The sequence below is a fragment of the Urocampus carinirostris genome, chromosome 17 (genome assembly GCF_059441175.1).
Source record: "Urocampus carinirostris isolate Australia breed hairy pipefish chromosome 17, RoL_Ucar_1.0, whole genome shotgun sequence".
In the NCBI taxonomy this organism is placed as follows: Eukaryota; Metazoa; Chordata; class Actinopteri; order Syngnathiformes; family Syngnathidae; genus Urocampus; species Urocampus carinirostris.
The window spans coordinates 9,984,946-10,262,815 of record NC_142365.1 but is presented as its reverse complement, the minus strand read 5'-3'; the positions used below and the strand labels follow the sequence as shown (position 1 = coordinate 10,262,815).

At 41.2% G+C, this 277,870-nt stretch overlaps 5 protein-coding genes and 1 pseudogene across 14 annotated transcripts in view; 4 read left to right on the top strand and 2 right to left on the bottom strand.

Annotated features, from left to right (window-relative positions):
* Window positions 1–7,515: 7,515 nt before the first annotated feature.
* On the top strand, window positions 7,516–51,630 carry stard13a (StAR related lipid transfer domain containing 13a). Of its 2 annotated transcripts, none has more exons than XM_088320861.1 (14): window positions 7,516–7,933; window positions 37,590–37,661; window positions 40,086–40,167; window positions 40,251–40,314; window positions 40,511–41,733; window positions 41,990–42,160; window positions 42,636–42,795; window positions 42,860–43,058; window positions 43,197–43,410; window positions 43,490–43,604; window positions 44,597–44,857; window positions 44,931–45,148; window positions 46,566–46,748; window positions 46,819–51,630. In XM_088320861.1, exons 1-14 carry the CDS (start codon window positions 7,522–7,524, stop codon window positions 46,922–46,924), a joined length of 3,480 nt encoding a protein of 1,159 aa, XP_088176987.1. In that variant the 5' UTR covers window positions 7,516–7,521; the 3' UTR covers window positions 46,925–51,630. The 2 variants fall into 2 exon arrangements, with proteins under 2 accessions (XP_088176987.1, XP_088176988.1); XM_088320862.1 differs by lacking the exon at window positions 7,516–7,933 and adding an exon at window positions 15,897–16,294.
* Window positions 51,631–57,979: 6,349 nt separating this feature from the next.
* On the top strand, window positions 57,980–203,020 carry nbeaa (neurobeachin a). Of its 6 annotated transcripts, none has more exons than XM_088321788.1 (61): window positions 57,980–58,436; window positions 105,244–105,475; window positions 108,441–108,541; window positions 110,728–110,823; window positions 110,908–111,029; window positions 115,498–115,624; window positions 117,198–117,317; window positions 119,181–119,327; window positions 123,642–123,839; window positions 126,518–126,651; window positions 126,733–126,841; window positions 127,710–127,862; window positions 129,877–130,045; window positions 133,708–133,787; window positions 134,012–134,074; window positions 134,220–134,317; window positions 135,851–135,943; window positions 136,050–136,158; window positions 136,235–136,316; window positions 138,214–138,337; window positions 139,259–139,451; window positions 140,669–141,346; window positions 143,073–143,471; window positions 145,874–146,091; window positions 146,170–146,323; window positions 147,115–147,138; window positions 147,273–147,344; window positions 149,754–149,934; window positions 150,206–150,330; window positions 151,117–151,182; window positions 151,273–151,441; window positions 151,848–152,206; window positions 153,154–153,290; window positions 153,366–153,520; window positions 155,343–155,469; window positions 158,837–158,956; window positions 162,327–162,454; window positions 162,918–162,979; window positions 163,945–164,009; window positions 164,114–164,222; window positions 166,194–166,360; window positions 166,492–166,616; window positions 177,015–177,164; window positions 177,496–177,632; window positions 177,720–177,837; window positions 179,280–179,382; window positions 179,455–179,570; window positions 181,188–181,300; window positions 181,520–181,660; window positions 183,754–183,873; window positions 183,933–184,085; window positions 184,168–184,332; window positions 188,078–188,167; window positions 188,496–188,673; window positions 190,569–190,640; window positions 190,722–190,877; window positions 195,400–195,570; window positions 195,648–195,749; window positions 199,217–199,413; window positions 199,486–199,637; window positions 201,940–203,020. In XM_088321788.1, the coding sequence occupies exons 1-61, from the start codon at window positions 58,167–58,169 to the stop codon at window positions 202,028–202,030; spliced, it is 8,985 nt and encodes a 2,994-aa protein (XP_088177914.1). In that variant the 5' UTR covers window positions 57,980–58,166; the 3' UTR covers window positions 202,031–203,020. The 6 variants fall into 6 exon arrangements, with proteins under 6 accessions (XP_088177914.1, XP_088177913.1, XP_088177912.1 ...); XM_088321787.1 differs by having other exon boundaries at window positions 162,327–162,460; XM_088321786.1 differs by having other exon boundaries at window positions 57,981–58,436; window positions 188,481–188,673.
* LOC148349187 (U2 spliceosomal RNA) lies at window positions 66,585–66,685 on the bottom strand (annotated as a pseudogene).
* A 4,514-nt stretch (window positions 203,021–207,534) lies between the features above and the next one.
* sertm1 (serine rich and transmembrane domain containing 1) lies at window positions 207,535–215,912 on the bottom strand. Its single transcript, XM_088321732.1, has 2 exons — window positions 215,871–215,912; window positions 207,535–208,665 (listed from the first exon to the last, which is right to left on the bottom strand). The coding sequence occupies exons 1-2, from the start codon at window positions 215,890–215,892 to the stop codon at window positions 208,376–208,378; spliced, it is 312 nt and encodes a 103-aa protein (XP_088177858.1). The 5' UTR covers window positions 215,893–215,912; the 3' UTR covers window positions 207,535–208,375.
* A 6,521-nt stretch (window positions 215,913–222,433) lies between these two features.
* sparta (spartin a) lies at window positions 222,434–244,381 on the top strand. 2 transcript variants are annotated; one of them, XM_088321410.1, is made up of 8 exons: window positions 222,434–222,487; window positions 225,105–225,762; window positions 229,251–229,445; window positions 229,515–229,653; window positions 231,579–231,773; window positions 234,764–234,922; window positions 238,250–238,340; window positions 244,037–244,381. In XM_088321410.1, exons 2-8 carry the CDS (start codon window positions 225,106–225,108, stop codon window positions 244,359–244,361), a joined length of 1,761 nt encoding a protein of 586 aa, XP_088177536.1. In that variant the 5' UTR covers window positions 222,434–222,487; window position 225,105; the 3' UTR covers window positions 244,362–244,381. The 2 variants fall into 2 exon arrangements, with proteins under 2 accessions (XP_088177536.1, XP_088177537.1); XM_088321411.1 differs by lacking the exon at window positions 244,037–244,381 and adding an exon at window positions 238,430–238,476.
* A 4,718-nt stretch (window positions 244,382–249,099) lies between these two features.
* LOC148349183 (SEC14-like protein 2) overlaps window positions 249,100–277,870 on the top strand; it is a 29,711-nt gene continuing 940 nt past the window's right edge. Inside the window, exons 1-12 of one of the 3 annotated variants that reach the window (XM_088321212.1) lie at window positions 249,100–249,205; window positions 249,664–249,823; window positions 256,041–256,116; window positions 260,886–260,929; window positions 263,745–263,807; window positions 265,370–265,558; window positions 267,640–267,735; window positions 267,816–267,876; window positions 268,168–268,251; window positions 269,112–269,218; window positions 274,604–274,743; window positions 276,565–276,734. In XM_088321212.1, coding sequence (XP_088177338.1) covers window positions 249,770–249,823; window positions 256,041–256,116; window positions 260,886–260,929; window positions 263,745–263,807; window positions 265,370–265,558; window positions 267,640–267,735; window positions 267,816–267,876; window positions 268,168–268,251; window positions 269,112–269,218; window positions 274,604–274,743; window positions 276,565–276,734 — 1,084 coding nt within the window. In that variant the 5' untranslated portion in view covers window positions 249,100–249,205; window positions 249,664–249,769. Of the gene's footprint in view, window positions 249,206–249,235; window positions 249,363–249,663; window positions 249,824–256,040; window positions 256,117–260,885; window positions 260,930–263,744; window positions 263,808–265,369; window positions 265,559–267,639; window positions 267,736–267,815; window positions 267,877–268,167; window positions 268,252–269,111; window positions 269,219–274,603; window positions 274,744–276,564; window positions 276,735–277,870 lie in introns of those variants that run through there. The other 2 variants (XM_088321213.1, XM_088321214.1) reach the window with 2 other exon arrangements.

The following is a 277,870-nucleotide window of genomic DNA, read 5'->3' as shown; positions in this document are numbered from 1 at the left end:
TAAGTCATTTTGTGCATAATTTTACATAATATTTGGTCATGTTGGGATTAAAGAAGCAAAAACAACCTGAAGAGCTGTTTAGGACCCGAAAGAGCCGGTTCCTTTTAGTGAGCCGAGCCGAAAAAGCCGGTTCGCGACGAACTTTACTGACTTTACTTTTCAACTTCGTTCGACATTGACTTCAAAATACCGCATTTATGACACAACGTCAGGGGAACCCGTGTATTTTTACCTTTATGCACTGTAACTTTGACTTAAGTCGCTTCTTAATTAGTAATTTTGAGCCCTCATTTTTGTGCGCTGGCTAGATTTTCTTGTGCGCCGAGACTGTGCGTTTTTTTTTGTAAGCTTGTATTTGTGAGTGTTTAATGAAAATGGTGAAAGTAAAAGAAGGCCTGCTTCTAGTAGTCCAAACACCAACCCAAACCACCGTGAGGATGAAAAAAGAGTTTCTTCTAGCACGTCTAAGAAATGCACGTCCTCGCACGTGCATCATGAATAAACTAATAATGACTTTAAGCCAGAAGATGGCGGCAGAGAGTGACAAAGTTCCTAGTTCCTTACAGCTCCTATAATGAGATGTTCCTCCTGTAAACAATACACACTATGTGGTAATCAATGACAACAACGACTATTCTATTCTATTTTAAACGTTTTTGCATTTAATTAATTCCAAACGAGATTTTTGACATTTCCCTTGTACTTTTATGCGTTTGGCTGGACTCCACGCAGAAGATAAAAACCGTGTCCTTTCAATAAACCTTTAGCTTTATCCACGTTTCCTCCCATTTGTGCTGAGTTCTGCGATGTACAAACCTCAACTCGCTCTTAAATCGAAGCTCCGGGAAGCCTCATAACATTCAATTAATTGTGCCTGGCGCAAAACCAGAGTCTGGCGGGAAGGGCTAGCTGTTTTTTATTGTGACGGTGAGGGAAAAATTAGGATCTTATCGGAGACATCACCAAAGTCGGACATTTTGGTTTGCAGAGGCTATTTTAAAATAAAACATTTCAAACAGAAATGTCGATTCGTTAAGTCTTTTGTCATAAACCAAACATGAAAAGTCGGAGTCAAGGTCGAAAAAGGAAACAAAATACAAGAGATGGTTTGAGGGCTCCACTTTAAGAAGATTTACGGTAACATTAGTTAGCTATGGAAGCTACCTCTGTGCTAATTAGTTTGGTAGGGTTGGGAATTGGGACCAATTGTCATGATTAATGATTTGACTCACCTGTGCCCGGTCCTTTGGCGCCGACTGCCTCGGACTCTGATTGGCTCCCTGTCCCTATTTAAACCCACTCCTTTCTGTCACCTGTTGTCAGTCCGTCTGCTAACCTCAGTTTACTCTAGGCAAGCTTTTTTTCTACCCTGACTCCCACCTGTTTTTCTCCTGTTGTCACAAACCAGGGCAGGAAACAGGAATGAGAGCCCAATAGCGTAACATACTCACAGTTTATTAGGGAGGGGAGGATTGCGCGCACACTCGATCCAGAAGTGGATTGAAATCCGAACAAAACAGTGGTCAAAATCAAACAGATTAGGCCGAAAATAAAACAGGATCAAACACAGACAAATTCACAGGACTAGGAGTTTAGCAGAAGTTTCACAGAAGCTCTGACAACTAACGGCTCAAAGGACAGTGTTTAAGTACTCCCTGGGAGCAATCTGTCAACGTTTTTCAGCCGGTGTCCATGGGCGGGGCCAATTGGGCGCCGTGGCAACCGTGACAGAACCTGGCGCCACACGGCTGGGACCAATTGGGCGTCATGGCAACTGTGACACCCGTCTGTTTCCCGCCTTCGACCCGTTTTTTAAACCTGACCATGCCTACTTTCCTCACCTGGCTTTCGACCTGTTTCCGACCCCGACCACGTTTTTGATCTCCTGTTCCGGCTACCGACCCGTTTTTTTCCGTTCCCGACACCGCCGTCGCTCGCCACGGAAGTCCCACTTTCGCGTTCAGAGGGACCTGCTTCCCGCGCCCTGCCTTCACAGGACCGTGGGTGCAACCCTTTCCTTTTTTCCAATAAAACTGAGAGAAACGTAACGCAAGTGGGCCCTGTCTTCGTTCTGGTCCTGAGACCAATTTACTGGTAAATGCTGCCACAATAAAATCACAAAAAGTCTCAAAAGGCTACACTATCATTACAGCAACCCCTGATCTGAATCCTACATGAGAGCAAGGGAAAACTCAAAAATCTGAACATGAGGAAAATGAAGAAACCTAATTGTTCCCAAGACCTTAGAACTGTGCCGCAGACGCGCTAACCCATATATATATTATATATATATATATATATATATATATATATATATATTATAGGCAGCACGGCGGCGCAGTGGTTAGCGCGTGTGCGGCACAGTTCTAAGGTATTGGGAACCTCCTGTGTGGGTTCAAATCCAGCTACCAGACTTCCTGTGCGGAGTTTGTATGTTCTCCCTGTGCTTGCGTGGGTTTCCTCTGGCCACTCCGGTTTTCTCCCACATTCCAAAGACATGCATGTCAGGTGGATTGGCCGGTCCAAATTGTCCCTAGGTGTAAATGAGCGAGCGAGATGTCTGTCCCTGTGTGCTCTGCGATTGGCTGGCAACCAGTTCAGGGTGTCCCCTGCCCACTGCCCTACTGAGGATAAGCGGTGCAGCAAATGAGATGAGATGAGATATATATTATATATATATATATATATATATATATATATATATATATGTATATAGAGGAGGGGGTTCCCAGCCCCCTCGCTCAATCCAACTGATGTGTTGGGAGTCATTATATATACTATATATATATATATATTTATTTTTTTAAAATTTATTTTATGGTTTTCTCCCACGTTCCAAAAACATGCATTTCAGGTTAATTGGCCAAATTGTCCCTAGGTGTGAATGAGCAAATGAGTTGTCTGTCCCTGTGTGCCCTGCGATTGGCTGGCAAACAGTTCAGGGTGTCCCCTGCCCACTGCCCGGAGATGGCTGGGATGGGCTCCAGCCCCCCCGCGACCCTAATGAGGATAAGCGGTACGGCTGATGAGATGATATATATATATATATATATATATATATATATATATATATTATAGTCCGGAAGATATTATTTTGTTATTTATTCTGAAGAGTATTTCTGGTGGAAAACCTAAAGCTGTCAAACCTCCCCTGGACCCCCACTCTGGCAGAAATCAAGTAAATTGAATTTAAGCCCTTATAGTCAGTAAAATAGGGCGACTAAAAATGCTGAAATTGCGACCCAGACACTGTGAAAAAAAAAAAGAGTGTAAGTGTGTCTTTTATTTTGAAAATGTAGGTCAAGGTGATCCCCATCTGCTCTTCAAATTGAATGTGACTGTTTTCCACCGGGTGCACACGGTGCATTCATTTTCCCGGAGTGTGTGTGTGTGTTGTGACAAATGTATTGCGTGAGCAGTGCCTAAAATAGACACAAGCTAGCATGAAAAAAAAAAAAAACTGCAAGGAAGACGAGGACGTCCGAGCCAGGGTGCCTCTGCAGACATTTTTCCGATAAGGGGCGGGGTCCGGCCCGGATGCCTTTGATCATATGATCCGATGAATAATAATTATGAACTCGCTAACCTGGACTTGTGTGAGTACATGCAGCTGCTGCCTCCCTTGGAAAGAAAACAACAGTATCGGTATGCATCCCATTCAGTACTCTGTGTCCTGTGGACACCGGATCCCGGTCAAGACTTTTGCAGTGCATCCTGGGTGAAGACCTTGAGGAATGGCGGCTCGCTAACGGGCATGAGTGGCATGCTTGGAGGATGACGACCTGGAACCCGACACCCCGGGACGGGACTTCTGACTGGATGGGGGGTCCTGGCGACCGACAGCTGAGGAGCGGTCTTGGCGTTCCCAGGATGGAGTACTGTGAAGAACCCTAAGACTCAGTTTGGCACCACCAAATTGAACTTAGGGTCAACAAAACAGAGTCAGCCTCACTTTTATTATCCAATATAAGAAATGATCCATCCATCCATCCGTTATCTGCACCGCTATCCTCAGTAGGGTCACGGGGGTGCTGGAGCCCATCCCAGCTATCTTCAGGCAGTGGGCAGGGGACACCCTGAACTGGTTGACAGCCAATCGCAGGGCACACAGGGACAGACAATTCACTCGCTTATTCACACCTAGGGACAATTTGGACCGGCCAATTAACCTGACATGCATGTTTTTGTCACAAACCAGGAACAGAGACGGGACCCAATAGCGCTCGGTTTTTTTCAGTTTTTACTGATAAAAGAGGGAGAAAAAGGCTTGCTTCCTTGATCCGCAGATCGCCGAACATGGGTAGCAGGTGGGACTTCCGTGTCGAGCGAGGAGGATCGGAGACAGGCGAAAATAGCAAGTCGTTGGCCGGGGCTGGAGATCAAAGGCGGTGTAGAGTTCGTAAGCGAGGTCGGTAGCAGGAGGCAGGAAGGTAACGAGGCAAAACAGGTCAGGTAAAAGGCAGGCAGAACGTGGCGCAGTCAGGTCCGGAAACAGGTCGGCAACAAAGATCAGGCAGAAAAAAGCAGGACATGAACAGAGTCGGACAAAAAGGCTTACTGAGCTGAAGGCAACAGTTCGCGTAACGATCTGACGGCTTCCAAGAGCCGGGGGTTTAAAAAGAGAGTGTCCACCAATCAGCTGTCCGGGCTGTTGGCGCCAATTAAGCCGCCGCAGCTGCGCTCAATCGACAATCTTGACAGTTTTTGGGAAATTGTGAGGAAACTGGAGTGCCCGGAGGAAACCCACGCAAGCACGGGGAGAACATGCAAACTCCACACAGGAGGTTTGATCTCATGACCTCAGAACTGTGCCGCACACGTGCCAACCACTGTGCCGCCGTGCTGCCCTATAAGAAATGATAATTTGAAAAATATAAAGTATTCAACTCTCATTTTAACAGACACAACCATGATATTGCACTTGAACTGGGATATTGCACTTCAAACTGTGTTCTAAAATTGATTTAGTGTGTTGATAGCAGAAGAAGCGATCCCTCAGTCTGTTTGTTTAGGCCCTGTGGGATCTGAACGGTCGGCAGGATGTGTTTAGCTCTACTGAGGTTGCAAGAGCTGGCAATTTCCTCCAAGCTGGGCAGGGGGGAGCCGGTGATCTTTTGGGCTGTGTTTAAAATACTTTGTAGGGCTTTCCTGTCCTCTGCAGAGAACTCTGTGTACCTCGTGGTGATGCAGGATGTTCAGATGCTCTCAATGGTAGGGTTGGAAAATTTCACCGGCGGCTTCTCCTTCAGGTGGTTTTTCTTCAGCACTCTCAGGAAGTGGAGTCACTCCTGGGGATTCTTTATCTACAGTGTTGGCCGACCAGAAGAGGTCTTCGGAGCTCAGGTATCGGATGTTGCGGATAATTTCCATGCTGTCCCCGTTCCATGTGAAGTGAGGCTGGTTCGGATCTGCTGTTCCTGAAGTCCAGGATTATATCTTTTGTTTTTGAGGTGTTCAATGGGAGGTTGTACACTGAGCACCACGCCGTTAGTCTTTTAACTTCATCCCTGTCGTGTGACTCCTCTTCCCCTGATATAAGTTTAACCACGGTGGTTTCTTCAAGGAACTTGATGATGCTATTCGAGGGATGCGTCAGGGTGCAGTCATGTGTAAAGAGTAAAGAGATGGGGACTCAATACACACCCTTGTGGTGAACCAGTGCTAACTGATGGTGGAGGAACAGTGATTTCCAAGCTTGATGTATTGTGGATTATCTGAACTATATGGATGGATGATGTTCTTAAGGGCTGAGCTGAAGTCCAAGAAGATCTTCTGCACGTAGCTCCTCCGGTGTTCCAGGCGGTTCAGCGCAGAGTGGAGTGCTATAGGGTATGGTGTTCCCGTTGATCTATTTGCCTTGAAGGTAAACTGGTGGGGGTCCCAGAGTGGGTGGCAGGTAGGCCCTGATGTGTCGGGAGACTAGTCTATCGAAGCACTTCGTGATAACAGGCGTAAGTGGCACAAACATTGGGTTCTTGCAGAAATATAGAAATGGATAGATATAGAATATAATAGAATTGTGTTTATCATGAATGAAGTCATTTCCCGGACTGGGGAGCGGCTAGTCAATGATTTTCTGGGCTGTGCTGATGATTCTTAATAACAGGGGTTGTCAAAGAGGCCCGATGCAAAAATTTGACGACAATCCGAGGTCAAAAGTGTTTAATTGTTGAAGCAATCACACCTAATAATAATGCCCGCCCAGTCTCCTTTTCCTTCCCTCTTTCTTTTTCTTATTTCTTTATCTCTCTTTTTCTTTCTCTTTAATCTACTAGTCCGGGCCCCGACAGAACGTTTGTTCTATCGTGTGGCCCCCGAGTTCAAATGAATTTGACACCCCTGGGTTAGGAGGACGAGGGCTCGGCAGTACCCACTCACGGACATGCTCTACGCACCCAAAGAAAAGTGGATGTAGTACTGACGCCAGTCAAGGTACCACATATGTTATCTCATTCATATAATATTGTGTATGTCAGCCGACAGTCGTGTGGACTCTCCCGCGTCCTACAGCACACAGTGTGTGCATCTGTCCCCACAGAGGGAGCTTCCCCATTTTTTTACTTCTCAGCTTGATTACTTTAATGTATTGGTCTCTGGTCTCCTGATGTCTTGCATCAAGAGTTTGGAGCTAGTTCAAAATGCGGCTGCAAGAAAAGAAGTTTTGACCATAACATTCCTATATCAGCTGACTTGCACTGGTTCCAAGTCTGCTTAACAAGTGACTTTAAGATTCTCTTACTAACTTATTTGATTTTTTTCTTTCCTTCTTTCTTTCTTTCTCTTTTTTTCTTTCTTCCTTCTTTTCCCCTTCTTCCTTTCTTTCCTTCTTTCTTTCTATCTTTATTTCCTTCTTTCTTTCTCTGTGTCTTTCTTTCACTGTGTCTTTCTTTCTCTTTCTGTCTGTGTCTTTCTTTCTCATTCTTTCTTTTTTCTCACTTTCTCTATGTCTTTCTTTTTGTGTTCCTCCACCATTCTCTGTCTCTTTTTTCTGTGTTTCTCCATCGTTCTCTCTCTTTTCTTCTTTATTTCTCTCATTCTTTCTCTACCTTTCTATATTTCTCTTTTTTTGACTTTCTTTGTTTCTCTCTCTCTTACTTTACTTCTTATTCTTTCTTTTCTCCCTCTCTGTTTCACTTTTTACTGTCTTTTTTTCTACCTTTTGTAATTGTGGCTTGTGATCAGCCCTTTAAGACTATGTGGTTAGGGGCTATACAAATACATGTGACTTGACTCCCCCACCCTCTCTCTTTCTCTCTCTCTTCCTTACTTTCTTAATAATGTACGTGTCCGCCCCTCCCGTGAGAGTTTTTTTCCTACCATGTGGCCCCCGAGCTAAAATGAGTTTGACACCCATCTTTAAAATAATAGAACCTTTTGTATGCGTGTTGCTGGATATGCTGTGAGTCGGGGTAATATAGTTGCGTCCCCCCCACGCGTCTGAATTGCCCCCCCGAGACTAATGTCTGTTACGCCACTGGTTCGTGCACTTAAAAAAATGTGAGAAAGTGTGTGAAAGGCTGCATGAGACCCCCGCCGTCCGTCCCCTTCACATCTGGCTCTCCTTGTCACACGTCCAGCCTCGCTCTCGCGCGCACGCCCGCGACTTTTGCATTGGCGTCTTCCACGCGCGTGCACGCGGACGCACGGAGCAAAAAGGAAGACCCGGTCCGCTTCGGTGGGAATGCGCAGGAGGTGACGCAGAGACCGAGGACGCCAACTCACTGCAGATTTTGGGGGACTGTTTTTGGGGAGGGGAGGAAGAGGAGGAGGAGGGGGGGCGATCGGTCTCGGAACCGGGATGCGCGAAGCATGACGAGCCCGCGGAGAAGCGCCACGCTGCAGCTGCGGAGGTCCATTAGCGAGCAACTGCGGGAATCCACAGCCAAAGCCTGGGATCTTCTGTGGAGGAATGTGCGGGAAAGGCGGCTGGCAGGTCAGGCGCGCTCGGCTCCATTTTGTCTTGCTATTCGCTTGTGACGTCAGCAGGCGAGAAAAGTTGTTATGGTGCGTTTATGTGCGTGCGTATTTTTGGGAAGGTCATATTTAGCATCGGAGTGTATGTGTGCAGAGGAAGAGGGTGTTCGTGAACGAAACAGTTCCGTTAACCGGCTTTAGAAGTGAGCAAAAAGAGCCGGCTTCCTGTTAATAAGAAGGCGGCTCTTTTCGAAACACCGGATCTTTCTGTCTTTCTCCCTCTCCCTGTCTCTCTCTCTCCTTCTCTCTCTCTCTCTCCGTCTCTCTTTCTCTCTCTCTCTCTTTCTCTCTCTCTCTGTCTCTCTCTCTCTGTCTCTGTATCTTTATATAGTTCTCTCTCCCCCCCCCTCCCTCTCAGTCTCTCTTTAACCCTTTGTTGTTCTCACTCCCTCTTTCTTTCTTTCATTCACTCTCTTTCTCGCTCTCACTCTTTAATTTTCCCTCTCTTCCTCCGCTTTTTCCTTCTCTCGTTCACTCTCTTTATGTATTTCCCTTTCATTCTCTTTTTCCTCTCTCTCTATTTCTATCTCTACCTCTTCACCTCATATTCTCTATCCCTCTCTCACTCTCTCTATCACTCTTCCTCTCTCTTTTACTGTATATCTCTCTTTCTCTTCATTTCTTTCTCCACCTCTTTTTCTCTGTTTCCTTTACTGACTTCCTCTATTTCTCTTACTGTCTTTCTCTTCTTCTTCTTCATTCTTTCACTTTCTCTCTCTATCCATATATCTGTTTCTCTTCATCTAGTTCTCTTTCTCATTTCTCTTTTTCTTTTCCTATCCATCTCTTTCTGACCATTCTTTTTCTGGCTGTTCTTTCTCTGTCACTCTTTCTCTTTCTTTCTTTTTCTCTTGTTTCATTTTCTTTCACTCTTTATCCGTATCTATCCCTCTGTTTTTTTCTCCCTCCCTTTTCTTTCTTTCTTTCTTTCTCGTTCTCTCTCTTTCTTGCTCTTTTCCCCTCTTTTTTCTCTGCCTCTCTCTCTCTTCCTTTCACTCTCTTGTTACACTCTCTCCCTCAATCCTTCTCTCTCTGTCCTCTCTCTTTCTCTCCCTGTTTATCTCTCTCTCTTGATTTCTTTGTCTTTTTCTCTCTTTATTTTGATCTTTTTCTATCCTTTTCTTCTCTCTTTCTCTCCCTGTCTTAACATAGGAGTGTCGTCATCTCTGCGTTGATTTGCTTAGTACAAAAATATGATTGTTTAAATTCGGTAAAAGTTTACTGTATATCAAAACAATAACTGCTATAATAATACAGTAGCAGAATACATTTTCCAAATGAATTAATTTGGTGAATAATGTTTCATTATCATTAGTAATAAATCATTAAAAAATGATAAAATCTAACGAACCGTTTGGGAGCCAAAAGAGTCGGCTCTTTTTAATGAGCCGAGCCGAAAGAGTCGGTTCTGTAAAAATAGCCGGAATTCCAATCATAATGTGTGCAGGAGAGAGAAGGGTTTCAGATGCCAGCTTGTCAGCATGCTCGGTCCTGTTAGTGCGCATGCGCGGAACGGTGTCAACAGCTCCTCGTGGGTGCCAATGCACCAAGTTAGTTTGGCGTGGGTAGCTTGGCACCAGGCCGCACAGGAAGCAAAATAACTTCCATCATTTTTCACTTATTGTAGTTTTACTAACGCTGCTTCTTATCGGACTGAACTTGAAGTGAGGCTTTGAGGCGGTATGTGTTAATAACAATCCGTGTGGTTTGCATTTCCTGCCACGCTGGATCAAGGATTCCCGCCCGCCGGAGATACAGTGAAAGACGAATCAAACCAAACTTCCGCGCTTACAGCCAATCATCGTGGACACTGGTCAAGAATGTCAGGCTATAACGCAGTGGTGAGAAACAAATGGTTCGCAAGCCACGGGATGCTATTTAAAGAGTACTTATTTTTTAGTACGTTACATTATGCAAAGCCTGGTTTGGTCCAGTATATAAAGGACACAATTTTAATCACAGTTTAGTGTCAAGGAGTCACAACAACAGACCTTTTATGGCTGTAAATCACTAAATAATCCTTTATATCGAAGTTCATTCGACAATCTATGTTCATCGTTGATATACTTTAGGATGAAAACTCACAGAAAAAGTTTTGAAACCAAAAAGCTCTAGTAAAGAATATGGAGCAATTTGAATGGTCGAACGGTAGGAATGGGCGGGGCTACACCTAACCGTAACCCTTCTCCTTTGCCCAGCGCCGTCTGCACTGAAGGTAAATACATTGATAGCCTCAAATTGCAGTATTTTGTGACACTTTTTCAGAAGAACTTTGCTTGCACCTTGTTTTAAAACCATTATTTAGTCAAAAATGAGCCTCAACACTCTTAAGTAACTGCCTGAACTGACTCATTTTGAGCGGTTTATTTATATTGATGTGGGACACAGGCTCTGGCATTATTACAGTCCACGGTTCGGAGAGCTTGATAGAAGTCACGGGTCACGGCACCAATGTAACTGCGGTGTACCTGTCCCACCAAAGATCCACATTCACGCTGGACTGGATGATGAGGTTTTTATTACAGTTTCATCTCATCTCATCATCCGTACCGCTTATCCTCATTAGGGTCGCGGGGGGGCTGGAGCCCATCCCAGCCATCTCCGGGCAGTGGGCAGGGGACACCCTGAACTGGTTGCCAGCCAATCGCAGGGCACACAGGGACAGACAACTCATTCGCTCATTCACACCTAGGGACAATTTGGACCAGCCAATTTCTGCAGATGAAATGAGTCACAACATTAGCTTCTCTGCTGGCTTTGATCTCGTTGGCAGCTCGTTCTGTAGACTGTCCTAAGCATATCAAAGTGTTTTTTTTTCAATTTACATAAAATACATTTTAGAATATCACAATACATTTTACATCCATTTTAACAAGAGATCGTATAGTGTTTTTTTAACGTTTACAATGAATTCAACATATTTTTCTTTAGTCTGAATTTTAACCAACATCATCATTTTTATATATCTGAGAAAATAGAAATAATAACAATAATGAGTATAAAAACGGATACAATTTACCTGCAGATGAAATGAGTCACAACATTAGCTTCTCTGCTGGCTTTGATCTCTTTGATCTCTATAAGGGGAATTAACATTTTAGCACAACAGAAACAAAACGAAAATAAATCCAAACAGCTTGACAACCTCAATCACATTACTGTGCATGTTGAGAGATTTGTCAGCTGTGGTTATAAGGTTTAAAATTAACTTTTTTTGTGGAGCACCAAAAGATGTGTCTTACCGTTGGCAGCTGGCTCTGTAGACTGCCAACAAAACCCCGCCTTCCGGTCACATGTCAAAAGCCAAAACAAACCCCACCCCATACCAGCAGGTGGCAATGTTGGACTCATCATCGCAGGACACTTACCAAAAACTATACATATATTTCAGCAGGAATTTCAATAAAACAAAAGTTATTATTACACCCGTTACATTTATATTGATGTGGGACACAGGCTCTGGCATTATTATTATTTCATAGATTTGATCCCAACATCTAACGTCACACAGAGAAATAAAATGCGATAAAGAATTAGCTTTTGTCTGGAGAGCGATTTTGTTGTATTTTGTCTTAAAATTCACTTTGTAGCTCCAAAAGAAATCTAAATAATTTCGTTTTGTGGCTCTGGTGAGCTTCTTTTTGTTCCTGATGTTAGAAATTGCAGCTGTAACCATGAAAAAAATCCTTGAAGATACCGTAAATTCCGGACTATAGAGCGCACCTGATTATAAGCCGCACCCACCACATTTTAAGAGGAAAACCGATTTTGTACTTACACAAGCCGCACCTGTATATAAGCCGCATGCGCTCACATTAACAAAATGTAACAAACAAAAAAATTAACCCAAACCCGACTGAGTCCCGCGATTGAAACTGAATGTCCTTCATAAAAGTACACAGTCCAAAAATCACAGCCAGCAAAATGAACGGAAAATAATATCGGTACTTAAGGTTTGATGCAGACCTGCAGAGTCCGGGTCCCGTTGAAAGTAATCCAAGGAAAAAAGTGTATATTTCCAAAAGTAAGGGTGGGAAGAATATATATCCATTATTGTCTGCCGCGTCCACAAACACTCACCTTTACCAGTCCCCACTTCCCGTCAGCCCGCGTTTTTTTCGCCCCTTCTTTTTATTCGCCCGTTGGGAAACATATCAGAATAAGTGTCTGAAATAAAGACATTACAAAAATATACAGTTGCAAATACATTATATTCATGGTTACACATATTTACAAAGAAAGACGGTACACCGAGAGAGTTTTCAAAGCTTTAATAATAACAATATAACTTTCATCCCAAACCGTGCCTGTGACAGGGCAGTTAATGGTAGCAACATGCTAGCAACACGCTCGCAACACAGTAAACGGGTCTGGTAAAAAACACATACCGTACTTGTAAAAATCACGGTAAACCGTCCTCATCTTCCTCCTTAGAACTGAAGCCGTCAAAGTCGTCTTCCTCAGTGTCGGAAAGAAACTTCGTCATATAGACGTCGTCCCACGCTCCCTTATTCCAAAACACGCTAGCAACACGCTCGCTCCTTCTTTACCGGACTGCTCGATTGCTTTTAGCTTGAAAGCTGCGTCATGTGCCTTTCTTTTTGCATTTTGCATGATGAGGGTATGTTTAGGCTTATTTAATTTACTGTATGCACAAGCCAAGAAGTTACAGTCTTCCTCGGCGCATATATTCCACCAGTCTAATTACATAAATTGGCCGCATCACTGAATAAGCCGCAGGGTTGAACGTTTGGGAAAAAAGTAGCGGCTTATAGTCCGGAATTTACGTTACGGTATCTCCCCGCACGTGAGGTGAATTGTTGTTGCAGTACCTCGATTCTGCCTATAGGGGGTGGTGTCGTCACGTTTTGGTGGTGGTCTCATGGAGGACGTCACACTAGAGGATGTGGACAATAAGGGCCACTTGAAAACAATAGGAACATTCCTTATGAGGTCAAGGTGTGTTTGTGGGAGAAAGGTGTGTTAGTGTAAATGTATGGGAGGTTTTTTTTTTAGTTTCATGGATTTGAAGGTTTTCAATTTCTTGGATCTATTACTTGACAGACAGTTCCTTTGTTGACCCCAAATGTTTTTTTTTATATTTTATGTATTTTTGTTTTTTTATAGGCGCTTCTCATAACATCATTCATCTTTTTTCTTTTGTTTTTGGGTGTGAATGTCACGTGGCGTGGTGGAGTGGAAGGGGTGACCGGACCAGAACGGAGGCAGGAAGGGAGAACTCATATGCGTTGACGATCATAAGTTTTATTTAACAAAATAAAAGTCGCCCAATACTCCGGGACCAAAACAGAACAATACAGAGTTCCTCCGGCACGAACTCAACAGGACAAGGCATAACAGACGGAAAATGTTTAAACCTAAAACAGGACAAGGCATAACAGACCTGGGATTGTGTAATGAGCCAGCGCCCGCCAAACCCAAAATCCAGCCTTAAATAGCAGACCAGCAATCAGCTGATCTGCTGCAGCTGAGTTCGGGGGCGCGGCAGACTGGTAGCCATGGCGACCGTGACAGTGAAAGCTTCGTTCTTCCTTTGTATATTTGTCTATGTCCGGGTCTTAAGACAATAGGTTGCTCAAAATAAAAGCTGGAGAGATAAACAGTTCTCTTTGAGGTTTTCAATTACAGAATATTCTGGGCAGCAATGAGCTACAGTACAATGGCATGTGTACCAACACTGCTTAATGTGCAGAACTACTTTTTTTCTTCACTTAAAAACGCCTACCATTTAAAAAAAAATTCAAACAATAAAAAAAAGTCCCGGATCATACTTTTATCTAGAATTGCTTGTATCTTGAGTCATTTTCCCCGATATGAAATAACTGAAATCGAATTAATCTGTTCCTGGCCTCCCAAAAACATCCAAATAAACCCTTATTTGCTACAAAATACATCTTCCTGATCACTAAAAACACATATAAATAAGAATTTAACATAAAAATCTCGTAATAAGATAATAATAAGAGACTTTAAAGCACAGGTTTCTAGTGGTAACGTCTGGAAATTCTCAAAACTTGGTTTTTCTCTTGTATGCCGGGCAAAATATTCGCTCAAAAATCATCTTTTATCTCGGATTCCTCGTAGCTGGAGTTGCTTATAGGTAGAGGAATCACTGTATTTAATATGTGACATACTGTATTATATATTGTATGTGTAGTGATATTTTTTCATTGCAACTGTAATAATTGTTATTAGTTGTGATGGCCTATGAATCTCCTCCAAAATATTATTTTTATTATTATTATTATCATTCCATCTTCTTCCCCATACAGAACCAAGTTAAAAATGACAGATTTATCTCAATGAGTTAAAATCCTTATGCTAACTCATAATGCAAACAACCGGGGTTATGTATACACCGGTATCATCTTTCAGATCCATCACAACTCTTACAAGAGAGATGTTTCTGTCATTTTTTTACTTGGTTCTGTGGGCGGCATCCATTCCCCCACCCCCCCCCACCCCCCCCCCTGCTACTGGCAAGTTCATTTCGGATGGGCCCATAATCGTTAACAACAAGGATATGCCTTGTGGAGGTCCAAAATTCACATTCATGGCAAAAACATAGTAATAACACTGTTATTACACTTTAAAAACTTTTAAAATATACACGTTCAAATAGAATGGGCCGTTCGATTTGAGTTAGCCCATCCGGAATCCATTGAGCCCATTCGTTTTGCTAATTCGTTAGCATGTGTCCATTAGGATAATTTTTTAGCATGAAGCAGTTAGCATTTAGCCATTAGCATCACTTTTTAGCATGTATCTGTTAGCATAACTCATTAACACGAGGCCATTAGAATAATTTGTAAACATGAAGTCGTTAAAATATAGCCATTACCAAAAGTTTTTAGCACGAAACAGTTAGCATTCAGCCGTTAGCATCTCTTTTTAGCATTTATCCATTAGCATAACTCATCAACATGAGGCCATTAGCATAAATTGTAAATATTAATTCGTCAACATATAGCCATTACCAAAAAAATCTAGCATGAAAACGTTAGCATTTAGCCGTTAGCATCACTTTTTATAATGTACCTGTTAGCATAACTCATTAGCATGAGGCCATTAGCATAATTTGTAAATATGAAGTCGTTAAAATATAGCCATTACCAAAATGTTTTACTATGAAGAAGTTAGCATTGGCACGGCGGCGCAGTGGTTAGCGCGTGTGCGGCACAGTTCTAAGGTCTTGGGAACCTCCTGTGTGGGTTCAAATCCAGCTATCGGACTTCCTGTGCGGAGTTTGTATGTTCTCCCCGTGCTTGCGTGGGTTTCCTCCGGGCACTCCGGTTTCCTCCCACATTCCAAAGACATGCATTTCAGGTGGATTGGCCGGTCCAAATTGTCCCTAGGTGTGAATGAGCGTGCGAGTTGTCTGTCCCTGTGTGCCCTGCAATTGGCTGGCAACCAGTTCAGGGTGTCCCCTGCCCACTGCCTGATGATGCTGGGATGGGCTCCAGCACCCCCGCGACCCTACTGAGGATAAGCGGTGCAGCTAATGAGATGAGAAGTTAGCATTGCCGACAGTGTTTAGAGCTAGCTTGCGCTAATACTTGCCAGCCCAAGACTTTGCTAGTGGCGCACATAGCTGTTAGCATCCTTTCGCTAGCATCCACTCTTTGGAATTCACCATTTACCCATGGTTAAAGGTAATGTGGGTCTGGCCCCCTCAAGCCACCCTGGACAGTCCCTGCTTACTATGACTACCCTCTGGAAAAGCCCTCGTTTCCATGACTACCCATAGAAATGAATGGGCCCATGTATTCCGGGTGGGAGATTTTCAAAACCCATTATTCCGGCTTACAGCATTTGGCAATGTAGTTGTGCCTTGCTGAAGCAATCACAACTAACTATAACTATAACTACTGTATGTCGGGATATATTCGTTTGAAGACTGTTTTGGTGTTTTGACCAAAAACATGACATTTGCGAGTGAACCCAGGTGAGAGGGACGCTACCGGCTAAAGTGATTCGATTGGTCGGCAGGAAGCAGTAGGCGGGGGCCCCTGATCCAGTGAGGGCATGTCAGAGGAATTCTTGAGGAGTGTTCGTACAGGAATCTCCCAAAGACAAGATTCCGCCATGGAAGAAGAAGAAACAGAAACTGTGAGCAAGACCCGGCCGAATAGTGAGGAGAGTGACAGCGATAGCGCCAACGAAGGGAAGTGCCTGGAAGCCATGACGCCCGACGGGCATGACCATTACCTGAGGTTGGGACAGACCCCCCGACGCAGATCGGCCCTCCGTCTCTCACGCATCATTGCCAGGAAGCAGCTGCTTCGAATACTGGAGCAAGGTGAATAATATTTCACATGGATATCAACATATTGTGCTTTGTGTCCTGAGCAGACAGCAAACAGCAAATGCGATCGCAGGGGCAAGTCACCTGGTGCTTATTTGATTGGTTTTGTGGAGCGTGCATAGCCTAGCATAGTCTGTTCTGCCTAGACAGGCTGCTCTGGAAAACCAGCTGAACTTCAACATAGTCTGCTATAGAAATGGACAGGAAGCAAACAGGTGTAGACCAAAGACTTGGTGTAGAACACAGGTGCCGGATCAGGCCCGCTAAGGGATTGAATCTGGCCCGCGAGACAAAGCTGAGGGAAGCGCAAGAGAAAAACGAGCTGCAGGTCTAACTATGTCCACTTGATTTTGCCAAAGCCAGGCGCCTCTCACAAACGCTGTACTTGTATTTCTTTCTTTCTCTCTCTCTCTTTCAGTCGCTCTCTCGTCCTCCCTTTTTCTCTCACCTTCTATCTCCCTCTCTTTCACTTGCTCTGTCTCTCTTTTTCTTTCTTTGTCCCTCTTCTTCTCTTTCTCTATCTGTGTCTTTTTACCTTCTTTGGCTCTCTCTTCCTTTTTTTCCTTTTCTCTGTCTTTTCTCTCTCTCTCTTGCATCAACCTCCTCCTTCTCCCCTTCTCTCTTTCTCTCCTTCTCTCTATCTCTTTTTCTATTTCTGTTTGGATTTCTTTTTCTCTCTTTCTTCCCCCCTCTCTCACTATTTCTCTTTTTGTCTCTTTTGTTGAACATTCTCTAACTCTCGCTCTCCTTTATCCCTCTCTCTCTTTCTCCCTTTCTCTCTTTCTTTGTCCCACCCTCTCTCTTGTTCTCTCCCTCTCTTTCTCTTATTTCTTTCTATCTTTTTCTTTCTCCCCAATCTACTAGTATTTCTTTCTTTCTTTCTTTTTCTTTCTTTTGTTGTTTCTTTTTCTTTCTTTCTGTGTTTCTGTTGTCTTTCTTTCTCTCCATCTTTTCTTTTCATTCATTCTTTCTTTCTTTTTTTTTCCTTTCTTTCTTCCTTTCTTTCTTTCTGTCTTTCTTTCTTTCTTTCTTTCTTTCTTTCTTTCTTTCTTTCTTTCTGTCTTTCTTTCTTTCCGTCCATCTCTCCTTTTCATTCTTCCTACCTCATAAGTCCGGCTCCTGAGAGAATGTTTGTTCTATCTTGTGGCCCCCGAGTTAAAATGAGTTTGACACCCCTGGTGTAGCGGTAGGAATAGAAATCCAAACAGTAAATATCAAAATGTACCATTTACCAAATTGTTCCAATTAGTTATTTGACTCCATTAATTGAAACACAACCTAAATTCACCAAACAATTAATGCGCGCTCATTTCTTAAGAGTAAACGGGGGCAGATTTATTTTCCCTAAAAATTTAACTAAGTGTACTCCATCGAAAACTGCTGAATTAGTGACGTTGGAGTCTGTGTGAAGCCTTTTTCTCAAGTCCTTTAGCTTTCTCCTAATGGCCATCTTCGCCCCGAATGATGGTGTGCCGGCTCCTCCCATGGGCGTGCCAAGGAAGCCCCCCCCTGGGCTTCACCATCTTGTCGAAGAGCGTCGCAATGTCTGGGATACTCAAAACAACACCGAGCGTTTCTACGTCGGCCTTTCTGCATCTGGATGTGCTGATTATCTTATCAGCCTTACGTCCCGTTCCCGCCGTTCCTGTAAACAACATTTTCCACTAGGGTGCCCTGACCTCGCACCACAGCCCAGTCAGTGAATATCTTTTGCATTAAATATAATTTGTATTCAATCGTACAAAATCCTTTATAGTCCAATGTATAAAATCCTTCAATGGGCTGCTCTTGAAAACACCATGGATTATATTTATGATGAGAACCCGAAATTGGTCTGCAGTGGATCATGGAAATCGGTTGCTGTAAAAGTTAAAACAGAACTGAGGCTGCCAAGACGGGATGCTCTTGAACATCTCATCTCATCTCATTAGCTGCACCGCTTATCCTCAGTAGGGGGTGCTGGAGCCCATCCCAGCAATCATCTGGCAGTGGGCAGGGGACACCCTGAACTGGTTGCCAGCCAATCGCAGGGCACACAGGGACAGACAACTCGCTCATTCACACCTAGGGACAATTTGGACAGGCCAATCCACCTGAAAATGCATGTCTTTGGAATGTGGGAGGAGGAGTGCCCGGAGGAAACCCACGCAAGCACGGGGAGAACATACAAACTCTGCACAGGAAGTCCAGTAGCTAGATTTGAACCCACACAGGAGGTTCCCAAGACCTTAGAACTGTACCGCACACGCACTAACCACTGCGCTCTTGAACATGTTACAAATACTTAACATAGATATCAACATATTGTGCTTTGTGTTCTGAGCAGACAGCAAACAGCAAATGCAATCACAGGGGCAGGTTAGGGAGGGTTTTGTGTGTTGATTGGGCATGACTGCCGGTGGGCTTGACTGTGATAGGCTGGTGTATGCTGTCAGTCAAACAGCGGGGCAGACACACAAGTCAATGGGTTCGTCCAAAACAATTAGTGGCAGCTAGCTTTTAGCAACCCGGTAAATTACGCAGGATCTGACCCTGTGGCACCTAACATAAACAGTTTAACTAAGTGAACTCCATCGAATATGGCCGAATTAGTGTCACTTGGGGCGGCAGTGGCTCAGGAGGTAGAGTGCTCGTCTTGGGATCAAGAGATCTCAGTTCGAATCCCGGCTCCTCCGTGTTACATGTCGAAGTGTCCTTGGGTAAGACACTGAACCCCTAGTACCCCCAATATGCAGGTTAGCGCCTTACATGGCTGCACGGCCGCTATTGGGAAATGTGAAGCACACTGTAAAGCGCTTTGGGAAGTCTTGACTTGAAAAGCGCTATATAAATGCAGATCATTTCATTTCATTTCATTTCAAGCCTCAGTCGAACCTCCTCTCTCGATCTCCCTGCTTCCTTCTCTCGGCCCTCGTCATTTCCGCAAGCCGGTGTGCCGGCTCCTCCCATGGGCGTGCCAGGAAAGCCCTCACGTCGGCTCCGCCGCCTCGCCTCGATGTCTGGAAAAACTCAAAACAACACCGAGCGTTTCTACGTCATCTGGGCCTTGTTCTCCAAACATTGCTTGCCGTCCTCCGTCAGAGTCCTGTCATCAAAATTCCCGAGTCAAAATATTCCGCATTTGGAGCAGCGTGACCTGAAGCCCACTCAGTGAAAATCTTCATTGCACTCAATAAATGTAACTTGTATTTAATCGTATAAAATCCTTTATAGTAAAATGTATGAAATCCTTCACTGCCTAAATGGGCCGCAATAGAAATAAATAAAAGAAGCAATCTGGATGAGACCAAAGACAGACGGGCTGCTGGAAATCAAAGGAAATCAAAACAGGAAGCTGCCTAAACGGGATGCTGCGGAAAGAGAAATTGCGACAGGACAAAATTGACTACCTTTGAAATTTGAAGCAAATTGGGATGTAAATAAAAGCTGCCTCAACAGCATGATAGATGAATAAAAACAGCGTAACGTCACGCGTTTGGGTCCTGATCCAGTTCTGGTTCATGACAAAGTTGAAAGGAGTAGAAAGAGCAACAGAACAATTTAACTGTCCTTGAAAGCTGTCTAAATGGGTAGCAATGGAAATCATTAAAGGAAGTTTGTCACGGTTGCCACGGCGTCCAATCGGCCCCGCCCGTGGGGCACCAGCTGCGGCTCATTGACGGATTGGCTTTCTGTCTGTTTAAGCTCAGTGCTTTCGTTTTTCCTTTGTCAGTCCGTCAACGAACTTCTGCCCCGCAAGACGTGGGTTTCGACTCGGTCCTGTTCCTGTTGGTATTTCCTGTCCGGTATCGTTCCCCTTATTTTGCCATGTTTAATTCCGGTTTCCGGTTTTCGTTCCCGTCTATTTTTGTCCTGTTTATTATTTTCTTCAGTTTTTGTTCCCGTCTAGTTTGTCCTGTTTATTTTCGATATCCTGTTTGTCCTGTTCTGTCCGGTATCAACCCCATCTGTCCGATATCAACTCGGGCAATTGGTATCGATCTCGTCTGCCTCTGGCTTCCTATCATTTCACGCCAGACTACTGCCTAACTCGCATGACTCCCCATTTCCCGTCAAACAAAAGGCTTGTGTGATTAACGTCACGCGTTTGGGTCCTGATCCTGTTCTGGTCCATGACAAAGTTAACAGGAGTAGGCCAAATGCTGCCTAAAGGGGTAGGTTAATTAGAAATAGCACCAGAACACATTAACTGCCTTTGAAATTTGAAACAACCTAGACATAAGCAAAAGGAGTATAGTTTGAATAGGGATTGAACTGAATTCAAACCGGAATTCAAAATGTTGAAACGGTTGAAAAACGGGAATAGAAAACAGTGGAGCACACGCCGCCTCGACGGGCTGAAGCTCACCGATGGTTTCTTGTGCGCTCATTGTTTTCATCGGCTGTCACTTCCTTCACTTCCTGTCACGTGACAGCTTCTTTTCCTCCACCTGTGAAATCAGTCGAGGGAGAGGGTTGAATGTGAAGCAGGGGTGTCAAGCATAGGGACCGTGGGCCGGATCAGGCCCGCCGACAGGTTGAGTCTTTTCTTTCTTTCTTTCTTTCTTTCTTTCTTTCTTTCTTTCTTTCTTTCTTTCTTTCTTTCTTTCTTTCTTTCTTTCTTTCTTTCTTTCTTTCTTTCTTTCTTTCTTTCTTTCTTTCTTTCTTTCTTTCTTTCTTTCTTTCTTTATTTCTTTGTTTCTTTCTTACTCCTTTCATTCTCCCTCTCTTACTCCTTCCTTTCTTTCTTTCTCTCGTAATCCTTCTTTCATTCTCCCTCTTTTACTATTTCTTTCTTACTTTCTTTCCTTCTTCCTTTCTTTTTTCTTTCTTTTTTTCTTTCTTACTCCTTCTTTTATTCTCCCTCTCTTACTCCTTCTTTCATTCTCCCTCTCTTACTCTTTCTTTCTTTTCTTCCTTCCTTCCATCCCTTCATTCCTTCTTTCCTTCCTTCCTTCCTTCCTTCCTTCCTTTCTTTTTTTCTCTCGTAATCCTTCTTTCATTCTCCCTCTCTTACTATTTCTTTCTTACTTTCTTTCCTTCTTCCTTTCTTTCCTTCCTTCTTTCTTTCTTTCTTTCTTTCTTTCTTTCTTTCTTCCTTTCTTACTCTCTCATTCTGTCTCTCACTACTTATTTCTGTCTTTCCTTTTCACTTTCTTTCTTTCTGTTTGCGTCTTTCTCTCTCCCCTTTTTTGATTTCGCTTTCTATTGCTCGTTTTCTATTTCCCTTTCTTTCTTTCTTACTCCATCTTTTATTATCCCTCTCTTACTCATTCTTTCATTCTCCCTCGCTTACTCTTTCTTTCTTTTCTTCCTCACTTCCCTTCTTCCTTCCTTCTTTCCTTCCTTTGTTTCTTTCTCTTGTACTCCTTCTTTCATCCTCCGTCTCTTACTATTTCTTTCTTTCTTTCTTTCTTTCTTTCTTTCTTTCTTTCTTACTATCTCATTCTGTCTCTCACTACTTATTTCTCTCTTTCCTTTTCCCTTTCTTTCTGTTTGCGTCTTTCTCTCTCCCCCTTTTTTGATTTCGCTTTCTATTGCTTGTTTTCTATTTCCCTTTCTTTCTTTCTCTCTCTTCCTTCCTTCTTCTCTCTCACTCACTCTTCGTTTCGTTCTCTCTTTCTGTATCTCGTTATCCGTCTCTTTTTATTTTCTTTCCTTTCACTTTCATTCTCGCTTTCTTTCTTTCCTTTTTGTTCTCTCACTCTTTCTCTTCCTCAACTTTTTTCTCTGTCTTTCTTTCTTAGGTAGTCTCTTCTTCTCTCTTCAGCTTTCTTTCTGGATGTCCCTTTCTCTCTCTCACTTTCTTTCTTTCATCCCCACTCTCTTTTTTCTTGCTTTCCTTTTCTCTCTTTCTCTCTCTCTTTCTCTCTCTCTCTCTCTCTCTCTCTCTTTCTTTCTTTTTTTCTCTCTTACTCCTTCTTTCATTATCCCTCTCTTACTCCTTCTTTCATTCTCCCTCTCTTACTCTTTCTTTCTTTTCTTACTTCCTTCCTTGCTTCCTTCCTTTCTTTTTACTTTCTTTCTTTCTCTCGTACTCCTTCATTCATTCTCCCTCTCTTATGATTTATTTTTCTTTCTTTCTTTCCTTCTTTTTATCTTTCTTTCTATCTTTCTTTCTTTCCTTCTGCCTTCCTTCTTTACTCTCTCTCATTCTGTCTTTCACTACTTATTTCTCTCTTTCCTTTTCACTTTCTTTCTGTTTGCGTCTTTCTCTCTCCCCTTTTTTGATTTCGCTTTCTATTGCTCATTTTCTATTTCCCTTTCTTTCTTTCTTTCTCTCTCTTTCTTCCTTCTTCTCTCTCACTCCCTCTTCGTTTCTTTCTCTCTTTCTGTATCTCGTTATCCGTCTCTTTCTATTACTTTCCCTTTCACTTTCATTCTCGCTTTCTTTTTTTCCTTTTTGTTCTCTCACTCTTTTTCTTCCTCTCCTTTTTTCTCTGTCTTTCTTTCTTAGGCAGTCTCTTCTTCTCTCTTCAGCTTTCTTTCTGGATGTCCCTTTCTCTCTCTCACTTTCTTTCATCCCCACTCTCCTTTTTCTTGCTTTCCTTTTCTCTCTTTCTCTCTCTTCTCTCTTTCTTTCTTTCGTTCTTCCACACTTTCATTTTTCTTGCTTTCCTTTTCTCCCTCTCTCTTTCTCTCTCTCTACTATTTCTACTATTTGGCTTTCAAGCCGATATGAGTTTGACACCCGTCGTGTCAGGTCTTGTCATATCCAAAGTTGTCAAATCTATTTAAAAAAAGATTCCTACGGGTTCCATCTTGCCTTTTTGGCAACATAAAATAAAGATAATGTCACTGTCGAGTAGAAGTTACTATGATTAACTTTACTGTATGAAAATGTACGGTATTCCTACCGCGCCCTCTCGCAAAGCATGATGGGTATTTGGCTTCTTTCCTTCTAATATCTGTTCCCCTCTTGGGTGGGAGTTGGGATGACGTCAATGGAAAATGAAATGGGTTTGGAGCGCCCCCTGCTGGGAGACATGCGTCACCACCAGTTGATATTTGGTTTCGTGGTATTGCAGTTGTATTTTTGTTGTATTTCCGGAGTATTTTTGTATTATTTCCGTAGTAAAATTGCTGTGGTATTTATGAAGTATTTTGTCGTATTTCTATCGTAGGATATTTGTGGTATCACTGTAGTTGTATTTTGTTGTATTTATGTAGTAAACCTTTTGTGGTATGTGTGGTATTTTTGTTGAATTTTCTTGTAGTATTGCTGTAGTAAATATTACTATGGTAGTATTTTTTTAGTAACGGTTTTTATTTTCAGAGTAAAAGCAAAATAATGTATAAAGTTACTGTTGTAAGCACGTTTGAGTTTACTGTAGGTTGTTTTTTGGTAGTATTTCTGGAGTAGGTCTTTGGTAGTATTTCTGTAGTAGGATATTTGTAGTATTACTGTAGTTGTATTTTTGAGTATTTCATCGAGTAGGATTTTTTTAGTATTTCAATTGTAGTTTTTGTATTGTTTCTGTTGTATTTCTGAAGTATTATTGTAGTTGAATTTTGTAAAATTTCTCGAGTATTTTTGTGGTATTACCATAGTTGCTTTTTGAAGTATTTCTGCAGTAGGATTGTACTAGTAGTTTTGTAGTATACTTTTTGTGGTATTTCTGTAGAATCTTTGTCGTATTACATTGGTAGTATTACATTGGTTGTATTTTTGTAGTTTTACTGTAGTTGCATTTTGTAGTATTTCTGTATTAATTTATTATGATAGTAGTATTTATGTAGTGTTGGTTTTTTTTCAAAATAAAAGCAAAAAAATATATAAAGTCCCATTATATTCTAAATTTATTTTACTGCACTTGTGTTTTTGTAGTACTCCTGTAATAGTAGTTTTTCTGTCGTAGAATTCTGTAGTACTTTTGTAGTAGTATTGTTGTTGTATTTTTGAAGTATTTTATGTAGTAGAAATGTTGTTGTGTTTCTGGAGTAGAATAGTTGTAGTTTTACTGTGGTTGTGTTTTTGTAGTATTTTTGTAGAAGTATTTCTGTATTGAAGTATTACAATAGTAGTGTTTCAGTACTATTTCTGTAGTATTCTTTTAATTTCAGAATCAAGCAGTATATGATATAAGGTCATTGATATCAAGCACAACATTTCACATTTAGTTTACTATAGTTTTATTTTTGTAGTATTTCTGTAGTACGATTTTGGTTGTATTTCTGTAGTAGGTTATTTTAAGTATTGCTGTAGTTGTATTTTTGAAGTAATTCATGAAGTAGAATTTTTTTCAGTATTTGTCATGATGACTGATTAATTTCACCTGTGCCCACTCGTTTGGCTCCAGCCGCTGCTGACTTCCTGATTGGTTCCCCGTCCGACTTAAGCTCAGTCCTTTCATGCGCCTGTTGTCAGTCCGTCAGCAAATCTCTGTTTTCACAAGGCAAGCATTTTTGACTCTGACTCCCGTTCGTTCACCCGTTTTCCACCCGTCCGTTCCTGATTTCCTGTTTGTCTCCGGCTACTACACGTTTCTGACCACGTTTTGATCTCCCGTTCCGGCTAACGACTCATTCTTTGACCCCGACCACATTCTGCTCTTCCGTCCCGGCTAACGACCCATTTTTCCGTCTACTACACCACAATCTCCCGCTCCGGAAGATCCACTTCCGCATTAGGAGCATGTTCAGATTCCGTGAGCGGCTTGCTTCCCGCGTCCAGCGAGCACCGAATAAACTTGTGATTAACGTTACGCATTTGGGTTCTACTTCTTGTCTGGTTGTGACAGTATTACCGTTATAGAATTTTTGTAGTATTTTTGTCCTTTATTTATCCGATTACTGTAAATGTCTTTTTGTATTGTCCATAGAATGATTTCATAGTATTTTTGTAGTATTAGTGGAGTTGTATTGAGTAGCATTTCGAAAGTCGTATTTCCTATCAAAGTATTACTATAGTTGAATTTCTGTAGTATTCTAGTAGCATTATTTCGTATTCCTAATGAAAGGTAAATAAGAAGGTGTTTTTAGGCACTGTATATTATATTTAGTTTTGTAGTATTTCTGTAGTAGTATTTTTGTAGTATTAGTGTAGTTGTATTTTGTAGCATTTTGAAAGTAGTATTTCCTATCAAAGTATTACTATAGTTGAATTTCTGTAGTATTCCAGTAGCATTATTTTGTATTGCGAATAAAAGGCAAATAATATGTGGGTCCATGTTTTTAAGCACTGTATATTATATTTAGTCTTGCAGTAATTTTGTAGTATTCATGTAGTAGTATGTTTTGTAGTATTAGTGTAATTTGTAGCATTTTGAAAGTAGTATTTCCTATCAAAGTATTACTACAGTAGAATTTCTGTAGTATTCCAGTAGCATTATTTCGTATTCTGAATGAAAGGCAAATAAGAAGGTGTTTTTAGGCACTGTATATTATATTTAGTTTTGTAGTATTTCTGTCGTAGTATTTTTTTGTAGTAGACCCCGAGCTATTTGCCTTCAATTTGCAAAAAATAAGACATAAAAACGTGTTTTTTTGCGCATTTCTACGAATATTTTTCTTCAATCTCCTGTTTTTAACACGGCCGCTACTACATACTACGAATAATTTTAAGACGACAAATTAGGGAAAAAAAAATGGAGTTTCCCAGACTTTGGAGCTTTTGTGTTACCTGACAAGCGGGAAATGAAAATACCGCCGGGACATTGTGTGAGTGAATGAATCTCTCACGAGCGCAAAAAACTTGCACAAAGCCCAGCAGGTCCAGATTAGCGACCACACGTTAGCATCCGCTAACACATTCATGCGCTAATTCTTGATTAAATTCTGCCATGCTGTGGAATGAGACAAATTGGGTTCCCACAAACCTACAAGTATATAAGGCCGTTTGAGAAGGAAATTATACTTGCTCTCACATATAACTTCATACTCACACTCGTGCACAACTATACTCTCATACAGACACAGTCATACCCGTGCACAAATACTACTATACTCTCTCATACTGTACCCTCATACACACCACTGTACTCTCTCAAACATACCACTATACTGTCATACACACACTACTATACTCTCTCACGATAGCATTACTGTATACTCTTATTCACGCACTTACAATACTCTATTATACCCTCATACACACCACTGTACTCTCTCAAACATATCACTATACTGTCATACACACACTACTATACTCTCTCACGATAGCATTATACTCTTATTCACGTACTTACAATACTCTACTATACCCTCATACACACCACTGTACTCTCTCAAACATACAACTATACTGTCATACACACACTACTATACTCTCTCACGATAGCATTATACTCTTATTCACGCACTTACAATACTTTACTATACCCTCATACACACCACTGTACTCTCTCAAACATACCACTATACTGTCATACACACACTACTATACTCTCTCACGATAGCATTATACTCTTATTCACGCACTTACAATACTCTACTATACCCTCATACACACCACTGTACTCTCTCAAACATACCACTATACTGTCATACACACACTACTATACTCTCTCACAATAGCATTATACTCTTTATCACACACTTAAAATACTCTCCCAAGCATACTAATATACTCGCATACACACACTAAAGTACTCTCTCACTGATATCACTATACATGTACTATTGTTCACATACTACAATACTCTTCCATACATACCAGTATACTCTCATGCACACATTGTGATACTCTCTCACAGGTACCATTTTACTCTCATTCACACTTTACAATACTCTCCAACCCATACTACTATACTCTCGTGCTCCCGGTACTATACTCTTTCACACATATACAGATGCATACTACTATACTAATATATTCTCAGACACATACTGATGTACTCTCTTACACATATTACTATACACCTATACATAAACTACAATACTGGCACACACATGCTACTATACTTTCTCATACATACTACTATACCCTCATACACACCACCGTACTCACTTAAACATACCACTATACTGTCACACACACACTACTATACTCTCTAAGAAATCTAAGTTAAACAAATCTGTAGAAATATTTACCTCTTTGATAATTATGTGTCTGCAGATGTTACTTTAATTGACAATTTTCCATCATTGACGGGAACATTTTAAGGCCCTTCGTCAGACAGAGAGAGAGCAAAGAGAGATAGAGAGAGAGAGAGAGCAAAAAGAGAGAGAGCAAAAAGAGAAAGAGCAAAGAGAGAGAGAGCAAAAAGAGAGAGAGAGAGAAAGAGGAGAGCAAAAAGAGAGAGAGAGAGAAAGAGGAGAGCAAAAAGAGACAGGGAGAGAAAGAGAGAAAGAAAGGAGAGAAAAAGAGAGAGAAAGCGGAGAACAACAAAAGAGAGAAAGCGGAGAGCAAAAAGAGAGAGAAAGCGGACAGCACAAGAGAGAGAAAGCGGACAGCAAAAAGAGAGAGAAAGAGGAGAGAAAAGAGAGAGAGAGAAAGAGGAGAGCAAAAAGAGAGAGAATGGGAAAAAGAGGGGAAAAGGAAGGAGGAGAGAGAGTTAAAGAGAAAGAAAACAGCCAACAGAGGGCGACAAAGAGACAAAGATTGAAATAAAGAGTGTATAAGAAAGGGAAAGGAGAGACTAAATGGGAGAGTGAAAAAGAGAGGAGACAAACATGGAGAACAAAACAAAGAAAGAGAGCGAAGGACAAAGTGAATCTAAAGACACCGAGAGAAAAAGAAAAACAAAGAACAAGAAGGAAAAATAAGAGATACTTTGAGTTCGAGAGAAAAAAGAAAGACAGAAAGATAAGGCGAGAGAAAAATAAAGAGAGGGTGGAGGAAGAGCGAGACAAAGAAGTAGAATGAAAAAAGACACTTTGAGAAAGAAGGAATAAAGGGGGGAGTAAAAGAAACAGAGAAAGGAGAGGCAAAGAGACAAAGGAAAATGACAGGTGGATAATAGACAGAGACAGGAAGGAGTTTTTTGAATGGAGTTTAGTACAGTACGTGCTTTTTAGTGTAGTATACATTATTATCAAATCATATTTGTTAAAAATAAAATAAAAGACAGCAACTCTATGTCTAATAATGTCAACCTAGTAATAACATAGTAACGACATAGTAATAACATAAATTGTCATTTTTTTAGAAATGTCTATCAAAATGGTGGCCCTTCATGCCAATCAGTAACAAAAAGTTTTATGACCCTTGCTCTTTATGGACCTGCGTGGCTTTCTTTGATGTTTTTTTTAAGTTACGTTAATAAGTTAGTAATGTTTAAAAGGTTAAACTGGTCAAGTGATGTTTTATCCAGTAGACCACATGTACCAAACTCACGGCCCAAGGGCCAAACGTGGCCCGCCGCATGACTTTTGAACAGAAGAGGTCCCGCAGACCTCCAAGGCGGGGCCAATCCAAGAGGAGCGAGTCATTTCCTGCACCGAGGCCATCCGGAATTCGGCGACCCTCTCCAAGGGGATGAAGGAAAGGAGCGAGCGAGAGCACATCGAGCAGGAGGAGGAGGGATGGAAGGAAGTGTTTTGAGGCCGCTTCAATAAGTTCAGAGCGGACGAGGAGAAGCTCCGGCACAGACGAGCTGAAGATGAGCCATGAAGACGTCAAGTAAGCTTTTCCTATTTGTGGGATGAGGACGAGCAGGGGAACGGAGGAACACACCCTGTGGGAACGTGGCTTCAGGAAGTCGGCATCGTTCTCCATTTTGGATGGAGATTAAAAACCTTAATTTTTCGGGGAATAACTTCACCTTTGTTCGGGTCTTCGTTGTGGAGGTTGTCTATGGAGCCAGAAGGTAGAATTCACGCATTACAAGGGTATTTTAATCCAAGGTTCGTACGGGTGCTTGAAATCCTCGAATTTGAATCTTGTGTTTTCAAGGATTGAAAAGTGCTTCAGTTTTGGGTGGGGTGCTTGTCTCATCTCATCTCATTATCTCCACCGCTTATCCTCAGTAGGGTCCCGGGGGTGCTGGAGCCCATCCCAGCAATCATCGGGCAGTGGGCAGGGGACACCCTGAACTGGTTGCCAGCCAGTCGCAGGGCACACAGGGACAGACATCACACTAGCTCATTCACACCTAGGGACAATTTGGACTTTTGGAATGTGGGAGGAAACCGGAGGAAACCCACGCAGACACAGGGAGAACATGCAAACTCCACACGGGGAGGCTGCGGTAGCTGGACTTGAACCCTGAACCTCCGCACCAATTTTGTCATTATAATGATGATCTGCATTTCTATAGCGCTTTTCAAGTCAATGACTTCCCAAAGCGCTTTACAGTGTGCTTTACATTTTCCAACAGCGGCCTTGTATTGCAGCCATGTAAGACGCTAACCTGCTTATTGGGAGTATTAAAGGTTCAGTGTCTTACCCAAGGACACTTCGACATGTAACACGGACAAGCCGGGATTCGAACTGGGATCCCTTGATCCCAAGACGAGCGCTCTACCTCCTAAACTACAGCCGCCCCCGTTCACACCTAGGGACAATTTGGACCGGCCAATCCACCTGAAATGCATGTCTTTGGAACGTGGGAGGAAACCCACGCGAGCACGGGGAGAACATACAAACTCCGCACAGGAAGTCCGGTAGCTGGATTTGAACCCACACAGGAGGTTCCCAAGACCTTAGAACTGTGCCTGCACACGCGCTAACCACTGCGCCGCCATGCTTGTAAATGTTGGAAATTGTTGCCATGTTTCTCAACAAGTCTGCTTTAAAAGACGGCGCTGATCTCTAGTGGTTCGGCTTTTTCATTGTGTTTCTTCTTCCCTCCTGATTAACGCCAGCCGGCATTAGTTTGTTCTATGATGCGCCCATCGCCCCTTATTGGACACCTAAAAACTCTCATGGTTGCCTTGGCGCCCACTTGGGCCACACCCGTGTGTGTCACGGTTGCCGTAGTGCCCAATTGGCCCTGCCCGTGTGTGTCACGGTTGCCATGGTGCCCAATTGGCCCCGCCCGTGTTGTGCCAGATACGGCTCGTTTAGTCTGCTTTAAAAGACGGCGCTGATCTCTAGTTATTTGGCTTTTTCATTGTGTTTCTTCTTCCCTCGTGATTAACGGCAGCTAGCATTAGTTTGTTCTATGATGCGCCCATCGCCCCTTATGGAACACCTAAAAACTCTCATGGTTGCCATGGCGCCCACTTGGGCCACACCCGTGTGTGTCACGGTTGCCAAGGTGCCCAATTGGCCCCGCCTGTGTTGTGCCAGCTACGGCTTGTTTAGAGATTGACTTTCTGTGTATATAAGGCTCAGCGTTCTATTGCTTCAGGGTCAGCCCGTCAACGAACTTCTGCCCCACAAGACGTAGGTTCTGTCCTGTTTTCCTGTGATATCTGCAGTCCGGTATTGTTCCCGTTTATTTTTGTACTGTTTAATTTCAGGTTCCAGTTTTGTTTTCCGTCTATTCTTGTCCTGTTTGTTAGTTTCTCCAATTTTGGTTCCTGTCTAGTGTCTCCTGTTTATTTTCGTTACCCTGATTTGTTATCGATCTCGTCGGTCTCTGGTGTCCTGCCCTTCCACGCCAGACCGGCTTCCTAACGTGCATGACTCCCCAATTCCCTTGAAATAAGCTTGTGTGAGAACGTTACGCGATTGGGTCCTGTATCTGACACAAAACGGCACTGTGAAATGTGTGATAATGCATGGATTACATATCAATATTTCACCAACAAACTTAAGAGTCCCGACCCAACAGTTTTGAAACAATACTCCTGTCCCTCTGAACTGGTGACGTTCCAAAAACAACCTGCTGTAGGTGAAATCCGAGAACTGTCAAGTCATTTTTGTTTGTGACGGCCTTAATTACAAGGAGTCTCAAACGGCTTCACAGATTATTGCAAACTACAGACTATCATGACACCATCCCCTGATCTAAAACCTACATGAGAGCAAGGAAAAACTCAAAAACCCCAACATGAGGAAAATGAGGAAACGCACATGAGGTCTAATGAGAATTGGAAACCTTTATTTGTTTTATCAATTAAAACATGTTTTTTTAGATGGACAAGCTTGTTGTACATGTTTCAATAATTCATATTTTTCTTCCTCATGCCATGAGGCTCTTTAACTCCACCCGGGGGAGTAAAAGCCCACATTAAACCCCACCCCCACATTTGCATATTACCCTATTTTTATTACAGTGTGTATTTTCCGTAGCACTATTGAAATACTTTATAGCAAAACGTTATATTGGGTATTTTTGTATTCTATATCTTTCTTTTATTATTTTATTTTTCAACACAAGGATACTGCTGTATCTATCTATCTTTCTAATATAAATCTATCTATCTATCTATCTATCTATCTATCTATCTATCTATCTATCTATCTATCTATCTATCTATCTATCTATCTATCTATCTATCTATCTATCTATCTATCTATCTATCTATCTATCTATCTATCTATCTATCTATCTATCTATCTATCTATTGGAGCAATCAGGCAAATCGGAGGATATAACTGCTTAGAATAGAAGTGTGTTTTAAGCTTAGATTTAAACCAGGGGTGTCAAACTCATTTTAACTCGGGGGCCACAAGATAGAACAAACATTCTCTCAGGGGCCGGACTTATGAGGTAGGAAGAATGAAAAGGAGAGATGGACATAAAGAAAGAAAGAAAGAAAGAAAGAAAGAAAGAAAAAAGGGGAAAAAAGAAAGAAAAAAAGAAGAATGAAAAGAAAAGTTGGAGAGAATGAAAGAAAGACAGACAGAAGAAAGAAAAGAAGAAAGAAAGAAAGAAAGAAAGGAAGAAAGAAAGAAAAAAGAAACAACAAAAGAAAGAAAAAGAGAAAGAAAGAAAGACTAGTAGATTGAGGAGAAAGAAAAAGAGAGAAAGAAATAAGAGAAAGAGAGGGAGAGAACAAGAGAGAGAGTGGGACAAAGAAAGAGAGAAAGGGAGAAAGAGAGAGAGAGGGATAAAGGAGAGCGAGGGATAGAGAATGTTAAACAAAACAGATAAAAAGAGAAATAGTGAGACAGGGGGAAAGAAAGAGAGAGAGAAAGAAATCCAAACAGAAAGAGAAAGAGAGAAGGAGATAAAGAGAGAAGGGGAGAAAGATGAGGTTGATGCAAGAGAGAGAGAGAAAAGACAGAGAAAAGGAAAAAAAGGAAGAGAGAGCCAAAGAAGGTAAAAAGACACAGATAGAGAAAGAGAAGAAGAGGAACAAAGAAAGAAAAAGAGAGACAGAGCGAGAGAAAGAGAGAGAGATAGAAGGTGAGAGAAAAAGGGAGGACGAGAGAGATACTGAAAGAGAGAGAGAGAAAGAGAGAAATCCAGTTACAGCATTTGTCAGAGGCGCCTGGCTTTGGCAAAATCAAGTGGACATAGTTCGACCTGCATCTCGTTTTTCTCTTGCGCTTCTCTGAGCGTTGTCTCGCGGGGCAGTTTCAATCCCTTAGCGGGCCTGATCTGTTACATTTACTTGAGTAAGTTTTGGGAACTTTTGTACTTCTAGGAGTATGTTTAAATCCTGATACTTTTACTTGAGTAAATTTGTGAGAACACAAAAGGTACTTTTACTCCGCGACATTAGGCGACATTGAAGTACTAATAATCAATCCCCTCCATGTCTGTCTGTCTCCGCTAAGGCCCATTTATTTTGACACAGAACCTCGCCAGGCGCTACCACGTTTAACCAATCAAACGTAGCAGCCTCGTCATGTGACTATATTAAACTTCAAACTTCCATGTTAATGTAAATGGTCTGCATTTCTATAGCGCTTTTCAAGTCAATGAAGACCTCCCAAAGCGCTTTACAATGTGCTTCAGAAAGAGATAGAAAGAATGAAAAAGAGAGCCAGAAAGAGAGGGAAATAGATGAAGAGAAAGAGAGAAAGAGCAAACAGGAGAAAGAGAGAAAAAGAAAGAGAAAAAGGAGAGAGAGAGAAAAGAGCAAAAGAAAGTTATTTAGAGAGAGAAAGAGAGAGAAAGAATGAAAAAGAGAGAACATAAAAAGAGAGCCAGAAAGAGAGAGAAATAGATAAAGAGAAAAAGAGAAAGAGCGATCAGGACAAAGAGAGAAAAAGAAAGAGAAAAAGAGAAAGAGCGAACAGGAGAAAGAGAGAAAAAGAAAGAGAAAAGGAGAGAGAGAGAAAAGAAAGAAAGTTATTTAGAGGGAGAAAGAGAGAGAAAGAATGAAAAAGAGAGAACATAGAAAGAGAGCCAGAAAGAGAGCCAGAAATAGATAAAGCGGAAAAAGAGAAAGAGCGAACAGGACAAAGAGAGAAAAAGAAAGAGAAAAAGAGAAAGAACAAACAAGAGAAAAAGAAAGAGAAAGGGAAAGAGCGAGAAAAGAGAGAAAGAAAGTTATTTAGAGAGAGAAAGAGAGAGAAAGAATGAAAAAGAGAGAACATAGAAAGAGAGCCAGAAAGAGAGGGAAGTAGATAAAGAGAAAAAGAGAAAGAGCGAACAGGAGAAAGAGAGAAAAAGAAAGAGAAAAAGGAGAGAGAGAGAAAAGAGAGAAACAAAGTTATTTAGAAAGGGAAAGAGAGAGAAAGAATGAAAAAAAGAGAACATAGAAAGAGGGCCAGAAAGAGAGGGAAATAGATAAAGAGAGAGAGAGAACAGGAGAAAGAGAGAAAAAGAAAGAGACAAAGGAGAGAGAGAGAAAATAAAGAAAGTTATTTAGAGAGAGAAAGAGAGAGAAATAATGAAAAAGAGAGAACATAGAAAGAGAGCCAGAAAGAGAGAGAAGTAGATAAAGAGAAAAAGAGAAAGAGCGAACAGGAGAGTATTTGGATCACTAATTGTACTTTTACTTGAGTACATTTGTGAAGAAAAAAACGGTACTTTTACTCCGCTATATTCGGCAACTGTCTGTCTCCGCTAAGGCCCATTTATTTTGATGCAGAACTCTGCCAGGCTCTACCATGTTTAACCAATCAAACTTTGGGCTTTTAATGTCCTACTCGGTGCTTCATGTGCTTCATTTATTGATTTGATTCATACTATTTTATTGTTTATTAAAGCACTTGAATTTACTTTGATTACTTTAATCTACTTTCGAATTAATTGTATTTTGTTGTCGATTGGATGGACTTTTATCATTCGATGATCTGATTGGTTGTTTAAAAAATAAATAAATACGACGTTGTTACAGTGGCTTTTTTCACCAAATACTTTCTTACTTTTACTCAAGTGAATATTTGGGTGACTACTTTTACTCGAGTAATATTATTCTGAAGTAACAGTACTTTTACTTGAATACAATTCTTGGCTACTCTACCCAAATCTGCCTAAAACATAGGTGTTAAACAGGCGGCCTGCGGGCCAAATCAGGCCCGCTAAGGGAGTGAATCGAGACAACACTCAGAGAAGCGCAAGAGAAAAACGAGCTGCAGGTTGAAATATGTTAACTTGATGTTGCCAAGGCCAGGTGCCTCGAACAAAGACACTGTACTTGTATTTATTTTTCTCTCTCTCTCTCTCTCTGTCTCTCTCTCTCTCTCTCTCTCTCTCTCTGTCTCTCTCTCTCTCTCTCTCTCTCTCTCTCTCTCTCTCTCTCTCTCTCTTTCTCTCTCTCTCTCTCTCTCCCATTTTGTATCTCCTTTCCCTTTCTTACACACGCCTTATTTCAATCTTCGTCTCTTTGTCGCCCTCTGTTGGTTGTTTTCTTTCTCTTTAACTCTCTCTCCTCCTTCCTTCTCCCCTCTTTTTCCCATTCTCTTTCTTTTTGCTCTCCTTTTTCTCTCTCTTTTTCCCATTCTCTTTCTTTTTCTCCCTCTCTCTCTCTTTTCTCTGCTCTTTCTCTCTCTCTTTGCTCTCCGCTTTCTCTCTCTTTTTGCCCTACGCTTTCTCTCTCTTTTTGCTCCCCGCTTTCTCTCTCTTTTTGCTCTCCGCTTTCTCTCTCTTTTTGCTCTCCGCTTTCTTTCTCTTCTTGTTCTCCGCTTTCTCTCCCTTTTTCTCTGCTCTTTCTTTCTCTCTCTCTCTCTCTTTTTGCTCTCCTGTCTCTCTCTCTCTCTCTCTTCTCTGCTCTTCCTCTCTCTTTTTGCTCTCCTCTTTCTCTCTCTTTTTGCTCGCTGTTTCTCTCTTTTTGCTCTCCGCTTTCTTTCTCTTCTTGTTCTCCGCTTTCTCTCCCTTTTCGCTCCTCTTTCTTTCTCTCTCTCTTTCTCTCTCTTTTTGCTCTCCTCTTTCTCTCTCTCTCTCTCTCTCTCTCTCTCTCTTTGCTCTCTCTCTTTTTGTTCTCTCTCACTCTCTCTCTCTTTTCCACCCCTTTTCTCCCACTCTCTGTCTCTTTCACTCTCTGTGTCTCTCTTTTTCTCTTCCTTTGTTGCTCATTGTCTCTTTCTCTCTCTCTGTGTCTTTTTAACTTCATTTGCTCTAACTTCCTTTTTTTCCTTTTCTCTCCTTTCTCTTCCTCTCTTCCTAACCTTCGCGTTTTGTTTTCTCTTTTCTCTCCTTCTGTCTTTCTATTTCTCTTTGGATTTCTTTCTACCTCTCCCTTTCTCTCCCCCCCTCTCACGACTTTTTATCTTTTGTTTCTCACGCTCTCTCCCTCTCTCTGTTTTTCTTTCTTTGTCCCGCCCTCTCTCCTTTTCCCTCCCTCTTTCTTTCATTTTTCAATCTCTTTTTCTCTCTCTTTAATGTGGCCCCCGAGTTAAAACGGGTTCGACACGCCTGGCTTAAAATGGCTTCGTCGCCATGACGACAAACTGTCAAAAACTAGCCAGTTAGCCCTCAGCGCGAAAACGTCGAGGCGCCAGAAAAAAAAAGTCTGAACTTCCGGTCTTCCCACTCGTCGCATCATTCCTGAAAATTCCCAGAGCGTCACGGCGGAACGTTCCTCCCACGTTCCATCCGCTCGGAACGCCGGGATGGAAATAGCAGACCGAGTGTGCGCCATTTTGTGTTGTTGTGTGTGGGCCGGGATGAAGGATCGTTTTGGGGCTAAAACAGGGGTGTCGAGCGTGCGGCTCGTGGGCCGGTGGAGGTTCACCAAAAGATTGAATCGGAGACTATGCTGAGAGGAGTGGAAGTGGAAAATGTTCAGTTGATGTGGCCAAAAAGCCAAGCGCCACTCATAGAGAGACTGTAACTGTATTTTTTTCTAACGCGCTTTCTTTTTCTCTCTCACTATTTCTCTCTTTGTGTTTCTCTTTTTCTCTCTCATTTTCGTTCTTTCTCCCCTTTACCCTCACATTTTCTCTCTTTCTTTTTCTCTCTTTCTTTCTCTCTATTCCCGCCTTTTTCTCTCTCTATTTCTGCCTTTTTTTCCTCTCTATTTCTGCCTTTTTCTCTCTCCATTTCTGCCTTTTTTCTTTCTTTCTTTCTTTCTTTTTTTCTTTCTCTGTCTTTTTTTACATTTTGATTTCTTTTGTCATTCTCTCTTTCTTTCTCCCTCTCTCTCTTTCTCTTTCTCTCTCTCTCTCTCTCTCTCTCTCTCTCTCTCTCTCTCTCTCTCTCTCTCTCTCTCTCTCTCTCTCTCTCTTTCTTTCTCTCTCTCTACCCCTTCTCCTCTCTCTCACTTTCTACCCTTTTTCTCTCTCTCTCTTTCTTTCTCTTTGTATATTTTTTGTTTTGATTTCCTCTATCCTTCTTTCTCTCCCTACCCCTCCTCTCTTTCTCTCTTTCTTCTTTTTCTCTCTCTCTTTTTTCTTTCTTTCTCCATTTTGCCCTTTCTTCCTCTCTCTTTAAACCGCTCTCATTCTTTGTCCTTTCCTTCTCTCTCTCAGTTTCTTTCCTCCTATCTCTCGATTTCTATTTCTCTCTTGCTCTTTCTTTTTTGACTTTCTTTCTCCCTTTCTTTCTTTTTCATTGTTTCTCTCATGCTATCTCTGTCTCTTGCTCTCCTTCTGTCCTATTGTTGCTCTCTCTCTCTTCCCTTATTTGTGTCTCTTTTTTGTTTTGTTTCTCTCTCTTTCTCTCTTGTTTTCCCTTTCCCTCTGTTTCTCTTTCTCTCTCCCACCTCACTCTCTCACTCACTTTCTCTCTCTCTCTATTTCTCTTTCTTTCTTTCTCTTTCTTTCTTCTCTCTAAATTTCTTTCTTTTTATCTCTCCTTTTTCTCTTTCTCTCATGTTTTTTATCTTCTCTTTTGTCTTTTCTTTTGCTCCTACTGTCTTACTCTCTGTCTTTTGTCTTTTCCTCTCTGTCTTTCTTTTCTTCTTTTTCATTAACATACTTGTCCGGCCCCCGTGAAGGTTTTTTTTTCTACAATGTGCCCCCAACCTCAAATGAGTTTGACACCCCTGCTCTAGAACGGGAAATAATTGAATTAATGGAAGTTTGTGGGCTGGATTGACAATTTTTCAATGGATGGATTCCGCATTGTCCCTTTAAGTATGCTGTTTATGTTTTTGTTATTTGTACGTTCGCACGGTGTGTAAAACTGCTTCCTTTCCTTAGAGCTGGAGGCCAAGGAGGCATGTGATTGGCTGAGAGCTGCCGGATTCCCTCAGTACGCGCAGCTTTACGAAGGTAACACGGATTCCTGTTGCTTTTAATCGGGGGTCCTTTCTCTTCCATCTTGTCTGCTGTTTCCACTTCCTGTCCGTGGGGAAGGGGTGAGACGGTGGGCGGATGCCGGGGTCGTGGGAAAGGCCTCGGAATCGCTACTGGGACTCTCACCAGTGTTCTTCGACTCGTTTCCTGTCACTTTCATTCATGCCGTCGTTCATTTGGAAGCCTCGAAGAAGCTTTTTTGTCACTTTTTGCCTATACGATCAATGTTCCCTGTGATTTTCCTCACGGGTCTGAGCGTTCACACAAAGTCGGTGAGCAACGCTTGAAACAACAGTGAGCAACGGGAATCCCAAGTGTGGCAACTGAGTCATTATCAAACATGTCCAAAACTTGACATCAAGTTACATTTTGCTGAGTTTTCGGCAATGCAAAATCATTTTCTACTTTTGAATGAATTGACTCATGTATTATTGCCTACAAACGTCATTTGTTCTTACAATTCTTTCTCAAAATTTCCATTTCTTTTTTTTCCTGGTATGTTTTGTCGCATAATATTAACATTTTTGGGGGCTTATTGAGTCGGTTGCACGATACACAACTGTGTTTAATGACATTTTTTTAGTGGAAGTTCAATGTTGGCAACAATATTGACTTGGTATAATTGGAAATGATTTGAACGCAACAAACGTTTTCTTCTTTTTCCCTGTTTTTTCTATTTTTTTAAAATTCCTTTAAAAAAACCTGTGTTTATTTTTTCCCAATTGTTACTTTTTTCTTGCTTTTTTGTTCTCTATTTCCTTTTTCTTTTTATTTGTTTCTTTTTCTTCTTTTCTGGCTTTTTTTCCTGATTTTTTTCCTGCTCTTTTTTTTCTCTCCTTTTGTTTCTTTTTTTCCCAGCTCTTCACTACTTTTTTATTTTGGTATTTTTTCATTTTTTGTTCTATTGCAACCCCCCTTCCTTTGAGTCATTTTGTGCATCATTTTAGATAATATTTGGTCGTGTAGGGATTAAAGAAGCAAAAACAACGTGAAGAGCCGCTTGGGACTCGAAAGAGCCGGTTCCTTTTTAGTGAGCCGAGCTGAAGAAGCCGGTTCTCGAAAAACTCTACTGACTTTACTCAACTTTGTTCTACTTCGACCTTGACTTCCAAATGCCGCATTTAGAACTCAACGTCAGGAAAACCCTTGTATTTTTACCTTCATGCACTGTAACTTTGACTTAATTCGCTTCTTAATTAGCAATTTCGAGCCCTGATTTTTGTGCGCTGGCTAGATTTTCTTGTGCGCGGAAAAGCTGTGGGCAGTGCGCAATTGCGCACACACGCAGCTTAGAGGGAAAATTGTATACCATCAACTAATATCTAGTAGCTTAATGCTAACCTTATATGCAAAACCCCATAGGCAGCCTAAAGGTAACTACCATAGCTGTTTATGCGAGGGTTACTTTTCACTTAAAGGTAATCCCAAATTCTTAATCATGCAACATTTGAGGAAAAAGTACATGGTTTTCGCCTACAATCTATTTAAATTTCATCGGTTTATTCCAATTATTTTCCGAGATAATACATTTAGAAAAGAGCATGTCTTGTCTTTGTTATCCTGTGAGGTCATCAGAGGAACACCAGCACCCTAGCTAGCCAGTCACCATATTGTTTTAAGCGTTAATGAGTCACAAAGGTGACCAGTGTTTCGAGCACAGTTTTGGTAGTTTTCTTTCTTTCTTTCTTTCTTTCTTTCTTTCTTTCTTTCTTTCTTTCTTTCTTTCTTTCTTTCTTTCTTTCTTTCTTTCTTTCTTTCTTTCTTTCTTTCTTTCTTTCTTTCTTTCTTTCTTTCTTTCTTTCTTTCTTTCTTTCTTTCTTTCTTTCTTTCTTTCTTTTCTACTCTGTCTTTTTATGTTTTGTATTTTACAACAAAGGGCGAACTAGCAAACAAAAACAGAGCCACCAACGTGGGGCTAACCAAGACCGATCCACGAAAGGCAGCAGCACCCTCGTCGCTAACGCCAGGCTAGCCAATCAAAAAGCACAGGATAACCAGAAACCAACAATGAAAAGCCGGTCAGGAATACCAACCAAGGGACAGAGCAAAACTAGCGCTAACGCCAGGCTAGCTGCGTAGACAACACATGGTGAGCAGCCAAAAAAAATGCTATCAGTGAGGAAACAAAACAGGAAAGCCCTCGGCAGCCCTGGCGCTAAGAGGGAGCTAGCAAATTATACCAACAGCAAAACACAAACAAAAACACAATTGCATACCTCCATGAGCGGTATGCACTCACTGTTCATTACAACCGCTGCTTGTATCAGAGCTGGCCTCACATGTTGTGTTAATGGAATTCGACATTTTGAGTGTTGTGTTCCTTCATTGACGTCACAGGTTCTGTGCCTAATTGAGAAAAATATTTGGTAATACATTTAAGATGTCTTTCTCTCTCTTTAGACTCCCAGTTTCCCATCAATATTTCAGCGGTAAAAAGGGACCATGACTTTTTGGGTCAAGACCTGGTGGAGCCTCTGTCCCGGTAAAGTCCTTGCCTGCTTTCCAATTTCTCCCCAGACTCCTCAGATTTGTGTCCTTTACCATTAGTGTGTGTCTGTATGGCAGGCGCCTCAACACACTCAACAAGTCCGCTTCCATGAAACTGGACATCAGCCAGCCTACAAAGAAAGTAAGACCACTCTGTGTCAGTTTGGACCCTGAAACATAATGTTCCTATTCCTCAAACCCAACTCCAATAAATTCCCCAGTCCTTCTAAAGTCTAAATGTACTGTGAGTTCAGATCCCACACTAAAGTTTTTCTGGTACTGTGGGTCGGGGTTTTGACGTATTCTTAAAATGTGAGTTGAACTTGACTGTATTGCAGGGTGAGGACTCAGATGAAGATGACAACATGGCCATCAGCAAACGTTGGACGTATGAGTGGAGCAGCCGCCGCTGGTCGCGCATGGAGGACTTCTTGTTGGACGGCGGCTCTCAGGGTGGGAGGGTTGTACCGCGGAGCGCGGCAAGCAGCGAGAGCGCCCTGAGTGAGCTGAGTGAGCATGAACTGGCCGAGATCAACTCGCTGCACAGCGAGGACTCTGCGTCCATTGCGGCGGATGCTATGTCAGTGGCGTCCCTGTCAACCTCATCTCAACCGCGTGATCTTTCGCACTACAACTCTTTGCCCATGAAGGGAGGACGCCACGGACCGGCAGGGCGCAGCAAAGCTAAGGATTTCCTGCGGCGGATGGAACAGATGCGCACCTGGGGTCCGTCGACAATGCGCAAAAGTTCCAAGCGGAGACCCCCGATGATCATTAGTGGACCTGTGCTGCAGGGAGAGGAACCTCTGGCCCTGCAGGTTCTTCAGTGTACCCCAATTAGCCAGTTAGAGCAAAGCTTGTCCAGAAACGGTGATGAAAAATTGTCTGAGCCAGGCGGCGATTTCGGTGATGACTCCAGCGACCTCTCCAGGATGAACGTGAGCCCCATCCGAGACCCTACTACACAGTCAGCACGGACGGCCAGCAAACGAAGTAGCAAATACTTGGAGGACTTGACGCTTTCCTTGCCTGGCAAGAGGCCCGACGGACAGAAAACCCAGTTTCGTTCGTACGAAAACCTTCTAATCCACGTCCCTAAAGACCACAAACCGGGCACTTTTCCCAAAGCTTTGTCCATCGAGAGCCTAGCACCTGGGAGAAACTCGATCGACCTCACAGACTTACGACCTTCTAAAAGCAAAAACCTGAACAGCAATATGTCCGGGTCTCCGCTGTCCAAGCCCTGCCCAAAAGCTCCAAGGGGCAGCAGGTTGAGCGTGTACGACAACGTCCCCGGTTCCCACTTATACGCCAGCACCGGGGACATCCTTGACCTGGAGAAAGAGGACAACCTGTTCCCACACTTGGATGACATTGTCCAGCATGTCAGCGGCCTGCAGCAGATCGTAGACCATTGGAGCCGCGGTGTGCTGGCCGACAGCGAGGACGGGGAAGATGGAGAGGACAGGACCACGCCTGTCTCTATGAACGATACCGACTCCACTGGGACTTGTCGGGACAGACGGGATTCTGGCGTTGGGGCCTCCTTGACAAGACCGCGGTAAGAAAATATTTTTCCCCTACATCCTAGCCCAAGACAGTTACATTAGCCGCGCCAGTACTTAGCACTTTGAGCAAAAGATTCCAAGCTAATCAACCGTTAGCCAAGATTGTGTCTCCAAAAAGTTTCTGATACTCTTGACCATTGATCGACACAATCAGTTAACCTAACACATTGTACGGCTGTAAAGTAACTAAACCCCTCACTGTAAAACCATATTAGCTAACCAAAAGCCTGAAGAAAGTCATTATTTCAGGGTGCGCTGGCCCAGTTTCAGGACATCGGACTGTCTCAACCAGCCGTCATCGTCACTGCGCATCTGCAGCCAATCAGCCGCTCAGCTCAGCCTGCTGCACAAGTTCTCCTTGTTACGCCTCACAGCCATTATGGAAAAGTACTCCATGTCGAATAAGCACAACTGGACCTGGTGGGTACAAGAACATATACTTTGGGTCTGGTCACAACTTTTCCTATGAAGAAAAATTAAGACCCGCATGTCGGGGAATTTTAGCTAGCGAAAGACAGTCTTAGTCCGCCACATTTAAATGGTTAAGCTTGTCCATGGTGCTGATGTATATTTTTGTTAGTAACAGCTGAATCATGTACTGATTTTCATGGGTAGTTTAGCTAACATCGAAGCGGACCTTTCTCACCCAAAATTCCAGTGTCAAATAGGAACATCTCAAATCCTCAGCAACCCCATCTTGTTGTCTTACTCTCTGTTGAAAGGTAATACTGTACATCTTGATTACTCAAGGAGAACTGTCTCTTGAAACTTGACTTAGGTGACAGCCCAGGGCCAAGCATTACCATCTATGTATTCTCTGAGAGTGTTGAGCCTGGCGCTGACGTATGAAGTCGATCAAGAGGTTAATGTGCCGCTTTGGCTCGTTTTCTTGCAGGTCGGTACCGAAATTCATGAAGCGCATCAAGTCCCCAGATTCCAAAGTCAAGAGTGTGTTTGGGGTTCCGCTCATTGTGCATGTGAGACATTGTGGCTTCCCGCTGCCCCTTTGCCTTCAGCAGGCTCTCGCCCACCTCACACGACACTGTCTGGACCAGGTACTCTTGGAAAATGAAAATATCACACAAAAGATGAGATCAAACCGATAAACCCACCCTACAGGTGGGCCTCTTCCGTAAGTCTGGCGTGAAGTCCCGCATCCAAGCGCTGCGTCACCAGTGCGACGCCTCTCCCGATGCCGTAGACTATGAGGAACAGTCAGCTTACGACATAGCCGACATGTTGAAGCAGTTTTTCCGGGACCTTCCTGAACCATTGCTGAGCAACAAGTTGGGGGAAACATTTCTGCAGATCTACCAGTGTAGGTAGCAGGCTGTATTCTGAGATGCAATTGTGCTTTTGCTTGCTGTTTAAATCGTGAGACCATTATTTTTACTACAAAAACAATCACTAGTAATTGGTAACATCAAATAATGACTTCTTGAATTGCTCTCGTCAGATGTGCCCAAGGAGCAGCAGCTACAGGCAGTGCGGGCGGCCATTCTGTTGATGGCAGATGAGAACCGGCAGGCGCTGCAGACCCTGCTATATTTCCTTCGTGATGTAGCAGGGCAGGTAGAAGAAAACCAGATGACGGCCGCCAACCTTGCCGTCTGCCTGGCCCCGTCCCTATTTCACCTCAGCCTGACCAAGACCGAGACCCTTTCACCAAGGTATGCTAGTGTATGGACCTATTACTCCAAAACATTCATAGAGCAATGAAATATAACTGATTGACATTCTCACTTGAAGAGCAATCCAGAAGAAGTATGCCAGCGGGAGACCAGATCAAAAGGACCTGAATGAGAACATGGCAGCGACTCAAGGCCTGGCTCACATGATTACCGAGTGCCAGCGCCTTTTTCAGGTCTGGTCTACATTTCTATTTGTCTAATTCTTGCAAGGCAGCTGGGTGGTTAGCACGCAGACCGGCAGTGCTGAGGTCCAGGTTTAAATTCCTGCTACTGCAGCCTCCTTGTGCATAGTTTGCATGTTCTCCCTGTGCCTGCGTGGGTTTTATCTGGGCACTACGGTTTACTCCTCCATTCCAGAAATATGCATGTCAGGTTAAGACTGTGAGTCAACTGATACTCAGATTGAACAAGGGACCTTCAGATTTTTATTCCAGCGCTCTATCTGCTGGGCTATTTCTGCCTCACTGTAATAGAATAGTGAACCACCCTCACTCAATCAGAGGGCCTACAGAAATGGAGGAGAATGACGGCAACAGAAAACTGTGAGTCAACTGTAGAAACCAGGGATTGAACCAGGGACCTTTAGGTTTCATTCTATTGCTATCCCAACAGAGCTCTTTCAGCCTCACTTTAAATGTGCAGTGCACCAGTCTCTCTCAATCAGAGGGCCTACAAAAATTGGGGAAAATGAAAGCAACAAATAGCAACTAATGACAGACGGGACTTTTATATAATCAGTCTAATGCTATCCCAACTGAACTATTTCAGACTCCCTTTGAAATAACAGTGGATCAGTCTCACTCAATCTGAGGACCTACAGAAAAGGATTAGAATGATAACAAAAAAACTGTGAGTTGACTGCTGAAACTCGGTTTTGAAACAGGGAGCTTTAGATAGTCAGTCGGACACTCTCCCAATTAAGCTATTTCAGCCTGCCAACTTGTCTACAGTAAACCACTGTCAGCCTTACAGAGAGCCTACAAAGCATCGTACAGTGACTGCAAACAAAACTGAAGAACTGGTTTTAACAGTTGAAAATGGGCAATCATTGGACCTTGCAAAGAAATATCCTCAAAATCCAAAACTATACTTTTTTGTAAAAGCGCAGGTTTATAGTCAATCAAAAACCAGGTCTGCAGTAACCCCCATGATTTTCCTACTGCAGATCCCAGGGGAGATGGTGTCCCAGTCCCGTAACTCCTACATGGAAGCTGAGCTTGCGGTGCCTCCTCTGGATGAGCTGGGTAAGGTACGCCAGGTGGACATGGACGATGATGAAGTGGACGTGGACAAGGAGATGGACGAAGGATCCTATCACATGCACATGGAGAAGATGATCCATCAACTTCTCAAGGAGACCAGAGACAAGAGCAAAGCGTGGATGATCAGACCAGCAGGAGAAGACGTGGATCTGGCCTCCAAAAAGGTTAACACTTTTGATTTATTGTGAAGAAACCTATAGAGCAAAGATCATCAAATTTGTGTTCTTGTGATTTCAGGTGGGTGATGGCAACCCTCTCAGACGTTGGCGCGTCAGCATGGAGGTGGAGGCCACGCCCACAGAGGTTCTTCACCGGCTTCTGCGAGAGCGCCCCCTCTGGCAGATGGAGCTACAGCAGGAAAAAGTTGTGGAAACGCTGAGCCAGCAAACAGAGGTGTACCAGTACTCCTGTCACAATATGGCACCGCAGCCCCGCACAGACTTTGTGGTACTCAGGTACTTGAAACCCTACTTCGAAACCTTAAGAATGTTTCAAAACCCAAGTTGGAGGCTAAGCCCCTCCATTTAAACCCTGGGTAGAAACCCTAGATAAGCTTCAAATTGCTAGTTTGAGGCGGGAACTGTACTTCAAACCGTAGCTGGAAATCCTAGAAACAATTTTCATTTCTAGTTGGGACCCCTACTTCGAAGCGTTAGCTGGAAACCATAGAAATGCTTTAAAACCCTAGTTTGAGCCTGAACCCCTACTTTTAAAGCTGGTAATCCTAAAAGGCTTTTAAACCCTAGTTAGAGGTTGAAACTCTACTTTGAACCCCAAGCTGGAAACATTGGAAACACTTTAAAACCCGAGTGTGTGGCAGAAACTCTAGCTGGAAACCATAGTACTGTATGGCATTAAAACCCTAACTTGAGATCCAAACCTTACTTAAATTCTTGCTGAAAACCCTGGTATGAGGCTGTAAATATACTTTGAGACCCTTGCTGAAAACCCTATAAAAAAATTTAAACCCAAGTTTAAGGCCGAAACCCAAATTTGAAACCCTAGCTTTAAACTGTTGATATCCTTTAAAACCCTAGTATGAGGCTGAAACCCTATTACGAAAAACTAGCTGAAAACCCTAGATACACTTTAAAATTCTAGCTTGGGACCAAACATCTAGCTAAAAGCTTAATTCAAAACCTTGAAAATGCATTAAAACTATAGATTGAAGCCCAAACCCTCATTTTGAAACCTTATTATGTGAAATTACTATGAAGTAGGGTTTTGATCTAAGGTGTCCACCTCATATTAGGGTTTCAAAGTGCTGTATAAAAACATGCAGTGTATAATAAGATAATAAAACCGCCTCCTTTCTCCCTACATTACAACCTGAAACATGTGATACATGTACATGTAAAATAAATCAGATGTGATTATGATAAGGCACAGACTAACCATGTGAGGAAAGGGACCTGAGGGAGGGTTATTCACACTGATAGGGATGGAAGCAGATGGCCTCAGGATTTCAGCTGTTAAACCACACCCTACCAGTAGGGGAATCCAAAATGTTTCAGCATGAAAAAGTTAAACAAATTAGAGTGATATAAAAAGGATTAATTAAAATAATAATAATAATAATAATTTCCTTGTATTGTCATTCTGTGTAACAATGTACACAGAACGAAATGTCGATTGCACCTGACCCGTTGTAGCGAGCCGATGCAGCCGCAGCCAACAGAGGGCGCCGCCGACCACTTTTTAAGTCTTAGGAATGACTCGGCCGGGGCGCGAACCACCGACCTCCCAGTCTCAAAGCGGGCGCCTTACCATCTAGGCTAAAAGAACCCTGATTTAATGGAACTTCAATAAACCCAGGAGGTTCTGATCTCTAGTCCAATGCTCTCCAAGCCTCATTATGATGCCTCGCTTTAGGTCCTGGCGTTCGGACCCCGAAAAGGGCTGGAGTGCGTTGGTGAGCGTGTCAGTAGATCACGACGAAGCTCCCTCCACTGCGGCGGCGGTACGAGCTGTGGTCCTGGAGTCCCACTACCTTCTTGAGCCCTTTGGCATGCCAACTAGAACCAGACTGACACACATCTCCAGAGTGGACCTCAGGTACGAGAAACAACGCTGTTCTCCAATCGAATGCTGATACTTGCTTGTCGTTTTTACGTGTGGCCTGCAGGGGGCGGTCTCCGGAATGGTACAACAAGGCTTATGGTTACCTCTGCGTTAACCAGGCCAGGAGGATCCAAGCTTCGTTCCTCAGCCGAGAGGAATTTGGCCAGTAAGACCTCTGCGCTGATCTTCATGGTACAAGAACATGTACTGTAGCACTCAGAAACGAGCAATATTGGCAGTTTTATTTTTAATTTGTGGGCTGCTTGCGTTGAACTCATCATTGACTATGTTCACATGCAGGCAAGAATCCGATTGGAAACGGAATATTTGAAATCTGGAGCACTCCAAATCAATCATTGGCATGCCTGGAGTCAACCCTCACAATCAAACTAAAACGGGTGGGGTTGGGGAATGGGTTGGGCATCAGGAGTGATGTAATTATGTAAAGAGACGTGTCCGCATTAAAAATTTTGGCAGTCAATAATACATTACCGTATTTTCCGCACTATAGGGCGCACCGGGTTATAGGGCGCACCCCCAAAAAATAGTTTTTGGTCCTATATCTTCCATAGATAAGGTGCACCGGATTATAAGGCGCTACAATGGGAACGTGGACAAAACAGTCAGATGATTCAGTCCAATTTATTTTCCCCTTAACATTCCCAAAGCTTGCAAAGAAGCAAATACGTGTCGTAGACACGTGCGGATGCGGTGTCCGTACGATGTCACTTAAATGCGTCATTTCAAATATCATTCAGAAGGTTGAAGTCTTGGGATTCAAGAAATGCCAACCATTCCTTAGTTTCTATTTTCTTTTTCGCTCGCAACTTTACTGTGCATATGACAATAAACACTTGGGAATTGAGTTGAATTCACTCAACTCATCACAGCAACATCAAGATCGTTCTAAAACAGGATACCGGGAAAATATAAAGCCGCATAGCTCACCGAAGTTCTCAAGTTCAATAATGATACGCAATCATGGTCTTCTTACAAACGTGAGTGTAGTAAATCCAGGAGAGTAAAATATTTACAAATACAGACTAATGAAACATGTTTCTTTATGGCGTAGTTTAGCAAGCTTGCTATTCAGTCATCTTTTTCGGCCAATTGCAGGGTTTGTTTTGGCCCTCTAGCCAATCCGAGCCTCCGAATAACTTCAGCCAATAGCGATCGATTTAACTGATGATTGACACATCTTTTTCGGCCAATTGCAGGGTTTGTTTCAGCCCTCTAGCCTATCCGAGGCTCCGAATAACTTTAGCCAATAGCGATCGATTCAAATGATGATTGACACATTGGTTAGCCAATGAAAGGAAACTGTGCGGGTCAGATGTATCGACATTTCGTTCTGTATACACATGTACTAGAATGACAATAAAGTAGATCTGAATCTGAATCTGAAACGCCGGTTTATAAATCCCAGCATACACCGCAGACTACTCCACGTTCGGGGGGAAATCGAGTCGGCGGCTGTTGCGTAAGTTGCGAGACCTTGCGATTTAATATTGAGCCATATACAAAACGCACTGTATTATAAGGCGCATGGTCAGCTTTTGAAAAAAATGAAGACTTTTAGGTGCGCCTTATAGTGCGGAAAATACGGTATTTCAATCATGTCAAGCACTGAGGAAAACCACCTTGAAATCTGAAACAAATGTCTTGATCATCCGTAGGCTCTGGCGCCATTTTAACCTGAAATGAAATCTCCTTTCAACCCACTTGAGCTTAGGCAATGAAGCCTTCTTTCATCTCCGACCAGCCTGTCTGATTTTCTTTCAGAGGGCTTTCCACCAACTTTTGCAGTGCATCACTATAACCGTGCCTCTTTCCTCTGAACTTAAAATAGTGAGCTATATTGCCGTGATCCTTGCGAGCCAAAACTTAGACTTACACTATATATGGACGAATACAACTGTCATTCACTATACATAGATCACAGCATGTTCACCACAGAGCGCAGAATATGTAATGAAAATCTCTGAAAGAAATACACATGCGGCTTTTCTTATTGAGTAAACAAGAGTGTGCGTGAACTGTTTAACTCATCTCTGTACTACAAGTCCCACAGTGCATTGGAGTATTCCAGATTTAATTTAATTGTTTTTATTGTCATTGATATCAAAATTGTGAAACATTGCATTGCAACAAGATCGTAACAATAATGCAAAGGAAATTATTATTATTATTATTATTATGATTAGAAGTGCGATAATAGTTAGCAGCAAAAAAACCCTCAAAATAAGATATTTTATCAGTTTGGAGCAATAACATTTAAGAGCAACAAAATAAAAAAGAAATAACCCAAAATAAATCGCAAGATATGTTTTCACAGTTTTGTGCTCTCATTAAGGATGGTGATGGCCAGAGCATAAGCGAACTAAGCAGCTGTTTAGAGCACCACGACCACTAGGGGGCCCCAAATAGCGGTTAACTTTTATGGAGCCAACTTTTTTCCCACTGTCACTTTCATGTGTCTACATTTACAACAACAACAAAAAGTTCTAGAGAAATACTACAAAAACATTACAAAACTAAATATCAAATATAGTGCTTAAAAACAGGGACCTCTTACATTATTTTGCTTTCATCCTGAAAAGAAAAAATAATGTAGAAATACTACACAAATACTATCATACAATTTACTACAGAAATATGACCCCAGAATTACAACAAAAACACAACTACAGTAATATTACAAAAATACTGAAGAAATATGACAAAAACAATGAGAATACTTAATAAAAATATTACTAAAATACTGCTTTGGAAATACATAAAAAATACTTCTACAGAGATACTTCAAAAATACCACTTCATTATACCATAATACAAAACACGACCAGGAAAATATTACACAGAAAAACTATTACAGAAGTATTACAACAGAAATACTGCAAAAATACAACCAGAGCGATACTACAAACATTCTACAATGGAAATACGACAAAAATACTACAAAAATAAAAATGAAGTAATACTTTACTACAGAAATACCACAGATGTACATCAAAAATTTGAAAATAGAAATACTGCAAAATACAACAGAATTAGTACAAAAATATCAAAAAATAATGATAGAATATTCTTACAACACACTGAAATCATTAAAGTACTGTAATACTACAAAAATACTACAGACATACAACCAAAAAATCTACTATCGTAGTACAACAAAAATACTACAGAAATACTAAGAATTTACTACAATGGAAAAACTACCAAGAAAACTACTGCAGAAATAGTACAAAAATAAAACTACAGTAATAGGACAAAAAAACTACTAAACTTCAACAAAAATCTGACTACTGTAACGCTTGAAAACTAAATACCAAATACTTTTATTTTGAAAGTTTCCAAACAAATCTGATGGGACAATCTAGTTCAAATGAACTATATAATGTAAATGTCTGCATGTATATTTATTCCCAAATTCAAAAGCGGTTCTTTTTCCAAGATCGGCCCATTGCCCCAAAATTTTGGACCGAATGCGGCCCTCGAATCCAAATAGTTGCCCACCCCTGGATTAGAACATGGAATGAGTTATAGTAGATATGCAAGTGATCAAGTAATAAGGGGCCCCGAATCTAATTTCGCTTAGGGCCCCATGAAGGCTCGGGACGGCCCTAGGAATGGCCATGGGGAAGAAGCTTGTCTCTGAACCTGAGCCATAGATTAGAGAAACTGCGCGGTTGCACAAACGATCGGTTTATTCAAATGTGAATACGGATGCTGCCCTATTTACGAAAGAGATAAGTTCGTTGAATTTGTTCGTAAGTTGCTTCAGTGCTATATTTTCTATGTTTATGGTGTATATAACAATGTTCAAGGCTTGTATAAGTAACATGTATTGTCTTGTACTGAAAAAAAAAAACATTTAACAAAATAATATGCTCTATAAAGATGAATAAAATTAAGTTTAACTTACTTTTGGAAGATGGGCTTCAAGAGGTCCTCCTTCGTGGTAGAGAGTGGATGAAAAAAAAGCGATCCAACCATTTTTTCAACCGCATCAAACTTTCTTATACCATTTTCATTTCAAATGAAACGACTTGCCTCCTCTTTACACTTTACACAACCATATTAAATGGATGCATCAGATATATAAAAAAATAAAAATGTCAACATTCTTAGCGCGCTGGAGATTCAGTATAGATTGTTTACACGAATTAGAAAGTGTGAGCGGATTTCTTCTTCGGGGTGGATGTTGGGTGACCTCTCACAGCGCCACACGCCAGTAGTGGCGGAAAGAAGCACTACAGTAATGTCCTGTACTCGGAAAATGATGCACACAAAACAAAATCGAACTTACAGCAATGTCCGAATATTTTTCGACATCCCCAAAAAACGTTCGAATCTACCGGTTTTCGTAAGTCGAATGGTCGTAAGTAGGGGAGTGTCCGTACATGCAAGAGTTGTTGGAATACAAAAGGACTAAGCGAACCATTGCATTCCGAAAATTTGCAATCGGACTTAAACCTTGATGGGATTATCATGCGTGAAGACATACATAATGAAAAAGTGTCATGGTTCTGTCTCCATTCGGATTATCGCCTGCATTTTAACGTACCCTTTGGCGTTGGCATCAGATCGTCACGGGCCTTGTGTGGGCCCCGAAATGAAAGAAAAAGGTTCCACATTTCATTGCTCTCATGTCTAAGACATGTGATGATGCGCAGCTTCTGGGAAGCGTGTGTGAGTTTGAGTGTGTACATAACATAGCGTTTCAGGGCGTCGCTATCATATTGATATGCTAACGATAAGAAGCAATAAAAGAAAAACTGTTGTAAGCTTTAAATGTCATTCGCGGTGATGAGGAGTTGACAATGCATGGCTCTGGATTCTTGTTTGTCAATAAAATGATACAAAAATGAAATGTTTTTTGGTTTGTTTTGCTTTTAAAGTTCAATGTGTGAGCAACTTTGTGAATTTGTCTATGAATTTGCAATAGAGAAGAGATATATTTCTTATTTTGGTAAAATAATTTTTGAAAAAGCTGTGTTTTTTATCAGTGGTTCATATGATTTTTCCTACCTGGTGCAACCGATAAAAAAGCAAATACTATGAGGAGGGAACATTAATACAGACATAATATTTGGGAATGTAACTGGTTTAAATCGAGGTTTAATTTCAGATTACATAATCCTATGTTTTCGATGTAAAACAATAAATTATGAGTAGTTAATTATGTGTCCTCCTATGGACGCTGTTGATGCATTGACACCAAGAAACCATCCATTATCCATTATCTGTATCGCTTATCCTCTTTAGGGTCGCGGGAGCGCTGGAGCCCATCCCAGCTATCTTCGGGCAGTGGGCAGGGGACACCCTGAACCGGTTGCCAGCCAGTTGCAGGGCACCTAGGGACAGACAATTCGCTCGCTCATTCATACCTCGGGACAATTTGGACCGGCCAATTAACCAGAAATGCATGTTTTTAGAATGTGGGAGGAAACCAGAGTGTCCGGAGGAAACCCACACAAGCACAGGGAGAACATGCACACAGGGGGTTCGATCTCATGACCTCAGAACTGTGCCGCACACGCGATAACCACTGCGCCGCCGTGCTGCCCACTAAGAAACCAATCTAAAGGAAATACAAAATTGTGCAACAATACTACAAATCTGTCTGTCTGTCTGTCTGTCTGTCTGTCTGTCTGTCTATCTATCTATCTATCTATCTATCTATCTATCTATCTATCTATCTATCTATCTATCTATCTATCTATCTATCTATCTATCTATCTATCTATCTATCTATCTATCTATCCATCCATCTACAGACGCTCCCCTACTTACGAACGAGGTTCCAAACGATTGTTCGCAAGTTGAATTTGTTCGTAAGTTGATTCAGTGCTATTTTGTATGTTTAAGGTTTATATAAGTATGTTTAAGGCTTGTATAAGTAACCTCTGTTGTTTTGTACTAAAAAATATACTTTTCATAAAATAATATGCTCTATAAAGATAAATAAAGTTGAGTTTAACTTACTTTTGGTAGATGGGCTTCATGAGGTCCTCCTCGGTGATAGAGAGTGGACGGAAAAAAGCGTTCTGACCATTTTCTCAACCGTATCGAGCTTTCTTATTCCACTTTCATTTCAAATGAAATGGCTCACCTCTTCTTTACACTTTACATGAACCATATTGAATCGATGCACGAGATATTAAACAATAAAAATGTTCTTGGTGAACTCTCACAGCGCCACACCCAGGTAGCGCCGGAAAAAAGCACTAAAGTACTGTCCTGTACTTGGAAAAAGGTGCACAATACAAAATCCAACTTACAGCAAAGTCCAAGTATTTTTCGACATCCCGAAATAAATGTTCGTATCTACCGTTTTTCGTAAGTAGGTGAGCGGCTGTACAGACAAAACCATTTTACATATATAGATTTTTTTTTATCATGAATAAAGGCTACACAGAGCACATCTAGAAGTACTTGGACTGGCATGAATACAAGTAGCCCTTTTTTGCATTTATTTTTCACATGGTTCACAAAGTGCATATCATTTTCCAGCAGGTCACATCTGCTGCCAGTCGGATTCATTGACTACTAAGAGGAGTGCGTTTGTACTTGTGTGTGTGCGAATCTGTGTGTGTTTGTGTCTGAACGGATTTCCATTACACGCAGCTCCTGCTCTTGATTTTCTGCCACTTGCGTCTTCGAGATGCAGTCTGTAAGCAGCACAGCGACATGTCTGGCCCGTGTGTGTGCGAGAGACACACTCCTTTTTGTCTTTACACAAAAGCTTATAAAGCTTTGTCTCGAGTAACACAAAGGTTCTTCCTGCAGGGTGCCTGTGATCTGGCTCTGGCTGCTGATTGGCTGAAATTGGGCTGCTGTTTCTCCTTGCGTCCATCTATTAAAGGCACGGCCCTCACAAGGGTCGCAGAGTGTTTTGTTTGAAGTGGCGATGGCAGGAGAGCACTTTGTGAACTGAGGCTGGAGGACAACATGCTTTTGACTTGTTGATGTCTGGCTGGTTGTGACAGAGGATGGGTGCATGTATAATCCGTCATTTATAGCGGTAATGGGGACCAGAACACCCAGTGAAATACCAAAATAGTCGAGCAGGGATAACGGATTGCGGCTGCACAGGTGCTGTTCATTTCAGGTTGAAAGAATGGAAACAAGAGCCACCACGCGACACAATTTTGCACTCTCTGCCCCACTTCACTTCAACAATAGTCAACTGGGAATAATGGATTGTGGCGAAAACAATGGAGTTAATTTTAGGCTTCAGTGAAACAAAAGAGTGCTCTACTGGCCCCTGCTCTCAACAATTGTCAACCAGGGATTATGGATCACGACCACAACCGTGTATTTCATTTTAGATGGGCTACAACGGAATGCCTCTCAAGAAAAGTACCTTCTGCCAGTCCCCTCTTGAAGCAATATGGGATTGGGGATAATGCATCATGGCAGCACAAGTGCAGTTAATTTTAGGCGGGAATAAAGTAAAGGCTAAAGACTAAACTGTAATCTGTTTGTTCCCGTTTGGATTCGAGCAACATGCTATTGGGGATAATATATTGCAGCTGCACGAGTGCAGTTCACCTTTTGGTGGACAGACCACAAAAAAGAGCCTCGAGGACCAACAAAGGTACGCTGTGTTGGTCCCCACTCGTAGCCAGATGGGATAGAGGATAATGGATCCTGGACGAATGGGTGTAATTCACTTTTTGGTGGACAAAACGCAAAAAAGAGCCACTAGGCCAGACAAAGTATTTTACCTTATTCATCCATCCATTTTCTGCACCGCTTACCCTCACCAGGGTTGCGGGGAGCTGGAGCCCTGTTCACACCTAGGGAAAATTTGGACCCACCAATCAAACTGCCATGCATTTTTAGGAAACATGGGAGGAAACCAGGGTGCCCAGAAAAAACCCACGCAAGCATAGGGAGACCATGCAAGCTACGCACAGGGAGGCCTGCAGCTGAGCCGTAGGGCCGACATGCTAACCACTCAGCCGTCGTGCCATACTATATAACTGTTATATTTTTTCCACTTAAGTATTATTTAATGGATTTTCTATCTTTCAGATTCAGAATATTTATTGTCATTGTCAAAGACCAACAAATATTCGTATGGAGAGTTCATTCATGTATTCAGATTTTAAAGAATTCACAGAATAAATATCCAGAATAAATAACCTTAATACAAACACTAAAAGTGCAGACGTGTTACCATAAAAACAGAATAACAGCATAAACAAATAAGTCAATGTGAAAGTGCAATTGTGTCCGACTGTCATCGTTGTCAGGACCAGAACGGAGACAGGACCCACTTGCGTTGCGTTTCTCACAAGTTTTATTGGAAGAAAGAGAAAGGGTTGCTCCCACGATCCGGTGATTGCTGGACGCGGGAAGCAGGTCGCTCTGAACGCAAAGGTGGATCTTCCGTGTCGAGCGATGGCGGTGTTGGGAACGGAAAAACGGGTCAGTAGCCGAGACAGGAGAGCAAAAATGTGGTCGGGGTCGGAAAATGAAATGAAATGAAATGATCTGCATTTATATAGCGCTTTTCAAGTCAAGACTTCCCAAAGCGCTTTACATTGTGCTTCACATTTCCCAATAGCGGCCGTGCAGCCATGTAAGGCGCTAACCTGCTTATTGGGGGTATTATGAAATGAAAATGAAATGAACTGCATTTTATATAGCGCTTTTCAAGTCAATGACTTCTCAAAGCGCTTTACAATGTGCTCCACATTTCCCAATAGCGGCCTTGCAGCCATGTAAGGCGCTAACCTGCTTATTGGGGGTATTAGGGGTTCAGTGTCTTACCCAAGGACACTTCGACATGTGGAAGGAAGTCGTAAGCCAGGAAAGGAGAGTAGATGTGGTCAGGGACAAAAATAAGTCGAAAGCCGGGACAGGAGAGTAGACATGGTCAGGACCAAAAATGGTTCGAAGCCGGGGGACGGACGGGAGCAAAAAACAGGTGGGATTCAGGGTCCAAAAAGGCTTGCCTAGTGTTAACTGAGGTTCGTAGATGGACGGACAAAAGGGGACAGATAGGAGTGGGATTAAATAGGGACAGGGAGCCAATCAGAGTCTGAGGGAGATGGCGCCAAAGGAGCGGGCACAGGTGATTCACATCGGTATTCGTGACAGATCTTTCCTTTTTTTAGATTTCTTAGTATAATTGAGTACATGATAAAGTAAAGTTTTATGTTCATGCCTTGCTGAAATTGTTCTCTGGTTGTGCAGCGTCTTCTGCCACACTTTTTTTCTTCCCACAGACTTTCCACCAAGGTGCCTTGATACAGCACTCTGGGAACAGCCTATTCGTTTGGAGATTTATTCTGTGACTTAGCCTCTGGCTTGAGGGTGTCAGTAGTGCCCTTCTGGACAGCAGTCAGGTCAGCAGTATTACCCATGATTGTGGTTTTGAGTAATTAACCTGGCTTGGAGTTTTAAAATCATTTTCAATGTGTAGAGTTAACTCGCTGACTCAGATGATTAGGTCAGTAGCCCCTTTGGAGCACCTTTTCATGATATGCTAATTTCTTGACATAGGAATTCGGGATTTTCATGAGCTGTATGCCAAAATCATTCATATGAAAACAATAAAAGACCTAAAGGATCTCAATAATTAATCTTAAAACAGACAAATGCCTGAAATATTCAGTTGGTGTGCAATGAATCTAAAATATATGAAAGGTTGTCATATCTGTCAACCTGTACGTTTTTGCCGTACAAACTACGTTTATTATGCATTTTAAGACGTGTACATGTACAAGAAAGCTGTACGGAAAAACGCTAATTTGTCAATTATGGGACTATCACGAAACTGCAAATCAATCAAGTCAAACGAGTTCGCCGCGGTAGCCTCTATCTCGGTATCGTTTTTTTCCCCGTTGCAAACGAAGCGAGCTGTTTGATGCTACTGTGCGCATGTGTCTGCCGCTGTAGTCCTTAATTTCGACTCCCCTGCAAAATCCCCCCCCCCCTCGCGTGAACGCGCATTCTGCTGCGCTTCCGACAATAGCTTTATTGTCGTTCACGCAAAGGGCGGATGATTTTGCAGGGGAGTCGAAATTAGGCGCTACACCGGAAGACTCCTCAACAGCCGCAGAAATGGTGTTTTGCCATTTCATCGCAGAGCACAACATACCTCCAACAGTTGGCCTATGAAAAACATGTTTCCCAGTCACAAGGCTGCAAAGGTTTGTATTTTCTGTCCCTGTTAAATAGTCTGTTTGAAATTTAAAATACAAGCATCAATGGTTGATATTGTGGTTTGGTTTACAAAATAAGAATGCCAACTCATTTTTTCCTCCCAAAAATATGTTTATTTACAAATTTAAATTTAAAGTGTTATTAATGGATATTTTAGTTACGCTGATAACAATTTTTCCTGATTCTTTAATTTCATTTCATGTTATTTTTGTAGTATTTAGAATATGTACAGAATGATATAACGAAACACATTTACAATATAACATGTAATACTTCATAAATGGGCGACATTAGCTCAGGAGGTAGGGCGTTCGTCTTGGGATCAAGAGATCGCAGGTTCGATTCCCGCTCTCAGTGTGTGAGTGTGTGTGTGAATGGGTAAATATGAAGCACATTGTAAAGTGCTTTGGGGAGTCTTCATTGACTTGAAAAGTGCTATATAATTATTTCATTTCATAAATAAACGTGGTTTGAACAATTTTATTGACACTATTCACAGCAAATAAACAATGTGATGTGTGAACATTTTTTCTCGACAATCTTAACAGCAATTAAGCATACTATGACGTTTTAACAATTTTTTCGATATTTTAATAGCAATTAAACACACAATTTCATTATATCATATCCCAACAATATGAGTTTCTATCGACACTTTTAACAGCAATTAAATACTTCAATTAAACACGTTTGAAAAAAAGAAATATTGTGTAAGATTTTTTTGCATTTTGTAAGGGAAAATACGACAGTTTGTAAGGGCATGGAGCCCTGGAGGTTGACAGGTATGAAAATGCCTGAAATATTTCAGTGTGTGTGCAATGAATCTAAAATATATGAAAGCTTGTATATGGTGGCATCATCGCACTGGCGCAGCTACGCGCGCGTTCACGCACTCATCGGGACCGAGCACGCCTTCTATCAGTGGGATGCGCTAGTGCGCATGCGCGGTCAACGGCGGCCCACTGCAGCCAGGGGGCGTCAACATGGCGCTGTTGGACGCTGGCGTCGACCTCGCCAACTGACTGACACAAGTAGGAGAGAAGAGGAGAGGAGAGAGATAGCCCCCCTCCACGTCAAAGGAAGCCGAGCGCGGTGCGAGTACGCCCGCTTCGCTCGTCAAAGTCCGCTCGGTGTGGTCCTCCTTCCTGCGCGGTGGATGTGTTTGTCCACGCCGCCGAGCCTCAGCCACTAGGGCAGACGTCCTCTCCTCCTCTTCGGAGAGAGAAAATGTCGAGCGAAAAGCCGCTTTCAGCACCACCGGGATCGGCTTGCTTGCTGGCGGCCGCCGACTCCTCCTCGTCGTGCTCCTCGCCGCCTCTTCCGGGGGAGAGGATGCCGTCGACCGCTACCGCCGCCGGCTCCGTGGTTCTCCCCGCCGGCGTCATCAACCCCGCCGTCCCGATCAGGAATATCCAGATGAAATTCGCCGTGCTGGTGGGCCTCATCCAGGTCGGCGAGGTGAGCAACCGGGACATCGTGGAGACAGTTCTCAACCTGGTGAGTAGACCACCTGCCCCGTCTCCGTCACACATTGACTCCTCCATGTTTTATTTGACGCCTCTTGATTCTAAGGATGATGTCATTTGTTTTTTTCCTCTTCTGTTCATGTGATGAAATATCAATTTTAATGAGTGAAGTAAGCGTCCCCTCCCTCCATCTCTTTCCCTCTCATCCTTCTCATCAGGAGCGGCCATTGTTGACTTAATGGCGCCGATAAAAGAATCACCCCCCACCCCCCTTTGTCATCCACCCTCCCCGTTTGCCCCCTTTCTGGTGCCTGGTATAGGTGGTGTCAAAATGCCAAGGTGGACAAAGGCCCACTTAGCATGATGATGCTATACATCGTTTGCATCCGTTGTGGAGGATAGGAGGAGGGTCGTAAGGTTTTTGGATTGGGAGGGGGCATTGCACAAGCCTCCATCAATGAAAAAAAGTGAGGGGAAAGGGAAGCACACAGCCGCACGTGTACTCTCATATAGGTCTAAATTTGAATTCAATTTATTTCAGTCCTGCGTTCCCGAGCATACTTGGGGATGCTACAGCCCTCCCCTCATGTATGCATGCAGGCAGCCATGTTGTTTTTAATCTCAAGATATGACCACAGCCATTTCTTGGTCTTTTTTCATTTTAATACCACCACCCGACACAATATGTCATATTTTCTTGAAGGACAGCCAGAAACAGTTGGAGTGTGCCATTCTGCGATCCCCAGGCCTTTTTTTCACATTCTTCCCAGGTGAAACAAGAATCCCCCCAACGCCACCTTAAAAAAAAAAACGCCGCACAGGAGGCTAATCTAAAGCGCCGGTTGGCCGGGGCTGTGCCGTGCATTTAAAAGCAGGTGGAAAGGCGGGGGAGGGAGAGCTGGGGTGTCTTGGGGAGGTGGGGGAGGATGAGGAGGTGGAAGGATGCTGCAGTGTGCCGGGGAATCATGCAGAGGAAGCGCAGAGATTAGCAGTCCCTACTAGCCTAGTCAAGGATGGTAGAAAGTGTGACAGAAGAGCGTTCCTAATCTGGGAAATTGGTATTTTTAAACAGTGTCGTTCACAGGTTGGGGGGAAAAAACATGTTATTTTTGGAATATGTTGGGCCACTTTCCCAGGAAATACTTTGCACACAGTTTACTGATAATGTGCATTGTACATGAGTAGACTAGTAGGCTACGACGATTGTCATGCCCTTAAAAGATTTACTTGCTTTATGGCCTCCTCATTTTTAAATATATTTCCGATCGTTGATTGGTTTTGGCCATGATACTTAGCCAGAGTAGCTATTCATTTACATTCTTCATATTTCTCAATAATCCCAAACTTTGTTTTCATGTTTTTGCTTTTCCCTTTAGCGTCACAACCTAATGGATGTCCTTATTAGCCTGGTGGATAGGATTCGCTCTACGGTTTTGATCCCAAATACCACCATTGTCATGCATTTTTTTTTTACCAGCTCGATAACCTAGATGGTAGGGCGCCCGCTCCGAGACTGGGAGGTCGCTGGTTCAAACCTCGGCCGAGTCATACCTAAGACTAACAACATTGGTACTCATTGCCTCCGTGCTTGGTGCTCGGCATTAAGGGTAGAAATTGGAGGGTTTGGTCACCTAATGACTCCCAACACAGCAGTTGGGTCTAAAATGGCGGCGCCTTGTTTGGCTTCGGCTGCATCGGCTCGCTACAGTTTAATTGTACTGGTCAGGTGTATCGACATTTCGTTCTGTGTGCATGGTTACAAAGAATGACAATAAAAGTAAATTCTTCTATTCTATTCTATACAGTACAAACTAGAATGGCTGTACGCCATTATACCTTCACTTGCGTTGAGACCCAAAACTATTTTTGCATGGCATTTCCCTTTTTATGCAAGCTGCTGAGTCAGAAAAAAACAAAAAAATGACAAGTCAACTTTTTTGTTTGTTTTCACATCTTGGGTAACCTACCTGACTGCCTGTAAAAGGTGGTGTTGATATCTAATGCCGGTCTGGCCTGGGAGAGTGAAATGTCTTTCTGTGAAAAAAAGTTGAATCAACAAAACAAAAAGTGCTGATTCCCCTTTTGGAGGTGTTTTTTCACATCTTGGGTAACTTACCTGACTGCCTGTGAAAGATGGTGGTCAACAGACAAACAAGCAAATATATATTTTTACATACTTGAATCCCAAACAAAAAACTGTCACCATCCACTGGTGATAGAACTTCAGTATTCAAGTCTTTACGCAGAACACACAATTCTAAAACGCATAAAGATAAATTTATTGGGGGGGGTGGTCCAACCAATAGCATATTGGCATTTTCATGATGCTGTGATACAAATCAATATCAGACCATCATTTTATACGACCAATAGCAGACAGGCATCTCGGAGATGTTTTGGGCCCGTGAAATTAGTTGCTGATAATGTGGTATTGCTCATTTTTGTGTGACGTCACCCGCATCCCTGAATATAAACAGTCGGCCATTTTGGAGGGGTCCACCAGACGCGGTTTGCTGTTGTCATGGGTGTACACTACTTTTGCTGCCTCTTCAAATGAATCTGTATGCATCGTTTCTTTGTGACTAACAGTGCTTTTTCAAGTACTGTTACCCAGGGAGTAAAGGGTAGAGGAAGAACCTCACTTTCTTATTGTGACTTCCAATGTGTGCCGTAAAGCCTAGCTGAAAATAGCTGAAAAATATCTTGTTTGGAGGGTCACTGTATTCCTTGATGATGGTCACTGAAAAAAACCCATAATTTATGAATGAAGCCCGACTATATTTCCCGGTCTGTACCAATAAAGCAGTCAAGAGAAACTGTACCCCCCCCAGAAAAACTAAGGACACTATGGATGTGTTAAATTCTCTTAAAACCCTTAAATTGAACTACCGCAGATGTAAGTCGATGTCTTATTCCCGAGCTCCATTTCTTGCGTCCACTGGCTAATCAGCCCGTGAGGGAATGTTTCTTTTCAATTAAACCAAGGGAAGACAAACGAGAAAGGGAAAACCTCAGCAGACTCCCGACTACCCCCCTTATCACTGCGACCGCACGGGCACCGCCGCACACCGCCGCCGACCATATCGATTCCGTCACCTCGGTGTAACCGATGGCCGGTTTGCCAGATAGCGTCCGATACGTTTGCAGTCCGATGTCCTACCCAGCGGGAAGGAAAAATCCAGGTTGGGTTAACGCTAAATGTACAGACCAATCACACTCACGGAGCTAAATATCATCAGCATCCCAGTTGTCATGGCAACGCTGCTTTTTAGAACACTCACTCGCAAACGTTAGCCCACCTGCTGCTGTCCTGCACTTGCACACTTAAAGCTCCCTACTAGCTTCTTCTTCCAGAATCCACAGTTTTTACTTTGATGCTCTTTGGGTCATTTTCTCCGACCGGCGAGCAGGAAGTCAAGTGCGTTTTTGATTGCCAAAATAATTGAAGTGCTTTTAGCAATGTATCCCTTACCCTGCTTCAGCTCCCGATTCAATTTGTCCACAGTTCCCAGTGTTGTCTAGACAGAATAGATTGAAGTAAATCCATAATTTCTTCCCGCTTTGTGATGCTGACCCTTATTCTTGGTGCCCCAAATCTCAAATCACGGGACAACATGGAAACATTAGCATAGGATTCTAATGTTTCACAGTCTCCGTTGTTACGGATAAAAATATGTCTATAGCCTTGAGACAGCACTTTTTTTTTCTTGATGATAGTCTCTTCTTGGATATAAATTATTTAAAAAATAGGACCACATGTTTTTTTTTGTTTTTTTGGGCTTGAATTAGGGTTGCCGCAAAAAAATTCATAGGTTCTCCTTTTTAGCAGCAGCCCGTTTGTTTTCCCCGTCCACAATTTAGCATGAGTAGTTAGCTAACATTTTTTTTTATTACCTACCCCACAATCTCCCCTTTGCTGCAATGGCCTGTCAACGCAACGGTGACATTGTTTCATTTTCCAAGCTAAATCATCACTCATCTTGCTAACATATAAAATGCCATTATATCTCATTGCTGTGAATAGTGAACTGTTAGGCTCAACAGTTTCTGCTTTCATGTAGAGGTCTGATCTACTTCTGCCGTAGGAGTGCTATTTTGATGGTTAGCTGCGGTATGTTTTTCTTTGACCTTTCACTGTCTTTTCTCCATTGTGCTGTGGTGGCCCTTAATCTCCCCCCGGGTGTAGTGGAGAATTAGTAAGGCTGTCTTAGTTGACCTCAGGGTTTGGTATGTCATCTACACATTTCTGTTGTGCCCTTGTTGTATTGTTGCCCTTAGTCTCATTTTGGATAAAATGATAAAATATGATTTCACACACCTCCTTTTGCTGTTTTCTTGCTCGAGTTGATTACTACTAAAACACTTTTTAATTTTATTTTAAAGTTTGAATCTAGATAAAAGCGTCCCTTCCCCTGCCCCAGTATTTCAAATGGTACAGTCCTGTGCTGTTATGTCATCGTCCATGTAGAGTGTTAAGATTTATCTTGCCCTTTCCATACTTTTGAAGTGTTTTTAAACATCAAACAGCATCAGTGCGTATTTTTAGGTGTGAAAAAAAAAATCCCAGACATTTTTTTTCTGCCTGGGACTTGGTTCCGCATCTCTTTCCATTCTGCCTCGGCCCTGCAGGACGCCTCTGCTCCTCCGGGCCTCGTTATCCTCGTGAACTCTTTTCTCAGGCCAAGGTCACACACAAATACTCTCCCGAAATATTTGAACAAACTCACCTCAACAAAAACATGCTACAGCACAATGCAAGTTACTCTCAAAAGATTGTCTATTTTTGACAGAGCGGCAGGGAAAAATGGCTGCGAATATCACATTTCTCCTGAAAGATCTTGGACTAGGTGTGTTAACGGTAATCCTAAATTCTTAAACATTAAAAATGTGTGGAAATAGTACATACATAATTTCATTGATAAATTCCAATTATTTTCTCAGATAATGCATTTTGAAAACGGCATGATTTGTCTTAGTCATCCTGAGCGTGATGTCAGTGAACCAACACCAGCACAATAGCATTCCAGTTGCTATATTGTTATATCTATAAACTAGTCAAAGAGGTTACGAGTGTTTTAAGTGATGGTAGTTTTTGCGGAGAATGCTTAGGCATTGTGTCACAGGTTGGTGTAGTAATGGTACAACAATGGGCAAGCGGCCAAAAGGGGGCTAACTGGGAAAAAAATACATGGATAGCCTCCCTGGGGGGCTAACCGGGATTGAATAACGAACAGCAACCTCAGCCTGGAATAAAAAGGCAAAGCTGGCCGACCCAAAAACTTGCAGCGAGCGTCCAGGCTAACTGGCACCCAACAACAAGAAGGGTCAACGGCAATGGCAGGGGTCAGGAACCTTTTTGACCCAAAGAGCCATCAAAGCAAAAAATGTTTTAAAAATAAATTGAGAGAGCCACATCATATATTTTCAGACAAAAAAATTTAAAAAACTGCCAAACACGCTCTCTAGACAAAAGCTAATTCTTCAGCACATTTTATTTCACTGTGTGTCATTTGATTGAATCAAATGTATGAAATGATAATAATGCCACATCCTGTGTCCCAAATCAATGTAAATATGCCATTTACAATTTGTCTTCCACCTTAAGTGAGTAGTGTTGAGGCAATTTTTTTCCATGAAATTTGCCCTTAATAAAGGTTTCAAAACGATGTGCATGCAAAGTTCTTTTGTAAAAATGTCACAAATGACTGCAACTGATAAGCATATCGTCATATTCACTTTCGGTGTAGACTGCACCGAGCGAGAGAGAGAGAAGGAAGTGTCTTGCGCTGTGTGCAGGGATTCGCCCACCTGTATTGCTCACCCAATCAAAGTCGTTTGCCAGTGTTTTTATTAATCAGTTTAAATGGTTTCTTATCGAACTTCTGCATTAAGTTGCTTCGGCTTTATATGGACCAAAATCGGGATGAAATCACTTGACTTTGGAACGCCAAAGAGAGATGTGCAATAGTTACATTTTATTTCGGAGCCATAAGTACTCATGAAAAGAGCCATATATGGCTCCCGAGCCATAGGTTCCCTACCCCTGGGCTATGGCAACAAACATGAAGCCGGCCGGGAATAAACAAACTAAGGGACTCGGCAAAACCACCGTTAACACCGGGCTAGCTGATCAAAAACGACGCAGTGGGCAGCCAATGAGCGCCAACCTGGAGCAAACTAAATAGGATAGTTCTCAGCAGCCTCGACGCTATTGAGGAGCTGGCCGGTCAAAATTATACTAACAGCGACACACGTGACAAAAGCGCAAACTAAAAGCCAATATCGCCTACCTCCAGGCATAAATGAGCAGTATGCAATCGCTGTCATTACAATCACTGTCTGTTTCAGAGCTGGCCTCACATGTTGTTTTAATAATATTCACCTTTTTGAAAATGTTCTTCAAATGATTTCACAGCTCGTCAGCAAAAAAGCTGACGAGCTAGACATTTCTAGTGTCCCTCTGGTGCTTGGAAATTTCAGCATCATAATTGTATAAGGAGGGCAGCACGGTGGCGCAGTGGTTATCGCGTGTGCGGCACAGTTCTGAGGTCATGAGATCGAACCTCTTGTGTGGAGTTTGCATGTTCTCCCCGTACTTGCGTGGGTTTCCTCCGGGCACTCTGGTTTCCTCCCACATTCCAAAAGCATGCATGTCAGGTTGATTGGGGCGGCAGTAGCTCAGGAGGTAGAGCGCTCGTCAAGGGATCCCAGTTCGAATCCCAGCTCGTCCGTGTTACATGTCGAAGTGTCCTTGGGTAAGACACTGAATGCCTAATACCCGCAATAAGCAGGTTAGGCTGCAAGGCCGCTATTGGGAAATGTGGAGCACATTGTAAAGTGCTTTGGGAAGTCATTGACTTGAAAAGCGCTATATAAATGCAGATCATTTCATTTCATTTCATTGGCCGGTCCAAATTGTCCCTAGGTGTGAATGAGCGAGTGAGTTGTCTGTCCCTGCGTCCCCTGCCCACTGCCCGAGGATGGCTGGGATGGGCTCCAGCACCCCCGCGACCCTACTGAGGATAAGCGATGCAGATAATGGATGAATGGGTGGATTTGTATAAAGAACACTACACGTTCTGTGCCTAATTCAAAATAATCCCGTTTGGAAACACCTTTAAAGGAATGCAATCAAACGGACTCTTCTTTAGAAAGTATAAACACTTAATATTTCACAAACACAAAAACTTAAAGGCTCATAGATTTTTAAATACGCCGGGAGCAATTAATTATGTACCACATTGCTAATCCCTAAACTAAAGGCTACGCTAAGCTTCTTGTTAGGTCCTTTCACGCCATTGTTTCTACACTATCGTGTTCGAATGTATGCAGCAAATTTAGAGAGGTGGGGAGATGCTTCCATGGTGTGTGTCTTAAGAAGTGTGTGTGTGTTGACACCCCTGCAGTGTAATGAAACGAAGTGTTGTGTATGCCTCACAACTGATTAATGAGAGTACAAAGCGATGCTTTACTGTCCTCCTGCACCTTCTCCTGAGCTACATATTGCTCTTGCAACACAACTGCGCACACACGCACTGCTCCTTTCTTGCGGCCCACACCATTGCCTGGCAGGGCTGATTTTAAATTCATGCTGGCCTAGTTCGCCGTTCTCCCGAGCCGAGGGAGAAGGCACACGTACACACAAGCTCAAGCATCTGCCTTTCCTTGAAGTATATCGAGGTGTCGCTCTTCATCATCAGGCTGCAGACTGCAGCCGAGTGTTGATGCTAACAAAGTAGCGCCCGTGTGATGTCACTGACAATCGCGTTGCCAAGTAAGCCTGTCGGCAGACATGTTGAAGGGGTGAGCGATGCGGTTGTTTCATGACTGCATGTTGTCTCCAGGAAATAGACTCCTCCCAGTGACGGCACCAATGAACCCCGTTCGCACACACGCGCACGGTTGTGAGGCGACGGTTCGGAAGGTTAAACAAGGACAAAGTGGCTGTAGGGTTTGATTACCGTAAATTTCGGACTATAAGCCCGACTTTTTTCCCAAATGTTCAGCCCTGCAGGGGATTTTGTAAGGTTTATTGTTCTATATTCTTTGTCAATTATCCATTATCCGTTATCAGTTAAATCATAATACGCTACAAAGCCAAGGGGCCGAGACACTTGCTCTCAGCCAAGAGGCCGAGTCAGGGTCCTAGCCACAGAGCCATGCAGCGATCAGCGCGAACGCACCGTTCCCGGAGGTACTGCAATACCGGGCCGATGCGTGGAGTGGACAGAGCAAGCTCTTATTCCATCTCCGGATTGCAAAAATCAAATTTACATCATTAGTTCCTCAATTAATTCACGTGCTGACCGTTCCACATCTACGTGGTGCCTTTTTTTGATTCCCAATCGTCACATGCCAGCCTATCTAGGTTTTCATGATTGGCTTGGCCATGCCATTAAATTTGATGTTCAGCCCTGCGGCTTATTCAGTGAAGCGGCCAACTTATGTAAAACACACGTTTGATGCATTGTGAGCGTGTTGGTACCTTTCAAAGGAACGGTTTGGGACGACAGTTATATTATTATTGTTAAAGCTTTGAAAACTCTCTCGGTGTACCGTCTTTCTTCGTAAATATGTGTAACCATGTATAATATGTATTTGCAACTGTATATTTTTGTAATGTATTTATTTTAGAGATTTATTCTGTTATGTGTTCTACGAGCGAATCAAAAAGAAGGGGCGGAGCAAACGCGGGCTGATGGGAAGTGGGGTAAAGCTGAGTTACCGGTAGATCTGTCTGTTGTCGCAGCAGACAATAGTGCATATATATTTTCCCCACCCTTAACTTTGGAAATATACATTTTGTTTCCTTGGATTACTTTTAACGGGACCTGTTACAAGTCTGCATCATACCTTAATTACGGGTATCATTTTCCATTTATGCTGCCGATTGTGCTTCTAAGATTGCCTTTATTTTAATTTAGTTGCAATCGTGGAACTTACAGCCTGGTCTGGGTCAAGCTTGTGATTGTGTCACAAGTTTTAATGCCTGCGCACGCGGCCTGTACAGAGGTGTGGCTTGTGTAAGTACAAAAGTGGCAAATCACCTAGAAAGTGGTGGGTGCGGCTTATAATCAGGTGCGCTCTATAGTCTGGAATTTACGGTAGGTGCATCGATTTTAAATTGTATTGACGTGATCGAAATGGCTGTCAGTGATGCAGCTAATAAACTGTTAGTTTGTTGTAATATTTAGAAAGAAAGAGAGAGAAAGAAAGAAACCCAAAGAGAAATAGAAAGAGAGAAGGAGAGAAAAGATGGCCATCTGTAATGATAAATTAGGCCTCGAACGATATGTACTTTTTAGGATTGCCGTATTATCTGCACGATAAGGCGCACTGGATTATAAGGCGCCCCCTAATGAAATAGTCATATATTTTTCATACATAAGGTGCACCAGACTATAAGGTGCATGAAAGTGAGAGTTACAGCCTGTATTTGTGTATTACCGGTACAGTATGTATTAAAACAAAGATTCAATGGGATTCTAACCATAGCAGTGGCCGTGAGAGCACTGACTCTTTACCACGAGACCACTGGTGGTACAGATGACATACGAAAAGGCATTATAGAAGCGTAGAAATACTGTGATTTGGAGATGAGCTATAATGCCTTATCACATGTCCCTTATGGTGGTCTAGTGTTAAAGTATTGGGGCTCTCACCACCACTACTTGGGTTGAATTCTGTCAATTTTTTTTTGCAAATTTGGTCAGCCATGTTTATAGATTGTATTTGCCGGTATTTACGGGGCACCTGGTTGTAAGGTGCACTTTTAAATTTCTGGACGGATTGGGGTATTAGGTGCACCTGATAGTCCGGAAGATACGGTAATACCGATATTTTCTTCTTTGAATTAATCTGTTTGTGATTTCTGTTAGCTAATTAATCAGCCAAGTTAATCGATCTAGGTATCGGTCCTATACTATAGGGATCAGTATACCTCAGGATACGAGATTAATTTGACACCGATACAGAAAATATAGTATTGTTTTACAATAAATAAATAAATTTGGTCTAGATTGGATGCGCTATAAACAACCTAATAATAGATGTCTATTTGGGACAAAATCATGTCTAAAAAGGGCTGGAAAGCCCCAAAGCCAACGACCAAATTATGTACAGTGTTAGGCTGGTAAGGTCATGACACTAGCATTAGCTGCTAAATTATTTAGCAGTAACTACTAAAGTGATGCTACCGGCTAAGGGGAAGCTATCCGCCAAAGCAATGCAATGCTATTTGCTAGTTTGGCTAGCGGCTCCAAAATATATTTATAAAAGAATAGAATTGGCTTCATGGAAGATATCTTTCAATTATTTGAGATCTTGTTTAAAGGTGGAGGTCAGAATTTGGCAATTTTCTACTCCCTGACGCCATCGTTTGTCTTAAGTCATCATTGTAGCCTCTGACAAGCTCCTTTTTTTGCACGTGCAAGTACGTGCGTTTCTTAGACACGCTTGTCTATACTCTTATTTCATCTTTTTGGGGGGTTTAGATTGGCATTTGGACTTTAGTTTAAACAGGCCTTTTCTTACCTCAACCATTTTCAAGGAATGCTTAACGAAGCAGATATGCTTTTAGGCGTATTTCTTTTTCTGTTGGCATTATTTTGTTTTTTGAAGTAAATATTTTGCACGGTTGGATGCTCTGGATAGTCCTAGATACAACCAAGACATTTTTTGCAGACATTCAGCTAATTTAATGACGGTCAGGGAACGAAAATGGTGAGTTACACTAGTTTTCGGGTACCTTGTTTCAGTCTATTTCTTTTTCAGCACTCCCATTCATAGTTAGCACATGGGTAGGTGGCGGCAGTGGCTCCGCCAGGGTGCCTGTCGGTAATCGTCTTCCGCCTCGCTTCCTCCACTTGAACAACCAGGACGGATGGAGGTTTTCTTTTTGCAGCAACAGCAGTGGTGACTCATCGTGTCACCCTCTCCCGCCTCCTCAGACCCCCCGGAGGGTACATAACGAAGCTAATGTTTACGTCCCCGTGAGTGGTCGCACACAGTGATTCAGTTGATCGCAGCCCACATTTTGTGTTTTTTTTTTTAGGTTTTTAAACACGAGTATGCTATGGAGTGTATTATGGGATAGGAGGACACCAAATTCGATTTGGAAGTGCATATTTGCTATATTTTACGGGCTGTAAGGCACATCCAAAAACATCAACTCGGCCAGAAATTTGAACATGAGCTTTATAAGCCGGTGTGCCTCATATAAGATGAAATCAGAAACGCATTACCATATTTGTTAAATTATTAATCGGTCGATACATTTAGTGCCGACCACGATTGCACAACAATAGTGGCATCCAAACTGGATAGCAGTAGTAAGAGCACTGAATCTTAACTACTAGGATGCAAGCAGGGTTGGGTTACTTTAACTGGATTACTTTCAATTACTTTTGGATTACTCCAATACCAAATATGCTAATAAAAGACAAAAGAAACTAAATATGAATACAATGACTCAATTTTGTGCAGGCTTGGGGAGTAACAGAATACATGGAACGGCAAAAATGATGTTGGCAAGCTGTTTGGATTTATTTTTATTTTGTTTCTGTCGCATCTTATGTTAGTTTTGCCGGAGATCAAAGAGATCAAAGCCAGGAGAGAAAGCTTACCACGTGTATTCCATCCACTAGATTCCATCCACTAGACCAGGGGTGTCAAACAGGCGGCCCGCGGGCCATGTCAGGCCCGCTAAGGGATTGAATCCGGCCCGCGAGACAACGCTGAGGGGAGTGCTAGAGAAAAACGAGCTGCAGGTTGAAGTATGTCCACTTGATGTTGTCAAAGCCAGGTGCCACTAACAAAGACGCTGTACTTGTATTTCTTTCCCTCGCTCTCTCTTTTTTTTCTCCCTTTTTCTCTCACTCTCACTCTCTGTCTCGCTCTTTTTCTCATTCTTTGTTTCTCTTTGTCTCTTTCTCTGTGTGTGTATTTTTACCTTCTTTTGCTCTCTCTTCCTTTTTTCCTTTTCTCTCTCTTTTCTATCGTTCTCTCTCTCGCTTGTGCTTTCCTGTTCTATCTTTTTCCTTTTCTCCTATTTTCTCTCCTTCTCTCTTTCTATTTCTCTTTGGGTTTCTTTCTTTATCTCTCTTTCTTCCCCCCTCTCTTACTGTTTCTCTTTGTACCTTTTTTGTTTCTCACGTTCTCTTTCTCTTTTCTCTTTTGCTCTCTCCCTATCTCTATTTCTTTGTCCCACCCTCTCTTTTTCTCTTCCTCTCTTTCACTCTCTTTTTCTTTCTCTCTAATCTACTGTTTGTTCTATCGTGTGGCCCCCGAGTTAAAATGAGTTTGACACCCCTGCACTAGTCCATTAAGGATGAAGACGACTTATGAAAAGGGCTTATCTCATTATTACACTATTTTCAGTCACAGTACCAGAAGTAATGGTGCTTTTCCACTACATGGTTCCAGCTCGCCTCGCCTTTTTTGGTTTTCCATTATGAAAAAAGTACTTGTGCCCTGGTTCCTGGCATCGTCTTTTTCCGTACCACCTCTGTCGAGGTTCCAAAACAGTGTCCAAGGACTAAAACATGATGTCAGTCACTGCTGGCCACTGATTGGTCAGAGAAGATCGTCCCATGAGGTCAAGCTAAAGCTAAGGAGCCATTTTGTTTCGGTGTATTGCCTGAACAAAATGCTAACTTTTTTCGAAGTATTGCTAAAATCGTATTGTTTACGATTTGACAATTCTGCCTCATTTTCAATTGACAAGGTACAGTCGATAAAGGGATCTAGTGGCAGTTCACCAGGAGAAACACACAACGAAAAGGTGTGGTTCGAAGGGTAAATATGGAGGTGGTTCAAACAGCTGGATGGTAAGCATTATTTATTTAAGAGTTTGCAACTCTGTGCTCTTTACCTGAAAGCTTCCTTTTATGTAGTTGGATGTATATCTGAAAGTACAGTTTTGAAAGAAAGGCTTTAGGCAGCAAGGCAAAATTTTTGAAATTAGAAATCAGCTCAGATGACTCGACTGGCCTAGTCGAGTACTTAAATAATATTACATTTTCGTTGGAATATAAAATACAACACATATTAAAATCTGTGAGATCAGTTCACTAGATTCAGCTCTAACTATTGCTTATTAGAATGTGTATGCTATTTATGTGGATTTCAGATCTTTCATTTTTTTGCAAAGTCGCCGCCAGGGACCCGCAGTTTGGCAATGAGTGGTGATGCTATCCTGTTATCCCATTCCTCGCACATAATGTGTTCTGCCCCGAACAGTTCTGATATGAATAATGTGAAAGCACATAGGCGCAGTGGAAAATAAAGCAGAAAGGCTGTTGGTGTCAGGACCAGAATGGAAACAGGACCCACTCGCGTAACGTTTCTCACAGTTTTATTGGGAAGAAGGGAAAGGATCCGGTGATCGCTGGGAGCAGCTCGCTTTGAACGCTGAAGTGGGACATCCGTGGCAAGCGATGGCGGTGTCGGGAACGGCAAAAACGGTTCAGTAGCCGGGATAGAAGAGCAAAAATGTGATTGGGATCGGAAAAAAGTCGAAGGCCAGGAGAGGAGAGTAGACGTGGTCAAGGTCAAAAACGGATCGTTATTTTGGACTGGAGAACAGACGTGGTCAAGATCAAAACAGGTTGTAATTCGGGACTGGAGAGCAGACGTGGTCGAGATCAAAACAGATCGTAACGGGAGACAAACAGGAGCAAAAAACAGGACAGGCGAAAAAGGACTTGCCGTGTAAAAACAGAGATTTGCAGACGGACCGAAAAAAGGGGACTGACAGGACAGAGCTCCCATCCTGACAGGGAGCCAATCTGTCAACAAGCTGCAGCTAGCGCCACACGGGCAGGGCCAATTGGACGCCATGGCAACCGTGACACACACGGGTGCGGCCAATTGGGCGCCATGGCAACCATGACTGTTGGGGCATTGTTAACACAAACTCAATATAGAAAATGTCACTTTTCTAAGGCCATTTAGAAATGTATTTTTAATTTTCATTGGCTAAACAGTCTTATTATTTGACAGTGCAACACCTATTATTCATACGGTAATTTTTTTGTTAAACAAAGAAAATGCTTTAGCCTGTACAAACCATTATTTTTTCTGGTTTCGATGCGTAATGGAGTATTTAATTGAATAATAATTGTAAAGAATAAAAATACAGGTTTCTACTTCGCGAGTTTCGTTCATTACTGGTTCTTTTGGGAATGTTACCCCAGCTTTAAAAATGGTTTCAATTCCTGTCAATTAGAAGAGGCTTCATTTAGTGTATAGTCTTTCTATAGCTAGATGAAAGCTGACAGTTGTTTGAAAATACTATAAAGAATTACTGATTTATTATGTGTATTGTATTATTGTAACCTTAGTTGTCTTGGGTTAATTATGTTGTGATAGGTAAAATCAAATCCTATTTATTGATTTTCAAAAAGAAATCACCATATACCACGCACTATGTACTGGCCTGATGTTCCCGGTATCCGTGATCGACGATGGCGATTTCTTTCCCCGGTGAAGTTGCTTCATGTGAATAAGCAATGCAAAATTAATTTAAGCCATTGAGCAGCATCCTGCTAGACCAAGACTCAAGTTCTCAGTGAAAATGCTAGCGTCTGACTTGTCCTGAGGGCGTACTAATGAGGCAGCGTGGCGTTACCAACGTGAAAAAGCTGACAGAGGATAACGTGTTTGGATGCACGGTTCGAGCGTTGGGTTTGATGTACAACCTAGGAAATGAAACGATCAAGAAGTAATTCTATTCCGTGGTCTCAGTGTCTACGCAGCATGTACAAGACTCGTACACGGACATTGCTTCGATTAATCGTCCATTCTGTGAGGAATGCAGTTGCAAAACTGGAGTTTTGTGTGGTGTCAATTCTAATGTTGTCTTGGCCCTGGCCCATAGGATTAGTTTGCATCTTAAACCAGCTGCTGTATGAGGAAAAAAAATGATTTTTTTTATTAGAAACTCCTTCATTTTTGTAGTCAGCTGCATCTAGCTTAGGATTTAGACAGTTCAGGCCCCACTGCAGTGTTGTTTAAACCGGTATACTACGCAATGTATGTCACTTTGTAAGAAAGTAAGGCTTAGAGTTCAGACCCAACTATTATGCCACCTAATCAGGCGACAGTAACAATAATGTATGATTGTGAATGAATATCTGAACACTATGTTGCTCAGATGTGAACCGGGCCGTGGGTGGTTTGGTACAGGGGTACATAAAAAGAGCAATGATTGATGAGCTGATAAATACCGCTGACCACATTTGCTCACCATTAGATGCAACAGGATCGAACCCAGATCGCAGCAATGACAGCGCCAGATTCCACCCATAAGACCATTAGGGATGTAGATGGAATAAGAAAAGCCATTAGCTTTTATCTCATCAGCGAACTATTTTTACCCACTGTACCACATTGTACAACATTTTAACGGAGCATTGGGGGAAAGAGTTCAGCCAAAACAAGGTTCTACAACGTGGCACAGAGTAAAATTGGTGTGATGATGAGATTTAATCTAATGCATTTTCCTTTGTCATTTAGATATATAGTGGTCTAGTGCAGTGTTTTTCGACCAGTGTACCGGGGCACACGAGTGTGCCGTGAGACCTTGTCTAGTGTGCCGCTGGAATTTGCCCAATTTTATCTTTCCCAAAAATCAGGCCGTTATTCAGTATTTTTGGAATCTTCAGACGAGGAACTGTAATAGTCATCCATATCAGTAGGTGGCAGTAGATTTTTAAAATACAACACAGTACATTTAATAACTTAATGTGTTTAACAAAGAGGTTTAAGATTGCATTAAAAATAAAAACACAGATAAAGCACATAATTATTTTTTATTTTAAGGATTATTTTCTTGTTTTTATATAATAATGATCTGCTTATGAGGTAGTACAGTGAATTTTTGACATAACTTCATTTTCAAACATTTTTGACGGACGTTGTGCCTCGGAACTTTTTCATAAATAAAAGTGTACCTTGGTTCAAAAAGGGTCGAAAAACACTGAGCTTGTGAATACACAGTAGATGTAGGCTTAGTATTATTCTTATTTGTATTACTGTCTTTATTATAATTAATGTCATCACTGGGAACAGAAAACTTGGCGGACCGCTGATCAATACAGTATAAAAGAATGAGAAACTTGTGTTTGCTTTTGGGACATTTTGAGCGATGTATGGAACTTGAGGACTTTTCTCTGATTCGCAGCAGGCATCATACTGCAGTTATTTCAGGACCAACTAAATTGCCAATTTAGGAGAAAATATTTCATGATGTTAACAATAAAAACTCAAATGGTCAGAGTTGTAGCCTGCTACACTATTCTTTTTATGCTGGATAAAAACCAGTAGACGGGGTAATCAATTCAGGCCCTACTAGTTCCCTGCCTAAATGGCTTCATTTGGTAGGGAACGAAATAATTTTGTGTGATGAGATTGAAATGATGACCAAACCATGTTGTTTTGCAAGACACAGAAAGGGCAATTAATTCAGGCCCAACTTGTTTGTTGCCTGAATGGGCTATTCCGTCTCATGATGGCGGATTATTGCGCCGCTGATCCTCTGCCCGCTTTTGGCTCAATAGAACACTGCTCGCTATTGTTTCAGCGCACACGACTCGACACGCATTCGAGGGTCCTATTGCGCAAAACGCGTATGAAGGTCCTATCAGCCCGAAAAACAAACAGCTTAGCGATGGTGAACCGGCAGCAGGCTGCTCTGAATTAGGTCTGCGGGGCTTATGGAACAACCGTCCAACTCTTGAACCGAGGATCTGGGTAGAAGCCCAAAGAAACGATGTTTATGGTAGTTTTGGAGAAAAGGCCTGCCATTTCTTTGTGTAACAATACCTCGAAAAACTAACTTTTGTGGTGGGATTTTGAGATAACGATCAAGGATTTAAAATTGCTTGAATTTTGGTAAAGTGCCTGTAAATGCCTGAAATGTTTCCCAACAAGTCTGCTTTAAAATGAAGCCTACAGTGCTCTCTGATGTCTTTGCTTTCCCATTGCATTTCTTCTTCCCTCGTGATTAACGGCAGCTGGTATTAGTTTGTATAGCATTGTCATATGAAGTGTCATTGGCGCCTACGGGTCATGCTCAAGAGGACAGGTGCATGCTACACCTAAACAGGGCACTATGAAAAGTGTTTCAGTGCAAGGATTAAGTATCAATTATGGACATTTATTATGGGCCTTGCAAAAAAATAAGCTATATATTGTAATGGGAAGAACTTCCTGCACCTGAAAATGTAAGCTATAAATTACTGTCATTATTACCCAATACTCATATGGGGAGAGATTTGTCTCAAGATCTAAAAATCATATTAATATGTCTTAAATGCACACGCAAGAATTGCATATGTAAATATCAGATATATGTGTGGCTCTGCATAATACACGATTCATACCAGATTTCTTCTTTTAATGGTACTGGAGAATTTGCAAAAATGACATTTAAAGTACTTAAAAAGTCTTAGAATTTGGCTATAAAGAAGGTGTACCATCCCTGGTGGTTTAACAGATTGTACGTCTATTACTCCAGCGACATGGAAAACATATGTGTGTTTTGCTTCCAAAAGAGACTATATGTCATGATCCTGCATCTGAAAAATGGATCCCATAAACTAGAAAACAACATTTACACTAAATCAATCAGTTTTTAATCGTCTTCAGAAACAGAACAACACAGTTTACTGGGATCTTCAGAATTCAAAGAAATCAAAGCTAGTCTACCACAGGCTCAACTACACATCCTTACTACTGTACATAAATTTGAAACATAAACTAGTTTTAATTGAACAAAACATGAGAGAAAGAAGACACAGAATACATTTGGACACATACTGTAATAGTTCTACCTGAAGAAAAACATGAAAGGAAGACAACCTCGATTATGTTGGAATATAAAGTACCGTATTTTCCGCACTATAAAGCGCACCGGGTTATAGGGTGCACCGCGAAAAAATTGTTTTTGGTCCTATATTTTCCATACATAAGACGCACCGGATTATAAGGCGCTACAATGGGAACGTCGACAAAACAGTCAGATAGTTCAGTCCAACTGATTACCCCCTTATCATTCCCGAAGCTTGCAAGGACGCAAATACGTGTCGAGAACACGTGCGGATGCGGTGTCCGTACGATGTCACTCAAATGCATCGTTCCAAATATCATTCGGAAGGTTAAAGTCTTGGGATTCAAGAAATGGCAACCATTCCTTAGTTTCTATTTTCTTTTTCGCTCGCAACTTTACTGTGCATATGACAATGAACACTTGGAATTGAGTTTAATTTAAAAATAGACACTCCATTCCATCCATTATCTGCACTGCTTATCACAGAAACATCGAGTTCAGTCTGAAACAAGATACAGGGAAAATATATAGCCAGAGTAGCCCACCGAAGTCGTTGTGTTCAATAATAATGTGCAGCCATGGTCCTCTTATATCCGTGAGTTTAGTAAATCCAGGAGAATAAAATACAAATACAGAATAGTAAAAAATGCTTTCTGTATGCCGTCAACCACGTGCTATACACATTCATCTTTTTCAGCCAATTGCAGGCTTTGTTTCGCCCCTTTAGCCAATGCCAGCCTGTAAATGATAAAAAGGATCCGCCCCTTGACCTCCGAATAACTTTAGCCAATGGTGATCGATTCAACTGATGATTGACACATCTTTTTCGGCCAATTGCAGGCTTTGTTTTGCAGCTTAAGCCTATGCCAGCCTGTAAATGATAAAAAGGATCCGCCCCTTGACCTCCGAATAACTTTAGCCAATAGTGATCGAATGATGATTGACACATTGGTTAGCCAATGAAACGCCGGTAAATAAATCCCAGCATACACCGCGGACTACTTGGCGTTCGGGGAAAATCTAGTCGGCGGATGCAAGTTAGTTGGAAGACTTTGCAACTTAATATTGATCCATAAATAAGGCGCACTGTATTATAAGGCGCATGGTCAGCTTTTGAAAAAAATAAGGGCTTTTAGGTGCGGCTCATAGTGCGGAAAATACGGTAGTTCTAACTGAACAAAACACTAAATCTTAATCACATGTGGATAGAATAACTACATAATAATCCAATACTAACCAGCTCTAACAGCAAAAAAACATGAAGAAGATGACACAAGAAACATTCCGACGCTAAGACAGAACGACAGTGCCATAATGACAAGACTATGAAATATAACGAAGGCACTCAAACTAGATCTACCTAAACAAAAGACACGAAGAAAGGGGAATTGTCGGCTACGTTGGTAAATGAAATAACTTTAACCGAACAAAACGTCAAGCATAAGGATTAAAGTATATTTCATGATTGTTCTGACCTCCAGCTATTTACTCTGATATCTATAATTTAATTTCGACTTTCTGGCTCACGTTTAATTTCCCGGAGAAAGAGCCGAAAACCCCGGCTCTCTAAATTTGAACGAGAAAAAAGATGTAAATTTATTCATGAGAATTTTTTTTTTGACAAGGGGAGGAAGGGGTGGGTTGCTATAAGCAAACATACGCTTCCCTATTCTGTTCCATCAATACTGTAAATACAATTTTATTTTCTTGTGCCTTGAGAGAAAATACACCAAGGTGACTCTCTCATATGGATTAATAACCACTTTTCAAATGATGGAAAAAAAAAGTGAGCATGAAAATCTGTATTCAAAACTACATTTTTTTATTATTATTTTTTATTAACAAAACACAGCTCAATTGGTTGTACTGAATCCCTCGTTTATGGCGATTAATGGTGACCAGCATACACGAGATCCGTAAATTCTCGTATTACAGTACCCCCGGTCTCCCCGGATTCGCTGTGCCCTCTGCTCCCAGCAATAATCGACAGTGGATAATGGATCGCAGGTGCTATTGATTTTAGGTGGAAAGAATGGAAAAAAAAGAACCATCGCACATGACGCAATTTGGCTCTCGTCGCCCACTCTCGGCAGTAGTCGACCGGGAATAATGGATTGCAGCCAGAATAGTGTAGTTCATTTTAGGGGGCCCAATGGCACGCTTCGAAAACAATATGGATCTGCAAACCCATGCTCTTAGCTAGGGCTGCACGGTTTTGGAATAAAAAACTTAATGTGAATTTTCAGACCAGTATTGCAATTTCTTTGCTATTTTTTTTCCTGACATGCTTAACCTTAAGAAAAAAGGTGCCCTGTTCTGGGGATCTTTGTTAGGGTTGCTGTCTCCTGACACATAGCGTCCTGCTCGCAAACTTTGCCTCGCCTTTATTGCCTCTGATTAAACCCAAAATGTGACAAATAATCCATCACTCAAATAACAAAGGGGAAAAAACAGGAACATGTAACTATAAATACTTGAAAAACACAATCGCATTATGTCTCATCGCAATATCAAGATTTGGGTGAATGGTGCTGTCTTACTCTCAACAGTAGTTTAGAGTGGATAATGGATCACGGCCACAACTGTGCAATTCATGTAATGCGGGTCAGAGCCGCACACCTCCTGACAAAAGTGCCTTCTGATGTTTCCCACTTGCAGCAGTATTAGATAATAGGGATAATAGATCACGGCAATACGAGTGCAGTTTGCTTTTTGGTAGAAAGAAAGGCAAAAAAGAGCCGCCAGGCCTGGGGAAAATACACCCTTCAGTTAACCTATAAGAGTCACCTTTACTTTGCTTTCTGCCATTTTTGTTGAAATGTCATGCTAACAAAAGAGCCATTTGCCTTTGCATTTTGTAGACGACAAAAGTCAGAATTGGTGTTTGTGTTTGTGTGTGTGAGAATATGTTATTTTTAATCAAATGAGAGCTTGTTTGCTAAATTGGCGCTAGCAGCTCCTCGGTAGCGCAGTGTCAGTCTTTGAGGCCGTCCCGCCAACTGATTGAAAGTGAGAGTCCCCTTCTAGGCCCGTGGTGGTTATCATTTTTATGCATAACTCTTGCCATGTGCAAAAATGCCAGCAAATAGCTCATTTGTAATTGCACCCATGCATAGAAAAAACATTCTTTTCATGTTTTAGCGATACAATCTGCAGGTCTTTCCAGCTGAAATGAAGCGCATGCTGACTATCTCTTATCTTCAATGTTCAAATGTACGGTGCAGTTCGTCACACTCGCGTCGCCTTCAGGCGCTTCTCGGCAGCGTCTACTGCGTTGTCGTCTGAGTAAATCCCTTTCCCAGTATCTAACGGATGAACATTCCCAGAAGACTTTTGGCCGGGAGTCTTCGCTCAAATGATTAGATGAGGACATGTTGTCTATTTCACTCAAGTTTCCTGAAACTCATCGTATCGGGTTAATATTCAGCTTTTTGTTAAACTTTAATAAACTCGTGTTCACTCTCTAATGAATACAGCAGGTTTTCGGTTGGGTTTATGTTAACCTTTCACATTACAGACTCATATTACATATCATTTACCGTATTTTTCAGACTATGACCTGAAAACCCAAAATCAATTAGCTAGAAATTCGAAAGTGTGCCTTGTTGTTAAGTTTTAACTTTAGTGGACACTCAATAAGGAGAGAAGACATCAATGGGTTTCGAACTTGCAAGCAGGACAGAGAGGGAACCCTTTAGAAAAGGAATTCTCCATTACCGTTTAAGGCCCTCCCCTAAGTCCATTCTTTATATTTCATCTTCAAGGTTACGGAAAGCAGATCATCCCTAAAGGGTATGGGAATCAAAGAACGGCAACATGATTGGCTGATATCGACAATGATAGTCAAAACTTTGGACAACAGGGCGCAATCATAATCGAAACAAAAGAATGGCTTCCTACGGATGACAGAGTGTCCAATAACAAACTTATCCCTTACAATCAATCATTTGCCTATAGATTAGAAAATACTGAAGTAAAATGTCTCATCTCATCTCATTAGCTACACCGCTTATCCTCAGTAGAGTCGCGTGGGTGCTGGAGCCCATCCCAGCAATCATCGGGCAGTGGGCAGGGGACACCCTGAACTGGTTGCCAGCCAATCGCAGGGCACACAGGTACAGACAACTCACTCGCTCATTCACACCTAGGGACAATTTGGACCGGCCAATTCACCTGAAATGCATGTTTTTGGAATGTGGGAGGAAACCGGAGTGCCCAGAGGAAACCCACGCAAGCACGGGGAGAACATACAAACTCCGCACAGGAAGTCTGGAGCTGGATTTGAACCCACGCAGGAGGTTCCCAAGACATGAACTGTGCCGCACATGCGCTAACCACTGTGTCGCCGTGCTGCCCGAAGTAAAATGTGTAATTGCATAATTAAATTGACATTAATATTTTTTGCATGAAAGAATATTTAAATTGAAGAAAGTAAAGAATGCAAAAAGATTAATTAAAAATGTTTCACTATATATTTGTATTATATCGGCATCGTTGCTGCTATTCCAAAAAGTCGTACCTCCATTTTTATCTCATTTGTTTTTTTATTTTTGCTGGAACAGAATATTTACATCGAGCAATTTATATATATAAGTGCTGCTATCATAAAAATACCTTTTTTAATTATTTTTTTATTATTTAAAAAAAAATACATTTATTTTGGAAAAAATGCTAAAAAAGAATCATCAGCCAAGCATGTTGCTGTTCTTTGTTTACCACACCCTTCAGGGCAGTTTTGCTTTTGTAACCTATAATATGTAAAAAAACTAAAGGGCTCTGGAAAGGGGTGGGATGTCTTATCTGAAGGCTTCTCTCCCTGTCCTCCTTGCAACTTCAAAATCCATTGATGTCTTCTCTCTTATTTTTGAATGTCCACTAAAGTTATCAGACATACTAAGAAACCAAAGCTGATAAAATATTGTTTTTAATGTATTTTCCTGGCGCTTAGTGTTTCTGATTTATGATAATTTCTCATGCATTATTGTTCCCCTCCTCCTTTTTGGTTTTTATGTCTCTGCTCTAGTAAATTTGAACGGTTTGAAATACAAACTATACAGCTGGCAAATAGTCAACGACGTGATTTATTAAAACATCTTGGCTCAAGACCAAGATTAGAGACGGCAAACATGATAATTGTTAAAAAAAAAACAACAACCCTCTGAATACAGAAATTGCCCCGCAAAATATCTGTCAAGGAAATAATAACATTTTCAACCATGCTACTCAGCACGCGATCGTTCGATGTGTTTTGCGTCTTGACATTTTTCAAACGAGGCCTCAATCCACAGCAACAACCCCCACTCGCGAATGAGATTCGGCGAAAGCGGCCGGGGGGCACAGGAGGTCAATTGTTTCATCTCGTCTGCCATCTGTGGGCACAAGGCCCCATGGGAAATGCAGTTCAGCCCCATTCCCCCGCCCCCTTTGTTTTGAACGCGTGTGCACCCCCGCTTGTGTGTCATTCTTCATCACCATCACTGGAGGATGAAGACATGACGCATCTGTTGTCTTGTACGCCGTAAACCCCCGCCGGTGCCATTCAATAGCGACTTAATTATCCATTAAACAACTCAAACGTGCATTCATTTCACGTTAGAATGTCTTTGTCTTGCCATTTGGCGGGGAGGGGGGTTCTCGTACTGTGTTTTCCGCACTAAAAGGCACACCCAAAACCCCCAAATTGGTGAGAAATTTGAACGTGTGCCTTATGTGCAGGACAACATTTAAATTGTGTTATCATATCTGTGCAATTATCAATTCATTGTATTGCATGACAACAGGTATCGGACCGGATGGTAATAGTCAGAGAACCAAATCTTAACCATCAGGGCTGCTAGGGACATGGATGGTTGTTCACAACTGCATAAACTGAAAACATATCTTGAGACTATATCCTTTTGCTTTTGTTAGATGGAACTGTGAAAAAATGTATACTTTTGCACAAAACTACGACAATTATATATACAAATATCTTGTGAATCATATTGGGTTTTTTAAATTGCTGCTGCTAAACGTTATTGCACATTTCTATTGCACTATTATTACAATGCACTAATCTTCTTCATTGTATTTTTATAATTATTATAACTCAGGCCAGTTTTTCGAAGCAGTATGATGCAATTTTTTTTTTTTGCCTATTCATCCTGATAGTGTTTTATCTTTTTTCTCTTCAAAGTTTTTATTCCATGTTTTAACCTGGAGTGCCTTGTCTAATCTCGTTGCATACAATGTTTCTCAATGTTGATATCAATGACAATAAAGACCATTCCAGTCTATAATATTGAATGCAAAAAGAATCGAATCTAGATCGTGGTGGGGAGAACACTGGATCCTATCCACTAGATCAGTGTTTTTCAACCTTTTGAGCCAGGTCATGTCTTTTACATTGGAAAAATTTTGCGGCACACCACTAACCAAGAATGTTATAAAATGACACTGAACATTATCTTTAATTACAATATAATTGATAATACTCCCTGTTTTTACAGCACAAACACTTGACAATGACATAATATTTGCAGATGATGATTCATGAATGTTTTATGAAATTTTAAATTTTATAAGTGACATTGGATAATTTCTCAGGACACACCCGACGATCTCTCATGGCATATTAGTTTGTCGCAACACAGTGGTTGAAAATCCCTGCACTAGACCACTGTGGATACTGGCGACACATGAAAAGACATTAGGTCATCACACTGATTTTAGTCGCGGTATTAGATATGTTTGAGTAGAGAGAATGTTGTTCCAGTCTTCCTCAGCTCAAACTAAACATTGTAAGTGAAAAAAACCTTTTGAATACGAGCGGCCATACGTATCTTTATATATTTCAGGGCGACCGAATGATTTCCCACGATGCCGTTTTCATAAGTCAGTTCAGAACAACGGAAATTTTCCTTTTCCTTTTTTTGTCATTCAGTTCAAAAACGCAAATACTTTGAATTCAACAATATTCTCATGGACTGGCCTAATAACATCAACATTTTGGTACTGTGACTAAAAATAGTGTGATGATGAGATAAAACCCAATGCCTTTTCATGTGTTGTCTGTATCCCTAGTGGTCTAGTGGACAGGATCTGGAAAACGCAACACTGTGATTTGGGTTTATTTCCGTTTAATCCAATGTTATGCAATTGTGATCAGTGATATATCCTGACTGATCAATTTATTTGCAAATACCGTTCTTTTTAGTTTTTGTTTAGTGTAGCTTTAATTCTATGGGGCTTATAGATTGGTGCGTTTTATACTGCATTGAATAAAAAATAATTGTGATCTGTGATACAGTGAAGAAAATAAGTAATTGAACACCCTGCTATTTTTCTTCCACTTAAAAATCATGGAGGGGTTTGAAATTTTCATCGTAGGTGCATTTTCACAGTGAAAGAGATAGACCAAAAAGAAAAATCCAGAAATCACAATGCATGATTTTTTAACAATTTATTTGTGCGATAGAGCTTCAAATAAGTATTTGAACACCTGTGTATCATCTAAATTTCTGACCCTGAAAGACCTGCTCGTCTGCCCATTAGAAGTCCACCTGCATTTTGATTTCTGGATTTTTCTTTTTAGTTTATCTCTCTCACAGTGGACATGCACCTACGATGACAATTTCAGACCCCTCCATGATTTCTAAGTGTGAGAAATAGCAAAATAGCAGGGTGTTCAAATACTTATTTTCTTCACTGTGTATTCCAATTGATCAGTCAATGTATGAATTCTGTACTTATTTGTTAGTCTTAATTCCATGTGCCTTTTAGTCTGGTGAGCTTTTTATATATAATTATTTTAAAAAAAACTAAAGACTATTTTTGGGGAGGAAGTCAGAAAAATAAACCGCCTACTGTTTCTCATTGAATTTTGTGATACCCGGTGGGTGGACAGTATAGGCAAGTCTGGGGGCATGCTTCCTTGTAAGAACATTTTGTACATTATAAAATCAAACGCATCAATTTGGTACATTTTTAGAGCAAAATCAGGAAGCTAAATCGATGATGAATGTGTGCCCTTGTAAAATATTGAATGATGAATTCACTTGTTATGAAAGGCAGGAGACAGGAAACCAGACAGGACTTAAATGCAAAACAATTTGCTAGTCATCTAGTCAGACTAAAAATAACTACTTTTGTTTTGATGGCAATAGCGTACTATTTTAAGGTACTGTATTGACAACTTAAAAGATCAAATCACTGTGATTTTGTAAATGACAGCTTTAAACATCTGTATCGCTGCTTTTGTAATTGCTGCTGTGACAGGATGTCGGTTCTTCTTCAATGGTTTACAGGAGGTTATTTTAACACGTAACTGAGTACATCAATCAAATTTGAACTCATGAGCTAGAGTTTGGGCCCGTTTCCGCCAAAGCCTTTTCCTGTTCCATGCAAATGTTTGTAATTTCTTGCAATGGCGCAATTTGACGCTGTTGAAAACGCCAACCATGCAACGAGGCACTAGGCAGGGTTTCTGCGCGGAAGGCTCGGCGCTAAACTTTTTTGACCAGGTTACCGATATTTAAGAAATGATCAACTCGGGGGAAACATGCGACGCTCTTCAATGTCACATTTTACCCAACCATCTAATGACAGTGCCGGCGGGGCGGGAGAAACACAAACACACACCATGGCGTTTTCCATCATTTATATGATGAGCAATCTGAAAATTATTTTGACTGACTTTGCTTCTACGGTGGAACTTCGGTTTTCGAACGCCTCTCAGTTCGAACAAATCGGAGTCCGACCAAAAATTTCAAGAAATTCTTGCTTCGCTGTTCGGTCAAAAAATCGGAGTTCGAACGCCGGTAATGCGTGAGTGCGTATGCTAGGTTGCGATGCTGAGCGGCGTACGGGTGTTTTAGCCCCTTATTATGCCTCCGAAGAAAGTCAGTGCAAGCAGCAAAGTTGCTACAGGTGAAAAAAGAAAAGTAATAGCAAAATATGAAGGAGTTGTGCGAGTGTCTGATCTTGCTAGGGAATACAGCATGGCTAAATCTACGATCAGTACGATACTAAAGAATAAGGAGGCTGTAAAATCTAGTGATGTGGCTAAGGGAGTGAGTGCTATAAGCAAGCAACGGCCGCATGTTTTGGAAGAGGTTGAAAATCTTTTGATGATATTCCTCTTCCCACCATCCACCTGCGCCTTCTGCTGACCACCACAAAGACAAGAAATCCTATTCATAATTCTTTTCTTTATCCTTTTTTTTATTTTTACACGTTCATGTTAGCGTAATCTTTCGTGCAGAAGATTACGATACGCGAACGTACGATTGGCCTCGGTTAGCTTTACGTTAAACATTCAAGGTAAATATTCAGGGTGTTGGAACGGATTAAAACGATTTACATTATTTTCAATGGGAAAAATGATTTCGGTGATCGAACAAATCGGTTTTCGAACAGGGTTCTGGAACGGATTATGGTCGAGAACCGAGGTTCCACTGTATGTATAAATTGATTATATATGTTTTAATGATGAAAGTTTGTGAGACTCCGGTGGGACTATTAAACCCTGGTAGCCCGCTAGAATCTTCCTACGGTGTGGGAAACACTGCTGTCGTCGTCATGGCAGCAGCAAAGCGTCCTCCTCTCCAACTGCCCGTCGAGCCTACTTGGACAAGTGCTAAGTGCATAATGTTTGATGTGGCGCTCACAAGAGCCCCTCTCTCTCGCCACACAAAAGCGACTCAATGGCGCGCCGCTCGCCGCCTTTGATGGCGGCGTGTCGATGATACTCCACCGACAAATTAGCAGCAGGTGTCTGTTTTGCGGCCAGCAGTCAGGTGTAAACGCTCATTTGATGCTTCGCCATCTGCATTAACGCGGCACAACAATCAACGAGCCGAGTCCCACGGCGCTCGTGTTCGAAACCACAAATATTTTGTGGAAAAGTGCTACAACATGTTGATTGCAAACGCCTGCAGATAGACCAACATTATTTTCTACGTGTCAGGAAGCTCGTCTGAATGCTATTGCGGCATCATATCTTAGTTATGCTCTTTTTTATGATCCTGAGTAGGGCTGCAACAATCGATTAAAATCAAATTTCATCGATTCGTTGTGTTGCGCGCAATGTTCCCTGTAATTTTCCTTACGGGTCTGAGCGTTTACACAAAGTCGGTGAGCAACGCTTGAAACAACAGTGAGCAACCATAATCCCAAGTGTGGCGAGATAATTCATTATCAAACATGTCTAAAACTTGACATCAATTTACATTTTGCGGCAATGCAAAATGATTTTTCTCTTTTGAATGAATTGACTCATGTACTATTGCAAAGGTTGTACGGCCTACAAACGTCGTTTGTCCTTACAATTCTTTCACAAGATATCCATTTCTTTTTATTTCCTGATATATTTTGTCGCATAATATTAACATTTTTGGGGGCTTATTTAGTCGGTTGTAAGATACAGAACTGTACTTATTTACATTTTTTAGTGGATGTACAATGTTGGCAACAAGATTCACTTGATATAATTGGAAATTATTTGAATGCAACACAAACTTTTTCTTCTTTTTTCCGTTTTTTTTCTTCTTTTGTTTTAATTCCTTTAAAAAAAATCTACTTGTGTTTATTTTTTCCGAGCTGTTACTCTTTTCTTTTTGTTCTCTTTTCTTTCTGGCTCTAAATTTTTCCTTCTTTTTTCTCTTCCTTTTGTGTCTTTTTTTCCTTAGCTTTTCACTACTTTTTCATTTTTGTATTTTTTTCTTTTTTGTTCTATTTCCCCCTTCCTTTAAGTCATTTTGTGCATCATTTTACATAATATTTGGTCATGTTGGGATTAAAGAAGCAAAAACAACCTGGAGAGCCGTTTAGGACCTGAAAGAGCCGGTTCCTTTTAGTGAGCCGTGCCGAAGAAGCTGGTTCTCGACAAACTCTACTAACTTTACTCAACTTCGTTCTACTTCGACTCAACTTCAAAATACCGCATTTAAGACACAACGTCAGGGGAACCCGTGTATTTTTACCTTCATGCACTGTAACTATGACTTAAGTCGCTTCTTAATTAGTAATTTTGAGCCCTGATTTTTGTGCACTGGCTAGATTTTCTTGTGCGCTGAGAATGTGCGAGCAGTGTGCAATTGCGCACACGCGCAGCTTAGAGGGAACACTGGTTGTGCGTTAACTCAATACAAACAGTGCATTGAATTTTGTTGTCACGTTGAAGGGACATACATGTAGTAGCACTTTGATTCAGCAGAGGGCGACTTGAGACGACATTTTGATATTCCAAGGCCCTTTTGATCCAGCGATGAACTTGTCGTAGCACTTTGGTCCAGCAGAGGCCGCCTGAGACTGATTTTAGAAAAGAAAATGTCTTACATATTTGCTGGTGTATAACATATGAACATGAATGAAAATTTTATTTCGAACATTAAAAAAAAAACAGAACAAAAACAATGAGTCAACAACAAAATAATACATACATTTGTATGTACTTTTGTTTCTTGTCAAGCTATTTGACCGACACTTGTTTTTTCTATTGTTTCATATTATGTAGTATTCTGTTTTTTTGTGCAGTGTCTAAAAACTCCAATACTTTAATCCTGTGTTGCTTTGACCTTTTCAAAATATACTTTCCTGTGCCAATGTATGTTTTTTTTTAACTATTATCACTAGATTTGTTCTTGTTTGTTTTTTAAAGCTGGTTGCATGATTTATCTCTTGCTGGATTTTTGATTTTTAAAGTATTTTCCAGACTCTGTAGTGCCCCGCCCCCTAGTTTGGCCAAGGGTGCATTTTATACTCTAGAGCAACTTATGTGTGAAGCTATTAACATGTAATTAACACATTTCTTCAAGTTATTGTCACACTAAACTGGAAGACAGTGTTTTTATAATTTCAACGTTGGCATTCATTAAAAAAAAAAAAAACACAGAGAAGGATGAAAGGTGGGTTGCATCATTTGAGTTGTCCTTAAAAAAAGTAACATTTGAATATTTTCTCTATGAAGTATGTGTTAACAATGCCTAACTGAGTTTAAAGAGCCCTTATACTTTTTTCCCCCACTGTGTCTATCTGTTCTTATTATACTTTTACCAAAGCTGTTTCGTAATGAGAGAAATAGTGGAGAGTGAGCTTTTCTTTGCAGTTTTTCTTGTTTCTATTTATTAGTGGAGCATTAAAATTGTAAAGGCAAGAAGAAGCATGCTTCAAAAAAGTCCAAACGCCAACCTTAACCCCAAGAAAGATGAAAAAAGAAGAGTTCATTCGATGGCATCTAAGAAATGCACTTACTTGCACGCACATCGTGAAGGAACCTGACAGAGGCTGCAATGATGACTCAAGCCAGATGTGGCAGGCACGAGTAAAGAAATTCTAAATTCTATACAGATCCTTTACCAAAAATGGCACTGAAAACCAAATCATTTCCTGCAGATTAAAAACTGCAAGCAATAAAATATGCAACCAAAAATGGCAGCAAAAGGAACCGGGTATTCTTAGTGACCCAGATGGTTTGGGTAAACTTTAAATATGATATGTTAGCATACATGCTACGTTTTCAGCTGTGTTATGTAACATAAGCATACTGTTCAGCCTGTTGTTGCCTCTAAAAAAATCTGGATCAGTCCTAGACAATAGGCTTCCTTCGACGATAAACCATGCCCCATTTTGCTTCCATTTCAGAAAATGTTTCTGAGTTTCTTTGCATTGGTGTAGGTTTTTTCCTCTCCTGCTAAGAAAAACTGACCCTGTTTCCTCCTGTAAAAAGGTAATCCTATCCAGATCAAAGGTGACGCCTGTTGGAGTTGGCGTACCAACACAATCCCTTGAAAAATGTCAGCGTTTGTTTGGGATGCATAGTATTATTATTGTTATTATTTCATATTTGCAAAATGTTTATGTCCTGTATGACTTTTTGAAAGCGGTGACTACTTTTGTTTCTTTTTTGGTGGAAAGTCACCAGCTTGATTAATTTTGCAGTCATTTATAAAAGTGATCAGTTATTTAAAATAGAATTATCGCAGATGCTTTCCCCCCCAAACAATTCCATGGTTTGTTGGTAGCATGGTATCTGTATCTTCTTTAGAGCTTTAATGGTTAAAATTTTCAGAAAAGTAAGACAAGTTCTATTTAAATGTCATTCCTTGTTCGATTTTTGACCCAAGAACTTGTTCGACTAGTCACCGACTATTTAAAACGATTAGTCAAATAATCAGAAAATTTTCTTAAATTCAGCATGAGTTTTGGTTTAATTATGTATTATGCAAATTATGATAAACACAACAGAAATGGGTAAATTAAAAATACGCTATCTTAAACCAATCAGCCGCTGTGTTCGGTCAGTAGGGACATAAATCCATAAATAAACCTCTGTCCATTTGTTATGGACAGGCAAAAAAATGCGAAAGTAAAATCAAATAAACATGTTTTATCCCTGTAAAACTAAGAACCAGTTCATCAGCATCAGTAGACCAGTAAAAAAAATCTAATACTATGTGCATTTTGTGTCGTACATTCAGGCCAAAGGCAACGTTTGTAGCAAAAGTTCTAAACAATTCTCAACAGTTTGAAATCAAATGGTTTTAACAGCTGAAGTTTTTCTCTTAAATGTTTTAACAACTGGCGTTTTTCCATCGGACTGCGTGCATTTAATTTCTAATACGTTTTGTCGGGCACAGACCGGCACGATCGTGAAATATCGGTTATAAAATGCACAATGCATATCATTAAAACTGTATTGGCTTGAATATAATTAAATCTTACCGAGGCGAGTCAGACTCCGTTTCGTTCAACAGTTTGATGTTCTTTTTAAATTGGCATGCATTCCCGAAGTACTGCCATGATGCGCAAGGTTTGCTTTGCAAACTCTTCTTATTAGCCAGGCTAAAATTCTCCCAAACTTTACATTTTTACCTGACGTTCACGCCATCATTTCTGACGCTTTTGTGTCTGAGCGACTCTCAGCAGAGATTATATTCATGTAGGGATGCCCGGCGAAAATAGTCGATTTTTATCGACAATGCCACTACTACTCTATAAAAATACTTGTTTAGTTTTACCTGCACTATTAATTTCTGAGCGCTGCCAAACGTATGTGCCCTGTAGCAAAGATGTGAAGCAGCAAACTCGTAGGGCTGAATATGAACTCTGGGAGTCTCAGGTCTCATCCCAAATATAACTCAGTTAAACGGCCTTGCTTTCAGACATTTGAGCGAATAAAAAACCCTTCGGGGCACAAAAAGTGCGAAAAGACTGGCATCGTCAATGGGATAGAGAAACTCGGCATGATGCAAACCGTGGTAACCGCTGGAAGGAACCCCTGCCATGATAAGGTATTCTCCTGGAGAGAAGGTAGAACATACCTAAAACCGAGGGGAATGAAAACATCGAATAAATGTCCCAAAAGTACAAAAAAAAAACTCATGGAATTGTTTGGTTCAGATTTTCGTGTTTATCAGGAGAGTGAGGTTCCGGATATACAGCTACTATAATATTCCCTCCATTTCTTTTAATGTAGCAAAGCACTGCGGGACTAGTAATACAGAGACAAATGATATACAGTGGAACCTCGGTTCTCGACCATAATCTGTTCCAGAACCCTGTTCGAAAACCGATTTGTTCGATCACGGAAATCATTTTTCCCATTAAAAATAATGTAAATCGTTTTAATCCGTTCCAACACCCTGAATGTTTACCATAAATGTGTAACGTAAACATAAAGCTAACCCAGGCTAATCGTACGCTCGCGTTATCGTAATCTTCCGTACGAAAGATTACGCCAACATGAACGTGTAAAAATAAAAAAATCAGGTCGTTTACAAGTCATTTAGCACCTGGGTCTCCACGACAAGTGGTGAGCGGTTCATTGGAAAGGGGGCTCGGTTCCAACACCCTCAATGTTGGGCTCCGTTCCAACTCCCTGAATGTGTAACGTAAACTTAAAGCTAACCCAGGCTAATCGTACGTTCGCGTTATCGTAATCTTATGAATAGGATTCCTTATCTTTGTGGTGGTCAGCAGAAGGCGCTCGCACACCTCCTTCATTTTTTGCTATTATTTCTTTCTTAAATGCAATAGTTGTACGCACTACTTTTCATTTTTCACCTGTGCAACTTTGCTGCTTGCACTGACTTTCTTCGGAGGCATAATAAGGGGCTAAAACACCCGTACGCCACTCAGCATCGCACCTTAGCGTACGCACCCACGCATTACCGGCGTTCGAACTCCGATTTTTTTGACCGAACAGCGAAGCAAGAATTTCTCTAAATTTTTGGTCGGACTCCGATTTGTTCGAACTGAGAGGCGTTCGAAAACCGAGGTTCCACTGTACACAAACTCTGTGTAAAAGCCTCGTTGCCAGATATCTCAGAGACATTTACGTTTTATTTTCTGCCCCATGTGACAGAAATGCTACAGTTCATATATAGTGGATGCAACAGTTGTATACTGATGTATAGTGTAAGTCTATGCTTCTGCACACCTTCTAGACGGAGAGGAATGGAGTCTAATTTTAGAGAAAGAGGAAAGAAGCATGGCACTTTGTTGATTTCTGAGTGATATGAATCATCCTTGACTTAATGTCAAAAGTGTAATGCAGGAACGACATCAATTGTTGTTTTGACATTGCAAACGGCACGTCTAGTGACTGTCGCTAAAAATGTAAATGATGTTCTCTGAGTGCTCCATTCAGGGCTCAGGAAACAGAAAGCAGTTTTCCCGGTTTGACTGCGCCGGCGCTCTTAAAGTGATAAGGAAATTCTGCGACGTACAGAAAATCCTGATGGCTAATTCATAGATAAATATCCACAAGGCACCGAAGACGTTGTTAGGTTAAAGGTATTTATCACGATACTGAAATTGATGATTTGACTCCAAATTATTGAACATAAATTTAACATTCAAACCGATATTAACCTTAGCTTCATCTTTCCTAACAATTATAGGATCTCGTTCTGTAAGAAAGAAGACCCGGAAACCAATCAGGTGGATGAACCGTGATTTTATTCCTAACAGCAAAAAACTAATACAGAATCGGGGGCTCGGGTCCCTCTCAATACAAACTGTGCTTCCCTGTGGCCATCAGGGAGAGACACTTTTACCGAGTCGCCCTGAAGAGTTATCTATACAATATTAAAATCAAGACGGCTAAACACTACCAACTCCCATTCCTCTTCTCCGGCAGTCTCGGATGACGCCCTTTCTTGGTTACGTGACTGGCTGGGGTGCAGTTTCGTAAACGCCACACCATCTGGCTTCCCAGGATCGGGGATTCTTCGTTCGGCCTCGGGCCCCCAGCTCGTCAGTTCTTGTTTTGTCCGTCTGGCGGTTAAGCCTCTAAAACAACTTTAAAACCGCACTATTCAAGTTATTTGCAATACAGCTTTGAAATTTTAAAAAACGGTTAGCATAGCGCTACCTGTCTGCACAAAATAATAAAATCCTTCAACGCGAATGTCGAACTGGGATATGGCCAAGGAAAACTGTAGTTTACATTTAAACAAAAAACAAAACGATCTTCTAGCACACCGGGGAGATTTCTTTGAATTATTATGAGATTTGCCGCCCACCTCCTGGGCACAAAAGGCTTTCTTGGCTTGAACTGGTAGAATGGTCGTCTTTGCCAACTGCTGCAGGATGTTTGCTTTGGAAACACACTTGCACAGATCGCATTCAAAGCACCCGCCAGTATGATGCCCCGCCTCAGTGACTTCATAGACCCCCAAAGAAAAATGTACAACTGAAGTCAACCATGTCATAGATGTTTTGCACAGTGCTTGAATAATTCTTTACATACGTCTTTTTTTCACAGCTCAGCCATTTTTTTAAAAACTCTTTTCTGTTGGCATTCTGGTGGTATTTATTCGCAAGCTCGTAATTTATCAAATTAAGTTAGTTGCTGGGGCAGCACGGCGGCGCGGTGGTTAGCGCGTGTGCGGCACAGTTCTGAGGTCATGGGTTCGAATCCAGCTACCAAACTCCTGTGCGGAGTTTGCAGGTTCTCCCCGTGCTTGCACGGGTTTCCTCTCACATTCCAAAAACATGCATGTCAGGTCAATTGGCCGGTCAAAATTGTCCCTAGGTGTGAATGGGCGAGCGAATTGTCTGTCCCTGTGTGCCCTGCGACTGGCTGGCAACCAGTTCAGGGTGTCCCCTGCCCACTGCCCGGAGATGGCTGGGATGGGCTCCAGCAAAACCGCGACCCTACTGAGGATAAGCGGTACGGATAATGGATAGATGGATTAGTTGCTTACCACTTTGAACCGATTTTCACGCGTATGAGGTGGTGATGGCTCTGGGGAAGTAACTGTTTTTGAGGCTGTTAGTCTTTGTTTTAAGGCAGTGTTTCTCAACTGGCGGGTCGGGACCCAAAAGTGGGTTGCTGACACGTTTTTAGTGGGTCAAGGACATTTGGCTTGGCAAAACAATGCTAAGAAGAAGATAAAACGGAGGGTCGATTACACTCCTTAACAGTAAGTGGTGATGATGCCCTGGCTGAGCTTTTCCTCCTATTCAGTCAATTCGCGCTGTCCCAACTTTGTTTGAGAGGGACGACATTTCATTTTATTGTGATTTTTTCTGCCCATAGTAATCGGTCTGAAGAAAGTTAATAATGAGGGGAAGGAAAAGTTTAAAACGGTGACGATTGAGTCAATTGCGGAATAAGAAAATGGTAAACGAGTGTCTGGTGGAAGGTAGAGTAAATGGTTTACGAATGTTGCATTTTTAGCCTTTTACCAGTATATTAATGTTTATTATCTACATAAATAAATAGTTAATGATGTTTAGATACCGTATTTTCCGCACTATAAGGCGCACCTAAAAGCCTTTATTATTTTCAAAAGCTTGCGTCTTATAATACAGTGCGCCTTATATATGGTTCGAACAATTTTATTGGCACTATTAACAGCAATTAAACACATTCACAATTTCATTATATCATATTCTAACAATATGGATCAATATTAAGTGCCAAAGTCTTGCAACTAAGGCAAGCAGCCGCCGACTAGGCAAGCAGCCGCCGACTAGATTAAAGTAAATCTATTGCGCATGAGTGTACAGGTGCTAGTTTCTAAATTAGCACCTGCAGAAATTATGCAAAGATGCACAAAATGCAAACATGGTGTTTCACATCTTGTCACATTCAAATTGAAGGAAAGTGTTGACTCAAATGTGTTTATCAGTAGCACGTGCCAACAATGTCACTCAGACTGGGGAGAGAGCAGCCAATGATTTTGCTGTGCTGTGTTGACTACCCTCTATAAGGTCTACTGCCGACATTTTTGGGGTTCTTGTGCAACAAGGCCTTTTGAGTTATTTTTGGCTCCACTAATGATAGGTGTAGCTAGATTCTGCTGTTTGCACTGATTGTGGCTGGTGATCAGTGTATTGCTTGGGCTGCTACAATAAATCAATAAAATTGATTAAAATCTATTATTAAAACCGTTGGCAACAGATGTCGTCATTGATTCGGTGTGTCACACGATTTATGAGGCACTCAGCCCATTAAATCAATGCATATAAGTTTGCATTGAAATTCGTTGTGACTTTTAGGGCTGCAGTACCACTTTGCTCCGGCAGGGGGCGTTTTGAGACGGTTTTTTTCCCCTAATAAGCATTTTTTTAACGTTTTTTATTGAACTTTTTATAATAACAAACAAAACTGGTGTGAAACAGTCAAACTTTACAAATTAACAATTTTTAAAGGAACAGAAATACAGACAAAGAGAAATCCGAAATTAGGTAAATAAAATTAGGTAAAAAAAAAAATCATAATAATGACATGTTTAACTCAACACAAAGAGCAAATTTGTTTATGCTTATTATATATTGTTTTCATATTTGGAATGTTTATCCTATTCAAATATTTAACCATGAAATACAAACCTGTTTACAACATTTTGAAAAGTAGGTTTACATTTTTGATATTTTTTGTGGATAAAATGTTTGGCTACGCATAAAATAAAAATGTATTACTTTTTCTTTTGTATGATACGTCCAAATAAAATATGATCTTTGGTTAAGGTGGTAGGATTAGAGTATCTTCCATATTTAAAGGTGTAAGGCATACAATTGTAAGTATATTTGTTCATTGTTAAATTATTTGACTTTTCTTATTGTTTTATACATGGTTCGTATAGGTGCTTGCATTTTAATGTTGTTTTCAAGGATTAACAAGTGCTTTAATTTTGGGTAAAGTGCTTGTAAATGCTCTAAATTGTTGCCATGTTTTACGAGTCTGTTTAAAAAAATGATTTGCCATTGCATGATTTACTTTTTGATTTATGGCTCCTCGGATAGTTTTTATGACATTGTCCTATGAAGTGTCATCGCCCTCTACGGGTAGACCCCAAGTGCATGCTACACCCAAACAGGGTTCTATGAAATTTGTTTTAGTGCAAGGATTATGTATCAATTATGGACATTATTATGGGCCATGCAAAACAATAAGGTAGTGTTTCCTACTGGTAAATTGTAATGGGGAGAAAGTCCCGGAACTGAAAATGTAAGCCCCATATTATATCATTTTCCCCCTAACACCTAAATATTATTTTCTCATATATTGTTCAGATCCACAAATATATTCGAGATTTTCTTAAGATCTAATAATCATATGTCTTGATAAATTCCAGATGTATTTGTGGATCTGTAAAATATATGATACACTGGATTCCTTATTTTATTGGTACCATATTTTCTGCACTATAAGGCGCACCGGGTTATAGGGCGCACCCCGAAAAAATAGTTTTTAGTCCTATTTTTGACATACACAGGACGCACCGGATTGTAAGGCGCTACAATGGGAACGTCGACAAAACAGTCAGATAGTTCAGTCAAACTTCTTACCCCCTTAACATTCCGAAAGCTTGCAAAGACGCAAATACGTGTCGAGAACACGTGCGGATGCGGTGTCCGTACGATGTCACTCAAATGCATCGTTCCATCATTCGGAAGGTTAAAGTCTTGGGATTCAAGAAATGCCAACCATTCCTTAGTTTCTATTTTCTTTTTCACTCATAACTTTACTGTATATATGACAATAAACACTTGGAATTGAGTTTAATTTAAAAATAGACACTCCGTTCCATCCATTATCTGCACCGCTTATCACAGAAACATTGAGTTCAGTCTGAAACAAGATACAGGGATAATATATATAGCCAGAATAGCTCACCAAAGTCGTTGTGTTCATAATAATGTGCAGCCGTGGTCCTTTTATATCCGTGAGTTTAATAAATCCAGGAGAATAAAACATTTACAAATACAAAATAGTAAAAAAATGCTTTCTGTATGCACGCATTCATCTTTTTCGGCCAATTGCAGGCTTTGTTTTGCCGTTTAAGCCAATGCCAGCCTGTAAATGATAAAAAGGATCCGCCTCTTGACCTCCGACTAGCTTTAGCCAATAGTGATCGATTCAAATGATGATTGACACATTGGTTAGCCAATGAAACGCCGGTAAATAAATCCCAGACTACTTGGCGTTCGGGGGAAAATCTAGTTGGCGGCTGCAAGTTAGTTGCAAGACTTTGCGAATTAATTTTGTTCCATAAATAAGGCGCACTGTATTATATGGCGCATGGTCAGCTTTTGAAAAAAAAAAAGGCTTTTAGGTGTGCCTTATAGTGCGGAAAATACGGTACAAGCCCTATTTATATTATAGAATATTCTGTGGTTTTGTGCATTTTTCTATATGTCCAAGTAGAGAATATTAAAAATGTGATTTAAAACAATCAACTTCTTCGATTAATTGAAAAAAATAATCGACTGATTTATCGGTTATGAAATAATTGATAGTTGCAGCCTTTGTTATTACCCATCTTCTCCCCCAAAATCATCCTGGATGAGACTAGTTTTGGTTCATATATAATGGACAACCAGTCCTCCACAGTGCTCCACCTGGTGGCCACAAAACACACACTGCATTTCAACCAGAACTTATTCTGTATTTCCTGGCTTCAGATCAAACACAAAGCTCTTATTCTGAACCAATGCGGCTTATTTTGCCTTATTTTTTGTGTAATAAACATGCACCCCCTTATCTGCCTTTGTAATGTTCCCTATTGATATTTTTTTCTTCCTTTCTGCGCTTCTTTTATCCATCCGGATGAATGATGCGTCCCCCCCTTTATTTAATAACCTCCGCTCAGCGTGATAGTGCATGTGCGTATCCTCTTAGCTTGTTGGTCACCATGGCGACCACTTTCTGGATGCTGAAGTACACCGAGGCTGGAGTGTGTGCTTGCCTGTGTGGGTATGTTTTTGCGCAAGTGCGTATGTGTGTTTGAAATGCACAGCGATACTTTTCACAAGTAATTACGCTGCATCAGCCATTAAGAGGTGGGCCATTTGCACTCCATATTGGAGGGATGATATCTGCCGCTCAGCATGGAGGTTTGTGTGAGCGCGCCTGTTTGCGGACAGTGGCGTGAAAAAATGATTTGCCTCCTTCCTGATTTCTGTGTTTTTTGCATAATCATCACTCACAACATTTTCAAGTGATGAAAAGAATTTTGATATCCCACAGAGACACCCAAGGAAATACAAAATGCAGTTTCGAAATGTTGATTCCATTTCTTAAGGTACAATAAAAAATAAAACCTAGACAGTCCTATGTGAAAAAGTCATTTCCCCCTGAAGCCAATAGTGTTTTGGGCCACCCTTGGCAGCGATAACAGAAATCAAACGTTTACGATAATAGGTAGTCTTTCACAATGCTGTGGAGGAATTTTGGGCCCATTCTTCTTCGCAAAATTGTTTCGAATCAGCCATAGTGGGGGGTTTTCTACCATGAACTACCTGTTTACGGTCACACCACTGTCACGAGGAGACCGGACCAGAACGGAGGCAGGAGGCAGGAAGGGAGAACTCAACTGCGTTGACGATCAAAACTTTTATTTAGCAAAATAAAAGTTGTCCAAAACTCCGGGACAAAACAGAACAAAAACAGGCTTTTACTCAAAACGTGAAAACACAGGTTTCCTCCGAATCAAACAAAACAGGACAGAGCAAAACAGAACGGGAAATGCAGACAGAAAATACAATGAGCCAGCACCCGCAAAACCCAAAACCCCCCTTAAGAAGCAAACGCGCAAATTAGGCGATCTGCTTCAGCTGTTGCCCAGGGGGCGGGGCCAGCCGGTTGCCACGGCGACCATGCTGGACACGACAACCACAGCATCTCAATTCGATTTAAATCTAGTCTTCGACTTGGCCGAACCCAGAGCCTTCGGGGTTTTTTTTTAGCCATTCAGAGGTCGACTTCCTGGAATGTTTCGTATCGTTGTCCTGCTACATGATCCAAGAGCACTTGAGTTTGAGGGTATAAATTAATGGCCGGAAGTTCTCCTTCAGGATCTTCTGGTAAAAACCAGAATTTATTATTCTGTCCACCACAGGTCCTGAGGCAGCAAAGCAGCCCCAGACCATCACACTGCCACCACCATACTTTACTGTTGGCATCATTGTCTTTTTGTCAAATGTTTTGCCCCCGCAACCCGTGATTCTGGCTTCTTCTGCTATTTTCCCATTGTTTCCTTCTCTAGCCACTCATGTCAGCCACTTGGCCTCAGGCAATAGCTCCCCGGATCTGGTGATTCGGGCTTTTTCCGCTATTATCCCATTGTTTCCTTCTCTAGCCACTCATGTCAGCCACTTGGCCTCAGGCAATAGCTCCCCGGATCTGGTGATTCGGGCTTTTTCCGCTATTATCCCATTGTTTCCTTCTCTAGCCACTCATGTCAGCCACTTGGCCTCAGGCAATGGCTCCCCATGTCTGGTGATTCCAGCTTCTTCCTCTATTTTCCCATTGTTTCCTTCTCTAGCCACTCATGTCAGCAACTTGGCTGCAGGCAACGGCCCTCTGCGTCCAGTGTCTCTGGCTTATTCCACTTTTTTAACTTGTTTCTTTTCTCTAGCCACCTGAGTTAGCCACTTGGATTCAGGTTGTTCTTCCTTTTTACGATAGATGCAACGGGTTGCACACCTATCAAAAAATTAAATTTTCTACTCATCAGTCCACAGATGTCCTGATTACTCATTGCCCTCACCTGTTCCCGCTTGTTTGGCGCCAGCTGCTGCTTGTTGCCCGATTGGTTCCCCTCCTATTCAAACTCAGTACTCCATGCACTCCTTGTCAGTCCGTCAGCGAACCCCCGCATACGCAAGGCAAGCACTATTTGACTCTGGCTCCCGTCTGTCCCATCCTCACCCGTATACTGCTCGTCTGTGCCTGACTTGACCTACTTGACTCGTTTTGGCTCACCGACCACGCTCCGATCTCCCGCTCCGGCTACTTGACCTGTTTTGGCACATCGACCATGCTCCGATCTCGTGCTCCGGCTACTTGACTCGTTTTGGGCACATCGTTTACTGATCACGCTCCGATCGCCCGTAACGACAACACCACTCCTTTCTGCATTCCGACCACGCTCCGATCCCGTGAACTCCTTGCTCCTCCTGCCCAACGAGTACCGGACCACTTTTGTTTGTTTCCCGCAGCTGAATTTCTCGATTCTACAGTGAAGTTTTGTGTGAAACCTTACGCGTTTGGGTCTACCATCTGTTCTGGTTCTGACAACAGAATATTTTTCCAAAAGTCTTGGGGATAATAGGGCCCGATAGGCCTGATTTAAATGTGCCTAAATAAATGGAATCAACATTTCAAAACTGCATTATGTATTTTCTTGGGTTGTCTCTGTGTCAAGACCAGAACGTAAACGGGACCCACTCGTGTAACGTTTCTCACAGTTTTATTAGAAAGAAGGGAAAGGACTGCACACACGATCCGGTGATCGCTGGTCGCGAGGAGCAGGCTGCCCTTAACGCGGAAGTGGGTCTTCCGTGGCGAGCGATGGCGGTGTCGGGAACGGAAAAAGTCGAAAGCCAGGAGAGGAGAGGTGACGTGGTCGAGAACAAAAACGGATCGTTATTCAGGACAGGAGAGCAGAGGTGGTCTAGATCAAAACCGATCGTAACGGGAGACAAACAGGAGCCAAAAAACAGGCGAAAAAGGGCTTGCCGGATAATAACAGTGATTCGCAGACGGACCGACAAAAGGACTGACAGGGAGCCAATCTGTCAACAAGCTGCAGCCGGTGCCACTAGGGCGGGGCCAATTGGGCGCCATGGCAACCGTGACACACACAGGTGCGGCCAACTGGGCACCATAGCAACCATGTCACTCTGTGAGATATTAAAATTGTTTTGATGATCTGATACCTTTTGTGAGTGATGAATATGCTATAAACACAAAAATCAGGAAGATGGCAAATACTTTTTTACGCCACTGTTTAAGCAGGGGAGACGGTCATCTTTAAAGCCGGTTTATTTTTAGAGAAGGTTTTTTTTTTTTGTTTTTTTTTGATTGAGCCAGCCTTGAGTCTCACATTAGAGAAAGAGCAAACTTCACGTAATAGACAAATTGAAGACATCCAGCTGAGCACATCCTGTTATATTTCCAGTCCAATTGATTAGTTCCCTCTTTTGATAATTGCATGCTCTTCTCTGTTTGCAAATGCTTTGAGTTCACAATTTCTCCTCAGTGTGGTGAACTAGATTCCCTTTATTTCAATAGTCACCTAGTCACCAAATAATTAGGATGATTATTAATTCTTTCTTAAATTTAGCATGCCGTTCATCTAAATATGTGGCAATGATAATAAACACAAGAAAAAATGGTACAAAGTAAAAACTTATTGAACATAACGCGGATTCGTGCATGGTTAACCCTCGTGGCATGCAGTTATATATTATGTATATTTTCATGCCTTTTGTATCTTCGATCAAAGACAGAGCATTGAAAAGTAAATACTTGGGAACTCAAATTTCCCAGGGGTCTTGAAAACATGTGGATGTTCAAAATGGCATTGAGCTGTGATTTATATTTTATTGCATTCAAGAGCCAACCACGTAATATACACGAAGCGTGCTATGTACATTATATGGATGTATAGACATTGATTATAATTCATAATCTTTGATTTATCTATTTCAATGCATTTCCAGGGATTTTGGTATTTTTCCACTTTATTGCTGTGGAGTCAAGTGTATGCAAATTAAAACGTTTTGTTGCATGGAATCACAGTCCAAATATAAAAACCATAATTATGATAATAACCGGGACGAGAGAGCAAGGGCGGTGTCAAGTTCGGAAACAAGGTCGGCAACAGGTGTCAGGCAGGTAGCGGGGCAAAACAGATCGGATAACGGGAAGGCAGAACGGGGCAGAGTCAGTTCCGGAAACAGGGCAGGAACAGAGTCTGAACGTGAGAGCTTGCCGAGCTGGGAGCAACGGTTCGCATAACGATCTGACAGGGATCTCTTGAAAGCCGGGGGTTTAAAAGGAGTTCGTCAGCCAATCAGCTCTCAGGGCTGTTTGCGCCAATTGAGCAGTCACAGGTGCTCTGAATCGGCAATCATGACACACTTTGCAAAGAACTTCTGCAAGGCAATGCAAAATAATTCCTGTGCTTACTAACTCATTGCAAAATCAGGTATCGTGGACCTGAATTGCATGTGTGCCTCTTGGCACAGCCAAAGCACATGTGGGCGTGTTTACTGTGCGCTACTTCTAAATAAAGAAACAGATTGATCAGTGGGAGAGAGACATCTGAATGATTTACGGGGGAAAGGTAAACAATTCAAATAAAAATGTGCTCGAATCACAACTATATTACTCAGCTGTTAGAATCTGAGTGGATCTTTGGCAAAAATGTATGTGGAAAAACTCAAGCCAGCAACCGTTACCTATCAAAACTGAGTTGAGCAGAATGGAAACGATATACTCAACCAATGAAGCACTGCATTCGGTCAAGAGGGAAAATCTAAACTCGAATATTCTTTTTCCTCCTTAAACTATTCCGATGAGGATTTTGAACCAGATTGCTTGGCAGAAGCGGAACAAACAGATGAGGTTTCTGACGACGCTGAACCGGGTGACCTTGTGGAGGAAGAAGACACGGAGGAAGATCTGGGTGACAATCATGTGCAAGGTGATGTGGAAGAAGGCGAGAGTGGACAAGACATTTGGCGATCCAAAGATGAAAAAAAAATCATGTGGTCTTCATCACAGGAAGTGGCTGGCTACTTTGGGCCATCGACACTGGGCCAACTTTGTACACCATTGCCCACATCAGCAGCCCTGTCACAGCACGCAATTTATTTTTTACCGGGGAAATTATTGACCACATAGTCGCAATGACTAATTTACAAGGGGAGAGAACGATTATGTGCTGTGCTGGACCGGGATCAGTTACTCCGTGGATACTTGGGACTTCTCATTTTAGCTGGATTTTACAAGTCAAAAAACGAGTCTACAAAGAGCCTGTGGGACAACTGGGTTGTCCTATATTCCCTTCAATGATGTCCATTATCAAGTTTAGGGAGTATATAAACAATGTCTGAAATAACGTCTGCCCGGATGCCCGGGGCGTGCATCTTTTACGTCGGGCGTAAAACTTACACAACGTCTCTGCCTGGGTGGCCGACAACTTTTTCCCCCCCAAAAAATCTTTTCGTTTTTATTTTTAATTTTTTTCCAAATCAAACGTTTGCTTTATTCCGATTCGTACGGTTTGGAAATTTCTGCGTTTTTGTTCGTTAGGCAATATGCATACTCAGAAGCCTGCGTCAAATAACTTTGTGCTTCCGGACTTTCCCGAGCATTATAAGGTTGTGCATTTGCATGTCATTTTCCAAAGTAGATGCACAGAGAACACAAGAAAAATGGGTAAGTGGTTGGGAATCAAGCCAAAACCTCAGCCCCAGAAGAAAGATTCAAAAGAAGCTAACAAAATTGATGACGCTACAAAACGTAAACGTACATTAAGAGCATCGTGGAAAGAAGAGTTCTCGTGGCTTGAAGCAGACGACGCAACGCAAACATTGCATGAATGAAGATGAGTAAATACAGGTACATACTGATGGCAGATGGAAAACAGCAATGTCATATACAGTACATGCAATGAATTTTATAAGTAGATTTATAACATTCTGATTATCAATCCTTAATAGTTTGCAACAATGTTTTTTTTTGCGATTAGTCGTCTTATTTTGTTTCAAGTTGTGAAAAATGGGGCAGGCAACTTTATGGCTGGGCAGGCAACTTTTCAGAGTTGTTTCTTGTCTTAATAAGCTGGTGAGGAAAGCAGGCTCTGTTGTGGGCACAGAGCTGGACAGCCTGACAACTGTAGCTGAGAGACGGGCACTGAAAAAGCTGCGGTCAATCATGGACAATTCATCACATCCACTACACAGCATCATCTCCAAACTGAAGAGCAGCTTCAGCGACAGACTGCTGTCACAGTCTTGTTCCACAGACAGACTGAGGAGATCATTTCTTCCTCATGCCATGAGGCTCTTTAACTCCACCCGGGGGAGTGAAAGCCCACATTAAACCACACCCCCACATTGCATATTACCCTATTTTTATTACAGTGTGTATTTTATGTAGCACTATTTAAATACCGGTACTCTATATCAACACGTTACATTGGGTATTTATGTGTTATATTCCTTTTACTTTATTATTGTTTTATTTTCAACACAAGGATACTGCTTGAAGTATGAATTTCCCTGCGGGGATGAATAAAGTATCCATCTATCTATCTTTTCTGCCCATAATATGGGGGCCCAAGAAAGTTAGTGATGAGGGCTAGGAAAAGTGAAAAACAGTGACAACAACGATGGAGGCGAAGAAGGAAATTATTGTGAAATATGAAAATATTGTATGAGTGTCTGCCATTGAAGCACTGCTAGACGTATAGTCAATGGTTTTAAAAAATGTTGTATTTTTTTGCTTTTTTTATGATTTTTTATTATCCAGCAAATTAAGTACACACTTTTAAAATATTTTGGCTATTATGTGGCTATTTTAAAGCAGTTATAATTGGGGGTCTCTTATATCTTATGTATGCTTATAGGCGAGTATATAGGGTACTTGAAGTCACTTGAATGAAAACTTTATTTCGAACATTAAAATAAAAACAGGACAAAAACAATGACTCAACTAAATAATGTTAACATAACATGTTCAAAAAGGGGTAGTAAGAAGCAGGCGCTTATTTTCCGTACCCCTTCATTTTCCCTATTAATTACATTCTATTGTGTCTAAATACAACATAATCTCAAGGATACACACATTACATAGGTCAGATATCAATAATCATAATAATAACAATAGTCACATATTTTATACACTAACCATCGTAGTAACCATCTATTAACGTTATAATGCTACTTGTCACTAAATATCATTGCGACACCAATGATAATAACAACGATAGCAATAATAACAACAAAGTTAACCAAAGTTGTAAACTCAGTATTTCCAATCTCCCGTATCACTCATACCCCATTTTCTTCATCTCTGTATTCCGCCAGTAATGTTTTTTGTATTTTAATTTGAACACGTGAATAGTTGGACATTGTTTGATCTCGTCTTGTAAATCGTTCCAAAGTTTGACTCCACACACAAACACACACATACTTTTCCTGGTAGTTCTCACCTTTGGGATTTTGAATTGACTACAGCCCCTTAAGTTATAATTTCCCTCTTTCTGAATGAATGATTTTTGGATGTTTTCTGGCACTATTTGTTTACCTTAAATAGCAGTTGTGAAGTGAAAAATTTTACTAAGTCATCCAAATTTAATAATTTGGACTGCAGGAATAAGATATTAGTATGATTCTATTATCCTACCCTGTGTATGGTTCTAATTGCACGTTTTTTGGAGGATAAAAACGGGCTGTAGTGAACTTTTGTCATTATTGTCCCAGACTTCTGCACTTGGTTTTGCTGATCATTTTGTTTTTTGGGAGAAAAAAAAAATAATATATTCTACTATCTCTGCTTTAAACCTCATAATCCTTTTATTTGATAAAGTTTAGAGGTGTGTTTTTTTCTTGATTTGGGTCGCAGCTTGTCATTTGGGTGAAATGGTGGGTCCTCAAGTCAGACCAGTCGAGAACCACCTCTCTACAGTGTACTTGCAGATGTGTAACCATTATGCAGGCTGCAGCTTCCAAACGTTTTACCTCCTCTTTCTTCTTCTCCTTCGTCATCAACTCTCAGCTGGTAGGCGGCGAGTTCGACCTGGAGATGAACTTCATCATCCAGGAGGCGGAGAGCATCGGCTGCATGGTAGAGTTGCTGTCGCACTGCGAAGTGACGTGCCAGGCGGAGATCTGGAGCATGTTCACCGCCATCCTGCGCAAGAGCGTCCGCAACTTGCAGACCAGCACCGAAGTGGGCCTCATCCAGCAGGTGCTGCTGAAGATGAGCACGGTGGACGACATGATCGCAGGTAGAAACCCAGGAGCCACACAAAATAGAAATCGGAGGGATAGAGAGGGATGTTTGATAAACATTGGGCAGATACAGTGTGAATATATTCTCCTACTAGTTGCACAAGTGTGTAGGAAAGCATTGTTATAATAAGGAGGCACTTGAGTGGGTTTTGTCACTCCTTGAAGGCCAAGTGAGAGTCTATCATCTTCTTTTTTTCAGATGATCTTTTTGTGTAATCGATGCTTTACCCGCCTATCCTCTGAGTCACTCACTCGCCAGTCAATTCCCCCCTGACGAGTATTTTTGCACCGCGCGTCTTCTCCACCAGACACGAAGCCGCAAAGTTCAGCGGCAGGTCGTAACACCACGTAAACAACCGACGTGTGTGAGACAAAAGTTTGTGTTTTTTTCATGCACATAACAGTCAAGGCTACAGAGTGCCTTTTTAAACGCTTGTTTTTTATTTACCTCGACTGTCCTTGCTTGTCAAGTAGTAGAGCCAAGGGAGTTGTGTATTTTTAAGCCAAAAAACATGATAGGAATATCCAGTTGTAAATTCAAGGACAAGTTTTGGCACAACACTCACATGCGTAGTCTTTTTGGATTTCAGTCAGTTTCCTAAAAAATATCTCAGTAAATATTGAAAGCCAACAAAGTGTATGGTCATATCCCGGTATTTTCCTGGAAATCTCTACAAAATTCCAAAGTCAACGATATATTTATATTTTTAAATCAGCCATAGTGTCACTAATAACCTTTTCCGTCTGTTTCTATAAAAATCAGTTAAGTTTAAACCGTAGTAGACACTCGAAATAAGGCGAGAAGATACCAATGGATTTAGAACCTACAAGGAGGGGCGGGAGAAGAGCTATCAGATAAGACATTCCTTTCTAAAGCCCACTCCTCAAGGTTATAAATAAACAGATCAGCCCTGAAGGGTGTGTAAACTTAAGAAAAGCAACGTGATTGTGCAATTATGACAGTAATGCAGTACTAGTCAAATACGAGTCGAAATAAGGAACTGACATCTTATGAAATCTCCCTTGCGTATGTACAATATAAAAATGCAAAAAGTTATCATCAGTCCAATAATCTAGATCGTAAAATAGTAATTCTAAGACAAAGGGTTTATTTTAGTGGCCCCTGTAAGGCAGGGATCACAAACTGAATCTACTACTAATGCCGTCCTAAGTATCAAGCTTCACAGAAGGATTTCAGTATGATAAATCACTCCTAGATTATAGAAATGGCATTGATCAGATCTTTGTCCACACATTGGGGAGCCACCACTTCCTCGTGTTACTTTCTCTATCCAGCGATTGAGAGTGTGTGGGTAGCCCCCAAATGACCTGAAAAGTTGTTCCAAAGTTCATGCATTAATTCAGTCTTCTTGCAATAAAGTGTTATTTTGCAAGCAAACTGTTGTTTACGAAACAATGGTAAAGGCTAGAAACATAGTTTTTTTCCTAATGAGAGATGAGGTATCAAGCTTTCTTTTGATTTGTCCTATGTTTATAAAACTACAGAAGTAATTTTCTGTAGGCCTTCAGAAAAGAGTCAAAATGGCAAAGAAATTCTGGCACCCGTACTTCCCATTTCAGAGAAATGACTGGCATTGAATGAATTAAGCTTTCATAGTTTGAGACCCCAGCCATAAAATTGTTTTGCGAGCTGCAAGTTTTAGGTCCCTAGTGTAATCAATTCAAACCAAAATTGTAAGGGGGCTTTTAGGTCATTTTTGTCAATCTGTATCACACAAAAAGCGTTTGCACTGTGCGTGTAGGCTTCCTTCCTTCCATAGTGTGAAGTCTCTTTGACATAATTGCATCGTCCTTGACTTTTCCTTTAATGCCGCGCTCCCTCCTCCCTCTATCATGTCTCTGCAGGATGATGTGCTTTGACTTACGCCGCAGCGCTCAATGACCTACCTACATGCATTGATCACACTTACACGTACACACGTACACACGCAGTGTGTGATGCTTTATTTCCTTTAATGAAATTGGGTGCTGCATTATATTTACGCAGCTTTAACTGCACACAAGGAAGAAAGAATTTGACTCGCTTCTATGCTCCTAGAAAAATTCCTGGTTGGGGTTGTCAAGGGCGTGCACAAACACACACCATAGCTTGCGTTTTATTCTGTTTTTGACAGGGTTTTAGCAGGCGAATGTGAAACGATTGCTGACTGCACCAAAACGTGAGGAAGCTGTTTCTACGCCTCTTAAAAGGATATAATTGTCACAGACCAGGAACGGAGACAGGACCCAATAGTGTTCCTTTTACTCCGTTTTTATTAAGAAAGAGAGCAGCGTTTGCATCCACGATCCGATGATCGTCAGTCACGGGTAGCTGATGGCAGGAACACGGAAGTGGCACTTCCGTCTCGAGCGAGGGTCGTCGTTGACAGCGAGAAACCGGGTCCATGGCCAGGGCGGGGGAGCAAAACAGAAACGGGTCCAGAAAAGAGGTAGACAACAGGTATCGGGCAGGAAACTGGGCAAAACAGGTCGATGGCCAGGACGGAGGAGCAAAAGGAGAAACGGGTCAAAAAAAGGGTCGCCAACAGGTATCAGGCAAGAAAACAGGGCAGGATAATGTCAGAGAGTACGAAAGCTTGCTTAGCTGAGAGCATAGGTTTGCAGACGATCTGACGGGTTCCTTTCGAAAGACGGGAGTTTAAAAAGAGTCCAATCAATAATCATGACAATAATAGTGCTTTGAATATTATTTATCAGATTCATTGTTGAAGTGAGTTGGGGAGCTTGATTTAGCCCAAAACTAGCGTCTTTCTGCCCCCTTGTGGTTGATATCCTGTTCTTTCTAGGAGTAGCAGGTGTTAACTGTACTTAACCGAATCTCCAGACATCTGTCATCAGTAAATCAGCCTTTACAAAGATAGTTCTACTCCTTTTTTTCACCAATTTGTAATAATCTCAGCGATGCCCTGACGGTGTGTTTTTGCCGCTTTGCTATTGCAGATCTGCTGGTGGACATGTTGGGTGTCATGGCCAGTTATAGCATCACAGTCAAGGAGCTGAAGCTGCTGTTCAGCATGCTGAGAGGCGACAACGGAATCTGGGTAAGCACAGCCCTCTCGAGGGACTCCAGAGTATTGAATTAGCCTGATTAGCCTTACAAAATACCGGTGAGGCCAAGACAGATATGGGGCACATCAGGGTGTCTTTCCTAGTATCAGCAAGGAAGTAAAGCCGAGAGTGTTATGGATTTCAAAGGGGTTTTTTGAATGCACGTCAAACTGAAGCAGAGACACTTTGAACTTCTAAAAATGTTTTTTTCCCTTTTTTTTTCAAACAAAGAAAGGAAAAAACTAAACCTTCTCGAAAACTAGTTACACTTCCATTCATTTTAACATGAGAAGAACCCAAAATGAAATCAACACAATGTTGTTGTACCTGTCCCACCAAAGATCCACATTCACTCTGGACTGGATGATGAGGTTTTTATTACAGTTTCTGCAGATGAAATGAGTCACAACATTAGCTTCTCTGTTGGCTTTGATCTCTTTGATCTCGTTGGCAGCTCTCTCTGTAGACTGCCCAAAGCATATCAAAGAGCTTTCTTATCAATTTACATAAAGACATTTTAGAATATCACAATACATTTTTACATCCATCTTAACAAGATACTTTTAACAAGAGATCGTATAGTGTTTTTTTTAACGTTTACAATGAATTCAACATATTTTTCTTTAGTCTGAATTTTAACCAACATCATCCTTTTTATATATATGAGAAAATAGAAATAAGAACAATAATGAGTATAAAAACGGATACAATTTACCTGCAGATGAAATGAGTCACAACATTAGCTTCTCTGCTGGCTTTGATCTCTTTGATCTCTACAAGGGGAATTAACATTTTAGTAAAACAGAAACAAAACGAAAATAAATCCCAAACAGCTTGACAATATCGATCACATTACTGTGCGTGTTGAGAGATTTGTCAGCTGTGGTTGTAATGTTTAAAAATAACTTTTTTCGTGGAGCACCAAAAGATGTGTCTTACCGTTGGCAGCTCTCCCTGTAGACTGCCAACAAACCCCGCCTCCCGGTCACATGTCAGAAGCCAAAACCAAACCCTACCCTATACCAGCAGGTGGCACTGTTGGACTCATGATTGCAGGACACTTACCAAAACCTATACACATATTTCAGCAGGAATTTCAATAAAACAAAAGTTATTATTACACCCGTTACATATAGATCCGAGGAGAAAATGTTTTGTGGTAGGGAGGGTGGTATTGTGGGATTTTCCAGGGTGAATTGGGCATTTGAAGTGGTGGATTTGAATTAAAAACAGTGTAGTCAGCGGGGCCATGAGTACTGTATTTATTTATGTGTAACGTTCATTCTATTCGATCTTAGTATCAGACAATTTTTATTCATGGTACCAGAGACGAAAGTTAGAGAATGAAGAAAACAGAACGTCGTCCTAAGAATATAAATAAACGCATAAAAGCATCATGAGGGACACAACTCTATGGTGTATCTGATGATAAATCAGACTTTGAAGGACATGAAATAAATACATAAATTTTATGTTAGTATTATTTACATTGATGTCAATAAATGATTTGAACCATGGCCGCATCCATTCAACAATGTTTGTCACTTTCAATGCATAGTTTGAGTTGAGAAGAAAAACTAAGGCGTGCATGTTAAACACAGGTAAATACTGTATTTTCTTCACACCCTTCTCAACAGGAAACATCTGACCAACCAATCCCGACCAACTGGTCTTAAATCCATTACAATAGCGCCATCTGCAGCAGAGATGGTATCTAGTTAGTGTGCAAAGTGTAGTGGCGGGCTGTTGTGCTGACAGGCTGCCAAAAAATGAATACGCATCACCGGGCTGTTATGCGTCGAGAATGAGAATCTACTGGAAAAAATGGTGGTTGTAATAACCGGTGGACGTAAGTCAGATGTTAGTTGTATGTTCTCACATTGTTTTATCATTAGATGTGACATTTTTGATTCCCACATCCTTTTTGGTCCGTAAAGCCTCCTTCTCGCCAGAAAGCCCTTGTCTTTTTCCAAACTGACAGACAAATAGATAGACAAGTCGATGTGGAGCTGCGGTATTGATGAAGCAGAGGTGATTGAGGAGCTTATTGATCCGCGAGCTTGCGGTGGAGATGCGATGTCACAACGTGTTCCTCCTCCAGCAGGGAGCGTGTATCAATTTGTAAACGTCAATCACTCCTGTAAACTCCCCTTCTCGACAATCCCTTTTCTCTTGGTAGCCCCGGCACGCCATCAAGTTGTTGTCTGTGCTGAACCAGATGCCTCAGCGCCACGGACCCGACACTTTTTTCAATTTCCCCGGACGCAGCGCTGCGGTATGTGATTTGTACCTCGCCGAAGGATTCATCAGAAGCTCCTCGGTTCTCACCGGGTTTTTTTCTTTGACTGTGTTGCTGCAGGCCATCGCGTTGCCGCCCATCGCCAAGTGGCCCTATCAGAACGGCTTCACCATTAATACATGGTTCCGCCAGGATCCGCTCAATAACATCAATGTGGACAAAGACAAGCCGTACCTTTACTGGTGAGTCTCAAGTGAATCTTTAACTGACTGCGTCTTAATTACTAGAGATTTTTTTTACAGTTGCATTCGTTAGAAAAAGAAAGTTAACCCAAGACATCCTTAGATAATGAGGTAAACTAGAGCAGTTTCTCAACTGGTGGGTTCGAAACCCAAAAGTGGGTCTCTGCACTTTTGTCTTAGGAAAATAATGCTAAGAAAAATAAACAGAGGGTCAATTACACCCCCTAACAGTAGATGCAATAATGCCCTGCTCAAATCTAAATGGTCTGCATTTATATAGCGCTTTTCAAGTCAATGAAGACCTTCCAAAGCGCTCTACAATGTGCTTCACACTTGCCCATTCACACACACACTCACACACCAATAGCAGCTACGCAGCCATGCAAGGCGCCTACCTGCTTATTGGGGGCATGAGGGATTCAGTGTCTTACCCAAGGACACTTCAACATATAACACGGAGGAGCTGGGAATCGAACCTGCGATGATCCCAAATGTGTTTGATTTTATGTTTTATTTTCTTATTCTTCCAATAAAAATGGGTCTCAAGAAATTTAGTGATAAGGAGAAAGGTAAGAGGAAAAGAGTGAAAACAGGTATCGAGTCAAATAAGGAAATGTGTCAGGACCAGAACGGAGACGGGACCCACTTGCGTTACGTTTCTCTCAGTTTTATTGGGAAGAAAGGAAAGGATTGCACCCACGATCCGGTCATTGCTAGTCACGGGAAGCAGGTCGCTCTGAACGCAGAAGTGGGACTTCCCTGGCGCGCGATGGCGGTGTCCGGAACGGAAAAACGGGTCAGTAGCCGGGAGGGGAGAGCAAAAACGTGGTCGGGATCGGCAACAAGTCGAAAGCCAGGAGAGGAGGGTAGACGTGGTCAGGATCAAAAAACAGGTCGAAGCCGGGGAACACACGGGAGCAAAAACAGGAGTGAGTCAGGGTCAATAAAGCTTGCCTAGAGTAAACTGAGGTTCACAGACGGACTGACAACAGGTGACAGTAAGGAGTGGGTTTAAATAGTAACAGGGAGCCAATCAGCATCCGAGGCGGTTGGCGCCAAAGGAGTGGGCACAGGTGACTCATATCGGTAATCATGACAAAATTATTGCAAAATATTCAAGTATTGTATGAATGTCTGCCATCAAAGCACTGTTTGAAGGTACAGTAACTGGTCTAAAATTGTTATATTTCTAGCTTTTTTCTAACCAGAATGTACATATTTTATTATCTATTCTATTGAATAATTATATTTGTCAATACTTCTTCTTTTAGTATGTGGCTATTGTAAAGAGTAATTAAACGGCACGGCTCCTCCGTGTTATATGTTGAGGTGTCCTTGGGCAAGACACTGAATTCCTAATGACGCCGATAGCAGGTAGTTGCCTTGCATGGCTGATGCCGCTATCGGTGTGTGTGAATGGGTAAGTGTGAAGCAAATTGTAAAGTGCTTTGGTCTTTGTTGACTTGAAAAGTGCTATTTAAATGCAGACCATTTGCATTTTCATTTAAAGCAGTTTAAGGGGGTCAGATCAGATCTTATGCAATGCAAGTTTAAGTTTTGTTTCTTTAAAAAAGGGACAAGGGACATGAACTTATGCTACATACTTTTATAGCCAAAGCTAATTCTCAATGTCTGTCCCCTGAAGGGCTTTTATAGAAATGTAAATGTAAATTATCTGCATTTATATAGCGCTTTTCAAGTCAAAGCGCTTTACAATGTGCTTTACACTTACCCATTCACACACACACTCACACACCAATAGTGAGTCAGCCAGGCAAGGCGCCTACATGCTTATTGGGGGCATTAGGGATTCAGTGTCTTGCCCAAGGACACTTTGACATACAACACGGAGGAGAAAAAAACATATGTATAAAATGTATCTACGGTACTAGAAGTTGTCATGGTTTTGCTTGTCATTTTGTTTTTTGGGGAAAAAAAAATTCTACTGTTTCTGCTTTGAAATGCAAAATCGTTTTATTTGATAAATTAGAGAAGTGGGCTTTATTTCTTGATTTGGATTGCAGCTTGTCATTCAGGTGGAATGGTGGGTCCTTAAGTCAGACAAGTTGAACCACTAGACTAGAGGGCAACTCACACTCATCTTCTTCTATTAACTGTCTTCGTGTGTTGCTCTACCCTTTGTAACCTGAATAAATATCTGAAGACACCAAAGTAATTTGTTGGTTCGTGTAGGGTACACATGTAGACCTCAGGGACAACCAGTACTTGCTGTCATTTGTTTTCAGCACATTCATCTACAGTGTGGTGCCTCTTTCATTTTGCTCCTTCCTCTTGCCCAACACTCCCCACCAGTCATGGGGAAAAATGGGAACTATTTCAATTACTGATTTAATTTGTTTGAGTTATGTACCAGAGGTGTGATGGCAGCTGTTTCCAGGCAATATCATAAAGCTACTCTTTTTTTTTTTTAACCACACTATCTCTGATCAATAAAATCCGACAGGAGTGTGTGAGGTAAATAGCTGTGTCTGTTTTGCTTGGCTATCATTTGTCGGGCGGGCAGGGCCCTCATCTTCCTTCTGTCCTCCTCTGGCCCTGCTGGCTCTTATCATGGTCCAGCAGGCGCTAGCTGTTGTCGTTCATCTTGCTGTCGTTCTCCTTGTGTGCGCAAATTACACACACTGCCAGCTTGTACCCACAAACAGCAGCAGGGGGAAGGCTGCTGCAGTCGCTTCATTTGTTGTTTTTATGCTACTTTTAAAATGTGAAGTATTTTTATAGACAGTTTTTGTCACTGCGATCAATTTTATTTGGTACGGTGGCAGTTATCACAAATAACTGTCCATCACATGACTTTTTAAAAAAAAAATCCTACGTTGTGCACACTTCATCCAATGCACTTTTGTTGAATTTATGGAATATTTTTCTACAGTCAATTACAATTGCTTTTCTGTTTTTTTTAATACTAAGTTTAGAATTCGTATAGGTGCCTGAAATCCTGGAAAAAGTCTTGAATTTTGGGTGAAGGGCTTGTAAAGGCTTTAAATTGTTGCTATTTTTCTAATTAACGGCAGCTGACATTAGTTTTCATGCCATTGTCCTATGAAATGTTGTCGCCCCCTACGGGTCGCGCCCAAGAAGACAGGTGCATGCTACACCTTAACAGGGCACTATGAAATGTGTATTGCATAAGAAATCAAGGTAGAATTTGCTAGTGGTAATTTATGATGAATTAACTTCCTGCAACTGAAAATGTAGGAAAAGTAGAAGTAGAATTATCTTTGTCATTGATATCAATGTTGTGAAGCATTGTATGCAACAACATTATACATGACACTCCAGGGTAACACAGGTAATAGAAAGACTTTGAAGAGAAAATGGATAAAAGAATATCAGGATGAATAGGCAAACAAAAAAAAACTGCCCCAAGTTGTAATAATAATAATAATAATAATGCAATGAAGAGTAGTGCATTGTAACAACAGTGCAATGAAAATAAGTGCAATAACATTTAGCAGCATGTTTTTTAAATACCCAATATTATTCACAAGGTATGCATACATACACATATTTTTCACAGTTTCATGCAATAGTAGATAATTTTTCCCAGGAAAACCACAACAAAAAGAGAAATAAACCTGAAATTGTCACAATATATGTTTTCACAGTTTTGAGCGTTCGTTTAGGGTTGTGATGGCCCTGGGGAAGAAGTTGTCTCTGAGCCTATTCGTCCTCGTTTTGAGGGACATATAGCGCTTACCAGAGGGCAATAGGTGTTGGCCGGCTTGGGAATTGTCTTTTATAATGATAAAGCCTCCGCTACAGTATCGCCAGCTGGGAATGTCTTCTAGACTAGGCAGAGAGCAGCCGATTATATTTTATGTACGTAAACGTAAGCCAGATATCTTTATCATTATTACGACACACCTATATGGGGAGAGATTTGTCTCGATATATTTACATACATATCGATTCAAAAATGTATTTACGGTTTACTCAAGATCAAAAAAAAAAAAATGTCTTGAGAAATGCTCACGCAAAATTAAAAATGGCATCTGTAAATCACAGATATATTTGTGGCTCTGCAAATACATGATTCACACCGGGTGATACTAGAGAAATTGGAAATTTTGGCTTTGAAAGTCCTTAAAAAGTGCTGGAATTCGGCCATGAAAAACTTGTACGAACCCTGTAAGATGCAATGAGATATAAACATATTTATAAATGTATATAAAAAGTATTGATTAATTTGGAAAGATGATCAATGAAATGAATTATAAAGTTTGTATGTGACCTTGTGGGCTGCAGATTTTTATCTCTGTGGATCATTTGTGTTGTTTATTTTGTAAATTTTAATCGTTCTTTCCGATCGTAATAAATAATAAGTACTCAATTTTATGTGTGGTCTGTGGAGTATATCCAACTGGGACATTTATTATTTACGTTTGCCATTTTGTCGAAGACCTACGGCCATAATGAAATGGTACGGTTCCATTTTGCTTTGCAGTTTCCGCACCAGTAAAGGGATCGGCTACTCGGCTCACTTTGTGGGCAACTGTCTGATTGTGACGTCTCTCAAGTCCAAGGGAAAAGGCTTCCAACATTGTGTCAAGTACGACTTCCAGCCGCGAAAGGTGAGGGAACCGAACAAGTGGAAAGTAAACTCTGGTTAGCCTGCTTATCACTTTTGTATTTGACTCTATTGAAGAACATGCTACAGTGCCATGAGGAAGTATTTGCCTCCTTCCTGAATTTTGTGTTTTTTTGCATATTTATCACTGACAAAGGTTTCAGATCATCAAACCAATTTTAATATCACATAGAGACAACCCAAGATAATACATTGATTCAATTTATTAAGGCTAAAAAAAATCTAGGGCTACTTGGCCCTATGTGAAAAACTAATTGCCCCCACTTGTTAACTCACATAGTACCCGTGACAGACCACAGTTTTGGATAAGTTGAGTTCAATTCAACAGGCCACACCCAAAAATGATGCCACCCCCGAAGAAATCCTTTAAATTATATCCGTTAGACAAAATGAAGTAGGCTACTTAATCTTAAGAACACAATTGACATTCCATGGTCCAAAGAAATCCCTGAAGAAATCATTAAAATGGATTATTATAATCTATGAGTCAGGAAAGGGTTAAAAAACATTTCGAAGGCTGTTGGGCTTCAGCAAACCACTGTCAGAGCCATTGTCCACAAATGGCGAAAACTTGAAACAGTGGCAAACCTTCCCAGGAGTGGTCAACCAACTAAGATTACTCCAGTAGTGCGATGACAGCTCACCCAAGAGGTTACAAAAGAACCTAGAAAAACATCCAAGGAACTCACGACCTTGCTGGTCTCAGTTAAGGTCAGTGTTCATGATTCCACCATCATAAAGACACTGAACAAAAATGGCATCCATGGGAGAGTTCCCTGGCAAAACAATACACTGCTGTCACAAAAAAACCTAAAGAGTCATTTCACATTTGCCAAAAAGCCTCTTGAATATCCTCAAAACTTTTGGAGAAATATTCTGTGGACTGATGAGTCAAAAATGGAACTTTTTTGAAAATATGGCGTAAAAATAGCACAAATTTGACAAAAAGAACATGATGCCAACAATAAAGCATGGTGGTGGCCGTGTGATGGTCTGGGGCTGCTTTGCTGCCTCAGGACCAGGACAGCTATTTGTGGTTGATGGAAAAATGGATTCTGGTGTTTACCAGAATATCCTGAAGAAGAACATCCAGCCATCAGTTCGTGTCATCAAAGCTTTCAGATTATGCAGCAGGACAGCAATCCCAAACACACCAACAAGTCCAGCTCTGGAATAGCTTGAAAAAGCGAAATGAAGGTTCTGGAGTGGCCAAGTCAAAGTTCAGATTTAAATCCAATTGAGATGCTGTGGTCTCCAAAATGGCCGATTTGAAACAATTTTGCAAAGAGTGGGCCAAATTCCTACACAGCGTTGTGATAAACTCACGACCAATTTTCGTGAACGTTTGATTTATGTTATCGCTGTCCAAAGTGGCCCAATAATCTAATAGGTTCCGGGTGGCAATTACATTTTCCACATAGGGCCAGATAGTTTTTTATTTATTTTGTGCCTTGATAAATGGAATAAAGGGGAAACGAATACTTTCCATGGCATACCCTTTCCATACATGTTACCTAGCAGGTCTAACCATTCCAACATGTATTTTAAATTCCCAGTGGTACATGATCAGCATCGTTCACATCTACAACCGCTGGAGGAACTCTGAGATTCGTTGCTATGTCAACGGGCAGCTGGTTTCCTACGGCGACATGGCCTGGCACGTGAACACCAACGATGTAAGAGAAACGCCGCTGACATTTTGTCCTTTACCCGAGCTGTCCTCGGGCCGCTCTCCAACCTCATTGGGAAGGAGAAAAAAAACACTAAGCCACCATGGGGGGGGTTAAAGGAAAGGCGCCCTTCAAAAGTGCACGCTTTGTTGCAAAAAACAAAGCGCCAGCAAAAATTGTAGGTTTTAATCTCTTCAACCACTTGGATAGGACATGAAAAACCATCAAAGTAAAGGATGTTATAGAATACACAGTCAAGTCAAGTCATGAGTATTTCTGATGCCATTAATCACAAAGAGTCTCAAAGGGTTGCCCAGGCAACAGATTATTGCAAACTTCAGACTAATTATTACACCCCATCTCCTGATCTAAAACCTACATGAGGGCAAGGAAAAACTCAAAAACCTCTACATGAGGAAAATGAAGAATTCAAAATGTAAGGGACATGAAACAATGCAAATTTCGTGGAGTAAAACTTACTGTTACATAACTGGCACAAATGTTACAATTTTAAAAAAATGCATTTATTCGTCTACGACTTCCTTTTTTTGTAACCTAAAGAACAATCTAAAGTTTAGGTGCGCGTTATATACGAGGTTTTACAGTATTATCGCAAACCACTGGTTGTAACGGGATTCAAACCTTGGTTGAGTGCACTGAACTCGAAACATTCCACCACCAGTTATGTAGATGACATAAGACATTGGATTTTCTCTCATTATCAAACATCTCTAGTCATGGTACCAGAGACAAATGTTAATTCAGTTGTGCATTTCACATGCTACACTGGCGATACATCTTTCGCCTACAATGCTTAGAATAGAAGAATAGAATTTGTCTCTGGTACTGTGACTAAAAATAATGTGATAATGAAATAAAATCTACTGCCTTTTCGGAAGGTTATCATTACCACTGTTGGTCCAGTGGATAGATTTTGGTGCTCTCACCACTGCGACAAGGGTTCAATTCCCTTTGTATTGAACCTACATTTAAACAAAATTGTAATCCTTGTTTTGAATTAAATGTACCTGTGATTTGATATATATTTTTTTTTCTATAGCTGGAACGGAATACAATTTAATTTCTTTGGTATCCTAATTATGATATGGCCGTTACATGTTTTCTGTTACTCGCCAAACCTGATAATAACTGTGTGCATATTCACAGTGGCAATTATACAGAACATTGTGCTAAAGGACGCTGTAGAATGTGGATGGATGAATTATAATCCTTATACATCTAATCTGATCTAATCTATTTATCAACATCTAATTATTTAGATCTAAATATAATCCAAATCTAATTTAAAGATAGTCTAAATCTAATCTAAGTCTAATTTAAATCTAATCTAAGTCTAATCTAAATCTATTTAAAGTCTAATCACAGTCTAATCAAAGTCTAATGTAATGTAATCTAATCCAATGTCTTGTAATCTATCTAAATCTAGTTACTCTAGACTTCTAAATCTATTTAATTTGTAAATCCCATTTTTTGTCTGTGTGTGCGTGTGCATGTGTGTGTGTGTGTGTGTTTGTACGTGGGCTATAGGCTCAGAAACGGCTAAAGCTATTTTTGCGAAGATTCACAAAGTTGTACTTAAGATCTCTGAGAGTGTTTTTAGCTAGGTTTCGTGTCAAGGCGCCCCCAATGAATACCAATTAAATCGATAAACACCTGCTTTCGTGTACAAGCGGCTTTGATGCTGCATGCAGCCATGCAGTTCTTTGGCGCTCCTTAGTGGCTCCTTGGCGCTTTTTCAAATAACCACAGCCCCGACAACCTCACCCAAGTAGAATGCTCGGCCCTTACGCCTGTTTAAATAATAAATTGAATGTATGACATATGCTTATATGCCCATGTCACGTTCAGAGCTACGACAAATGCTTCCTGGGCTCTTCAGAGACAGCCGACGCCAACAGAGTGTTCTGCGGCCAGCTTGGTGCCATATACGTCTTCAGTGAGGCACTCAACCCCGCTCAGATATTTGCCATCCATCAACTCGGACCCGGATACAAGGTGACCCGAGATGTTTCACCATTTTAACTGACGACGAGATCAAATCATGAAAGTTACGATGAAATACAGTATGCACAGAGGAGCAGCATTGCACGGTGCGTAGGGCTGCAATTAATAGTCGACTAGTCACCGACTATTGAAACATTCAGTCGAATAATCGGATAATTATTATTGTTATCCTGAATTTAGCATGAATTCGATTTAATTTTGTAGAAAATAATAACACAAGATAAAATGCAACAATGAAAACCACATATTTTTATTGAGCAAATGCTAAAACAAATCAGGTGCAGTACTCAGTCAGTAGAGACATAAATGATAGATACATCTCTGTCCATTTTTTAGCGACTGGCAAATAAATAATACATTAAGAAAAATTTACATTTTTATTTTTGTAAACCAAGAACAGGCTCATTAGCAGCAGTAGAATGGAAAATAAATGACAATAACAGCCAAACCATTGACACACACTGCTCACTCGGTATGGAGTTTCTAGCAGTATCGTGCAGACACTTCTATGCACCGGGAGAGTTAACTGTGGTCTTTGTGTTTGCTGTTTACTTTCCACCGCTAACCGTTTCACCAGATGCTAACGTTAGCATAGCGCTAAATCTCCTGCCCGCTGCTATCAATAAACAGCAGCTTGCACACCCCAACAGAGCTTCATCGTCGACGCCGACTTTAATCGGGCATGTTTATGGACTGTACTCCCAAATCCATTCAATATGTGGACTGAGCAATTCGGGAAAAACACTGGACTATGTGTAATGTAAGATCAAACATCAAACATTCCGGTTGTATCCACCAACTCTGTTTGTCCCTCACCCCCCTCATCCCCCCCCCCATCCGAAGGAAAACAAAGCCTACTTACAACAAAGACAGTTAGTTCTTTGTTACTTTATCTCTTTGTTTCCTTATCTTCACTGTAAATGTGGGACTGCAGTCGTCCAATTTCGTTGTCACAGCATATCCCATGTTATAACAATGAAAATAAAGGCATATTGTATTCTATTCTATTCTATTCTATTCTAAAACAAAAGTGTTTTGTGATGTAAAATCAGTGGTCAACTGCAAAGTCTAACAAAATAATTTAATGATTAGTTTGAAATCAAACGGTTTTAAAGAGTGATTTTTGTCGGTTTGTTCTCCGGACAGCATGCGTTTAATTCCGGATAGGTTTGTCAGGCACAGTCTGTAAAATGTACAATGCATGTCATAAAAACCACAATGCCTTGAATGTTACTTTTTACAGAGGCAAGTCAGGCTCCTTTTCATTCAACTGTTCTCTTTAAATGTTCGCGTGTCACCGAGCTACCGCCATGATACGCAAGGCCCGCTTTGTATACAGTAATTTGCAAGTATTTGCAGTATCCCGGCTAAAATGCTTTAAAACTTTAGAAGTTTTGGTAAGCGTAGTTGATGTTGACGCCGCCATTTCTGTATGTTTATGCTTGGGACGCTTGAGACGGAAACGCGATTGCGCACGGGCAACTCTATGTACAAGATACTGTATATTCATGTAAAGATAATGTCAGGTTGAAAACGATGTCCGGATGATTTAAGAAACTTTTAAGTTACAATCAAACTCGTTTATTAAAGAAAAGCAAGCACATATGAACAAGGCAAAGTTGCGTTTTTGTACATTGAATTGAAATACCTCCGCAGACTGAAGTGTGCGCCTCTTTTCTATACGGTCTTGTGGATTCTGATGGGTGGACACAATAAGGTTTCTGATTGGTTCAGACAGGAAATGCAGTGTATAATGTTGGTCGCTAGATAGTAAATGAGCAATAGAAAATTGGAATTTGGGAGTAAAGCTCTCACTGAACAAAACGCGGCCTTCAAGTTGTAGATGGCTAGCAAGGGAGTTCCGTGCACCTGTTTGATAACAGATAGGAGTTTCAGTTTTAATGGTATCCACATTCTTACAATGCGATTCTCATGGGTCCATTTTAGTCATTAGGTGACCAACCCCCCCAATTCCAACCCCTAATGCTGAGCGCCAAGCAGGGAGGCAATGTTATAAGTCTTAGGTATGACCCGGCTGAGGCTCAAACCAGCAACCTCCCAGTCTCGGGGCGGGCGCCCCACCGGGTACTGAAGAATATTAATTACCGTATTTTCCGCACTATAAGGCGCACCGGGTTATAGGGCGCACCCCGAAAAAATCGTTTTTGGTCCTATTTTTGACATACATAAGACGCACCGGATTATAAGGTGCTACAGTGGAAACGTCGACAAAACAGTCAGATAGATCAGTCCAACTTATTACCCACTTAACATTCCCAAAGCTTGCAAAGACGCAAATACGTGTCGAGAACACGTGCGGATGCGGTGTCCGTACGATGTCACTCAAATGCATCGTTCCATCATTCGGAAGGTTAAAGTCTTGGGATTCAAGAAATGCCACACATTCCTTAGTTTCTATTTTCTTTTTCGCTCGCAACTTTACTGTGCATATGACAATAAACACTTGGAATTGAGTTGAATTTAAAAATAGACCCTCCATTCCATCCATTATCTGCACCGCTTATCACAGAAACATCGAGTTCAGTCTGAAACAAGATACAGGGACAATATAAAACCCGGAGTAGCTCACCGAAGTCGTTGTGTTCATTATAATGTGCAGCCAATGTCCTCTTATATCCGTGAGTGCAGTAAATCCAGGAGAATAAAATATTTATGAATACAGAATAGAGAAAAATGCTTTCTGTGTGCCGTCAGCCACGTGCTATACGCATTCATCTTTTTCGGCCAATTGCAGCCTTTGTTTTGCCGTTTAAGCAAATGCCAGCCTGTAAATGATAAAAAGGATCCGCCCCTTGACCTCCGAATAACTTTAGCCAATAGTGATCGATTCAAATGATGATTGACACATTGGTTAGCCAATGAAACGCCGGTAAGTAAATCCCAGCATACACCGCGTACTACTTGGCGTTCGGGGGAAAATCTAGTAGGCGGCTGCAAGTTAGTTGGAGAACTTAATGTTGATCCATATATAAGGCGCACTGTATTATAAGGCGCATGGTCAGCTTTTGAAAAAAATAAAGGCTTTTAGGTGCGCCTTATAGTGCGGAAAACACGGTAAATGTAAAAATGAATGCCGTTTACAATATCAGCTAGGTTACGAAAGCTTTAGCCAGTTAGCTCAGAATCGTGACTGACTATGAGTTTGCTCATGTTCCCCTCCTGATTATCATATGCTTTCCTAACCATTGTGCACATGTTAAATGACTACGATCAGAACTATTTTGGGACCAACAGGGCCCTGGTTTGCAATTTCCAATGTTACCTGCATATAATCATCTTAATGCATGAAGCCACAGCGGCAGCACCTTTGTCTGAAAATGTTCCACAGGCCAAATTGGTCATAACTTGTCAGAAATACCCGTGAGGCCACAGAGTCTAACTGTCTGAATTTTTTGCTTGGGAACCTTATTGTCCTGACCTTGAAGGTGCTTGCTCCTGAGAACATCTTGAAAGCTTAACTGGTTTTGAGTACAATACAGAAATTAATAAACGTATGAAGTATATCTCATTATCTCATCTCATTAGCTGCACCGCTTATCCTCAGTAGGGTTGCGGGGGTGCTGGAGCCCATCCCAGCAATCATCGGGCAGTGGGCAGGGCACACCCTGAACTGGCTGCCAGCCAATCACAGGGCACACAGGGACAGACAACTCGCTCATTCACACCTAGGGACAATTTGGACTACCTGAAATGCATGTCTTTAGAATGTGGGAGGAAACCGGAGTGCCCGGAGGAAACCCACGCAAGCACGGGGAGAACATACAAACTCCGCACAGGAAGTCCGGTAGCTGGATTTGAACCCACACAGGAGGTTCCCAAGACCTTAGAACTGTGCCGCACACGCGCTAACCACTGCGCCGCCATGCTGCCCATGAAGTATATATTGGTTGTCAAATATAGAATATAGTATAAAAGGCAAACTTAGACCATAATTTCTCTTACAGATAATTCTCTTTGTTGAAAAAAACCCGAAACCAAATCTGGCGACAATAAATCCCATTGTCGATTGATTCTATTACCGATTGCAGCCCTACCGATGAAATATGCACCCGGGAGAAACGTATCATGGTGGACTTGGCCAACTGTTAAGTCAGGCTAACCGGCTAAAGATAATTCCATATTTAATTCTTCCTTATCTCCCTCTGCCGCTAATTGAATTAGCGTCGGTGTTAGCGCTTTGTTCATTAAGCTAATGCTTCCTCGCTTACCGCTCCATGAAGCCGCTTAACCCTCGGCTCTGCCCAGATGTTCCTGACGGTCGACCTTTTCCCCTTCTCCGCGCAGAGCACTTTCAAGTTCAAGTCCGAGAGCGACATCCACCTCGCCGAGCACCACAAGCAGGTTTTGTACGACGGCAAACTGGCCAGCTCCATCTCCTTCACGTACAACGCCAAGGCCACCGACGCGCAGCTGTGCCTGGAGTCCTCACCCCGAGAGAACGCCTCCATCTTTGTGCACTCGCCGCACGCCCTCATGTTGCAGGTCTGCGAGCGTGTGTTTGTGTTAATGATACGAAGGTCAGAAAATGACTCAAAGTTGACATTTTCCAGAGTGAAGTAAAGAGCATCTTGGTGGTGTTTTTTTTTTTGTTCGAGATGATATTGAAGTTTACAGTCATTCTTTTTTTTTCATTATTTAAAGATAGGGTCTGTTGTTTAAGGTGTCTTTTTGAAAGAATAATATTTTCTGTTAAGTATGTGGAACAGTGTGGCAGGTAAGTCAGTTGTTGTTTGCAGATGACACAGCGCTTGTGGCTGATTCTGAGGAAACATTGAGAAGGTTGGTCATGGAGTTTGGAAGAGTGTGTGATAATGTTGGTAAGAGTAAGGTGATGAAGTGTTCACGTGATGGAGTGGACAGAGGTGATAGAGAGGCGTTGTGGCAAGTGATGGTGATGTATGGAGTGGGTGGAAAGTTGTTGGAAGCATTGAAGAGCAGAGCATGTGTAAGAGTAGGGAGTGAGACAAGTGAGTGGTTCCCTGTGTTGACTGGTGTGAGACAGGGGTGTGTGATGTCACCATGGCTGTTTAATGTGTACATGGATGGTGTGGTGAGAGAGGTGAATGCTAGAGTATTTGGCAGAGGTGTAGAGATGATGGACAACAGTGGAACAGTGTGGAATTTAAGTCAGTTGTTGTTTGCAGATGACACAGCGCTTGTGGCTGATTCTGAGGAAACATTGAGAAGTTTGGTAACAGAGTTTGGAAGAGTATGTGATAGGCGTAAGTTATGTGTGAATGTTGGGAAGAGTAAGGTGATGAAGTGTTCACGTGATGGAGTGGGCATGACGTTAGAAATCAGGTTGCATGGACAGGTGCTGGAAGAAGTTGAAAGTTTTCGGTACTTGTGTTTTGATTTGGCTGCAGTTGGTGGAATGGAGTGCGAGGTATTGCACAGAGTGAATCAAGGAAGCAAGGTTTTGGGTGCTCTGAGGAGAGTGATGAGCAACAAGAGTATGAGTATGGATGTTAAGAGGGGACTGTGTGAGAGTGTGATTGTGCCGACTGTGTACTGTGTACGGTGCAGAGACTTGGAGCCTGAACGCAGATTTGAGAAGGAAATAAAATGTTTTTGAGATGAAGTGTTCGAGGAGTATGTTAGGAGTGACAAGATTGGATAGATTGAGAAATGAAATTGTGAGAGACAGAACTGGAGTGATCATGGAACTGAGCAAGCGTGTGGATAAGAGAGTACTTGGTTGGTTTGGACACATGGAGAGGATGGATGAGGAGCGAATGTTGAAGAGGATCTACAGAGCAGAAGTAAATGGAAAGAGACCAAGAGGAAGGCCGCGATTGACGTGGATGGATAGTGTTATGAGTGCACTGCAGGAAAGAGGTCTAAATATAATGGAAGCTAGAGCTCTTGTTGGTGATAGGAATGAGTGGAGAAGTGTTGTGAAAGGATAGTGGGATGTTTGGATGCATTCTAAGGGATGGGCAGGGCACCCGTATGATGCAGCAGGGGTAAATCAGTGAAAGCTGTCGGGCCTGCTGTTGAACAGAAGAGTGTGTTGTGTCACCCTGATCCGAGTGACATGGTACCTTTCTTGTGTCCTGTTTCATCTGGAGGGACGAAAGCATGACCAACTTGGGTGCCGAGGTGCCTAACTTGTTTGGGTGTTTGGGCAATTGGGTTGGCCATGGTCCCCAAAAATGTTTTTATGTGTTTTTTTTGCTACTTTTTCCCTTTTTATTTTCTTTATTTTTGTATGTGTTGTCTTGCTGTCGGTCACCCCTCTCGAGGGATATGACCAGGGTAAATAGATGGATAGAAAGTATGTGGTTACTAAGTTCAAAGAGTCTTTATATTTCTTTTCCACAGCGCCCATCTGCTTTTATCTTACTTTCAGCAACGCTGTTTGCGACGTGCTACACATCGCGAAGCAGGAATGAGGGTTGAAGGGGAGAGGGGTTGGTTAGTGAGTGATTTCAGGCTCGTCCTCGTGGTTTTTGGTGAATGTAGCATGAAAATGGTGAAAGTAAGAAAAGGCCTGTATTAAGTACAGTCCAAACACCAACCCAAACCCTAAAAATGTTGTAAAGCACATACATGCACGCGCATCACGAATGAGCCGACTAAGGATGCAATCATGATTTTGAGCGAAGACATGGCGGCAGAGAGTGGAAAAGCATCATATTTTGTACAGCACCCTTAAAAACATATATCACAGGCAACTTGAGGCATAATTTACACAGTTTATTACTTGTTTTGAAATAATTTTAGGTTGCACTTTTTTATTTTTGATTTGATGAATATGCACTTCCAAAATTAGCCAATGGATGCTGTACTTGTATTCAATAAAAAAATCCTTCTTCATTTACCTAATTAAATCTAAATGTATAATTGAATCTCTTGAATTTCTACGTCGTAAGTATTCATTACTGTGTGCATTATTCATGTTTTATTTTATTTTGCATAACCAATCAGATTGTGAGCCTTCTTGACAGAGGGATGTTAAGTTGTTCCCTTCTAAATTGTGTATTTGAAGGTTTTCCTCCAATAATGATATTCCCCTGGCCAGGCAACTTTGTTTTAGTGCCACCTGCAGTTCTGGAATGCTTTTGTCTGTCAGAGCAGACCGAGATTTTTTTTGTGTGATAAAATAAAATGGTAGTTATTGGAAGGCGCAGACTAAAAGCACTGTTGTTGAATTGCAGGATGTGAAGGCCATCGTGACTCACTCCATCCATAGTGCCATCCACTCCATCGGTGGCATCCAGGTCCTCTTTCCGCTTTTCGCCCAGCTGGACTACAAGCACCTCAATGACGCTGCCGTGGACACCTCCGTGTGGTCGGCACTCCCCGAATTGCATGTTTGATGCGGAGCTGGAGTTTGTTCTTATACTGGTGTGTCTATTCTAATTTCTTTCAGTGCCACGCTGCTGGCATTCCTGGTGGAGCTCCTCAAGAGCTCGGTAGCAATGCAGGAGCAGATGTTAGGAGGCAAAGGCTTCCTTGTCATCGGCTACCTCCTCGAGAAGGTCGGTGAAGGAACAGTTTTGAACATTTGGTACCAAACTGGAGCCTGTTACAAATACAGTTGTACCTCTTTTAAGAACTTTATAGCTCGAATTGCTTGTGTAACAAGCGAATTTTCCCAATATTTATTTATTTGAAATTAATTGGTGGGTTGGTGCTTTGGTAGGAGGAGCCACAGAGATTGCATACCTGTCAATGTACACGTTTACCACGTATTTTATACGCTTTTCGATCATTTCACATTCTGTACGCTTAAACGAGAAAACAAAATACAATTTTTGGCTCTAATCCAGATCGTCTCTGTCACTGGTAGCAAATGAGGACGTCATCGTAGAATCCTAATATTGTCGCGGTCTTCTACATAGTCTGTCTTGCTGGGAGTCGATGCCGCGTTGTACTTGTAAGATTTATGATTGCTTTATAAGGAGGATTTACATATTTAATAAAGGGAACGATTGGCGGAGGTTAGCAGGTATGAGATTGGTAGACTGTTGATACGTAAGCACGTATTGTTCACTTAAAATCAATTTCGTACACACGAAACATTTTCACTGCACATTTTAAACATTTTTTTCTGACTGTAGTAGTTTGCATGCGAAAGCTAAACTGATGCTGGCCGTGAGCAGTCACGAACGGTGAGCGGTCTCCAGTGGTAACCTCTGGGACTGCTCATGAACTGGATTTTCCTACTTATAGAGAGAAAGACTCGTTTAAAAAAAGGAAGCTCGTATACCAAAATTCTCATGTTTAGGGGTGCTCGTATAAAGAGGTACCACCTGTACGCATGCAAATCGGGACCTTAACCTTATTTTACAATAATTTTTTCCCCCCCGAGGTTGCTAATTTAACATTTTCTCGTCGTGTGCGAAGTCGTCTAGGGTTCACATCACCCGCGCAGTACTGGAGCAGTTCTTGTCCTTTGCAAAGTACCTGGACGGTTTGCCCCACGGGGCACCGCTTCTCAAGCAGCTGTGCGACCACGTCCTGTTCAATGCCGCCATCTGGATACACACACCTGCCAAGGTTAGTCTGCGTGTGTGCACCATTTGATGTGGTAATCCGAGACACAAATAGGGAAGGGAACAAGCCACTTTTATTCTGTATTTAAAACTGAGATTCGGAGTCAACTTAACTGTGCTTGAAATCCTTGAAAGTGCTTGAATTTTAGGTGAAGTGCTTGAAATTGTTGCCATGTTTCTCAGCAGTCTCGCACGATAGACCACACATTACATGAAGAAAGATAAAACGCGTCTGCTTAAAGTTTATTCAAACATGTCTAAGAAATGCACATACATGCACACGCATCATGGATGAACTGGCTGAGGCTGCATTCATGACACAAGCCAGGAGATGGTGGTAGAGAGTACCAAGGTTCCAAATTCTGTACAGCTCCTTTGTACTTTTCTTGCCTTGCACCCACCTTAAATACATTGTTAGTGTTGGTGGGATCAATAATAATAATGATAATAATAATAATGAATCAATATTCATCAATATTTATTCTCAAGTCCTTAAAAAGTGCTTGAATTTGGCCATGAAAAAAGTGTATGAGCCTTGGTTGTGGATTATTTTAAGAATGGAATGCTGTGAGTAAGTTTAGAGGGGAATGTTTCTGAAAAATTAGCACATTATTGACAAGTGTGGCCCATTAAAACCTTAGAAACGGCGGATTAAAAATGAAACTGATTGAATTGGCGTTCTCCAGAAAAGTGGTTCTCAACTGGTCTGACTTTAACACCCATCATTCCACCCTAATAGCAACCTGCGACCCAACTCAACAAAAAAATATCAAATCAAAGATTTTGCATTTTAATACTTTAAAGCGGAAATCAAATAATATATTCACCCTTTTTCCCTCTTTTCCTTCCCCTTATCTATGACTTTCTTGGGACCCAATATTATGGGGAGAAAAAGAAAATAAAACCAACAAAATCACAATGAATTGAGAAATGAAATGAAATGAACTGATCTGCATTTATATAGCGCTTTTCAAGTCAATGACTTCCCAAAGCGCTTTACAATGTGCACATTTCCCAATAGCGGCCTTGTATTGCAGCCATGTAAGACGCTAACCTGCTTATTGGGGGTATTAGGGGTTCAGTGTCTTACCCAAGGACATTTCGACATGTAACACGGACGAGCCGGGATTCGAACTGGGATCCCTTGATCCCAAGACGAGTGCTCTACCTCCTGAGCTACTGCCGCCCCGAGTTGTGGTCCCTATCAAGAGATCGAGTGGGGCATTATCGCCATCTACTGCTAAGTAGTGTAATTGACCCTTCATTTTCTTTTTCTTAGAATTATTTTGCCCAGGAAAAGGCCCATGACCTACTATAAACAGGTCCATGACCCACATTTGGGTCTCGACCCACCAGTTGAGAAACACTGCCATTGTTGTTTTATTCCGCTCCTTGTTTTTAGTAATAGTCCCGATCGTGGATAGGTTATGGTTATGCAGGGGTCGCGATTCGTTTGCCTTGGTCTTGATAACCGCTGGCTCTGTTTCCATGGTTATCATATTTTTGGTTCCCCATTTACCATCACTGCAAGCCTTGGTCCCACAGCATATCAACACAGTACAAAAAAGTGAACTGAATGGAGAAAGAGAAAGGCATCGTAGGAGGGAGTTCAGCCTATAAGATATCCGTATTTTCATGGTGTCATGACGCAAACCAATAGCAGACCAGTATTTTATAAGACGTCGACCAATCGCAGGAAGGAATCTTAGAGACATAACTCATACACATGAACACAGCAAAGCTTGCATTCTGCAAGTTTTGGGACACGCAAAAGAACTTGTGGTTGATGTCGTAGAGTGAGGAAAATGCCTTAAAGAGGAGCTGAAAAATGGATATTATTCAACACCCTAAAGAGAAAATGTCATAAGACTGAATGCAGTATCCCAGGGGTATACCCTACTTTTGTCGACTTTCACCAGTGTAAAAGAGTTGTCATGGTTACATTTCATATCATGATGTCTTTTCATGTACGCAATTCAATATTAATGATTTGTGATGATGTGGTGAATGTGTGCCAGGTTCAGCTGTCTTTGTACACATACCTTTCTTCGGAGTTCATCGGCACTGCCACCATCTACTCCACCATCCGCCGTGTGGGCACCGTATTGCAGCTCATGCACACACTCAAATACTACTACTGGGCAGTTAACCCGGTGGACTGTAGTGCCATCACACCTAAAGGCCTTGGTAAGCGCACTCCCGCAATACAGTGCTGAGAAAAAACATTTGCCTCCTTCCCGAATTCTGTGTTTTTTGCATATTTATCACTCACAAAAGTTTCAGGTCATTAAACCAGGGTCAACACAAGGAAACATAATGGCAGTTTTGAAATGTTGATTCCATTAATTAAGGCACAGAATCTAGGCCGATTTGGCCCTATGTGAAAAAGAGATTGACCCCCTTTGTTAAATCACAAAGTAACTGTGACTAACCACAGTTTTGGGGAAAGCTGAGTTTAATTCTACAGGTCACACCCAAATTGAATTGCCACCCCCTCTGTTGAACCAGAAAATCACTTAAATTGAATCTGTCAGACAAAAGTAAGGTAGGCTACTAAATCTCAAGAACCATTGACATGCCACAATGCCAAGAAATTTACAGATTTGAGATAAAAAAAGCAATCAAAATCTATCAGTCCAGAAAAGGTCACCAAGGCATTTCCAAGGATGTAGGGCTCCAGCGAACCACTGTCAGAGCCATTATCCACAAACGGAGAAAACATGGAACAGTGGCAAACTTTCTCAGGAGTGGTCGACCAACTAAAATTACTCTAAGGGTGCAACGACAGCTCATCCAGGAGGTTACCGAAGAACTTTGTAAAATATCCAAGAAACTGCAAGCCGAGCTAGCCTCAGTTAAGGTCAGTGATCATGACTCCACTATAAGAAAGATATTGGCCAAAAATGGCATGCATGCGAGAGTTCTCAGGCGAAAACCACTGCCGTCACAAAAGAACACAAAGAGTTGTCTCACATTTGCCAAAACGCATCTTGATTATCCTCAAGACTTTTGAAGACAAGTTCTGTGGACTGATGAGTCACAAATTCAACTTTATGGAAAGTGGGGAGCATTTGACAAAAAGAACATGATGCCAACAGTAAAATCTGGTGCTTGCAGTGTGACAGTCTGGGGCTGCTTTGCTGCCTCAGGACCAGGACAACTTGTTGTGGTCGACGGAAACATGAATCCTGGTGTTTAACAGAAGATCCTGAAGGAGAACATTCGGCCATTAGTTCGTGCCTTCAAACTCAAGCGCTTTCGGATTATGCAGCAGGACAACGATTCGAAACCCACCAGCAAGTCCACCTCTGCATGGCTCAAAAAAAACTAAATGAAGCTTCTGACGTGGCCAAGTCAAAGTCCAGATTTAAATCCAACTGAGATGCTGTGGTGGGACCTTAAACAGGCAGTTCATGCTTGAAAACCCTCAAATATGGCAGATTTAAATCAATTTCACTTTTTCACGGCTCTGTGCTCAATATCAGACCCTGATGTGGTATCCACGTTGCCATAGCAACAGAATAAGCTTGATTGGCCTGACTGGATTTATTTAATGGAAAAGTGCTGCAATGGAATGAATTAGCATAATAATTGGTCGCAAGCTCACAGGCAGCTTAAACTCGTGACAAAATGAGTTATTATATTGCTTGATAGGTTACCTTTTTTTAAAATAAGGGTATATTATACAGATAATTTTAAAAAGATATTCCATTAATCCAACATAATTGAAAATATATTTGGTTTGACATTTTACCCTTTTAGGTAGGACTCATGTTGAATTTCTAGCATGATTAATATGCCCACTTTAGCATGTTATATAGTTACTCTATATAACATGCTAAAGTGGGCATTTGCACGTCACACTGGGTATTTGTATATTGTATTCTTTTGGCTTTATTATTGTATTGTTCTCAGCTCAGGGATGCTGCTGGAAATGTGAATTTCCCTTAGGGGATGAATAAAGTATCTATCTATCTATCTATCTATCTATCTATCGAAAACATTACTAATTGCTTATATTGGTCATTTCAATTACCGTATTTTCCGCACTATAAGGCGCACCGGGTTATAGGGCGCACCCCCAAAAAATAGTTTTTGGTCCTATATTTTCCATACATAAGGCGTACCGGATTATAAGGCGCTACAATGGGAACGTCGACAAAACAGTCAGATAGTTCAGTCCAACTTATTACCCCCTTAACATTCCGAAAGCTTGCAAGGAAGCAAATACGTGTCTCAGACATGTACGGAAACAGTGTCTGTACGATGTCACTCAAATGCATCGTTCCAAATATCATTCGGAAGGTTAAAGTCTTGGGATTCAAGAAATGCCAAACATTTCTTAGTTTCCATTTTCTTTTTTGCTGGCAACTGTGTGGACAGCAAAGTAAGAATTTTATTGTGCAGGGAAACGTTTTTTTTTATTGTGCATATGACAATAAACACTTTGAATTGAATTAAGTTTAAAAATAGACTCCTCACAGAAACATCAAGATCCTTCTAAAACAAGATACCGGGAAAATATAAAGCCGCATAGCTTACCTAAGTTCTCTTGCAGCCATCACGTTCAATAATGATACGTAACCATGGTCCTCTTACAACCGTGAGTGTAGTAAATCCAGGAAAGTAAAATATTTACAAATACAGAATAGTAAAAAATGTTTTCTCTATGCCGTAGTGCAACCCAACGTGTGATTCGCATTCATCTTTTTCGACCAATTGCAGGCTTCGTTTTGCCGCTTTAGCCTATGCGAGCCTGTAAATGAGAAAAAGGATCCGCCCCCTTTACCTCCGAATAACTTTAGCCAATAGTGACTGATTCAAATGATAATTGACACATTGGTTAGGAAATGAAACGCCGGTATATAAATCCCAGCATACACCGCGGACTACTTCGCCTTCGGGGGAAAATCAAGTCGGCGGCTGCTTGCCTTAGTTGCAAGACTTTGCGACTTAATATTGATCCATATATAAGGCGGACTGTATTATAAGGCGCATGGTCAGCTTTTGAAAAAAAAAACAACAGGCTTTTAGGTGCGCCTTATAGTGCGGAAAATACGGTATATTTTTATCAATTAACACCCTACAATGTCACCAGTCCCTGAAGTTTGTCATGCCACACATCATTGGAAAGCTTAAACTCTTGGGATTTCAAACCATCAGTCTGAAACAAGATAGCCAAAAACTATAAAGCCGGTATAGCTCACCAATAAATCCCCTGATGACAGAATGATTGAAATTTTTATATGCGAACATGGACTCGTTACATCCAGTGAATCCAACCGTGTAAGATATTTACTCCAAAATATAGAACAATGCCGCCAAATATAAAAATCCGCCTAAAAGCATTCCTCTACTATTGGACGTTACTTGTTGTAATCCGTTGGTTCGCCACATAATTTGCGTCAACCAAAAAACAAACTCAGAAAATTATTTCTCATATTAACCTCTGACCTTTTGATGGACACCCCTCTCGGCCAATAGCAGGCTTTTTTTCACGTTTCACAGCCCGCATTAGTCTATAAGGGCCTGTACTGATAAAAACGAGATCGCCTCCTTTAGCTCCGCATATGTCAAGATAGTAGTAACCGATTCAAATGATGATTGACACTTTGTTTAGTCAATGAAATTCTCAAAAGAGTAATACACAGATGTTGAGCAATGTTGGTATTAATATCACATTTTGCCAACATGACTTTGCAGTCTTCTTTTGGAGTAAAATGACATCCCCTTCTTTCTTTTTCTGTATACAGAAATTTAAAGATATGGTTTCTGCTTGCCTAACAGTAAATGTAATATGTGTTTATTGTAATTGTGCCTATTAGTAATATTTATGTGTGGGTTCTCAGATGGACCTCGGCCTTCCCAAAAGGAGATCATCTCCCTGCGGGCATTCATGCTCCTCTTTCTCAAACAGCTCATACTTAAGGTAAGCACAAAATGCTTGTTAGCAAAGGGTTGTTACATTATTTTGGTAGATTGTCTCGGCTATAAATATAATAAATGGCTGGAAGTTTAAAAAAAATGTGCATACATATTTCTTCCTGCTCCACGTCATTAATATGTTTGACAGAAAACGCTAATACATTCATTTGTAAGACCACTAATAATGCTAAAATAGAGCAATGCTAATGCTATGCTTTTGTGTTTTAGGACAGGGGTGTCAAGGAGGACGAGCTACAGAGTATTCTCAACTACCTATTGACCATGCACGAGGTTGGTGCTTTTGGAATGAACACGTCTATAAGAGATAATACGGATTGTAGTGGGAATAATTGTTTTAACGTCTCAAATTATCTAATGATGAAATGGAAAAAGGGACCGTCGCAAATTGTGTTGTTGTCTTTGATGCCGCCTGCAGGACGAGAACATCCACGACGTTCTGCAGCTGCTCGTAGCGCTCATGTCTGAGCACCCGGCCTCCATGATTCCTGCTTTTGACCAGAGGAACGGGATAAGGTGAGGCGGACGCAAGGGAAAAACAACCAGCCTGAAAAACGTTTATTGTATCAGGGAAGACCCTGAAAAGTGCTTGAATATTGTGTCAAGTGCCTGTAAATGCTTGAAATTGTTGCCCTATTTTTATTTCTTTGTATTGTGTGAAATTAACAAGAGGCCTGCCTCAAGTAGAGTCCAAACGTCAATCCAAACCCCAAGAAAGATTAAAGAAGCAGGGTTCGCACGGGCGATTGAAATACTTGAAAATGCTTGAATTTTAATGTTGTGTTTTCAAAGTAAAATTTTGAGTAAAGTGGTTTTAAATGCTTAAAATTGTTGCTATGTTTCTCAACAAGTCTGCTTTAAAAATGACAGTGACACTGCTCTCTGGTGGCTTCGCTTTCTCATTGCGTTTCTTCTTTCTTCGTAATTAACGGTAACTGGCATTAGTTTGTATGGCATTGTTCTATGGGTCATACCCAAGAAGACAGGTGCATGCTACACCTAAACAGGGCTCTATGAAATGCATATTGATGCAAGGATTATGTATCAATTATTATGGGCCTTGTAAAAAATTAAGGAAGCATTTTCATATAAGTGAATTGTTATAGGAAAAACTTCCTGCAAGTGAAAATGTAAGGTACATTTGATTGTTTTTACTCAACACCTACAGGGGAGAGATTTGTCTAAAAAGCAGATATACATTAATCTCTGTTTTTTTTTTGCGGGGGTTCCGTTCAAAAATGTCCCCTTATGGTCAAATCCCTCAAAGTCTAAATCTTTGTTTGTTTAATTCGGCTCAGGCGCAGGGCGGTTGTCTTGGGACCAAATAAGTCGCAGGTTAGATTGGCGGCTCCTTCGAGTTAAATGTTAAGGTGTTCATGGACAAGACATTGAACCCCACATTGGCACGATAAATGGCTGACTCTGCTATCAGTGTGTGTGAGTGTGTTGTAAAGCGCTTTGAAGGTCCTTAGTGACTGGTTAAAGAGCTATATAAATGCAGTCTATTTACCATTTATTATCAAGAACAAACCCAATTTACAGGCTAAAGTATGTGTGGAGAAAAAAATCTACATTTATTTTAAAATAATCTTGTTTTATTGCGCAACTGTATGGGTTGAGGACACGATCCGCTTAACAAAATACTTTGCCGCCATCATGTGGGCGTTATGCAAAACTTACAGTTCCTGTCCTACAGAAACCATGTTTTTCCATTATCTAACATTTGTAAAAAGCTGCCAGGAAGCCACTAGGGAGCGCCAAAGACCCACATGTGGCTCCAGAGGAAGTTTAGCAGGTCGAGAACTACATTAAAGGGGTTACTGCATTTGCGATTTACTCAAGAAATCATATCTTGGGAAATGCACGCGCAATTTTAAAAATAGCCTATGTAAATCACAGATATTTGTGGCTCTGCAAAATACATGATTAATACTTGATTTTATATTTCAATAATCCTGGAGAAACTGGAAAATCGGCTTTAAAAGTCCCAAAAAGTGCACGAATGTGGCTATGAAGAGTTGTACGAACTCTGTTGTATGTGTGTCCTAGGGTGATCTGCAAGCTGCTGGCGTCTAAGAGCGAGAGTATTCGAGTACAAGCCCTCAAAGTACTCGGGTACTTTCTCAAGCACCTCGGGCACAAGTCAGTACATTTTTATCACGTAAAGAGCGTGTACAGCCAATGTTGCTCACATTTCATTTTACGCTAATGCTGCATGCATAATTTGCTGATATAAAATATTTAATAGGAGGAAGGTGGAGATCATGCACACTCACAGCCTTTTCACACTGCTTGGAGAGCGTCTGATGATGCACACCAACACCGTGTCCGTCACCACCTACAACACACTTTACGAGGTACGTGATCGGCTAGCTGATTACCATGGCGATGTCCCGTTCACTCACTTCAGACCTCCTTATTTGCCCTTTGCAGATTTTGACGGAGCAGGTGTGTACACAGGTGGTCCACAAGCCACACCCAGAACCCGACTCCACCATCAAGATCCAGAATCCCAGTGAGTGGTCACTGTTACACGATGCTAATGTCCGCATTGATAATAGGATGGGATTGCTAATGTTGTTATGACTAAGGCTAGGTTCACACTGCAGAAAGATCAAATTTTTTGCACAAAGGCGAGCTGCATCCGATCTGAATGGCAAATATCAGATTTTTTTTCTCACCAGACCACGGCCAATTTTCTTATGTTGTTTTAAATCCGATACATACCTGATCTTTAGGAATGCGACTGCTTTTGTGAACGGTTGAGAGTCGAGATGCATTGATGCGCCAGACGTCAAGTCATGTTTATTTGTATAGCCCTTAATCACAAAGAGTCTCTCAAAGGGCTGCACAGACCACAAATTATTGCAAACCAGAGACTATTATGACACCATCCCTTGATCTAAGACCCACATGAGGGCAAGGAAAAATTCAAAAACCTCAACATGAAGACACCTTGAAAAGGGACCGCACATGAGGCAATCCCCTCTTCCAGTATGACCAGGATGTTGCAATAACAAATAATAAACAGATATTGTCTACATAAAATATAGGTTATTCGTATGCTATAGCACAGGTGTCAAACAGGCGGTCCGCGGGCCAGATCAGGCTCGCTAAGGGATTGAATCCGGCCCACGAGACAACACTCAGAGAAGCGCAAGAGAAAAACAAGCTGCAGGTTGAAATTTGTCAACTTGATGTTGCCAAATCCAGGTGCCTCGAACAAAAACACTGTACTATCTCTCTCTCTCTCTTTTCGACCCCTTTTCTCCCACTCTCTGTCTCTGTCTCTCTCTCTCTCTCTCTCTCTTTTCGACCCCTTTTCTCCCACTCTCTGTCTCTGTCTCTCACTCTCTGTGTCTCTCTTTTTCTCTTCCTTTGTTGCTCTTTGTTTCTTTCTCTCTCTGCGTCTTTTTAACCTATTTTGCTCTAACTTCCTTTTTTCCTTTTCTCTTTCTCTCTTCCTTCTTTTTGCGCTTTCTTTTCTCTTTTCTCTCCCTCTATCTTTCTATTTCTCTTTGGATTTCTTTCTTCCTCTCCCTTTCTTTTCCCCCTCTCTCATGACTTTTTATCTCTTTTGTTTCTCTCGCTCTCTCCTTCTCTCTCTCCTTTTCCTTCCCTCTTTCTCTTATTTTTTTATCTCTCTTTTTGTTTCTCTTTAATCTACAAGTCCAGCCACCGACAGAATGTAATCGTGTGGCCCCCGGGTTAAAATGAGTTTGACACCCCTGTGCTAGAGAATAGAAGTGTGGGGGGGCAGAGGAATCAACAACCATGGTGGACACAAAAAACTTAGATTCAGTGGACGGAAAGTGAGGTTTTGAATTTTAATAATATTTGGGGGGACAACTCACAGATATTTGCTGGTAAAGATTTGTTTCTTGCCGTGACAGTGTTCAAGACAGCTCGCTCCAATATCCACATAGAAGTTCCCTTTGTTATTGGAAAATTACGAATGAAGTCGCAGTCAGAGAAGCCGCTTACATCATTATCCCCACCACTCCTGGCTGTGACTCTGCACCCACATGTTTCTCTGGACGGACTTTGCTGCCACAAAACGCCTTAGACAAATTTATGTCTCTCTTTCTTCTTAATCTTCTTAAAATGATTGCAATATAAGCTCCGCCATGAACATTTATGAGTACTACGTGTGATTTCACGTATGATTCCACGTGTCCTTTTCTGCTCAGCAGGACCGATGTGGCGTTCATACGGGAGATCACATACAAGTCACATTTATTTGGAAATACAAACAATCACACAAAAATATCAGATTTCCACCCCAAAAACTCGAAATTGAGCATTAAGCTTTGCAGTGTGAACCTAACCTAAGAGTACTGTTACTAACAATGCTCCTATGGCTAGCTGTACTTGTATAGCTAATGTTGCTCTTGTGTATTTACACCATGCAGTGATTCTGAAAGTTGTTGCCACGCTGCTGAAGAATTCGTCTCCAAGCTCCGAGCTGATGGAAGTCAGAAGACTGTTCCTCTCCGACATGATCAAACTGTTCAGCAACAGCAGAGAAAACAGACGGTACCTGGCATGCAAGACATACAGCAGTATTGTTTATGAAGTTATTGTAACTATGAATCTAATCTGTCGATTATTTTGTCCTATGCTGTTGTTTATTTTTTTAAGTACCTTATTGAGTTTGAAAGTTGTTGTTTTTTTTTGTTCTTTTGGAGGCTGGTTAATTATTGTTAGAATCTTTTTAGTTATTTACCATATTTATTTGTGCATAATATGCTTTTTTTTTACCTAAAAAACAACTTAAAGTTTGGTTGTGTGCTATACAAGAGGTTTAACTGTAAACTGTATTCGTGCAATAATTGATCAGTTGATAAATGTTGCAGACCACAATCACAAAACATTGGATGCAACAGGAATCGATCCCGGGTCCACTAGACCCTCAGTGACATATGAAAATGCATCAGATTTTATCTAATTTGGACACTATTTTTTCAGAGTACCGATGAGATGAATGTTGTTAGAGCATGGAAAAAATTAAGTCTTCGTGAAAAATATAAATAAACGCAAAAAACCTTGACATGGGAAACAGCTCTTATGTGTAGCTGATGTAAATTTTATGTTAGTATTGAGTTTATAGTTAACGTTGTCAATTAATTATAGCGATTATGTCGCACGTATTTAACGCTTATCACTTGCAATGCTTAGTTTGAGCTGAGAAAAAGCGAAACAACATTTATACCGACTTGAATTAAAAATTAGGGGTGCACATTATACACGAGTGTGCGTTAAAAATGAATAAATATGACACTACGAAATGGTGTTGGTAAATTCACTTGTGATATTGCTCAGTAGCTGGTAAGTTTGTTGGATGTTAAGATGGTCAGCTAGTTACCCAACATACATAGAAAGTTTGCAGTGGTTCCTTGGTCAATATGTTAAAGTTCCTTTCCGACTCATGTTGTTGATGGCACATTTCAATTACAGTTGCCTGCTGCAGTGCTCGGTGTGGCAGGACTGGATGTTCTCTCTTGGCTACATCAACCCAAAGAATCCAGAGGAGCAGAAGATTACAGAGATGGTGTACAACATCTTCAGGATACTGCTCTACCATGCCATTAAATATGAGTGGGGCGGCTGGAGAGTCTGGGTGGACACTCTCTCCATTGCACATTCTAAGGTCTGTGTCGTATTGCTTCTCGCATACTGTGCTGTGAAAAAGTCCGTGCCCCTTTCCTTAATTCAGTGATTGTTTTGCATATTCAGCACTCACAAAGGTTTCAGATCATCTAACCGATTTTAATATCACACAAAGATGACCCAAGGACATAAAAAATTTAGTTTTGAAAAGTTGATTCCATTAATTAAGGCACAAAATCTAGGCTTATCTGGCCCTACGTGAAAAATTGATTTACAAGCCTTGTTAAAAAAAGTAACTGTGACTAACCACAGTTTTGGGAAAGCTGGGTTCAATCCCAAAGGCCACATCCCATTTAATGCCACCACCCGTGTTGAATCAAGAAATTACTTAAATTGAATCAGACAAAAGTAAGGTAGGCTACTAAATCTCAGGAACACCTGATATGCCAAGAAATTCCAGAAGAATTTAGATCAAAAGTGAAGGAATGCATTTCTAAGGTTGTATGGCTCCAGTGAACCACTGTCAGAGCCATTATCCACAAATTGAGAAAACAGTGGCCAACCTTTCTAGGAGTCGTCAACCAACTAAAATTACTCCAAGGGTGCAATGAAAGCTCATCCAGGAGGTTACCAAAGAACCTTGAAAAGTATACAAGGAACTACAAGCCGAGCTGGCCTCAGTTAAGGTCAGTGATCATGATTCCAGCAGGAGAAAGACACGGGCTAAATATGGCATCCCTGGGAGAGTGTTAAGGCCCCAATGGAAAATTCTAGGCCTATCTATGTGAAAAAGTAATTGCAAATCCAATTGAGATGCTCTGGTGTGACCATGAATGGGCAGTTCACGATAAAAACCCCTCCAATATGGCAGATTAAAAAAAAGAATAGTAAAGGGGGTTTAGAAATTCCTCCACATAACTGGTAAAGACTCATTACCAATTTTAATAAACTTAAAGTTACTGTTATCCCTGCCAAAGGTGTCTCAACTCGCTATTAGGTTCAGGGGGCAATTACTTTTTCACATGGGGCCATATAAGTTTGAATATTTTTTTGTGCCTTAATAAATAGGATCAACATATCAAAACGGTATTTTGTATTTCCTTGGATTTTCTTTGTGTGATATTAAAGTTGGATGATTATCTGAATCCTTTGTGAGTAATGAATATGCAAAAAACACCCAAATTTAGGAAAAGGGCAAATAATAATTCACGGCACTGTAACTGATTTTGATGATGGCTGACTTTGCTATGGCTACAGGTAACATACGAGGCCCACAAGGAGTATCTTGCCAAGATGTACGAGGAATACCAGCGCCAAGAGGAGGAAAACATGAAGAAAGGCAAGAAAGGCTCCGTCTCCACCATCTCTGGCCTCTCTGCCTCACCGGCACCTGTTGTCAATGGCAACCTGGAGATGGACGACACTTCCCAAACACCTGACAGTGAGGCCGAGTACAGCGAGGGTGCCGGCGGCGGGGCCGGGGGAGACTCATCTCGCAACTTGCTGGCGGATGGTGCCGTGAAGCGCGGCGACCCCGAGTCAGGCGCCGGCGTGAGGGTGGAGGTCCACGACCTGCTGGTAGACATCAAAGCTGAAAAGGTGGAGGCCACTGAGGTGAAGCTGGACGACTTGGACTTGAGTCCCGAAAGCCTCGGAGTGGGGGGCGGGGCGGGAACGGGTGCCTCGATAGAGAACGGACCCCTGGTTGAGGTGGACTCTCTTTTGGACAGTGCCTACTGCGCCGTTGTGCAGAACCTCAACGGTACCCTGGTGCCCAAAGACGATGGAGCCGCTGCGGCGGTTGCAGTCCGCCTGCCGCCCAGTTTGGCCCTCTCTGGTGTCACCTTGGAGGATGACGGCATCATGGGCCCCCTCATAACACTGGCTGACGAAAAGGACAGTGTACCCAGCAACAATGGATTCCTTTTTAGCAAGGTACAACAGGTCACCCTCATGTCCCAATAAGCGAACCATTTAGGTCAGTCAAAAATGAAACAACTGGATAAATAATCAGCTAATAAACACATTGATTACCTGGCTCACCAACCAAATGTCTCAACATAACAACTAGTCAACCAGATAACAATCTAATTGGCCATCAAGCAAGAGAGCTAGAATATGCATCAACAAATTAGGTAACCAACCCAGATACGAATAATAAATGTAAGTAATGAAGCAACTAACCACCTACCGACTCACCTTTGCTTACCTTTCTAAGTGCATTATTAAAAAGTTCCTGCAATAAAAACAATTTAACATATTGCCCCCCCTCAAAAATAACCATAAAATTAACTTACCAAACTACTAACCCGTTAATTAAAGGTGGGGTGCGTTGTTTGAGGTATCCTCAAAAAGTTAAATGTGAAATATTTTCCCTGTTAAGTATGTGTTAACATTGCCCAACTGAGTTCAAAGAGCCCTTATGCTTTGTTTTCCACAGCACCTGCTTTTTTTAACCGAGCTGTTCAGTATGAACAGGAATGGGGACTGGGGGTTGGAGTTGAGTGGTGGAGACTGACGTCCTTGCGTTTTTATTCCTTTGTGTTGTGTGAAAACGGTGAATTTAATAAGAGGCCTGCCTCAAGTAGAATCCCAAACACCAAATCAAACCCCCAGAAAGATAAAATAAGCACGGTTCTTACGGTTGCTTCAAATAATGTTAATATTGTGTTTTATTGTGCTTGAATTTTGGGTGAAGTGCTTGTAAATGCTAGAAATTGTTGCTAATTTTCTTAACAAGTCTGCTTAAAAATGACGGCAACACTGCTCTCTGGTGGCTTTGCTTTGCCCTTACATTTATTCTTCCCTTGTGATTAACAGCAGCTGACATTAGATTGTATGGAATTGTCCTATGAAGCATCATTGCCCTCTATGGGTCACGCCCAATAGGACCAGAGCATGCTTCACCTAAACAGGGCACTAAAATAATAATAATAATAATAATTTCCTTTGTATTGTCATTCTTTGTAAGAACGAAATGTCGATACACCTGACCCGTTGTAGCGAGCCGATGCAGCCGCAGCCAACAGAGGGCGCCGCCGTTTTACCAATGTTATAAGTCTTAGGAATACAAATTAAAGTAACGATTATGCATCAATCGCGAACATTTATTTTGCTCCAAGCAAAAAATAAAACAAGGTAGCTTTTCCCAGTTGTAAATTCCATCGGGCAGAATTTCTTGTAACTGAAACCGAAAGCTCCATATTACTTTAACTTTTCTACCCAACACCTCTCAGTGGAAGAGTTATCTCAAAAACAAATGTATTAAAAATCCATATGTAAATCATGAATATATTTGTATGATTTAAAACTGATTTCTTCTTTTAATGGTACTAGACACATTGAAAAATTGATATTGAAAGTCCTTAAAAAATGCTTGATCGTGGCTTTGGAAAAGGTGTATGGATCCTAAGTAAGGGGTGTTTATTTGAGCGCATCTGAATAATGAATGTACTGAATGCACTGACTAAGTCTGCAATTATGCAGCAGAGAGTAACTAAAATCAGAATTCCATGCACCTTCTTTAACCAATAAATTACATCAACAGCTTATTGAAACTAGCCAATTTATATGGAACTCGGACTTATTTATCGGCTAGCAATTAGCTAGCTCCGTAACCAGCCTCACCAACTCAAATAGTACTAAGTAACGGTTCTTCCAGGTGGACGAGAAGCTCCTCCCTGCTCTAGCGGCCTCCGATGCCCTGGTACTGACCGGTCCAGATCAGCCTGCTCCGCCCACGAGCATCAGTGCCAGCGACGACCTCAGCCTGCTTGCCCACATGACCAGCTGCAGCTCAGCCGGCGAACTCCCAGAGGACGGGCCCTTCAAGATCCGGAGCCCGCTAGCCGACATAAGCTCCATCGCCGAGGCCCGGAACCAGGCGGCGTCAAGGCCAGACTTCACCGAGGGAGACGGGCCAGACGGTGCCGCTGTCACGGACAGCGAGGGGCCGGCACTCAAGGCTGAAGGGGTCACGGATGCGGCTAGCGTAACGTCTGACACAGAGAGGTCAGATGACGGCAAAGATAAGAAGATATCAACCACCGCGACTACACAGGTGAGCATTGAAGTGCTGAGGCTCTAAATTGGGATTAGGTTAAAGGTAATCGGTTATTTTTAAACATGCTAAAGCGTAATGTGGTTTTTGCATCAAATATATATTCATTGATAGATTCCAATTATTTTACAAGATGATGCATTTTGAAGACAGTCTGTCTTGTCTCGTACATCCTGTGCCGTGACGTCATTGGATTAGCACCAGCATGCTTACAAAACCAGTCGCCATATTGCTATTTAGTCAAACAGGTTACGAGGATTCATTCACATACATGTTAAGTTTCAGAAATGGGAAATCGGGAGATTTTTTGGGGACGCGATTATTATTATTACTATTATTATTTGAAAAGACAACAATAAAATTCGTTTTTCAATCTACTTTATTGTTATTTTATGTTTACATGTGATTATTATAATGTTTAATTATTCCAAATTTCCGGTGTTCTTTAACATAATCATATGTAGCACTCTTATTCGTCTGCTGCTCTCGAAGGAATGAGATCACGTGGAGTTCGAGATTATGATTGCCGAGTCTCGATCAAGGCTTTTTCCGGTGCAGAACGGCGAAAAAGACGACGATGAAGACTAGGGATAATTCGGCTACATTTTAATCGGCAAAAAAATAAATAAATTAGAAATCAGTAGATGTTGCTCTCAGATCGGTAGGCGGGAGTATCGTAGCCAAAGCGGTAGTCTCCCGACCAAATCGGGAGACTTAACAAGTGTGCATTCAGTTCTAGTCTGTTTCCTATCCAGACTGACACAGAAAATCGCGACAACAGGAGGTGTTGTCGCAAACAGTTTGTAGAAACTTAAAAAATGAGTTTTGCGCTAAAGTGGATCACAAATACACTTAAAACTAAAGAATTCAGTTCAACAGGGAATAAACAATGCGTCTAAACAAGTTTTACGCGATTGGCATTGCGCATCTATATTTTATAAGAATAAATATGTAATATATGTTAGTCTTTAGTATGGCCTATTTCCAACAGTGTTTTCCTGACTGAGAAGCAAACTGCGCAAAATGACCCCTATGAAAAAGTGATTAAAAAGTCGCACTCGGTATACAAATCGCATTAAGTTTATTCGCTAAAATCCAACACCAAAAACATACATGTCCTCCTGTAAGAGAATTTAAAATAAAAATGAAATGAAAACACAGTTACACATATGTGAATATCTTACATGCTTGCCAGTACTGACTTAAGAACAGTACTTCAGATAACTTTAGCATAAAGAACATGCCTACCATCATGAGCATTTTTGCTCCGAATCACGAAATATAATGACATTTTCATCCGCCGTTTGTTTCCTCTTTCTACTTCTACGTTGCATACTTCAGACTCATCGTCCCCTCTGCTTTTCGCCAGTCTTTCTTTCTGCTTTTTGGCTACATATTTCACTATTTGCAGATTGTAATCAGCAGAATATGATTTTCTTTTCGGTGCCATTTTGTTCAGTCTTCTCAAGTTGTTGTTTTATTTTTCACTAAATTGCGGGTGTTGGTGCGAGAAAATGTCCCGCAGCAAGAAATGCCCCCAGCCCCAAGCATATCATACGTCACTCGCGCAAACATCAGTAAACTGACTTTGTATCTCATTTTTGGGGATATGTAATGGAACAGTTAAGCACAGTGTACTTGTACCTTGTACAGTACAGAAATTCCTTTTGAGCAGGTTAAAAGTATTTACTTTGGCGAAAGGACGGCTTATCTTCTGAACATTTGTGTACAGAACAAGGGGACATTTTTTGGGCACAATACAGCAAGGTTGAAATGATCAACACAGGCCTAAAGCGCCCTCTTTTGGTTTAGTGTGAAAATAACACCTGAAGCGATATACCTAGTAATAATTTTGACACATTTTCTCACCGGAGTATAAATCGCCCTCCTGTCCAAATAAATGGTACACAATCTGCTAAACACAACATACCAATCTGTGTTTAAGAATCAATCACTCTTTCTCTCATACGTTGCAAATGTTGTAACTCTCCCGAACCACTGGTTCATATCGGAACGGGTCTATATCAAATTCTGTGGCACTATAACTGTTTTTTCCTTTAGACAGTCAGGTCCATTCTTTTTGTCATGATTGGCTCAAAACCAGGGTCATAGAAACTTCGCTAAAACCGCTGTCTGTTTCAGAGCTTGCCTCACATGTGTTAATGGGATATGCCATTTCGAAAGTGTTGGGTTACTTCAATGACATCACAGCTCTACCGCAAAAAAAGCCAAATAGATCATCTTTGAGACTTAATTTCTCGAGTACCGCGGTGTGTGGAATATTTTGCACTACAGTTGTATAATTGTGGGACGGAACACTACATGTTCTGTGCCTAACCAAAATAAAGGAATCTGTTTGGGAATACATTTAAACCCGCTTTTAAAGTCTTTCTTGTATTCAGGCCCTGCACGGCCGCAGCGCTTCCCAGCTCGAGCGAGACCTGCGAGTGGATCTGGGATTCCGGGGGATGCCCATGACAGAGGAACAGAGGCGCCAATTCAGCCCGGGTCCGCGCACAACTATGTTCCGCATCCCAGAGTTCAAGTGGTCGCCCATGCATCAGAGGCTGCTCACCGACCTGCTCTTTGCACTGGAGACTGACGTGCACGTGTGGAGGAGGTGAGGTCCCGGGATTCAGAGGCTTTCACTTGTGTGTTGACCCCCGTGCTGTGAAATAAAAAGGCCTTCTCCTTGCAGCCACTCCACCAAGTCGGTGATGGACTTTGTCAACAGCAACGAGAACATCATTTTTGTGCACAACACCATCCACCTCATCTCCCAGATGGTTGACAACATAATCATCGCCTGTGGGGGCATTCTGCCTCTTTTGTCCGCCGCTACTTCGCCCTCCGTAAGTGGCACCACGCAGTGGCGGGAGGGGGGAACTGCTGCTGCCTCTTATTGCAATGGTGACACCTTGTGGCCATTACAGAATGCTTTTAGAATGTCACGTTTATGGTGCTTAGAAGTTACAGGGTTTTTTTAAAAAAAAGGATATCCTTTGAATAGTAATCATTAATTATCATATTAAATATATGTATGCCTTTTTACTAACTCATGAGCAGATTATTTGTAAACAAAAAAGTTGAAAATAAAGTAATCTGCTAAAGACTGAGCATTTTAAATATATATATGTGAAATTGGGTTAGAATTTCTCATTCATATTTGGAAAAAAAATCTTACGATCTTCATTTTTGATCCTTTTTATTTTCGTTCCAATCGTGTACTTTCTGTGATATTTACGTCTCAAAGGATATTAATTTGTATGGTTTTTAAATCGTTCAAAATACTACCACGTCTTATAATTTTGATCAAAAATCCCAGAAAACATTTAAATCTACTTTAATTGTAAATGGAATTCCAAATGAGATAATCTGAAGTTTTCTTAAAAACTCTTGGAATGTGAATATTCTTGAAGAGTGACTATTAAAGCTGTGTGTTCATATTGATATTGAGACAGTATATTCCTATTTGTTAATGTCCTATCAACGGATTTAGATTTTTATCCCTCTCTAGATCTGAAGACACCCTGTTCTTTCTGACTTGACGAACTTCATTTGCTGTTTATCCAAATTCATTCTTTCCTTTCCTCTCTGTGTTTTTTTGTCGTCTTTTGGTTGTTATGTGTTTTTGCATGTCCAGACTTCTAAGAGTAGTGCCAGCAGTGTAAGTTTTCTTCCTTCTTTTCCTTTAAAGTCTTCATTCCGGGTGGGTGGGCTGCTCCCAATATCTGAATTTTAGACCTCTCGTGCTGTGTTGTATTTGTTACTCCTATACTCCGTTTATATGGATTTTCTAAGAGGAGGACGGGAGCGGATGCGAAGGGCGAGGAGGTGACGCCCGTTCCGGGTGGAGCAGGCGAGGGGGGCGAGGTGGGTAAAGCTTATGAGAATCCCCCCTGAATGACGTCACCACTGAGGGGAGGTCCCCCAGCATCAGTTTGTCCTCACAAGTGTGTTTTCTGTTTGGTCACTTATGACATGCTCACTGGAATGATTGATGGGTGAATTCTTGCACTGATAAAACGCACGGAGCTTGACTTGCGATGCCACCGGCACGGTTGCTCACCTCCTCACTTTCCGAGACCGACAAGATCGGCGAACAGCCTGCATTCTTTTTTCGTTTCGTGTTTTAAAAAAGTTTTTTTCATTCGGATTCATTAATCTATTTGTTGTGGGATTTATTTGTCTAATTATCTGGCGATTCTTTGTAAATACAATCCTAATAAATATCAGCAAAAAAATACTTTTATAATTGGATTAAAAAAAAAAATCTGATTATTTTACATGACTGAATATTAATAAAATGATTATTGTTTTTAATTAACTGTAACAAATGTTAAAAGAAAATTGTCAGCCTGCGATATTTTATGTGTTAGGTTTTACAAAACTATTCATTCGAATGCATTTTCTTAATTCTTGCAGGGTTTATTTATCCAAGTATGCGTAGATTCGTTATAAAATATAATCAAAATTATTATAGGCAAAAAGTACTTTTATACTTGGTTAAATATATTATAATCTGCTTGAGACATTTTACTCTCTAACATTTTACATTAATGAGTATTAATAAAAGCATTATTGGCATTAATTTATTGTAACACATGTTTAATAATATTTGCTGAAAAATGAACTGAAGCTTCGGCTACTACTGAATATTAAATACGAAATAATCACAAAAATATAAGCAAATGAAATATTACTGTTTTTAGAAAGTAATTTAGGGAAAATATTAAACAGACTTTAATTTATTAATTAACTAGTACAAAACACATGGTAACTTATTAAAACATTTTGTGGATTAAGTGCTGAATAAACTTAATAAATGTGTAATTAAAAATTGGTTGTGTATTGTTTTTTGAATATAAATAAAAAATAAATGAAATATAGAGGTAAAAAAATGTAGTGTTAATTTTATACATTAAAAAATAACTAATAATAACAAATATTTGATGCCCTGCGATTGGCTGGCAACCAGTTCAGGGTGTCCCCTGCCCACTGCCCGATGATTGCTGGGATGGGCTCTAGCACCCCCGCGACCCTACTGAGGATAAGCGGTGCAGCTAATGAGATGAGATGAACAAATAATTGATATATTAAAACCATATATTTTGGATGAAAAAAACAGAAAATATAGATATGATACTGGTAAATAAGATTAATGAAATATGACTTAAAGTAATCACATAGAAGTCAATCATGATTACCGTATTTTCCGCACTATATGATACACCCCCCAAAATAGTCTTTTGTCATATAGTTTACATACATGAGGCCCACTGCACTACAAGGTGCATGAAATTGAGACTACAGTTAGAGCTTCCGTTTGTACAGATACATATTAATGCAATGCATTAAAATGTGCTGCTCACCGAAACCGCAAAACATTGCATACAATGCGAATCAAACACGAGTAGTGGTTGCGAGAGCCGACACTTTACCACTAGGCTACCAGTGGTACAGATAATATACGACATAGCATTAGAGCTTATCCCAATATCACACTATTTTTGCTCACATTGCCACAAAACTAGTTTGTGTAGTGCATTCTGATTTGTTAAACAGTCTCTCCACTTCTTCACCTGTACGTCAATCACGTCTGGGTTTGAAATCTACAGTATACGTACATAAAAGAGCTTGTACAATATATTTTCGAAAGACTTTCTTTTTTCTCCATTCTCTAACGTTCGTTGGTGAAGAAGTGGAGGGACTGTTTAACAAATCAGAATGCATTATGCAAATTAGTGTTCCTGGCACCGAGGTAGAATAGTGTGATAATGAGATAAAAGTCTAAGGCCTAATGGTCTATTAGTAAAGTGCCAGCACTCTCACGGCCATTACTCTGGTTCGATTCCCCGTTGCACACAATGTTTTGCTTTTTAGGACAGAGATGTTTCTCGATCTGAACAATATTTTACAATCAGTTGTATGGTATTGCATACCTTTATTTACTCTATGCATTTCCATTATTATCAGACGTATTCTGCGGTACATAAGGCGCACCGGGTTATGAGGCGCACTTTCAAATTTCTGACCAAATTAGGCTTTTTAGGTGCGCCGTATAGTCTGGAAATTACGGTATATAAATGAGTTTCTGTAATACTGTGTCACAAAATAACGTTTTTTTGTTTTACATAGAGCTTTTTTTCAACCTCTACTGCTAATGACCTGACCTACCTTAAAGAGAGTTAAAGCACGAACGTTGGGCACAAACCATTGCTTCTCCCTCTTCCAAATCCATCTCGTCCTCACCTCATTCATGCGTCATATTGGCCCATCCAGACGGAGCTGGAGAATATCGAGGCAACGCAGGGCATGTCGTCGGAGACGGCTGTCACCTTCCTGTCACGGCTGATGGCCATGGTGGACGTGCTAGTGTTCGCCAGCTCTCTCAATTTCAGCGAGATCGAGGCCGAGAAGAACATGTCCTCCGGCGGGCTCATGAGGCAGTGCCTCAGACTAGGTCAGCACTCTTTAACTCGGTTGTTACGAATGTTATTGTGGTTCGATGATCCCTGTTTGACCGCATCTTCCGTAGAAAACAAACCTGTAGCGAGACGCAAATGATACACTTCCTGGGCCACAAGTCTCACGAATGGCTAATTTGGTTTGCATTTCTCAAACTGTGCATGTGTGAAAGGAAAATTCTGTGCTTTGAAGCACCACCTCTGGCGGTCAGTAGGGACCAAATAGAACCGCTGCAGATTTTAAAACATCCTTACTGTGTGTGTCAGTTTGCTGCGTGGCGGTGAGGAACTGTTTGGAGTGCCGGCAGAGGCAGCGAGATCGCAACTGCAGGTCTTCTTTAACCAGCAGCAAGTCACAGGACAGCTTGCATGCCACTGCAGCCTCCAGCAAGGTAGCGCTCTCGGTCTCTTTATTACACTTACACATTGCCGTGAGAGGAAAGCCATGAATGTCCACTGTCCTCATGACAAGGATGATAAAGCGTAATTGATTTTTCAGGCATAAAAATCTTTCACCTTTAGGAGAAATTCTCTGTTTTGAAGTTAAAAAGGGTGGCGTGCATTGCTTAGATCCTGTTTTGAGGTGTGAAGGGGGGTATTGTGGATTGGGCGTTTGAGGTGGTGCATTTGAATGAATATTAGTGTAGTTCATGCGGAGTACTGTATTTATTTGTCTGTAATGCAAATTAGATTTGATCTCATTATCACACTATTTTTATTCAAAGTACCAGAGATGAATGTTAGAGAATGGAGAAAAGAGAACGCCGTCCTGAAAGATGTAAATACTCACGGCGAAGCTGGACGAGGGAAACAACTCTTTTGTGTAGATAACGATGACTGAAACGAATACGTTGCAAATGTAATATTGGTTTTGTATTCATAGTTGCAATAGATTATTTGAATCATGGCCACATGTATTCAACAATGTTTGTTACTATCAATACTTAGTTTGATTATTCTCAAAAGATATGGTATTTCCTCCACACCTTTCTCACCATTTTCATGCCTGATTTTTCTTTGTAAATCTGTAGAGTTTGAATTGTGTTTTAGAAATGAGTAAAGAACATTTATAAAATGACAAAAAATATCTAATTGGGCCTACGAATTGGACATGCATAGCTTCCCGCATTCCCTGACTTTATAGTTGACCTCTTGCTCCTGTGTTCTGTGCTGAGCAGGACCCGGACCGCCTCCTGCAGGATGTGGACATCAACCGTCTGCGTGCGGTGGTTTTTCGAGACGTGGTCAGTGTGTTCTGTCGTTAGCTGAGCGCTCATCAAATCAAGCAATCGTGTAAGGTAAATCTTTGTTCTTTTTTCTCACTGTGGTTGCAGGATGACAGTAAGCAGGCTCAATTCCTGGCCCTGGCTGTGGTCTACTTCATCTCGGTGCTGATGGTGTCCAAGTATAGAGACATTTTGGAGCCGCAGCGGGAGATCAGCAGGTCCACCAGCCTTTCTGGACGCAGCATCCGACATGAAATCAACTCACCCACCAGCACAGGTTAGTTTTCATGTTGGACTATACAAACATAGTGATGAAAAGGTGCCTTAAGGTATGGTTGGTTGGTAGATTGGAACCCGTTAACCACTAGGGACGTAGGGGCACCATTTCCTGTGGTGTGTAAAGCCTGGTGGCACCCATCACTCTCCAGGCCAACATATAGGTTGACGTTATTCTTTGAGCATCTTAATTAGCTGACAACACTCCATTTTTATCTCTAGTTATCGTTAATTAAACAGTTCCAGTATAAACAAGGATAAGTCATTATTTCGCCTTCAACTCAATTGACCATGTGCTGCAATTTTTTTGTTTGTAGTACTTGTAAACAGCTTTTCAAAAGTTGATGGACTATCCAAATTAGGCATTTCACTCAAAGTAAATGTTATGAATTTTACAATCTCTTCAGAGCACCCTTCTTCGGCCTTCTCAGACCGCGACAAGCAGACTTCTACCCCCGTAGACGACTCACCCCGGGCTGGCCTACCTCACACGGATTCAGGCATCGGCGAGGAGGGCCACGCGGGCAGTTCCCTCAACGGCTCCGAGATGGGTCTGGGTCTGGGTCTGGGCCTGGTGGGGCGGGAGACGGACAGGGACCGAGACCGGGACATGAGCAGCAGCCAAGCCGACCTACTGTGCAGCCTGTCGGACATCAGGAGGTCGCAAGAAAGCCTTCTGGATTCCCCCCGTAACCCTAATCCCGGACAGCCGCTCCCTTCATCCATTTCCAGCATCAGCCAGACTAATAAAGGCATAAATGTCAAGGTGAGAAACTTATTTGAAAAACACACTTGAAATACATTTTTGTGTAATAAAGTAGTGGTTGGAAACCTCCCAGCCTGGGCTGGGAACCGGTACTGGGCCGTAGGTAGTTTGGTACTGGGCCGCACAGAAAGAAAAACAAGTACCATTATTTTCTTTTACCAATTGTTGTTTCACTGACAGTGCTAGGTTTCAGGCTGAACTTGAACCAGGCTTTGTGATGGTATGTTTGAATTAAAATCAGGAGGGCGCATTTGACTCTCGCCCACTAAAGATACAGTGAAGGATTAATCAAACTAAACTTTTACACTTATAGCCAATTGGCGTGGAGAATGGTCAACTATGTCATGCTCGAACATAAACAAACTTGCTGCTACGGAAAAACCTTTGGCAACGGAGTAGGAGAACACGACTCAGAGACCACATAACCCAAGCTTTTCACGGGGTTGGTTCATTTGACGACGATGTGTTTTAAATTACTCGGATCAACGTGACGATAGCGACCAGAGTGTGTTGCTATTAGCACCTTTGCCTCACAGTTCAGAGGTCCCGGCTCAATTCCTGATACCTGCTTCCTTGCGTGGAGTTTTTATATTCTTCCGGTGCCCTCATGCACTACGGTTTCCTCCCACATTCCAAGAACATGGCTAGGATGGGCCTCGCACCCCCGCAACCCTTGTTAGGATAAACAGTTCGGAAATATGAATTAATGTGATTTTGGTGCTATGTCATGAGGACATCTAAAGTTTCCACATGACTACGCAGGGGGTTTACGGTCATTATTTTTGTTAATGTTGTTACTACTGTAAATGTTATAATTGTTGAAATGAGAGTATTGTCAGATAATGAACTGGTCCGCGGTACAGAAAAGGTTTTAACAACTGTGGAAATGAGATAGATGGTCCCCTCTGTTGGTTATGGTTTTCATAGCTTCTCTGTCTGCATTGCAGGAGATCCTGAAGAGCCTGGTGGCCGCTCCGTTGGACGGCTGCGAGTCGGGCCAGGATTCGGGCCCAACGCCATACCACCCCGATCCTGCTCTGAAGACTCACCCCATGCTGCCCATGCAGTTCCACTCTTTCGACAGGTCAGATCCGAGTCGACAATGCTTGAGCTGGCCTCCGTCATCTCATATGTTGTAAGCACTCTTTTTGTCTCGCAGGAGCGTTGTGGTTCCGGTAAAGAAGCCGCCGCCCGGCAGCTTGTCTGTCAATACGGTGGGCACGCCGACCACTGGGGGCGCCTCCACGGCTGGCAGCACACCCAACATCTTTGCTGCCGCCACAGCAACCCCCAAGAGCATGATCAACACCACAGGTGACCCCTAGAGCCCGGGTGGGGAATTTGGCGTTGATGCCTTGGGTTGCACAACGCCAAGTGCAAAGTGCCCCCCCCATACCTGACACAGTTTTCACAGCGCGGTTTTCCAATCTCCTCCAAGTTTTTTGCGTCACGTTTTCTTGGATCATGTTCCCATTTATAATAGCGACTACCATATGGACCCTTTACTGTTTGTAAACACTGTGACGTGATGCTGCATTTCAGAAAATTAGGAAGTCAGGATTTCTCCTACTCGGATGGTACCAGGTACGACCTCAAAGCGTTTCAAGCGAATGTAAACTGAAATGATGTCCAATCGCGGAAAGTTGTTTTTTATTTTGTTCATTTAATGACATTTGGACCTCCAGCAAACCTGCGTTCTCGCAAATACTCTCACACGGCGTCTGAGGTCAATAGCGTACACCATAATTTGTCTCCTTTAGTTTTACAATTTACCGTCTGTGTTTCCTTTGGCATTGCCATTTTATCGAGTGACATCTGGTTGAAGCCACTTGATGAAGTCGGGGAACATATCCTTACTCTGACTTGGTGACTAGGACCTCCCACCTTTTGTGTCATTCCAATTATATTTTCCTGATCGGAGGTTGGAAAACTCCGACTTCCCACTTTTATGGAACGCAGCATGACATGACATACTCCGGTACAAGAAGTGCATATTTTTTCAACGAATCGGGTAGCGTGTAGGTGAATGCAATCCCTCCCAAAATGCTAATGGGCAGAGCCATAAAAATTGCCTGTGTCAGACGTGCATCCCGAAAATTGATTGGTAAGCCCACACAGCAAAAAGTGCATTCATAGTTATTTTTTTTTTAACATTGATGTAATTATGTTCTCGTTCTTAGTTCTTCCTTTGTCATTTCCAGGGTTGGGTAGGGTTACTTTAACTGGATTACTTTCAATTACTTTTGGATTACTCCAATACTAAATATACTAATAAAAGACAAAAGAAACTAAATATGAATAAAATGATGACTCACAACACGTGGTAAGCTTTCTCACCTGGCTTTGATCTCTTTGATCTCCGGCAAAACTAACATAAAATGCGACAGAAACAAAATGAAAATAAATCCAAACAGCTTGCCAACATCATTTTTGCCGTTCATGTGTTCCGTTACTCCCCAAGCCTGCACAAAATTTAGTCATTTTATTCATATTTAGTTTCTTTTGTGGCAGCACGGCGGCGCAGTGGTTAGCGCTTGTGCAGCACAGTTCATGTCATGGGAACCTGTCGTGAGTTCAAATCCAGCTCCAGACTTCCTGTGCGGAGTTTGTATGTTCTCCCCGTGCTTGCGTGGGTTTCCTCCGGGCACTCCGGTTTCCTCCCACATTCCAAAAACATGCATTTCAGGTGAATTGGCCGGTCCAAATTGTCCCTAGGTGTGAATGAGCGAGTGAGTTGTCTGTCCCCGTGTGCCCTGCGATTGGCTGGCAACCAGTTCAGGGTGTCCCCTGCCCACTGCCCGATGATTGCTGGGATGGGCTCCAGCACCCCCGCAACCCTAATGAGGATAAGCGGTACGGCTAATGAGATGAGTTTCTTTTGTCTTTTATTAGCATATTTGGTATTGGAGTAATCCAAAAGTCATTGAAAGTAATCCAGTTAAAGTAACCCTACCCAACCCTGGTCATTTCTTATAGGTGTAAAAAACGGGTTCTATTGATTTGATAAATAATAAATGGACATTGATGTTCAATTTGTGAAAGAAGTCAAATTGACCCAATTTGGTCATCACAAATCTCGGCCTGACTGATTAATTTGAAGTAATCTCACATGATTACTCTTGCCCATCTCGCGTAGGGGCCGCAGACTCCGCGTCTTCATCATCTTCTTCGTCGTCATCATTTGTGAACGGCGCCACCAGCAAGAATTTGCCCGCCGTCCAAACGGTGGCACCCATGCCTGAAGACACCATGGAAAACATGAGGTCAGAAATCGCCTTCCATCCACTGACCGCCCTCCCTCTCCTTTCTTGTTCTTCCTCTTATAGCTTTGGATTTCATTGACTTACTGCTTTGCTCTTTTCTCTCATTGGCTATATTCCCACCACTTCAAATATCCATGATAAATGACTTAATATATACAGACAACCTATGTTCCCTCTAATTTTCCATGGGTCGGAGCGTTCACACAAAGTCGGTGAGCAACGCTTGAAACAACAGTGAGCCACCATAATACCAAGTGTGGCAAGAAAATGAATTATTAAACATGTCCAAAACTTGACATCAAGTTACATTTCCGGCAATGCAAAATGATTTTTCTCTTTTGAATGAATTGACTCATGTACTATTGCAAAGGTTGTACGGCCTACAAACGTCGTTTGTTCTTACAATTCTTTCACAAGATATCCATTTCTTTTTATTTCCTGATATATTTTGTCGCATAATATTAACATTTTTGGGGGCTTATTTGGTCGGTTGTAAGATACAGAACTGTACTTAATCACATCTTTTAGTGGAAGTACAATGTTGGCAACAAGATTCACTTGATATCATTGGAAATTATTTGAATGCAACACAAACTTTTTCTTCTTTTTTCCGTGTTTTTTTTCTACTTTTTTTTAAATTCTTTAAAAAAAAATCTCATTGTGTTTATTTTTTCCGAGCTGTTACTTTTTTCTTTTTGTACTCTACTTTTTTCCTACATTTCTTTCTTTTCTTTTTTTCTGGCTTTTTTTCTAAATTTTTCCTTCTGTTTTTCTCTTCCTTTTGTTTCTTTCTTTCTCCCTGTTTTTCACTACTTTTTCATTTGGTATTTTTTTCTTTTTTGTTCTATTCCCCCCTTCCTTTAAGTCATTTTGTGCATAATTTTACGTAATTTTTGGTCATGTTGGGATTAAAGAAGCAAAAACAACCTGAAGAGCCGTTTAGGAGCCGAAAGAGCCGGTTCCTTTTTAGTGAGCCGAGCCAAAGAAGCCGGTGTTCGACATACTCTACTAACTTTACTCAATTTCGTTCGACTTCAAAATACCGCATTTAGGACTCAACGTCAGGGGAACCCGTGTATTTTTACCTTCATGCACTGTAACTTTGACTTAAGTCGCTTCTTAATTAGTAATTTCGATCCCTAATTTTTGTGCGCTGGCTAGATTTTCTTGTGCGCTGAGAATGTGCGAGCAGTGCTCAATTGCGCACGCGCGCAGCTTAGAGGGAACACTGCAGACAACCACGTTGTGCTATATTTGCTCACAGACGTTATTTGAAGCTTTTCTATAGGTTAACAATGTTCTACAGTCATACAATTGGCAATGACTTTGACTGCTGATTGCCATTCAGTCACATCCCACTCACTCAATGAATCAACTGATCATAGGACCTGATTTTGTGATTCCATGTGGTTGCTCATAGGTCTTCATTTTGTGATGTCACTTTGGATCAGTGATCACCATTTTGTTTTGCTTTTCTATCTTTAATCATGTTAACGTTTTCTGCTATTCCACTGCTGCCCATCGGTTCGATTTTTTTATTTTGATCATATGGGTAGTGTGCTTACAGTACGTCACAAAAGTGAGTTCACCCCTCACATTTCTGCGGACATGTGAGTATAATGTTTATTTGAACAACACTGAATTAACATCGCTTTGACACAACGAAAAGTACTCCGGGTAAAGCATATATATTTTAGTGTAAATATATTTTTCTCCTCAGAAATATTTAAAATATACCCATTCATAGCTAAACCCCTGGTTACAAAATTTAGTACTGTACACCCTAAAGTGAAATTTACAGAAGTACCAATATTTTGTGTGGCCACCATGATTTTGCAGAACTGCCTTGATCGTCCTGGGCATACATTTCACCAGAGCCTCAAAGGTTCCCACTGGAATGCTCTCCCACTCCTCCATGACAACATGACAGAGCTGGGGGATATTTGAGATATTGTGCTTTTCCACCTTCTGCTTGAGGATTCCTAAAATATGTTATAATTTGTTTAGATTTGGAGACATGCTTGGCCAGTCCATCACCTTTACTCTCTGCCCCTTTAGAAAAGCCCTGGCCATCTTAGAGGTGTAATTGTCATGTTGGGGTACTGCCCTGCAACCCAGTTTTTGAAGGAAGGGAGGGTAGCATTCGCTGCACCAGTATTCCACTGTACATCCTCGAGTTTATGTTTCCCTAAATAAAATAGAACTCCACAACTCCAGTTGCACTCATGCAGCCCCAAACCATGACATTCCCACCACCATGCCTGACTTTAGGCACAACACAAACATGTTTGTACTTCTTACCTAATTGCCACCACACATGCTTCATGCCATATGAGCCACAGAAATTAATCTTTGTCTCATCAGACCAGATGACATTATAAGCCATGGTCTTTGTTGATATACACTCAGCAAACCTTTGTCAGGCTTTCCTATGGACAGCCTTCAGAGGAGGCTTCTTTCTAGGGTAACAACCATTCAGACCAATTTAATAAAGTTTACGGCTTATGGTCTGAATATTTACAGGATGACCCCAAACCTCTTCAATTTTTGCAGCAAGGCTGACAGCACCTGCACCTATATCTCTTGGATAGCATTGGGATGTAACGCGGTGCACGTTCACTCAGTTTCTTTAGACATGCAACATGAGCCCTGTTGTGAGTGCATCCTGATTTTTTTAAAATTCTGAAACATATTGGCCACTGTACTGCAGCTCAACTTCAGAGTGTTGGCAATATTCTTGTAGCTTTGGCCAGGGTTATCTGGCGCCACAATTCTTTCTTAAGGTCTCCAGAGAGTTACTTGCCATGGTGGTCCATCTTAGGAGTTTCAATGACCAGTATAACAAAGTGTGAGAACTGTACTAAAAATTGAACACACCTACTACCTATTCAAAACTGAGAAATAGTTAAAATAACAAATCGCTTGGTATTTTAGAGGGAAAATAATGAGCAGTGCTTTGTTTGGACATTTAGGGGTGTAGTGTCTTTGGGGTGTATTCGCTTTTTGCCAGGGGTTTAGCTATCAAAGGCTGTACTTTGAGTTTATTTCAGGGGGAAAATCAATTAACACTGCTATATAACCTTTACACAGACCTTTATTTCATTGAGTCAAAGCGATTTCTCGTGAGTGTTATTCTAGTAAACATTACAATGAAACCTCTGCAGGAATTGTGAAGATTGTACTCACTTTTGTGACACTGGATATGAATAAGATAATTATAATAAAATATATTTCAAATATGTCATTTGTGTGCCTATGATATGGTGGGGGGAGGTGTCAGTGTGCTAGCATGTTCTTTAATGGTGTGTGTACGCACGCACGCACGCATGTCTATGTGTGTGTGCGTGCATGTGTGTTTGTGTTGCAGTGCCTATTGTGAGGTGGCGCAGTGTGCGTTGCGCAGCGGTCAGACGCCCCCTGAGCTCAAGTCTTTTAGCTCTCTGGCAGGCTTCCAGGCAGCCCCCCGAGATGCAGGACAGTGTTTTAGGCAAGGAATTCGTGCCGCCCACCATGTCCCTTACCCCTATCATGTCCCTTCCACTTGACCACTTGCATACATGAAAACAAAAAGTGCTCTGAAACCAGAGTAATCAACCATAAATATAGATCAGGGGTCGGGAACGAATCCTTGAATATGCTTGAATTTTAATGTTGTGTTTACCAGGTTTAAAAATGCTTTCGTTTTGCGTGAAGTGCTTGTAAATGTTTGAAATTGTTGCCATGTTTCTTAAAAAACTTGCTAAAAAATGACACAGACACTGCTCTGTTGGCTTCGCTTTGCCATTGCATTCCTTTTTCCTTGTGATTAACAGCAGCTGGCATTAGTTTGTATGGCATTCTCCCATGAAGCATCTTCGCCATCTGCGGGTTGCACCCAAGAGGACAGGTGCATGCTACACCTAAACAGGGCTCTATCAAACGTGTATTTTTGAAAGGATTACCAAACAAATAAGGGCATCTAATATGGGGCATGCAAAAAAAATAAGGTGGCATATCCTAGTAGTAGATTTTAATGAGATGAACTTCCATCAACCCAAAATCTAAGCCATCTATTACCATCATTTTACCCAACACTTATATAGCTAGAGATTTATCTCAAACATTTTTAAACACATATTGTTCAGATCCTCAAATAGTGTTGTGATTTTCTATAAATCGTATGTCTTGATAAATGCACACTCAACATTAAACATCACAGATACATTTGTGGGTCTGCAAAATACATAATTCATACTGGTTTTTTGTTTGAATGGTACTGGAAAATTGGAAAAGTTGGGCTATTAAAATGGTGTAGGAACCCTGGTACGGCTCACAAGCCAGATACGGTTCTTTTTATGTGTACATCTGTCAAACAAGGGCCATAGTAATCTTCCCTGTGACAATTTTGTGTATTCAAATCCAAAACAGTACAGAAAGCTGCTATTTGTTCGGTCCAAAATATATAGGGCAACGTTTAACGACAGTTAACATTCACAGTGTTACACTGACAGACCCCATTTTGGCTTTAAGGAATCCTTTGTACGGAATCTCATTAAACAATCTTTGTTCACTGTTGAGACACTTTCTGATGAAAGCCCACAGAACAAATGTATCACCCTAAAACACCAGCCAAGTACCCAAATCAGTTTTACTGGGTGAGCGGATCACTGCCTTCTCTATCTCACCCAGCACCCCCTGCGCCAGAGGTAAATACATCTGTATCCTTCTCGTTTGCATTATTTTATGACGTTTTTACTCTGCTTAAATCTTGTTTTGAAACCATATGCATCCATACATTTTCTGCACCGCTTATCCTCAGTAGGGCCGCGAGGGTGCTGGAGCCCATCATAGCCATCTTCGGGTAGTGGGCATGGAACACCTTGAATTGGGTACCAGCCAGTCACAGGGCACACAGAGACAAACAACTCACTTACTCATTTATATCTAGGGTCATTATGGACCAGCCAATTAACCCTTTTTGGAATGGGGAGAACATGCATACTTCACACGGGGAGTCTGCGGTAGCTGGAATTGAGCAATTGACCTGCAACACCGTTCTGCCCTTCAAAACCATGTTTACGATTAGAATGATGGTCAAAATGAGCCTAAACGATCTTCAATCGTGAGAGAGACAAATTTTAAGTGGTATATTGAACATCGGCATTATTATTGTTTCATAGATTTGATCAATTAATCAAATATCAGACAGTAAAATAAAATGTGCTGAAGAATTGTCTTTTGTCTGGAGAGTGGGTTTGAAGGTTTAGTTGAATTTTTCTTAAACTGTATGAAAAGTTAAAAAAAAAAACAAGAAAATACTTTGCATTCATGGTTCCCGACCCCTATTCTAGAAGTTTTTTTCTTTAAGCTTGTTAGTCTTGTTGCAGTACCACTCCAGTCCATTAGGTAGTGGTACTGAGTATTACCCACAAGCATTGGTACTCTTTTAGGATTAACATTTTTTTTAAAGAGAGGACAGCCGAGCCATGCATAAAGTAAAATAATTAATTAATCAGAAATTGTTTATTTTATCGTAAAGGTATTCCCAAAATTTTAAATAGCAAAATGTAATATATAAATATTCCTTCATTTTAGAGATAGCACGTCTTGTTTGTGTTATCCTTAGCTGTGACATCATTGGAGGAAACAACCGCACCCTAACAAGCTAGTCACCATATTATTTTCTGTGTTAATTAGTCAAAGAGGTTACGAGTGTTTTAAGCTAAGTTTGGGTAGTTTTGTGGAAAATTCCTGGGCATCGTGTCACAGGTAGATGCAAAGAGCAAGCAGCCCAAAAAAAAGCTATCTGGAAAAGATCACACATTGAGAGCGGCCAATGGCGGACTAATCGGCACCAACCAAATAAGGCAGCTCCAGCCTTGGGGAAAAACAAGAGGCTTGGCGTCCATAAAACACACAGTGAGCAGCTAGGCCAACCGGAAACCAACAAAGAAAAGCGGCAACGGGTACGGCGATAAACGCGGAGCCGATTGGGAATCCACAAACAATAATTGGCGCTAATACCAGGCTAGCCCCCCAAACAACACACAGTGAAACATCCAACGAGCGACAAACGGGAGCAAAAAAAAACAAGAAAGCCCAAGGCAGCTCTAACCCTAACGGGTAGCTAGCCAGACAAAATACAAACTACCAACCGCAACACATGCGTCAAACAACACAAACGAAACCCCTCAATCACTTACTTAATTAGACGCGAAGGCAAAGAAGGAATGCTTGCAGCAACAGCAGCAGGTAAACTTACCCCATGCAGCTTTTGAAGATTGAAGCACGCAATCCCGTCAATACAGTCACAAGGCCCAAAGCGATAGGGTAAGCAAAGTACCCAAGCAGAAATGCGCAGTACGCCATCACTGTTCGGTACAGTTTATGTCTGATTCGGAGCTGCCTCACGTGTTGTGTTAATGGGATTCACCAGTTTTAAATGGTTGTGTTCATTTAATGACATCACAGATGTAGAGGAAACACGCTAGATGGGCCACATTTAAAACTACATTTGTCAAAGTAGCTGCTGGAATATTTTGCAACATATTTGCATAACTGTGGGCAGGAACACGACACGTTCTGTGCCTAATAGAAAGAACCTGTTTGGGAATACCTTTAAATGTATTGTAATCCCAATGAAATCCCAGTTATTTTAATCACTTCAAAAGATAATGATTGTATTTGATAACAAAATAAATACCACCATTGAATTCAAGCCCATATCTCCGCAGCGCCAGTGCATCTTTGCCACCTTTTGTTTTGCCTCATGCTCCCTCCCTCCTAGCCGACATCCCGCACGATCATGCCCTCATCCGCCAAATGGCATCCCCCACAAGACTAACGTTGGTCTTCCGTCTGTCCTCCGCCTGCTATAGCATCACCACCAAGCTGGAGCGAGCTCTGGAGAAGGTGGCGCCTCTCCTGAGAGAAATCTTTGTGGACTTTGCACCCTTCCTGTCCCGCACGCTGCTGGGGAGTCATGGGCAGGAGTTGCTCATTGAAGGTACAGGTGCTGTACAACAAACCTTCTTACTATACGCGTCTGCTCCCCAACTGTCAGCCCACAGTCTAAGTCGGTCAGCGAGTGAGTGAGTAAACGATTAACTGATGGTTTAGTGGTTGAATGAGCGAGTGACTTGGCTGCTTCACTCATTCACAAAGCAGGTATGACGTCATTTTTTTTGTCTGACAGCAGCTAATGCTAATTATACATTGCTAATCTATGTTATCATCACAAGAGCACCACTATAGTTTGATTTTAAAGACGTATGCAACTCTTCCTGCCACTCACCTGCTTCCTGGGGTCCTATTTTCGTCCTCCACTGTCCTAATGTCCTCTTTTTCCCTCTGATCTTGTTTGCTTTGTTGTCTTTTATGTCGCATGCTTTTTCTATACACGGTTTCATTTGTCACTACAATAGCCCAAAATAGTCATCTTGCTCAAAGTGTGTCTCCACGTGCTGCAGGTCTGGTGTGTATGAAGTCCAGCACGTCGGTGGTGGAGCTTGTCATGCTGCTATGCTCTCAGGTCAGTTTTGAAATGGAGAGTAATACGGTCTGGTTTCCTGTATGGAGGCGTAAAAGGCTTTTGCCTTTATTGATCAGTCTCATTGGCCCACAACAAATATAATCATATAGCTTCTATCATACAAAATTTAAAAGTGCAACAAAATGAAATTTAAGTGTGTCAAAACTGATTTTTAGCTTTCCTTTAACACATTCCATTGTATACACTGGATAAGCCACGTCACATCATTGTGGCCAATCAGTACAAATTTGAACCTAGTTCTCCTATAATTTACATTTTCTTTTTTTGTATATATGTTTTTTTCAGACCACCTATAGCTAAGTGATATCTTTCAGCCAATCAGTAACAGAAGTACTGCAAAATCAGCTTCTTTACATACCTCTCAATAAAATAATGGTATATCAAATCCACAAATCCTCCAAAAATGATTCGATACTTTATTTCATAATTTTTGTTGAATATGACTAAGAATCTAAAAAAAAAAAACGCTAGCAGATAATAAATTCGAAAAGAAACTTACCCCTATACTCGCTTTGCTGTTTTTCCTCTGAAAAGTTGACGGAAGCATTCCACTGTTTGAAGTTTTCCATGGTCTTGTCTGGATTCTCATCCTGGTCTGGTCCATCCAGCAGCATCATCTTCTCCTTTTCACCTTCTTCTTTCTCCTCCTCCTCCTCCTCCTTGTCTTTCTCCTCCTTCCTCGTGTCACATTACCCAGACTGGCTCCGGCCTTCCCGCCAGTAAAAGCCCAGGAGAGGAAACCCAAGCCCATATATCGACCATGCAACAGGAGCCGCTCTCCCTTCCGTGCCCTTGGAGGCCTTAAAAGCTCCATTAGCATGCGTCTAATGTGCAGCACTCATTGCTTTTTTGCACAGCCCCCCCCCCAAAAAACGCTTGTTGTCCTTCTCTCAGTTATAGAAACGATCCGTATGAAATGCAAATAAACGTTTGTTGTGTTTTAGGAATGGCAGAATTCCATCCAAAAGAACGCAGGACTGGCTTTTATTGAGCTTATCAATGAAGGAAGGTAACCAACTACAGTGAATGTTATACACACATTTGATGGCAAAAAACTAGATGGTTTAAGTTCATTACCGTGATTATTATTTAGAGATTTCCGTGTTTTTTTAGATTGCTGTGTCACGCCATGAAAGATCACATTGTGCGAGTGGCCAACGAGGCCGAGTTTATCTTGAATCGACAGCGAGCAGAAGATGTACACAAGCATGCTGAGTTTGAGGTACATACAGAGTCGGTCCTTGTCTATTTTATGTCTTTTTTTAAATTGTTCTATTTAAAGATATCCTATTCAGGGTTTGTCCAGGTGCTTGAAATCCTTGAAAATGCTTGAATTCCAACGTTGTTTTTCATAGTTTGAATATTACTTGAATTTTGGGTGCTTGTAATTGCTTGAAATTGTTGCCAGTTGTCCATGCATTTAGTAATAAAAAATAAAACAAGCGTTCATAAAAATAATACAGACACTGCCCTCTGGTGGCTTTGCTTTGCCATTGCATTTCTTCTTCGATCGTGATTAATGGCAGCTGGCATGAGTTTGTATGGCGTTGTCATCTGACGCGTCATGGCCCACTACGTGTCACGCCTAAGAGGACAGGTGCATCGGACCTTGATCCCGGAAGGCTGCGGTTTTAATGAGGGATGGCTAGGGAAAGGAAAATACAAACAATGGCTAAAATGTTTAACAAATCCACACACAGCATGGTGCTGATCATGCGAAAAAGAGATCAAACTCTTCACACTGGAATTTAGCGCTCTCCATTCATTTTTGTTACATGCTACATTAAACAGGACACTATAAAATGTATATTAGTGCAAGGGTTGTTAAAGCTGGTGGGATCAATTTTAGGATAATGACAACTAATAAATAACTGTAATTATTAACAATATAATAATGCATAGCTGCGCGGCAGATGAGTGGTTAGCACGTCCACAGCACAGTTCTGGGGTAAAATCCAGTGTGAGGAGTTTGCATGTTCTCCCTGTGCTTGCATGAGTTTCCTCCGGGCACTCCGGTTTCCTCCCGCATTCCAAAAACATGCATGTCAGGTTAATTGGCTAGTCCAAATTGTCCCTAGGTGTGAATGAGCGAGTGAGTTGTCCACCTTTGTGTACCCTGCAACTGGTTGGGAACCAGTTCAGGGTGTCCCCTGCCCACTGCCCGAAGATAGCTGGGATGGGCTCCAGCACCCCCGCGACCCTACTGAGGATAACAAGTGCAGATAATAGATGGATGGATAATAATGTATTCATTCTTCTTTTATTGGTACTGGAAAATTTTGTAAATTGGCTTTGAAAGACTTAAAAAGTGCTTGAATTTGGCCAAGAAAAAGGTGTAGGATCCCTGCCAATTCTGAAATAATATGAATGTCAAGAGAAAATAAAATGTTAAATACTAGAGGTACTTTTATCTTTTTTTTATGGAGAAAAATAATCCTTAATTTATTTTAGTGAACAAACATTTTTAATCCAGTTGATTACTTTTCCCAGAAATAAAACATCATCTTGCCATATGATTATAGTTAGGGAAAAGTCATTTATTTTGATAAAATGTGACATGGGAATGTTGATCATAGAAATACAATCGTTTTCTAAGAAGCTCAATGTTTTTGATCATGCTAATTTTTCATAGCATTATTAGCCCTTTTTTTATTTTTTGTGTATAGAATAGAATAGAATAGAATATACCTTTATTGTCATTGCTACAAATGGGCTAACATATTGTGACAACGAAATTGGGCATGACACTCCAGTTTTACACATTCATAGTGAGGTATGAGCAAGAAGATAAAGGAACAGAGAAGATAATGTTATAAGACAAGGGGGATAAGGCTATAGTTATAATTTACATGGTATTTACACAAGAAATGTCGGCATGTGGGATGTTACATACAGGGTTGTCGTGATAACGTTGGTATCGTAACGGTTGTGCAATATTGCATTTGGTGCAAAGTCATCATAGTGCAAAAATAGTCAGCATATGCATTGGTGCAAACATAGACATCATAGTGCAGAAACAGGAAATGGTCAGACATTGTGCATGCACTTGTGCTTTTCAGTATATATCTTCATGGATCTTTGGCCATTCCTACTTAATTTCGACCCCCTGAATTTAGCTTATGTAGTTAGGTTAACAGAAGACGAGAAAGACTAAGGCAACAGTTGAAATTTTCCCATGAAATGTTTTTTGCAGTCAAACTGCGCCCAGTACGCCGCCGACAGACGCGAGGAGGAAAAGATGTGCGACCATTTGATCAGCGCCGCCAAACACAGAGATCACGTGACCGCCAACCAGCTGAAGCAGAAGATCCTCAACATCCTGACCAACAAGCACGGAGCTTGGGGCACCATGTCACAGAGGTCAGCTTCCGTTACACTCGTTTCCTTGGAGCAGAACCGTTTTTCTTCATTACATATTATTTTGCGAATTTCACAACCTCAAATCGGTCGTAATCAGACTCCTGACATTTTCGGGGTTCCTCCATTTTCAGCCAATTGCACGACTTTTGGCGTTTGGACTACTGGGAGGATGATCTGCGCCGGAGGCGGAGATTTGTGAGAAACGCCTTTGGGTCTACGCATGCTGATGTGGCCCTCAAGTGTCTCGATGACTATGGTAAGTTTCAGGGGACCAATAGCCACTTTTGCGTGTATTCCAACGCATTAGGGGTTGGGAACGGATGGCTTGCGAGGCAGGTGTGGCTCTTATCATGACTACATCTGGATCCAGGAGATAAAAAGCACTATTTTAACGCATTTGGGCCTGGAGAGCCACACGGTGTTTCTACCACTAGCGGCAGGATCGCTCTAGCCCTTTCTATGAGAAGAAATGTCAATAGGATTTTTTGGGGGGGTTCCTAGCCAATGAGATGCATCAGAATACGCAGGCGAGTGTTAATTAAGACTGCCTTTTACCAGTTTATGGTTATTTTTTTGAGCATATATTTTGTGTAAGTTTTTTTTCATTTTTAAATTTTATCTTATTGATAGACAAAATCCATCCATCCACAGCGGCGCAGTGGTTAGCGTGTGTGCAGCACAGTTCTAAGGTCTTCGGAACCTCCTGTGTGGGTTCAAATCCAGCTACCGGACTTCCTGTGCGGAGTTTGTATGTTCTCCCCGTGCTTGCGTGGGTTTCCTCCGGGCACTCCGGTTTCCTCCCACATTCCAAAGACATGCATTTCTGGTGGATTGGCCAGTCCAAATTGTCCCTAGGTGTGAATGAGCGAGCGAGTTGTCTGTCCCTGTGTGCCCTGCGATTGGCTGGCAACCAGTTCAGGGTGTCCCCTTCCCACTGCCCGAAGATAGCTGGAATGGGCTCCAGCACCCCCGTGACCCTAATGAGGATAAGCGGTACGGCTAATGAGATGAGAGATGAGATGAGACAATATACTCAAGAAGAACCAACATCCCCAAACATACAAGCCTCTGAAATACCAAAACATAGAAAAAAACAAACAAACACAAAAGCTCCAAAAAACAAACACAAAAGCTCCAAAAAACAAACACAAAACTCAACTTATCAAAAAGAAAAAAAAAACATTACATGTAATTTAGAGTTAGAGGAGTCACCAGTGTTAAGGGTAAAACTTGAGATTGTATTAGGATGAAGAAAAGAACACACTCTGAGTCGGAGATTTAGGTTTTTGATAGCCCTTCCATCGGAGGCGCGTGCTTCCAAGGTCCAACGAATGACACTCATTTATTTGAAGGCACAGGCATAGAACAACACATCTGATTGGCTGAAGCGAGGTCACATGAATACAAGAAAATAATCTAATTAGTTTAGACAGAAATCACATGTTTAAACGAAGTGAATAATGCTGGCTGCTAGATGGCGTGTTAGCATAATGAATTAGCAGGAAGAAAAAGAAAAGCAAGAAATATAGAGAGGAAAATGTTAGGTTCATGTCCCCAACATTTTTAATAAAACGCTCTGCAATATAGGACAAAGAGAATCGGTTCTTTATAATTAGTTACTTTATTAATCATCATATTGAGAGCCCCGGAGATCGAGCTGCCACGAATCTCCGCCTCGCTTGCTCGCCAGCCGGGCTCTGAAGAAATCTCCGAATCTCCTTCTTTTTATTATGTCTTTTGCCTTTTGCTACGTAGAGTTAATCAGTCTTCTTTGGAAAGCCTGGTTTCCGGCCAGATGGTTTCCTTTTGTTTTGGGAGAGACTTCATTTCCTTCTTCTCATCGCTCTTTGGTGAAAAACAATCTTGAGTTATGGCATGAAGAGGTCATAGGTCAGGGTACATCTGTTGGTATGTGAGAACAAAACACAGTCTGTATATCAAAACACAACTCATGGCCTTGGAGAATGATTTACAGGCTGAGAACTCTTCAAAATCGCTGAGAACACATATAACATTTTAAATATCAACTGTAGGATAAATATAATTATACAATCCTAACATTTCCCTCCTGTTTATCCAACTGGTGATATTAATACTTCATTCAACTGTCACTTTGCATTACGATTTTCAACAGAGAAATCATGAATAAAACAACAGAGGTTGCCGTCATAATCACCAGGATCTGAGTAAAAATCAGGAAAAATGCAGAGACAGGCAATCATCATCAACATTTGTGTCATTACAATTTTCACCATGTCATTTTTATGGTTAAGACAGCTGTATATGCGTTAAAATGAGCATTCTACCTGTAGATCTGCAATTCCTCCTAATACTTCCAGAGTTGTGGACAATCTTCACTGGTTTGAGATGACTGCAAACTATAATTACAGCCCCCTTTGTAGCCAGACTACCTCTGAAAGTTTGTTGAGGAACTACAGCTCTACAGCAAGTACCACAATGCTATTACAATGACGCAAATGAGAACGGTTACGGCGTATGCTAAGATAGAAATAGTTATTTTAGTCGTATTTAATTACTTTCTTACAATGTGTCAAATGAACCCATATGCTTCGTTCTGCAATCTTTACTGCTGTGCCTGTGGTTAACAACACCTGGTAGGGCTCTTCCCACTTAGGTGAATGCCAGTTTTTCTTCTTTCTGCTTTTTATCAAGACCCAATCTCCTGGTTCAACTAACTGGCTTTCCTATTCTTTCGGGAGAATAGATTAGGACATCATTGGCGGCTTTGATGCCGTTTTTCATGAGCATGGCCACCGTTAGGCACCCCGACGCCTCCTGGCGTGATGATGTGTTGCTTGTAGATGAGGTGACACCATCCAGTTGTCCACATTGGACTGCACCTCTTTTCGGATGCGGCAAGCTAACTTCTTCCATGAGATAGCAGCCTCCCCAGAGTCCTGACCGCTGCCCTTGGGAAGAAAAGTTAAGTTTGAAGCTCCCTGGGCTGACAGAAGTCCGTCATCTGTTCAGCAGGGGTCACCATCTCCTGTATGGATGAGAAAAGCTAAAGAAAAGTTAAGTTTGACGCTCCCTGGGCTGACAGAACTCCGTCATCTGATCAGCAGGGGTCACCATCTCCTGTATGGATGAGAAAAGCTAAAGAAAAGTTAAGTTTGACGCTCCCTGGGCTGACAGAACTTTGTCATCTGATCAGCAGGGAAAGCTATAGAGGGAAAAAAGAACAGACTTAAAAATATATATTTTTTTAATAGTTTATTCTATGCCTTCTTTCCCCCTTGTTGAGACTGTCATGGCTCAAAACAAATTAAAAAAACAAAACAATAAATTCATTTATAGATTTGTATATTTTCTTAAGTTGTCTTTATATTTATTATACGTGAAAATCAAAATCCCCACTATAAGTTGCCCTATCAATTTTGAGCATTCTATCCCAAAACTCCAACTCGAAGATAAACAATTTATTTTTTAAATTGTTAGTTCTAAATCTCAAATTTTGCTTTTTCACTAAATTCAGTCACTGAATCAGTTTAACCATTATCCTTGTCAGAATCGTTTACCCTGATTTGAGTGATTGAGTGTTTTCTCTTTTGCAGATTGATCATATTCGAAAAAAAAAAATTGTATGCACTTTTATTTGCATTTTCTTTTGATTTTCAATGTGTTATCTTGCTGCTGGTCATTCCCCTCGAGGCAGATGACCAGGATAGATTGTTAAATTAACAATTTAGCAAAAAATCGTTTTTATTGTTATGATTCACTCTTTGTTTTACCTTTTGTAAAAATCATAACCTATATATTATCTTTTCAGTAAGTAAATTTGTTCAAAATAACAGTATTTTGCAAAGAAAGCAGGTAATTCACGCTCAAAGTGAATGATTTTGCCAAAAATCAAAAATACTATTCAAAAATGTTCTCAATGTGGGCGATTTTCTAATGGTGAATGGTTATTTTAATTGATTTTTCTAAATCAATTTGACAAACATTATAATTTTGTTATATTACAACATTTCTTTTGTGTAATATTTTTTCTATCCGTCCAAATTTCGTAATTTGAATCTTAAAAAAGTTATATGGAGAGCTTATTCAGAAGACAATTTTTCATCAATTGCAGACATAACTAGGTTTTAACTTTTATTTTACTGAATGTCTCAAAACTTCCCCCCTGAGTTAAAACCTAAGTTCACTATCTATGAATACGAGTGAAATAAGACAGCATTTATAAATTTGCAAGATTAATTAAACAATCCTCCTCAGTACATTTACACTTTGTATTAACAAGACTCTATATAACTTCAAGCAGACGTATTCTTGAATGTTGTTGTCTTTCAGTCTTTTGATTTGCTTATTCCACATTACATTCACCATTTGAATGTTGCTTTTGGCCCATCAAAAATACTTTTTCAAAAATGTGTCCATGTCAAACACAAAATGACTTTATTGACTTTTCTGTCAATTCCACTGGCAACGACTGCAGGAATCTCCTGTTAGCTGTCTGAAAAGCAGCTGGGATGTGCCCCATCACCCCCTTGATTTCGTTGTTGATAAGCGGCGCAGATAATGGATGACTGATGTCTTTGGCTCTTTCAGCAAATGATTTTTGTCCATGATTTCTTTTTGACAGGGTGGTATGTCCTTTGAAGAGTAAATGGACTTTCAAAAAGAAAGGAAAGAGTCTTTTTGTGGAATTCACTGGCACTTAAGAGTCCCGTTAATTTATGTGCTTTTCGTACTGGGATTTTTAGTAAATTAACCGGATTATTCAAATTTTTCTCAATTTAACTACTAGTAGACATTATCTTAGTTTAATTAATTTCTATCCATTTATTTCCCATGCAATTATTTTTAAATTAGCATGATATGTCTCGAAATCAACTAATCCGTTATTTTCATTTCTTATGAATCTCTTCAAGATTGTTCAATCTATTTCTCATTGTCTTCTAAAAATTCTCTTCCATAGAAACCGTTTCCTTTTTAACTTAACCAAACCATAAGTCAGTATTTGTTACACATTTGCTTATCACTTGTCAATCGTAACACTCATTCCAAAAAAATTCAGTGTGTAATCAATAGTCCTCCCAATTGTCCTTTGGGCTAAACTTGTCAAAATTCCAAACCCACACACTATCTAAACATCAAAAATCTCAAAAGATCTAAAAAATCTCTAAAAATGCCAAATCGAACTTAATGTCATAACTTTTCTTATTTTATTTTCTTATCTCTGTAATCATAATCAATCTTTTGTTATTGATTCAATATAGAGCAATACATACTCGTCACTCATGAACCATCTTGTTGAGTGTATTTATTTTGTTTATTCATATCTTTTATTCTGCGCAACAATCTTTGCTTCTACGCATTAGTCTATGTTCTATGCAGCCCTTCGAGATCCCTTGTGATCAAGGCTATACAAATCTGGTCTGATTATTAATACTAGTTTCTTTCCTGTTTAAAAGGAAAACAAATTCATTCAGTGACTGAAATAGCTTCATCTACGTTATTAATTATTTCTAGTCTCGAATTTTCTTTTCTGTAATACGAGAACAACTAAGGAAATAATCTTTTTACGTCTTACGCCTCTTTTGAATTTGTCCATTTACAAACAAGAAGATTGACACTAAAATAATGGACCATTTTTAGTCAGCTTCATTGCTTTAATCGTCCTTTCTTTATTAAGAGCAAAACTACACGTCTTAAAGTTATTACCCTTTGCTATTCGCATTTTCAACGAAAAATGTTTAGTTGTTCACTCAAATATTCTTTCTTTTTATTCTATTCTGTATAATTATCTTGTATTATACTCTCAGTGTTTTCATTTTTTATTTTTTTATTTTCCTGTCTTAAACGCATCATTTATGCTGGGTACGCAACCTTTTTTTTTCCTTTAAATTTTCATTATCATTTAGTTTACTCTTTAACAAAGATTTAACGCATTTTTGAATTTGCTGTACGAGTTTTTATTTTCCTGCACGCCGATCTTAGCTAATGAGATCTCGTCGCTTCGAGATTACGTCATTGTTGTTGGTAATTCTTGTCGAGCGAAGGTCAGTCTTTTTATTAGACGAACGGCTTTTTTCCTTGTTCAATTCATCAAAGAGAGCTTACTTTTACGGCTCATTTGCTTTGATGATTGACATCACGAATTATGTTGTACTAAGATGTTAAAGAAAGAAGTACAGAAAGTAGAAAAATGGAAAAAGACAAGCCCGTTATTTGCAATCACCATCAACAAATGCAGAAAATAAATTAATAATTCGATGATCAAAACTGAATGAATACGCAGATATCTACTATATTTGTCACCGATTTATAAGTTCGATCTTTGTATCACTAAATTTCAGGGGTTCTGCCAAGATCTATAAATCTTTTAGCAAGCTAGTACACGGAATTCAAAATTCCTATCATATTATCATTATTGATAGTTCAGTTTAAAAAAAATCATATATATCAGGGTGTCCCCTGCCCACTGCCTGATGATTGCTGGGATGGGCTCCAGCACCCCCGCGACCCTACTGAGGATAAGCGGTGCAGCTGCTGAGATGAGATATATATTATATATGTGTGTGCAGCACGGTGGCGCAGTGGCCAGCACGTGTGCGGCATTACTAAGGACCTGGGAACAGGTGTGTGTGTTCCAAGCCAGCCTGCATGCTCTCATTGTTACGGTTTACTTACCTCTTTCAAAAAAAAAAAAAAAACATGCATTTCAAGTGGACTGACTGGTCCAAATTGTCCCTATGTGTGAATGAGCTAGTGAATTGTCTATCTTTGTGTGCCCTGCAATTGGCTTGCAACCAGTTCAGGGTGTCCTCCAATCGCTGCTCGATGATCGCTGTGATGGATTCCAACAAGATGAGATCTACTTATCATAGTTATGGTTCATACCGGCCGAATATGAACACAAAACTTTTCTGGTTCTCACCTGTAACGCCTTTATTGTTGACATATTCCTTTAATATCATAAAAATTGGTGTTTCACTTACCATCGTTCATCCCATTCAAATATCTTCATCATCGTTAGTAATGCTACTTTTTTTCCTCACCGTTCCTCCATTTTCTCCTCAGCGGATTGTTGAGTCCAAATGAGACAAGAACCAAAATTCTGAAACTCAAAAACATCGTTAGAGCAACACTTTTGCTGTAAAATCAAACGTTTCCTTCCTTTGCAGTGTTTTCACGATAGTTCACTAATATATATATATATATATTTTTTTTAGTCTATAATATTTCTCATTATGGCAACAAAATAGTGTAGTTTTTGTATCACTACAGTATTTTTGTAGTCAAATTTATTATTGTAATACTTTGCAATTCTCTCATTTCTTGTTCTAAAGCAAAACAATATGTTATGTCTATGTTCATTTGCCTTCAAATAGATTTTCATCCTTTATATAATTTTCTTTTATTTTTATAGCTTATCTATAAAATTACTGTCACATGTTTTGACTATTTTTCACCAAATGCATATTACACAAATCTCAACTGTATGTAACATCTTACATGCAAATATTTCTGTGTAAATATTGTTTCACTATATGGCCCTGTATATTCGTTATCCTTCTTTTTAGGATACATTACGGTAGTTCCACAAAGGTAATGCCATAAATCGCAAATGGTTTGCATCTAAACAACGCATTTCAAGTCAATGAAGATCTTCAAAAGCACTCTATAATGTGCTCCACTCTACCCATTTACTTACTCTAGATTTAAAACAGTTCAATGTTGAAAAAGTAAGTTTTGTTTTTTTTTCCAATCTATTGTATTAAGGTTAGTCTCACTTAATTTTCACCAAATTATCTCTCTTAATATTTAATTAACTTTCCCCTTTATGTTTCTCTCTCCCTTTTTTTTTTTTTTTTTTTTCTTTAAACCAATTAAATCTACTATTTTAGCTTCACCTATTTAATGTGAAAATGGCATCTATTTATTTATGAGTTATCTTACTCATTTGAATTTCACTCAATCCATTTTTTCCATTTTAATTGAAAGAGAAAAAAAAAAAGTATTTATAAACAATTTTTTCAATATTTTTTGGTATAAAAATGCCCTTATCTCAAATTAGTGTATTTCAATTCACTCAATTAGATTTTTCCTATTCTTCCCAGTCCTTTTTTACCAATTTTTTGAACTGAAAACAGGAATATTTTATCTTTTTCGGTATTATTCTGGCATTATTTTGATTTAACGCATCTAAATAGCTCATTTATATTTTTCCCAAATTTCTCACTTTTATCCAGTAACACAGAGGCTCGATTGCGGTCGGGTCTTCCCTATAAATGACTCTTCACCTATGAGTTCATCGAGTATTTATTATTATTATTATTATTTTTTTTTATATAAATACAATTGCCCAGGGGCAACTTTATATTTCATTCGCTCTTTCTCAATCACACAGACGTCTTGTTTTTTATCGTGATCACGTTCTTACATCGCTTGTTCTTTTTCCACTTATTTTCAGTTGACAGAGGACTCCGCACATCCTTGTGAAATTTAACTAACTTTAAAGCGCTGGGTTAGGGGAGTCCACGCCTCCCGCGGAATTTTAACTGTCTGAAAACTATTTACCTGATAGAGTCTAGAATTGTCAGGGTTTTTCTGTTAAGAATCTGCCCACCGTAATTTTCGTTTTCAACGGAGGATTCTTTAATCTTTGTCTCTGTTAAGATTTTATTCTTAATCTTTTCGACGGAGGATTCTTAAACCTTAAGAATCTAGCCCCCCCCGCTCGCGAGTCAATTTCTTTTACCGGTTATCTACATGCACACAATGTTACGAATAAATTTTACTCACGATTCTCTAAGTCCTTGGCTTTCCGTCAACCGTCAGATCCCAGCCCGCGAGGGAAGGTCCAGTCCCGGAAAAAGGGTCTTTATGCTGTGGCCACAGTCTTTCCTGGATTTTCCTCTCGCGTCCTGGAATCATCTGGTATCTTGGAATCCGGTTTCGAAGGACCAATTAAATGTTAGGTTCATGTCCCCAACATTTTTAATAAAACGCTCTGCAATATAGGACAAAGAGAATCGGTTCTTTATAATTAGTTACTTTATTAATCATCATATTGAGAGCCCCGGAGATCGAGCTGCCACGAATCTCCGCCTCGCTTGCTCGCCAGCCGGGCTCTGAAGAAATCTCCGAATCTCCTTCTTTTTATTATGTCTTTTGCCTTTTGCTACGTAGAGTTAATCAGTCTTCTTTGGAAAGCCTGGTTTCCGGCCAGATGGTTTCCTTTTGTTTTGGGAGAGACTTCATTTCCTTCTTCTCATCGCTCTTTGGTGAAAAACAATCTTGAGTTATGGCATGAAGAGGTCATAGGTCAGGGTACATCTGTTGGTATGTGAGAACAAAACACAGTCTGTATATCAAAACACAACTCATGGCCTTGGAGAATGATTTACAGGCTGAGAACTCTTCAAAATCGCTGAGAACACATATAACATTTTAAATATCAACTGTAGGATAAATATAATTATACAATCCTAACAGAAAACTCTTGAGCAGGCTTCCCGGCACCAGAACGAAGGCCATCTTGATTAATAGTTAGCAGGCCCCAAGGGGATACAATTGTTGCAAGAATACAAATAGCACGTGGATATAATCTTTGGCTTTGTTAAGGTACTTTTGAGGATAACATCATACAAAGGCACATTCAAACTATAATCTAACTAACTATAATTTCCCGTACAACCAGACCCTGACATCCAGCTCTATTATATTATGTTGTAAGATGAGAGCATTCAAAAATAACAAGCGTGCCCAATGAGGAAATAATTTACAGTCACATCCTCTGAGATGACATTTGATTTTTTTTCTAATTCAACCAGAAAGAGTATATCGTTTAGCCATGTTTTAAAGGCAGGTGGTTCTGTGGACTTGTGTAAATTAAGAAAAAATAATTAGGGATCTACGATGGACTTTTAAGATGAATGATTGTGGATTTCAAATATGTTTAATATTGCTAACTATGAACAGAATAAAGGAGAGATAATGACCACTCAATTTACAAGGTAAGAACTGGGACCATGTTGCATAACTTGAGGCAAATGCGTCCATATCCTTCTCGATTTCAATACTAAATGACATTTTTACGTAAGAACTCTGTTTGCACCTTTTTTTTGAAACCATAATACACAAGAAACTCAACTCTTTCTAACTGCAGTAGGGAGAGGGATTTTAAGTTGGATATTTGTTGACATGGAACTCAGTCATGATTTTACATATTCAATGAAATCATTGTGGAAATAATGGGCGGAAGTAATGTGCTGTTGTTAGTATGTTTTGAGATACTGATGAGTTTGGATGTAAATCTTATTCATACAGAAAATTTATAGAGCATTGTTACATTTTGTCAGAAGTGGGATTGTTTTTTTCCCAAGAATTTCTGAGGGCATCTCGATGTTGTAGGACCTTGGTGTCTAGGCTGGGCCTGTAATGACCCCAGGTTGTGCAGTGTTCTTCACCCAGACACTTTTGTTGAAACAGGATCCTCGCTTCTATTTTATTTGTTTTGTCTTTGTTCCTTGTTGGTTGTGCCACCTCAGTTCCAAGTTCTCTGGACTGACGGGAAGGGGGGCTCTCAACCCCTGCTATATATTGACGTGACCTCTTATGTGTTTGCTATGTGCTTCACTCTTATTGATCATCTAAGCGTCTCCCGCTTCACATCTACTCAAATCAGGCACAGAGGAAGAAGAGGAAGGTGTCAAGTCCAAGAAGACCTTTCGCAGCCAGTCAGTGGTCGCGCAGAACCCGGAGGCCGAGTTGATGCTGGAGGGCGATGATGATGCCGTCAGCCTCCTGCAGGAGAAGGAGATCGACAATCTGGCAGGTGAGACGCGAGAAACACCGGCTGCATGTTTGCGCCCCATGATGACGAAACTGTTTTTTATTTTTAGCGCCTTTCCTACCGCGACTTTTTACTTCCAGAGGCAAGTTGTGCCGCTCTCGGTTGTTAGGAGAATAACAGCTAAATGGATGATCAATAACGGAATCATTTTAAATCCAGTAATCACAAATTATAAAAAAAAATCCCAAAAATCTTTAAGGTGGAAAAAAAAGTCAAAATGGTTACACCAAACAAATGGCAGTAACACTAATCAGCACCAAACTTGAACCTGATTTCGACTGCAACTTAATTTAAATGGCGTTTTCCTGTGCAGGACCGGTGGTTCTGAGCACGCCGGCTCAGCTGGTGGCTCCTGTGGTGGTAGCGCGCGGCACGCTCTCCATCACCACCACAGAGATTTACTTCGAGGTGGACGAGGATGACCCCACCTTCAAGAAGGCCGACCCGAAGGCGAGGATGCAAAAGAAAAAGAAAAAAGCCTTTTGCTCTGTTTTCTTTTTGGGGATTTTTTTTATATTTGCAAAATTCTGTTTGCAGGTCCTGGCCTACTCTGAGGGTCTGCACGGCAAGTGGATGTTCAGTGAGATCCGAGCTGTGTTTTCTAGACGATATCTGCTACACAACACTGGTCTTGAGGTCTTCATGGCCAATAGAAGTAAGACTGAACTCTAAAATGTATATTAAGGCTCTTTCGAAGAACATATATATTATATTAATTTATTGGTCCCCTTAGGAAAATTCACTTCCACAGACTACCGCAGGAAAATAACAGATATTTAATTCATCAGAAAACAAACAGGAGAATGACAAACATACATGACAGTGGGACATAGAGGGCGGACTGATTCGAAGGGTCAGTGGGGCCTGTTGTTTAGAAAGGTAATGGTGGAGGGGATCAGGCTTTTCCCCAGGCGGGCCCTCCTTAATCTTAGAATAGAATAGAAGAATGCCTTTATTGTCATTGTCACAACATGGATATGCTGTGACAACGAAATTGGACGACTCCAGTTCCACATTTACAGTGAGGATAAGGAAACAAAGAGATAAAGGAACAAAGAACTAACTGACTTTGTTGTAAGTAGGCTTTGTTTTCCTCCAGGGGGGCTGGGGGTTGATGAGGGGGGTGAGGGTCAAACAGAGTTGCTGGATACAACCGGAATTTAGTGATCTGTATCTGCGCCCTTACAGTAGCGGGATGACATATTGAATTTCTTACTGTATAAGTGACTTCATATGAGTCACTAGCTATCCATCCATCCATCCATCCATCCATTATCTGCACCGCTTATCCTCAGTAGGGTTGCGGGGGTGCTTGAGCCCATCCCAGCTATCTTCGGGCAGTGGGCAGGGGACACAGAGACGGACAATTCGCTCGCTCATTCACACCTAGGGACAATTTGGACCGGCCAATTAACCTGACATGCATGTTTTTGGAATGTGGGAGGAAACCGGAGGGCCTGCAGGAAACCCACGCAAGCACAGGAAGAACATGCAAACTCCTCACAGGAGGTTCGATCTCACGACCTCAGAACTGTGCCGCACACGCGATAAACACTGCTCCGCCGTGCTGCCCTAGTCACTAGCTAAATTATCATGAGTTTGAAATGTTTTACAAACCTTTTTTCAAAATATTTTCTTCGCGTGTCACCTGCTTTACCAGCCACTAGCCATACTATTATAAGTTTAAAATGTCATTTCCTTGTTTTCTAATTTTCCTTGGTGGGGTTTATTTATTTTTTCCCTGTTTTGGTTTTGAATAAAAAGGCTGGGTCCTTAAAAGCTTTGGTCTATCTATCTATCTATCTATCTATCTATCTATCTATCTATCTCTACTTCATTTAGGCACTATTTGTGTGTGTGTAAATTCTTTGTTGTTCCCTTTTGTTATTAGTAGAATTTTCCGTTTTTTGGCCATAACAAACTCATTCTATTGCCCCGTTTGTTACTTGAAATCTGGTGAATGTGTTTATTATAAAATAATGGCTAAAAAAAGTCCCCCATTTGAATATTAGTCCTACCTTATCCTACATGTTTCAACTGTTTCCTGTCGGAGTCAAATGATCATGATGAGTGATGATGGTCTTCTTTCCCCGTCAGCATCGGTGATGTTCAACTTTCCTGACCAGGCCACGGTCAAGAGGGTGGTCTACAGCCTCCCTCGAGTCGGCGTCGGAACCAGCTACGGTCTGCCTCAAGCCAGGTAGGGGCAGGCAGCTCTGTACCCACCTGCTCTGTCTTTCGTTCTTTCAGTAATGACTGTGCTTATTTGCAGGCGGATTTCTCTAGCCACGCCGCGTCAACTCTTCAAGTCGTCTAACATGACGCAGCGTTGGCAGCGGCGGGAGATCTCCAACTTTGAGTACCTCATGTTTCTCAACACAATAGCAGGTGAGGCCAACAGCCTTACGTGATTTTTTTCATCTATACTTCATAGAATGATTTGAATTTCAAACCTAGCTCAGTTAAGTCAAGTCAAGTCCTGTTTATTTGTGACGACCTTAATCACAAGGAGTCTCAAAGGGCTGCACAGACCACAGATTATTGCAAACCACAGACTATTATTACAGCATCCCCTGATCTAAAACCTAGTTACTATCTTACGCAAGTTAAATTCTTGACAGCAGTTAGTTTTTCCAAAAGATCTTGAAAAAAAACCTTGCACACTTAGATATGGATTTTACAATTTAGTTTAGTTACTGTCAGGATTTGCGTGCTAACCCAAACGCAGGGAAGCAGAAAGAGAGTCAGGCAGTATTAAGTAAGGATATTATTTGATAACAAAACCCTGTAACAGAAAACCAAAAAATAAGCCATGTCCTAACCAGAACTAAGAAACAAAATAGAAACCTGACGTGTCTATGTCAGATCAGTCAATATAAGGGTTTAGAGCAGAGGTAACTCAAGGGGCCATTAAAGCAAAATGTTTGACAAAAGCTAATTTTTTGGTGAATTTTATTTCATTGTGTGACGTTTGATGATTTAATAATGTACAGTATATGAAATACTAATAATGCCACAGCCAGTGTCCCATATCAATATAGATATACCATTTTGATATCTCTTCTGTAGTTCCATGTGTAATATTTGCCCACTAGATGGCCCTGTGTTGTCTGGTGCGACTGAGGCCCAGTGCCTCAAATCACAGCCATAGCTGGACAAACATGGCGGGGACCTAAGTTGCAATACCACTGTGTAATAATAACATTAGTATAATAGTTCATGTATTTTTGCCTAGTATTCAAATCGATTATGTTGGTTTTCGAATGAAAGTTTTTTTTGTACTACTAGGAGGCACTAAATAATACACATTATCCTTTTAAGCGTGTTGAGGCTCATTAAAACTGTAATTTTTGTCTTAAACAATGATTTCAAAACAAGGTGCGAGCAAAGTTCTTTCGTAAAAATGTTACAAAATACCGCAAACTAAAAGCATACTGACGTATTTAGAAAGAGAAGTGCGCATAGCTCTGCTCTTCTCTACCGTTCACCCAATCAAATTGCTATGTGGGCTTTACTGGCATTTATTGGTGTTTACAGTTTTTCGGTGGGTTTTCATGAAAAAATATCTCAAAAGTAGACATACATTGTTTACTGAGCTTCTGTATAAATGATTCCTTTGCGATGTCCAGCCAAAACGGGGTCTGTCAGTGTAACACCGGGACTGTAATTGTTAGTTGAGACTGTATGAACTGGACCAAACCATAAATTATTTCAGTGTTGTTTTGGCTTCACATGTTCAAAATTGGTCTTTGCATAATACAAATAGGGAACGGTACAGAGAAGACTTGCGAGAACCCAATTTTATCTCCGAGGCAGTTTTACTCAAGAAGCCATAGCTTTCCCTGGGTTAGGGCGATGAGTTAGGTGTGGGGATATTGGATGCAGTTGTGCGCAGTCAGCCACTTCCCTCCAGGTTGGCCCCTTTTTGGGTAATGTGGCATGCCTGATATTGTTACATTACCACATCATTTTTGAATGAGTTTGACACTGTGTGGCATCCCACAGGGAGGACTTACAACGACCTGAACCAGTACCCAATTTTCCCTTGGGTTCTGACCAACTACGACTCAGAGGAGCTGGATCTTACCTTGCCCGGCAACTTCAGAGACCTTTCCAAGGTTTGAGTGCTCTTTCTGTCACTGAAAATTCCGAGGGGAGCCAGATTAGGATTTTGGCTGGGGTTGGCCTTTTCCTATTGGTTGTTGAGGGAAAGTTTGTTCCAACTTAAGTTTAGATGTTTTCCCCTTCTATTAAAAATGTATGAGACGTGACGGGCTACCATGTATTCTGTACCGCAGTAATTTATTTATTTTTAAACCCTTTTTGGCTTCCTGCAGCCTATCGGCGCCTTGAACCCCAAGCGGGCTGCATTCTACGCGGAGCGCTACGAAACTTGGGAGGATGACAATGCGCCACCCGACCACTACGCCACCCTTTACTCCACGGCGCACTCCACCCTTATGTGGATGCTGAGAATAGTGAGTAGACTTCTTTTACCTCAGATTTGAAGAAGTATTTTACCTGCTGCCGCCATCTCCTGGCTTGTGTCATCATTGCAGCCTCTGTCAGCTAGTCCATGATTCGCGTGCAGGTATGGGCATTTGTTAGACAAGCTCGGATAAATGATTATTTCATCTTTTTTGGGGTTTGGGATGGAGTTTGGACTGTACTTGAAGAAGGCCTTTTCTTACTTTCACCATTTTTATGCCTCACAAACAAATGAACTAAAAAAAAAACACCCAGAGGAGTATGATGTCACTCTCCACCAATTATTCCTCCGAGCTAATGTGTTCCGCCCCAGACAGCTTTGCTAAAAGTAATGAACAGTAAAAACAGATAGGTGCGGTGTAAAATAAAGCATAAGGGCTCTTTGAACGTTGTTGGGCATTGTTAAAAGATGGTTGGTTGGTTGAATCCCTTAACAGTCATAGGGGTGCCATTTCCTGTGCTGTGTTTTGGGCAGCCTGGTGGCGCCCATCCCTAACCATATGTTTCCACCTGGTCTTGAACCGGGTATCTTTCACATGTTAGGCAAATGTGCTAACCGCTGCACTATGAAAACAAAATATCTTCTAACATTTTTAAAGGTACATTGTTTAATATTTGACCACTAGATGGCACTGTATTGTCTGATGCGAACGCAAACCATTGCAAAATGACCACCGCGTAGCAGAAAGTCGGACAAACAAGGCAGCGACTATTGGGTATGAATTCCGCTACGCAAAAGAATACAAGATTCTCGACTTATAAATATTACAAAGATTAACGTTGGTATGATAGTTCATGCGTTTTGCCTATTTCTCAAATCAATGTTTTTTACAAAGTGAAATATTTTTGGACCACTAGGAGCCACTAAATATTACACACTGTCCCTTTTAGGGACACCTCAAACGATCCACCCCACCTTAACGGCCAGAACGTCCAGACATTTAGTCATCATGGTTTTCACTTGACCAGGACCTGAATTCAAACCAGTGTTCCCTCTAAGCTGCGCGCGTGCGCAATTGCGCACTGCTCGCACATTCTCAGCGCACAAGCAAATCTAGCCAGCGCACAAAAATGAGGGCTCAAAATTACTACTTAAGAAACGACTTAAGTCAAAGTTGCAGTGCATGAAGGTAAAAATACACGGGTTCCCCTGACGTTGTGTCCTAAATGCGCTATTTTGAAGTCAATGTCGAACGAAGTTGAAAAGTAAAGTCAGTAGAGTTTGTCGAGAACCGGCTTCTTCAGCTCGGCTCACTAAAAGGAACCGGCTCTTTCGGGTCCTAAACGGCTCTTCAGGTTGTTTTTGCTTCTTTAATCCCAACATGACCAAATATTATGTAAAATTATGCACAGAATGACTTAAAGGAATGGGGTTATAGAATAAAAAAGAAAAAAATATCAAAATGAAAAAGTAGTGAAAAGCTGAGAAAAAAGAAACAAAAGGAAGAGAAAAAAAAAAAAGAAAAATTTAGAAAAAAGCCAGAAAAAAAGAAAAGAAAGAAATGTAGGAAAAAATTAAATAGAGAACAAAAAGAAAAAAGTAACCGCTCGGAAAAAATAAACACAATGAGATTTTTTTTAAAGGAATTTTAAAAAAAGTAGAAAAAAAAACACGGAAAAAAGAAGAAAACGTTTGTGTTGCATTCAAATAATTTCCAATGATATCAAGTGAATCTTGTTGCCAACATTGTACTTCCACTCAAAAATGTGATTAAGTACAGTTCTGTATCTTACAACCGACTCAATAAGCCCCCAAAAAATGTTAATATTATGCGACAAAATATATCAGGAAATAAAAAGAAATGGATATCTTGTGAAAGAATTGTAAGAACAAACGGCGTCTGTAGGCCGTACAACCTTTGCAATAGTACATGAGTCAATTCATTCAAAAGAGAAAAATCATTTTGCATTGCCGGAAACTTGATGTCAAGTTTTGGACATGTTTGATAATGAATTATCCTGCCACACTTGGAATTGCTGTTGCTCACTGTTTTTTTAAGCATTGCTCACTGACTTTGTGTGAACGCTCAGACCCGTAAGGAAAATTAGAGGGAACATTGATTCAAACTGTTTACATTTACAGGAGCCCTTCACCACCTTCTTCCTCAACGCCAACGACGGCAAGTTCGATCACGCCGACCGAACCTTCTCAGGCATCGGACGTTCGTGGAGGAACTGCCAGCGGGATACGGCTGACGTGACAGTAAGGCATCAGCTTGAGGCGTCCACCGGCCCCCACCCTTATGTTGGTTTTCCCATCAGGAACTAATACCAGAATTCTACTACCTGCCCGAGATGTTCGTCAACAGTAACGAGTACGAGCTGGGCGTGCGCGATGACGGTCTACCCGTCTGCGACGTGGAGCTTCCCGTCTGGGCCAAGAAGCCCGAGGACTTTGTCCGCATCAACCGTATGGTGAGGTCGCCTTAGGATGGAACGTAGCGTCTCGAGTCGTGCTGCTGCGGGCTGTAAAAGCATGCTCCTCCTCACTACCTAGGCACTGGAAAGCGAGTTTGTGTCATGCCAGCTACACCAATGGATCGACCTGATCTTCGGATACAAGCAGCGAGGCCCCGAGGCCGTGCGGGCTCTCAACGTCTTCAACTTCCTCTCTTATGAGGGTGCCGTCAACTTGGACAGCCTGGATTTGGCGCAGCGGGAGGTCTGTGTGAGGCACCTATGCTTTTAGGCATAGGGAAGAAATGAAATGATCTGCATTTTTGTAGCGCTTTTCCAAAGCGCTTTACAATGTGCTCCACATTTCCCAATAGCGGCCTTGCAGCCATGTAAGGCGCTAACCTGCTTATTGGGATTATTGGGGGTTCAGTGTCTTACCCAAGGACACTTCGACATGTAACACAGACGAGCCGGGATTCGAATTGGGATCCCTTGATCCCAAGACGTGCGCTCTACCTCCTGAGCTACTGCCGCCCCATAGAAGAAAAGCTACTGGAAAGTTTCTATGTTTGAAGAAATGACAACAGAATCAAAATGTGTTTTAACACAAGCATTATTGCCGTGCGCTCGCGTGCCTGTCATAGGTTGCCGACCCCTGGTCTAAGGAGCTGGATGAGAAATCCTAAAGGCGGTTGATATTTGTTTCCTCAACCAGTTTTATTTCTATTTCAGTTAATGACCGGTCGTCTACTCCAACTTTGGTTGATAAAGCTTTTGTAAGCTGCAAAATTTCCTTTAATGCGCACTAATCCACCTAAAATGGACAGACAACACAATAGACAACATTTAACATAAACTATAGTAAAAGAACACTCTTATTTGGTCTAAGGCAGCAACCTTTTCAGTGAGGAGTGCCACTCTCAAATTTCCTTGTAAATCAGTGTGCCACACCAAGAATAATGACTCGCACAACATTTTTTTTATATCCAACTGAGCTGTCATTTTACACTAGTCCAAATAGACGGCATGGACACACATTGAAATCACATAACTGACCTATTTATCTAGCACTATTCTTGTTCATCAATAAACTAAAAAATGAATGTGAGCACGCATGGAAAGGCCTTTTGACCACAAGAATCAACCATTCTTCATCAACAATGAACTACAATCAAAAAAACAAGTGATATGGACAGCTACCATACTATTCACCAATGAAATCTTATGGCAGAAAATATCAAATTGAAACACACACGCCAGCCCCCACTCTTGACATTTAACACTTCTGGCTGACATGGGGATGTGTTTTATTCTTGTTTTTGATTGTCTATTTGTTAGGCAAGCCACCAAAAAAACCTCCGAGCTCGAAAAGAACGCTTCTTAATATGTTTGCATGAAGTAAAAGATTTTCCGTGCTTTGCTATGCAGTGAGCAACGGCGTTTTTAGCAGTGACAATGGTTTTCAGGGTCTGTGTTTGCCGTACCTGGAGACAGCGCGTTTTAATGTCTCCGCCTTGTCAGACTCATCCTTGAATTCATGTTCATGTTTTGTCTCGTTATGACGTTTAACCCTTGAAGTGCGAGGTACAACGCTCTCGAGACATAATGCACAAACAGCATGGTCATTTTTTTTTGCACAAAGCCCCAGTCATTTGTCCACGCTGGCTGAAAAGAACAAGATTTTTTCGCTGGAGGAGCGTCATGATTCATTCGTTTATCGCACGCGTGTGTCTCGTTGGCTGGGTCAAAAAATGGATCTCCTCGGCGCCGCGCAGACACACGCTCACAAACCGAGCAGAGGAGGAGGGGCGCGACCGTAAAGCCTCTAAACAACACGGCGCGCAACTGAAAATGCCAAAGTTTTAGGTAAATGCGCTTCAAAGAAAAATAATCATTATTATTTTGCCATGCGCCCGCGTGCCTGTCATAGGTTGCCGACCCCTGGTCTAAGGTGCTGGATGAGAAATCCTAAAGGCGGTTGATATTTGTTTCCTTAATCTGTTTTATTTCTATTTCAGTTAATGACCGGTCGTCTACTCCAACTTTGGTTGATAAAGCTTTTATAAGCTGCAAAATTTTCTTTAATGCGCACTAATCCACCTAAATCGGTTTCAATGTAGGAATCTAAAGTCACACAAAGATACACTTCAAAATTTTCAATGACAATTCAAATGAATGACAAGACAGTTCATCAAAGAACACACTACAGTGGAACCTCGGTTCTCGACCATAATCCGTTCCAGAACCCTTTTCGAAAACCGATTTGGTCGATCACCGAAAATCGTTTTTCCCATTAAAAGTAATGTAAAATCGTTTTAATCCGTTCCAACACCCTGAATGTTTACCATGAACGTAAACATGAAGCTAACCCAGGCTAATCGTACGTTCACGTTAGCGTAATCTTCCGTACGAAAGATTACGCTAACATGAACGTGTAAAAATAAAAAAAAGGATTATGAATAGGATTTCTTACCTTTGTGGTGGACGGTGGGGAGAGAAAAATCATCAAACGTTTTTCAACCTCTTCCAAAACTTGCAACAGTTGCTTATAGCGCTAACTTCCTTAGCCGCATCACTCGATTTCACAGCCTCCTTATTCTTTACTATCGTACTGATCGTAGATTTAGCCATGCTGTATTCACTAGCAAGATCGGAAATTCGTACACCTCTTTCATATTTAGCTATTACGTCTTTCTTAAAGGCAATAGTTTTACGAACAACTTGTCTTTTTTCACCTGTCCTGCTTCCACCGACCTTTTTCGGAGGCATAATTAGGGGCTAAAACACCCGTACGCCGCTCAGCATCGCACCCTAGCGTACCGGCGTTCGAACTCCGATTTTTTGACCGAACAGCGAAGCAAGAATTTCTCGAAATTTTTGGTCGAACACCGATTAGTCCGAACTGAGAGGCGTTCAAAAACCGAGGTTCCACTGTATTTCAATGTTGTCTAATTCAGGGAATCCCAAATCAATGTGTATATACTTTGAGCACACATTGATTCTCAAATTTCGGCAGTCCACAGTCAAGAGTAAAGGAATTAATCCTATCCCTATTGCAACTATGATGTAGATCCTTGTTGGATTCTTGGTGTGGGTATCTTGCCACTCGGATCACCAAAATGTCCAATCGTTCAAGGAATCAAACAATTTTCCCGGGAGGGAAAAGAAGCTGGCCAAAACTTTTCTAGATCAGGTTGTTCGTCCTTAGTGGAGTGAAAAACTAAGGTTTTCCAATCGATGTGAAGGATTGTAGTTCATAATCGCAGGTTCTGTTTGCTGTCTATGCTGGCATGCATGCTCTGCACGCACCAGAAATGACAAAAGCCGTGCTATCGGCGCTAACTATGATGTCTATAATGAATTTTGTGCTATCGGCACTTCTATGATGTCTTTTTTATGAAACGAATGTGATGGGGCATAACAAATCGTTGTTAAGTTGATTTATTTCGTTCGATGCTGAAGTTATATGATCAAAAATGTACTTCAATGTGTTTATTTAAAAGTTGAATTATCATTTTATTTTGTTATCTTTAACTCGGGGCAGCACAGCGGTGCAGTGGTTAGCGCGTGTGCAGCACAGTTCTAAGGTCTTGGGAACCTCCTGTGTGGGTTCAAATCCAGCTACCGGACTTCCTGTGCGGAGTTTGTATGTTCTCCCCGTGCTTGCGTGGGTTTCCTCCAGGCACTCCGGTTTGCTCCCACATTCCAAAAACATGCTTGTCAGCTTATTTGGCCGGTCCAAATTGTCCCTAGGTGTGAATGAGCGAGCGAGTTGTCTGTCCCTGTGTGCCCTGCGATTGGCTGGCAACCAGTTCAGGGTGTCCCCTGCCCACTGCCCGATGATTGCTGGGATGGGCTCCAGCACCCCCCCGACCCTACTGAGGATAAGCGGTGCAGCTAATGAGATGAGATGAGATCTTTAACTCCCTTCTTAGCGAGGGGTTACTTGAGGATCGATCACTGTTCCCACTTGCCGGCTGTTTATCGACTGACGCTTCTGTCTGGGGCAGGTGATGGAGGCGCAGATCCAGGCCTGCGGGCAGATCCCATCCCAGCTGCTCATCGAGCCGCACCCGCCTCGATCCTCTGCCATGCATTTGGTAAGACACGGCACCCAATCGCGCACGTCTGTCCTCACTCGCCACAAAATGTCCGTCAACTTGAGTTTATCTAAGTTGATGCAACAGCAAGCGAGTTGACGTCGTTGCATAGATCTGTGCCTCTTTAGCCTCCCCACGTCGTCCATGTGGACCCGATCCCTCGTTCCTTTTTGTGAACCCGCCGTGACCCTTGCTTCCCGCTAATCTTGCCTTTTTTCCCCTTCCTCTCCTCCCTGGTTCTGTCTCTTAATCCATTTCCATACCCCCTGCTCCTCCTCTTCCTCTCTTTGGCTCTCTCTGTCTGTCTCACCAGTGTTTCCTTCCTCAGAGTCCTCTGATGTTTAAGGATCAGATGCAGCAGGACGTGATCATGGTGCTCAAGTTCCCGTCCAATTCTCCTGTCACGCACGTGGCCGCCAACACGCTGCCACACCTTAGCATCCCAGCCGCAGTCACCGTCACCTGCAGCCGCCTCTTTGCCGTCAACCGCTGGCATAACACTGTTGGTGAGTCTGTTTGGTCTGTCCTACCACATTTGTAGCCTTACTGGATATTTGAGCTGAAGATCACGGCTTAAGGAAACCGAGTTAAACAATGTAAATTCTTTGTTGTCGATGAACCTACCATCCCAGATATCGGATTTGAAAGGAATCAGGAGCAGCTGTATAGAGTTCCAAAATGAAATTGCATCATTCGAGTTGTGCTCCTTGTTCTAAACAACAATAAAAATGCTTTTGAATCACAGTATATCAGATTACCGTATTTTCCGCACTATAGGGCGCACCGGGTTATAGGGCGCACCCCCAAAAAATAGTTTTTGGTCCTATATCTTCCATACATAAGGCGCACTGGATTATAAGGCGCTACAATCGGAACGTGGACAAAAAAGTCAGATAGTTCAGTCCAACTTATTACCCCCTTAACATTCCGAAAGCTTGCAAAGAAGCAAATACGTGTCGTAGACACGTGCGGATGCGGTGTCCGTACGATGTCACTCAAATGCATCAGTCCAAATATAATTCGGAAGGTTAAAGTCTTGGGATTCAAGAAATGCCAACCATTCCTTAGTTTCTATTTTCTTTTTCGCTCGCAACTTTACTGTGCACATGACAATAAACACTTGGAATTGAGTTTAATTTAAAAAAAGACCCATCACAGAAACCTCTAGATCACTCTGAAACAAGATACTGGGAAAATATATAGCCGGAGTAGCTCACCGAAGTCGTTGCGTTCAATAATAATGTGCAACCATGGTCCTCTTATATCCGTGAGTGTAGTAAATCCAGGAGAGTAAAATATTTACAAACACAGAATAGTAAAAAATGTTTCCTCATGCCGTAGACAACCAAACTTGCTATTCACATTCATCTTTTTCGGCCAATTGCAGGCTTTGTTTTGCCCCTTTAGCCTATGCGAGCCTGTAAATGATAAAAAGGATCCGCCCCCTCCACCTCCGAATAACTTTAGCCAATAGTGATCGATTCAAATGATGATTGACACATTGGCTGGGAAATGAAACGCCGGCATATGTATCCCAGCATACACCGCGGACCATATCGCCTACGAGGAAAAATCTAGTCGGCGGCTGCTTGCCTTTGTTGCGAGACCTTGCGACTTAATATTGATCCATATATAAGGCGCACTGTATTATAAGGCGCACGGTCAGTTTTTGAAAAAAATAAAGGCTTTTAGGTGCGCCTTATAGTGCGGAAAATACGGTATACTAAATTGCAGGGATCGTACGTGAACTTGAAATCCTTGAAAATCTTTGAATTTTAATGTTGTGTTTTCATTGTAAAGTGCTTACATTTTGTGTGAAAAGTCTGCTTAAAAATGACGCCGACACTGCTCTCTCGTAACCTCACTTTGCTATTGCATTTCTTCATCCCACCTGATTAACTGCAGCTGACATTAGTTAGTATGGCATTGTCTGATGGACTATCATCACCACCTACGGATCAATCCCAAGAAACCAGGTGGAAGCCACACCTAAACAGGGCACTATGAAATGTGCATCGGTGCACGGATTACATATCAATTATGAACATTTATTATGGGCCATGCCAAAATTGAAGGTAGTGTGCTAATTATAACAGAAAGAACTTCCTGCAACTGAAAATGTATTTTCCCATAACTCCTAGAGATGACTTTCAAAAACAAATATATTTGGGATTTATTCAAGCTCTCAAAATCCTGTTTTAATGAATGCACACACAAAATTCAAAATCGCATATGTAAATCGCAGATATATCTGTAGCTTTGCAAAATATATGAGTCACACCAGGTTTTTTTTCTTTAATGGTACTGTACGGATTGGTAAAAAACCCTGTAATTGAATGATATACATTTTGAGTTGAATCGTTGAAGAGAAGCCAAATATCTTTTTCTCGACTACTTCCAGGCCTGCGGGGGGCGCCGGGATATTCGCTGGAGCAGGCTCATCACCTTCCTATCGAGATGGATCCTCTCATAGGTCATTCTGCTTCTCATATTCTACCAGAAAATAGCACGCCTTCAGATGTGGACTAAACCTTGAGTCTCATTTTTCCTCTAGCCAACAACTCTGGCACCAACAAGCGTCAGATCACGGACCTGGTGGACCAGAGCATCCAGATCAACACACACTGCTTCGTGGTCACCGCCGACAACCGATATATCCTCGTGTGTGGCTTCTGGGACAAGAGCTTCAGGGTTTACTCCACTGAGACCGGTACATTTAAGCTCCCAGATCGTCCTCTAAATCAATGTTTCTCACCCTTTATACCAGGGGTGTCAAACTCATTTTAACTCGGGGGCCACACGATAGAACAAACATTCTGTCGGGGGCCGGACTAGTAGATTAAAGAGGAAGAAAAAGAGAGATAAAGAAATAAGAGAAAGAGAGAGGGAAAAGGAGAGAGCGTGAGAAACAAAAGTCGTGAGAGAGGGGGAAAAGAAAGGGAGAGGAAGAAAGAAATCCAAAGAGAAATAGAAAGACCGAAGGAGAGAAAAGAGAAAAGAAAGCGCAAAGGGTAGGAAGAGAGAAAGAGAAAAGAGAGAAAAGGAAAAAAGGAAGTTAGAGCAAAATAAGTTAAAAAGACAGAGAGAGAAAGAGACAAAGAGCAACAAAGGAAGAGAAAAAGAGAGACACGGAGAGTGAAAGAGATAGAGACAAAGAGTGGAAGAAAAGGGGTGGAAGAGAGAGAGAGAGAGAGAGAGAGAGAGAGAGAGAGAGAGAGAGAGAGAGAGAGAGAGAGAGAGAGAGAGAGAGAGAGAGAGAGAGAGAGAGAGAGAGAGAGAGAGAGAGAGAGAGAGAGAAATACAAGTACAGTGTCTTTGTTCGACATATTTCAACCTGCAGCTCGTTTTTCTCTTGCGCTTCTCTGACTCAATCCCTTAGCGGGCCTTATCTGGCCTGCGGGCCGACGGTTTGACACCTGTTCTTTATACAAACCGCCACCCAAATCAAGAACATATTCCCACTTCTTAAGTTTATTGAATGAAAAAAAAAATGCAGTTTTGGCCAGAGATGATAGGATATTCTTGTTTATTTATTTATTTATTTATTTTTACAAAATGACCTATGTAATGTCTTCAAGTAATAATTTTCCCTTTATTGCTCAATTAGCTGCATTTTTAAAGAAATCCAAAACGCTTCACTTGAGTGGCTTCAGCTATTTTTACCAGAATTAACATGCACAAACATAAGAAAAGGGTGGAATTATTACCAACGCTGCCCTACTTATTAACAAGATAAGTTCCAGATGATCGTTCGAAAGTTAAATTTGTTTGTAATTTGCTTCAGTGCTTTATTTTGTATGTTAAAGGTTCATATAAGTATGTTTAAGGCTTGTATAAGTAACCTGTATTGCTTTTTACTAAACATTTCATAAAATAATATGCTCTATTTAGAAAATTCTAGAGTTGAGTTTATTACTTTTGGAAGATGAGTTTCAAGAGTCAGGCGACTTCCTCCCCCGTGGTAAAATGTGGCCGAAAAATTGCGTTCCGACCATTTTATCGACCGCATCAAGCTTTCTTATTCCACTTTCTTTTCATAAGAAACGGCTCCCATCTTCTTTACACTTTATCATTCTTTACACACGTGTCAAAGAGGCGGCCCACGGGCCAGATCGGGCCCGCTAAAGGATTGAATCCGGCCCGCGAGACAACCGAGAAGCCCAAGAGAAAAACAAGCTGCAGGTTGAAATATGTCCACTTGATGTTGCCAAAGAAAGGTGCCTCGAACAAAGACACTGTACTTGTATTTATTTCTCTCTCTTTCTTTTCCACCCCTTTTCTCCCACTGTTTCGGTCTTTTTCACTCTCTATGTCTCTCTTTTTCTCTTCCATTGTTGCTCTTTGTCTCTTTCTCTCTCTGTGTTTTAACCTCTTTTGCTCTAACTTCCTTTTTTTCCTTTTCTCTTTCTCTCTTCATACCCTTCGCGCTTTCTTTTCTCTCCTTCTGTCTTTCTATTTCTCTTTGGATTTCTTTCTTCCTCTTCCTTTCTCCCTCTCTCACGACTTTTTATCTTTTGTTTCTCACGCTTTCACCCTCTCTCTCTTTTTCTTTCTTTGTCGCGCCCTCTCTCCTTTTCCCTCCCTCTTTCTCTTATTCCTGTATCCCTTTTTCTTTCTCTTTAATCTACTAGTCCGGCCCCCGATAGAATGTTTGTTCTATCGTGTGGCCCCTGAGTTACAATGAGTTTGACACCCCTGCTTTAGACCAACCATATTAAATGGATGCATGAGATGTTAAACAATAAAAATGTCAAAGTTCTTGGCGCGCTGGAGATACAGTATAGAATGTTTACAAAACAACTAGGAAGAGGAAGCCGGATTTCTTCTTCAGGGTGAATGCTGGGTGAGCTCTCACAGCGCCGCACGACGGTAGTGGCGGAAAGAAGCCCTACAATAATGTCCTGTACTCGGAAAAAAGTGCACAATACAAAATCTAACTTACAGCAATGTCCGGATATTTTTCGACACCCCAGATAAAATGATCGTATCTACCTGTCAGGAGGACCAGAACAGAGCAGGAGACCCCAGAGCGTTCGTTACAAGTCTTTATTTTGGGGAAGTGTAAAGGGTTAGCGGGAGACGCGATGACCGTCGAACGTCAGCAGCAACGCCGTGAAGACAACTTCGGAACATGTAGCCAATCGTAGCGTGGGACGGAAGCAGGTCGAGTTTACCGGGACTGGAGAGAAGATCGTAGCGTGGGACGGAAGCAGGTCGGATCGGAGGCAGGCAGAATCAGGTAAACAAGTCAAGAAGACACAGGTAAATCAGGAGAGTCAAACGGGGTACAAAAGTAATCCTCAGACGAAGAGGTCTCGGCGTAGCGTGCTTAAAATGGGAACATAAACCAATCAGGAAGCGCATTCCAGCGCGTCAGATGATTACCCCAGGTGGCTCCACTTAGGTAATCATGACACTACCGTTTTTCGTGAGTCGAATGGTCGGAAGTAGGGGAGCTTCTGTATCTATAACTCAAAGTATTTACTTTTAGCAGAGACATCCCACTCACTAAAATGAAATAAAAAAATCAACACTGCACCAATTTTCTCTTTAGCTGTATTAATCCAACACTTCAAATTAAACAAAGAGTGAAATTCAAAATGATTCAAGTACACAAATTGAACTTTTTATCCTTTATCCTATCAATAGGTAATTCCTGATACTTTGCTTATTATGTCCCTCGATTCATCCATTTGTAAGGTAAAATGACCACCTGCTTTAATTCAGTCTTCAATTCCTTAAATTATTTTGTCATTCAGGCATGAACATCTCTCACTTTCAGGAGAAACATTTGAAGTCAAAAGGGTGACCTACGTGAATTGTATAGATCCGAGGAGAAAATGTTTTGAGGTGGGGAGGGATGGGCTTATGAGTTTTGCTCGAGTGAATCAGGCATTTGTGATGGTGCGTTTCAATTCAAATCAATGTAGTTTGCGCGGGCAGGAGTACTGTAATTATTTGTGTGTACCGCAAATTAGACTTTATCTCATCATCAAACTATTTTTAATTACCGAACAGGAGATGAATGTTTTGGAATGGAGAAAACAGAAAGTGGTACTGAAATATATAAGATAGATAGATAGATAGATAGATAATTTATTCATCCCTGTAGGGAAATTCACACTTCCAGCAGTCTACCCTGTTGTTTATTAACAGATGAACATGATGCCCTAGGGGTGCTTGTTGCGGAGTGGATGACGTCACACGCTAGTCCAAGAGTTCGACATCCTGCGGCAGATGGAAATCTTTTCTTGTGTCCAGGGATACACCACCTCGTGTTAGCAAGTCCGCCTCCTCTCCGATTCCCCCCGGCTTTCGTGTCTCTGTTTAGCGGCGTTGAAGCCGGATTGCTCCGGGTAGCTCCGGGTGGCTACACGTTAGCGTCCGGAATGCTAAACGTGAGCCACGTTTCCGCAAAACACAGCAACTGCGCTCCCTGTGCGCTTCGATGTTTTCCACCAGCGCTCGATGATCTTATTTGGTCGTGAGTTCGCATTTACCATGATTACGGACGGTACCGAAGACTTATAACGCCGCTAGCCGCTTCGCTAGCTCCGGCTCTTCTTCCACGATAGGCCCCTTCATCACGCCGGCACGAGAATTCTTCAGGGCAAGGAGTTGAAATTCCTTGAATACACGCATTTTTTGTGCGCTAAAACCCATGTCCCATAGGATAGAAGTAATCCATATTGTAGTTGTCAAAACGGGAAGAAAAAACACCGAAGATAGGAGCAGACAATAAAACAATAGGGCAGCTGCTGGAAAAGGCAGCCGCTCGTGGCAGCGCCGCTTTATTACCAACAAGTAAGCAATAAGCACAAAAAAGCACGACCAGGAAAGCAGCTCTTTGGTATATCTGATGAGTCGGTCTTTGCAGGACATGGAATATAGACCTCGTGAATTTCCCGTTGGTTTTGTTAAAAGTTGTCAATATGGATAGAAGACTTGAGCTGTACCGCTAGGTTGCTGTGACTTGTCCTTGCTGTGGCGACTCCATATCTAAAAGCACTCTTGCACACGTTAAGCAGTTCGAATCAATGAAGACTATTGAGTCTCGCGTAGTCACATTGGAGGCAGTGTCTTTTTCTGTGCTGTGAAACGGCGCGTGCCATGTCGCATTCTCAGGGCATCATCGCCACCTCCTGTTAAGGAGTGGGATAGACTTTCAGCTCTTTATTTTTGCGACCCACCAGTTGAGGAAGACTTTTCTAAAGGTTTTACCCTCTCCACAGGCAAGTTGACCCAGATCGTGTTCGGCCACTGGGATGTGGTGACGTGTCTGGCCCGCTCTGAGTCCTACATCGGGGGAGACTGCTACATTGTGTCGGGCTCCAGGGACGCCACTCTTCTTCTTTGGTATTGGAGCGGGCGGCACCATATCATTGGGGACAACCCCAACAACAGTGAGTTTTTAAAAGAGTAGAAAAAGATGGGGAGTAGAGACTAACACTTTTTTTGTCTTGATTTTCTGTCACTGCAGGTGATTATCCTGCCCCTCGGGCCGTCCTGACGGGTCACGACCATGAAGTGGTTTGCGTGTCCGTCTGCGCCGAATTGGGATTGGTCATCAGTGGGGCCAAGGGTAAGACGTATGGTTTTGGCTCTAAGATTATACCTCGATTCTTTTGTTCTTTTGAAATAGGTCCGTTTTTAGGTGATTTATTTTCTGTGAAATATTTCTTTAAGCATATACCCCTACCAAGCCCATTCGACATGAATGAATATAAAATAAATGATATACAGACGCTGCCTCTACTTACGAACAATCGTTTGTAAGTTGAATCTGTTCGAAGTTGTTTCAGTGCTGTATTTTGTATGTTTAAGGTTTAAGTCTTGTATAAGTAACCTTTATTGTTTTGTACTAAAAAATAAACATTTCATAAAATAATATTGTCTATAATGATAAATAAAGTTAAGTTTAACTTACTTTTGGAAGATGCGCTTCAAGAGTTAGGCGAATTCCTCCTCCGTGGTAGAAAGTGGCCGGAAAAAGGCGATCCAACCATTTTCTCAACCGCATCAAGCTTTCTTATTCCACTTTCATTTCAAGGGGAAACTGCTCGCCTCTCCTTTACATTTACACCAACCATATTGAATGGATGCACGCTTAAACAATAAAAATGTCAAAGTTCTTAGCGCGCTGAAGATACAGTATAGAATGTTTACACACCAACTAGAAAGAAGAAGCGCATTTCTTCTTCGGGGTGGATGCTGGGCGACCTCTCACAGCGCCACACGCTGGTAGCATACAGTAATGTCCTGTACTGGGAAAAAGGTGCACACAATACAAAATCTAACTTACAGCAATGTCCGGATATTTTTCGACATCAAATGATAGTAGCTACCGTTTTTCATAACTCCAATGGTCGTAAGTAGAGAAGAGTCTGTATACTTTAACAGGGCGAAAAACTGTTTTTTAAATTAAATCTGTTTTGCACTACTCACTAAAATCCAAAATAAGGTTAGGGTTCTTTAGAAAAAAGTTAAAAAAAATCTACTACTGTACGATGAAAAGATAATCCCTTTGATGGAAAAGGGTAGAAAAATGGACTGATCTGTATTTTGTTTTCTATATTTTTCTTAGAAATAAAACAATTTGCTTCACAGCAATTTTGTATATATGTATATAATAAGCATCTTATTATCAATCCAATATTATCCTTTAAGTTTTTAAGAAGCTACCTCATATTCGTGTTTGAAAATGAACGATCCAATCTTATTTTTTAACTTTTTTTAAATAAATTTACCATTTTACGAGTAGAAGGAGCATGTTATCAAATTTGTCATTTTTAGGGACTCACTAACCCAAGGTCCACTCATAACTCAGATTGTTTTATGGGGTCTTAACGTTCTATTTATTAATTAGTTTCTGTACTATCTTGCTGAAATCACGGCCCCTTTTTATTATGAATAAAAATAAGTGCTTTTCCTGGGTTTGAGTAAACCAAATTGTATTCTAACTAGGGCTCAGAAAAAACTATTATTTTAATTGTCAATTTGTCATGAACTATTGAAAGGATTAGTCAAATAATTGGGTTTTTAATTTTCTTATGTTTAGCATGAAGTTGATGTAATTACGTGCCAATTGATAATAAACACAATAGAAATCCATCTTTTATTAAAGATACTGTAGATTCGTACAAAAACTAGATAAAAATGCTTATCTAAAACGATTTAGCTGTGCTCGATCAGTCGTTACATAAATCCTTGTATAAACCTATGTCCATTTTTTTAGTGACAGGCCACTAAATAATACATTAAAATCAAGTAAACTTTATTTATCCCTGTTAACCACAAAGAGGCACACGAGCAGAAGTAGAACAGTAAATCAAACAAATATAATATCCATTTTGTGAAGTACATACAGTGGTCAACCGGAAATCTGTAACAAAAATACTTAACGATTCTCAACGGCTCGAAATTTTACGGTTTTAACAACTGACGTTTGTTCTTCTGACTGCATTTAATTTCAAATAGGTCTGTCAGGCACGGTTTGGCATAACGCTCAAGCTCTATTTCATAGCGAAATATACATGTATCAAATGTGCAATGTATGTCATGAAAACAGTTTTGGCTTGAACGTCCCTTGAATCTTACAGAGGCGAGTCAGATTCCGTTTCGTTTAAGTGTCCAATGTGGTCTTTAAATGTTCATGTGTCTCTAATCTACCGCCATGATACGCAAGGTCTGCTTTGCAAAATTTGTAAGTACCGTATTTTCCGCACTATAAGGCGCACCGGGTTATAGGGTGCACCCCGAAAAAATAGTTTTTGGTCCTATTTTTGACAAACATAAGGCGCACCGGATTATAAGGCGCTACAATGGGAACATGGACAAAAACAGTCAGATAGTTCAGTCCAACTTATTACCCCCTTAACATTCCCAAAGCTTGCAAAGACGCAAATACGTGTCGAGAACACGTGCGGATGCGATGTCACTCAAATGCATCGTTCCAAATATCATTCGGAAGGTTAAAGTCTTGGGATTCAATAAATGACAACCATTCCTTAGTTTCTATTTTCTTTTTCGCTCGCAACTTTACTGTGCATATGACAATAAACACTTGGAATTGAGTTTAATATAAAAATAGACACTCCATTCCATCCATTATCTGCACCGCTTATCACAGAAACATCGAGTTCAGTCTGAAACAAGATACAGGGAAAATATATAGCCAGAGTAGCTCACCGAAGTCATTGTGTTCATAATAATGTGCAGCCAATGTCCTCTTATATCCGTGAGTGTAGTAAATCCAGGAGAATAAAATATTTACAAATACAGTATAGTAAAAAATGCTTTCTGTATGCCGTCAACCACGTGCTATACACATTTTCGGCCAATTGCAGGCTTTGTTTTGCCGTTTAAACCAATGCCAGCCTGTAAATGATAAAAAGGATCCGCCCCTTGACCTCTGAATAACTTTAGCCAATAGTGATCGATTCAAATGATGATTGACACATTGGTTAGCCAATAAAACGCCGGTATATAAATCCCAGCATACACCGCGGATTACTTGGCTTTCGGAGGAAAATCTAGTCGGCGGCTGCTTGCCTTAGTTGCAAGACTTTGCGACTTAATATTGATCCATATATAAGGCGCACTGTAGTATAAGGCGAATGGTCAGCTTTTGAAAAAAATAAAGGCTTTTAGGTGCGCCTTATAGTGCGGAAAATACGGTAGTCTTTTTATACATATCCAGATCACAATGTTTCTAAATATTAGAAGTTTTAGTACGCGTAGTTAATGTTGACATCGGGAATTCTGTATGTTACCGCTCGAAACAGAGCAGAGATTTTAATCACGTAGAGATGCCTCACTCCGTTGGGAAAACGTGTCTGGCGACAATAGTCGACGATATAATTTTGTTGTCGACTATTTCTGTCGTCGATTTTTGTCGACAACGTCAGCTAATCGTTGCAGCCCTACCTGCTCCTAGGCAGTGTGAATCGTATTTATTTTGTCTAAACTCAGGATAAAATGGTAAGAAAGTTAAACGCCATCTTCCATGAAGAAAGCCCTTTGAATATTAAGCTCCTCCCCTTTCCTCAGAGGGTCCATGCCTGGTGCACACCATCACTGGCGACCTCCTGAGGGCGCTGGAGGGCCCCGAGCTGTGCCAGCATCCTCGTCTTATCTCCGTGTCCAGCGAGGGCCACTGCATCATCTATTACGAGAGGGGCCGCTTCTGCAACTTCAGCATCAACGGGAAACTCCTGGCTCAGATGGAGGTCAACGACTCCACGCGGGTGAGCCCCACCGGACCCCGAGTCGATTTGCTAGTTTCGAGTCTTCGTTTCCAACCGCGGTCTTCGGTCCAGGCCATCCTGCTTAGCAGCGACGGGCAGAACTTGGTTACGGGCGGCGACAATGGCGTGGTGGAGGTATGGCAAGCCTGCGACTTCAAGCAGCTTTACATCTACCCAGGATGCGATGCCGGCATCCGTGCCATGGACCTGTCTCACGACCAGAGGTAGGGGAACCAATCCTTCAGTTGGATATTTACCTAGAAAAGTGTACCATGGGAATTTTCACCCTAACTATTACACGGGGTTCGTACAGATGCTTGAAATCCTTGAAAGTGCTTGAATTGTGGGTGAAGTGATTGTTGATGCTTGAAATTGTTGCCATGCTTACAGGCATTCAATAGACCACTGATTAAAAAAATAAAACAAGTCTGCTTAGAAATGACGCCAACACGCCTACTCTGCTGACTTCGCTTTGATTAACGGCAGCTGGCATTAGTTCGTTCATCGCCCCCTAGCTTCCCACCCAAGAAGACAAATGCATCAGATCAAGGTGCTTGGGAGGCTAACGTTTTAATTAACGTTGGCTAGAAAACGGTAAATAGAAACAATGGCCAAAACAAGACACAAATCCACGCACAGCACGCTACAAGGTCTAAAAAAATTGAAGATTGGCTTTGGAAGTCCTTAAAAAGTGCTTGATTTTGGCCATGAAATAGGTTCACAGTAGATCCCCCAGGATGGATTATTAATCCATTCAGAGGTGGGGCCTGTAAGGTGAAACTGTCGTATGTTGGAGAAAGAAACTTATGTTAATTAGCCAGGTTTCCTTAATGATTAAAATACAACTGTACGGAATGTAGCGCTTTCCTACAAATTGTAGCTCCAGGTCATCCGTTTCATGGGTAACGGATCTCTCGTTGGTAAGATACAGGCTCTCCAGGGGTGTCTTGTTTCGTTGCCATACCAGCATGATGTACTTGCAACACTGCAATTGCTTTCTCTCCCGCTTCAGTTCCTCCCCGGACCCGATAACAATCCACGGAGCACCCTGTGGTGACCAGTAATTTCTGCGCTCTTCTGACTTTCCTCAGAGTCAGATTTGATTGTTTCATTTATTTTCAATGTAATGAGCAGCTAAAATACTAGCTGTCACTGTGCTTCGCAATTTCTTTTGGGTGGACTCATTGACTTGTGCGCCCCGCTGCTCTTTGTCTGACAGCACACACCGGCCTATGCCCACCCAAAACACACAAGCTGCCCCTTGATTGCATTTCCTGTGAGCTGTCTGCTGCAGAACACAATGCAAGATATGTTGATATTAATGAGATTAAAGACAATTCAAATTCTGATAAGCAGTGTACCAGCGATAACCAAAGCCAGTGTCTGAAACCCATGACAAAAAGTTAGCGGACACCAGGGCAGGCAACTCTGAAAAGTGGTCTGCCCAGCCATAAAGTTGCTTGCCCCATTTTTCACAACTTGAAACACAATATAACGACTAATCGCAAAAAAAACTTGTTGTTGCAAAGTATTAAGGATTGATAATCAGAATATATAACAGAACAACACTTTAAAATTAAGTTTATTATAAATCTACTTATAACATTCATTGCATGTATATGACATCGCTGTTTTCCATCTGCCATCAGTATGTACCTGTGTTTACTCACCTTCAGTCATCCAATGTTTGCGTTGCGTCGTCTGCTACAAGCCACGAGAACTCCTCTTTCCACGATGCCTTTAATGTGCGTTTACGTTTTGTAGCGTCATCAATTTTGTTAGCTTCTTTTGAATCTTTCTTCTGGGGCTGAGGTTTTGGCTTGATTCCTAACCACTTATCTATTTTTCTTGTGTTCTCTGTGCGTCTAAATAATATGCAAATGGGCGACCTTATAAGTCCGGAAGCAGGAAGTTATTCGAAGCAGGCTTCTGATTGGCTGCCGAGTATGCAAATTACCAAACGAACCGAAATTCCGAAATTTCCAAACTGAACAAAGATTTCGAAATCGGAATAATACAAAATAATTGTTTGAAACAAACCAAAACCTTTTTTTTCTTTTTTTTTTTTCCTTAAAAAAGTTGTCTGCCACCTGGGCGGAGACGTCTTGTAAGTTGTACGCCCGACGTAAAAGATGCATGCCCCGGGCATCCGGGCAGAGGTTATTTCAGACACCGCCAAAGCGCAAAGTAGCGACGTGTCTCTGTATTTTATTGCAGACTGACAACATTTTTACGAAGCAGACGTGATTCTGTACTGAAGGAAGATAAAGGCATGGTGGGAGGGAGTTCAGCCAATTGCATATCGGCTTCTTCACGTAGCTTTGATGCATAACATTCGCAAACAGCCTTCTTAAACGACGTCGTCAGGCATTTTAGAGACGTAACTCGCAGCGTCAAATGTACAAAGACTATAGGGTTTGATTTTGGGGGGGTGGAAGAAGGTTTTGTGGATGTGGTATGGTGGAGGAGCCCCAAAAAAAACCCAGAGGTTTATAGAACACCCCTGATTTTTTTATTTCTTCTCAGAACGCTCATCACCGGCATGGCGTCCGGCAGCATCGTGGCATTCAACATCGACTTCAACCGCTGGCACTACGAGCATCAGAACCGCTATTGAGCAGGTACACTAGAAGACCACGCGAGTTTCCTTAGCGTGTCCTCTCACACGCTAAAACACACACTAAAAACATAGAAGCATACACACGTGAAGTCGCCACAACCCAAAGACAACACAGCCCGAGAGAATGCGGACCGGCCGCCTGTGCTGGCGGCCCGGATTCCGCTTTAACGCTTTGGGGAGCCGGACACTCTTCGGCGGAGCTCATCCGCCATTTTGTATGTTTTGATTTTGCTGTAAATAGCACACGGCCTCTATTTTTTCGTGTGCGTGTCCTTTAATTTATTGCCGCGACGGTCAGAAAGTCGAGGACGGTGATGGTTTTTGCCGGAGATGTTGCCACCCGGGATAAAGTCCTCCCTCTCCTCCCCCCCCCACACACACACAAACACTCTTGTAATTATTGCTTTTTTTCCTTTTCATTTCGTGATTGTCGTGTCAAATATGTACATAAAAGGTCTCGCCCACGCGCTCGTATTATTGAAAAACCTTATTTTGTTTGTTTTCTATTTGCACTTTGCACCAATCACAGGTTGTTGTTTTTTAAATGATCGCAAAACGGCCTCTTTTATTTTGAAAGGGGGAGGGTAACGGTCACGATTGGGATTATTCTTACGACAGGCCGGCTTTTTTTTTTTTTTTTTTTTTTTTTTTTTTTTTTTCTCTCTTCTCTCCCGGCGGCCGGGATGAATTCTTTGTGCATCGATGTTTGTATTTAAACGCTCACGTGTGAAGATTTTACAGCAATATGAACGATGAGCGCGGACTCGCACGTACGAAACCCTACACACGCAAGCACACACGCATCCAAGAAGAAAAAAAAAACACACACGGAGAAGAAGAAGAAGAAAAAAAAAGGTGAAATATTTTTGGATCTATGAAACCCTTAAAAAAAACTATTGTATTCATGTTTTATTGCAAAGATGTAAAATATGACGTGCGAGTTGGGAAAAAAAAAATCATGATAAGAAAAATAAATTATGCAAAGAATTTCAAGTCTTTTGCCTTTTTTTGTTGTATGAGAATTTCTTAGATCAATCCAAGAAAAACTGCATGATTTTCCTTTTTTTTTAATTCCCGGAAACGTGCTGGAGTTTTAAAAAAAAAACCTTTATTCATACATTTGCTTGAAAACCTTGAAAAGGCTTGACTTATGTTAAAATTGCTTGAATTTTGGGTGAAGTGATTGTAAATGTTTGAAATGAATGCCATGTTTATTAACAAGTCTGCTTAAAAACAAAACCGACACTGCTCTCAGGTGGTTTCTCTTTACCAGCGCATTACCGTATTTTCCGCACTATAGGGCGCACCGGGTTATAGGGCGAACCCCCAAAAAATAGTTTTTGGTCCTATGCCTTCCATAGAAAAGGCGCACCGGATTATAAGGCGCTACAATGGGAACGTGGACAAAACAGTCAGATAGTTCAGTCCAACTTATTACCCCCTTAACATTCCCAAAGCTTGCAAAGACGCAAATACGTGTCGAGAACACGTGCGGATGCGGTGTCCGTACGATGTCACTCAAATGCATCGTTCCATCATTCGGAAGGTTAAAGTCTTGGGATTCAAGAAATGCCAACCATTCCTTAGTTTCTATTTTCTTTTTCGCTCGCAACTTTACTGTGCATATGACAATAAACACTTGGAATTGAGTTTAATTCACTCAACTCATCAAAGCAACATCAAGATCGTTCTAAAACAAGATACCGGTAAAATATAAAGCCGCATAACTCACCTAAGTTCTCACGTTCAATAATGATACGCAATCATGGTCTTCTTACAACCGTGAGTGAAGTAAATCCAGGAGAGTAGAATATTTACAAATACAGACTAATGAAACATGTTTCTTTATGGCGTACTTAGCAAGCTTGCTACGCCATTGCTAAACTCGGCAGATTGCAGGGTTTGTTTTGGCCATCTAGCCAATCCGAGGCTCCGAATAACTTCAGCCAGGCTCCGAATAACTTCAGCCAGGCTCCGAATAACTTCAGCCAATAGCGATCGATTTAACGGATGATTGACACATCTTTTTCGGCCAATTGCAGGGTTTGTTTTGGCCCTCTAGCCAATCCGAGGCTCCGAATAACTTCAGCCAATAGCGATCGATTTAACGGATGATTGACACATTGGTTAGCCAATGAAACGCCGGTATATAAATCCCAGCATACACCGCGGACTTGCTACGCCATTGCTAAACTCGGCCGATTGCAGGGTTTGTTTTGGCCATCTAGCCAATCCGAGGCTCCGAATAACTTCAGCCAATAGCGATCGATTCAAATGATGACTGACACATTGGTTAGCCAATGAAACGCCGGTATATAAATCCCAGCATACACCACGGACTACTCCACGCTTGGGGTAAAATCGAGTCGGCGGCTGTTGAGTAAGTTGCGAGACCTTGCGAATTTAATATTGAGCCATATATAAGGCGCACTGTGTTATAAGGCGCATGGTCAGCTTTTGAAAAAAATTAAGACTTTTAGGTGCGCCTTATAGTGCGGAAAATACGGTACTTCTTTCCCTCTTGATTAACGGAAGCTGGCATTGGGGGTTGTATGGCATGGTTTTATGAAGCATCGTCTACTCCTACAGGTCTTGCCCTAGAGCAATGTTTTTCAACCATTTTTGAACCAAGGTACACTTTTATTCATAAAAATGTTCCGAGGCACACCGTCCACCGTTTGAAAATGAAGTAATGTCAAATATTTCACTGCACTACCTCATAAGCAGTATATAAAAAGAAGAAAATAATACCTAAAAAAGCACATAATTCTGTTTTTATTCTATGTTTTTATTTTTTACAGTGCAATCTTAAAAAGTTTTTAAATGTAGTGTGCTACCTCATGAGTAGATACTTAGTATATAAAGATCTACTGCCACCTACTGATATGGATGACTATTACAGTTCGTCTGAAGGAAGCAAAAATACTCAATAATGGCCTGATTTTTTGGGGAAGATAAAATTGGGCAAATTCCAGCGGCACGCTAGACAAGGTCTCACGGCACACCGGTGTGCCCCGGCACACTGGTTGAAAAACACTGCCCTAGAGGACAGGTGACGCTGCAAAATACAGTACATGATTTACACCGGGTTTTTCTTTTAATGGTACTCCAGAAATTGGAAAATTTGCATTGAAAGCCCTCAAAAAGTAATTACATTTGACCATAAAAGGTGTACAAACCCTGCACACGGTATTTACTAAATGGCGGCGCCCTCTGTTGGCTGCGGCTGCATCGGCTCGCTACAACGGGTCAGGTGTATCGACATGAATGAAAGAATGACAATACAAAGGAAATTATTATTATTATTACTAATTTTTTGAGGTTTGGCAGTTCCTTAACCCTGTGATTTTCAACCACTGTACTGCGGCACACTAGTGTGCCGTAAGAAATTATCAAATGTCCCTTTTTAAAATTTTATAGAACATTTATGAATCACTTTCTGCAAATATTATTTCATTGTCAAGTGTCTCTGCTGTAAAAACTGGGGGTATTATCAATTATATTGTAATTAAACATACTGTTCGGTGTCATTTTATAACATTTTTGGTTAGTGGAGTGCCGCAAAATTTTTGCAATGTAAAAAAACGTGCCCTGGCTCAAAAAAGGTTGAAAAACACTGACTTATGGACATGGGTTCTAACGCACAAGAAATGCGTGTATTCAAGGAATTTCAACTCCTTGCCCTGAAGAATTTTCGTGCCGGCGTGATGAAGGGGCCTATCGTGGAAGAAGAGCCGGAGCTAGCGAAGCGGCTAGCGGCGTTATAAGTCTTCGGTACCGTCCGTAATCATGGTAAATGCGAACTCACGACCAAATAAGATCATCGAGTGCTGGTGGAAAACATCGAAGCGTACAGGGAGCGCAGTTGCTGTGTTTTGCGGAAACGTGGCTCACGTTTAGCATTCCGGACGCTAACGTGTAGCCACCCGGAGCAATCCGGCTTCAACGCCGCTAAACAGAGACACGAAAGCCGGGGGGAATCGGAGAGGAGGCGGACTTGCTAACACGAGGTGGTGTATCCCTGGATTTTCACAAAGAAAAGATTTGCATCTGCCGCAGGGATGTCGAACTTTTGGACTGGCGTGACGTCATCCACTTCGCTACAAGCACCCCTAGGGCATCATGTTCATCTGTTAATAAACAACAGGGTAGACTGCTGGAAGTGTGAATTTCCCTACGGGGATGAATAAAGTATCTATCTATCTATCTATCTACATCAAATGGACCCATATAGATAAAACACGCTAACGTGTAACAAGCGATATGCAGCAAAGCACTATGGGATTTGTTGTACATAGGCACGTAAACTCTGGTTTAATTGCTGAAAAAAATCCTCATGTGTACTGGTCTATATCTCCGGGAGATAGTTTCTGCTATGTTCATTGGAAGCTGGTGTGGCTGTTCATCGCTTGTCAGCATGGGAATATAAAATGATTATAATTTAGTTTTAAAGTTATTGTTGGGATTATATACGTATATTTATCCTACAGTTGACACAAATATGTTATAAGTGTTCTCAGCCCTTTTTGTATAGTTTTCAGCCTAAGCTGTTCCTCAAGGCCACAGGTGTCAAAGAGGCGGCCCGCGGGCCAGATCAGGCCCGCTAAGGGATTGATTTCGGCCCGTGAGACAACACTCAGAGAAGCGCAAGAGAAAAACAAGCTGCAGGTTGAAATATGTCAACTTGATGTTGCCAAAGCCAGGTGCCTCGAACAAAGACAATGTTCATGTATTTATTTCTCTCTCTCTTTTCCACCCATTTTATCCTACTCTCTGTCTCTTTTACTCCCTGTGTCTCTTTTTCTCTTCCTTTGTTGCTCTTTGTCTCCTTCTCTCTCTGTGTCTTTTTAACTTCTTTTGCTCCAACTCCCTTTTTTTGTTTTCTCTCTTTTCTCTTTCTCTCTTCCTACCCTTCGCGCTTTCTTTTCTCTTTTCTCTCTTTCTGTCTTGCTATTTCTTTCTGCCTCTCCCTTTCTTTTCCTCTCTCTCACGAGTTTTTATCTCTTTTGTTTCCCACGCTCTCTCCCTCTCTTCCCTTTTTTTCTTTCTTTGTCCTACCCTCTCTCTTCGTTCCCCTCCCTCTTTCTTTTTCTTTCTCTTTAATTTACTCTTCCGGCCCCCGACTGAATGTTTGTTCTGTCGTGTGGCCCCCGAGTTCAAATGAGTTTGACACCCCTGCTCAAGGCCATGAGTTTTTGTTTCTGTCTCTTTCACATTCCAGTGGGTGCACCCTGACCTGTGCATGCCATAACTCAAGTTGTTTTTCTCCAAGAACCTGAATATTAGAAGGGAGGGTTCGGAGACGTCTTCAGAGCGAGCGAGCGAGGAGGAGATTCTAACAGCTTGGTCTCCGCGGCTCTCATAATGATGATTAATAAAATAACCAATTCTAAAGAACCGATTCTCTTTGTCTTTTATTTCAGAGCGTTTTATTATAAATGTTGGAGACTTGAACCTAACAGTTATGTCATATTTAACTTCACAATTTGTGGATTTTCTTTTTCAAAATAACTACATTTTCACGTTATATTACAAATAGGTGAACGGGTTCATTTCTGCGTGAATCTGACTGCCTAAACAGAGACAAATCTAACTGCACGAGACGCCGCAGATCTCGGATGAGACGCTGCAGAATTCGTACAGGACACCACAAGTATCGGAGGAGATGCTACAGATCTCAAACGGGACGCTGCAAATATCAGATAAGATGCTGCAAATCTCGGAAAAGACTCCTCAGATCTCGGATGAGATGTCTCAGATCTCGGACAAGACACCTCAGATCTCAAATGAGACGCCGCAGATCTTAAATGAGACGATGCAGATCTCAGTTGTGATGCTGCAGATCTTGGATAAGACCGTTCATAATTCGGACGAGGCGCCTCAGATCTCCCAAGAGATGCCTCAGATCTCGGTCAAGACACCGCAGATTCCCGACGAGACGTTGCAGATCTCGGAAAAGACACCACAGATCTCGGACGAAATGCCGCAGGTCTCAGCTGAGACGCTGCAGATCTCAAACAAGACACCACAGATCTCAGATGAGACGCTGCAGATCTCAGTCAAGATGCCCCAGATCTTGAATAAGAGGGTGCATAATTCTGACGAGACGCCTCAGATCTCCGTAGAGATGTCTCAGATCTCAGACGAGACACCTCAGATCTTAGTCAAGACTCCGTAGATTTCCGACGAGACGTTGCAGATTTTGGACGAGATGCCGCAGATATCGGACACGACACCGCAGATCTCAAACAGGACGCCAAAGATCTCAGTTCAGACGCTGCAGATCTCAGTCGTGATGCTGCAGATCTTGCATAAGACGGTTCGTCATTCGGACGAGCCGCCTCATATCTCCGTAGAGATGCCTCGGATCTCGGACGAGACGCCGCAGATTTCCGACGAGACGATGCAGATCTCGGACGAGACGATGTTTTTCAATCTGCGGAGCGCCGTGACCAGTAGGCTGAGCAGGGACATCAGGAGACCCAGGAACAGCCACACGTACACGTTGACGCCTCCGGAGAAGTTCTGAGACTTCCGGGCCGATTCCTCAACGGGCGGCGAGGAAAAGAGCAAGAAAGTTCTATTATTCGAGACGTAGTTAGCCGTTGGGTCCATACCTGACAGCTTAGCTTCTGCAAAAAAACACAATCATGAAAAAATATCAGTGCATAAAATCAGGAAAATGTGCTTTAATAATAACTCAATGTCGACTGCACTACGTTTAATGCTCAAATTGCACAATGTCTGACCATTTCCTGTTTCATGCTGACTATTTTTGCACTATGATGACTTTGCACCAAATGCAATATTGCACAACCGTTACGATACCGACGTTATCACGACAACCCTGTATGTAACATCCCACATGCCGACATTTCTTGTGTAAATACCATGTAAATTATAACTATAGCCTTATCCCCCTTGTCTTATAACATTATCTTCTCTGTTCCTTTATCTTCTTGCTCATACCTCACTTGAATGTGTAAAACTGGAGTGTCATGCCCAATTTCGTTGTCACAATATGTTAGCCCATTTGTAACAATGACAATAAAGGTATATTCTATTCTATTCTATTCTATTCTATTTTAAGGACTGTGCCGACAGCAAAGGCTGTCGGACCGTTGTTTGCCCTGATATCCCAACTGATTACATCTGTCATCGATCTTTTCTGAACTTCCTGGAATTTGACATGAATCGTCACGTCCGGAACAAACAGGGGACCCAAATGCGTAACGTTCACACAACACTTTATTAAGGATTCGGGGGAATATGGGAGAGAGGAGTAAACAGCGATCCGGTGCTAGCTGGGCAGGTGGAACAGGAAGCCCTCGCGGTCGGTGACAGGTGGTGAGGTGGACAACCAGGGCCGAAGAGCAGAGCGTGATCGTGGATCGGAAGCAAGTCAGGGAACCGGAGACGATCGGTAAGCCAGGGGATCGATAGTAGGAATCAGGGGAGGGAATCGGGCAGGAAGACGAAGTGGGCAGGCAGGTCGCAGGATGCAAGTGGGAATCAAAACAGGAGCCAGAGTCAAAAGTGCTTGCCTTGCATGTGCTGAGGTTCGCTGGCGCACTGACAAAGAGTGACCGGAAAGGAAGCGCTTCAGTAGGGAGAGGGATAATTAGGAAACGAGTGGCAGTTGGGGCTGAAGGAGTGAGCGCAGGTGAGGGAAATCAGTGGGCAATTTACAGGATCGTGACAATGAATGTTTCAAGTATACTTCTTATTTTACAAAAACAAAAAAAAAACAAGTTAGAAGTGAAAAACAGAGATAAAATATTGGCTCATTAAAGAGATATTTGTGTTCTTTTCCTGGAAAAACAAGATACAATACAGTAAAACTTAAAAAAAAACAGGTTAAAATAGAGTAAAATAACAAATCACATCTAAATTATTGACCAAAATTAAAAAAAAAAGACGTTTTCCTGTCAAATTAAGCAACATGATAATTGAAGATTTAAAATCATTAATAAATATTTTAAACGGATCATGTGCCTCAAAGATTGTATTGAAAAAAGTGTACTTTTGCTTAAAGATTGAGAAACACTGATACAAAAACTATATTTGAATATCCTGTAAAAAAGGAGTAGTAATATATATATATAAATATACTATATAAATATATATTTTTAAAAATAAACCGGGTTAGATCAGGGGTCCCAAACTAATTTTACTTGGGGGCTGCTGGAACTAGTCTAAGTGAGAGGCCTGAGAAAAATAGTCCAAAAACATTCTTAAATATCCTTTTTTAACGCAAAATGGGATGAAAAAAACACGTTGTAAATTAATAAGGAAATTAATCAGGAATAAATACATAAACTAATGAAAACAATGATACAGGAGATATAAAGGAGCAAAGAACGCACATACCGTTGCTGACAAATACAAAAATATTTTTTTGTTTCAGTTCAATGGCCTGTTCTAACAGTTCTTTAACTTTTTAACCTACAAAACATGAATTCAACAGATTCAGATTCAGATCTACTTTATTGTCATTCTAGTACACGTGTATACAGAACGAAATGTCGATGCATCTGACCCCCACAGTTTCCTTGAATGTACAGATATAAATAATGTTGTATTGTATTTTGGCTACGTATAGTATTTTACCATAGTGCCGATAGTGCAAGAAGAGTAGCTAACCAGATGTGCAAAATGGGCAGTCAGGTTAACAAGTCAGGTACACAGTAACATTAACACTGTAACAATAACGCTGTAATTACAATAGTGCAGAGAGCGATGTGCAAGGAGTGGCAAGCTATAAAAAAACTGCCAGTAGTGCAAAAAGTCAGATTAGCAGCCGTTTAGATTTAAGTTAACTATATGTTAGATTGACCATTTAACAGTCTAATGGCCAGGGGGACTAGACTATTGCGGAGCCTGGTGGTCCTGCACCGCACACTGCAGTACCTCTTCCCAGAGGCTAGCAGAGTGAACAGTCCATGATGGGGGTGAGAGGGGTCCCCGGTAATGTTCTTAGCATGGGATAGGCAGCGCTTCTGGCCAATGTCCTGAATGGAGGGAAGTGTAGTCCCGATTATTTTCTCTGCTGTCCTCGTTACCCTCCTCACACTACCCCAGTCGGTAGCGCTGCAGCCTCCACACCACACATAGATACAGCTGGTCAGGATACTCTCTATGGTGCCCCTGTAGAATGTGATGAGGGAGGGTGGGGGCAGGTGGGCTCTCCTCATCCTCCACAGGAAGTACAGGCGCTGCTGTGCCCTCTTAACCAGTGATGCAGTGTTCACGGACCAGGTGACTTTGTTTGTAATGTGCACCCCTAGGAACCTGATACTGCTGACAACCTCCACAGCCTTGTTGTTGATGCAAAGTGGGGCATGGTTGGGCTGGTTTTTCCTAAAGTCGACAATGATCTCTTTAGTTTTGTCAACATTCAGGACCAGGCTGTTGTCCCTGCACCAGCCCACCAACTGCTCCACCTCCTCTCTGTAGGCTAGGTCGTTGTCATCCCTGATGAGGCCCACCACTGTTGTGTCGTCAGCATACTTCACGATGTGGTTTGTGGCGGACCTAGGGACGCAGTCGTGTGTCATCAGTGGACATAAACTGATCTGAAGGTGCACCTAGAAAAACGGCCTCCAGAAAAGACCAAAAAAAACGAACTTTAAAATGGAAATTAACCAAAAATGACCCAAAAGAAACCCATAGAACAACAAAAACGACCCCCCAAAAAAAAACAAAAAAAAAACCCTGAAAGTACCCCCAAAAAAGAAACGCTTAAAAAATGTACTGAATTGTATGAGAACTTATCTGAAAAAGTACTAAAATGACTGAAAAGTATACAAAGCTAGAGAAAAGTGTGAAAAAGTATTGAAACACTGATAAATAGCTAGAAAAAGTCCTGAAAAGTATTGAAACACTGATAAATAGCAAGAAAAAGTCCTGAAAAGTATTTAAACAATTGCTAAAAGTATGTTGAAATACTGAAAAGTAACAAAAAAGTAGGTTTTACTCAAAAAGTACAAAAGAATGACCAAAAAACGACCGAAAAATGCCCTCAAAAACAAACCTGAAAAACGATCCAAACACATCAAAAATTTTACAGTAATCGTGTTTTTTTTGTTTGAACAATTTTTATTGACACTTTTAACAGCAAATAAACCATTTTTATCGACCCAAAATTTCATTATATCATTTTCTAACAATATGATGTTTGGACAATTTTTGTCGACATTTTTAACAACTAAGCGCATTCACAATTTAGACAAACTGATCCTGCTGTTCCTAATTCAAACACTAGAGAGAGCCCTCATTCCGCTAGTTCGATCGCAAATGAAAGCAAGGCTAATATCTCATCTATATGACGTCATTTCCGGTTCATTCTCGCTTTTGTTGCCTTTCGCTCACGTCGCCCACGCGTGTTTTGTTTTCCTTTCTGTGAACTTTGAGCTTTATAATGATGAAAAGTGCTTGATAAATGATAACTCTTCATCAGGCTTTTTGTCGCCTGGCAACCAGTTGCTTTGTTAAAGGGCTCGCCGTCGCCTTCTCGCTCACATTTAGCTTTTAGTGGATTTTCCCGAGCAGTGTCATCTTTTTTAATTTCCTTCTTTTTTATCTCAAGTTTTTCTCGGTTTAGTTTTGTGATTACATTAAATATCTGGGATGAAAATGTAGAAGCCGGAGCTAGTTTTAAAAGTTCCGACTGTGTTTTTGGTCTTCGAACACACCGCGAGGCAAGCCTCTCTTCACCTGGGAGGAGGCGTGGTTTTCGCCGGGTTAGTCTTTTTCAAAATAAAATATTTTAATGTAAAAATAAAACATTTATTTTGGAAAATAGGACTTATTTGTTGTTGTTGAAGGGCTTATCACACCGGATGTGTGTCCTTTAAACAAAACAAACAAATACACTACAAATGGAAATTCATGCTTATAATAACGTTATCGGACAATACCAAATATCAAATTATTTAGTAAATCAAGATTTAATCATTTAAAACCTGTATTTTATTGCGAAAGGGCTCAGCATGCACAATATGTGCCCTTTAAACAAAAAAAAAAAAAAAAAAAATAAAGAAATTCCTGCTGAAGTTGGTGCTGATAATATCGGTATCAGACAATACTTGACATCAAGATATTTTGTATTATAGGATTTAATGCCTATAGTTTATTGTGAAAATGCTGAACACGCACAATATATGTCCTTTAAACGAAACAAAACATAATACTACAAAATAAAGCAAATTATTTTGTAAGGTAAACTTTAGTCATTTCTACCCCGTATAGTTTTTTTGTGTGTGAAATGTCTTACCACACAGGATGTGTGTCGTTTAAGGAACACTGCCAAAATGATCTTCCCAATCCCTGCTGAAGAAAATCAACACACAAGCTTGATGCTACCACCACCATGTTTGACATTGGGGATGGTGTTTTCATGCTGATGTACAGTGTTACTCTTACGGCAAGAGTAATACTTTGCATTTAACCCAAAAAGTTTGGTCTCATCTGACCAGAGCACCTTATTCCGCATATTATTTGTGCCTCTCATGTGGCTTTTTTTCAGACGCCAAACAAATATTTTTGTGGTATTCTTTCAGAAATAGATTTCCATTTTCCCCTTTCCAATAATGGGCAGATTTTTGCAGACTACGACTAATAGTTGTCTTATGCACAGATTGTCACACCTGAGCTCGCTATGCCTGCAGTTTATCCAATGCGACCGTGTACCTCTTGGTTGCTTCTCTGATTAGTTTTCTCCTTCTTTGGACTGAATATTTAAAGGGACAGCTTACTCATGCTTTCTCCATTTTGATATTATTCTTGGCACAGTGCTTCAGGAGATGAGTAAATGTCTCAAAATCGTCTCTTATCCCATTTCTGCTTCAGACTTTTCCACAACCTTATCCTGGACCTGCCTGGTGTGTTCTTTGTTCTTCATAATGCTGTCTGTTCTTTAAGACTTAAAGATAAACTCAATTTGTCATTTTTAGTCATTTAGGTCGACATTGGATCATTCAGAAGTCATCAGGGAACCTACTTTTGCTAGGCACTGTAGGTGTTTAATACACCAAAAAATCTATTGTAACTTTAATGTTGGCTATTTTCACGCCTTTCATCCATTTGTCGTTTTGTAGCCTCTTAAAGGGACAGTGTGTAACATTTGACCGCTAAATGTCGCTGTTTTGTACAGCAAAACAAAAAACAAGTGCTGGTAAGGATGAGGGAAAATACTAATTACGGAGACTCAAAGTGACCAAAATGCAACATTTTTCATTCTTAATTTTTATATCCCAGATTTTTGTGAATGAAAGAGAAAAGGAAAAGAAGGGAAAATAAAGGGAAAAGATGGAAAATAAGGAAAACAGGAAAAAGGGAAAAAAGAAGGAAAAAGTGTTATAACGGAAAAAAGAAAGAAAATAGAAGGAAGAACCAAATAGAAAATGAAAGAAAAAAAGGAAAGAAAGATGACAATTTGAAAATTCCCAAAAAATAAAAAGAAAGAGGAAGAAAATAGATCAAGAAAAAAAATAGACACATAAGAAAATAAAAGTGGAAGCAATAAGAATAAAACAGAAATGAGAAATGAAAACATTTCCAAAAAGGAAAGTAAAAACAAAATAAAGCAATGGAAAAAACTAAGAAATAAGGCAAAAAGAAGAAAACAAAGATGAGAAATGGAAATAGATGAAAATTTGAAAATCCCCCCAAAATAAAAAAAAAACAAAGAAAGAAGAAGAAATAGATTAACAAAAAAATAGAGGAAGGAAAGTAAAAACACCCCGCGACCCTGATGAGGATAAGCGGTACAGCTAATGAGAGATGAGAGAGATAGTAAAAACAAAATAAAGCAATGGAAAAACCAAAGAAATAAGGCAAAAAGAAGAAAACAAGGAAGAGAAATGGAAATAGATGAAAATCTTTCTCTCTCTCTCTCTCTCTCTCTCTCTCTCTCTCTCTCTCTCTCTCTCTCTCTCTCTCTCTCTCTCTCTCTCTCTCTCTCTCTCTCTCTCTCTTTGTTTCCATCTCCATCTCTCTGTATAGCGCTCTCTCTCTCTCCCTCTCTCTCTCTCTCTCTCTTTTTCCACCCCTTTTCTCCCACTCTGTCTCTGTCTCTTTCACCTGTGTCTCTCTTTTTCTCTTCCTTTGTTGCTCTTTGTCTCTTTCTCTCTCTGTGTCTTTTAACCTCTTTTGCTCCAACTTCTTTTTTTCCTCTTCTCTCTTTTCTCTTTCTCTCTTCATACCCTTTGCGTTTTCTTTTCTCTTTTCTCTCCTTCCGTCTTTCTATTTCTCTTTGGATTTCTTTCTTCCTCACCCTTACTTTCCCCCCCTCTCATGACTTTTTATCTTTTGTTTCTTACACTCTCTCCCCCTCTCTCTTTTTCTTTCTTTGTCCCGCCCTCTCTCCTTTTCCCTCCCTCTTTCTCTTATTTCTTTATTTCTCTTTTTCTTTCTCTTCAATCTGCTAGTCCGGCCCCTGACAGAATGTAGGTTCTATCGCGTGGCCCCCGGGTTAAAATGAGTTTGACACCCCTGCAGTATATGATAGTTTTTATATTTTTGCTTATAATTCAAACCCATATTATTGTCTTTTGAATAAATGATATCTTATACCACTAGGAGGCGCTAAATGATACACCCTTTAACAATTGTCATTCATTTATCCTTACGATCCTGGCCTCCATGAATAATGGAGAGAAATGACATTTTGTGGGCTAATTTTCATTTTTTAGCGTCCCTTCTACAGTATATGTTTTGAGACTTATTGAATTGAATTCCTCAAAAGAAAAACATCATTGACTTTTGTCCCATTGAGTCTCTGGCAGGAAGTGGAAGAGAAATGTCAAGTTTGCGGAAGAAAAGGAAGGAATCCAACCTGATTTGATGGCGGAACTCATTCCAGATCCATGTCGTCTCTTTCCTCCCGGACGCTCTCGTCTGCAACAGTTCCCTGTCTGCACCCTCGGGCTCTCTCTCCCTCACTCCATCTCTCTCACTCTCTTTCTCTACCTCTCTCTCGCTCTCTCCTTCTCTCGCCCCCTCCATTTGTCTCTTTCTTTAGGTTCCTCTCTCTCGCCCTCTTTTCTATTTCTTTCAACAGTCCCCCCCACCCAGTCTCTCTCTTTCTCTCTCTCCGCCCCTGTCTCTCTCTCTCTCTCTCTCTCTCTCTCTCTGTCTCTCTCTCTGTCAGTTTCTCTGTCATTTGCTCTCTCCATCTCTGTCTCTTTCAGTCTCACTCTTTCTCTTTCCTGCTCTTTCTTTCGCTCTCTCTCTCCCTATTTCTCTCTTCCTCTCTCCCTCTCTTGTCCCCTCCATTATGTCTCTCTCTTTCTTTAGCTCCCTCTCTCTTTCACCCTCTTTTCTACTCCTCCCAACAGCCCCCAAAACCCCAGCCTCTGTCACTCTGTCTCTCTGTTTCTCTGTGTTTCGCTCCCCCTCTTTCTCTCTGCCTCTCTCCCTCTCTCGTCCCCTCCATTTTGTCTCTCTCTCTCTCTCTGCCTCTGTCTCTCTTTCTTTCTCTCTGTCTCTCTCTCTCTCTCTCTGTCTCTCTCTCTCTGTCTCTGTCAGTTTCTCTGTCATTTGCTCTCTCCATCTCTGTCTCTTTCAGTCTCACTCTTTCTCTTTCTCTCTCTCTTTCTTGCTCTTTCTTTCCCTCTCTCTCTCCCTATTTCTCTCTTCCTCTCTACCTCACTCGCCCCACTCCATTTGTCTCTCTTTCTTTAGCTCTCTCTCTCTTTCACCCTCTTTTCTACTTCTCCCAACAGCCCACCAACATGCCAGCCTCTCTCTGTCTCTCTGTGTTTCGCTCTCTCTCTCTCTCTGTGTCTCTGCCTCTCCCTCTCTCTCTGCCTCTCCCCCCTTCTCTGTGTGCCTCTCTCCCTCTCTTGTCCCCTCCATTATGTCTCTCTCTTTCTTTAGCTCCCTCTCTCTTTCACCCTCTTTTCTACTCCTCCCAACAGCCCCCAACACCCCAGCCTCCGTCTCTCTGTCTCTCTGTTTCTCTGTGTTTCTCTCCCCCTCTTTCTCTCTGCCTCTCTCCCTCTCTCGTCCCCTCTATTTTGTCTCTCTCTCTCTCTCTCTGCCTCTGTCTCTCTTTCTTTCTCTCTGTCTCTCTCTCTGTCTCTCTCTCTCTGTCAGTTTTCTGTCATTTGCTCTCTCCATCTCTGTCTCTTTCAGTCTCACTCTTTCTCTTTCTCTCTCTTTCTTGCTCTTTCTTTCCCTCTCTCTCTCCCTATTTCTCTCTTCCTCTCCACCTCGCTCGCCCCACTCAATTTGTCTCTCCTTCTTTAGCTCTCTCTCTCTTTCACTCTCTTTTCTACTTCTCCCAACAGCCCACCAACATACCAGCCTCTCTCTGTCTCTCTGTGTTTCTCTGTCTCTCTGCGTCTCTCTCTGTATCTTGCTCTCCCCCCTCTCTGTGTGCCTCTCTCCCTCTCTTGTCCCCTCCATTATGTCTCTCTCTTTCTTTAGATCCCTATCTCTTTCACCCTCTTTTCTACTCCTCCCAACAGCCCCCAACACCCCAGCCTCTCTCTCTCTCTGTCTCTCTCTGTTTCTCTCTCTCTCTCTCTCTCTCTCTCTCTCTCTCTCTCTCTCTCTTTCTCTGTCTCTCTCTCTCTCTTTCTCTGTCTCTGTCTCTCTCTGTCTCTGCCACTCTCTCTCTATTTCTCTCTTTGTATCTCTCTCTTCCTCTCTCCCTCTCTTGTCCCCTCCATTATGTCTCTCTCTTTCTTTAGCTCCCTATCTCTTTCACCCTCTTTTCTACTCCTCCCAACAGCCCCCAACACCCCAGCCTCTCTCTCTCTCTCTGTCTCTCTCTGTTTCTCTCTCTCTCTCTCTCTCTTTCTATTTCTCTGTCTCTGTCTCTCTCTGTCTCTGACACTCTCTCTCTATTTCTCTCTTTGTATCTCTCTCTTCCTCTCTCCCTCTCTCACCCCCTCAATTTGTCGCTCTCTCTCCTTAGCTCCCTACCTCCCTAATTCTATCTCTCCACCGCCTCTATTCCCTCCCGCTCTCTCCCTCTTTTATTCCCTCTCTCTTACTTTCCCTCCGTACATTGCTCCCTCTTTCTGCCTCTTTCCTCCCTTTGTTTTGTATATAACTGTCTCCTAGCTCACCCTCTTTTCTATCCCTTTCTCCCTATCCATCCATCCATCTGTACATCTCTATATATGGCTCCTCTCCCTCTTTCTCTCTTCATCCTCCACTCATTTGCTCCTTCTGTCTCTTTTTTCCTTTCCCCCTTTCTATTTCACCATCTCCCTCTCTACCCCCCACTTTCTCTCCTTCATGCTCCTTCTTTCTTTTCCTCTGTATCTATCCCTCCTTCCCTCCCTCTTTCACAAGTTTCCCTCTCACTTGTTATTCCACCCCACTCTCTCATTCTCTCATCAGCACCACAACCGTGCACAATTTTTGTGGGCCACATTGAAAAATCGTATATGTTTGTAAAAAAGGGAAGCCATTTATAGATAATATTGGCCTCTTGTTCATTTATACATTCATTTATTTTACATTTTGCAGCTCATCCGAAACAACAAGGGAAGCGTCCCCAATTCTTGGTCCCTCACGCTTAATTCCGCAAAATTGAGCTTCCGCCACTTCCTGGTCAAGAAGAGGAAAAATCCTTAAAGCAAACTAATAAGCAGGAAGTATGTTCCCGATTTCTAAAGAAATAAAGAAGAAAGGTAAACAAGACAAAGTAGCTAGGGGAAAGAGAGAAGGGTAAGTATTGGGATTGGTCCTAAGCAACGTGATTAAGATTGGTGTTTACCATAACATAAACCTGCTTATTTCTCAGCGAAATAGGCAGTAGAAATGGTTCAGAAGGGTTTTAGTTCTATTTTGCAATTCTATTCGCGCTTTCTTCCAGGTTGGCCAGCTGTCATTTTGAGGCTCAAGGGCTCAGGAAAGCGTGACGGAAAACGACCTTCTTGTCAGTTTTTGTCCAGGTTTGCCTCACGGGAGCGTTTACTGCACCAGTAGTCTTTTTTTTTCCAGATACTACTTCTTGAAGGTAGAGTATATAGTCTAAGGTGCCCTTGAAAATATTAGAATTAAATATTTTCTTCATTAAGTATGTGTCAACAAGGCCCAACAGAGTTCAAAGAGCCTATATATATCTTTTTTCACCACACCTATCTGCTTTTATCATACTTTTTTCATCGGTGTTCCAGCCACGATGCACATAGGGAGCAGCGTGGAGTGTTTTCACACGTGTGCTCCTTCTTTTATTTTGTTCTAGGATGAAAATGGTGAAAGTAAGAAAAGGACTGTTTCAAATACAGTCCAAATGCCAACCCAAACCCCGCCAAAAACAAAGAGAAAGAAGATGAGTTTATTTAAGTCGCAGGTGTCAAACAGGCGGCCCGCGGGCCGGATTAGGCCCGCTAAGGGATTGTATCCGGCCCGCGAGGCAACGCTGAAGGAAGCGCAAGAGAAAAATGAGCTGCGAGTTGAAATATGTCCACGTGATGTTGCCAAAGCCAGGTGCCTCTCACCAACGCTGTTCTCTCTCTCTCTCTCTCTCTCTCTCTCTTTTTTCTCTTTTTCTCTCTCCCTCTCCTTTTCGCTCTCTCTCTCTCTCTTTCCTTTTCTCTCAATCTCTCTCTCAATCTTTCTCTTTCTCTGTGTGTGTCTTTTTACCTTATTTTCGCTCTCTTCCTTTTTCCTTTTCTATTTTCTCTCTCGTTTGTTTTCCCTTCTCTTTTTCTCCATTTCTTTCTCTCCTCTCTTTCTCTTTTCTCTCCTCTTGTTCTCTCTTACTAATTTTCTTTGGATTTCCTTCACTCTCCTTTTCCCCCCCTCCCTCACTATTTCTTTTTATCTCGTTTGTTTCTCACATTCTCTCGCTCACTCTCTCTCTTTCTCTCTTTCTTTGTCCCATCCGCTCTCTTTTCAGCTTCTTCTCTTTCTCTTATTTCTTTCTCTCTCTTTTTCTTTCTCTCTAATCCACTAGTCTGGCCCCCGAGAGAGTGTTTGTTCTATCATGTGGCCCTCGAGTTAAAATGAGTTTGACACCACTGATTTAAGTGCATCTGAGAGAGGCACACGCCATACAAGCAATGATGATTTCAGCCAGAAGATGGCGTCGGCAAGTAGTATACGCCTTTAAGGGCAACAAAAATTGATATTATCATAAGCAAATGGTTAGCTTGTTTTACAATCTTTTACTGGTTATTTCAGTGCCTAAAACAGCCAATAGAGGGCAGACTAGGACCAAAACACTTGGCATCAGAACCAATACTAATGCTGATAAACGCAATTAACGTATTGTCTATAATAAATATCAAATTAGGAATATTTCTTTCTTTTATAGTGATGTACTCCTCATGAAATATGTTTTTAGCGTAGTATCATAAATAAGTAAGCAGAATTGGTAAAAGAGTACTAAAATGACACAATAGGTGTACCAGTACATTCCAATAATTTGATTTAAGTAATTGAAGAAAACGATAATGTACGAATAAATATATTTTGTCATCTACAAATATGTTTTTTTTTTCCTCAGTATTGTTTTTCTTATTTTATAGTATTTTACGGAGTATTTTTGGTTCTGTAAATCAAACAAATCATACACATATATTTCTATAAAATACTTTTAGAAAATAATACAAATTACAAATAAATAAATAAATACAAATAGAAATACGGAAATATAAAAGAAGATATTGCTAAAATAAGATACTTTATTGTCATACCTGATCATTCTGATCATTTTACTTTAGAGATGTTAAAGAATAATACTTTATACATGCAATAATACTTAAGAGTTTTTGTACACTTAAGATTAAAGTATAATAAACCAGAATAAACAAATAAATACTTGATTTGCTTTAAAACATAAATGTGTTGCTCATGTTTATGAATAAATAGCATTCAGAAAAACCAGTAAAGTAATGTAGATTTTCCTATAAGGGATCATGTGTATTATCTAGCGCCCCCTAGGGGTAATATAAACTTAATTTATTTAAACAAAACTATACTGATCTAAATAATACGCTAGGAATGTCCAAAAACCTCAAAAAGGCTAGGCAATAAACAATGAGAAGTAAAATGTCATGAACCAGAACAGGATCAGGACCCAAACGCGTGACGTTCTCACACAAGCCTTTTATTTACGAGAAATGGGAAGTCATGCACGTTAGGCAGCAGTCTGGCGTGAAATGATAGGAAGCCAGAGGCTGACGAGATCGATACCAATTGCCCAAGTAGATATCGGACGGATGGGGTCGATACCGGACAGGACGGACGGACAGGATTGATAAGGAAACAGGATATCGAAAAGAAACAGGACAAACAAGACGGGAACGAAAACTGGGGAGAATAATAAACAGGACAAAAATAGACGGGAATGAAACTGGAAATTGATATTAAACAGGACAACGATAAACTGGAACAATACCGGACTGGAAATGCCAACAGGAAAACAGGACCGAGTCAGAACCCACGTCTTGCAGGGCAGAGGTTCATTGACGGGCTGACAAAGGAAGCGTGACAGGATTGGGTTTAAAATGGACAGAAAGCTAATCTGTTAACGAATCGCAGCTGGTGCCACACGGGCGGGGCCAATCGGGCGCCATGGCAACCGTGACATAAAAGGGTGATTTATGGTCTCCTTGTGTCTTTAGTTATTTTTTGTGTGTGTTTTTTAGTTTTTTTTAATCCATTTTAAACCAGTATGACATATAAGGCAAAAATAAATTATTTTCATAGCTCCCACAAAGTTTGCACATTGTGGTGAATGGGTCCAGGTGTAAAAAATTTTTTTCGCTTAACTGTTAAAACAAAAAAGTTAATGCATTCAAGGCCAAACATGAACAGCATTTTTTTTGTAAATAAATGTGTTATGCTTGGAAAAGATCCATTATCATCTTTAGATGCAAGTAATCCAGTAGTATGTATAATAAAGCAAAATACTGAAAAACTGTGGTAAAATAAAAATAAAGTTTTTATTAATTTGGCCTGCCTGAAAACAGTAAGTCTGGATCTGGCCCTAGAGCTAAACTGAGTTTGACATCCCCGCACTCCAACATACAGTGACATCTAGTGGTCAAACAACACACACTGCCCCTTTAGAAAATTTCCCAAATAACCACTTTTTTTAATGCTCCCACTTAAGAACGACTATTGACATTCTTTTTTTCCTGGTCTGGTTTTTCCGCATGTTCTTGGAGCCGCCTCGCCCAGAATTCATAGAAGAAGAAAAACCAGATCCGTGCTCGGGGTGAGGTGGGGAGAGAGATTTTGTGTTCATGCCCCTCCCACATTTCACAAACACGACTCACTCCGTCGCAAACTATTTTCCTAGTATGATAGAAGCTAGGGTTGTAAAAAAACAGAAACAGGAAGTGACGTCACGACAGGTGAAAGGGGGCGGGGACAGGTGAGGAGGGGGGCGGGACTTGCGCGTTCCCACTGAGAATCAAACAAGGAAACGTTCGCAGTCACTTTGCATTTTCCGTCTGCAGCAAGTGGAAAGACGACGTCAAGGTGAGCTCAATTCTCTGTCTTGTTTTTGAGGGCCACAAAAAAATTGAAGAGTTTTATACTTGAAAATATTGTAAGGAAAACTTTTGATCATAAAACAGCTTGAATAAGAAAGACGAAACCAAACGGTACTTTTTTCTATTTCAATAAAAGCTAGATATACATATATAAGTATACTTGGTATTGGAGTAATCCAAAAGTAATTTAAAGTAACCCTACCCAACCCTGGCTGTATATACATATATAAGTACTTTTTCTGAGGTAGGGTAACTATATACTAGTGTTATCTTGTGAATTTCTCTATATAGCTCTTTGAGTTGGTTTCCATGTCTGAAGAGTGCTAAAGTAAACATGGATTTATTGATAATATATTTTAAAGCGAGTATACAGGGTTGGGTAGGGTTACTTTAACTGGATTACTTTCAATGACTTTTGGATTACTCCAATACCAAATATGTTGATAAAAGACAAGTAACTAAATATAAATAAAATTACTAAATTTTGTGCAGGCTTGGGGAGTAACGGAATACATGGAACGGCAAAAATGATGTTGGCAAGCTGAATGGATTTATTTTCATTTTGTTTCTGTCACATTTTTTGTTCGTTTTACCCGAGATCAAAGAGATCAAAGCCAGGAGAGAAAGCTTACCACGTGTTGGGAGTCATCATTTTATTCATATTTAGTTTCTTTCGTCTTTTATTAGCATGTTTGGTATTGGAGTAATCCAAAAGTCATTGAAAGTAATCCAGTTAAAGTAACCCTACCCAACCCTGGCTATACATACATATATAAGTACTTTTTCTGAGGTAGGGTAACTGTATATACTAGTGTTATCTTGTGAATTTCTTTATATAGCTCTTTGAGTTGGTTTCCATGTCTGAAGAGTGCTAAAGTAAACATGGATTTATTGATCATTTATTTTAAAGGGAGTATAGTAAAGGTTCATAAATACACTTAAAGGGAAATATAACTGAACAGTACGTGAAAACGGATAATAATAATAATAATAATAATAATAATAATAGAAACTCTTGCATGAATTATCACAAATGTCAACTTAATCAAAGGTAGTCATAAGTGAAATTCAATTTTTGGGGGGTTTTATTCAATGATATGTGGCTTGTGGTTTGGGGAGTTTTGTATTTTATGTATTTGTTTGGATCTATAGTTTTTTTAGAGTATTTATTTAGTTTTGTAACTTTTATTTGGCATTTTTTAAATTTTTTTCAGTTTTTAGGAGTGATCATTTCACATTTTTGGTTTGGGCCTTTACATTTATATTTTTTACATTTACAAGTAGTATTTTATGTCTATATTCAATTGTTTTTTATCATATATATATATGAATTTTTAGAATTTACATCATTTGAAATATGTATTTTATATAAAAGGTTTTAGTTCAGTGTTTACTTAGTTTCTTATTTTGTGATTTTTTTTTTCCTTTATCTTAAAACCTAAAGTTACTTTTTTGAGTTGGGCTATTACAATTTGATGATCAATATTTTTTAAGAAGTACTTTAATCTTATATTCTATGTTTGCAATATTTTGTTACTAATATATTTGAATACAAATTTGATTATTATTTCCAATATTTTGGTTTGCTTTTCTTTCTTTCTTTCTTTCTCATTTTCTTTCTTCCTTTCTTTCTTTCTTTCTTTGTCTCTCCCTTTCCCTCTTTAACTCTTCCTTTCTTTCTTTCTTTCTTTCTCTCTCTCTCTCTCTTTATTTCTCCCTTTCTTTCTCTCTCTCTTTCTTTATTTCTCCCTTTCTTTCTCTCTCCCTTTATTTCTTTCTCCTATTCTTTCTTTCTTTCTTTCTTTCTTTCTTTCTTTCTTTCTTTCTTTCTTTCCTTCTCTCTCTCTCTTTCTTTCTTTCTTTCTTTCTTTCTTTCTTTCTTTCTTTCTTTCTTTCTTTCTTTCTTTCTTTCTTTCTTTCTTTCTTTCTTTCTCTCTCTCTCTCTCTCTTTCTTTATTTCTCCCTTTCTTTCTTTCTCCTATTCTTTCTTTCTTTCTTTTTTTTTCTCTCTCTCTCTCTCTCTCTCTTTCTTTCTTTCTTTCTTTCTCTCTCTCTCTCCCTTTCCCTATTTCTCTCTCTCTCTCTCTATTTCTCTCTCTCTCTCTCTCTTTATTTCTCCTTTTATTCCTTTCTCCTTTTCTTTCTTTCTTTCTCTCTCCCTTTCTATATTATTTCTCTTTCTTTATTTATTTCTTTCTATCGCTATTTCTTTGCCTCTTTGTCTCTTTCTCTCTATCCCTCTGTCTCTCTTTCTCTTTTTATTTCTTTTTTACTTTCTCTCTTTCTCTCCCTTTCTTTCCCTCTCTATCTGTGTCTTTCTATCTGTCTTTCTCTCTCTCTCTCTGTCTTTCTGTCTGTTTTTCTTTCTTTTTTCTTTCTTTCTTTCTCTGTCTCTTTCTGTCTCTTTCTGTGTCTCTCTCTCTCCCTCTCTCTGTCTATCTGTATTTCTTTTTTTCTTTCTTTCTTTCTCTGTCTCTCTCCGTCTCTCTGTCTCTCTCTTTTTTTACTTTCTTTCTTTCTCTCTCTGTCTCTCCTTCTCTCCATCTCTGTCTCTCTCATATCTGTATCTGTAACTTTAACCTGTCTGCGGTTTTTATCCTCAGCATGGCAGAGCCAGCAGAGCTGCTGCTGATCAAGGACCAGTACGAGCTGGCCTTCCACTGCCTCAGCCGCGGCCTGTCCTTGGAGGAGGGCGGCGACCCCCTCAAAGCGGCCGAGTTCTACCGCAAGGGCCAGCAGCACCTCATGCACGGCCTGGGCGTGCCCACCGGGGGGCCACGCCACCAGGGGCCCCTGTGGGAGCGAGCCAGAGAACTACAGCGGAGGATGCAGGGCACCCTGACCACCGTCAGCGGACACTTAACAGCCTTGGACGCTTCACAAGCGCCCCCTGCTGATCAGAGACGGCAACTGCTGATGGAGTTGACCCCGAGCCTTCACCCCCCCGCGGAGCGCCTCTACCCCAGCGTGCCGACTGTCCTCTCGGCCCCGGTGGCCCCGGCGCTCCCCCCCAGGACCGGAGAAGTCACCATGTCCGCACAGCCTCCGGTGTACTCGGCTCAGCCGGCCGACGGCCACCGCACCCTGGCGGGGGGACCCGCTGCGGAAAGCCGCAGCGAGTTGCTGCTGATCCCGTCGGGGGTGCAGATGTTTTTTGTGGCCCCCAGCGGTCAAGTCAGCGCCCTCTCGCAGCCCGGATATCTTCGCGTAGTCAGCTTCGACAGCGGGGCCCCTGACGGGAGTGGACCCATTTTCCTCGATGTAAGCCGCACTTAATTTCTTTTCGTTGATTAAAGGTATTCCCAAATTCTTAAACATGCAAAATGTGAGGAAACAGAACATGTCTTTTGCATAAAATTTCTCCATATTTCAACTGTTTAGTCCATTTATTATAATGTATTTTCAGGGTTGGGTAGGGTTACTTTAACTGGATTACTTTCAATGACTTTGGGATTACTCCAATACCAAATATGCTAATAAAAGACAAAATAGACTAAATATGAATAACATGATGACTCACAACACGTGGTAAGCTTTCTCTCCTGGCTTTGATCTCTTTGATCTCCGGCAAAACTAACATAAAATGCCCAGGGTTAGGTAGGGTTACTTTAACTGGATTACTTTCAATGACTTTTGGATTACTCCAAAAGCAAATATGCTAATAAAAGACAAAATAAACTAAGTATGAATAAAATGATGACTCACAACACGTGGTAAGCTTTCTCTCCTGGCTTTGATCTCTTTGATCTCCGGCAAAACTAACATAAAATGCGCAAGGTTGGGTAGGGTTACATGAACTGGATTACTTTCAATGACTTTTGGATTACTCCAATACCAAATATGCTAATAAAAGACAAAAGAAACTAAATATGAATAACATGATGACTCACAACACGTGGTAAGCTTTCTCTCCTGGCTTTGATCTCTTTGATCTCCGGCAAAACTAACATCAAATGCGACAGAAACAAAATGAAAATCAATCCAAACATCATTTTTGCCGTTCCATGTATTCCGTTACTCCCCAAGCCTGCACAAAATTGAGTCATTTTATTCATATTTAGTTTCTTTTGTCTTTTATTAGCATATTTGGTATTGGAGTAATCCAAAAGTCATTGAAAGTAATCCAGTTAAAGTAACCCTACCCAACCCTGATCAGACTGGGAGGTTCGGGTTCGCGCCCCGGCCGAGTCATTCCTAAGACTTAAAAAGTGGTCGGCGGCGCCCTCTCTTGGCTGCGGCTGCATCGGGTCAGATGCAATCGACATTTCGTTCTGTGTACATTGTTACACAGAATGACAATACAAGGAAATTATTATTATTATTATTATCAGAATCGAAAAGTTACACGTGTTTTAGACCAAAATTTGGTAGTTTTTGTGTCAAACGCCTAAGTGGATGCAGTATTGGTACAACAAAGGGTGAGCAGACAAAAATGAGCTAACTAGTAAAATAAACATACAGATAGCTGTTAACTGGGATCTTACTGGGACCGATATATGAGTCTGGCGACCCAAAAACATGCAGTGAGCATCCAGACTAACCGGGATACTATATTATATGTATAAACAAAACAGGAAAGCCCTCGGCAGCCCCAATGCTAACAGGAACATAGGAAGCAAAATACGCAAACCAAAAGCAGAAATAAGCATGACGAGATCACGGTTCACTACAATCACTGTCTGTTTCAGAGCTGGCCTCACCTGTTGTGTTAATAGGATTCATTATTTTGAAAGAGTTGTGTTTCTTTATTGATACATGAAACAGAATCAAGAAACTGGTAGCCGGGGCAGGAGATCGGAGCTTGGATTGGGGATCGAAACAGGAGACAGAATCAGGATACGGGTAGTCGGGACAGGAGAACGGAGCTTGGATCGGGGATCAATACAGGAAACAGAATCAGGATACGAGTAGAGAACGGAGCTTGGATCGGGGATTGAAACAGGAAACAGAATCAGGATACGGGTAGCCAGGACAGGAGAACGGAGCTTGGATCAGGGATTGAAACAGGAAACAGAATCAGGATACGGGTAGCCGGGACAGGAGAACAGAGCTTGGATCGGGGATTGAAACAGGAAACAGAATCAGGAAACAAGTAGCCGGGAGAGGAGAACGGAGCTTGGATCGGGGATTGAAACAGGAAACAGAATCAGGATACGGGTAGCCGGGACAGGAGAACGGAGCTTGGATCGGGGATTGATACAGGAAACAGAATCAGGATACGGGTAGCCGGGACAGGAGAGCGGAGCTTGGATCAGGGATTGAAACAGGAAACAGAATCAGGATACAAGTAGCCGGGACAGGAGAACGGAGCTTTGATCGAGGATCGATACAGGAAACAGAATCAGGATACAGGGAGACAGCTCTATAGGACACAAGTCAGATGAGTTCACTTTAAGACTAAACTTCTCAAACACCCTAGTGCATGGAATAGTTTGCATAATTTTGGGGAGGAACACTACCCAAATGATTAAAAAAAACGTGTTTAGGAATACCTTTAATGATTGCAATTTCCCTTACTCAATGATAATAAAGATCACAAACACAACAAGTCTTTTTTTCTTAAATGTTCCCAAACAAAAATTGATTATCCAGTATATGATATTACTAATATACTTATATACATATATACATATATGCAAAGTTTTTGCTGTTAATACAGAACAGACATTCATCTTTTTGTTGTCCAGCAACACAATGGAGGCATTAACGTGCAAGTCAGCGCTTTTGTTGTCCTCGTACGACTCATTGTTGTGTCAGGCAACCCCGACTCACTGACTCACCGAATAACCCCACCCAAAACATCAATTTTTTTCTCTATACTCAACAATGTTTCTTTAGGATTCTGTCAAACGAATAAAGTTTGACAGATGAAGTTAAGTTTAACTTACTTTTGGAAGATGAGCTTCAAGAGTTAGGCGACATCCTCCTCCCTGGTAGAAAGTGGCTGAAAAAAAAAAGCAATCCAACCTTTTTCTCAACCGCATCCAGCTTTCTTATTCCATTTCAAATGCCTCTTCTTTACACTTTACAGTCCAGGGGTGTCAAACTCATTAAAGCTCGGGGGCCGCACGATAGAACAAACATTCTCTCGAGGGCCGGTTTAGTAGATTAGAGAGAAGAAAAAAAAAGAAAGAAATGAGAGAAAGATAGGCAGAGAAAGGTAGAGAAGGTGGGACAAAAAACAGAAAGAGAGAAAGAGAGAGAGAGAGAGCGTGAGAAACAAGAGATAAAAACAGAAATAGTGAGAGAGGGGGGGAGAAAGAAAGAATGAAATCCAAAGACAAATAGAGAGAGAGAGAAAAAGAGGAGAGAAGAAAGAAGGAGAGAAAGAGAGAAAGGGGAAAGACAGAAGGGGAAAGCAAGAGAGAGAGAGAGAGAGAAAGAGAGTAAAGAAAAAAATGGAGAGAGCAAAAGAAGGTAAAAAGACATAGAGAGAAAGAGACAAAGAAAGAAAAAAAAGGGCGGAGAGTAAAAGAGAGAGAGATAGAGAGAGTGAGAGAAAAATGGAGGAAGAGAGAGATTAGAGAGAGAGAAATACAAGTGCAGCGTTTGTAAGAGGCACCTGGCTTTGGCAACATCAAGTGGACCTATTGCAACCTACAACTCTCTTTCTCTTGTGCTTCTCTGAGCGTTGTCTCGCGGGCCGGATCCAACCCCTAGCGGGCCTGATCTGGCCCGCGGGCCGCCTGTTTGACACCTGTGCTTACACCTGTGCTTACACCAACCATTTGGTTTTTTTTTAATCGCAGGTTTGCGGCTGCCTTCACTCGCTCACTCCGAGCACGCCGGTCCTTTTGGCCCCGTCGGGTGTTTACATGCTGCCGGACACGTTGGCCCCCATGCCAGGGGCCTATGTGGGCCTGGTGCTGTCCTCGCAGCTGCCCGCCGCCCAGCGGGAAACCTTCCGGGATCTCCTCATGCAGCTGACCGATTTTAGGGTGCAGGTGGGCAACGCCGGTTTTCGGGTCACTCAGTGAGGATATGGTAACCCCCCTAAATTTTGGCCCCAACAGAGTCCTGAGAGTGCGGGGCCAGGGGTCTTTAGCCTGAGTGAGACCGTGCCTCTAGGTCCTCAGGGGGCTCCTGTCGATGAAGCTGGAAAGGCAGTGCTTCCCACTTGGAGCGAGAAGATGGGCCAGGGAATCATTTCAGGTTAGAATTCATTGTTCAAACACAAAGTATTCGCTGCTTTTTTTGAAGGGAAATTGTGTATTGTTTAGCGCCACATAGTGGTGAATAAAAACATAATTAATTGAAGTCATGTTTAATGGCATATCCCTTAATCTCAAAAAGTCTCAAAGGGCTACAATGATCATAGACTATTACAAACTACAGACTATTATGACACCATCCCCTGATCTAAAACCAACATGAGAGCAAGGGAAAACTCAAAAACTTCAAATAAATTCATGAGTATTTTTGATACCATTAATCACAAAGAGTCTCAAAGGGCTACTTAGATCATAGACTATTACAAACTACAGACTATTATGACACCATCCCCTGATCTAAAACCTACATGAGAGCAAGGAAAAACTCAAAATCTTCAAGTCACATCAAATCAAGAGCATTTTTGACGCCATTAATCACAAAGCGTCTCAAAGGGCTGCACAGACCAATGACTATTACAAACTACAGACTATTATGACACCATCCCCTGATCTAAAACCTACATGAGGGCAAGGGAAAACTCAAAAACTGTAAGTCAAGTAATGAGTATTTGTGACGCCATTAATTACAAAGAGTCTCAAAGGGCTACACAGACTACTGCAAACTACAGACTATTATGACACCATCCCCTGTCTAAAACCAACATGAGGGCAAGGAAAAACTCAAAATCTTCAAGTCACATCAAATCAAGAGTATTTTGGACGCCATTAATCACAAAGAGTCTCAAAGGGCTGCACAGTCTACAGACTATTACAAACTACAGACTATTATGACACAATCCCCTGATCTAAAACCTACATGAGAGCAAGGAAAAACTCAAAATCCTCAAGTCACATCAAATCAAGAGCATTTTTGACGCCATTAATCACAAAGAGTCTCAAAGGGCTGCACAGACCATTGACTATTACAAACTACAGACTATTATGACACCATCCCCTGATCTAAAACCTACATGAGGGCAAGGAAAAACTCAAAAACCTTAACAAGAGGAAAATGATAAAACCTGGAGAAGGAACATGAGGCTGCAATAGATGTTGCAAGGGAATGAACAGATATTACACATACCTCAACATAAAATATAGGCAATAACGGAATTTCCTGTTGACAGCTTCCTGTTTTAAAAGCTCGACCAATGCGGCAGTTCTAGATGATGGTTTAAGTGCCGGTACGATGGCTCAAAATGCACGAGGTTCATCCTTCTCCCTCAAGGAGAAAAAGACAAGAGAAGGAGGTCAACACTTGTTTACATCCTAAAATTAAATACTTCTACTTCGGTTGAATCTCGGAGGGAAGATCATTCCACACTGGGCCCGAATGGAGAACGCTCTCGAAATTGTGGATTTCTTCTTGGCTCTTGGAATCACTTATACACCAGCGTTTTCTTTCTTTCTTTTATTCTATTCTATTTAAATAAAATCAATATTAGTCTTGTTGGGAATTAATATCAAAATGTACCATTTACCAAATTAAGCAAAAACAACCTAGATTCACCAAACAATTTATGCGCGCTCGTTTCTTGATGGAAAAGATGAACAGGAAAGCTGACATTTCCACACGGGGGCAGATCTAATTTCATTAACAATTTAGCTAAGTGTACTCCATCGAAAACGCCCAAATTAGTGACGTTGGAGTCTCCGGGAAGCTTTTTTCTTTAGTGCGTTAGCTCTCCTCTCATTGGCCATCCTCTCCCCGTACATTGGCTCGCCGGCTCCTCCCATGGACGTGCCAGGGAAGGTTCCCAAGACATGAACTGTGCCGCACATGCGCTAACCACTGCGCCGCCGGGCTGCCCCAGATCCTAAATTATGTTCCTAAATTTTGGGTCTTATGTACCGGTTTAGAAAAACTGTTGTGAACGATAGAATGTTTTTTTTTCATGAAATAAATTGTTGGCAATGTCTCTCCAGGGGCCACACGGTTGGGCCAAGAGGTGGTCAAAGGGGCCGAGGCCACCACCCGAGCCATCCAAAAGGGGGCCGTAAAGATCCGGGACCACCTGACCCCCGAGGAAACGCCCTCCGAAGTCAGCCCGCAGGTCACCAGGGGCCTGAATGCCGCCAAGCAGGCCACAGGGGGCGCTCTTCGCGTCAGCCAGTATTTGGGTGAGCCAGTTTGGTATGGAAAAGTGTCCCCCTCCGGCATGAAATGTCCTCCCTAGCGCAAAAGTTACTAAAACAGGGTTCCTGCGGAAAAGTCTTGAATATATTATTTAAAAAATAAGGACTTAATTGGCATTAAAATGTCTTGAATCCAATTTTTCAAACACAAATATTTAGTATTATTCATTAATAGTCCACATCCAGGGAGTCCAAAATGTTTTTTTTCCAAGCATTTGTTTTTATAATGCTGCACTCAAAATTGGTACGGAAGTTCAGGGTTCAAATCCAGCTACCGTAGCCATCCCGTGTGGAGTTTGCATGTTCTCCCCGTGCCTGCGTGGGTTTCCTCCGGTTTCCTCCCACATTCCAAAAGCCCAAATTGTCCCTAGGTGTGAATGAGCAAGTGACTTGTCGGTCTCTGTGTGGCCCTGCGACTGGCTGGCAACCAGTTCAGGGTGTCCCCTGCCCACTGCCCGAAGATAGCTGGGATGGGCTCCAGCACCCCCGCGACCCTACTGAGAAACAGCGGTGCAGATAATGGATTGATGGATATCCTTCAAAAATAGGCGTCAGGTGGTCCCGGATCTAGTTTGTTTGTTGCCTGATTGGCTTCCCTCCTAGTTGAACTCAGTGCTCTCATTTACTCCTTGTCAGTCCTGTCCGGTATCTTGCTCCAGTCTCCAGTATCCGGTATCGACCCTGTCTGTCTCGTCCTGTCTCATATCTTGCTGCAGTCTCGAGTGTCCGGTATCGATTTCCGTCTGTTTCGTCCTGTCTGGTATATTGTTCCAGTCTCCAGTATCCGGTATCGACCCTGCCTGTCTCGTCCTGTCCGGTATCTTGCTCCAGTCTCCAGTATCCGGTATCGACCCTGTCTGTCTCGTCCTGTCTCATATCTTGCTGCAGTCTCGAGTGTCCGGTATCGATTTCCGTCTGTTTCGTCCTGTCTGGTATATTGTTCCAGTCTCCAGTATCCGGTATCGACCCTGCCTGTCTCGTCCTGTCCGGTATCTTGCTCCAGTCTCCAGTATCCGGTATCGACCCTGTCTGTCTCGTCCTTTCTCATATCTTGCTGCAGTCTCGAGTATCCGGTATCGATTCCCATCTGTCTCGTACTGTCTGGTATGTTGTTCCAGTCTCCAGTATCTGGTATCGACCCTGCCTGTCTCGTCCTGTCTGGTATCTTGCTCCAGTCTCCAGTATCCGGTATCGACCCTGTCTGTCTCGTCCTTTCTCATATCTTGCTGCAGTCTCGAGTATCCGGTATCGATTCCCATCTGTCTCGTACTGTCTGGTATGTTGTTCCAGTCTCCAGTATCTGGTATCGACCCTGCCTGTCTCGTCCTGTCTGGTATCTTGCTCCAGTCTCCAGTATCCGGTATCGACCCTGTCTGTCTCGTCCTTTCTCATATCTTGCTGAAGTCTCGAGTATCCGGTATCGATTTCCGTCTGTCTCGTCCTGTCTGGTATTTTGTTCCAGTCTCCAGTATCCGGTATCGACCCTGTCTGTCTCGTCCTTTCTCATATCTTGCTGCAGTCTCGAGTATTCGGTATCTACCCTGTCTGTCTCGTCTTGTCTCATATCTTGCTGCAGTCTCGAGTGTCCGGTATCGATTTCCGTCTGTCTCGTCCTGTCTGGTATATTGTTCCAGTCTCCAGTATCCAGTATCGACCCTGCCTGTCGCGTCCTGTCCGGTATCTTGCTCCAGTCTCCAGTATCCGGTATTGACCCTGTCTGGCTCGTCCTTTCTCATATCTTGCTGCAGTCTCGAGTATCCGGTATCGATTTCCGTCTGTTTCGTCCTGTCTGGTATTTTGTTCCAGTCTCCAGTATCCGGTATCGACCCCGCCTGTCTCGTCCTGTCTGGTATCTTGCTCCAGTCTCAAGTATCCGGTATCGACCCTGTCTGTCTCGTCCTGTCTCATATCTTGCTGCAGTCCCGAGTATCCGGTATCGATTCCCATCTGTCTCGTACTGTCTGGTATGTTGTTCCAGTCTCCGGTATCTGGTATCGACCCCGCCTGTCTTGTCCTGTCTCATATCTTGCTGCAGTCTCGAGTATCCGGTATCGATTCCCGTCTGTCTCGTCCTGTCTGGTATCTTGCTCCAGTCTCCAGTGTCCGGTATCGATCCCGTCTGTCCCGTCCTGTCCGGTATCTTGCTCGATTATCCAGTATCTGGTATCGATTCCATCTGTCCTGCCTTGTCCGGTATCTTGCTCCAGTCTCCAGTATATGGTATTGATTCTGTCTGTCCTGCCTTGTCTGGTATCTTGCTCCAGTCTCCAGTAACCGGTATTGATCCCGTCTGTCCCGTCCTGTCCGGTATCTTGCTCGTGTGGCCAGTATCCGGTATCGATTCCGTGTGTCCTGCCCTGTGCACTACTTTGCTCCAATATCCAGTATCGATCTCGTCTGTCCCGTCCTGTCCGGTATCTTTCTGTTGTATCCAGTATCCGGTATCGATCCCGTCTGTCCCGTCCTTTCCCGTATCTTGCTCGTTCATCCAGTATAAGGTATCGATCTCGTCTGTTTCGTCCTGTCCGGTATCTGCTCGTGTATCCTGTATCTGGTATCGATCCCGTCTGTCCTGTCCGGTTTCGATCTCGTCTGCCTCTGGCTTGCTGTTTTCCCACGCCTGACTTCTTTGTCTCACTTCTTTCGCCCAGCGATCGACGAATCACTGGCGTTTGTGTTCACGCGCATGACTGCCCCGTCAAATAAAGCTGGTGTAAAAACGTTACGCGTCTGGGTCCTCCGTCTGTTCGGGTTCTGACACAATGTCAATATTTTCTACCTGCTTAAGAGCAGTTTCTACAAGGTATACAAGCTACAAATGCTTCACTGTTCCATTCCCCACAAAAATGAAATAAAAATTCGCTTCAGCTTCATTTACGTCAGGGGGGACATTTCATGCCTGGGGGGGGGACAATTTTCGACCACTCCGAAAAATGCAAACAATGAACCTGGTGTTTGATTCCTGATCTCGACAGTGGATGGCGTCAGCACGTTGGCCGAACAATTTGCGGAGAAGGTGGCCCCTCACGTGAAGAAGCACGGGGCCAAACTGATCCCCGAATCCATGAAGAGCAAAGACGGGGAGCCGTCTAATCTGAAGGGAGCCCAATTTGTGGCCGCTCGGGGTCTGCAAGGTGAGACCGGTTTTGATGCTCGGCAGTGGACATGGAGCTCAGGGAGGGGCATATCAAATGCGTGGCGGGGGAGGGGGGCTGTTATGACCCCAGTTTTTTGCACAGCACCAGTGCATGTTTAATAAAACCCATAGAACATCCAGCATAAGCTCAGAATTTATTATTATACATATGTTTCCACCCGGTCTCGAACCGGGGACCTATCCATGTTAGGGTTAACTACTGCACTACAGAAGATTACAATTGATTTCTAATTTTGCGATTTTTAAATATTTCAATTCATGTTTTCAATGTTTGACGATCAACTGTTTTCTTTTTAAAAAAAACATTTATTCTATTCTTGTATTTTGTAATTTATTTGTTGTTGCACTGAAAAGTCAATATCACATTTTGACAAGGTGTTGCGTCACGCAGGAATTCATTAGTATGAAAAGATTCAAAGTTTGAATGGGTTAAAAGTTCACTGGAGAGTGAAAAAATAAATGCTATTATAATTTATTAGAATAATGGATTTTAAAAATATATATGAGTTCATTATGTGCATAATATGACATGATTATCTGTAATAAACTGCGCAAAGGGACCCCCCAAAACCTTTTTTTTCTTTTTCTTTTTTATTGATTATATCTGTTTTCTTTTCTTTTTTCTTACTTTGTTCCTTTTTTCTTTCCATTTTACTTATTTTTTTTTAACCTTTTTTCTTCTTTTGTTTTTTAGTTTTCCTTTTTTCCTTTTTCTTCTTTTGTTTCATTTTCCTAGCTTCCTTTTTTTTCCTCACTTTTACCGCTTTATTTTATTTTTTTCTTCTTCTCATTCATTTTTACTCACTTCTCTACTTTTTTAACTGTTAGTACCCCAGTTTTTTTTTTGCACAGCACTAGTGCACGACAAACAAAACCCACAGAACATCCAGCAACAGCTCAGAATTCATTATTTAAAGCAACAAACAGCCGTCTCTCTTCTAATAGACTTTTCCATAGCTTTTGTGTATAAATTTGTTGAATATATAGAAGATTATAACTGTTTTTTATTCATGTATATATTTTTGGGGATTTGTATCTATTTTAATTTATGTTCCCAGTGCTTTTCAAGGATGTGTCAATGCTGAATAATTTCTGGACTTCTACCCAAATTAGTGTTTTCAGTGCTGTTAATGTCTTTTAACATGTCTTTTAGAGAGCTTTTTATGCATATGCTAATGCTATATGCTAATTTAACCCAGCTTTAGAGTATGCTAACAAATGTAGTTTTTCGATGCAGGAAATTTATTTTGTATAATGTCTTTCCGAGACCTTTCTTGTGAGTCTGCAAATACTACGTGCTAATTGAGTCTATCTTCAGATTATACTGATAAAAAGTTGTGTTTTTCAGTGCAGTAAATTTATTTTGCGTTTTTTTGTCCGTATGCTAATGCTATATGCTAACTGAACCTAGCTTCATTAAATGCTGAATAATTTCTTGAAAGCATCCACTTCCAACCAAAGTATTGTTTTCAGTGCTGTTAATTTCCTCTGTGTCTTTTAACATGTCTTTTCGAGAGCTTTTTATGCATATGCTAATGCTATACGCTAATTTCACCCAGCTTTAGAGTATGCTAACAAATGTTTCTTTTGTCTTTCCGAGACCTTTCTTGTGAGCCTGCTAATATTACATGCTAATTGAATCTATCTTCAGAGTATACTAAAAAAAAGTTGTGTTTTTCAGTGCAGTAAATTTATTTTGTGGTTTTTTTGTCCGTATGCTAATGCTATATGCCAGACATGGGGACTTGAGACTTAGTGACTTGGACTCGAGTCGACTCGAGTCGCTGTTTTTATGACTTGTGACTTGACTTGGACTTGGCAATCTAAGACTCGGGACTTGACTTGTGACTTGACTTGCCCAAGAAAAAAATACTTGGGACTTACTTGGGACTTGAAGGTGAAGACTTGAGACTTACTTGAGACTTGCACATGTGTGACTTGGTCCCATGTCTGCTATATGCTAACTGAACCTAGCTTCATAGAAGGCTGAATAATTTCTTGAAAGCATCCACTTCCAACCAAAGTATTGTTTTCAGTGCTGTTAATTTCCTCTGTGTCTTTTAACATGTCTTTTCGAGAGCTTTTTATGCATATGCTAATGCTATACGCTAATTTAACCCAGCTTTAGAGTATGCTAGCAAATGTAGTTTCTTTTGTCTTTCCGAGACCTTTCTTGTGAGTCTGCAAATACTACGTGCTAATTGAGTCTATCTTCAGAGTATACTAAAAAAAAGTTGTGTTTTTCAGTGCAGTAAATGTATTTTGTGTTTTTTTTAACATGTCTTTCTGAGACCTTTTTTCTGTGCGTATGCTAATGCTATATGCTAACTGTACCTAGCTTCATAAAATGCTGAATCATTTCTTAAAATCATCAACTTAGTAGTGTTTTCAGTGCTTTTGATTGCCTATGTCAAGTCAAGTCATGTTTGTTTGTGACGCCCTTAATCACAAAGAGTCTCAAAGGACTGCACAGACCACAGATTATTGCATATAAGGTTATAACACCATCCCCTGATCTAAAACCTTCAGGAGGGCAAGGAAGAACTCAAAAACTTAGTATTTGTGACGCCATTAATCACAAAGAGTCTCAAAGGGTTACATAGATTATTACAAACTACAGACTATTATGACACAATGCATCAAACATGCATTTTTTTTAAAAGTTAAAATATTTGGATTTATTTTATGTAGAGGGAGCTGAGATGATTGTCGGCCATCTTCCTGCTTATAGGAAAATAGAGAATCAAAAAGGGGAAAAGAGGGAAAAAGACTAAAAGGAAAAAAGGAAAGAAAGGAAATGAGGAAGGAAAAATTTAGACGAAAAACGATAATAAATGTAAAAAAGAAGAAAAAAGGAAATAAGGGAAAAAAATATTAATAAAGACAAAAATGAAAATAATGAAATGAAATGATAAGTGAGAAAAGAGAGAAAAAAATGAGATGGGCGCCCAAGACACACCACAGGAAATGGTGACCCCTCGACCTCTGTGCTTAAAGGATCCAACCAACCAACCAACCCTAATCATGTGTCTTGGGATCAAGGGATCCCAGTTCGAATCCCGGCTTGTCTGTGTTACATGTCAAAGTGTCCTTGGGTAAGACACTGAACCCCTAATACCCCCAATAAGCAGGTTAGCGCCTTACATGGCTGCAAGGCTGCTATTGGGAAATATGGAGCACATTGTAAAGCGCTTTGGGAAGTCATTGACTTGAAAAGCGCATGGATTCATTTAATTTGTGCTAATGCTATACATTAATTGAACCTTTCTTCAGAGTATGCTAACAAAAGTAGTGTTCTTTTCAGGTTTCACCACAGTGTGGACTGCCTTGGAAACAGGAGCAAAACTTATCGGTAAAAGCGTCTCGTCGGAGACTGTTGACACCGTGACGTACAAGTGAGTTGTGTCATTTTTGATGCCGCCACCAGGGGGGGTAACTTCCTATTCAAGGACTTCCTGATTTCCTCTTTCCCTCGTCTTTTCAGATTTCGGGGTTTAGGGAAGCTATTAAACACGTCACCTGATGCCTAAATCCTCTTTTCTTCTTTTGTTTTGGCTTTTGGTAATGTATTCATGCTTGTGGGGTGTTTTACGGGATTTTTCGGGAGAAAACGGTTTCTTTATGAGGGTTTATAGGAGAGTGCATCATTTAATGATGGCCTCCATTAGATACTAACATTTCTAAAATGTCTAAAATTCTATAGAATTGACCCCTTGGGATACAACATTAACCCCATCTGAGGTAGAAATCACAAAGTAAAATCGCCGTATAGCGGGGGGCAGAAACCTATGTCATTAGAACCCCTGGTACCCCAGATAAAAACATTCAAACAACAAAATAGTCAATCATAAGTACTTCTTCTGTGTAATACACATGGGATATGATTAACTAACATTTTAAATTAATATGCATGAAAAGGAAAAATAAATTAAAATTTAGCTTTGGTGTGACGTGACTTGAGCGGGTCGAGTGGAGTAGCGGGTGGATGCAGTGGGGGTGGAAAAAGCTAATTAAAGTTAACAATCACTTTAAAACTTCCACTCGTGAGGATCGTCATCCCCTTAGAGGATCTCCTCACTTTAAATGCCCACTTATTTTTAATAATAGTCCCAATTGTTGATTAGTTATGCCTTTATTCCTTGGTTAACGATGTACATGACTTCTTGACAATAACAGACTTTGTTGTCATGCTTAATTTTTTTTACTTCTCCCTTTGGCATCACTGCAAGCCTTGAGATCCATGGTGAATAAATACAGTACACAACGTTGTATCGGTGACTCAACACAAGTGTTAACGAAATAAAGGAGATTCTGAACTGATGAAGGAAGATAAAGGCATTGTGGGAGGTAGTTCAACCGATAATTATAGACATTCATGACGCCCTGACAGCAACCAATTGTAGACAAGCGTTTTCAATGACGTCAACCAATAGCTGACTGACATCTTTGAGATGTAATTCTACAGATGCATGAACACTGCAAAGTTTTTGGTCCTGTGAAATTATTTGTTGCTGTAAAAAGGGGCCCAAAAACATCATAGTCCAAACCTTAAAGCGAGATCCTTGTAATCCGGAATCCAGTATCAGAAGTAAGATCTGGCCCAGATAATCCTGCCTGACCCAAACCAGACGCCCGGTTCTTAAAGTCCAACCCAGTCCGAGCCCAACCAATTAACTTGATTTGCAGACCCGAGTCAGAACGACACCTGAAATTTCAAATTTCATTTGTGAGGACTCGGGAGGAGGAGAGGTTATTTACAGTAACAAAGTAAAGCCTGTCTTTTGTAATTAAGTCCAAGGTACACGAAACATTTATACGTTTTGTATTTGTGTGTCTGCAGATGTTATATTAACCAAAAATTTTCCATCACCGACGGGTTTTTTTTAAGTGTTGATGGGTAAGGTTTAACAGGTTGAAAACTGGGACATAAACCAAAGCAGGGGTACGTCCTTAAGAATCTAGGCCGGCACTTTAAAAGAGAGAGAGAGAGAGAGAGAGAGAGAGAGAGAGAGAGAGAGAGAGAGAGAGAGAGAGAGAGAGAGAGAGAGAGAGAGAGAGAGAGAGAGAGAGAGAGAGTGGCAGAGAGACAAAGAAGAACAGTGACGGCTGGGTAATGATAATAATAAAAATATCAGAGAGAGAGAAGCCCAACCCGGTCGTAATGATTGACATTTTAGGCCCGACTGACTCGGTCTCAAGTTTGGGTATACCTCTTGGCCAAGGCCGGGCAAACTACGGCCCGCGGGCCGCATGCGCCATTTCAAGCTTTTTCACCCGGCCCACCAAACAAAAATGGTAAGGATTAAAATTTAGTGCTTGAAAACATGGACCAAATATAATATTTTGCTTTAAAAAACAAACAAAAAAAGTACAATCGAAATACAACAAAAATACTACTACAGTAATACTATAATACAGCAATACTACAGAAATAAGAGAAATACTACAAAACACAACACAGTAATATTAGAAATAAACTAAAGAAATATTACAAAATGCCACTATAATGCAAAAACACTGCAACTCAATATTTCGACAGAAATACTTTTAAAATACCATACAACCATCCATCCATCCATTGTCTTCCGCTTATCCGAGGTCGGGTCGCGGGGGCAGCAGCGTTAAAAGGGAAGCCCAGACGTCCCTATCCCCAGCCACTTCCTCCAGCTCATCCGACGGGACCCCGAGGCGTTCCCAAGCCAGCCGAGAGACATAGTCTCTCCAACGTGTCCTGGGCCGCCCCCGGGGCCTCCTGCCGGTGGGACATGCCCGGAACACCTCCCGAGGGAGGCGTCCAGGAGGCATCCTTATTAGATGCCCGAGCCACCTCAACTGGCTCCTCTCAACGCGGAGGAGCAGTGGCTCTACTCCGAGTCCCTCCCGGATGACTGAGCTTCTCACCCTATCTCTAAGGGAGAACCCAGCCACCCTGCGGAGGAAACTCATTTCGGCCGCTTGTATCCGGGATCGAGTTCTTTCGGTCATGACCCAAAGTTCATGACCATAGGTGAGGGTAGGAACGTAGATGGACTGGTAGATCGAGAGCTTTGCCTTTCGGCTCAGCTCCCTCTTCACCACGACAGACCGGTACAGGGTCCGAATGACGGCAGACGCTGCACCGACCCGTCTGTCGATCTCCCGTTCCATCCTACCCTCACTCGTGAACAAGACCCCAAGATACTTGAACTCCTCCACTTGGGGCAAGACCTCCTCCCCGACACGGAGGGAGCATACCACCCTTTTCCGACTGAGAACCATGGCCTCGGACTTGGAGGTGCTGATCCCCATCCCGGCCGCTTCACACTCGGTTGCGAATCGCTCCAGCGAGAGCTGAAGATCACGGGCTGAGGAAGCCAACAGCACCACGTCATCTGCAAAAAGCAGTGACGCAATGCTGAGGCCCCCAAACCGGACTCCATCCCCGCCAAGGCTGCGCCTAGAAATTCTGTCCATAAAAGTTATGAACAGAATCGGTGACAAAGGGCAGCCCTGGCGGAGCCCAACCCTCACCGGGAACGAATCCGACTTATTGCCGGCAATGCGGACCAGACTCTGGCACCGGGCATACAGGGACCGCACAGCCCGGATAAGACTGTGCGGTACCCCATACTCCCGAAGCACCCCCCACAGGGCCTCCCGAGGAACACGGTCGAATGCCTTCTCCAAGTCCACAAAACACATGTAGACCGGACAGGCAAATTCCCATGCACCCTCAAAGACCCTGAAGAGTGTATAGAGCTGGTCCAGTGTTCCACGGCCAGGACGAAAACCACACTGTTCCTCCTGAATCCGAGATTCGACTTCCTGGCGGACCCTCCTCTCCAGTACCCCTGAATAGACCTTACCAGGGAGGCTGAGAAGTGTGATTCCCCTGTAGTTGGAACACACTCTCCGGTCCCCCTTCTTAAAGACGGGAACCACCACCCCAGTCTGCCAGTCCAGAGGCACTGTCCCCGATGTCCACGCGATGTTGCAGAGGCGCGTCAACCATGACACGCCCACAACATCCAGAGCCTTAATGAAGTCTGGGCGGATCTCATCGACCCCCGGGGCCCTGCCACCGAGGAGTTTTTTGACAACCTCGGTGACTTCAACCCCAGTGATACGAGAGCCCAACCCAGAGTCCTCAGGCTCTGCTTCCCCAGAGGAAGACGTGCCGGTGGAATTGAGGAGGTCTTCGAAGTACTCCGCCCACCGATTCACAACGTCCCGGGTCGAGGTCAGCAGCGCCCCATCGGCACTATACACAGTGTCGATGGCACACCGCTTCCTCCCCCTAAGACGTCGGATGGTGGACCAGAATTTCCTCGAAGCCGTTCGGAAGTCGGCTTCCATGGCCTCGCCAAACTCCTCCCATGCCCGAGTTTTTGCCTCGGCAACCGCCAAAGCCGCATTCCGCTTGGCCAGCCGATACCTGCCAGCTGCTTCCAGAGTCCCACAGGCCAGGAAGGCCCGATAAGACTCCTTCTTCAGCTTGACGGCATCCCTCACCGCCGGTGACCACCAACGGGTCTGAGGGTTGCCACCGCGGCAGGCACCGACTACCTTGCGGCCACAGCTCCGATCAGCCGCCTCGACAATGGAGGCGCGGAACATGGTCCACTCGGACTCAATGTCCCCCGCCTCCCTCGGGACATGGGCGAAGTTCTGCCGGAGGTGTGAATTGAAACTTCTTCTGACAGGAGATTCTGCCAGCCGTTCCCAACAGACCCTCACAACACGCTTGGGTCTGCCGGGTCGGGCCGGCATCTTCCCCCACCATCGAAGCCAACTCACCACCAGGTGGTGATCAGTTGACAGCTCCGCCCCTCTCTTCACCCGAGTGTCCAGAACATGCGGCCGCAGGTCCGACGAAACGATGACAAAGTCGATCATCGAACTACGGCCTAGGGTGTCCTGGTGCCAAGTGCACATATGGACACCCTTATGTCTGAAAATGGTGTTCATTATGGACAGACCATGACGAGCACAGAAGTCCAATAACGAAACACCACTCGGGTTCAGGTCAGGGGGGCCGTTCTTCCCAATCACGCCCTTCCAGGTCTCACTGTCATTGCCCACGTGAGCGTTGAAGTCTCCCAGCAGTACGAGGGAGTCCCCAGGGGGCGCGCTCTCAAGCACACCCTCTAAGGACCCCAAGAAGGTTGGGTACTCCGAACTGCTATTTGGTGCATAAGCACAAACAACAGTCAGGACCCGTCCCCCCACCCGAAGGCGGAGGGAGGCTACCCTCTCGTCTACCGGGGTGAACCCCAACGTACAGGCGCCGAGCCGTGGAGCAATTAATATGCCCACACCGGCTCTGCGCCTCTCACCACGGGCAACTCCAGAGTGGAAGAGAGTCCAACCCCTCTCGAGAGGACTGGTACCATACAACAATTTTTGGAATTCTTTTAGGTGTTGATCAGAAACTGTGCATCAGCAATGTGTTCTTAAGAATCTAGCGCAGCACTGTCAGGGAAAGAGAGGCAGAGAGACACAGAAGAACAATGACGGGTGGATTATTAACAAAAAAGTCAGTGAGAGAGAAGCCCAACGTGATGGTTGAAATTTCAGGCCTTACTTCTATGTTGTGCAGCACGGCAGCGCAGTGGTTAGCGCTTGTGCGGCACAGTTCATGTCATGGGAACCTGTCGTGGGTTCAAATCCAGCTCCAGACTTCCTGTGCGGAGTTTGTATGTTCTCCCCGTGCCTGCATGGGTTTCCTCCGGGCACTCCGGTTTCCTCCCACATTCCAAAAACATGCATTTCAGGTGAATTGGCCGGTCCAAATTGTCCCTAGGTGTGAATGAGTTGTCTGTCCCTGTGTGCCCTGCGATTGGCTGGCAACCAGTTCAGGGTGTCCCCTGCCCACTGCCTGGAGATGGCTGGGATAGGCTCCAGCCCCCCGCGACCCGAATGAGGATAAGCGGTACGGCTAATGAGATGAGATGAGACTTCTATGTTGTATCCCGGGGATGTACTGTACTTAATTACATAAAATTGGAAAATATGTAAGTATCAGTCTTGTCAGTATCAGTCTAGGAAAATACGGTATTGAATGTTATTTTTTTAATGTCTGTCTATTTATTTAAACCTGCTTGGCGACAAGGTACGGTAACGAGGCGGGCGGGGCCACGGACACGGCGTTACGCTCGGTAACCAACGTGGGCGTGACGGCATATAACGTGGACAACTTGGGCATGAAGGCCATCCTGAAGACCACAGGCAAGGAGATGGCTAAGGGAATCGTGAAGAACCGCAAGGAACAGGGGGCCACGGCCGGGGACGGGACGACCGGGACAGACGGGACGACCGGGACAACCGGGGCAACCGGGACAACCGGGACGACCAGGACCCTGCAGGGGCCTGCTGATGACACCAAAGAGGACCAGGAAGAGACAAAACGGAACAAGGATAATAAAATTGGGCCTTGATCGAATCCTTTACTTCATTTTTTTAAAAAAAAACTACATTTATTAGTACTGAACTGCAATATTTACTCCTGAAGGACGCTTTATTTACTTTTGTTTACCAATTCTTATTTATTACATTGGGTGTGTTAACTATCAGTAACATCAAGTGCCTAGCGAAAGTATTGCGCCCCCCCCCCCCCCCCCCCCCCCTTAGAACTTTTTCTCATTTTGCCTCATTTCAGGCTTCAAACTTAAAAGCTAAGAATCAACATTTTTAGAAATTCGTTTCAACGTTTTTTATTACATTTACCACCCAAAAACTGAAAAGTAGCAAAAATATAAGCCACCTGTTCTTGTCATGATTACTGATGCGGGGCACCCGAGTCTGCTCCTTTGGCACCAACTGCCTCGGACGCTGACTTTTTAAACCCTCGTCTTCCTGTCACCGGTTGTCAGTCCGTCTGCGAACCTCAGCTCACGCTAGGCAAGCCTTTCGACTCCGACTCTCTCTTGTTCTGACTCCCGTCTGTTTACCAGCTCCGAACCATTTTCTGAACTGGACTACGATTTTTGCTCCCCCGTCCCGGCCACCGATCTGTTTTTCCCTGCCTCGACACTGCCATCGCTCGCCACGGAAATACCACTTCCGCGTCTGAGCGACCTGCTCCCCGCGACCAGCGATCTTCGGATTGTGTGTACTATCCTTTCCCTTCTTCTAAATAAAACTAAGAGAATCGCACGCAAGTGGGTCCTGTCTTCGTTCTGGTCCTGACAGTTCTCTCAGTTGAGCCAACTGACTCCAGAAGTTCCCTGGTGACTTCTGAATGATCCAATGTCGACCTACATGACCAACCAAGGGGAAAAAAAAGTGCACCTGTATTGTTATTAATTCTCAGTTAAAATGAACCTGCTGGATGATGGGCTCAGAGGTCTGTGAGAAGAAAAATCTGAAACAGCATTATGAAGATTATAGAACACACCAGGCAGGTCCGGGATAAAGTTGTCGGAAATGTTATAGCAGGAATGGGATACAAGAAGATTTCACAACATTTACATATCTCCCGAGGCCCTGTGACAGCATTAATATCAAAAAGGAGAGAGCATAAAACCACTCGAAACCTACCAAGACCTGGTGATCCCTCTAAACCTTCGGCCCAAACGGGGAGAAAACTAATCAGAGAAGCAACCAAGAGGCCCATGACAGCATTAGATCACCTGCAGGCATACACTTCTGAAGTGGGACAGCATGTGAATGAAACGATTTAAAGACATACTCTGCATAAATCTGCCTTTTATGGAAAATGGTCAAGGAGAATGCCTTTTTTGAAACAATACAATGAAAAGGCCCATTATTAATCGCAAGAAACCTCATGAGAGACACAAAAACCATGTGGAACAATGTGATCTGTTCGGATAAAATCAAAGTTCTACTTATTGGGCTGAATACAACATGGTAAGTTTTGCATAAGAGTAACGCTTCACATCACCCTGAAAACACCATCCCCACTGTCAAACATGGTGGTGGCAGCATCCTGTTTCGGGGCTTGCTTTTCTTTAGAAGGGACTGGAAAGATTGTCAGAGTGGATGGGAAGCTAGCTTTCTACTTTTTTAGCTATTTAGCAAGCTATCTAGCTTGCTTTTTTCAGTTTTCATGTTTTCTAGCTAACAATTAGTTATCAAGCTAATTTTCGACCTTCTTTCAAGCTGGCTATGTAGCTTTGTTTTTAACCTTTCTAGCCTACCGTTTACCTTTTAACTAGACATCTGGCTCTGTTTTCATTTTTTCTTTTTTTGCCTTCCTAGCTAGTTATCTTTCTACCTTTTTAGCTCTTTAGCATTCCATCTTAGCTAAGCTTCTATTTTAGCAATGTATATCAACTTTGCGCTAATTGGTAACAAATATTAGCTCTGAACTTGAAAAAGTTGGGAGACCCCCTTCTTTAGATCAATTGTGGAAAGATCCGAAAAACGCTTTGCACAAACAAACACGATGAAATGAAAGGGAGAATGGGAAATAATTTTGCTTCAAGATGTGAAAAGTTTCATGGAGACAAACCCCAAAAAGACTTCTGGCTGTGATTTCAGCAAAAGTAGGTTGTACACAGAGTATTGACCGAAAGGGGGTCGATATTTTTGCAACACCTACTTTTCAATTTTTTTATTTCTAAGCCCAATATAAAATGTTGAATAAATTTGGTTTCTTTTCACGATTGTGTCTCATATGTTTTGCAAAATATTTTGAGTTTTTTTATCTATATGTTTGAAGCCTGAAATATGTCAAAACGTTTTTGGGGGGCCGGTACTTTCGCAAGGCACTGTATTTCTACATCATTAGTGGAAATCTAATACGTTTTTTCCCATTTTTTTTTTGACAGTGATTGTTATTAGGTCCTCGTGAGATTGTCATGCTTATTAGGTGAGTACGGGGTTCAGCAATCTGCGGCTCCGGGGCCACATGCGGTTCTTGGGTGCTCCCGTAATGGCTCCCACGAGCCGTTTCAAAAATGTTTACAATGGAAAGAGATGGAGGGGATTCTACTGTATCATTTTGTGGTTTTCTGACAAATATGACTCAAATGTTTTCCCAAAGGTTTAAAAAATATATTTTTTTGATTATAAAACTAATTTTTGTATGAAATTTAAAAAAGGCTTTATATTTTTTTCGGTTTTTGTAGTTTTCGAACCATTATGGCTCTTTCAACATTTTGGGTTGCCGATCCCTGGGTTAGTTAAATTGTCATTTTTTTTCTTTTAGTTGATTTTACAAAATTAATTACAAATGTCGAATTAAATTGAAAAATACTACAATACTTGAATGTTTTACTGTACTTTATTGAAATGATTAAAAACAAAAAAAAATGCAATTTTATACTCATTTTTTGGCCATTGTTGTTGAAAAACACCTTTAATTTTTTGTATTAGGTGACATAAATGAATTAGTTCGAAAATACTTCAATTTAATTGTGATGTAATTTATACTGCACATTTCTTTGGGTCCTTTTTTCAATTGAACTTCATTATTACGAGCTAAGTTGGCATGAAACAGTCAAACCGCAATATAAAGTTAACATAAAAACGTAGAAAAAAAATGAAAAAAATAGGGTAAAAGAAATGTCACGGATCAGACAGAGGAGGACCATGATTGCGTCTCGTTAAGAAAGTTTATTTAGGGATGGGGGAAAGGGGAGAAAGGGTCTTGGAGTGAAGAGAAAACTTGAAGTGGAGATTTGGGACTACCTTTAAGGAAGATGGCGTGAAAGATGGAACAAAGAGGAAAGTGAGCAACAAGGTTGGTGTGGCAGGTCTTGGAGTAGGTAAAACTCCAAGAAGGGTCACACAAGTCCAGGTCCAGGTTTAAGTCAGAAGAGCAGACAAACAGGTTCTGGGTGTAGGCTTTGCAGACGATCTGACAAAGGTAGGCTGTAAGGCAGGGCTTCAAATACAGAGCTTGATTGGCAGGGAATTCAGAACAGCCGGTGGCAAACGAGAACAGACAGGTGGAACAGATCAGGATGCAGTGACAGAGCAGGGAGGTGATTGGTGCTGGTTACCGGTATCTATCCATCTTTTCTAATTTCTTTCCCTCTCTTACTTTATCTCTTTCTCTACTTCACTTTTTTCTTTCTTGACTACTTTCTTTCTCTCTTTCACTTTTTCTTTCTTTACTTTATTTCTTGCTCTTACTTTAACTCTTTCACTTTTTGCTTTCTTAACTACTTTCATACTTTCATTTTTCTCTCTTTTTTCCCTTTTTTTCCCCTCTCTCTTTCTCTACCTCTATATCTTTCTCTTACTCTTGTTCTTTCTCTTTCTTTTTTCTTTTTCTCTATCTTTTTCTTTTACTCTCTCAAATCTAATCTCTCTCTCTCTCTCTCTCTCTCTCTCACCGCTCTTTCTCTCTAATCCACTAGTCGTCCCCCACGAAAATTTTTATTTCTATCACGTGGCCCCCAAAATAAAATTAGTTTGGCACCCCAGGTAAACACACTATCGGAACAAAAGTGAAGAAATTGCAGTAAAAAACAGGGGGAAAATAAAAAAAACGAAAGTAAGAAAAGAAAGAAAGAAGGAAATTATATAATACAGAAAAAAATGAACAAATGAATGAAGAAAAAGAGAAAAAGTAAAAAGAATAAAAAGGAAGAAAGACAAAGGAGGAAATGAAAAGAGTAAAGAAAGGAAAAAGAAATATAAAGAAAAACAAAAGAAGAGAAAGGAAAAGAAAAGCAAAGAAAAAAAACAAGAAAAAAAACCAAGAAAAAACAGAAAAGTAAAAAAGAAAAAGTCTGTTTTAGGGGTACCTTTAGCAGCAAAATGGCCAACACACAGCTCCTACCATGTCAAATAAATAACAAATTCTTCACCTACTGGTATATAAAAGAATGCATGTTCATATGATAGTTCATGTATTTTTGTATATTATTCAAAACGATATTATTGATTTTTTTAACGAATAGATTCTTTTTTTTTTACCACTATGAGGTTCTATTACACACTGTCCCTTCAAAGCCCCAATGTGTAATATTTGACCACTAGATGGCACTGTGTCATCTGGTATGATCATTCATGTATTTTGCCTGGCATTCAAATCAATGTTTTAAAGTGTTTTTTTTTTTACTGGGACTCATTTTGTACCTCTAGGATGCACTAAATATTACACACTGTTCCTTTAAGTATTTGTACACTTTACAGCGCCACCGCGTGTTGTTTACGCTTAACACATTGGATCAAAGACAACTATAGCGAAACAAGAACATGACTTTATCCACTTCTGGGTTTGCCAGGAAGTGACGTCATCCCGCCTGAAATCCAGGAAAACGCATTTGTCAATTAGTCGGATTCAAATCGCTCAAATAACTATGAGGTACTCTTAATCTGTTGCAAATTAACAATATTTACAATAACACGTGAATTTTGTGCCTACTTTTTTAAAATTGTGCTTGCCTTTGACGGATAAGAATAAACAGCCTCACCAATTATGTCATCGTCAAATATTACAAAATGCTTCGTTTGACTTCAATGTAAGTCATCAATTTTACGATTTAACCGCTCAAAAAATGTTTTTGAATGAAACCTAAAATAATTAAACACAAGCATATATAGTAAAGTCAATTCTACAATTATTCTAAAACCGCGTTAAATCGAACAACGGTCGAATATTTATCTCATGAAAGCAAACCCTAGTTTAAGCTAGCATGTTCAAAGCGAGTACTCCTCTTGCCTCGCTCGCTCTCTTCGATTTGGTCAGGAGGAAGAGGAGAGCAAGAGGAGTCATGTTGAGTTGCATATTTTATTTTGTGTCTTCCCTTTTTTGTCAACAAGTCTCCTCCCTCGGGCGTCCTGCAGCCGCCTCCCCGATTAGCAGGCTCAGCATTTGGGAGCTCGTGGTCGGCATCCTCTCGCTTTAGTTCCTCGGGATTTTGCAGACATGAGCGGCAGGCTGGGCGAACTCAGCCCTAAACAGACCGAAGCCCTGCGGCAGGTAAAGGGAAGCAAAACAAACACACCTTATTTTGTGTATTGTATCATATAAATACAAAAAAACTAAGAGTGACTTTATCGCATTTGTTTCCAAAATGTGTCCAGGGAGCTATTTCTGACATGTTATTTTATTATTTATAAATAAATATACTTGCAGGCATCCGTATGTTATATTTATTAACATGTTGTTTTAAATTGATTAATTAAATTTTGTTTTGAAATACAATTAAATTAAAACGATATATCTAGTCCCTCTTTAAAGCACTTAATCTGGTATTTTATTTTGTAGTATAACTTAGTACTGTTGTCATATTTTCATAGTTTTGTCTTGGTAGTCATTCTTTGTAGCATTACTGTAGTTGTATTTTTTGCAGTATTTCTGTTGTAGTTGGCCTGGAGAGAGATGGGCGCCACCAGGCTGTACTTGCCCAAGTTTTTTTTTGTAGTATTTGACAATATTTTTGTCATATTTTCATAGCTATATCTTGGTAGTCATTTTTTGTAGCATTACTTTAGTTGTATTTTTTGCAGTATTTCTGTTGTAGTTGGCCTGGAGAGGGATGGGCGCCACCAGGCTGTACTTGCCCAAGTTTTTTTTGTAGTATTTTGACAATATTTCTGTCATATTTTCATATTTATATCTTGGTACTCATTCTTTGTAGCATTACTGCAGTTGTATTTTTTGCAGTTGTATTTTTTGTAGTTGGCCTGGAGAGGGATGGGCGCCACCAGGCTGTACTTGCCCAAGTTTTTTTTGTAGTATTTTGACAATATTTCTGTCATATTTTCATATTTATATCTTGGTACTCATTCTTTGTAGCATTACTGTAGTTGTATTTTTTGCAGTTGTATTTTTTGTAGTTGGCCTGGAGAGGGATGGGCGCCACCAGGCTGTACTTGCCCAAGTTTTTTTTGTAGTATTTTGACAATATTTCTGTCATATTTTCATATTTATATCTTGGTACTCATTCTTTGTAGCATTACTGTAGTTGTATTTTTTGCAGTTGTATTTTTTGTAGTTGGCCTGGAGAGGCATGGGCGCCACCAGGCTGTACTTGCCCAAGTTTTTTTGTAGTATTTTGACAATATTTCTGTCATATTTTAGTATTTATATCTTGGTACTCATTCTTTGTAGCATTACTGTAGTTGTATTTTTTGCAGTTGTATTTTTTGTAGTTGGCCTGGAGAGGCATGGGCGCCACCAGGGTGTACTTGCCCAAGTGTTTTTTTTAGTGTTAGTGTAGTAGTACGATTGTATTTTTGTCGTATTTTCATAGTTATATCTTGGTATTTATTCTTTGTAGCATTGCTGTAGTTGTATTTTTTGCAGTTGTATTTTTTATAGTTGGCCTTGAGAGGGATGGGCACCACCAGGGTGTACTTGCCCAAGTGTTTTTTTAGTGTTAGTGTAGTAGTTCGATTGTATTGTTGTTGTATTTTCATAATTATATCTTGGTATTTATTCCTTGTAGCATTACTGTAGTTGTATTTTTTGCAGTATTTCTGTTCTACTTGGCTTGGAGAGGGATGGGCGCCACCAGGCTGTACATACCCAAGTGTTTTTTTTAGTATTTTTGTTGTATTACTATTGTATTTTTGTCATATTTTCATAGTTATATCTTGGTAGTCATTCTTTGAAGCATTATTGTGGTTGTATTTTTTGCAGTATTTCTGTTGTATTTTGCCCGGAGAGGGATGGGCGCTACCAGGCTGTACTTGCCCAAATGTTTTTTTAGTATTTGTGTAGTAGTAGTATTGTATTTTGCTTGTATCTTGCTCGTCATTCTTTGTAGCATTACTGTAATTGTATTTTTGCAGCATTTCTGTTGTAGTTGGCCTGGGGAGGGATGGGTGCCACCAGGCTGTACTTGCCCAATTTTTTTTTTAGTATTTTTGTTGGATTACAATTGTTGTATTTCCGCTGTATTTTCATAGTTAGATCTCTGTGTTGTTTCTTTGTAGCTTCACTGTAGTTGTATTTTTTTTTGTAGCATTTCTGTTGTAGTTGGCCTGGAGAGGGATGAGCGCCACCAGGCTGTACTTGCCCAAGTTTATTTATTTATTTGTTTTTTGTATTTTTGGAGTATTACTACTGTATTTTTGTCATATTTTCGTCATTATATCTTGGTAGTCATTCTTTGTAGCATTACTGTAGTTGTATTTCTGTAGCATTTCCGTTGTTGTTGGCCTGAAGAGGGATGGGCGCCACCAGGCTGTACTTGCCCGAGCTTTTTTTTTTTTGTTTGTGTTTTTTTTTGTAGTATTACGACTATATTTCTGTCATATTTTTATTTTATAGTTATATCTTGGTCGTCATTCTTTTTAGCATTACTGTAGTTCTGTTATTGTTGCCCTGAAGAGGGATGGGCGCCACCAGACTGTACTTGCCCAAGTTTTTCATTTTTGTACTATTACTGTTGTCGTATTTTTTTCGTAGTTTTATAGTTATATCTTGGTAGTGTTTCTTTGTAGCATTACTGTTGATGTATTTGGCCTGAAAGGGATGGGCTGCATCAGGCCGTACACGCCCAAGACACACCACAGGAAATGGTGCCCCTACAATCCTAGTGGTTAAAGGACACCCACCATTTCTGTAGTATTATTTTTGTATTAGAGTATAACAATAAAACTTGTATTCCAGTATTTCTGTAGTATTTTTTTCAGAATGTACGCTAAATAACACATTAGGTCCTGGTTTTCAAGCACTAAACTTAATATGTAGTTTTGTGGTAATTCAGTAATATTTTTTGTGGTATATCTGTAGTTTTATTTCTGTAGTATTTCTTTAGTGGGATTTTTGTAGTATTCATATAGTAGTATTGCTGCAGTATATTTGTTGTATTACTCTAGTTGTATTTCTGTTGCAATCATGTTGTAGTATTTTTCATTTCAGGATTTTTGTAGTATTACTGTTTTGTAGTATTTTCATGGTTGTATCTTAGTAGTGTTTCTTTGTAGCATTACTGTGGTTTAATTTTTGTACCATTCCTGTTGTAGTATTTTTGTTTTACACTATTACTGTGGTAGTAGTTTTCCAGTATTTCTGTAATCTTTTCTATATACTGTATATATATTAGGTCTCTGTTTTAGGCACAAAATTTGACATTCAGCTGTGAAGTAATTTTGTCGTATTTCTGTAGTATACTCTTCTTTCAGAATAAAAGCAAAATAGCATACTTTATTAGGTACCTGTTTTCAATCACTGAGTTGGAAATGTAATTTTGTAATAAATTTGAAGTATTATGTAGTTGTTTTTGTTGTATTTTTAAATTATTTTTTATTGAATTTTTGTAGGATATTTATAGTTTTTCCGTCATAGTATTTCATAATATAACTATAGTTGCATTTTCTTAGCCTTCTTATTGTAGTATTTTTGTATTACAGTATTACTGTAGTATTGTTTTTCTAGTATTTCTGTGTTATTTTTTTCCTTTTCGACTAAGAGTGAGATAACATATTAGGACCTTGTTTTGATATTTAATTTTGTAGTAATTTTGTAGAATTTCTGTAGTATTTTCTCCAAAAGTGCTGTATAAAAACATGAAATGTTCTATAAAAAAATAATATCGCCCCACCGCATCCTGGAATGCCAAATACACAGACACACGCAAAGGTTAAATGTAAATAAAATATAATAAATAATAGATAAATAAAATAAGTAAATACTGTTAAAGCAAGGCACAGATTAAAACATAAACATGTTTTCACTAGAATATATCTATTTTTCCATATACATACAAATAAAAATTCATAATATTTTTGTCCCATAGAAATCATTCAAATGTTTTTAGCTTAATGCAAAAAGCCCTTATACAGACATCATATCTATTTTCCAAATATATATACATACAAACAGTAAATTGATAATATATTTTTCCAATGTAAAATAATAAAAATGTTCCCATCTTAGTTTGATTATTAAAATACATAAATAAACTATTAGTTATTCTAACAGCCAAATTTAGTAACACATATATATTTTTCCTTTTATAATATATATATTTTCAATATGAATAAAATAAAACCACTGATATTTTTATATATTGTTGAAAAGGTTTTACTGCCCGTGATTGCTACATAGTCCAAGATAAGACGTGACACTCAAGGAGATAAACATGCCATAAAAGACTGAAAAGATAAAAATAAGGTTAAAGGAATATTATGGGAGATTAATATTTAAAAGGTTGTGATTATGGTCTGCTTATGTTTGTATTTAAATAAGAAAATAGTGGAATGGCCTTAGAGAATAAAGAAATAAAATACAAATACAGGACATGGTCAATATATCTCTGTAGAATCGTGTGTGCTTGTTTATTTATTGCTGTACACCTTTAAATTATAATCCATTATTATTAATACATTATAATGAAATAGATGAAAACGTCCTTAGCTTAATGCAAAAATCCCATGTATAATAATAAATACAAATATTATTTTATTTTTGATGTTTGAAGAATATGTATGCTATTTACTAAACAGACACTCCCCTGCTTACAAACATTCGAGTTATGAAAAACGGTAGATACTAACATTTTTTTCGGGATGTCAAAAAGTATCCGGACATTAGGGGGTGTCAAACTCATTTTAACTCATGATAGAACGAACATTCTCTCGAGGGCTGGACTAGTAGATTAGAGAGAAAGAAGGAGAGAAAAGAGAAGGAGAGAAAGAGAAAAGCCAAAAGCAAAAGAGAGAGAGAGAGAGAGTGAGAAAGAAAGAAAAGGAAAAAAACGAGACAGTGAAAAAGAGAGATAGAGTGACAGAAAAGGGAGAGTGTAAGAAAGAAGAGATAAAAAGAGAAATAGTGATAGAGGGAAAAAGAGAGAAAGCAAGAAATTCAAAGAGAAATAGAAAGGAAGAGGGAAGGAGAGAAAAGGGAAGGGGAGAAAGAGAGAAAAGGAAAAAGGAAAAAAACAATGAAAGAGAGTGAAAGAAAAAGGGAGGAACAGAAAGAGAGAGGGGCAGCACGGCGGCGCAGTGGTTAGCGCGTGTGCGGCACAGTTCTGAGGTCGTGGGAACTTCCTGCGTGGGTTCAAATCCAGCTCGCGGCCTTACTGTGCGGAGTTTGTATGTTCTCCCCGTGCTTGCGTGGGTTTCCTCCGGGCACTCCGGTTTCCTCCCACATTCCAAAGACATGCATTTCAGGTGGATTGGCCGGTCCAAATTGTCCCTAGGTGTGATTGAGCGAGTGAGTTGTCTGTCCCCGTGTGCCCTGCGATTGGCCGGCAACCAGTTCAGGGTGTCCCCTGCCCACTGCCCGATGATTGCTGGGATGGGCTCCAGCACCCCCGCGACCCTACTGAGGATAAGCGGTGCAGCTGATGAGATGAGATGAGAAAGAGAGAGAAACAAATAAAGAAATACAAGTACAGCATTTGTGAGAGGCACCTTGCTTTGGCAACATCAAGTTGACATATTTCAACCTTCAGCTCGTTTTTCTCTCGCGCTTCTCCGAGCGTTGTCTTGCGGGCCAGATTCAATCCCTTAGCAGGCCTGACCCAGCCCGCGGGCTGCCTGTTTGACACGACTGGTATCAAATGTAAAGAAGAGGCGAGCCGTTTCTTTTGAAATGAAAGTGGAACAAGAAAGCTTGATGCGGTTGAGAAAACGGTCGCAACGCCTTTTTTCATCCACTCTCTACCACAGAGGTGGATGTCGCCTTACTTTCGAAGCGCATCTTCCAAAAGTATGTTAAACTCAACTTTATTCATCTTTATAGAGCATATTATTTGATGATTTTTTTATTTTTTAGTACAAAACAATACAGGCTACCTATACAAGCCTTAAACATACAAAATATAGCACTGAAGCAACTTACCAACAAATTCAACTTACGAACGATCGTCCGTTTGTAAGTAGGGGCAGTGTCTGTACTACAAACGTGTAAAGTTTGTCTCCTTATATGAAGAAAACACAACAACCACAGAAGTGATGACGCAATTTCCCATAACAGGTGACTCCATCTAATTCGGTTCCATTTCCAACGTTTCGAACGATCTCAAAAGACTCATTTTTCTGAAACACGTTTCCTCGCCGAAGCGTGTTAGAGTAATTCGTCACCCGAGTCACAAGCTCCAACCCCGTCTTAAAGCCAAACTTGTTTTTGTTCTTGTTTGGTTTTCATTTTGCCCTGCAGCCTCTCACTGATAAAAATAAACCGTAGATAGAAATGGCGCAAAATGTTTTCAGATATTCTCCCCTCACCCCTTTTTTCCCAGTTCCGCGAGAGGATTCAAGACGTCTTGGCTGAACTTCCTGCACAGCATGATCACTTTTTGCTACGCTGGCTCAGAGGTGAGCGCTCTAAACTCAAAGAGATCACGAAATAGTGAACGGTAAAATCACTATTTCGGTAGTTATGTCTCTAGCTGCATTGAATCCAATGCAACAATGATTAGCCTAGCTTAATTGTTGCTTGTATTATAGCTACGTAGGTGGTCATCCTCCATAAAGTGTAGGGTGGAATGATAAAATGCTGACAGTCTTAAAAGGCATTGAATGCATTATTCTAAAAAAATAAGGTCTTTATTGGCGTTAAAATGTCTTAAATCTCATTTTCACAAATCTTAAAAATGTAAACACAATAATAAGATATATTTGTTTAAATTAAAAAAGATTTGGGAAGGTTTATCAAGTGTCTTTTTTATTAATTCACAAATTTACTTTCGAGGCAGCACGTGACCACAATAACGGAACGATCAAAATGGTGATGTGGTTTCAGTCGGGCCTTTTAGAGGAGACTCATGTCTTAGGTCTACCCACAATACACATAGAAATTTCGGACTGAGAAAATTAGTTTAGACCAAGGGTGTCAAACTAATTTTAACTCGGGGGGCCATGCGATAGAACAAACATTCTCTCGGGGCCCGGACTAATAGATAAGAGAGAAAGAAATAAGAGAAAGAAAGGAAGAGAAAAAGAGGGAGAGAAAAAGGGAGAGGGTGGGACAAAGAAAGAGAGAAAGGGAAGGAGAGAGAGAACGTGAGTAAGCAAATAGATGAAAAGAGAAATGGTGAGAGAGGGGGAAAGAAAGAGATAGAGGAGGGGAAGAGAGAAGGGGAAAGCGAGAGAAAAGGAAAAATGGAAGAGAGAGTAAAAGAAGGTAAAAAGACACAGAAAGAGAGAGACAAAGAAAGAGAAAAAGAGAGACACAGAGAGTGATAGCGAGAGAGGCAGAGAGTGAGAGAAAAAGAGAGAGAGAGAGAGAGAGAGAGAGAAAGATATACAGGTACAGCCTCTTTGTGAGAGGCACCTGGCTTTGGAAACATCAAGTAGAGATATTTCAACCTTCAGCTCGTTTTTCTCTTGCGCTTCTCCGAGCATTGTCTCGCGGGCCATATTCAATCCCTTAGCAGGCCTGATCCAGCCCGCGGGCCGATGGTTCGACACCCTTGGTGTCAAGTCTAAAGAAGAGGCGGGCTGTTTCCATTGAAATGAAAGTGGAATAAGAAAGCTTGATGCGGTTGAGAAACCAGTCGCAACGCTTTTTTTCGTCTAATCCGGCCTGCGGGCTGCCTGTTTGACACTCCTAGTTTATACCATGGGAAAGTGTAAATTTAATGAGAAGTGAGTGTCCATAAAACGTTTTTTTCGCCACGGGCTACGAGGCTCGCTGTATTTTGTGCAAGAAATATTTCTTTTTTTTTGTTTCAACTATGCTTTTTTTTTTTTGTCGACTTAAATTTGATGTCAAAGGGTATTTAAAAGTCTTGAATTTTACTTCCTTTAAGCTGTAGGAACCCTGGTTGAATAGATGCAACATTGTGTAATAGGTTCCATGCTATGTTGTGTACTCTATGAGAAATATATGAGAAAAAAACTAGGTATAATGTGGCAATAGTGTTTTTCGCGAACCACTTAGTGTAACGCGATGTTCACAAATGGGAAGTGATACTCCTGAACAGTTTAAAATGAACCCAAAACACATGAAATAAAATGTAAAAATAAAACAAACACCCCAAAAAAGCTCTGCACCTCAAATCGCTCCTGGTGCTAGGAATTAGCTCAGAGGGGGCCGATACTTTTGCAACACCCTCTTTTCAATCTTTTATGAGTAAGCGCAATTTAAAATATTGAATACATTCGGTTTCTTTTCACAATAGTGCCTCACATGTGGTTGTTTAGTAAATATTTAGAGTTTGAAGCTTAAAATATGGCAATATATCAAAAAATTCCGGGGGGGTCAACAGTTTTGCAAGGCCCTGTTATTGTCATCTACGAAACCACAAGGCAGAAACTATGATATAATCGCTACAGTTGAGCTGTGTCTGAGTCCTTTATCGAGATAAGTCGGGGGGGGCGGTGGCCTCCCTTGAGGACTGGACGTGCTAAACGCTAATCTGAGGCTAATCGCATTAAAAGATGCTCTCACTCCAGCAAATGTTTCACTCTGTTCTCACTCTATGGAAGTCTTAAAGCCCCAGTGTGGATTTTAAAGCGACCTCTAGTGGTGAAAAATACTTCATTTATTTAAATAGACTTTTGATTGAAATAATTAGCAAACACACGTGTACAATATCATCATGTTTTTTTTTTTCCAAAGAAATGTGTATTTGTATAGCGTATAGGTTGGTAACCTATGGCTCACGTGCCACATATGGCTCCTTCATCCTTCTCTTGTGGCTCCCCGTGACCTTGAGTATTTTACACAAATTTTATTATATTTGAGTTTGTTCATTTTAAAATATAATTCAGAATTTGTGAACGGTGAACTTGTAATATTGGAATTAAAGGTTTTTCATATGTTTACCGCCCAAAAAATGCGTCACGTTCGCCGACATTCCCGGCGTCCAAAAAGTCAAATGTTGCGAGACATTCCACGAACAAACACTCTTCCTTTGTGAAGTACCGTAGTCCTTTTTTAAAATTCAGAACGACAACTTGCTGCACACTCCAGTACACACCATGAAACTGAATAACGAGCAGAAATTGATTCACTTCCCACCTGGTGTCATGAGAGTAATCTGTTATTGAATGTAGGTAAAACTAAGGAGATGATAATAGATTCCCGTACTAAGCCTCCCCCGCATGTGCCACTGTCAATTAATGGTAGTGAGGTCGAACTGGTCCATTCATTCAAGTTTCTAGGTACTTACTTGTCAGCTGACCTCACATGGACTGTCAATGCTATTGATATTCTAAAGTCAGCCAGACAAAGGCGTCAATCAGAAAGAATTGTCAAAGATGGAATCAGTAGTGAGGACGGCAGAGGAAATAATAGGTACTGGCCTCCCGTCCCTGCAAAGTATCTACTTCGATCGAACTAGAAAACTGACCTATTCTACTCTAGTCTTGTTATTTACATATTCTTTCTTTTTAAACTATTCTATATAATTACCTTGTATTATACACTACAATATCTCTTTTACTCTATTCTTTTTATCCTTTTAAATCTATTATTTTATCATTATTGAGTGTTTGTGTCAAATGATTTCTTGTATATATCATGTTTATGGTTTATACTGGCTGAATAAATAAATGGGACAGAAGAAGACTGCATATTTTTTGGGTTTGCATTGTTCGTGCAGTCCTGGTGGATAATATTTGGATTTTGATCTCATAAATAAGAGTCAAGTCATGTTGAACGGCTGCACAGACCACAGATTATTGCAAACTACAGACTATTCTGACACCATCCCCTGATCTAAAACCTACCTGAGGGCAGAGGAAAACTCAAAAACTTCAAGTCAAGTCATGAGTATTTGTGACGCCATCAATTACAAAGAGTCTCAAAGGCCTGCACAAACCATAGACTAGCAAACTACAGACTAATATTACACCATCCCCTGATCTAAATCCTACATTAGGGCAAGGGTAAACTCAAAAACCTCAACATGAGGTAAATGAAGAAACTGGAAATAGAAGTATGTTTTAAGCCTAGATTGAAACAGTTCCACTGAGGTTGTAGATCGAATCTCAGGGGGCAGAGCATTCCACAACATCGGGGCCCGAACGGAGAACGCTCTCGGACCTGAGGTTTTCTTCTTGTCTCTTGGGATCACTACTAGACCAGCATTTTCAGAGCGAAGAGGACATGTGACTGCAGGCTGTTTGTATTTTTTGTTCAGTGTAGCCGCTTTCTGGGATCCTTGGGTTGAGCCAGGTCTCAAGTCAAGTCACATTTTCTTGTTCAGCCCTTAATCGTAAAATGTCTCAAAGGACTGCACAGTTTACAATTACACCATCCTCAACTGATGATTAAAATACATTAAAATTCCCATGAGTTGTAGCTCCAGGTCATCAGTTTTATGGGTAATGGATATTGGATATATGGCTAGGTAAGGGTGGCGTGTGAGAGTCAACGTAGCCGTGGCAGTAGGCTACAATTCATTAATTATTATTATTAACGATATAATGTTTCTACATGAAATGGTACTGGCGAAAATGGAAAATTGTCTTGGAAAGTCCTCTAAAAGTGCTTGAGTTTGGCCATTAAGAACCCTGTTTTTTTTTCCAGTTTTATTTTTCACTGTCCAATTTTTTTCCCATTTATATTTATATAACAAAGGTTTCCCCCTGGTTGGGCTGCTTCCAGATGTCTAAAAAAAGTGTTGCGACCATTTTCTCAACCGCATCAAGCTTTCTTATTCCACTTTCATTTCAAAAGAAACAGCTCGCCTCTTCTTTACGCTTGACACCAGGGGTGTCAAACCGTCGGCCTGCGGGTCAAATCAGGCTCGCTAAGGGATTGAATCCGGCCTGCGAGACAATGCTCAGAGAAGCGCAAGAGAAAAACGAGCTGAAGGTTGAAATATTGATGTTTCCAAAGAAACACAAAGAGGCTGTACTTGTATTTCTTTCTCTCTCTGTCTCTCTTTCACTTTCTGTGTCTCTGTGTCTCTCTTTTTCTCTTTCTTGTCTCTTTCACTCTGTTTCTTTTGACCTTCTTTTGCGCTCTCTTCCTTTTTTCCTTCTCTCTCTTTCTCTCTTGCTTTCTCCTTCTCTCTATCTCCTTCTCCCTTTCTATTTATCTTTGGATTTCTTTCCCCCTCTCTCACTATTTCTCTTTTCATCTCTTATATATATCATCATATAAATGACTTTTCGTTTCTTTTATCTACCAGCCAGGAACTTCAACGTGCAGAAGTCGGAGGTCATGTTGCGAAAGGTAACTATTGCCTCACGCTCGCAATTTAATTTCCACATGTGGAAAAAAGTGTGAGGATTTTGAGATAAGACGAGAAATTTAAGTCTTCAGGTGATTACTGATTCCTTATCTTAGAAAAGCTAACTATCCTTGGGTCTTGTTTTCTAATCAGTGCCATTACTTTGTGGATTTGTGTGAGAGTTTAATGTGTGAGTTTACTGATAACGCAACGACTCCACTTCCTGTTGCCCTGACAGTTGGTCCTCCCACATACATCGGTTGCCTCGTTTCAACACCAAGAGCAGGGTTGGGTAGGGTTACTTTAATTGGATTACTTTCAATTACTTTTGGATTACTCCAATACCAAATATGCTAATAAAAGACAAAAGAAACTAAATATGAATAAAATGAGTCAATTTTGTGCAGGCTTGGGGAGTAACGGAATACATGGAACGGCAAAAATGATGTCGGCAAGCTGTTTGGATTTATTTTCATTTTGTTTCTGTCGCATTTTATGTTAGTTTTGCCAGAGATCAAAGCCAGGAGAGAAAGCTTACCACGTGTTGTGAGTCATCATTTTATTCATATTTAGTTTCTTTTGTCTTTTATTAGCATATTTGGTATTGGAGTAATCCAAAAGTAATTGAAAGTAATCCAGTTAAAGTAACCCTACCCAACCCTGACTAAAAGCCACTGGCCACTTGATAAATCGTACTTCTTCCTATATTTGACATTTCGTGACATTTTTATTATGGTCAACTATTCAAGATTTTCGAAACAAAATGGAATTGATTTCACTAGCTGGCTGTGCATTTCATACCTAGGTCTTCAGTTTTACTACGTCCATTCATTATCTGCAGTGCTTATCCTCAGTAGGGTCACGGGGGTGCTGGAGCCCATCCCAGCTATCTTCGGGCAGTGGGCAGGGGATACCCTAAACTGGTTGCCAGCCAGTCGCAGGGCACCCAGGGACAGACAATTCGCTCGCTCATTGACACCTAGGGACAATTTTGACCGGGCAATTAACCTGACATGCGTGTTTTTGGAATGTGGGAGGAAACCGGAGTGCCCGGATTAAACCCACGAAAGCACGGGGAGAACATGCAAACTCCACACAGGAGGTTCGATCTCATGACCTCAGATCTGTGCCGCACACGTGCTAACCACTGCGCCGCCATGCTGCCCGACGCACTTTATCCTTATTCAAAATGTATGCTAATTATCAATCTCAGATAAAGGTGTCAATTCTTAAAATTGATTTAGCCAAGAGACTTAAATTCTAATTTCAGGTAACTTAATCTGACATTTCTGCTTTTTAAAGATTGTTTTAGGAAAATTTGGGTTAATTTAAGATTTTCTGTCTAGTTTAAGTCTCATTTAAGAGACTTGAATTCTAATTTTAGGTTACTTAATCTTAAATTTGTGTTTTTTATTGCTTGTTTTAGGAAAATTCTGGTTAATTTAAGATATTCTGTCTCGTTTAAAGTGTCATGAACTGAGTTTTTTAATTCTTGATAACTCTTTTAAGGCTATGAATCATTTACTGCAGCTACCACTGTGACATTATTAGGCTGATTGGTTAGCATGAAGCAGTAATCATGTAGCTGTAAGCATTACGTGATAACATGAATTTGTTAGCATAATCTATTAGCATAAAGTTATTAGGATTTAGCTGTTATTATGACTTATTTGCTCATAGCGTGAGCTAATATTTGGGCTGGCGTGCACAAAATCCATCCACCTTTCTTTCCTCCAGAAAATTTCAATTCCTCTGACTGTTGGAAATTAACTATCGTTTCTTGAGAGAAATATGACCAGGAAAGCCGACATTTTCACACAGGGGCGGGTGTTTATTTTCCCTAAAAGAAGAACTAAGTGTACTCAGGAGACTGCCGAAGAAGTGATGTTGGAGTGTGTGTTAAGCCTCCTTCTTCACTTCTTTTGCTTTCTCTTATTGGCTCACGCCTCCCCGCAAGATGGCATCTTGGCTCCTCCCATGGGCGTGCCAAGGAAGCCCCCTGGGCTTCACAATCTCATACAACAGCGCCTTGATGTCCTGTTATCAAAATTTCCTAGACAAAATATTATGCATTTTGAACAGCCTGCCCTGACATTGAACTAAAGACCGGTCAGTGAATATCTTTAGTGCATTAAACTGAGTCAATCGTATGAAATCCTTTATAGTCAAATGTATAAAATCCTTTATGACGTAGAGTCTATCCGTGTGTTTCAGTTCTATCGACAAGTTTCTTTTCTATCGCCATCGAAGCTAATGTTGAAAGTTGAGCCTTCCATGTCGTATTTCCGGCATAAGTTTTTATTCGATTTGGAGCTGAAAATGTCCATTCGACAGAAGCAGATCTGCATAATTTGTGAAATCGCTGACCTTTCTCTAGGCCAGCTAGAAGGCCTTGGCTCCCCCAACCCTGAATCTTAATAGCTGAACAAACGGCTTTATCGACTCTCGTTTAATGCCTCAGAGCCTGCAGAAATGAGTGTGAAGGCCTCGAGGTAGTTTTTTGACCCCAGCAACAAGAAATGGCTGAAAAGTGATTAGTTGAATGCATTAATTTAAAAACACACATCTGGAATCAGCCCAACCAGGGGGAAAGCAATGAAAGTAAGCGGACAGACTATTTGAAATTATTTTATAAGTATTCATAGCCAAAATATAATTAACATTACATGATTCCGATTTTTTTTTAGGCCAGCAGAGAAGGCCTTGCAGGCCTTGACAGCCCAACAATTGATTGATTTTCAATAACATGGACAAACCATTTCCAAAGCTAATATTAATACTTGTTCCATTTTTTATGTATATGGTCCATCTTTCTAGCACCTGGAGTTCAGGAAGCGAATGAAGGTGGACACCATCATCAGTGACTGGCGCCCTCCTGAGGTGACTCAAAAACTGCAACATGACCAAAAACAAGTGGATTACAAAACCTGAAACCAAGATAGAAATAATATGTAGTGTATTTAAGCACTACTTATATGTAATACATGTGTTTATGATTAAATTACAGTATAAATAAGGACACATGTAAAGGAAAATATAAATTTGTTTTCCCTTGGTTTTAAGTGAGATGGTCCAGTGGAGTAGCAGGTGAATGCAGAATGTGGAGGATATGGTTTAAATGAAAACATGCTATTGCTGATTAGTGGCTATTCGTTCCTTTAATCGCCTCCTCATTCCTAATACCATGATTACGCACCCCAGAAAAATATATTTTTTTGTGATATATTTATCGTATATAAGGCGCACTGTACTATAAGGTCCATGGAATTAAAACTACAGTAAGAGCTAGGATTGACTAGGAAATGTGTTAATGCATTTTAAATTGAAATCGTTTTTTATAGTACACACATTAACATTATGACATCTAGTTTTACCACTAAAATGAATGTATTGATCCATAAATGGATTGCAGTATTATTTAATTATAATTATGAATTTCCTAGTTTAGCTACCGTATTTTCCGGTCTATACGGTGAACGTTTCTGACCAATTTGAGGTTTTTAGGTGTGCCTCACAGTCCAGAAAATACGATAATTGTCCCAATGGTCGATTGGTTACGGTTGTATTCATTAGAGAGGTTAACAATCCGCGTGCCTCCTTCATATTTCTTACATGCTTCATTTCTATGGTTATCATATTTTTACTTCTCCATTTAGCATCACCGCAAGCCTACGACCAGGTCAAACATACGGACCGTTGATGATTGAATCTGGCCCGCCATAAATTTCGGAGTATTTCTGAATATGTAAAAAATATTTCATTTCTATCAAAAGTTATGATTTTTTTTAAAGAAATGCAAACCAAATGCTCTCTAGCTGCTAGACAGTAATGGTGAGTTAGTATAGCGCTTGTCATCCGTGAGTATAATATGTAAGGTAGGTTACTAATGAATGATAAAGCGTAATACTGAAAAAAACAAAGCTAACTGGTTGGAGTGTATTTTACTGATCCGACTCACCAGGGAACAGAGTCTGGATTCAGTCCCTGAGCTAAACTCACTTTGACTTCCCTGCCTTGGACCCCTATCGAATAAATATAGTACAATACAATAAATAGAGTACTGTACTGAAAAGTCTTTACAAAGCACATGAAATTCTCCACTGACTGAAAAAAGGCATTGTGGGAAGTCATTCAGCCAATAGCATATCCGCATTTTCATGATGCTGTAACGCAAACCAATAGCATACCAGCATCGTCGACCAATAGAAAACTGAGATGTAACTCGTCATACACACAGATCCTGCAAAGTTGAATTTTTGAAAGGTTTTGGCCATATGGTGGGGGAAATGCCGGAAAACATCGTATTCCACATTGTTAAGTGAAAACACCATAAGGTGGGGACGTCGTATCCAGGGGTTCACTGTACTTTTATTCTTTCAACCTAATAAAAGGACAATACCAACAGCAACAACATTGAGAAATAGGGAACTCTCCCGACACAGGTGATCGAGAAATACCTCTCGGGCGGCATGTGCGGCTACGACCGCGACGGCAGTCCGGTGTGGTATGACGTGATCGGTCCGGTGGACCCGAAAGGACTCTTCCTGTCCGCCTCCAAGCAGGACTTCATCCGGTCCAAGATCCGGGACTGCGAGATGCTGCAGCGAGAGTGTGCAATGCAGTCGCTCAAGGTGAGTTGCTAACGGGTGGCTAATGCTAACGGGTATTGCACCGGTGGGCAAAGTGCTTGAAACCTTTGGATGTGCTTGAATTTTAGTATTGTGTTTTGTTTGACATGTGATGGAGTTTTAGGTGTAGTGTTTGTAAATGCTTGAAATTGTTGCCATGTTTCTTGGCAGTCTGACTCGATAGACTACGCATTCACTGAAGAAAAACAAAACAAGTCTGCTAAAAAGTGACGCTGACACGCGAGCTATGGTAGCTTCACCTTGCCATCGCATATTGTTGGGTCTAAAGAGCTATGAAAATTAACTAACTCTAGAAAGAAATTCAGGCAAAGACTTGTTTTGTATTTTTACAACAGCAGCTGAAGAAGAAGCGCGAGAGGAACAGATAATTTACTCTCGTCTCGCTGGCCATACTCCTTCTGGCTTTTCCCCAGCCTGCCTTTGTGTTTTATTGAGATCACGAGACATGAAAAAGTACTGGTATGTTGAGACAAAGGCAAAAGAGAAAAGATCAAAGATACCCCCCTCCCCCTGGAAAATTTCCAACACCTTCAAACAAAGTCAGGAAGACTAAGAGACGCCAAAAGTGAACATCAAACTGTTAAGAAAAACACACATTGAGCAAATACGTTTAAGCCTACTTTACACATATCCTCTTCCCTGGACCCTTGTAATTAACAGCGGCTGATATTAGTTTGTAGGTCATGTGAAACTTCATGACTATTCGTCACCCCCAAAATGACAGGTGAAAGGATGCCAAGGATGCTGCCGTTTTGATGAATGATGGCTAGAAAACTGAACATACAAACAATGGCTAAAATGTGTTACAAATCCACGCACAGCATGATGAAAAGTATGCAAAAAGGAGATCCAACTCTTCACAATGAGAGTCAGCCCTCTGCAGTCATATGAAAAAATATTTGAACTATGATTTTTTTTTTTTTTTTTTTTTTTTTTTTTTTTTGCTAACCGTTTGCTACATTCTACCTAAACGGGGTACTATAAAATGATAGTATGTGTATTAATGCAAGGATTATGTATCAATTCTTGACATTCATTATGGGCCATTTACAAAATTACGGTAGCCATTCCCAGTGGTAAATTGTAATTGAAAGAACTGAAAATGTAAGCCACATATAACCGCCATTTTTACCCAACTCCGATAAAGAGAAACAGTTGTCCAGATCCACAAATATTTTTGCGATTTACTCAAGATCTCACGTCTTGATAGATTAAGATTGTTAGGGAAAAAAACTATATTACAAATGTAGCGTTTACCAAATTGTTCTAATTAGTTATCTGACTCCATTAACCAAACACAAACTTTATTCTCCTAACAATGCATGCTTGTTTTTTAATTTTAGGGAAAAATATTGACATGAGACACTCTTTTCCACACGGGGGCAGATTTATTTTCTTAAAGTATTTGTTAAGTGAATTCCATCGAATTCAGCCGAATTAGTCTAATTAGTCTTCGTCGAGCCTCCTATCTCTCGTCTCTGCTCTCGTCTCTCTCTTTCCGTCTTTTTTTTTTTTACACGTTGGGGCATCGGCCACCCCCAATGGGCGTGCCAGGAACTCCCCCTGGGGCAGAGTCCGCCCGTGGCAGACTCCTCACGTGGCCTCCACCTAGTCGCCACCTCCTCGCTGAAAGGCACCGCCATGTCTAAAGGACTCACAACAAGAAAGCTTATCAGAACACTTGTCTCCTTTTCCCGCGTCAACCCTTTTCCCCGTTCTTGTTTTTCTGTAAACATCATTCTTGTCTAGGCCACACTGACCTCAAGCCTTCCCTGTGAAAAATCCCTATTGCATTCAGCAAATGTAATTTGTATTATATTAAATCCCTTATAGTCAAATAAATGAAATTAAAAAATCCTTCAAGATTAAAAATCACATCTGTGTACTTACAGTTGTGGACCTGAAAAACACGTGTGAAGATTGCGGACATATTTTCTAACTCGACAAACACAAAATTCACGATTCTCACCGGATATCTCATATTAATGGTACTAGAGAAATTAGAAACTTTGAAAGTCTACAAAAAGCTAAAGGCTAACGGCTAGCTTGGTTTTTACCCTCAGCTGGGCAAGAACGTGGAGTCCATCACCATGATCTACGACGTGGAGGGCCTGGGCCTGAAACATCTTTGGAAGCCGGCCATCGACACCTATGGCGAGGTCACGTTCTCTTACGTTTGACGTCAAGTGCTCCAGAACTGGTCCCACAAGTCCCCTTGCTCCTGTTGTGGTGTCTTCAGATCCTGCAGATGTTTGAAGACAACTACCCGGAAGGACTCAAGAAGCTCTTTGTCATCAAAGGTAAATCCTGACACTATGAAACTACAGAGACGTGCAGTGAGGTCAGTTCTGAGATCATGGGTTAAAATCCAGCTACCAGCTGTCCTGTGCAGAGTTTGCATGTTCTCCCCGTGCTGCATGAGTTTCCTCCCACATTCCCAAAAACATGCATGGCAGGTTAATAGTGACTCCAAAATGTATATATATAAGAATGTAATTTTATTACGGCACTGCCTCACCTTCCTTCTTTAACTTCACGTCACTGCAAACTACCCATGAAACGTTCAAGGAACTTCGGACTTTCTGCCGCAGCTCCGAAACTCTTCCCGGTGGCCTTCAACCTGGTCAAGCACTTCCTGAGCGAGATCACGCGGCAGAAGATCTTCATCCTCGGCGGTAAGGCATCGGTCGGGATAGATTTTGACCTTGAGAAATGCTGACCTTGGGAGATTCTGAAATGCTTGAATTTTAATGTCGTGTTTGGTTTGAAAAGTGCTGGAATTTTAGGTGAAGTGCTTGTAAATATTTAAAATTGTTGCCGTATTTCTGCTGAAGGATTTTATACGATTGAGTACAAATTAGATTTAATGCAAAAGATATTCACTGACTGGGCTGTAGTACAAGGTCAGGGCAGGCTGGTGGGAAATTTTGTTTACAGGAACTGCAGGAACGGGACGTACTGCTGATAAGATAATCAGCACATCCAGATGCTGATGACGCAGAAAGACTCTGTGTTGTTTTGAGTCCCCAGACATCGGGATGCTTGTGTACGAGATGGTGAAGCCCAGGGGGCCTCCTTGGCACGCTCATAGGAGGAGCTGGCACACCATGCGGGGAGAAGATGGCCAATAGGAAAAAGCTAGAGGACTTAAGAAGAGGGCTTCACACAGACTCCAATGTCACTAATTCGGCCGTTTTCGATGGAGTACACTTAGTTAAATTGTTAGGGAAAATAACTCTGCCCCCATGGGGAAATGTTGGCTTTCCTGTTCAATTTTCCCTCAAGAAACGAGCGCGCATACATTTTTGGGTGAATGTAGGTTGTGTTTGGTTAATGGAATCAGATAACTAATTCGAACAATTTGGTAAACGGTACATTTTGATAATTAATTCCCAACACTGCTTAAAAATGACGCTGACATTAGTTCTGTCAGTTTCACTTTGCCGTGCATTTCTTCTTTCCCTGTAATTAACAGCAGCTGGCATTAGTTTGTATGTCACCTTGACCGATTCTGACCTTGTGTCCATCCCCGCAGGAGACTGGAAGGAGGTTCTGCTCCGGCACATCGAACCCGAGCAGCTGCCGTCCATTTACGGCGGAAAACTGACGGATCCCGACGGAGATCCACGATGTCGGACCATGGTGAGTTCGGATGCCGCTGATTTGTAGTTGCTGGTTGATGGCATAATGGCTTGCTCCACGTAGATGATGTGGGGCCACTAGCGGCCGGCTACGCTAAGAAAGCTAAATTAAAATTGAGTGTGGTGTCGGCTAGGCTAATGCTAACTCGAAATGCAAAACACTGGCCGATGTTGTGGTACTAAAAGTTGACTTTAGCCTTTTTACATATTTAGTTTTTTGATGATTTTTATGAGTTAGCATCAAAGAAAAAGCATATATCTCAAAGTAGCTAAGGTCTCCCTTGAACATTTTGTGTGGTTGGAAGTGAAAAAAAATCTGAAATGACAAAGTAAATACACTGCAAAATCGTGGATATTTCATGGTCAAAATACCTTGAGTGTATACAAAGTTATTTCTGATCCCCAGGGTTAAAGAGTCAGTGGATGGCAAATCCTTTATTAACATAGCTAATGCTAACATCGCAACGTGGAGTCAGCTAATATAATGCTAACATGTCATTCAAAACACCCACCAATGATTTGGTCCTAAAAGTTGACTTTAGAGACTTGTTTTAGCATTAGTGTCAGCCACACTAGTGTTAGCTTTGGTGACAAAGCTAACATTGCAAGCTGGAGTCACCTAGGCTAATGCTAACATGTAATGAAAACCCTCGCCAATGTCATGGAACTAAAAGTCTATTTTAAGATCTCATTTGAGCAAAAATGTCAGCCACAGCAAGACTGCAAATGATCTAGTGACAAAGCTAACACTAGCATAAAAACGTGGCGTGAACCAGGACAATGCTGACATTGTAATGTGGAATCGGCTCGGCTAATGCTAACAGTTATGCAAAACTTGTCAATGTTTTGGTCCTAATAGCTTTAAAGACTCTTTTTAACATTAGTGTCGGCCACGGCGGACGTCAAATGCTTTTGGTAGAAAGGCTAATATTGCAATGTGGTGTTAATTAGGCTAATGCTAACATGCTATGCAAAGCACTCGCCAATGTTGAGCCAGTTAGGCTCGTGTTAACGCGAAATACAAATCATCCTATGTTTTGGTTGTCAAAGTTGACTTAAATACCCTTGAAATTTCATGTTAGCCACAGTGAACGGCTTACACGACGGTAACAAAACTAACACCACCATTGCAATATGGAGTCAGCCAGGCTAATGCTAATCCGTAATCCAAAACGCTAGCAATTTTGTAGTTCTAAAATGTGAACCTTGATGTGAGACACAGCAGACACTAAATGCTTTGGTAACCACGTCTACGCTAACATTGTAATGTGTAGAAAAAAAACATTGCTATGTGAAGTCAGCTAGGCTAATGCTAACACATAATGCAAAATACGTGCCAAGATTAGGCTAAGGCTTACATGTATTTCAAAACTTTGCCAATGTTGACTAAAAGTTGACTTGTTTCAACAAAAATTAGGTGACAAAACAAAGCTTACTTGCGATGAGGTTGGTTGGCGTAGACATTCAATGCTGCGTGTTCAACTCCCGGGACCAGATTGAGTATTTGGAACAAGAAAAGAAAAAGCTGAAGAGAGCAGTTCAGTTAAGGACTATTATTCCAACGTTATAAAATAAAAGAGACTACTCTCGGCTTTGTGATCAGGAGAGTGTGTTGTCCCTCAGAAAAGGCATCGAAAATTGCTGACCACAGTTTTTATAGGAAAGGGGTGTGGATTTGCAAAATGGAACATGAAACTTTATTTTATTCATGCAGCTTTATTTTGAAGGTCGTATGATAAAACAAGGGCTGACTCATTGAAAGACTATTCCTGGGAAAGTACTGATATTAAAGGTTCATCTCATCTCATCAGCTACACCGCTTATCCTCAGTAGGGTCGCGGGGGTGCTGGAGCCCATTCCAGCAATCATCGGGCAGTGGGCAGGGGACACCCTGAACTGGTTGCCAGCCAATCGCAGGGCACACGGGGACAGACAACTCACTCGCTCATTCACACCTAGCGACAATTTGGACTGGCCAATTCACCTGAAATGCATGTTTTTTGGAATGTGCGAGGAAACCAGAGTGCCGGGAGGAAACCCACGCAAGCACGGGGAGAACATACAAACTCCGCACAGGAAGTCTGGAGCTGGTTTTGAACCCATGCAGGAGGTTCCCAAGACATGAACTGTGCCGCACATGCGCTAACCACTGCGCCGCCCGATATTAAAGGTTACAGAAAGTAAATACGTCATATGAATAAAATCATTTATAACTAAATGAGTAATGTGATTATCAAAGTAATGATGTTATGATTAAACAATGTCAAGGTTAAAACTTGGGCAGCAAGGCGGCGCAGTGGTTAGCGCGTGTGCGGCACAGTTTTAAGGTCTTGGGAACCTCCTGGGTTCAAATCCAGCTGCCGGACTTACTGTGGGGAGTTTGTATGTTCTCCCTGTGCTTGCGTGGGTTTCCTCCGGGCACTCCGGTTTCCTCCCACATTCCAAAAACATGCATTTCAGGTGAATTGGCCTGTCTAAATTGTCCCTAGGTGTGAATGAGCGAGCGAGTGAGTTGTCTGTCCCTGTGTGCCCTGCGATTGGCTGGCAACCAGTTCAGGGTGTCCCCTGCCCACTGCCCGATGATTGCTGGAATGGGCTCCAGCACCCCCGCGACCCTACTGAGGATAAGCGGTGCAGCTAATGAGATGAGATGAAGGTTAAAACTTGAGATTGTATTAAAGTTAAGAAAGAAAGTCTGAGTCGGAGATTGATTTTGGGTAGCCCTTACCTCGGTGTGGCATCCCACCCTTAGATCTGCTTCAAAGATATAAATATTTTTTTTTTTCTCCTAATGAAATGATCTGCATTTATATAGCGCTTTTCAAGTCAAGACTTCGCAAAGCGGTTTACAGTGTGCTTCACATTTCCCAATAGCGGCCGTTCAGCCATGTAAGGCGCTAACCTGCTTTTTGGGGGCATTAGGGGTTCAGTGTCTTACCCAAGGACACTTCGATATGTAAGACGGACGAGCCGGGATTCGAACTGCGATCTCTTGATCCCAAGACGAGAGGAATCACACACATCCAATAACTACTTGCCCATTTATTAATAAAACAGGCGTTAAACAACACATCTGATTGGCTTAAACAAGATTACATGAATACATAAAATGGATCTGATTGGCTTAAACAAAATCACATAATAACATGAAACAAAATAATACTGGTTGCCAGGTGTCACACTATCATAATAAATGAGAAATGAAAGTTAAAGTATCCAGCTGCCCAACTCACCTTGTAAAATAAAGATTAACGTAGATAGGTAGGAGAAGCACATTTTAGGGAGTTGAGACAACCAGGGGCCATGTCTGAAGGACTTCTTTTGATGAAAACCGTGAAGGGAAAAATTAGCTAACTAGCTGATACAATTGTAACAAAATACACCTGGATATAACATTTGGCTTCGTTACGGTACTTTTGAGGATAAAATCATATGAAGGCACATTCAAACTAGTATTTCCCTTACAATAATAAAACTAATACAGCTGGAAAACAAAGCTAATATTGTATTGAAGAGTTATTTAGGCTAATGCTAACATGCAACGCAAAACACTCCCCAATGTTGAGTCAGTTATGCTAGTGTTAATACAAAACACTCGTGCGATAGTGACAACTTACTCTGTGACACGTTTTAATAAGCTTCATGGTTCAGCTAGGCTAATGCTAACATGAAATGGGAAGACACTAGCCAAATTTGTGGAAATAAAATTTGGCTCATGTGAATATAAATGTCAGCTACATGCATACAGAGCATACAATCACTCACTTCTTTTATTATATACAAAAGAAAAATAATCAATCTCCGCCTGCTTCCTGGTTTAGACGTAGCAACTCCGCATTAGCTTGCTAGAGTTAGCATTATATTGACGCGAGTAGCTAGCTAGAGGTGGGAATATCATAATAACTCATATCGCTGCTTTTTTTATTGTCTCTTTAGATAATTAATTGGGCCCCGGACAAGTGAGGCACCAGAGGAAGTCATCCGGTTGTAACATGGGTCTTTTATTGTCGATGTTTGTTTTTTTTCTTGAGTTAGAGAAAGTGTTTTTACTTTTCTATTTGATGTTAGCCTCCGTTAGTACTCACTTTTTGAGAATAAACACTTTTGGAAGTTTTATCAGTGGTATTTTTTTCCAATTTATGTCCTTTCTCAGCTAGGGGTCGGGTTAAGGGTTAGGCTTAGGTTTAGGGATTAAAGTAAGGGATACCTACTGTATATTACTATTACTTTTTTAAAGAAACTTCTCTTAAAATAATACATATATCATATACATACAGTGAAGAAAATAAGTATTTGAACCCCCTGCTATTTTCCTGTTTCTCCCACTTAGAAATCATGGAGGGGTCTGAAATGTTCATCATAGATGCATGTCCACTGTGAGAGAGATAAACTAAAAAGAAAAATCCAGAAATCACAATGTATGATTTTTTTTTTAACAATTTATTTTTGTATGTCACGGTTGCCATGGCGCCCAATTGACCCAGCCCGTGTGGCGCCAGCTGCGGCTCGTCGACAGATTGGCCACCCTTCTATTTAAGCTCAGTGCTCTCACTCACCCTTTGTCAGTCCGTCAACGAACCTCTGCTCCCGCAAGACGTGGGTTTTTACTCTGTCCGGTTTCCTGATTGTGTTTCCTGTCCGTCTATTTTGTCCTGTTTAATATCGATCTCCAGTTTCGTTCCTGGCTATTTTTGTTTATGTTTGCTATCGATCTTCAGTGTCTGGTAGCGTTCTCGTCTAGTTTGTCCTGTTTAATTTCGATCTCCGGTGTCTGCTATCGTTTCTGTCTATCTCATCCAACTTGTTATCGGACTCCAGTCTCCAGTGCCACATATCAATCCTGTCTGTCCCGTCCTGTCCGGTATCGACCCCATCTGTCCGATATCTGCTTGTGCAATTGGTATCGATCTCAAGGGCCTCTGACTTCCTGTCATTCCACGCCCAACAATCGCCGAATCACTGGTGTTTTGGGTTAACGTGCATGACTGCCCCATTTCCCGTAAAATAAAGCTTGTGTGAGAAACATTACGCATCTGGGCTCTCCTCCTGTTCCGGTTCATGACCATGTATGTATATATATGTATGTATAATTTCATATATATATGATATATGTATTATTTTTGTATTACTATTAGTTTGAGGGGTTTGAAAATGTAATATATAATAAAGTAAACAGATGGATTCCATCTTTACAATCCCAAGAAAATAGTCAACTACAGCGCCTACTGTTGGTAAAATATTGTAATGTTTTTGTGCCACACTTAATTTTGTACAATACAACTCGGGATTCAAATGCTGATTTCTTTTCACGTGAGTAGAAACATTTTTTGCTCTTTATAAAATCTAAAATAAACTTATTGTTTATTATTTTGTTTCTTTCTTTCAGATTAACCACGTGGGTCCGGTTCCTACCTCGTACTACGTGCGGGATCACGTATCGGTAAACTACGATCAGTGTATGATCGTAAGTCGGGGTTCCACGCGGCAACTGGATTTCGAGATCCTCTTTCCGGGATGTGTCCTCAGGTAAGACCTCATTTCGATATGACGCCTAGCTAAACCACCAAAGAAAGGACCATGACCAGGGTGGAGGTGTGACTGGAGCTTTTTTTTCTGGATGGTGAAAACTGCAAAAGTACATTACAATGCATTGAGATTAAATGCCAATAATTCACAAAAATAAAGTAAATAAACGTAAAGAACATGCACCTGTCCTATTTGTAATTGACAACTAGATCGTAAAACACAATGTTACACAAAAAACCCGGGAGTAGTATTATATCACCATATTCTTCCACTTAAAGTTTAAATAAACACAAGATTTTCTATGTAGAAAACTTCTTAATGAACTTAGTCTTGTATTATATTTTAAACACAGAATGTTTTTTTGAAAGAAAGGGAAACACAGTCTGTCAGGACCAGAACAGAAACAGGACCCAATTGCGTTACGTTTCTCACAAGTTTTATTTGAGGAAAGAGAAAGGGCTGCGCCCACGATCCGGTGTTCGCTTGACGCGGGAAGTGGCGGTGTCAGGGACGATGGCGGTGTCAGGGACGGAAAAAACGGGTCGTAGGGAGAGCAAGGCGTGGTCAGGGTCGGAGGCGAATCATAAGCCAGAACGGGAGAGTGGACGTAGTCGGGGGCAAAAGGAGGTCGTAAGCCGGGACGGTAGAGCAGACGTGGTCAGGATCAAAACGGGTCAAAGCCGGAGACAGACGGGAGCAAAAAACGGCACAGGTGGGAGTCAGGGTCGAAAAATGCTTACCGAGAGTTCACTGAGGTTCGCAGACGGACTGACAAAAGGGGACAGACAGGACTGGGTTCAAATACTGACCGGGAGCCAATCAGAACCCGCGGTGCCAAATGAGTAATCATGACACAATCCTCATTTGCAGTAGACCCCCAGGATACATCATTATTCCATAAAGCGAAGTATAAATATGGTAATTCGCTAATGCCCCAGGTAAAAACTGTTCTTAGCATTTGTCAGTATTTCTATAGCAGTGGTCTCCAACGCGATGCCCGCGGGCAACAGGGTGCCCCATAAGTACAGTTTAGGCACCCGCGGAACAACTCTATGCAGGATCATTGTGATTTTCTACTTAAATGCTGTTTCTATTAGTCTACTGAGTCTATTCAACCCTTAAAATGATTAACCTGGTAATAACAGAGTAGCAACATAGTAATAACATGATAAGTTGTTAATCTTGGGTTTCATGGGAAAAAAAAATCCGTCCAAGTCTTGATAATTATTTTTAAACAATTATTAAGTGAATAGAATGATAATCTATTCGTGTATTAAACATATTTATTCATATTTTTATTGATTTATTTGACAGGAAATACAACAAACTAAATTCCAATTCATGTTTTTTTAATGCAAATGACCAAGAAAGTGCAGGTTTTTTCAGCTAGCTATCTGGTTACATTTTTAGCTTTGTAGCTAGCTATCTTCCTACCTTTTTAAGCTAGCTATCGAGCTTTCTTTTAGGGTTTTCCCTGTTTACCTTTCTAGCTAACTATCCAGCTACCTTTTTAGCTATTTAGCAAACCACCTAGCTAAGATGCGATTTGAAAAAATTTCATTTTAAAATGGGTGCCCTTTGCGCTAATTAGTAACAGAAAGTAGTTCTCCGCTTGAAAAAGGTCGGAGACCCATTTTCGATACATTTTCGGGACAGAGCTTGAATCCGTTATGATTTACGGATTGTAAAATGAAATTGCAGTAAAGTGGGGGGGATTTAAAAACATTGATGTCTTCTCTCCTTATTTTGAGTGTCTACTAAAGTTTGAACTTAACAATGTTGGGTTTTTTTGTTTTTTTTTGTCTTTCATGACTTGATCAGGTGGCAGTTTCGCAGCGAGGCGGCCGACATCGGCTTCGGCGTCTTCCTGAAGTCCAAAATGGGCGAGCGTAAGAAGGCGGCCGAGATGGAGGCGGTGGTGCCGAGTCAGCGCTACAACGCTCACCTGGTACCAGAAGACGGATCGCTCACGTGCGAGCGTCCCGGCGTCTGTGAGTGTTATCTCGTCTACACAAAATGATTGATTAAAGCTTCAGAGATGCTAACACATGCTAACCGAAATGCTAACTCAGGATTCAGACGAGAACCAAATCAATACATTTTTATTAAAGTTACTCTCTTCCTGGCAATACTGACCACAGGATGGCGCCAGTGGATAAACTTTTTTCAAATTGTTTTATGAATCCCTTTGACTTTTAGTTTATTTCTCTAATTGCAGCGCCCCTATTGGTGGCAGGAGGTTATTGCAGCTTCCATTATAGGTCAATTGGAGCCATGTCACCTTAAGTACAGCTCCCCTAATTGATTTTTGCACCGAATAAAAATAGTTATTTTAAACTCACCAATAATTTTCTTTTTTGGGGTTATTTTATAAATTATTATAAGAATCAGTTTTAGCAAAATGAAAATGTTTAAAAAAAAAACTGTAGGTAAGCAACATAATCTGCCAGTGGAAAAAGAATATCATTTACCTTTAACGTAGAAAATCTTAAATTTGATCGTATCCATCTGATGACATTTGTGATTTGTTGTTATATATTTAAACTACAATTACAATATATTTAATTTAGATTTGCAAGTATAATAAAGAAATAATACCTTTTAATATGTTTTTTTTTCAATATTGTTTTTTTTTTTATATAAATTACAATTTTTTTTGGTTATATAAGACTCAATTTACTATTTTGAGAACTTTTTTTCTGCTGAATTACACAAAAGAAATGTATCTGGAATTTTTATTATTATTATTTTTTTTTAATATTTTACAACTTATTTTTACAATTTTTGAGGGGAAAATATCACTCGATTTACTGTTTTTGGAACTGTTTTTCTGTTAATTTCCCCAAACCAATTCATCTCTAACAGTTATTAATATTAATATTAGTATTTCTTAATTTACAATTTAATTTAAGATGTATTTTTGGGTGGGTTAAATACTCTACTGGTGAATTACACAAAAGAAATTGCAGAGTCATCGATATGACTCTGAGCTAAACCACCAAAGAAGGACCTTGTCCACAGGGGATGTGTAATTGCAGCTATAAGTCCTTCTCCGGATGGTGAAAACTGCAAAAATACAATACAATGCGTCCATACCAGGTGCCAATGAGTTTAGGAAAACAAAGTG

Coding starts and splice junctions, on each gene's coding strand:
- sparta (XM_088321410.1), top strand. CDS start 225,106: ATGGCAGAGCCAGCAGAGCTGCTGCTGATCAAGGACCAGTACGAGCTG. Junction 225,763..229,250: donor GTGGACCCATTTTCCTCGAT/GTAAGCCGCACT, acceptor TTTTAATCGCAG/GTTTGCGGCTGCCTTCACTC. Junction 231,774..234,763: donor TCGCGTCAGCCAGTATTTGG/GTGAGCCAGTTT, acceptor TGATCTCGACAG/TGGATGGCGTCAGCACGTTG.
- stard13a (XM_088320861.1), top strand. CDS start 7,522: ATGAGACCCCCGCCGTCCGTCCCCTTCACATCTGGCTCTCCTTGTCAC. Junction 7,934..37,589: donor GCGGGAAAGGCGGCTGGCAG/GTCAGGCGCGCT, acceptor TCCTTTCCTTAG/AGCTGGAGGCCAAGGAGGCA. Junction 44,858..44,930: donor TGGATCTGGCCTCCAAAAAG/GTTAACACTTTT, acceptor TTGTGATTTCAG/GTGGGTGATGGCAACCCTCT.
- sertm1 (XM_088321732.1), bottom strand. CDS start 215,892: ATGAGTTCCGCCATCAAATCAG. Junction 208,666..215,870: donor GAGTTCCGCCATCAAATCAG/GTTGGATTCCTT, acceptor GTTTTTTTGCAG/AAGCTAAGCTGTCAGGTATG.
- nbeaa (XM_088321791.1), top strand. CDS start 58,167: ATGTCGAGCGAAAAGCCGCTTTCAGCACCACCGGGATCGGCTTGCTTG. Junction 126,652..126,732: donor GCCGTGGACACCTCCGTGTG/GTCGGCACTCCC, acceptor AATTTCTTTCAG/TGCCACGCTGCTGGCATTCC. Junction 134,075..134,219: donor ACCTATTGACCATGCACGAG/GTTGGTGCTTTT, acceptor TGCCGCCTGCAG/GACGAGAACATCCACGACGT.